Source organism: Sarcophilus harrisii, chromosome 4 (assembly GCF_902635505.1).
Source record: "Sarcophilus harrisii chromosome 4, mSarHar1.11, whole genome shotgun sequence".
Lineage (NCBI taxonomy): Eukaryota > Metazoa > Chordata > Mammalia > Dasyuromorphia > Dasyuridae > Sarcophilus > Sarcophilus harrisii.
The window spans coordinates 385861622-386109739 of NC_045429.1; the positions used below are offsets into that span (position 1 = coordinate 385861622).

The window sequence follows — 248118 nt, forward strand, 5'->3', positions numbered from 1 at the left end:
TCCCTCTTCCCTTTTCTTTTTTTCTCTTCCCTTTGTCTCCCCTTTCACTTTTCCACCCCTCCCTTACTTTGTCTCCACAGTATTATACACTGCTCTTCTTCTGATGCTCTAAAGTCCAACCAAACTGACCTCTTGCTGTTCTTTACACTCTCTCCTGTCCTCCATGCCCAGAATACAGACTCACATCATCACACCTTTTGGAATTCTTTAGTTCCAGCAATAATCTGCTCAATCAATACGAAATCTTTCCTAACTCCCTCCTCTCCTAACTGCTAGTCCTCCACCCCACCACCAACAAAATATTTATCCTGTATTGATTTAAAGTACATATGTAAAACAAATTATCTCTTTATATACATATGTGTATACATATATTAAAAAATTCTATTTATGTGTGTAAATTTGTGTAATTGTTGCCAACCCTATAGAATACAAGCTCTTTGAGGGCAAAAACTGTTTTATTTTTGTTATGGTCTTTCCAGTGACTGACACATGATAGGTGTTTAGTAAATGCTTGGGTTCTCATTGTGTTATGGTAGCATCCTGGTTTCTCAAAGGCTGGGCCAATGTACCATCACTAAGCCCTTCTAAACTAGAAAGCCTTTCAGATATAGACTATGTAATGGCATCCACTGTTTGAAGCACAGGCTAGCAAAATCTGAGGAGGCACATCAGAAACCTTGCCACAAAATGGTGAGTTTTGGTGACAGCAACTCTGAAAGACTGCCTAAGTGAGAGGAATTAAGATGGACAGCTACATAATTATAATAATCAATCTTGATTCTGAAGAATAGATAAGGGAATATATATTTCTTTTAATTGTAAAGGAAAGGGAGTATGACTTTGGATGTTGTATATGATTTCAGAAATGGTTGCTATATGGGTTGTTTTTGCTTAATTTTTCTTTATCACAAGGAAAGACTCGTGGGGGAAGGGTAAGAGGACTCAAAGGGCACAAGAAATAACTGATATAAAAATGAAAGATATTAATAAAATCCAAAGAAAGAGAAAAGAATCACATAAGCACTTCAGGAAATACTCCAATATTGTACACATACACACATCCATATATCTATATACATATATACAAAACAACATTCATGTGTACCCATATATATATATATATATATATATATAAAATGCATGTATACAATATGACTACACACATATACATACATATATACATGTGTATATACACACATATGTATACAGTACTTTTGTATCACTAAGCACTTGATACATATTGGTCAAATAAAATAATGATGCAGGTGATTGTGAAGTTCTTGGAAAAAATTATAGTCTTAGCACCCTAAGAAATCTTTCAAAGCTACAGTAGGTATTTTAGGGGTGACAGCCTTATATCTTGTCTCTAAACAAATACATGCCATGGAGAATCATTTTATGCAGTTTCCATTTTTGACACAAATAACAAACTAGGCTTATTTTCAGACTCGTTTAACACTTTGCTCAGAATTACCTCATTAGATTGTGATCTCGCTCCCTTGTGAGAGATAGCATCTATTCCTGCAATAATCCTGCCAATTATCTAGCTGTGTGATTCTCTGGAAAATGCAATACAGAAAGGAAGAGGGAAGTTTAGTTGGGAACTAATGGGTAGACCAGTTCATGGGCAGCAGAATATTACATGAGGGATAGTGAGAGATAAGGCTAAAAGGATGCATTGGGGCTCAGTTATAGGAAGTTTTAAATTCTAGACTAAGGAATTGGAACTTAGATCTGCAGAAGAACTACACAAGGGGCAGCAAGGTGATATAATGAGTACAGCACGGGCCCTGGAGTCAGGAGGACCTGAGTTCAAATTTGACCTCAAATATTTAATGCTAGTTGTATGACACTGAGCAAGTCACAACCCCAATTAAAAAAAAAAAAACCAAGAAGGAAAGAAAAATTACACATAAAGTTGACCAAGTGATTCTTTGGTTTTCAACTCTGAATAATTTTTTGAATACATTCATTAATCATTAATTAATGAATAAAAATTATTTCATATGCTCTCTCTTACACACACATAGACACACACCCCTATATGTGTACCTATGTATATACCATATATACAATATGCTTATATACCTATATTTACCATATAGATGATATGTACATATACCTATATATATCACATAAACCATATGCATTATATATATACACATACTTATTATGTATAAGAAAGAAGGAAAAGAATGGCCTTTACTTCTCCAAAGTTCCGGCCCTCTACATCTTTTACCTAGTCAAAAAAAAATTTTAAGGTCCAATCTAGGAGGGGGAAGACCCTCAAGGTCTGTGGCCAGAAGAAAATTATGCACTCTGAGTTAATCAGACCCCAAACAATGATCAACTGGGTCTTGGCCTGGGACCTATTTCTGGCCAACCAGTGAGGACCAGAGTGAATTGGATTTAAGAAAAGGTCCTTGAGGAAGAAATCTAGTCAGTAAACTTCAAAATATCTTGGGAGTTTCCAGAACTAAAGAAATGACCTCTTCTGGACATCTTGTCCCATCCACACCCTCCAGAATTCACTCTCCCTCCTTTTCCATGGACTTCTAAACTGGACATAGAATACATTTAGGAACATTTAGATGAGAAGAATTAGTGTACAGATTATTCTTTCAAATACATACATAGATAGATTAAGTTTACTGAATACTACCCCCCCATCTAACATTCATTTTTTAAATGAAAGCTTTTTATTTTCAAAACATATGCATAAATAAGTTTTCAACAATGACCTTTGCAGAACCTTGTGTTCCAAATTTCCCCCCTCCTTCCTCCCACCCCTTCCCCTAGATGGCAAGTAATCCAATATCTAACATTCATTTTTGAATCTGTCCTGAAAACCTATATCTGATTTCACTAGAATGAGCATTCGGAGGTTTGTGGGATGGGGTATTAAACATTACATCGTGTCCTGCCCTGAACTGCCCCTGTGTGCTGACCCCAGAATTCAGTTGGCACACTGAGAGTGCAGACAGCACAGTCAGCCAAGCCCTGATGCAATCCATTGTTTTCCTGGAAGTAATCCTTTCAAATCAAAGAAATGATAAGCATAACAGTAACCATCCTGTTACAGTTCCTGCTAAAGCTTTTGACCCCAAGGCGCTCAGAACTTTCACAGGGAATCAACAGAAAGCTGACCTACTGCTCCTAGGGGGCCACCTCTCAAGCACCATTGTTGGACAGGATTATCTAATCTGCTCCCTTTTCCATATTTAGCATCAAGTTTCTCAAAAAGGAAATATTTACAGAGTTTGGAGATTGGAGGCAAGGGTCAAACTGTCAGCTGAACCTTGAGTTCTTAGAATATCTGGAAAGGGGAGTGGAAAGGAGGAGGAGGAGAAAGAAATATCAATAACCTTATGGACCAAAGAATTATAACTCTTTCAGGCCCTTGGTTATCAGACAATGATGGGAGCCAAGGATTAAGAGTCAGATGGTGGGAATGTAATTTGTGGAATATGAGTAAATCTAAAGGAGAACAGAGAATAGTTGCAAACTTGTCAGAGTAGGAAAGAGAAGGGACCCACGGATTAAGAGAGCTCTCCATGACGCTAACATCCCTGTCCACTTTGTTCTCCATTCACCTCCTACATGCCTAGGAATGCAACAAGGGCACTCCATCTCTGTTATTGCTGTTTCCTACAGACCTTGGGGAGGGATGTAGGAGTAGGAGTGGAATGGACTAAGTATGTGGAACTGGGGGAAGGGAACAGATGAAGTGTTGAGCACTTCCGGGGAGATCCAGTTGGATTTCTTAGCTATCCAAAGGACATTACCTCCCTTAATTCGATTCTTTTCCCTGATGTTTCTGATCTCATTTGCTCTCCTCTTCCAGGCTTTCTAAGATATCCCATTCCCTCTGCTTTCTTCCCCTTTGAAGGAAGAAGGAGGCTATGGACTAGGGGGCTTCATGAGTAGGTGCCTGCTTCTCTTTTGCTTCTTGGTCATGGGAAAGCAAATGAAAGATCAGAGATTCTTAACCAGGGGCCTATGAATTTGCTTCTTTAAATATTTTGATAGCTGTATTTCAGTATAATTGGTTTCCTGTGACATCCCATGTTTTTTATTTTATTCATTTATAAACTGGAGAAGGGATTTATCCACAATGAATTTGTCTGATCTGCAAGGTCACCTGCCTCACTTTTCCCTCCAGATGGAGATAAACATCAAAATGTCTGGAGGTGACCCTGAATGAAATGGGAGGCCTTGGTCTTTTTAAGCAACAGGTCTGTTTGATTGAGGCTGCACCCATTCAGTGATTATGGGTAGGCAGCAATTAAGGCAAAGAATCTCCTCTTTCATTTAGTCCAAAAAAAATCTAAGTGAATGAATGAATGAATAAATAGATCAGTGAATGAATGAATGGATAGTTAAATAAATAAACAAATGAATGAATGAATAAACAGATTCCCTCTAAGACAGTCACAAACAGATGGACCTGTCAGCCCAATACATGATAAAAGTAAGAGTTTCTCCTTCTCTCTCCCATGATCCATCTATTCCTGATCTTTGAGGTTAAATAGCCAGGCTCCTGAGTGTTTGCTTCTTGGGGATGGTAAATTTAAAGGTTTCTTTGAACTTTTCAATTCAATTTTTATCCAATCAATCAATTAACAAGAATTTATTAAATGCTGATCATGTGTTAGACTGCTAAGCTGAGGACACAATGAAAAAAGCAAAATGGTCTTTGCTCTCAGTCAGCTTACATTCTAATGGAAGAGACAACATATACGTAAATAGGTATATGTTTTTTAAAAAAAAACCATACAAAATAGACATAAGGGAATTTAGAAAAGAGAAGATAGCATTTGAGCTAAGTGGAAGAGACCCAGGATTTTAAGAGAAATGAGGAAGAAAAGCCTTTAAGGCAGGAGGAGATACAACCACTACAAAGGCCCATTGGTTATTGCTGGCACATTGTAGCACTTAATAAATTCTTGTTGATTGATTATAATGATGACTTCCCATGATCAATCACTATACATTATCATTTTTGCCTTATGAAGTTATCAAAACTGAATTACCAAAGAAGCACAGAAGTGGAAGGGATAAATGTAGAGTTGGAAACAGCTTTAGCAATTATCAATTCCATTATACAGATGAAATGAGATGAGTAACTTTTCTGAAGTCACATGGATGATAAATATCAGGGCTGGAATCCTGACTCCAATTCTATTGTATTTTAATATTTTACATAACTATATTGCATATACATATCTTCATGACCTCCATGAAGCAAAGAATTGAGGTAAATATTTCAGGCAAAAGTAGGATGTGGAAAAGAATTTGGTCTCAATTATCCAGCTAATCAACTAGTTTTTTTAATTAATTAAAAAAACATTTACAAGGTGTCCATTGTGTCTAGTACCATGCTAAACCCTCACTTATTCAAATCCAATTCACTTGTATGTTACACCATCACTTCCCTGATGTCATGTTGTTGCAGAAGCCATTTCAGTTGTGTCCTCATTTAGGTATTTGTTTGGCAAAGATACTGCAGTGGTTTGCCATTTCCTTCTGTAGCTCATTTTTCAGATGAGGCAACTGAGGCAAACCAGGTTAAGTGACTTGCTCAGGGTGACACAACTAGGAAGTGCCTGAGCCTGGATTTAAACTCATGAAGATGAGTCTTCCTAATTCCAAGAGCAGTACTCTACCTAACTGCCCCCAAAATGAGCAGTTTAGACTAGCTTATACCTAAGGTCCATCCTGGCCTTGCATTCTAAGATTCTAAGATTCAGTATCTAACTATATTTAAGTCATTTTTAGCAGTAATATCTTCACCAAAGGGAGCATTAAGCCTATATAAGAGACTCTGAGAATAACAGAACTATCAACAAGAATTGTGAAATCATTTTCCTGAATCTGATTGTAGAGAGACCCTAAAGACTGTCCAATATGTGATCAAAGTATCTCCAACAACCGGCCATCTAGCTTCTGTTCAAAGACCTGGTCAAGGAAGAGGGAACCCTCTACCTACTGAGGCAGCCTATTTCATTTGTGGAAAGCTCTGATTCTTAGGAAGTTTTTCCTTACATCAAGTCTATATTTTCCTTTCTGAAACTTCCTCCTATTGTTCCTGCTTCTGTCCTCGAAGACTCCAAATCCCTTTTCCAGATGACAGCACTTCACTGTGATGGTCATCCTTATTTTGGAAACTCTCTAGCTTTTTTTGTCTTTCCTAAAAATGTGGCACCCAGAATGGAACACAGAATTCCAAATGTCATCTAATCAGGGCAGAATGCAACTATATTGTTATTATTCTCTTTCTGGATACCTTTTTCTCTCAATTTAGCTGAATATAACATTAGATTTTTTTGTGGTTGCCATTTCATTTTGATGACTTTTATTGACCTTATAGCTCATTGGACCTCATATCTTTTCCAGACAAATTGCCATCATCTTGTACTTGGGAAGATTTCCCCCTCTGCTATATCAGCAGTGAACTCTAACGCCCTTTTTTTCATCTTCCTGTATAAGATATGAAGTTCTTAGGTCATTGTGAGAATCTCTCATCTCTAAGGCTCTTGCACCAACTCAGATGGCAATCAGGAATAGTATCAGTATTTGATATTACCCTAAAAGGTAGTCATCAACTCCCTTATAAGCACCCAGATTCACAAAGAATTGAATAAAGTATATATTTTGTTCAAACAGAAAGGATTCAATCCCCATAGTCAAGCAAGAAAGTTTATTTTCCCTTTCTTGTGGATCTCCATTAAACCTTTACCCCCACTTCACCCTCTCCAGTAGAGACTTTTGAGTCAATTCTACTCTTTGCAGAACTCATAAAGGGGACAATTGGAACTCCACTTCCCCATAGCTCCCTGTTCTTTGGCTTTCTTTCTGCAGATGAAGTTCCTCCAGAATAGTGCTAAACCCTTTTCCCCCTTTGTATTTCCTTTATGAAATATTATTCTGGAGATTTTCCAAGTCTAAAAATTCACTAACTAAAATGTGGGAGGGATGGATTTAGCCATACCTTTGCCAAGAGCCTATGACAATACAAAAAAAGACAGAAAAATGGCAGATGGGGTAGGTCAGACAGCTATGACACAACAGGGAACTTCCTGTCCCTGATACATACTACTCATACGGTTTATTGTACATGAACTTCTGTTTTATTGATTTAAGATTATTTAATAAATCAATTTGCCAGCAAATTATTAAGTACTACAGTGCCAATTACTGTGTTAGGCTCTGAGAATACTAAGAGAAGAATGATATGGTTCTTGCCTTCAAGGAGCTTACTTACATTCTGTTGGAGAAAACATGAAAATAAATAAATAGATGCAAATAAAATAAATAAAAAAGAAAAAGTGCAAAGAAGAATTGAGGGAAAGGAACTCTAACAACTGGTTGAATCAGTAAAGGTACATAGGTGATGCCTAAGCAAAATTTTGAAAGAAAGAAAGGAATGTAAGAAGTGGAGGTTCATTTCAGTGAGGGAGAAGAGTTACAAGACTGAGTGTTGTGTGTGAAGAACAAAAAGGCAGCTTAGAATATAGGAAGGGGAGTAATGCATAATAAGGTTGGAAAGGTCATCTGGATCCAAAGCTAACTAAAAAGCTTACAGTTGATTTCAGAGGCAATCACCTTTGTAGCTAATTGAGCTGAGTCAGATTTCTATTTCATGAAAGTTACTTTGGAATCTGTGAAAAAGGACAATTGGGTATGGAGAGATTTGGGATGGGGAAAGCAAATAGGAAATTATTGGATTAATACAGAGGTGAGGTGATAGAGGGTTGAATTAAAGTGGTAGTCTTAGGGATAGAGAATAGGAACCTGATACAAGATAGAGACAGAAATGTAGAGATAGAAATGACAAGATGTGACTGTTAATTATATATATGGGCTAAGGAAAAGAGAATAAGCATTTATACAGTGCTTATTAATATATCAGGTATTGTGTGTGCTAAGTACACCATCTCATTTGATCTTCATGACAGTCCTGAAGGATGGATGCTAATATTAACTCCATTGTACAGCTGAGGAAACTGAGAAAAATATATCATGGATATAAAAAAAATTGAGTCTGCAAAAACTTTTACTATCAAAGATCTTATTAAAATACATAAACTTTGAAAAATGTATTTGATACAGTAAGATGAATATGAAAATAGGTTTAGAAGAATTGCATGTGTTCAACCTATATCAGATTGTTTGTTGTGTTGGGGAGAAGAGAGGGAGAAAAATTTGAAACACAAGGTTTTGCGAAGGTGATTGCTGAAAACTTATCTTTGCATGTATTTGGAAAAATAAAATACTATTAAAAATAAATAAATTGATGACTTTTTAAAAAAGTTAGTATATACCACTCCCATTCCCACCTAATATCTTCCCCATTTTTTAAAATAAAAAAACATCAATAAAAAAATCAAAGAACAAAACTACCTCTCTCTCCTTTGATTGGGGTTATTAGATTTAATTGAGACATTTCACTGATGTTTCTCCCCCAGACTTTTAGCCTAGTTTGCAGATTATGAGCCAGCAGAGTTTTGTTTTGTTTTGTTTTGCTTTGTTTTTTCCTGGGAAGCCAGAAGCATTGTACTGGAAATGCCTGAAGTAGGATGCTACCCTCTTCAGAGTCAAAGTTCCTGAAGTCTGAGAGCAGCTTGGGAAAGTATACCAGCACTAGTTTAGGAATCAGAGAATTTCACTCTAAGTACTCCCTTTATGGACAAGTTATTTTTCTGTCTGAACTTTCATTTCTTCATCTGTAAAATAGGGAATTGGACTGGATTTCCAAGGTCCCTCCTAGCTCTCGATTCTATGATATTATAACAATTCTGACCTTTCCTACTTCCATTCTGCAGAGCCAGACTGCAGAGAAATGGAAACTTTAATTCTTTTTCCTATGGCCTTCAGCTCATTTCAAACCTAAGAGGGGATGTGGATTATCTCAACAGTGTCATGATGCGTAACAAATATTCACAAAAGGAAAAGATCATTCTTTGCCCAAAACCTCCAGGGAAGGAAAGTCCGGAGAGGAAGGGGGAAGAGAGAGAGAGGGAGGGAAAGGGAAAGAGGGGGGGAGGGAGAGAAGGAGGGAGAAAGCAGAAGGGAGAGAGAGAGAGAGACAGAGAGAGAGATACACACACAGAGACAGAGACAAAGAGAAAGAGACAGAGACAGAGACAGAGACAGAGAGAGACAGATAGAGGGAGAGGGAGAGAGAGAGAGAGAGAGAGAGGGAGAGAGAGAGAGAGAGAGAGAGAGAGAGAGAGAGAGAGAGAGAAAGGAAGTGATGAGACCAAAGTAACATCTTTTATTATTTTCCAGACCAAATGATAAAAATGTCCCATTAAGGGCTTACTAGAACTCTCCTATTACGGAGATGAAATCTCAGGCTGTCCAAGTCTGCACTCTAGAAGCAGAGAAAAGCCATACTGTACTGGAAGCTGAGCAGTGCCTACTTTGTACTTCCTTCTTTCACTGATTCAGATGTCCTCTGTGGCTCTATAAACCTTCCTTACAGACCATGATGCCCTGGGAGTGTGCAAGATTAAAAGAAAAAAAGAAAACTAATAGCAACCTCAGTTTATGGAGTTCATTACTCCTTTTAGGCCACAATCCTTATTTGGTCTTTGGAAAAGGAAATCTTTCTGCTGATTCACAGAACTCATCTCATATTGGACATGGAAAAAAGGGGGAGAGAGAGAGAAGAGTAAAGGAAGAAAATGTGAAGAGGCATTTTGATAGATTCTATCCTATTAGATCTTATCTCATTGTGGATTTACTGATGCTTCAATACAGACTTCTTTCTTGCTTTCTTTCTTCCCCTTCCTATCTCTCCCCTTTAAAAAAAAAAGGCAGTTTCAATCAGTCTGTTTGTTAAAACAATGAAATTACAAGTTGCTGCAGGTCAGTCAGTCAATAAACATTTATTAAGCATACACTATGTGCCTGGCACTGTGCTAAGTGCTGAAAATACAAAAAGAGGCAAAAGACAGCCCCTGTCCTCGAGGAGCTTACAGTCTAATTGGGGGAGACAACAAGCAAAGAAAAATGTACAAACAAGTTATATGCAGAATCAAGAAGAAAGAATTAACTGAGGGAACACACTAGAATTAAGATGAATTAGGAGAAGCTTTCTGTAAAAGGTGGGATTTTTTTAATTTTTAAAAATTGTTTTCTTTCCTTTTTTATTAATTAAGGCTTTTTATTTTCAAAACATATGTATGGATAATTTTCAACATTCACCCTTGCAAAACCTTGTGTTCCAAATTTTTTCCTTCCCCTCCTCCCACCCTCTTTCCTAGATGGCAAATAATCCAATATATGTTAAATATGTGTAATTCTTCTATACATATTTCCACAATTATCATGCTGCACAAGAAAAATCAGATCAAAAAAGGAAAAAAAATAGAAAGAAAACAAAATGCAAGCAAACAACAACAAAAAGAGTGAAAATACTATGTTGTGATCCACATTCAGTTCCCACATTCCTCTCTCTGGGTGTAGATGGCTTTCTTCATCACAAGACTGAATCATCTCATTGCCAAAAAGAGTCATGTTAGAAGATGGGATTTTAATTGAGATTTAAAGGAAGCCAGGAAACAGAGATAAGGAGAGAAAACATTATAGGAATGGAATGCCTAGAGAAATGTAAGCTCTTTAAGAGCAGGAATGGTTTCATTTTAGTCTTTAGCCCTGCATAAATTAGACATTCAACAAGTGCTTGCTGAATTTAAATTAATTTCTCTATGCCAAGTTTTATGGGACAGCCAGTAAAAATTCCAGAAGGTAGAAGATGAAATGTCTTGTTCAAGGAAAAGCAAGGAGGCCATTGTCACTGGAATTCAATCTAGGTGGTGGTGGGAGGTAGGCAAAAAGAAGGGTATAAGAAAACCAGAAAATTAGGAGGGATCCAGATTGTGAAGTGCTTTGAATGCCAAGCATATAGTTTATACCTGCAGGTGATAGGGAGGATATGAGTTTGGGAAGGGAAGCCTGAAAAGATAAGGTATTGTAACCTGTGTGAGGGGCAGGGCATTGATCTTTTCCAATAAGGACAGAATCTCATACCTATGGGCTTTGGGACTGGAGCTATAGTATGCTGAATCAATAAATATATTTTATGTTTTTTGTTTTTTGGGGGGAGGCAATAGTTTTAATTTACTTGCCCAGAGTCATACAGCTAGTAAATGTCTAAAGCTGCATTTGAACTCAGGTCGTCCTAATTTCAGGGTCAATGATCTATCTGTTCCACTTAGCTGCTCCTCAATAAATATAGAGTATTGAAATAAGTATGTAAGAGAGACATAAAGTGCTATTGGAATAGCTCCTGCTGGATATGTCAGGATCTTAGGGGCGATCTCCCTCCTAATTCATAAATCTCCCTTACTATAGTCAACTTTTATTTATGTACTCCCAGTGAGAAGGGCTCACTAGTTTGAGAAGCAGCCCATTCAATTTATGAGCTGCTTTTATGGATAAGAACTTGTTACTTATATAGAGAATTCTGAAATATATGTGTGCATATACATATATGTATAGATATGCATTTGTATACATACATAAAGATAACATACATGTTATATGCAGTAGAGTATACCTTATAGCACATGCATATATGTGACACATATGTACCATACAAGTATACTATATACATAGTATACATCTCGCTAACCTGGGGCCTGTAAATTTTCTCCTGCATTTGTAAAATTAATTGTTGAATCTGTGGGTAGCTCCTTATTATACAATTCATGGGACTCTGTTACTTACAACCTATATGATCTTGTACACATATTATAATGCAGATCTGAGTTTCTTCTATAAAATGAGGAAACTGAACTGGATGACCAAGAAAGTTTTTTATAAATTCAAGTCCCACGAATAGTATTTTTAAAGTAGATATTTTTTAAAAATGTATATCTGTATGTAAATACAATGCAACACAATATACAAATAATGCATATATCTTTGTATGCATATATATGTATATATACATACATACAGATTATGTGTATATATGCAGGTATATATATGTGTGTGTCTGTACATACACATACATACATGTATATATCTTTATGGACAGAAATATAGTGTTTCAAACTTAGGAGACAATAGTTCTTCTCTATTCTATAAATTGCCTGCTGGTCTATCTAATTAATGCAAAAGACTTTGATAAAGGAAGTACTGAGCAAAAACTCTGAATAAATGTTAACTTATCTACTGACAGTTATTGCAGGTTAGCAATTTAGAGCAATTTTAAAATTAAAGACCAGATTAAAAGGGTGAAATTGTTGGAAAATCACATAATCAACAAACAATGGCATCTTCCTTCTTTGTTTTATGTCAAGCCAATATAGGAGGTCCCTACCTTCATAGGAAAAGATAAACAATATTTGCACCCTTTGGGTGATCCAGATTCTCTCCCTGCTTCATTTCTCCTTCCTTTTGACCCTTTAACAAACTATAAAAATCAAAGATCCCAAAAATGTATATCTGGAGATGATTTTACTATCTTGATTCATTATCCTGGATATCCTGGGAAGCAGAGAAAAGTGGTGAAACACCACCGACATATATCAGAAATCAGACTTTTTTGTGTAAAAAAAAGAAAGATGGAAAGTGATCTTTGTTGCTGTATCATGCTGCAAGGTAACCTAATTAGTTGGTAATTCCCCCATTAATGAAGACCCACCTTGAGATATAGAATTGAAAATGGTAGCACCATCCAACTCCAGCCCTTTTCCAGGATCTTAGCTGGCTATAGAGAACAATCTTCAGTAAATCCCACTTGGATATATAAAGTTTTGTGTGTGGGTTCTTTTTTTCTTTTTCTAATGTGTCTTTTGATTTACCACAAAAACCACTCATTTAGGAGGATTTGCTGCTGAATGGCAGGAAGTAAAATGATTAGAAGAAAATATTTGCCTTTTAAAATTTGTTTTAAAATTCTGAACTTAATGAATGCCTCCACAAATTAACATTTCATATACAAAGTAGAACAGAAAAAGCTTTTTTTGTGTGTGAAGTTATGAATTTCTATTACATTCAGCTTGCTTTTAGAAAATACATAATAAATTCAGCATGTTACTTTCAAAGTTGTCTTGTTTGACTATATTTCCTTCTGAACTTTCTTTTGTTCTCTTCTATGCATTTTAAAAAATGATTTAAATGAATCTTGCTTTTTTGGCAGGAGGGGAAATTTTAGTCTAGCTCCTCTGTCCCTCCCTCCATAAGCTGAAAAAAGAAAAAAAATTAATCCTTGTAATAAATAAGAACAATTAAAATAAATCCACACATTTTTCTGTATCCAAAAGTTCATTTCTCTTTCTGCCCCTTTAATTCATCATCTCTCTATCAGAAGGTGAATAGTATGCTTCATCCTAATTTTTTTGGAGTTGTGGTTGCTCATTGCATTGAGCAGAATTCTGAAGTCTTTCAGAGTTTTTTCTTTACAATATTATTATAGTATAAATTTTTCTCCTCATTCAACTCATTTCACTTTCAATCATCAGTTTATATGTGTCTTCCCAAGTTTCTTTGAAACTGTCCCTTTTACAATTTCCTATGATACAGTAATTATGTTCATATACCATAATATTTTGCCATTCCCTGAGAAGAATGGAATGTTTGCCATTACAAAAAGAATCATTATAAATATTTTTAATATATTGGTCTTTAACCTCTTTCTTTGTTTTTTTTTTAGAATATAGACCTAGTAGTATTATAATATTGCATTAAAGGTTATGTGCAATTTTATGACTTTGGGTATAGTTTCAAGTGACTTCATATAGTCTTCAACAGTGCACAGTATGTCTATTTTCCTCCAATTCTGTCATTTATATCAATTTGATAGTTTGAAGTAGCAACTAAGAATTGGTTTTTCTTCTGGTTTTTCCCTTTTGATCTGATTTTTCTTGTGTAGCGTGACAAATATGAAAATATGTTTAGAAGAATTGCACGTTTAACTATATCGAATTACTTGCTGTCTAGGGAAGAGATGTGGGGGGAAGAGGAGAGAAAAATTTGGAACACAAGGTTTTGCAAAGGTGAATGTTGAAAATTATCTTTGCATGTATTTGGAAAAATAAAATACTATTTTAAAAAAGAATGACTGGTGTTCTTGCACATTTGAATAAGTTCTTTATGTATCTTTGATATTAAAGAAACTTGATCAGAGGTTTCCAGCCTCTTCCCCCCACCCCCCTGCCAGTTAACAGTTTCTCTTCTCATTTTAATTGCTTTAATTTTATGTAATAAAAATGATATATTTTATCTGATACCTTGTCTGGTCATTAACTATTTCCCCATTCATAAGCTTTGAAATGTGATTTTTTTTCTTGGTCCTCAAATATATTTATGATGTGACCTTTTATGTCTAGGCCATGTATCCATTTAGAACTTCATGTAGTATGAAGTGTTTGTCTAACTTTTGCCACTCAATTTATCAGTTTTCTCAATAGTTTTTATTGAATAGTAAGCTCTTACTCCAGTAGTTAAAGTATTGGGTTTATTGGAAAGTATATATCACATTCCCACTTTTTCTTATAATACAAAAAGGGGGGAAAATGGGAATGGGACAAACAGAGTAGAGAAAGATAATAGAAAAAGTAACATTTGGTACAAAATGGTAGAGTGACATCTATGTCATGGGATTCCTTTGTTTATTCCTGGGCATAGAAGATAGAATAACTCAGAATGGAGAAAAGGCACTAAAATACTCCAGATTCCTTCATAAATCTACTAGAGAGCTTCAGAAAAAACTGTGGTCTTCATTTGCTCTTAAACAATAAACAAACTCTACATAACAAAGGAAGTAGAATACTTAAAAAAAAAATACTTAGTCAGCAAAAACCCTTATCTGAAGAGGGGAAAATGTTTAACAATTTTCCTGGCATTTCAGGGATAAAGGAATTGGAACTTAATGAAAGAGAGAATGGAAAGACACATACCAATATTTAGTGTGGACATCTCCTTACTATGACTTGGAAGTGTGTGTAGGGATAGAATATGAAGACCTGTTTTCAAAAGCTGATTCAGACCCCAACCAGATATGTAATGACAATGCGCAAATTATTTAACTTTGCTAGACCTTAGTTTCTAAATCTGTAAAATGAGGCACATAGATTCCATGACATCTCTGGTCCCTTCCAGGTTTAAATCTATAAATCCCATGGTCTATTTCTGTATTTTGGAGGGTTATTATGGAGGTTTGGTTTACAAGTCAATCTTTAAGAATACTTTGACCTACTCCTTAAATACAGGGTGTTCCAAAAGTCTTGGTGGAATTTTTAAGCTCCTAAATTTTTTGGGACACCTTGTAGAGTCCAATATAGCATTCTGATCAGGCCTAGAAACTTTACAAGAGAGGATACTGGTAAAGACAACAAAGTACTGAATACCATTTGATTTCATTAACCAGGAATATAAATATTCTGGGCTAGCTCTTCTTCACAAAAAAACAAAACAAAACAACTTTTTTTTTTTCAGTGAAATATTCTACAGTGAAAAGAAAGCTAGACCATGAGGAGACCCATGATGTGGTACAAACCATTAGATATACAGAAGATACAGTTCTTATAAACATAAGTTTTGTGATTATTGACCTAATACTTCTCTGAATCTTGAGTTCTTCCTCTAGTATTCAGCAAATTATAGCCTGAAGCCCACAGTCTGGGTTTTGTTTAGAACTGATAATGGTTTTTATATTTATAAAAACAAGGTAAAACAAAACAATTTTATTATTTAATTTAAAAACAATTTATTTTAAAGTGTAAAATTGACTCAGCTGTGGCGTACAAAAACTGGCTGCAGGTAAGATTTGGCATTTAAGACAATAGCTGGACAACTTCTGCTTTAGGTTGAAGGTAATAAAAAAATTTACCTCAGTTAGTTGTTGTGAAAATATCAAAGTTCTATGAAAATATGAATTATTAATCCTGTCCTGGATATTTTTAATCTGCATGATCTTAAATGGGCCTAACCTCTCTGAGCCTCAGTTTCCCCATCAATTAAATGAGGGAGGGAATGAGGGAATTTTTAATCACTAAGGTTCTTTCCAGTTCTAATATCTAATAAGAACTTCTGTGGTCATCCCCCCCAAAATTAAAATTATTTATTCCAAAAGGCAAGTGATCATTTTGGAACCTGTTGTATAATCTGAATTTTCTTGATTGTATAAGGCTAGAGAAAAAGCAATAGTGATTTACCATTACTAACTTCTGATTAGTGACTTGAGGTCATTGTAAAGGTCCTAAGAATTATCTATCAGAGGATTTCTACCAGCTCTGAAATCCTGTGGTCTGTAACTCTGGAGAACTATTACTTTCCATTCTCTCCCCTTTCCATTTCTTTCTCCTTCTTACCTTCTATTACAAGTAAAAAGCATAATCCTTCAGACTTCAGTAAAGCATCAGCCTAAGGAGAATTTAATGGTCAAGTGTTGGTGCTACTATGTATTAAATGTGTGGCCTTGAACAAATTACTCATCAATCGAGTTTGTTACAGTACTAACTGTTTTAAAAGAGAAAAAAAGAAACATGAATTGGGGAACTTGATATCTGTTTTTTTTTCTGACAGTACTGTTTCAGTTGCAGTATTAATCACTGTAGTTTAAACTGTTTATACATATAGCAGTCCACTACTAGTATTGTATTTTATTCAACAGGTCAAAGTCATTGGGTACCACCTGTCCACTGGCCCTGGTGAGTGTGTGTATGTTAGCATCAACTGGGTTTCAGACAGTAATAAATTAAACAAACAATAAACAAAAAGATTCTCAGTTTCTCATTTGGGAAAATTGGGATGATAATCCTTGTACTATCTACCCTAGAGGGTCATTATCAGGAATAAATAAGGTGATGTATGTGTAACAATGAGCTCATGAGAAGTCCTAAGAATTTTGGTTCTGGACCGTCTTGTTATTTTAATATTCAATTTTATAAATCATAGTCTGAGCTCCTGTAAGGACAGCATTCTTCAGTGACAAGCCATATAAGAACCATTGATCCAATAGTAAAAATATTTAATTAAAACATAAAAGCAATGTAAAGAACATAAAAGAATCATGTAGTAGAATCATTTTCTGTTCCCATATCTAAGAACATGCAATCATCCGTGCTTTCTGGAATAATCAAGGAAGAAACAACTTCTTAGGGAAAAATGTGTGAAAAGGGAGGGAAACTTCAGTGGACTCTGAAAGCTGTCAGTTGTTTGCCTGTATCTTCTCAGCTTGTTCTCAGTGACCAGTACGGACATCCACTGTAGGTCTTTGGGGTTGTATTTATCTCAGCATGTCTTCTGAGCTGCCCTCTCCCATCCTTTGAGTACAGCTGAAGGACTGATGTCTTAAGCTCTGCAGACTGTTCCTGATATCAGTTTGTTCAATCTTGGCTTGCTGCTATAGTTACCGAGAAACATTGCAGGATTCCCCTTTCAATGAAGTCCCTCATTTCTTTTCCCATGGGATCCTCCTCTCTTTCCTTCTTTTTCCAAGTTGTCATTTGATCCAGACACAGGGTTCCATGGGATCCTGGCATTTTGGAGCCTCATATAGCAGCTCTGTTGCCTTGCTATCATGGGCACTTGATAACTCCCACTAAGGGCAGTAAGACTTGCCTGTCATCCCCACTGCATGTATAAAAATGCTTTGTAGCTATGACGTCTTAGAGAAATATAAGATAGTAATATTCTTCACAATTTACTGCTTCTTCTACCTTTTTTATTTTAAGATAATGATATATTGTGTATAAATGCTCCAGAGGAATCTACCCAGAATACTAAAAGATTTTCTTTGGTTCTTTTAATACCTTGAGGGTACCAGGATGGCACTTGTGCTAATTATCCAGCTATTGGTTTTTTTTGCATGTTGTTTTCTCCATTAAAATTTGGCCTCCTTGAGGGCACAGATCATGTTTTTGCCTTTCTTTGTATCTCAATAGCAGTGCCAGTAACATAATGCTTGTTGTTGATGATGATGACATGACTGGCCCGCCTCCTTTTCTGGCCAGAGGTATCTTTGATGATGTCTTTTTGCATGTGCAAATCATCATAATCAATGCACTACAGACCATTAAATGCCTATCTTGTGTTTGCATTGTCCTTTGTATTTATTAGCAATTTAATTCTTCTGAGATCATGTTGCTCCATGATTCATAGCCAAATAGCATCATTGGGAGAATAATAATGTTGAAAGAGAAGGTTTATAATAGCAAAAACTCAGGATTGTTGAGAGCAATGAATAATTTTCCAAATGCAACTCAGTCTGTTTTCTTCCTTTTCTTCAATTTAGGAACCAGTTCATTGTCCATCTATAGGAGTTATCCAAGACATATGGCTAACTATGGGCTATCAATCCACTTGCATATCATAAACCAAGCTATATGTGTTTTTATCCATTTTGGTTTTCTATTATAAATGATCAAACTAGTTTTTGGATTATTATTGATTTCATTGGGGAGACTTTTTAGCATTGTGGGGATTGGTATAATTAATACAAAACACTGGTGAATAGGAGAATTTAGAAGACCTTGTCACTGATAGGAAATTGTTCAGTTCTTCACGATACTGGCAAACATTTTTGCCTTGCTTCATGACAATTTTCAGTGAACTGGTGAATAAGAATAATTAAAACAGCTAATATTTATGGAAGTCCTATTATGTGTCTGGAAGACCAGGCAGCTATGTGATGTAATACCTAGAATTCGAGGCCTAGAGTCAGGAAGATCTGAGTTTAAATGTGGTCTCAGACATTTTTTAAATTTAAATTTTTCCCAGTTACTTATAAAAAAACAACTTTTTTTATTATACATATACATTCACTTTTTCACATATTTCCCTATGAATCATGTTGGGAGAGAAAAATCATAACAAAAGGGAAAAACCATGAGAGAAGAAAAAGGAAAAAAAAAAAGAAACATAGCATGTGTTGATTTACATTCACTCTCCATAGTTTTCTCTCTGGTTGTGGATGGCATTTTTCAACCAAAATTTATTGGAATTGCCTTGAATTATTGAACCACTAAGAAGAACCAAGTCTGTTATAGTTGATCATTGTGCAATCTTGCTGTTATTGTGTATATTATCCTGGTTCTGTTCATTTCACTCAGCAACAATTCATGTAAATCTTTCCAGGCCTTTTAAAAATCAGCTTGTTCATCATTTTTATAGAATAATATTATTTCACTACTTTCACATACCATAACTTATCCAGCCATTCCCCAATTGATGGGAAACCAGGCAGGATGGTATTAGTGGAGCTGTGAACTGAACTAGTCATTCTGATTTGTTTGTTTGCTTGTTTTTGAGGCAATTAAGGTTAAGTGACTAGGTCACACAGCTAGGAAGTGTTAAGGCCTCAGACACTTAATAGCTGCGGGACCCTGGTAAGTCACTTAACTCTGTTTGGCTCAGTTTGCTCATCCTGTAAAATAAGCTGGACAAGGAAAAGGCAAACTACTCTATTCTTGGCCAGGAAAATCCCAAGTGAGGTCACAAAGAGTTGGATGACTCTTTGTGACTGAATAACAATAAAATGTGTCAGGCACTGTGCTAAAACTTTACAAATATCTCACTTTATCTTCACAACAACCTTAGGTACTATGGTTACTTCCATTTCACAATTAAAGGGACTGAGGCAGACTGGGGTTAAATTGTTTGCCCAAAGTAATGCAATAAATTTCTGAAATGCCATATGAATTCATATCTTCCTAATTCCAAGCCCACCATGTTACTAGCTGCCTAAGCAGTCCTTTGCTTGCCTTGGTATTGAAGTTATCTTTAAATCATATTCCTTCTGACTGCATAGAATATTAAATAATTTAACATATATATATATATATATATATATATATATATAATACCCTTTCTTGAGACATTTTAAAAAATTATCTCTGACTGCATTTAAATTTTATTACTTCCAGCAAGGACTTCTCTCTCTCTGTAGGTATTTTTGCTCAGGTCCAAGCATTCTTCTTAACTTCTAATTTTTTAAGCATTCTTGTTACTTCCTTCCCTAGTACACTGACTCCTAAAATGGTAAAATCCAAATGGTTCTATCATTATTGTTCAGGAGACTAGAACACTGGAGAAACATCATCTGATCCGTTTCATTTTGTGACTTGTCCTCCTTCCAAAGTCATATGTGAATGTTCTGAAGATGATTTGATTTAGTTGAGTCTCCTGCCAAGCTTTCACCAAATCACAGAATTTGAGAGTTATAAAGGACCTCAGGGATCATCTAGTCTATCTCACATGTGAAATGAATTCCTACTATTTTATACTCTACAAGCATGCAATCGGCTCTGAAGACCTCTGAGAAGGAAAATTTACCACTTCTCTAGGAAGCCTATTACATATTTGGACAGTTCTACATCCTAAGAAATTTTTTTCTTTTCTACCTTATTATATTCTCAGCTAAAAAAGTTTTAAACATTTTTCTTTGGTGATAATGTTTATAATTTTCCAACATCCTTCTCTGTAATGTATTGCACATGAGTTTATACTCTGAACTGGTGCCCTTATCTGCCCTGTCTCTCCATTTGTTAAAATTAAGTATCTGATGGTTTGCACTGAAATGTCAAAGTAGATATAAATCCAAGTCTGAAGTCAGGAAGACTCATTCTCTTAATCAAATTCAGTCTCAGACACATACTAGCTGTGTGACCTTGAACAAGTCACTTAACTGTTTGCCCCAGAAACTAGCTGGAGAAGGAAAAGGAGATGGAAAAACCATTCCAGTATCTTTGTTGGAGAAGCCCTAAATGGGGTTAGAAAGAGTGGGATATGAATGAAATGACTGAACATTGTACCACCTATTTTGTAACAGCTAATCTTCTCTGAGAAATATTAATATACTTATTGTATTCCTGTAGGTATTATCTGCGTTATGATTCATGTATTTACTATTGTTCATTTCCTGTTTTGCACACTTAAGTTGTTTGTACATGTTGATGTTGGATTATTATAACATTTAATGTCTTCTCCTCCTTATTCTTTTTTTCTAATTTGATAGTCACTTTGACCTTTACTCTAATCAGTTGTTGATCTGACTACATCCATACAATTGATTCTGATGTGATTGCTGCATCTATCACATGACATTTCCTGTCTGTTGAGGTTGAATTAACATGTTTTTGTGATACTGTTTGGAATTTTCTATGTCTAGATCCTTCTGAATTTCTTCTTGAAGAAAGCATCCACAATGTACAGGTCTGAAGCTTTTCTGAGTCATCTAAAATCTTTGATTTCTTTCATTCTTTGGTCTTGAATTAACATGATTTTCAACATAATTTTCATTGTGCTCCTTCTCCTCCTTATGCCCATGTATATATTTTAGTTACTGAGAATCAAAGTATATATTGACAATTTGTTTGGAGAATTTTTTCATGTCTTTCAAAGTTTCTCTAATTCTTCATCCTCTAAAATCCATTTTGGTAGCTGAGCTAAGGTTATTTTCATGGTAGTTTGTTTATATATTCTTATTGTGAGTATTGTAAAGAGAAATAATCAGAAAAAATCACAGGTTAAGAGTAATAGACAAATTAATGTTTGTAGAGACTTAAAATCTGTGATCCTTATCACTTTCTGCCCTTTTCCCCACCCTTTCTGATAGTAGAGGTATAGAAACAGAAGGGAATTGTGTAAGAATCATTTTTATTTCATGGGTCACCATGACCCATCTCATCACTCCCTTCCAAAAATCATCACTGAACAGCCCAACTTTTTCAAAAAGCTGATTTCCCCACACACATACATTTAGCTCAATTAATCCTGTCCTCAGATAGAAAACATAGCCAGGCTGCATGATCTATATTCAAAATTCTTCCACCACAGTAGGACCTAGCAGAACATATGTCCTACTAGTATATCCACTTTTAAGAGCATAGAGTCGTCTGCACACAAGAGTTATTGCAATGGGACAATAAAGAAACAATCTTGTCTCTCCATCTTGTCTCTCAAAGACCTTAAGCCCCATGTGGAGGATTTATTATATAAAGGAAAGTTCAGCTTTTAAGGTAGATAGAAAATTCTGAAAGTAGTAAAGGTACAGAGTTGAGGTAGATGGCAAGACCATCTTAGAAGTATTTAAATTACATAATTAAATTAGTAAAAGTAAAGTAGTGCCAGGATACCACAAGGCATGTAGATAGCTGGAAAGAGGGTGAGACCTTGAAGATCTTAGGTGCCAGGAGCAGCCGAATAGATGGTAAGGCCTGAGGGATCCTTCATCTCATCAGAAAGAAAGGGAGTAATTAATGTTAATAAATGTTAACCCTTCAGAACTTTGAGGACCTGTGATTTTTGTCTCAATTTGAGTATTCTATCTATCAATGTGGATTGTACTATAAGAGTTCAGAGGAGAAATATTCTGTAAATTGATGAATTCAGAACATATTTATTAAGATGGTAAAAAGGACAGTTGAGAATATTTCACTTCTAGCTCAGCCCTTTGCAAAGTACCTTAGAGATATGATCTCATTGATCTTTACCAAGACCTCGTAAGGTACATGTTATTATCATCTCTATTTTACAGATAGAGAAACTGAAGTTGAAAGATTAAATCACTTACTCAGACCCACCCTGCTAATAGATGTCAAAAGGTAGCATTTGAATTCAGGTCTACCTGACTCCAGTCCCAGTACTCTGGATGCAGGATTTACATTTAATTCTAATGATGAGACTCATCTTTGCTCTTTCTATTTTTCCTTTAGAGAATGAGGACAGAGGCATGGTATGCTGGTGGCTACAAGAAATTGACCCCAAACCCCAGACCCATTAAGTGTCAAATGATTTCTCAAGACCCAACCCTTCTTGGAAGTTCAGGGGATAGATGATCTAAGTACATCTGACATTGTCTATGGCTATGTGGCTTAGTGGTTCTCCAGTATGCTTGCTTCCCTCATTATCTTCATAAATTGCTGTGATCAAAAAAAAATCATTATTCCATGACAGGCTTACTGGAGTAAATACAGATTTAAAATTTAAAATTTAATTTAAAAGTAATTTAAATATAATTGGGAAACCTTTATCAAGATAAATAAAATTATAATACAAAATAGATAATATTCATTTATGGTCTTCTAAGTCAACTCACGGCCCTGGGGAACTGAATCTGTTTCTTATTTTTGACTCCACTAGTGACTTCACAGTATAGTGAAGTCTGATGGAGAAACACTAGATTGGGAAACCAGAGGACTTGAGTCCATATACCCATCTCTCAGCCATCTCTCAAGATTTCAGTTTCCTCAATTAAATAAAAGAGATTCTGAACTATATAATCTCTTAGGGTTCTTCTAGCTCCAGAGCTGTGATCCTAAGGCAGGCATATTTAATTTTTTGTGTGCCTTAATCTTCTGGGGAAACCTATGGATCTGTTCTCAGAATAGTAATACTTTGTTAGCGACATTCACAATTGAAGGGAATACTAAAAGTTCAGTTAAAGGTTAGTGAAAATAAAGGTGTATAACCCTTGTCCTAAGGATAAGCTTCTGTCTTTGCCATAGACTAAACTATGAGTACAAATTTTTGTCTGTATCCTTTTTACTGCTTTTCCTGATCATCAAGGGAGTGAGCACTTGTGTGTATGTGTATACACACCCACACAAATATAAAACAGATAAAAACATACATATATACACACAGAGGTAAGTACACATGGTATATTAGTAGGTACTGGAAATATTATTTCCATTTTACAGATGTAGAAACTGAGGCTGAGAGATCAGGTCACTTGGCCACAATCACACACAATTTAGTGTCAGATTCAAATCCAGTTCTTCCTTATCCAAGATCTAATAGCTTGGTAGGGTAGTTGGCACCTCATTGACTGTGTGGTGAGTAAGCTGCTTTGAGAACTTTGAGATGTCCTAAAAATATGAGTTATTATTAAGTCATACTTCCTCTAATAGAAACCATCACTCTAAAGCTATTGACAGGCATTCATGAGTCAGGTAACAGCTGAATTAGATAAAATGTGATAGGCGACACAGAAGAGAAAGGTATGGTAGATTTTGCTGTTGTTCAGTTGTTTTCAGTCACGTCCAACTCTACATGATCCTATCTGGGGTTTTCTTGGCAAAGATGTTGGAGTGGTCTGCCATTTTCTTCTCATTCATTTTACAGAAAAGGAAACTGAGACAGAGTTAAGTGACTTGTCCAGGGTCACACAGCTAGTAAGTGTCTAAGGCTGGATTTGAACTCAAGAAGATGGCATCCTATCTACCCCTAGGTGTCCCTAGTTGCACACATATATATTTAAATACACTTGGAGCAGCAGATAGAGCACTGGACCTGGAATCACAATATACCCGAGTTCTAATCCAACCCTAGATATTTAGTAGGTGATCCATGGCTATTTGACTTTTTTTTGCTTTATAAAATGGAGATAATATTAGTATCTACCTCATAAAGTTGTTGTGAGTATTAAATTTAATTAAAATAAAAAAAATTAAAATGTAATAAGATAAAAATTAAAATCTTTGCTTATATATGCATATATATACAAACATATATATACATCTATAGATTATAGTTTAAATATGCTTTTTTAAAATGTTTGTTAGAGCAAAGTGATGTAATTTTGCCCAAGCATTCCCTTTATTATCAGTGCCAATATCATGAGAAATATAGGGCATTTGGGAGTGCAAATATAGAAGAAATAGACATAAACTTTGACCTAGAACTAGAGAGGACCTTAAGGTCATTTAGTTGAGCCCCTCCTCACTTTACCAATGAAGAGACTGACTCCTAGGGAGACATATGACTTGTCCAAAGTCCTACAAATAGTAAGTAATCAAATTAGGATTCAAACTCAAGTCTTCTCACTTCAAACTGATGTTCTTTCTATTATAAAACAATGGGTAGCAAGTGGATAGTGTGGAAGATGATTGAACTGGGACTTCTACCAGGATGTCTGGGTTAAGGAGAATAAGATCAGTGTATCATTAATCAGTCCATATGTAGGGGAGTGTGATGGTGATGGTGATGGTGAACTGAGGGGATACCTCAATTGAGGCTGTTTAAGAGAGGGAGGGCAGCAGCAGAGTCTGGTTATTGGGGCTCCCTGACAGTGAATGGGGGTATTTGAAGGTATTTCCATGGAAATTAGATTTCATTAATTTGATTGTGCAGAAATATGCCATCCATATGATTGATAGAGTCAGAATAAATTAAGATGGCTGATTGAGTGAACCACAGTAGATATGACATTGGAAACATAATAGAATACCAACAAAATCAAGCAAACTTTCTTAGTAATTATTTACATTTAAATTACCAAATTTAAATGCAAATAGTGTCTTAACAATTTTCACATAGTTCCTGTCAGTCCCCATATGTATTCTCTGATTATCATTTTTCTCTTAAATGGTTTTAGTCTCTGCCAATATGTCATGTCCTCTCACTAACCAATCAGTTCCCTCTCACCATCCTACTCCCACACATAGTTTGATTAATGATACACTCACCTCATTCTTACTAATCCAGATGTCCTAGTAGAAGTCCCAGCTCAATCATCTTCCACATCATTCAGTGCTCTCCATTGTTCTGTAGTGGAAAGAGCATTGAGTTTGGAGTCAGAGGACTTGGGCTTGAATCTTAATTTGATTACTTACTTCCTGTAGGATTTAGGATAAGTCATAAATCTCTGTAAGTCTCAGTTTCCTTATTTGTACCTCTGGGATTGTGGCACTCTAACCAACATACCCTAGAAGTAGAGGAGTAAGCCTTATTCATTTTTCAGTTGTGGCCAACCTAGAGCTGCCTATCTGAATTTTACCAACTAAATTTAGTCTCATTTCTCTAGAGAAGAGATTGGGAAGGATGGCTAGGATAGCTATATCAAATTTAGTCGTGCTAGGGAGGCAAAAGAAATTTTCCTTTTTGTAGCTATAGAAGGGTTAAAAAAAAGGGGGACTCTCTTTTTTTAGTGGTGATATCAGATTCAAAATGAATCTCTCTGAGGAAAAAGAAGGGAAAAAATAACAAAAAAGTCATCCTCTCCCTCCCCATCTCAATTCCTAGGATTTAAAAAAGAAGTAATTCCTTTGGCTCCTTGATTTCAATCAGATGCAAAGCTGAAGCTTGTTGCATTCCAAACAAAAATAAAAAAATGTTTTTTAAGATTTGTACATCAAAACAGATGGCCTCCAGGTCTACCAAAGGCATCTGACATAACCAGATCTGAGTGAAGGATACATAGCAGGGAAGGGCTTGAGATGTTCTAGATCTTTATGGCAAAAAATAGATTGAAGATTACTGCTTTGGAATCCAAGAGCCAACGAGAAAATTGGGATTGCTAAAGACAAGACTGGTGAAACCCACAGAAAAGATAATCTTAAACTGGCAGCAATTAGAATGGTATTTTAAGCTGAATGCAAATGTGGGCACAAAAATAAGGTACATGGCTTATTGGTCACATCTACTACAGTTTATGCTTGATTCTATATGATGGGGGAAAAGACTACACCTGGTTACTTAAGATCTGAACCAATGTTATAGATTCTCTTTCTGACAATGTTAGATTGATTAATATTCTAGGATAGTATATTGGAATGAATGCTGGATCAACAGTTTGGAAGCTTTATTTGTATCCCAACAGAAGCACTTACTTGGTTGTGTGTTACTGTGACCAATTCAATTCATATTATCTTTTTAGTAGAGAAAAGAAAAATACTTACCTACTTTATGTCATGTAGTTGGTATAAAAGATGATGGGTTTTGAACCTTAAAGTGCTATAAAAATGTGTTATTTTCATTAATCTAATTGGTAGAAAAATATCATCCTGTGGTCTGAAACAGTCTATGAAATTAAGATGACTGAGTGGATCATCATAGATGTGACATTTAAAACATAATAGAAAGCCAGCGCAAATAATTATACTTTCTTAGTAATTATTTATATTTATTTAAATTACCTAGTTTAAATGCAAATAGTGTCCTAACAAATTTCACACACTCCCTTTAAAATCCTCCATGAGTATTCTTTGTTCATTGTTAACATTTATTTTTCTTTTATATGGTAAGAGTCTCTTTAGAGGCATGCACGTTCACAAATATGGAGTCATCCCAGACTCCACTTCTACTCATACAACAAATCTAATTTGTTTCCAGATCCTGTCATTTCATTTTCTACAATATTTCTCATGCTTGTCCCCTTCTTTCCCTACACACAAGTTCACCCAAGTTCAGGCCTTTGTCACTCTTTACTTGAATTACTTCAATACTCTCCTTATTGGTATCTCCCTCCCTCTCTCCCCTACTCCTTCTCTGTCTCTCTCTGTCCCTCTCACACATATCACATCTTATTTTTTTAAATTAATAGACATAAATTTTTTCTCCCTTTCACCTCCTGCCCCAATGAAAAAGGAAAAGAAAAGCAAATTTCTTGTAACAAATATACATAGCTAATCAAGGCAAATTCCATCATTAGTCAATTTTTATATTTTTAATTTTGGAATAAAACAAGTATTTTCATAACATGGTGTAATAAAATGATTGTACATGAAAATGTACCATCAAATCTGGTATGTTCAGCTTGCTCTTCCTTCCAAATATACAACAAAATTATCATATAAATTTCTTTTTTTTTCTTTCCTCCCCCACAATAGAGATGACTATTAGACACAAATATATAAAATTATTCTATACATACTTTTATTTATCAGTGCTTTCTGGATGCAGATAGTGCCTTTCTTCATGTGTCCTATACAGCTAATTTGAGTATTTATGATAGACAAAATAACTTTTTGCTCAAAGTCATTCTTAAAACAACTTGTTCTTACTGCATACCACGTTCTCTTGGTTCTGCTCATTTTGCTCTCCATTATTTTGTGCAAGTCTTTCCATGTTTTCCAAAATCATTGAACTCATCATTTATTATAGCACAATAGCATTCCATCAGAAATGGCTTTTTATATGTCCCAAATCCATTCATTCCATTAGGAGGTGGATAGCTTGTTTCATCTTTGGAATTCTAGAGTCATAGTTATATGGTTCAGAGTTTTTACAGATTTCAAAATTGTTTGGTTTTTGTGTTGTAATTGAATATTGTCCTTCTGGTTCTGTTCATTTTACTTTTCATCTGCTTACACAAGTCTTCAAAACTTCTGGATTTTACAATATTGATCTTATTGTATACATTTTTCTTCTGTTTCTGTTCAATTTAACTTTATCAATTCATATGTCTTCCCATATCTCTTTGAAAATCTCTATTTCCTCATTTCTTACAGCATTAATCCTATACACAGTAGCCAAAGTGATTTTCCTACATTGTAGATCTCACCATGGCATCACCCTACTCAATGAATTCCAGAGATTCTATATTACCTTTTCAAATATAAACTTCCTTGTTTGGCATTTGAAGTTCTTCATGAACTGTCCCCTTTTTATTTCTTTAGTCTTCATGTTAATCCTATAGCAGTCCAGCTATACTGGTTTACTTGTTCTTCCTCCCATATGATTCATCTTTTGTCTTAGTGTCTTAGATCTAGCAGTACTTCATGTCTTGAATACTCTCCCTTCTGATCTCCAGCTCTTAGAACTCCTGACTTCTTGCAAGACAGCTCAGGAAGCTTTTCTAGGTCATCTTACTTTTCTGTGCCATCCTTTTAAGGTACTCCTGCATCTTCTCTCATGTATCTTATATATACCTATTCATGTGCTTAGAATGTAAACTCTATGAAGGGAGGAACTCTTTTCACTTTTTCTTTGTATTTCTGGCTTTTCATAATGTCTGGTACATAGTAAGTACTTAATAAATATATATTGATTGCATAATTTTAAAAAATTATCTTATAAAGTTCTTTCCAGATATCTGTGCATTCCTTATATTGACCAATCATAATTGTATTATAGTATTACTTGCATGAATAAGTGTCCCATAATTTATATAGCCATTCCCCTTCTGTTGATCTTTTAAATTGCTTCCAATTTTTATAATCCATATGTTGCTACTATGAAATCTTTGAACAGTTTCTCCTTTCTGTATTTATACCACTTTCAGGGTATATTCTCATCAATGGAATTATTGGGTCAAGGAAATGCACACACATAACACATGTGTATGTATGTATATGTATATGTATACACACATATATATGCATGTATACACACACATATATATATATAGTCAAAGGATTATATTGGGTGTATTTCCTTTTTATTGCTATTTGATCATGTCAGCTTCACGACGGCATTTGGGATTTTCTTGCAGTGTTTTGCTGTATCCTTTTTCAGTCATTTTACAGATGAGGAAACTGAGGCAAAAGGATTAAGTGACTTGCCCAGAGTCACACAACTAGTCAATGTCTGAAGCCAGATTTGAACTGAGGAAGCTGAATCATCCCCACTTCAAACCTAGTACTCTATCCACTGTGCCACCTTGCTCTCTATACCAAATGTCTATTTCCCTCTATATAGTCAAAAGATTAAACTGATTATTTGGTGTGTTTTTTTTATTGTGTAGTGAGTATATTATTCTCTAGAAAGATTCCATAAGTTTGAAAATCTACTAGCAATGAATGAGTATATCTATTTTTTTCCTGCAATACCTCCAACTCTGTTTCATTGTTTTTTATTCTTTCCCAATTTTATGGGTATGTTTTATACATCTTACTTAAGGAATATCTCATGTGACTATCTCATGACCATACAGTTATTAAATATCAAAACTAAATTTTTCTGATTTCATTTCTTATATTATCCATATGGCAGCCTGTAAGAGGTCTACTTTTTTCCCTCTTTATTTCGAGTCAAATATCGTACTATTGGATCTATCAAGTCAAGAGAAAACAGTCTAGATGTATGTTCTTATCTCCACCTTTCCACTAACTAGCTAATTGACCCCAGGTAAATTAATCTTTCTCTGTGTAGCAATTTCTTCATTCATCCTATGGGTATAATAATAACTAATATGTCCATTTCACAAAGTAGGTATGAGGATAAAAGAAGATAATGGATATAGAAGCACCTTGAGGAGAAAAAAGTATTATGCAATATGATGATTGTGATAATTTAAGGTTATGTAGGCTTTTTTAATTATAGCAGGTATGGTCATTTACCCTTCCTCTATTGACACATCTACTCAGACAAGTGATCCCAGATTCCAGATAATCTGTGAAGAACATCTGTTCAAAACTCATGGCTTCTGAGTCCTTACCAGTGTGATTCCTTTTATTAGTTAGCAAGAGGACACAGGTAATTGAAGGCAAAATCATTTTGTAGAATAGTGAAGAAAGTAGCTTTAGAACATCTCTCTTTTAGACTTGGGATAAATACATCCACAAATACATGTATCATAAGTTGAAAGATTAGACTTATTTAGGTTACACATATACAAAAGGTTATACAGATAGCATATATACGTGTGGCCAAGGGACAGATGGAGAAGAAAATCTGTGCCTTCAACAATCAGGGTCACTACTCTTTCAGGTAAGGTCATCAAGCTGCTGTCAATCAGCCTGGTGTATATATGGTTGCTGCTGAGCATGGGAGTGTAACATGAAGTCTTCCAGGTTCCTTTGCTGTTTTCCTATTGTTGTGACTGGTTGTTGCCAGGTGAGGATGTGGTAGGCATGTAGGTTTGGGAATTTATCTCTGTTTTCCCTTTCTGACTTCCTTTGGAGTCCTTAGCTGAAGGGCTACCTTTTCCCAAAAGACAAACAATGGACTACCATTATTTTGACTTGGAGCATAGAGATTTAAGTGTTACTTCTAATAGGGAAATAAGCCCTTCACACACCTAATAGCAGACGAGGGAATAATCTCTTAGTTTGTTTTTCTCACTATTCATTGGTTGTAAAGATTTTTGTTTTGTTTTGTTTTCTTTTCTTTAAGAGTGCCTCTAGTGGGCATACAGAAAATAGCATTCATAGGTATTAAATAGAACTTTGAACCTTCTTCCTGCTTACTATGGCGAGGTCTGACTCAGGATTCTATCAAATTCAGGGTTAGAAGGTCTTTGTAATTTCCACTTAATTTGATTTGAATATCATCAGAATCATTTCAAAGGAGCTACTTTTTCAACATATATCAAAGACAATATAGATATGAACTCCTCTCCCCACTTTGAACCAGTTTTCTCAACCCCCAGGCTCTCTTTTAGACTTCCATAAATGGAGCTCCATGGATGTGGTGTCCTCAGCCACAAACCTTTATTCCAAATTCTTGATTTTATTATATCTATATGGCCACAAACAAGTTTTAAGTCACCCTACATTACCCTTGGGGGATAAAAGTGCAAATTCCCCCTATGGAGGCAGATCCTAATGTAATCAATGGATGTAAAAATTCATAATAGCAAATGTTAAGTAAATAATATATACTACGTGTACTGCCAGCTTAAGAAGAGAATGACTCCTATATCCGCTGTTAAAGGATTTTTTGGAGATGATAGATGATAAATTAGATAGATAAATTTAATTTGTGTATGTATACACACACATATATATATTTGTTTTTTTTTTTCCAATGAAATATTCTCTATCATCAAAATTATGACCAAACAAAGGTGAATTAACTAGACCATAGTCACTATATCAGGATATTAGATGCTACATATTACCCTTTCAAATTTCAAATTTAGATACACTGTTATCCTTTCAGTCACACAGATTCTCAACCTAAAGATCATTCTCAACCTTTGTTGTTTTTTCCCCCTCTGATCATTTGTCAAATTTCTTCACTTCTCTCTCCACAATTCTCATCTATCCTCTTCTCTTTACTCCTAAGGCACAACCCTAAAAAGGCTTTTAGGTTCTCATAATGTCTCATCTGGGCTAACATAATAGCTTCCTAATTGATCTTCCTGCTTCAAGTCTGTATTCCCTCTAATTTATCAACAAAGTTGCCAAAGTGATTTTCCTAAAATATTAGTCTGGCAACATCGTTTCACTACTATTATGACTATTAAGCTATGGTTGCCTTTTGCTTTCTGAATCAAATACAGACTGTCTGACATTTGCAGCCACAAACAGCCTGACTCTAATCTTCTTTTCAAAACTTATTATTGATTATTCCCTTCTTCATGTTCCTTGATCTCCCATTTCCATCTCTGTGTACTGACTGAACTTTGTACTTTGAACTGGCTGAACATCCCTGGAATATTTCCTTTCATGAAATGTATTGTTCCTTAATTATATATAGAATAAGAGAATTTAGTGATTAAGCCAAAGCTATGTTGAGATTGTTAGAGAAGATTCACTCTGAACCAAAAAGCTAATAATAGAAATCAAAGGACAAACTGCAGAACCTTCATCAACCCAGCCTGAAGTTGAAAGTGATAGATTCTATAATTACTACAAAGGAGAAGGTTCAGGTGTGCAGAGAAACAGTTTGGAAGCAGATAATCAGAGAGATCACTCAATGGATCAAGAATTTTTGTTGAATAGACTTGGGATGGAAAGAGCCATCTGCATCCAGAGAGAACTATGGACACTGAATGTCATAGTATTTCATTTTTTTTTGTTGTGGTGGTTGTTTAGTTTTTTTTCCTTTCTCATGATTTTTCCCTTTTTATCTGATTTTTCTTGCACAATATGACAAATATGGAAATATGTTTAGAAGGATTGTACATGTTTAACCTTTACTGAATTGCTTGCTCTCTTGGGGAGAGGGAAAGGGAGTAGAGGGAAGGAGAAAAATTTGGAATACAAGGTTTTGCAAAGTATGAATGTTGAAAACTATCTTTGCATGTATTTGGAAAAATAAAATACAATTAAAAATAAACACAAGGTTTTGAAAAGGTGAATGCTGAAAACTATCTTTGCATGCACTTGGAAAAATCAAATACTATTTAAAAAATATTTTGGCCAAAACGTCCTGCTAGTAGTGAAGCACAATGCTTGATCAACTTAGTTTAGCATTAGAATTATCTATTTACCAGAGAAACAGTAATCATCAAGAAACTGTTATAGATGATTTCTTAGACAGAAAGAGATGAATGAAGTGTACAGCTCCACAGCTATGAATTCCCAAACAAATGTTTGGTTTTTTTCCCCTGATGTGTTTCTTTAGCATCCCTGCCCCCCTCCCCATTCTGCTCCAAATCATGTGTTTCTTTTTCTGTATGCTCATGTTTCCCCACAGATACTGAGTGCTTTGGTGACATAATATGATCCAGCTTTATATATACATTATTGTGGCACAATGGACAGGGTGCTGGGCCAGGAGTTCAAATCTACCCTCAAACATTTGTGACCTTGGGAAAATAGTTTAATTTTTGCTTACCTGTTTCCTCAGTTTTGAAGTGGATATATAATTGCATCTATCTCTCAGCATTGTTGTAAGAATTAAATGTGACAAGATTTGTAAAGTATTTAGTACAATGCCTGGCACGCAGAAGGCTATTATGCTAGCTATTATTATTAATATTATTAGCAATATTTGACTTTAACATATGAGTACCTGTGATATCATTATTTATTTTTCCTTTTGCTAAGTTAATGATTATGTTTATTTTTTTAGCTTTACACATATTTTATAATATATCATTAACAAAGAATCGTTTAGCCACTAATCACATTGAGGATAAGTAGTACTGAGTCTATAAGTGTCTTATTAAACAATATAGGAAATAAAATGTCGGTGTAAGTAAATAGGGTATGTAGTTCTAGTTTGCAATTCAAAATAAAACCTGAAGAAGCTATGTACCTTTAACATGTTAAACTCCGAATGACTAAGTTTAAAATCTAATAGTGCCATTATTGTGAATGACTAGTTTGGTATAAATAGAAGCATGTCTGTGAGGACTTGAAAGCCAAATCATAGAGAAGAGAGAGTATAGTCTTCCCCAACAGGGAACTTTAAGTAGCTTAGGACTTTGAAAGAATTTTGAATGTAATCTTATGGTGGTAATCATTCCTAAGAATTTAGAGCAGTCAACATGAGAACAAAATGAAGTAAATGAGTCAGCCCAGAGAAAGAAAAACTGTCCAAATGCCCTGTGTGAGAGCTTTACCTTTTTTTCAATGAATGAATACTTGTTGATTGATTGATGACTGGGTTATATACTCTCAGAACCTGTGGATGAAATCAAAGAAATCCAACTTAGCAAGAATCTAACTGGACCATAACCTAGATTTTCTTATTCCCAGATAAGTATTACTAGGTGAACTGATAAAACCTTCTAGGTCCAATGGTGATTTGATTAATATGCAAACATCCTGGAAGTCCAGACAGGAACAGCCAGACTCTTTTATCTTACCTATCTTAGTTGTAGTATTTAATAACCAGCTGCTCCACTGAGGAGTACTAGCTCTAAGAAGAGACAGCTAGGTGGTAAAGTGGATAGAGTGTCAGGCCTAGAATCATGAAGATTCCTCTTCCTCAATTCAAATCTGGCCTCAGACACTTGCTAGCTGTGTGACCCTGGGAAGGTCACCTAACCCTAATTGCTCCAGTTTCCCCAGCTGTAAAATGAGCTGGGGAAGGAAACACTCCAGTATCTTTGCCAAGAATATCCTAAAAGGGTCAAGTCAGACATCACTGAAAAATAATTAAAGCAACAGCCTTAGAAAGGCTCTAGTGTATAAAGAACTCTGCTTTACCAGAGAAGTATACCTCATAGCAGTGTACTCGGATAAGGAATCTCAGTGGATTATCTGGTGGTTAAGAGAGTGCTTCAATTTGCTGAAGGGAAACTGTTCAGTTTAAATGATTAAGGCTGATTGTTAGTCCTAATCTAAAATCTCATAGATTCTGGGTCATTGGGTTCATCTGCCTTTAGGAGTAAAGAAGTGGTTTCAGTCCAGAGTTGTGTATCAGTTTGGGATGGGAACTCTCCTGGTGAGGGACATAGAAGAATCACACTCTGCAAGGGAGGGCAGAGAGCTTTATAACAGATGTCAAACCAGCAAGAATGTGAGGTGAATGGTATAGAATTTACATGTTGTCATCAATTGTAAAGTGCTGATGTAGATTTTCCTGCATCTTTTCTGTGGTAGACCCCAGTAAAGGAACATCACCTGGGGCTTTTGTTTCTGTGGTCAGGGCTAGAGTTATGAGTTACTGGAATTATTTGATGTTTTAAAGCTGCAGAGTACCTTCCTAGCGAAAGAGGGGAATGAAATGGATATAGTTAGGTAGTGTTGTGCAAAGAGCTCTTGCAATTAAGAAATGAATTCAAATTCTGTGATTGAAATTTATTAGTCTTCTGGAAAGATTTACATGAACTGATGCTGAGCAAAATAAGTAGAACCAGGAATACAGTATACATACTAATAACAAGATTATGCAATGTTCAACTAGAAAAGACTTGGTTCATCTCAGCAGTTTAGTGACCCAAGACAATCCCAGTAAACTTTGGATAAAAAACTTTCTGCACTGAGAGAAAGAGAGAACTATGGAGAATGAAAGCAAATCAACACAAACTATGTTCATTTTTTTCTCCCTTTTCTTTTGCTTTTTTTTTCTCTTGTGGTTTTTCCCTTTTGTTCTGATTTTTCTCTCCTAACATGATTCATTAAGAAATGTGTATTTTTAAAAATTGATGTACACGGATAATCAGAAAAAAATAAAAAATCTAAAAAAAAAAAAAGAAAAAAAAAAGAATCATACCTTACTTGGTATGATTCTAGCCAAGTTGTATTACTTTTCTCATCCTTAATTTCTTCCCTGTAAAATGGAGATAGTAGCTATAGCACTTATTTCACAGGGCTACTGTGATCATCAAGTGAGCTTTGCAAACACTATTTACTTGTAATATTAATATTATTTTTATGATTGTGGTCACAATCCCCACATTATTTTTAGTGTATCATGGGTTAGTCTGTCTCCTATTCAGGCATGACAGTGTGAGGCTATTTGCAATGACATTTCTGGTGTGGATTTGGGGAAAAGGGTCAGGATCTCTGATTTTTATTCCATGACACTAGGAAGTGAGAATAGAGTTGGGAACATTCTAGACCTCTCCCCAACTCCAACAATGTAGTTCTATAGGCAAACGACCGAAAGTCTTCAGGTCTAATCTGTCTGACCCAAAGGAAATGTTGCATTTGAAAAGTAGCCACAATAAAAAAAAGAAATCATGAGTTTCTGAGAGATATGTTGGCCAGTTTTGACCTCTTGGCTTCAGATTTTGCACAAGACTGTTCCAGGCTGGGAAGGTTACTTTGCTCAGTTAAATGGGATTGTTACATAAACAAGCCAGGCATTGGTTTGGTGCATACAAAGTCAAAATTTCCATCTGAATTTTAGTTAATAGGAATGTTAAGGCCTCTTGAGCCTCAGGATTTATGAAACTCCAGGTTTTTGCAGCTGTGTTTTCCCTATGTCTACCAAATGCTGTAGTTAAAGTCTTAAGGAATTATGCAAAACACAGTTGTACAGCCAGAGTTTAATCAGTTTAGAATCTTCCATCCAACAACATTTCTATTTTTCCCTTTTCTTCCTTATTTCTGGTGGACACGAGGACAAGGATTGGAAAATGACAGAGATGGGGAGAGACAGAAGACAGGAAGGGGTAATCTTAGATCTTGCTAGAACTAAGTTCAGAAGTTATGCCTTTTCTTAAAATAACTTAAGAAAATTAAATACAAAAAAAATTGCTAATGTGGCATTTGCCATATGCACACTTGTTTATAGAGAGAAATGCACTCAAAAGTGTACATTTGTTTATACACATAACAATTACACTGCATGTACAAGTCAGATCACAACCTTCTCACAGCCCTCAGAAATACTACACCCTTATAGACACTGTGCATTTCCTGATGTGTATTTAAAAAAAAAAAATACAACTGCAATGTCAAGCCTGAAATGTACCCTGCATATGAGTATTTCTGTACCCGCCCTCATTCTTTTTACGTAGTATTTTAGTTTAGTATAAATTACAAGAAAGGGCTCCGGGATCTACTTTGTTCCAAAAGCTCATACAAGCCTTGCTGTTCTAAAACTTAAAACATTTTCAGAAAGAGTCAAACCTCTCTCAGTGGTGGAAAAATGGATCGTATGTCTTTAACCCGCAGAGGTTGAAAGGGTTGGTTTTTCTTTTCTTTTCTTTTTTTTCTTTTTCTTTTCTTTTTTTTTCTTTCTTTCTTTCTTTTTTTTTTTTTTTTTTTTTTTGGTTAGCTAACAATGGAAACTTTTTTTTTTAAGTGTTTCCCTCCCGGTCCTGCCAAGCAATAGAAAAAAAAAAAAAAAAAAAAAAAAAAAAAAAAAAAGAAAAGAAACTTGTTCCGCTGAGTTCAACCCCAGACAGGCTCACAACTTCCTTCCTGCTTTCCTCCCCCTTGGTCCCCCCGCCTTACTCCCTCCTCCCTCCCCAACCTTTTTTTTTTTTTTTTTTTTTTAATCGTACATTGAACAAACACATCCAAGTGACTGCCAAGCTGAAACTGACAAGGGGTTATCTCTACTTCGGAGAAAGGGGCGCAGGGCTGTGCAGCAGGAGCAGCCTCCCCTACAGTTCCTGCTCGCTTTGCGCAGCATTCGGGAGACTTCTTTCTCTGTGTCCCCCTCGTCCTCCCCCCCCCTTTTTTGGTGTGTCTCTCAGATCTTGATCTGGATGAGGAAACGGTTTTTGGGAGCATTTTCTCTTTAAAAAATCATCTCTGCCCGATGGGGTCTAGCGCCTCAGAGATGATGTAGTCTGAAGAGGACCAAGTGGACTAAGAAATATCCCAGGTAAGGACTGGAAGCTTTTAAATGTCTGTTTTCTTGTCTCTTCCCTCAGTTCCTTCCCTGCAAAGCCCCAACTGCCGGTTAAGTGGATTTGGGTGTTTCAGGTTGGTGGGGGGGAAGGGGCCTGCGGAAAATCTTTCAGCTTTGGAGAGTAGAATATTTGCAAGAGAAGAGGGTGGCGGGGAGCCCCAGTAGAGAGAGAGATTCAAGTTTCAGTGTGTTCTTCGGCTTGCCTTCCGGGCTGATCCGTCCGTACTCCTCTTTCTCTCTGGCTGCACAGAGAGAGAGTCCTAGGATTTCCCCCTTGCCTGGGCTGGCGCCAGAAAGCGGGGACACCCCGATAGCTCCGGGGAGAGGCGGTGCAGGATTTGCAAATCAGGTTACCGGGGATGCAAGCTGGGAACTGGAACCGGCACCTCCACTTCCACCTAATCCAGTTAGCTCTTAGGTCTCTGGCTTCATGCAATAACTGGCAGGGAAGGTGTGCTGGGGTTGTGCTCCAGGTGGGCTTGGAACATTTCGCAGAGACCCCTGTTGCAACCCGGAGGAAGGTACCACGGCTGTCAAAACCCAGACTCCGCCTTGGCTTTATTGCCTCCGTGAATGGGGAGTTTCATTAAAGTGGGACGCCCGCGCTGTGGTACATCACAGAGACAGCCTCCTCCCCCTGGGTGCACGGGTACGGAGATCCACACGTACTAACGTACACACGTGCACACCCCTCCACGGGAGTGGGAAGCCAAACAGTGGAGTCTAGCAAGGTGGTAGTCAAAGAGGCAGTGTCCCAGGCCCCCGAGTTCAAGCACAACTCACAAAATTTACACGTTCAATAAAAGGAAGCAAGCTCATTACAAAGAAATGCATGTGGAAACACATGGAGTGTGTGTGTGTGTGTGTGTGTGTGTGTGTGTGTGTATGTTTACTTTGGATCCTAATGCTGAAGGCCTCTTTTAGGCCAGATGAGGGTATTATGTGGTAGGATGTGACTGAAGGCCCTGGTACAAGATAACATTGTAGGCAGGAGGAGGTTTACTGAGAGACATTCATTGGAAAATCAAATTGACACCAGAACCACACCGGGGCCCTTATTTAGAAGCTCAGAGCACAAAGGGAAATTCATGGGCTAGATGTCCAATCCAGTTTTCCAGAATGCCTGAGTGGGGTTGGGGGTTGGATCTGGAAGGAGTTTGAAAAATCTAGGGACTTGTGCTGCATGATAAGAGTGAGGTGAAACTAATTAAACACACAAATTGATGTTCCAAGAGTGTAAGACATTCCATACTGTAAGAAAATATGCATGCACAGGGTACTTGCACCATACCACTCAGCAGAGAGAGTACCCAGCACCTGAGAAGCGAAAATATACTCTCAAATGACACGTACCAAACACAAGCCTATAGATGTGGAGAGGAATTCGAATTTGAAAGAGACCTCAAAGATTATCAGTTTGGGAATGTACAGAAAAAGGACATTTTCCCTTCCCTTTATGGTTCCCCCTCACTCTTTTTTTTTTTTTTTACTGGTCACGTAATTTAAGGTAACAGTGGCAAACATCCTAGGGTCCTCGCTAGGATAAGCACAGGACCTCAGCAGGCCATCATGAAATAGATGTACAACACTGATGAACTGTATGCTGACTTGCATGCGTCCCCATCTACCAGTGTGACTGGCTAGAGCTTCCCCAGGGTTTCATCCTCAGGTTAGAGCTGGGTCCTCCCATCTCCACCAGACCTTCCCTTTACTCTTGGCTCTTCCTCTCTCCTCGCTGGGGTCCTAACTTTTCTCTCCCTCTCTGCTCCACAGCGGATCGGGTTGTTTATGGAGCTTTGGGCTGGGGCCAAGCCCGCTGCCCTGCCCCCATCCTGTTGCCGAGGCAATGGTGCCCCGGCTCCGCGGAGGACAGCAGCCGCCGGGCCTGCGGGGCTGACCCTGGAAGAGAAGGGGGAGGAGGGGACAGCGGCGCTGGAGTCAGAGCTGGAGCAGCAGCAGGGCTTGGAAGCGCGGCGGGACCCAGTACTATGGCTGTGTATTGCTATGCGCTGAACAGCCTGGTGATGATGAATAGTAGCAATAATGTGGAGAGCGGCAGCGGTGGCTGCAGCAGCGGCAGCAGCAAGACGCCCCCGCCCCCTGGAAGACCCGGGCTGTCGGTGCCCGTGCTGAGCCCGGGCAGCGGCGGCGTCTTCAGCCCGGGGAGAGGGACCTCCTTCCTCTTCCCTCCGGTCGATCGGTTGTCTCCAGACGAGTCCGGGAGTCGCGGGAGCTGGCGGGGAGGAGGCGGCAGCTGCAGCAGCAGCAGCAGCAGCAGTAGCAGCAGCAGACGGAGGCTGAACAGTAGTAGCAGCAGCGTGGGCAGCCCCAGTTGGGCACCCAGTTTGGGAGGGGAGGGGCAGCAGGTGGTGTCTTCGGGCAGCCTCTCCCCAACCGGGCCGGAGGAGGCCAAGAAGAAGCTGAGGATCTTGGAGTGGGAGCTGCAGAATGTGCAGGTGAACCAGAAAGTGGGAATGTTCGAGGCGCACATCCAGGCGCAGAACTCCGCCAGAGAAGCGTCTCGGAGCCCCCGGCTGGGCAGGGCCCGCTCGCCTTCCCCCTGCCCGTCCCGCAGCAGCAGCCAGCCCCCCGGCAGGGTCCTCACAGAGTACACCCGGATCGAAGAGAGGAGGACCAAATCCTGGGGAGAGCAATGCTTGGAGACCCCAGTGGAGATGGGGAGCAAGGAGGGTCAGTCCCGAGAAACTAGAGGCTCAGTTTCCTCGCAGGAGACAGAGAGAAGGGAGCTCACCCTCAGGGCGTCGAGTCAGGTCATTCCAGTGGAACGTGGGAACTGGAGTCTGACACGTGGGGCACAGGGTACCCCATCTGGGGTGGAGATGGAGAAGAGGTCCTCTACAAATAGAGCCTGTGGCTCACTCACGACTAAGGAGGTCCACAAGGGAAGCCAATCACTCCCTGGAGAACAGGGCTGCGAGACTCTTGTAGGCTCTGGGGGAGCAAAGCTCTCTAGAGAAGCCAGGGCTAAAGGAGCAGAAAGGAGGGGCTCCACAGGCAGGGAGCCCCACTGTGAGGTTTTCTCTCAGGAGCCCGCCGCCTGGATAGAGAGAGGTTTTGCTTCCTTTGGTGTGAGAGCCCAAGAGAATCAAGTGCAAAAAGACGGGGGAGCCAGGTGCAGCGGGACACCTGAAGAGAAGAGCAGGATCAGCGGTTCAAAGGTTCCTGAGAAGTTGGAGAAAGGAAATCTGCCTGACCAAGTGCAGGGATCCAGGGCTCCCGTGGAGAGGGAGAGCAGGACCACCCCGACTTTGGATATGCAAAGCTCTGAGGCCAAGAGTTGCACTCGGGCATCCTCAGAGCACAGCTCAGCAGCCCCGGTGCAGCCCCAGAAAAAGGGGTCTCCGGTGGTTTTAGTGCAGAAGCCGGATTCTGAGCCAGGGGAGAAAATAGGGACCAAATCACTTGGAATTTCAGGCAGGGCTGTGCATCTGGGGAAGGTAGAGGTGGAGGTGGACCCGGAGTTGGGAATTCTTCGTGGCTACAGGCAAGACACTTTGCCTTTCAGGGATTCAGTAGAAAAGGAGGAAGGGTATCAGTGTTCTCCCAAGAACAGTTTTAGTGTTCAGCTAAACACCAGTTCAAAAAGCCTAGTGACTTGGCCTGGCCCAATGGAGGAGGCTGGTACAACCTGGACAGACCCTGGGAAAGTGGTCCAGTCAGATGGGACTTCCGAAAGGAAGCAGCAACAGGAACAGCAAGAGAATCGTCAGGATAAAGAGCTGACCCCTGAATCTGAGAGGAAACCTTCTCTCAGGGAGGCTTGCTGTCCCAGCAACATCCCAGCAGTCATTATCACAGATATGGGCGCCCTGGAGGATGGGGGCTTAGAGGAAGTTCAGGAAAACCCTCGAGGGATCATGCCTTTGAGAAAGCTGTCTTCCTCCTCTGCCTCTTCTACTGGTTTCTCCTCATCCTATGATGATTCAGAGGAGGACATTTCCAGTGATCCAGAGCGTTCTTTGGACCCAAATTCGGCTTTCCTTCATACTCTGGATCAGCAGAAACCTAGAGTGGTAAGTTTTGATGGGAATGATTTTCCACTAGTCTGAATTTCTCCAACTCAAGCTTTTTATGGCTGTCCTTATACTTGATTCCTTTCTTGTTTATCAAACTTAGGAAGTTTTAAGTCAGTCCTCCTGGTGAAAGTATTGCTTTCAAGTTTTGTTTTCTGGGTTTAATATACCCTTATGTGGCTAAAAGATAATTAATCAACTGCTTTTGTCACTTGTATAAATATATGTGGGTATATATGTATATGTAAAATGTATATTATACATATGATGCACACAACATATGTCTAGTTGCATGTAAATGTGTTTGTACACACATGTTTGTGTTGATAAGTATTGTTTTACATACATATATTTGCATTGCATTATATTCATGATATACACTATACATACATATATGTGCTCACGATGTATTATATACATCAAATATATGTGTGTGTATACACACATATATTTGAATGTCTATGATTCATGACATATTTTCTATGAAAGCATGCTATTCATGAGCTGTCTCTGCAGACAAGCTGGTTCATTCTCAAAGAGACAGAGTGATTTGAAGGTAAATCGTCCCTGATTAGGTAGAATATCATCTGAATCTATGATTCTGAATTCCATTTAGGTGGAAAGAAACTTAAAAGCATTTGATTCTCTTAGTTTGGCTTCTGCTGATACTCTACAGAAGCAGACGGCATTGTTACTGAGGCAGGGCTTGTAAAAACCCTGAAAATGCATTCTGAACTAGTCCATACTGGGTATATAGCCATTCTTAATTTTTCTCTTTTATAAACCCCGAACCCATCTTATTAAGTTTGGATGAAACACCTCTCCCTTTCAGCGAGGCAGGAGACTATGGAACAGTTTGAGCTATGAAGGCAAGGGAAAATCATGCTCTGAGTAAAGCAGGTGGCTTGTTTTTGCATTAAGGTTCATTTTTCATTATCTAAAGAGCCTGTATTAAGCTTCTATGCCTAAAGAAAGAGACACAGAGAGGCTGCTGTCCAGGAATGGAGAAGGATTTTAGTCCACTGACGTTCTGTAAGATAATTTTTCACATTCATGTCTTTGGATCCATTTCCCAGACATCTTATGCTGGACATACGTTTTATTTTTATGGCATGGTTAATCTCAACCCTGCCCTGCTTTCACTCTTGGTAATAGCAAAATGTCTTGCAGAAGACGTAAGAGTGCAAGTTAGTACTTCAGAGAATGTCTGGACTTTCTCTTAGCTCTTGCAAAGAGTAGGAGGAGGTTTATGGCTGGATCTGATAGTTTAGTAAAGGGCTGCTGCCTTTCTTTGGGGTGCAGAATGAGAATACAGAATCTTTCAGTGCCTTCTGCTCAGATATTGCAGATCTGTAGTTTTCATCTTGAAAGTTCAATATTATTTAATTTAACTAGCACCTTTCAATTGATGCTCTCAGAGCTCTATATTTCTTTCTTCCGCCTCATTGAAACAGTCTGGATGGATTACTATGGCCTTCTCTGCTCCTCACCTCCTCCTTCCCTTCTACCTAAGAAAAAATCACAGACTAGAACTTTCACAGATCAGGCATTTGTGTTTCTGTTTCCAGGGTGGAGGCAAATATATATGCAAAATTTCACCCTGAATCAGACTGGCATTTTGAGGAAAGGAAAGGGAACCGAACAAGTCGCACCTGCAGCTGGTGATGTTAATGCCAGGATTGCAGGAAGGTTGCTCCACCTGAATGGGAGGAGATGAAGAGCATGGAAAATGCTTCTCATCAAAGGTGTGGTCCAGATTTCTGTATCTTTCACCAGACAATTAGAGACTTAGTAAACAGGAGATTGGTCTCTTCCTTTTTCAAGGTTTCTTGTCAAGTCTTGAAGCACAGATAATCTATTTGTTGTCCCCCATCCTCAGTCTCTTCAGGGAGAGTAAATTTAGCAGCTTCAGCTGGTTAGAATTTTGATACATTTTTAATTTTCTCTCAATATATTTTTCAAAATTGGCAACTTTTATTTATGTCTTTTTAAAAATTAGAGTCATTCCCCAAAATAATACCCTCTTTGAATCTCCTCTTTTAACAAAGCCAAATTTTTTTGCCAATAATGGCACTTTTAAAAAGATTTGAAAAACACTTTATACATTTTCTCATTTGATCTTTATAATGACTCTGGGAAATAGGTACTATTACTACTTCCATTTTACAGATGAGGAAACTGAGGCACAAAGAGGTTAAAGGACCATATAGCTAAAGCAGATCTTCCAAATTCTAAAAGTACCATGATACATAACTGCCTAACCAACCTTGTTTGATGATATGTACAATATATAAGGAGAAAGATAGGTTTCCTCTTCTTTCCTCTGGGACCAAGACTGGTCATTGTAATTAATAGTGTCAGTAATTTTTATTTTATTTTTAAGTGTCAGTATTTTTAAAGATTTTAAATTGTCAAGAGTTGGGATGAAGAAATTCTCTAATACAACTGGTTCAAATATTTTTAAAATTATTATCTAAGGATAAAAAACTGAGGAACCCAAGAATCCTTAAGTAGCTTGCTCAAGTTAGTTAATTGGACCAACAGTAGGAATGAGACCTGTCTAGCTGTCTGTGACTCTTACACAATCTAGATCTCCACCTCTGAACATGTTTTGAGATGTTTGTCCCTATAGTGTTTAAGACACCCACAGGATTGAAATAGAAAGAAGCTCCCCCCTCCCACTACTCCCACCACCACCAGCTCCATATTCATTGAGTCCTTTGACAGATAGTATTTTTTCTTGGGGGAGAAGGGAAAGTAGCCAACTACAAATTATGGAATCCTATGGACATCAGAACTTTTGGTTATGTTCCTGTACAAAAACTAAGATTATTTTCATTGACTACATATTATTATCCTGAAACTGTTGTCTGCATGATACTAAAAGCTCTGATCCTTTCAGCTCCATATCTATCATGCTACCAAATGGTTGGATTGATTGCATTTTTGATGGAAGTTCCTATATCTCATAGATGTTCTTATATCATATGGTATATCATGGTCCATGAGAGATCTTGTCTTCCTCATAGCTTTATCCTACCTATGCCTCTGAATTATGCTGCTGTTATTTTTATATTATAACTCCTCTCCACCATCTTCAGTGTCAACTGCCTCCCCCCACCAAAAAAAAAAAACCCTCAACAACAAGTAAATAGATTTCTTTCATAAGTGATGCTGGAAAGAAAAAGCTTTGAAATTGAGGATAGAAACCTCACTCAGAGCTCCTTCAAAGGTATTTGGTGGAAAGCTGTATCCAACCCTATTTTGAAGGTTAGAGATGAACTTAAAGCTATATTTATGATTGAAAACTTTCCTTAATTTAATTCAATAAATACAATCAAGTATGTACCAAATTCAGAACTCTTTGCTACATATTGAGAGAGATACAAAGTTTAGAAAAGACATAGTCCCTGCCTTTATGAAATGTTAGTACATCAGTATAGTACATAATAGACATAAATTCAAATCAGTTAGTCTTTTCTTGGGGGATTGAAACCAGTATTTATTAAGCAGCTATAATGAACCAGGCTTCAAAAGATAAATAGGAGGAATATAGCAGAAGAATTCAGATGTGGAGGGAGGATGTACCAGGTATAGGGAACAGTGAGACAAATATTACAGAGATAGGGGAGAAAGGGCATGTCTGTGGGACTGTGTGGTTGGGGAAGGAAGTATTGGTAAGGAATCAGAAAGGAGTCCAGTTGGTAAGAGCATAAAATATATTAAGGGAGTAGTAACAAGTGACGGATATGCACCAAATTTTGGAGGATCTTGAAAGAGAGGTATATAAATGTTGATTTTACTTGGCAAGATTAGGAACTATTGAAGAATATAAGCAGAAAAATGGTTCTTGGAGCAATATGAAGAGTGAGGTCAATGAAAAAAGTAGAGGTGGGAAGATCTGTTAGCAGATTATTGCCAGAGTTGTAGTGGGTGATAATGAAAGGCTATTTTAGAGTGGTTTAAATCAGAATAGGAGATGATAAATGTGGAAGATTAGGGGGGATTGAATCTATAGGTCTTATTAACTGAGAGGATACTGGCAGGAGATTAACTGGAGATGGCAGGAGAGCAAGAACCTACATATAACCTTGAGGTTACAAATCTGGGAGAATAAAAGAATAGTAGTGGTACAGACAAGAATACCAAAGTCAAAAGGAGGAACAGAGTTAGGTGTAAAGTTAATACTTCCAGGTTTTTGGTATGTTAATTTTGAGAAGCCTGTGGATTGGAAAAAATGAGACTAGGGTCCTTCTGAGATGTATATAGCATGTGATGAGAAACTAGCATTAAAATGTGGCTTCCACATTTTATTATTGTAGCACTTTACATTTTAAGGAGTGATACCCCTTTCTTATGTCTTGCATAAATTAACAAATATTCTACACAAAAAGATTGTGACTGAGAGAGCTTGTTCTGGGCTTGGATTTAGGAAAACCTGAATTTGGATGTAGTCTCATATCCTTTCTAGTTATGTTTATCTGGGACAAATTACTTAACTTCAGTTAAATCACTTGCCTCAGTTTCCTCAATTGTAAAATTGGAATAATATCACTTGCCTCAGTTTCCTCAATTGTAAAATGGAAATAATAATAGTACCTACCTCCCAAAATTATTGTGAGGATCAAATAGCATGACATTTGTAAAATGTTTGGTACATATTAAGTACCAGATAAATAAGTTTCTCCTTTTCCTCCTCATCTTCTCCTTCTCCTTCTTCTTCTCTTTCTCCTTCTTCTCCTCCTCTCCTTCTTCCTCCTTTTCTTTCTTCTGATATAAAAAAGAAAAAATTAGTTTCTATTTAGTGAAAGCCTTAATGATTCTACCACAAACATATAGGTTTTCCTAATTTTTTTGTGAAGGGATTTGACAGGAGGGAAGTGTTCTCCAAGCTTCTCTTTTTGGTCTATATAAGTCCAAACATTGCTTGGAGAAGACATTCATCTCTTCAGCAGAGGATGGGCTTAAAAATGACTTCTAAGATCTCCGTAGTTCTAAGAGTTTATGAATGTTTTTAACTTGGGAAATGTTTTCTGGGTGCTTATTTATAGCTATTGAATTTGAAATCCATATTTTCTTTTGACTTTTGTTAGCACATGCTTGTTAAATTTTAGGTGAGACCGGCTGGCTCTGTCTAATTGATGGAGAGCTTATATTCATAGGTCTATCAATACCACTCCTTTACTGTTTTGCATTTTGACAGGTTTCAAACTGGTCACTTAAAATAATGTTAAAGTATATAATGGGATGGCCTTTGACAATTTAAGGAACAAAATTGTATTGTTGTAGGTAAGCAAGTGTTGATCCAGAGTAAGTTGGAAGACTTTTTAAGTCCAGTACTGAAATAGTTTATTATAGATATTTATTTTAATTCAGCATATATCTGTTAAGTGCTTACTATGTGCTAGGTACTTTTAGGTGCCAGGGAATATATAGACAAAAATGAAACGGTCTCTGCCCTCGGCAAGTTTACTTCTTATAAACTTGTACTAGGAAGATACAACTGATGTGCACTGGGGAGAAAGCCAACCAAAGAGGCAATCTGGGAACTAGTGATTCTATAAGGTGGAAGTGAGGAGTGTATTACAGATATAGGGAATCCCATGTCTAGACAAGAGGAGAACTTGTTTCTTGGGATTATAGAGGTTTGAATGGGGATTTAGGATTTGTAAATTTTGTCTTAATTTCTTAAGGCATACTTTGTTTTATGCAATGAATTTCAAAAAAAAATAAAGATAGAGCTTGGAACTGTGATTTCATAGTATAAGAGAATTCCCAGGTGAGGAAAGTTTTTCTACTAATGCAGGATTGGCACCTTGTCTATAACAAAGGGTTAAGAGAGTTACCTGGATCACTGAGAAGTTAAGGGACTTGTTCAGAGTTACAGCTAGGGTGCATCAGAGGCCGACTTAAACCTAGAATATCTTGATTTGAAGAGTAGCTCTCTAGCCTCTAGAGCACTTTTATTTTTATTTTTAAAAAAGTTGTCATTGAAAATGAATTTTTGCAAAGTGAATCCTAATTGTTATAAGCTTGCTTTTTGAAGATATCCTTTTTTCCCCCAAGTGAAGGAACTTTTTTAATGATGCTGAGCCTCTCATTCTGTGTAGCAGGTTTTCTTTTTTTTTCCCCCCTCTTTTTTATAATTTATTTTATTTGAAAAAAAAAAAAACAATTAGAAAAAAGCCAGAAAAGGAATACAAAGCAAAATAAAATAAAACAAAAGAGAACATTGTCATATGCCCAGCAGAACATCAGGGAGGACTCAAAATATTATATAAAATATATCAACTAATTATCAGATCAAGAAAGTATATATATATTAGTAGAAAAAATATATTCATGAATGTCCATTTTTTTTCTTTTGCTTTCTTGTAAATTGTTCTTTGGTTCTCTGCTTCATGCCTTATTTTATTTTATTTTCCCCACCCTTTTATCCTCCTTCCACTATTCCCAAGCAAGCTACATTTATTTTTATCTATGTAATATATATATAATATATAAATAAAAAGTTTTTTAAACTTTTTATTGACAGAATCCCTGCCTGGGTAATTTTTTACAACATTATCCCTTGGGCTCATTTCTGTTCTGACTTTTCCCCTCCCTCCCTCCACCCCCTCCCCCAGATGGCAAGCAGTCCTATATATGTTAAAAATGTTGCAGTATATCCTAGACACAATATATGTGTGCAGAACCGAACAGTTCTCTTGTTGCACAGGAAGAATTGGATTCAGAAGGTACCCCATATTTTCTTGTGACTTAATCCAGGAAGAAAAACAAAAATGCAAACAGTTTACATTCATTTCCCACCCTTTCTTTGGGTGTAGCTGCAAGCTACATTTAAGAAAAGATATATTTATGTATAGATATGTAGATATATTAATATATAAACATACTCACACTCATACCCACCCCACATTTGCACATCTTTCCTGTCCCTGCTGACTTTTTAATTAAATACTGCTCCATAGCCTGTCTTGCTGTTACTTAACCTCCCCCCACTCAAGGATCCCTTCCTTGTCTTCTTCCCTGACCCTTTGCTTCCCCACCTGCTCATCCTTTCCCTTATTTATTTATAGATTTTGGCAGTGCTATAACCTTCACAGTATATAAGTAGTGTTGCCTATTGAATCCATTCCTGATGTGAGTAGGTTTTCAGAACTACTCTCCTCTCTTCTCTACTGCCTTTGTGTCTATTCTTCCTCTGCACTTCATTTGCATAGCATGACTACTAGTAATTTTTACTTTAATCTGCTAGTCTTTCTTTTGAGCTACCCTATTGTTAATGTGAATCTTAAACACAGAATGTTTAAGAAGAAACACAATTTGTTCATGTTGAGTTCCTTAAAATTGATCTTTGATATTGGCTCCTCTGTGTTAAATGTTCCGTCAAGTTTGAGTTTGGTTGATAGAAAGTTCTGAAAATCTGCAAGTTCGTTGAAGGTCTATTTTTTTCTCATTCAAAATTATAGATAATTTTGTTGGACTTATTTTTGACTGTAGTTCTAGTTCTTTTGATTGTCAATAGACTTGATTCCAGGACCTTCGATCTTTTATTGTGGCTGCTGATAAGTCTTGTGCAATTCTAATTGTAGCTCCAGCTATTTGAATTGTTTTTTCTTGTTTCTTGCAATATTTTCTCTTTGATCTGGAGTTTTTTGAAATTTGGCAATAATATTCCTGTGTGTTTTCCACAAAAGATCTCTTTCAGGTGATGATTGGTGGATTTTTTCTATGTCTATTTCCCCCTCATATTCTATCACTCCAGGACAAATTTTTTGGATTATTTCCTGCATTATTGTGTCAAGGTTCTCTTTTTGGTCACAACTTTCTGGGAGTCCAATTATTCTTATATTTTTTTCTTCTTGTTCTGTTCTCCAGACCTGTCGTTTTCTTGCAATGTTTCACATTCTGTTCTATTTTCTCATTCTTTATAATCTATGTTGTTATTTTTCCGTCTTTCATAGCTCCACTAGTTTACTCTTGCCCAATTCTAATTTTTAAAGCATTATTTTCATCTTTGAGACTCTGTGCTTCTTTTTCTAGTTGGTTAATTTTTTTTTCATAATCTTGTTTTTTCTTAGATGAGTTTTATTTAATTTTGTTTTTGTTTTTCCTCAATCTCTCATTTGATTTTTGAATTCTTTTTTGAGTTCTATAAATTCTTTCTGTGCAGGGAACCATTTCACGTTACTCTTTGGAATAGGTTGTTTTTTTTTGTTTTTTTTTTTTAACTAAAGTGTCCTCCTCTGAAGATGAACCCCGGTCTTCCCTGTTCCCATAATAGATTTCAATGGTAATCCTACCTTTCTTCTTTGAAAGTTCATTTTTTTTTTAATAAGAAGTAGTAGGGTAAGCACCTCTAATTGTGGGTGGGGAGGTGGTGCCTCAAGCTTCCCTTCAGCCCTCTGCCCAAGAACCCCAAAGCAAGAACTCTACCTCCTGTAAGTGCCCATAGCCAGTAGTGCCCCTGCCCCACTGCTTCTGCACTCACCTGGTGCTGGCTTCTTCTCGCCCAGAGCTCCTCTCAGCAGCACAGCTGGGCTGGGTAGTTCCTAATCTGTTGAAATTCACTTAGTCTTTCTTAGTCCTCCGGGACTCACAGTCCGACTCCACAAACAGTCCGGGAGGTGAAAGTCTTAGTGGTTGGGGCTGAGACTCCAACCCTTCCCAACTAGCTCGGTTCCCGCTTGACATCCGCAGAGCTAGCCCTCAGGTGTTTGCACTTCAGACAGGATAATCCTGGCCCCGGGTCTTCTTGATTTTTCACCAGTCTATGTCTATGCCCTAAGGCGCATATTTGATCTATTTGTCGGGAAAATCGGGAAAGCTTGAAATTTATCAATGTACTCAGTTACCTTCCCAGAATCCTCCCTGTAGCAGATGTTCTCAAAACAGCGGACAATTGTGGTCCAGGTACATGTCAGATTGGCAACTGATGTGATCTAAATAAAAACTATCCGTGAGGCTTTGTCTGCTATATGTGGCTGGAGGGTAATTAAGATTGAAACCCCAGACTGGAACCCTTGTGACCATAATTTTCCACCCATCTGAGCAACAGTGTTGCAATGAACTGGCTGAAATGAGATAAATTACGTAAAATGCTTTGTCAACCTTTAAACCCACTCTCTAATTGTCAGATGTTGTCGTTACTGCAATGCATGAGGACAAAACCGGGATCACATACTGCGTTATCCATCATCATTCTTTGTATTTGTAGTCCCACTGCCTGGCACATAGTCGGTGCTTAATAAATACTTGTTGATTGATTAACCACTGGACTTCCCTCCATTTCTTCATCTTGCCGGGATAGGCAGAGATTTAGGAGGGAATAGATGAGGCTAAATCCTGGCCATTAAAATGCTTTTGTTTCCTCAATTGTTGAAAGATGCCAGAGATTTATGGTATTAGTAGGTAATTAAACTCTGGTGTTTACCATGCCCAAAAAAATTCTCCCCTCTGAATTTTGTACAAGGATAGCATAATAACATAGTTCATAGGATATATATTTTATTTCTTCTTTTTTGTTAAAAGTACAACCCCCCCCCCCCCAAGCCAAACTGTATTGATAAATAAAATTTTCAACGTTAGACTGGAAGATCCTTGCAGGGAAAAGTTGGAAATTATCCCCCTTTGTCTCTTTAAAGCACAAGCCTGGTATGGTACCCACAATAGGTGCTTCATACATATTTGTTTAATGAAGAAAATTATTTCAGTTAAATTACATACTCACAAAATAAATTCCTCTCTCTATGAAACATAAAAAAGAAGAAATAGTGACTACCTCTCTCTGATATAAAGAGCCTCTTCAAATATATTAGAGATGTTAGAAACCTGCAGCATGGTTTTTGTGGGAAACATGGTATAGTGAATCAGGCAGGAGTCCCAAGACAGGCTTTTTCCTCCAAGTACCTCTGCTTTCTTCCTAAATCTGTTGTCAGGTATGGGCAGGTAGGAATGGTCAATTTCTAAAGCACTAACAGTTTTCAGAACACTTTTCCCCCTGATAGCCCTAGGAGGCTGTAGGGAGGGACTGAAATATCATTATTTCTACTTTACAGAGGAGGGAATTGTAGAGGACAGAAGTACCCCTTGACTAGTCAAGACAAGTGTCTAATGATTTTTTTTTTTTAAAGGGAAGAGAATGGAGCATGTAAGGAATAGAGCAATGAGCTTGACCTGGATTCTTGGTAAAATTCTAGGGCTATCAAAGAAGCAGATCGTGAACCCAGCATAGTTTCAAGAACAGGTTATGCAAGATGATTAATTCCTTCTCCCCCCCCCCACTTTAAAAACAAAACAAACAAGATTACTAAATGATAGGGCAAGGAATATTTTGAATATTGTTTATCTGAATTTTATTTTATAATTTTTAAAAAAATAAGCTTTATTGAGAATTTTTTTGACATCACAGTCATTTCTAGGTATACTCTGTACCCTAAACCTTGCCCCTAAAATAGATCCTTCATTGTAATAAAAAAAATTTAATCAAAATCAATGCACACAGTGACAGTGTCTTATATGCAGCATTCTTCACCTGTAATGATAATAATAATAATGATAATGACAATGATAGTTAACATTTATGTAATACCTACTATGTACCAAGAACTGTGCTAAATTCTGTGCAATGATTACTTCATTTGATCTTCACAGCAACCCCAGGAGGGAGGCGATCATATCCCCATTTTACAGATGAGGAAATTGAGGCAGACAGTCTTTAAATGACTTGCCCAGGATCACAGTTAAGATTTTCCTACAACTCTGTTGAAAGGAGGGAGTCAGTTTTCATCCCTTGTTATTAAGAGTCAAGTTGGACTGGTCATTACAGTTTGGTTACTCAGTGCTACTGCTAATATTCTTTTCATTTATGTGATTGTCTATTGAGGTTATTATTCTTCTGGTTCTGCTTACTTTACCCAATATTATTTCATTCAGATATTCCCATTTGTCTCTGAATTCCTGACATTGATAATTTCTTATGGTACAATAATATTCCATTATATTCATATGCTGTAATTGGTTCAACCATTCCCCAGCTGATGGGCCCCCACTTAACTTAAAAAAAATATTTCTGCTACTACAAAAAGTACTCCTCTGCATAGGAGTGTTTCTTTTTGTATTTTACCTGCTAGGGATGATACATTTCCAGGAATACAATCTCGGTTGCAAAGGCTATCAATAAGTTAAGTGCATTTTTATTTTTAATTTTTGCAATCAATCAATCCACAAGCACTTACTAAGTTTCTAACAGGGGCCAGACACAGTGAAGAGTGAGAAATGAAAAATGAAAACAAAACATTCCCTCCTGTCAAGGAATTTAAATTTTAATAGGCAAGAGCTACACATAGGTAAAAGGTATATACAAAAGACATTCAGAGATGGCATAAAATAGTCTTAGGGAAAACCTTATGTGAACCTATGCAGAGGAGAGTAAGCAGCAATGAAAAAGGAAGTAAGATGAAACCACTGGATACTTGGGTACTGGTTAAAAAATAGAGAGATTGATCCATGAAATAGATTAGGGACACAGCAAAGAGAAGCAAACTAACCTAATAACTTTGTGTTGAATAAATTCCCAAACCCCAATTGCTGAGGAAAAGACTTCTACATAGTCGTACAGATTGATGTAAGTTCCCTCTATATTTATATCTATTAAACTAATTATCTATCTAAATATCTATAGCTTTGTCTATATCTGCATATCTGTATTAATATATTTTATCTATATGTCTATATATACATGTCTATAGCTGTCTATGTATATTCATCTATGTGTCTGTATATCCATATTTGTCTATATAGCTATTTCTATTTAGTTATATTTATGTCTACATATATATATGTCTATACTTATATCTAAAGCTGTAATATCTGAATCTCTATCAATGTCCATATCTATATCTATATATCTGTGTCTGTCTACATATCTATATCTGTATCAATATCTATGCTTACATATCTATATTTGTATCTGAATTTATATCTATATCCATGTTTATGTCTATATATCTCTGTCTATAAATCTATATCTGTATCAATATCTATGCCTATATATCGATATCTGCCTGACTTTATATCTGTATTAATATCTATGCCTATATATTTATATCTGTTTCAACATATATATATATATATATGTGTATATATATATATATCTGTCTGTCTTATCTATATCTATTTACTTGTGTCCATATATCTGTTAACTATGTTGATGTCCATATCTGGATCTGAATTTATTTCTATATAGATGTTTATGTCTTATTAAGTGTATCTATATATTTATATCTGTGTCTATATCCATACCTATATCTACTACTGTGCAAACTGACGGTAACCTGGCAAAAATTAGGTTTAGACGAACATCTCACACTTTATACCAAGTAAAGATTTCAAGGGTATGTAACCTAAAATGAAAGGTCACATCATAAGTAGAAAAACAAGGAAGCTATTTGAAAGGTTGATTTCAGTTGGCTAAATAAATTATGTATATGAATATAATGGAATAATGGAATACTGTTATGCAATAAGAAATGAAGAAAAGGGACCTAGGAAGACTTAGATGAATTAATGCGGAGTGAAATGAACAGAACCGGGGAAAGTATACCATAACACCAGTATTATAAAAGCAAGACAAGAATTCTTATCAATGAAATTTTTAACCACTCTTCCAAAGGATTGTTGAAGAACCTTGCCAAGTCTCATAACAGAGATGATAGACATATATGCAGAATGAGAACTGCATTTTTAGATGTGGTCAATATAGAAATGTATTTTGCTGGACTGTTTATATGATACAAAATTTCTATATTCCTTTCTTTTTTTCTTGCTTTCCCCCCTCAGTATTGAAGGAGATAGATCAAAGTAGAAAAAAGAAAGGCTTAGTAATTCAATAAAATTTATCTAAAAAAATAGAAACTGAATACTATATAATTTTGATGACTGAGGACATCCATTCTTTCTTCTTCATTCCAAAGATGAAATATCATATATACATATACATATATATATATATATATATATATATATATATATATATACAATCAGACATATTGTAGTCAACGAATATTTATTCCAGAATGTCTTTCTGGATGGTTAGACTGGTTCACAGTCATATCAGCCATATCTTTTTTCTCAAAGCCCCTTCAAAATAGAATCTTTCTCTTTTTTTTTAATCATCTTTGCTGAAGCATATGAGGTGAAATCTTAGAATTGTTTTAGTTTGAATTTCTCTTATTAATGATTTTGAAAAATCTTTTATACAGTTATTGCTAGCTTGTAATTCTTTTGAAAATTTCATCTTCATATTCTTGCATCATTATCTATTGAGCAATATCTCTTGATCTTATATATTTGTATCAATTCTCTGTATATGTGTTTATGTATAGTATTTAGACTTTTTAAATTCAGACTTTTAAGTAGACTTTCTACTCAAGAGAGTTTTCATATTACTATAGTTGAATTAATTTTGTTTATGGAAGAGCTTTTACTTTTATGCTGTCAAAATTAATTATTTTCTCTTTCTTAATGGATTGCATTTTGTTGGTTCAGAATTCTCTCCCTAGTCATAGCTGTTTAAGATACCTATTCCATTTTCCACTGATTTTTTTAAAATGAGGAAATTTTAAAAATTTAGGTTATCTATCTATTTGGGACTTTCTGTGTCACTATGGATTTACCTAAATTTTAGGAAAGTATTTGGCAAAGTCTCTAAGTTATTTTATGTACAATCTAGAGAGAATTAGACTAGATAATAGTACAATTAGGTGGATTTGAATCGCTAAATGAAAAGAATGGTCATTAATGGTTTATTTTTAGCTTGGAAAGATGTCATAATTGGAGGACAATTCCTGAATTTGTGCTTAGCCTTGTATTATTTAACATTTTTAACAATGGATTGGGTAAAGAAGTATAAGGCATGTTTATCAAAATTATTGATTTTGATAATCATAATATTATAGGAGATATTAACGCAGTGGATGAGAGAGGATTTTTAAAAGATCACAGCAAGCAAAAACACTTGGATAAATTTAATCAGATCAAAGAGGGAGATCTATAAAATCTTATACATAATGTAGTTTATCTGTGTGGTCAGTGCTATCATTGGCATTGATAATGGAATGTGGTAAATAAAAAAGCTAAGCTGTGCTCAGGACCAGGAAGCTGATCCCACTGTGGTGCTCTGTTCCATTCTGAGCATAGCTGGAAAACTGGCTTTAGTTTTATGCCCCATATTTTAGGTAGAGCAATAAAAGAGGTGAAAAGCATGGAAATTATGTCAGATTAGGGAGGATCATTTCTAGGATTGACTGAATATGTATAGGGAGGGAGAATGGGGAATCAAGGACAATGGCAGGCTTAGGAATCAGGGAAATAGGAATGATGGTTGAGTCTTCAACAGAAATAGGTAAATTGAGAAGAGGGGTTAAAGGGAAGAAAGATAATGAGTTCTGTTTTGGACATGTAGAGTTTGAAATATTTCTGGATATTGCTTGGAATAATCCAGTAGATAATTGGCTAACATGGCATGAAAATTCAGGGAAAACCCTAGGTCTGGAGATATATATGTTTGTGTATATATATATATATACATACATGTCTATGTAGACACATATATATAGAGAGAATCTGGCCCAGATTCTCTATATATACTCATACATACATAGATACATACTCATATATTTATATGGGTAGATTATATATAAATATAGATAGAACTGGATATTCACACATGCAAATTATGCATACATGTACATATACATATATTTCTATCTATGTTTTATCTAATCACCAGGCTCAATCTCAGAGGATATTTATTATAATTTATTACAATTATAAGAGATGAATTAAAATAAAAATAAAAATAGAGAAATTATAAAAAAGAATTATAATAAAAATAAAATCATAAAATGAATTATAACTAAATAAAATTATAAAATTTATCCAAGATGAATTATAACAAAAATAAAATTAATAAAAAAATGAGTTATAATAGAAATAAAATTATAAAAATTATAAAAGATGAGTTATAATTAAAAACAATATCTGTTTTTCCCAGGGTCTTTTGGTTCTCCCAAGGGATAGAGTTCTTTGTTGACTGCAAATATCTGGCCTTGGAGAAAAATAATTTTTTCTAATTATGTTTCCCTTTTTGTCAGAAATCCCCACAAACTGCCAAGAAGGGTATGTGGGGATAATAGGTGGCTTTTCGAAGGAGCGCCTGGTAAAATTTTGAGATCCACTAGTATGTCTTGCTTTCCTTAAAATAAAAGGGAATACTAAGGAATTTTCTTAAGTATATTCTTGCTTTCCTTTTGGGGTTTTCTTTGTGAGAAAGATACTGGAGTGACAAAGAACTCCAGTTCATTTTACAGATGAGAAAACTGAGGCAATCAGAGTTAAATGGCTTACCCAGAATCACACAGCTATTAAATGTGTAAGGGAAGATTTGAATTTGGGTCTCCTGACTCCAGGGCTGGCACTCTAGTTAATGTACTATCTAGCTGCCCAGAAGCCTGGCTTTAAGGAAATCCAACATACAGAAATCTAAATTTAAGACAGTGATAAATTGTCTGGATGTATAATAAAAGGAATTAGAGGGAATCTTAGAATTGTAAGATTATTTCTATATAGACCTGTTTTATTTGACTTCAATTACATTTTTATGAGGAACTTTTTAACCTTATAGCCTTTTAAATTTTTTCCCCTGAGGTAATTGGAGTTAAGTGACTTGCCCAAGGTCACACAGCTAGGAAGTGTTAAATATCTGAAGTCAAATTTGAACTCAAGTCCTCCTGACTTCAGGGCTGGTGCTCTGTCTACTGCGCCACCTAGCTGCCCCTTAAAATTTTTTTGAAGCTTTTTATTTACAAAACATATGCATGAGTAATTTTTCAACACTGACCCTTGCAAAACCTTCTGTTCCAAATTTTCCCCTCCTTCCCCTCCACCTCCATCCTCTCAGATGTCAGGTAGTCCAATACATGTTAAATATGTTATATTATATGTTAAATCCAATATATGTATACAAGTTTATACAACTATCTTGCTGAACAAGAAAAGTCAAATCAAGAAGAAAAAAAAAACCTGAGTAAGAAAACAAAATGCAAGCAACAAAAACAAAAAGTAAAAATATTATGTTGTGATCCACATTCAGTTCTCACTGTCCTCTCTCCTGGTGCAGATGGCTTTCTTCATCACAAGATCTTTGGAACTGGTCTGTGATTCATTTTTTTAATTGATGTTCTGCTTATAAAAATCTTTTAAGGAATTGCATTTATTATATAAAGGGAGGTACACACATATTTAGTCAGGTTCCCACAAAGTGTGAGTAATTCATTTTCTTGGGAATTAATTACCGTAAGGTCTGCTGGTTCTTTTCTAGACCAAATAGGGAAAATTATCTCTCATGTTCAAAAAAATGACAATCTGGTGACCTGTGGTGTAGTAGAGAAAGCATTAGACTAGGAAGTTCATAGAATCTTATAGGTGTAGAGCTAAAAAGGATCTCACCAACTTTCTCATTTTACAGGTTAGTAAACTACGGCAAAGAATAGTTAAATGACTTGTTCTGGTAAATGTTTCAGGCAGAATTTGAATCCAGAACTTCTTGACTTTAAGGCCAGGGCCCTATGCATTATATACCAGGCTTATAGCTCAAATGTAAAGAGTTGGATTGGAAAATTCCGATATTGCCTTCCTCTCTGTCTCTGTCTCTGTCTCTCTTTCTGTCTCTCTCTCTCTGTCTTTGTCTCTCTCTCTCTCTCCCCCTCCTCCCTCCCACCTCCTCCCTCTATTTTGGGGGAGAATTATTGGCTATTAATGATGGTTAGTAGTACCCAGTCAAAATAACAATTTGTCAACATCTGCACAACTCAACGGCTAGAATTCCATGTTAGAAAATATAAAGTTTCCTTGTCTCTGGACATTGCTTGAGTTTGGCTGATCACAACTGGATGGGAATATAACAGACTTAACAAAAAGTGACATTTCTCCCAGCCCCCAACCCCCAACCCCCATCGTTGGCCAATAGTTCCCGCCCCCCCCCCAACCCTGACCTTTCTGGAATCTTTCTTTTTTACTTTGGTCCTCAGTGAACTGTTAAATCTCATGATGTACCCAGCCAGGAAAGTAGAGATACAGATGTCAGGAGATGGTACAGTCTGGAACTCACACATAAGAGTTCAATTTGTTTCCTTCCCTAAGTAGGAAAACAAAACCATCTTCCTAAACCCAAGGGGTGTTATTTTTCAGCTAAAGAGAAATCTAAGTGGGGAAGCCCTTGATTTTCATGCTAATCTAGCATTTTACTTTTGTGGTGAGATTTAGGACTGAAAGGGAAAATAAAATGATACAGCATCTTTAACAAATGGAGCAAAATTATTTCCTCTGACCTGGTGACTAAGATTAAGGCTTGCTGTTACTCAGAGGAGATCCACTTGCAAATAGGTATTAGTAGAATGCTGAAAATGCCCCATCCTTGGCTAATAGCCCATATTAAAGGGCAACCAGGTTTGCCAGCAACTCCCAAGGTTCTTTTCCAAAAAGGTCTCAGTAAAGGACCTGAAAGCTGTTGGCTTTTTCGTCACCTGTTGAAGAATTCTCATCTTCCCATCAGAGCTCCCATGTGTTCTCCTATCTCTACTTCTCTCTGCATCACCCCTTCCCTCCCCCAAAACCATTTTCATCAGGATGAATACACTTATTGTGCTGTTTTCCAAGAAGAAGCTGTAATACATTTTCTATTACAAGCTCTTCATATTTTTCACATACTGCAGGGAGTGTTCAACCTGCCGCAGGACGAAAGGGGATTTGCTTTCCTGGTGGCTGGCCATCTAGAAAGCTAAATCTGCAATCTCTTCTGGTATGCTGTGTTGGTGGGGCCTGCTCAATCACAGGGATATGTTATTGTACCCCCAGGCAGCCAACAACCAACAAGCATTTTTTTTCCTCCAGTTTTGCTGACATTCTTTCCAGGCTCAGTTGATGGCTGAGTCTTAAAATATATAATTCAGCAGGATCTTCTGTTCTGACATTCATCTCTAGCCCTATCAGAGCTAGGGCTTGAGTAATCCCTTGCCATGCTTAAGTGTGTAATGATTTCTTTTAATAAGTTACAGATTTGAAGAGCAAATGCTTTAAAAAATATGTCTCAACTCTTTAATATAAAGAAGGTTGGATTTTAGTGGAGGGATGTTTGAGTCAGTACAGTATAGGACCCTTATTTTGTGCTTGGAGCAGCTGGAATCTATTAGTTGGAAACCAAAAAGCCTTGTAAATGACAAAGAGACAAACAACTTAATCTGTTGTTAATGGAAAATGGAGAATCCAACAGTAGGTTGGCCTGAAGCTTTAGAAATGACAAGTGAAACTTTAATGGGGAGAGCCAAACCAAACCAGGGTAGAAGTTCTAGCTGCTTTGTTCCCAGCAAAAGAAAAAAAATCATTACATAAACTGGGCAGTTTGGGAAGGCTAGAGCTCAACAATCTTGGCTTCCAGGTCACCATGGTGCTGAACAGCAGTTTCATAGAGGCATATAATATTTTCCGGGCAGTTTTACTTCAAGTTATGGATGGAGCTCTCATTCTTCTCATTTGTGAGGTTCATATTTGACCATTATATAGACTTAATTCAGGGTCCTGAACAGCGGTACTGGGTGAGCTATGGATTGCAGTCACTTAACCTGTGTCAAGTAGGTCTCCTGGGCTCTACTCCCCTTGACCTAACTCAGAGAGTGAAATGAAGGGAAGAAAAGGTGGTTGGCTATGGCTGAAGTATTGTGTTGTAGTGAATGGTCTTATTTAGAATCAAGGAGACCTATCTAAGTTCTCATCCTGGCTTAGATACTCTGTTAATAAGTATTTATCAAATGTTTAATATGACCTATGCACTGTGCTAAGCATTGGGGATACAAAGAAAGGTAAAAGCATGGTCCCTGTCCTCAAAGAGCATACTTTTTAATGGGGTAGACAACATGAAAATAATTAGGTATGTATTGGAGATTTGTATATCTATATATACATAAAACACATACACAGATCTCCTATATGTACCTAATTATTTCCATGTTGATTTCCCCATTAAGATGTGTCCTCATTAGGACTAGGTCTTCAAAGGTCATTAGATAGAAGGTCATTTCAGAGGAGATGGAGGAAAAGGTTTTCTAAGGAAAGTGGGATTTGAACTAAATCCTGAAGAAAGTCAGTAGATAGAGAAGTGGAAGGAGTCACTTATTTTTTAGTGACTCTAGGAAAATCATTTAACTTTCTTTAATCTCAATTTCCTTTTCTACAAAAGAAGACTAATAAAACTCTTTTAAAAACTCCCATGGTTCTCTGGGCAATTCAATGAAATAATGTATAAAAATATTTTATAAACCTATGCAAATTGGATTTTTATTTATTTGTTTTTATTTTTGCTGAAGATAGGGTCTGGGATGGGGAGAAGGGTCTGGTAGTTTAGAAGGATCAAGAAAGGCTTATTTTGAGCTAAGCTTTGAGGAAAATCAGGGATTCTAAGAAGTAAAAATGATGAGAGATAACATTACAAAAATGATGCCATTAGGATCTTAACCTTTTTTTTGAGTCCTGAACTCTTTTGGTCACCTAGGGAAACCTGGACACCCCTTCTCAGAATAATATATATTTTTTAGAAAATTGAAGGAAATGAGGAATGTCAGTTAAAAGTTAAGGAAAAGTTTAAATGTCATTTTTTTTCCTGCTTAAGTTTGTGGACCTCCTGAAATTCATCCATGAATCCTAGATTAAGAACTTCTGCTATTTAGGTTGTTTACCTAACCAAGTTTGTCTTCCTTTCCCTTTAAGAGACCTGCAGCCCTAGAATTTAAAATTCTAAAATTAATTCCTGTAATTCAATGAGTCCAATAAGTGGTTCCCTAGCATTGTACATGTTTGCCTCTCTGTATATCATGCTTTCTTCCCTTACTAAAGACTAAGAACAGAACCTCTCATCAACAGAGTTCTTTGCCTCTCCCTCTCTTCACTGTTAGTAGAAGTAGGAGAGCCATGCTAGACTCCTTGAAATGAAAATAGATTTTCTCGTCCAGAAAACAATGATTTTCTATTGTTCTTTGCTTATTTCTATTTGAGCAGAACCTTTCTTGCCTTATTTATGTTGACATTGTGTGTGTGTGTGTGTGTGTGTGTGTGTGTGTGTGTGTGTGAAAGAGAGAGAGACAAAACTAGTGGAGATAGAGACAAGGATAAAAGAGGGAAAAGAAGTCAAGAAGGGAGAAAGGAAGAAAAGGAGGCAGGAAGGAAAAAAGAAAGAAGGGAAGGAGGAAGGAAGAAAGGAAAGGGAGAAAGGAAATAAGGAAAAAAGGAAGGAAGGAAGAAAAGAAAGAAGGAAGAAAGTAAAAAGGGACAGAAAGAAAGGGAAAGAAAGAAAGAAGGGAAAAGGAAGGAAAATGTAGGCGAAAGGAAAGAAGGAAGGAAGGGAGGCATGTGGGACACATCCTACCAAGGCATGGAGACTTGAAGAGGAGCAATAAGAGTTAGTTTGGTTGGATGATAGAGTTCATGAAAAGGAATAATAAGGTTGTGAGTGTAGGTCAGAGCCAGATGGTGAAGGGCTTTAAATGCCAGAAAAGTTTATATTAATTCTAAAGTGAGTAGGGAGTCGAGAATGTATTGAGGAGGGCAGTGTTGTAACCAGATTTTTATGAACTTTAAGAGAGTCACTGTTAGCTCTGTGGAGGCTGGATTGGAGTTGGAAAAGATGCGCTGGTCGGGGACCAGTTAGGAGGCCATTTCTGTGGTTCAAAAAGCTGCTGTTAAGAGGCAAGGCCTTCCTAAATTAATACCTCTAGACATGAGCAGTTATTTTAAAGATAGTGATTTCCATAGCTGCAGCACTAATGTTCTCTCTAGATAGGAACAAAAATGAGGCCTTTAGAACTTGTGAGTTTTTTTACTGTGACTTAAATTTTACTGCTGTTGTTTTAAGGAAGCCTCAGTGGTTGAGATGCAGGTGGTGAGCAGGAAGCACTTTGTTCTTTTTCCTAATTTGGAAAATTTCATTCTCCTTTCCTTCTTCTGAATGGGTGTAGACTGTCCGGCACTTCTTATCTCAGTTTTCTCTCTTTTATTTTCCTCTTCCTTTTCTTCCTATTTTTCTTTCCTTCCTCAAATTACTTCTTTCTCTTTTCCTCATCCCCTCTCTCCTTTACCAAAGTAGCAGATGACAGTGGGAATGATCCAAAATGATGAAGGGGATGAGTAAATTTAAATTTGATGGAAGAATTTGCCCCAAACCTGTCAGAAGCCACAGAGTCATCCTTGAACGTTTCAGTCTGGGGACCTGTAGCTTCAAATGTTGCTTTGAGGAAATAAAAGAGTATCTGGAGCTAGAAGGACTTTCCCTTTCTCCTTTCCTTTAGTTATGATTATTGGACAAGCATCGATCACCCCCTTCATTTTTCTGCTGATGATATTCAGAGAAACATACCTTTTAAACACTATTTAAGTGCATGCTTGCCTGGGAATGCACATTGTATTTTTCTCTTAAAAATAAAAATTGTTCCAGCCATGATATCTTTACATGTCATACCTTTATCACAGAATTAGCTTTATAGAGGTGCCCAAGTTTTCATTTGCTCGTTATTCAGAGGACCTTCTGTCTCCTTCAGAGAGGCTGACAGACTAGACTTACAGAATTTATTTTCCAAAGAGGTTTCTCAGTTGCAGGAGAGGCCTTATTTTGTTACCAAGGCTCAGGATGAAGTTTTTAAAAACAATCCACTGTATTCAGCTGCTGGCAAGAGGTGTCAAGTTACTCACTCTGAGGACCAGCCTCTTTTTATCTTAGGTAGGGGAGGTGGAAACTCAACTTTTGTCACCCTGCCAAAGGAATCCCAGACACCCAGCTTTCAGAGATGGGAGCCTCCAGTCCTCCCTCTTCTGGCTCCCACCCCCCTCTGCCTTTGTGCCAGACCTTGTTGAGTCCCTGTAGCTGGTGTGGAGAAGAGGAAGAGAGGTGCCCTTATTTTAAAAGCAAAACAAAGCAAAATTTTGGAGAACTATGGCTTTTTTCTCCAAGGAGGTCATTCTGTAAGTAAGTGTAATTTTTTTTTTGGTCCTCCTAACTTTTCAGTAAGGTTAACCTGGGTGAGGTATGCATTTTAAAAACTGATTCCTATTTGAATTCAGGTAATGGTGCTTTATTTTATTTTGCTGTGATAGAAACTACAGCAGAACAATACTGGGGATAAGGTGGTAGAAAGGGGGTTCATGATTTTGAATGAGAGGATCTGAGTTATGATTTTGGCTCTTTTGCTTAGTATTTTGTGACAGTAAGCAATTCAAGCAGCCTCCTTAGGCCTTAGTGACAGAATCTTAAGTTCTAAATTTAGGTTGGTGGAAAGGAAGGGGTGTTGACTTTGATCAACCCATGCTCAATTTCTGTCTCTACTGTTTCATGATCTTGGGCAAGTTTTTTGGCAACATTTCTGGACCTCAGTTTCCTCAACTATAAAATGGGGATGGGGGTGGGAATTGAATTGAAAGATCTTTAGGATCCTGTGATTTTTAAAGAGATATAATAAAGGGATTATGGATTTTGTTATTGGGAGAGATCTGAGTTTGAGGCCCAATCCTTAGTTTCCTAATTTATAGAATAAGAACATCAATACAGTGTTGTGTTTGTGGAAAAAGTTCTTTGTAAACCTTAAAGTACTTTCTAAATATTAGTTATTTTAATTGATATGAAGAAACTTGCTTAAGACTCTAGAAAAGTTCTTTTTTAATTTAAACTTTTTATTTTTAGAATTTTTTCATGGATAATTTTCAACATTCACCCTTGCAAAACCTTGTGTTCCAAACTTTTTCCCTTCTTACCCCCTCCTCCCTAGAGGGCAAGTAATCCAAAATATGTTAAACATTTGTAATTCTTCTATAATATTTCCACAATTATCTTGCTGCAAAAGAAAAATCAGATTAAAAAGAAAAAAATATGAGAAAGAAAACAAAATGTAAGCAAACCAACAAAATGAGTGAAAATACTATGTTGTGATACACATTCAGTTCCCACAATCTTCTCTCTGGGTGCAGATGGCTCTTTATCACAAGACCATTGAAACTGGTCTGAATCATCTCATTGTTGAAGAGAGCCACGTAGGACAGGAGCTCTTAATCTGGAGTAGAAAAAATATTTTCAAGGCAGCTAGGTGGCACAGTGGATAGAGCAACAGTCCTAAAGCCCTGGGGTCAAGAGGACCAGAATTCAAATTTGATCTCGGTGACTCTCGGCAACTCACTTAATCCCGATTGCCTTCCCAAATAAACAAGAACATTTTTTTTGATAATATATTTCAAAATAATTGGTTTCCTTTGTAGTTAAAAACTTTATTCCGGAAGGAGGTTCATAGGTTTTAACAGAATTTCAAAGGAGTCTACCTCACATAAAAGGTTAAAGTTTCCTTCTTCTAGGGCCATTTTCAGGGGAGACAAAACTGGCATACAGGTGGCTAATACCTGCTCTCTGTGCTGTCTCTGAAGACAGAGAGGGAGCAATAGTTTCCCAAAAGTTTTTTTTCAATTTTGAATTTATTGATTGGAGATGATAGGGGAAGCCCAAGATATGAGTTAAGATGGTCAAATTTGGCTTCAGAGAAATTGTAAACCAATGCTGAATGCTGCACTCGATGTGGCTTGTACAGAGTTAAAGATATAGTGGTTGTCTACTTCTTCAAGGATACTAGCTGGTCAAATAAAAAAGGGTCAAATGGTTAGTCAGAAGCTGTTTTTTGGGGGGCATGGAGCTCAGACAGGAATGTGGGATCCTTCATTTTATCTATTCCTTAATTCAGGAAGCATTTGCTCAGTACCTGTTTTGGATAGAGATCTGAGCTAGATATTGAAGCTCAGATTGTGCACCATGATTTAGGTAGGTGTGTGTATGATTCTGAGTGAAGTGGATAATTCAGGGGAGAAAAATAAAACAAAGGGGAAAGAGAACATTGAGGATGTTTGTATGAAAATACTTTTATCAGAAAGATAGAGCCTTGAGGGATAAATCATCAGGACTCCAGCAGGCCTTTTTTTTATTTCCTAACAAGGCTTCAGATTTGTACTTGGCTACAAAATTAGATTGGTGACACTGGGCAAACTCTTCCTGCCTTTTCTTTCCCTTTCTTTCCTTGAGAGTGAAAGAAGTAGCCACACAATGATTACTCTAATATAAAGGAAAACAACATTGGGATTCTGATTCAAAGTTAAGAGGATGGATCCATTTTTGTGAGCTCAATCCTCAAGTCCTTTTGCTTCCAATTTTGAGAGAAAAGATGAAAGAAGCCAATCCCACTTTATTGTATGTAATCAGTTTCCTTTGTAAGTCCTATTTCATATTTAAGAACATTATTCTGAAAAGTGGTTCACAGACTTAGTTCCAGAGGATGGAACATTCATTTTCTCAGTATAGGATCTTGGGTGTTGGAATAGTGTTCATCCTGTTAATGCTAGTTATTCAGAGGACCTCTTTTCTTTCAGAGAGGATGGCAGAATTCTGATTTCATTGGGGAAGAAAGTTACAGCTTCACAGAGTTGCTGTGTGGGTTGGTTTTGCTTACCTGTTTTTCTTTGTTTTAAAAGTATATTCTAGGTGAAAGTGGTGTTATTAAAAAGTAAATTTAGTGTAAAAAAATTTTTTTAAATCAACAACTTTTAAAAAGTCATCTGAATGCAAAAAATAAAATACAATTTTGGTATAGTCGGTGATGTAATTCAGGTATGTTCAGTTCAATTTAGTTTAGGCTTGTTCATTCAGCAATAATAATTGCTAACATTTACATAGTGCTTACAATGTGTCAGGTATTGTGCTAAAATAACCATTATCTCCTTTGATTTTCACAACAGCCCTGGAAGGGAGATGCTATTATTATCCTTGTTTTATAGAGGAAAAAACGGCAGGGAACAAGTTAAGAGACTTGCCCAAGGATCACACAGCTAGTAACTATTTCTGACTTCATCTAGGCACTCTATCCTCTGATGTCTTAAGGAGAACTTATTAAATGACTGTTAAGCTTTGGAGCTATAAAAAATGAGAGAGAGAAGAGAAGAGAAGAGAAGAGGAGAGGAGAGGGGAGAGAGAGAGAGAGAGAGAGAGAGAGAGAGAGAGAGAGAGAGAGAAGAGACAAAGAGAGACAGAGAGACAGAAACAGACAGAGAGACACAGAGACAGAGACAGAGACAGAGAGACAAAGAGAGAGAAGAAATAGTCCCTGTCCTCAAGGAACTTACTTTCTACAATATGTAAACAGATGCTAAATATATATATATATATATATATATATATATATATAAAATACTTAATTTGGGGAGGTACTAAATAGCTGGGGGAATCAGGAAAGTCTTCTTTTAGGAGGAGCACTTAAAGTGAACCTTGACGGGAGCAAGAAATTGTTTTTAAAGAGGCTATGGTGAAGGTGGGGAATAGAGAGGTGGGGTGAGGAGATAGCTTATATAGTGGCTTTTGGGGGTGGAAGATGGAATGTCATATCTGAGAAATATGGAGTGGGCCGGTTTGGCTAAAATGTCGAAGAGGGGAGGAGAGTAATGTGTAATCTGCTTGGAAAGAGAAACTGGAATCAGATTTTGGAAGGAATTTGTATTCTATCCTAAGGGCCTATAGAGAACCAGCCCCTTGAAGCTTCTTGACTAAAAGAATGACATGCCAGAAATATTTTGGGAATGTTAACTTGTAGCTTGGTAGTTTCTGTAGTTTCTGGTGTCCAGCACTGGGCCTTAGTTCCAGGTTGATATTTAATTCAATTAATTTAACTAAACATTGAGTCATGTAAGAGAACCCAGCACAGAAGGACTGCTCGGTTAATACATAAGTGGAGCTTCCAGTCAGTAGAGAGATGAAGTCTTAGCTCATTTATATGCAGCTTTTCTCGTTTTCTTTCTTTTTTCCCTTTTCTTTATTTATTTAGAATTTGAGTGTCACATTTGAGCTGTACATTCAGATTTCATGCTATATATGCTCTTTGCAGAGGAGTAAGTGATATATTTCAGAGGATAGCTACTGGTTAGATGAAATGGGAGCTTTTAATGCCTGGTCATATGTACTTGAAAAGTAGCTTTCATGGGGGCAGCCACCAGAACAATAGCTCTTTTATGGCCCATAATCTGAAAATATACACAGCACAGTAATTAGTTTAGTCAAGTAATATAGAACTGTCTCTGGGATACTGTTTACACTGTGCTGTTATGCTCTACATTAAAAATTAGCTTTTCCCTCTGGAGATTTTTCCCCTATTACTACAGTTCAGGCTTCTGACGTGTAAAGACCTGCACATTTTGTTTTATTGTGGGAAAATTCTATTGTCCTATTCTTCCCTAAAGGCTGTCCAGCTTGCTCTCCCTAAATTGAATTCTGGGCTCATTTCATTGTCTGTTTGTGGGGTCTTTTAAGATAGATTTGTAGACAGATCAGCTCCATAGTTATTCCATATAACAACATGTCACATTTTGTACAATGTATATTTTTCATCCATCCATTTGGTTTTTACTGTGTCTAATGGAAAGACCAAGAGCTCTCCATAGATCTTTGAGATTGGTGTTTATTTTGTTTTCCATTTTTTTCTCTAGTAAGGAAATTTACAAAGAATGTGGTTCACCTGATATTCTGGAGTGTTGCAAGTACAATTGATTCTTCTGATTTATCTAAAGTGAGAATAAAATAGGGAGCCATGTTCACCAGTAGTCTGTCACTGCCATGGAGAACATTGGGTAAAAAACCAAATGCAAGATGGAAATTCCTTTTAAGAATTTCTGCAGTAGTCTGAGGCTTAATGCAATAAGCAAAGTCATCTACAAACAGAAGACCCTGGAGGATGACAAAATCTGGTGCCTATGCAATGAGCCTAGAACATTGCAGATCTTTCTAAAAAAAGGAAATCCATCTTGCATTTGGATTTTGACTGACATTCTCCACGACAATGAACGTGGCTCTCTGTTCCCTCATTTGATATAAATCAGTGAAGCTGTCATCCTCCTGAGTTGCAGATGAACCAGATGAAAATGTACCTAGGAAATGTATATATATATATATTTTAATATTTATTATTGTTATTTCTTCAGTTGCATGTAAAGCAAATTTTTTACATATTTCCATATGAATCAGGTTGGGAGAAAAAAATCAAAACAAAAGGGAAAAACCATAAGAAAAAAAAAGAAGAAAAAAAATGAAAATAGTATGTGTTGATCTACATTCAGTCCCCATGGTTCTCTCTCTGAATGTGGATGACATTTTCTAATCAAAGTTTATTGGGATTGCCTTGGATCACTGAACTGCCAAGAAGAACCAAGTTTATCATAGTTGATTATCACACAATCTTGCTATTGCTTTATACAATGCTTTCCTGGTTCTATTTGCTTCACTCAGCATCAGTTCACATAAATCTTTCCAGGCTTTTCTAAAATCAAACTGTTCATCATTTTTTATAGAACAATAATATTCTGTTACTTTCGTATACATTATTTATTCAGCCATTCCCTAATTGATGTGCATCTACTCATTTTCCAGTTCTTTGCCACCACAAAAAGAGCTGCCACAAACATTTTTTTGCACATGTGGATCCTCTTCCCCTCTTTTATGATTGCATTGGGATGTAAATCTAGTAGTGGCGCTGATGGATCAAAGGGCATGCACAGTTTTATAGTCCTTTGGGCATAGCTCCAAATTACTCACCAGACTAGTTGGATCAATTCACAACTCCATGAAAAATACATTAGTATCTAGGAAATATTTAACAAAATAAGTTAAATTAAATAGCACATAATGTTAACATGTAATTTTCTAAGACAGTATGCAGTTGCAAGGATCCTTCCCTTTATGTAGTGTAGGTTTCGATTTCAATTTGACACTACTGATCTATTCAGAGATATTGAACAGAATTACCTCTATTTTTTTTTTCTCTTTTGGAGGGGCTTTGGTATGATTTGGATATACATGTAAGAAGTACCTTGTTGAAAGAATCTTGAAGGCAATGATTTTGCTCTGCTGAATCAAATACATTTTTGTAGTAGAAAGATAATAAGAATAAGAATGGTTGGATATTGCATTTGTGCAAGGCTATGGAATGACTTTAAGCTTCTGACTTATACAAAAGGCCCATCGTTTTAGTGTTAGTATTCTTCAGGTGGTGCTGTAAGGCTGTCACACCATTTCTGAAGAATTAAAGTTGAAGTTCACTCAGAGGGCAATAGAGAGGTGTATGGTGGGTGGGAGTAGGCCATTACCTGTGAAGGCAGGTATAAGAAAAATGGTATGAAGGAATGTCATCAAAGAGAACTGGAAAAGGAGGTAGCTCAGTCATATAGTAAGTGTTGGCTAGCTTTCCCAGTATCTGCAAAATTTCAAGAATTTTAAAGGAAAACATGGGGATGGTGGTAAGCATTTATATCATACCTACTGTGTACTAGGCACAATGCAAAGTGCTTTTACAAATATTAACTCATTTGATCTCTCACATAATCTCATGAAGTAGTTGCTATTATTATCCCCATTTTACAGTTGAGGCAAATAGAAGTTAAGATCATTTAAGTGAATGGATGCTGCATCTGAATTATGTTTTTCCCAACTTCAGGCCCAGTTCTTTATTCACTACATCACCTATCTATATTCATACTAAAAAAATATTATTCATCCACATCATTCTGGAAAGATGTTCATAGTGTTGTTTCTGCAGATGTTTGCTATTTGCATCATGATCTTGAATGAAGACATAGGAAACATTAATATTTTTGATAACAAAATTAGGAGGGATAGTCAGTCATTTGGGTAACAGCATAAATATTCTGAAGAATTTTGGTGGGCTGGAATGATAAGCTAAAATCAACAGGGTGAAATTTAGCTGGAATAAATGTAAACTCTTCTAGTAAGGTTCAAAAAATAAACTGTTCAAGTATAGGAGGAGCGAATCCTGATTTAACAGTACAATACATATCAAAAAGATGGGAGTTTTAGTAGAAGTAAACTTAAATTATGAGTCAGTAGTGTGATTATAGTTAACTGCCTCCCAAAGTAGTGATCTCTTACAATTGGGAGTATAGAAAACATAGGATGACCACCTATCCAGGGTGTTAGAGGGAATTCCTACATGAAGAAAGGGTTTGGAATAGATAAGGGATTCTAAACCTGGGGTCCACACATCTCTCCCTCCAGATCTGTGAATAGATTTCAGAGGGACTATGAACCTAGAGTTTTTAAAAAAGATCGCTCTGAGAAGTCCATCAACTTCACCAGATACTTCCAGGAAGGGCCCATGACACAAAAATGATTAAGAACCCTTAGACCTGTGCTCACTTCAGCAGTATCTATACTAAAATTAGAACCACTGGATTAAATAATCTCAAAGATTCTCTCTAATTCTTAGGGAGTATGTGATTAATTCATGTTAATTAAACACATTATTATATGCTATATAGCTCTTTTAGGAATGCATGATATGTTGAGAGTGGTAAGAATGTAATACAACCAAACAGATAATTTTAGAGTATTTGCAGTTTCCAAAGGTGAGCAAAGGCAGTCTAGAGACATTCCATAGTTACATAGGGGATCATACCCCAGAGCTGTCTCCCTGGTGGCTGTGAACTGTGGTAAGCCTCAGCCCACAGAATGTTATCCTCTTCTCAGATGTGTTTAAAAGGGATCCTGTTGAGATTAAAAATCACAAGTGCTATCTTGTGAGAGAAGTTGCTCATTAAGAAACTGGGGAAAGGGGAAAAAAAACGATCCTTTCAAAAGCCTCTTTGCAACTTCATATTGCTTCCTTCAGACTTTTGCAATCCTGAGGATTCATTGTAGATTACCCAGATGGTACTGGATTCCTGAAGTGTCATTTCAGGGAATCTGTTACAATGTATTTATATTCAGCATATTGAAATTGTGTTTCAGGGTCATAAAAAATTCTACATTTTTAAAATATAAATTTATGAATATATACATAAATCATATATATCCATACACACACATATTGCTGTTCAGTCTTGTCTCACTCTCTGTGACCTGATTTGGGGTTTTCCAGGCAGAGATTCTAGAGTAGTTTGCTATTTTCTTCTTCAACTCATTTTACAGATGAGGAAACTGAGGCAAATAAGTGTCCTGCCTGGGTCACACAGCTAATAAGTAAAATTTGAACTCAGATTTCACTGACTTCAGGCTGGATGCTCTATCTACCCAGTTGCCATATATGTATGTGTTATATGTATATATATAATAGATATATATAGGGACACATTTAGATTAATTTATGCATATATAGTATATATATGTGTGTGTGTATGTGAATATATGTATATATGTGTGTATTTATATATACTTAAACACACACTCTCTTAGGAATATGTAACTCATGTAATTAACAATTAAAAGCAAGTCTGAATTTGGTTATAGAACTATTTGACTATGAATGACCTCTTTGCCTCTTCTTCCTTTGAATACTGTCCCAAAGGGATAGAGAGCCAGGAGTGACCTTGAATTCCACTGCAATTGTGCCAGTTTGGGTTACCTTTGAGAACATCTAACCTTAATACTTACTTGAGTCAGTAGGTGGATACCAGCCATGTAAGGATAGACTTTAATGTTTTATGCCCACTGTCATATATAGGATTGAGCATCAGGTGAAATATTTGAACTCTATATGGCTTCATTTTGGAGTCATAAATCTAACATTTATGTAAGACAAATGCCTTTCTTTCTCCTTAGGCATCATGCAGGATACTAGTTAAAGAAGCACACCCTTTCCTCTAGCCCAGGATTTACTATAGGTGACAACTTTTTTTTTTTTTTAACTTACAGAAAAGATTTATTTTTTTAGGAAAGAGCATTTTGGGAAAATAAACAAGCAAATGAATGAAAATATGAAAACCCCACATTTTCTTCTCAAATCTGTATGCAAATGCTTATTCTTACCAAGATTGAAAATCATAATGTATATAAAAACAAATGGAAGTGACTGATTACTGTGTGCACTTTATAGACAGTAATACTCTTCAGGAGTTGGAGAGACACTGTTGGTTTGCTTACAATCCACGTCAGCTAGCATAAGGTGAATGAGACATTGGTTTGGTTCTGGAAATATTTAATTGTTCTGGTTCATTAGTTTTAGAAAACTACTCCCTTTGGTTTGATCATGTTCGAGTTTTTTTTAAACATATGAGAAATCAACTAGTGTCACAGACTGGTGTTGGGGGAAGAGCAAGCTAGTCAACATACACCCCCCTACTACTCTTGCTTTTTGCTCCCTCATCACTTTTTCCCCTTTCTCTAAGCATATTACTGCCTCCTTTTTTACTGTGACAATCTAAAGGTACAAAGCTATTGTTCCCCCTATATACTTCCCAGAATACTAGAGAATCAGCCAATAAATTGGAAACTGACACCTTTTATTGGCACCTGACATTAAAGGAAATAGGAAAAGATTTCCTGTAGATTGTGAGATTTTAGTTAAGTTTGAAGAAATCAAGGGAAGCCAGGAGTTGGAGATGAGTAGGAGGAACAAATAGAAAGGAAAGGAAATCCTAGACAGAAATAGAAATACTATCTTTCAAGCATTTGCAAATAATGCCTTTTTTTTCCTCCTCCTCTTCTCCCTCTTCCCCACTCATTCTCCCCCTTCCTCTTTTCCCTCTTCCTCCTTCTCCCCCTCTTTCCCTTCTCCTATATCCTCCCCCTCCTTTCACCTTTTCTCCTCCTCTCCTCTATTCCTTCTGTCCTCCCTGTCACCTGCCATTTTTCTCATCCCTCCTCTTTCACTCCTTTTTCTACTCTCTCCCTCATTTCCCTCTCTTCCTTCAGTCCTCTTCCTCCTCCCTGTTTATGTCTTCCTTCAAAAACCAGTACCTAGCAGCCTTGCTTTTGCTTCTAAGTCACTAGAGGTTTTTTCCCCCTCCCTAAGTAAGAAATTGCTAAAGGAAGTAAGAAATGTTAGGATGCCTAAATTTCAATTAACAGTGCCACTAATAGTATATAGCATGATTCATTATTCCTTATTAAATTCTGAGGAACTCAAAGACCTGGGTTAGTAAAAAAAAAAAAAAATAGGACCTAGTTGTTTGCATAACCTCTCCCCTTTTCCTTCCTCTATCCCTACATTTTAAAGTGCAAATTTTTGGGGAGAGGGAGAGGGAGTGAAGGGGAAGAGAATTATGCAAGTAAATGTGATATTGCTGTAGTGGATTTTTTTAGACAAAAGAAGCTGTTGATTATATCTGAAGCTCTATGAACACAAGGGATTATTCCTGTTGCTGTTGGTTAATGGGGCTGTGTGTGACATTTAAAAGCAAACATTTGTAGGGCCCAGCAAAAGAACAAGGAGCCAGGTCTTGGCTGTTGGGGTTCCCAGCCTGGGAGGTTGTATCAGAGAAGCCAAAGTCTCCCCCCCTTGACATAAGCAATGGGATTAAAGAATGTTCTCAGCATTTCTAATGAAACTTTTAAATCGTTTGCAAATTAAGTGACATTTTCCCTATCCCATGTCAATGCAGCCAGACTAGCTGTGTCTTAGCCGGACACAGGGGCTAAGAAATAGAAGCAGAGTACATCCAAATAGGAGCTGACCCCAAAAGGGATAAAGCAGGAAATTCCTGGGAGGATGGTATTATTCTTATAGCCTTTCCTCAAAGGAAATTTTAAAAAAATCAATCCCCAACTTCACTTCCACATTTGTTCCTATTTCATTTCCTGGGTGTATCTCAATGATTACAAGCATGGATGCAGAGCAAATGAGGGAAGAAGGCATCAGGAATAAAGGAAATACCACAGGAGCAGAGTCCTTTGAGGCTTTCATAGTTCCTAGTAGCCAGCATAGCCCAGGTTTTCCCTTCACATTTCAGCTCTTACCTCTGGATTTTATTCTAAATCAATACACAAGTCAAGTCCTGAAGCATCCACTATATATAGGTTGCTGAGCTAAATGCTGGGAATACTAGGAAGGGCAAAAATACCTTCCAGGAGCTCTCTTAATGAGGAAGATAATATATAAATGGCTATGTTCCCCCAAGATAAGTACAGGTTAAATTAGAGATAATAGACAGAGAAAAGACATTAGCATAAAAGGGGAGAGGGAAAGGCTTCTTATAGGATTGTTGTTCGGCCTTCCTTTTCCAAGAGGGCGGATGACAGATTTTTTGGGGTGTGCAGATAGCATGGATTTACTCAAGACCCAGTTCCACCAAAGTGTTCAAGCTCACTCCACCTTCCAGAGTCTTTAACGTCCAATGGCAAATCCCAAATCAAGACTTCTGGCAATGGTAGTATTGTACATGGAACTTGAAGGAAACCACTGAAGTCAGGAGCTGAGGGATGGAGGAAATTTCAGGAAGGGGGAAGATAGCCCATGAACTTGTATGAGAGAGTCTGCTGGTGGGGAGAGAGACAAGTTAATGAGGGAGTCCTGGGTATTTTGGGTGGAATGGGTGTATGAGCTATGATTAGTGATCTCTCTAGCCTCTGGCTGGCTCTGTGAAAAATACTCTATTCCTACTGCTGGCCTCCATTCTTTTCTCCTTCTGATGGTCCTACCAGCTCCTTTAGCCCTGTGAAGAACTAGAAATATTTTTAGAAACTTCATGGATGCTTTAGTCCTATGTTTTCATTTTATAGATGAAAAAATTGAGACCCAGAATTTGCCTTGCCTGAGGGCTCACAGTTTAATAAATGGCAAGGCTTAGACTCCAATCTTTGCTTTTGGTCTTCTTCCCATTCTTTTTTCCACTTTTGCCATAGTGCCATGTGTCTACAATCTATTGCTGTTTTCCCATCTGCTTAACAGACACATGTCACGTAGAGATGACCAGGAAGTGCTTTGCAAATATAAAACATCTTGGGACTCTGTTAAAATAAGGGAACATTGAGAGAACTTACAGAACTCACTTCAACCTTAGCTTTCTAAACACCTTGTCTCAATGATTCCATTGTCAGATGTTAGCCAGGCATTGATGGCGCCTGGGAAAACTTGCTGACCACTGCTTATAGCAACCTTGGGCTTGGCTTTAGGCCTGTTCTGGGTAATTGAGGGCTGTAGACCTCTTCACTTATTTTGGGATTATGCCCACAATAAAGTGGGAAAGAGTCTGGCCGTCAGCCAATGGAAGGTCCTTCCTTTGGTGCTTGGTAGATAGTCTGGGATTGGCAGTAAGTAGCTCTTGGTAAACCAGGCTAGGTTACCCAACCAGAGGGTCCACTGCTTACCCCACAAAGGTGGTAGGAAGATTGTTGAAATAGCATCTCTACTTTGAGGTCTGCGGAAGACACAGGTGCTATATATAGATGGACCCATTATCTCACCCTTGCTAAGTTTCCACCCTCATGGCTTATTGCAAGCCACAGAGGAGCAGATTTCCTGAATGAAAGCCTGGCCCTAGATCTTTAGTCAGCCAGGAGGAGCACTATGTACTGTCTATGTGAAATAACTTTCTCTCCTGGGTGATGATAATTATAGAACTGTTGATAGTTTGGAATAGGCGATAGAGCAAATGGTTCCCGGAGAAAGTTAATTAGTTTGCAGGGAGATGAGAATGGGGTGGGGAGGAGGGGCAGGGAGGAGAGAACTCCCTGCAAGGGGCTAGAAAGAAAGAATATTGGATTTGTATTAGAAGGCGAGGATGTGGCAGAGAGTCTCAGTTTCTTTATATATAAAATGGGAATAATAACACACCCTACACTTTTGTCAGAGTAGTTGGAAGTAAAGTGTTTTGTAAAACTGAAACACCATAGAAATGTGTGGTTCATAAATCTAGAACAGGAAAGAACCTTAGAAAACAGTTAATCTAAATCTCTCAGTGAAGAAACTAAGGGAGAAGTTAATGTCAGTTACTCACTGTGGTCATATGTGTAAAAATGGCAGAGTTGGAATTTGAACCTTAAGCTAAGACCTTTTCTACTGGGTCATTCCAACTCATATAAAAATTACCATGAATCTTCCTTCCTTTTTTCTTCTTTTCCCCCCATCTTCTTGACCTTTTTGCTTAGTCAAGGGACTAGATACTTTATCTGGAAGGTTTTATGAATCTGGGGCCACTAATGCTTTACCTGGAGACTTTTATCTGCATAAAATATCCTGGGATTCTTTGGAATGTCAATGGGTCTGGTATCCTCCACCCCTTTATTAGAAGCGTGGGGCCTTGACTATAACAAGTATTTTTAAAAATTTGGATATATTATTAGAATGGGGAGGGATAGTAGAGGTCAGCCAGGGCTTCTTAAACTTTTTCCACTCACCGCCCCTTTTCTCCTGAGAAATTTTTATATGACCTGAGTATATAGGTATATAAAATAAGTATGCAAGTCAAACATTCACTGATAATAAATCATAATTTTGTGACCCCCCACATGCAGTTATGATACCCCATTATGGGATCCCAAACTACAGCTTAAGAAGACCAATTCTATTTTTTAAAATAAATTTTCTGCCTTAATACTCAACCAAAGGCTTGTGTATTTTTTAATTAAAGCTTTTTATTTTCAAAATATATATATATAGATAATTTTCAACATTCACCCTACAAAACCTATGTTCTAATTTTTCAACTCTCTTCCCCCCATCCTCTTCCCAAGTTGGTAAATGATCCAATATATGTTAAACATGTATAATTTTTCTATACATAATTCCACAAACATCATGCTGCACAAGAAAAATCAGATCAAAAAGGGAAAAAATGAGAAAGAAAACTAAATACAAGCAAACAACAAAAAGAATGAAAATACTATATTGTGAACCCCATTCAGTTCCCACTGTTCTCTCTCTGGGTGCAGATGGCTTTAAGAAGACCAATTCTAAACCAATATCTTCATTTTAAAGTTTAGTGAACAGTCTCAGAGGAGGAAGGGACCTGTTTAAGGTTTAAGAATATATTCAGACCCGGAGCTCTTTCTGGGAATGGTGTCTTCAGATTGTAAATTAAAAAAAAAAAACTGGTTCCTTAAAATAAATAAATTAGCAAATATATAAAGCCTCCTTTTTCTTCTTTCTTGAGCAAATGTGGGCATTCTCACTTACATTTTCTAAACGTAAAGCAAGAAAGCAGAAAGCCCTTCAGATAATCTGTGGTTGGAGGTTTCAAGGGATTCAATGTTAGTTTTTATCATTCTTTTGGCTAGCCAACAATCTCTTTTTCTAACTCTCATACTTGTCCTTTCTGCTCACTTTCATCCTTCCACTTCTGGTAGAAACAATAATTCAATATATGTTAAATATGTTGAAATGCATATAGTATTGTTAGTGTTGGGAATAGAAGATGAAGTCAGGTCTCCATGAAGTTACAGTCTATTTATATAAAATTAAGGGATCAGACCAGACAACCTATCAGGTCCTTTTCTACTTCTAAAACCATGAGCCTCTGAAATTCTATAATCTATGATGCAGAGATTTTACATGTTTGGGCAAAACCAGAAAGTCTGAAGGGAACAAAAACAATAACAATAATAAAGATTATAATCAGTGAAAACCAAATTTTAAGTACTGCATCACATTTACAGAAGATAAGCAAATGAAATTCCATTTCAAATTTGGGTGGATGTCTAGATTATATAAGCATAATATATTATAAGAGTACTTTTAAAAAAATCAGTTCCATAGTTCCAACAGAATTCTTTTATCTATGTAACAGAGGCTGATTCACAAAAGAGCAGTTTTGTAATGAATGTGATATAAAAACTAAAAGATATTAAAATGATATACAACTAGTTATTTCAATTATGTCATACAACGGGAGCTTCAAAGTCGAATCGTGTTTTACCCTTATCCATGGTATTTTGCTAATTGCTGTGACATCAGCCTCTGTGTAGATGATCCCCAGATCTCATTCTTGAGCCCTTACTTTTCTCCAGCTCATACCTCTGCACCTATAGTCAGTTTCTTTCTCCCTCTCTCCATCCTTTCCTCCCTCACTTCTTCCTTCCACACCTCTATTACTCTTGATCTGTCTCCTTTCTCTCTTTATCTCTCTCTCATCTCTTTCTGTTCTTTATCTCTTTGTTTCTATCTTTCTCTATCTTTGTCTGTTTCTGTCTGACTGTCTGTCTGTCTCCTTTAATTCAGCATGTACAGATTTTTTATCAGGATCATCCCAGTCTACATCCTTAATCCTGAAGCTATCTTTCATCTTCCTTTTGTTTAGAATTCTCAAATCCAATAATTTACCATTCATAACTACATTCATAATTCTATTGTTTTATGGACTCAAGGGAGATACTTTTTTGTTCCTCATTTTTTTTTCTGTAAAGTGGGGACTCAAACTTTTTGAGGCTAAACTTCTGATACTAATGTCCCTGCTAAACAAGGGTGCTTAAAGGAAGCTTCCTGGCATACTAATTCCTGATAATTGTCTTTTTATCAAAGCACTTAAGCTGAGCTTTTGGAAAAAATGACTTCACTCCCCTTTGAATGGGGAAAAGGAGATTGGTGACAATATGACCTTCTTTTCCTTCCTATTCCCTTTTACCCAAAATCAAGTCTTGTGTGTATGTGTGTGCATGTGAGGATGACAGCAGGAAAATGATTAATGAGAGACCTCTGGTGAGTCACTTTCACAACTGGGAAGGAACAGTGGTACTCCTGACACTCCCTCCCCCCTCAAACCTTTACTCCTCATTTTTCACTAACTGTACCTGAAACCCGTATATCAATATATCACACTGACCAACTTGTATTATCCGTTTAGCTGCTGCATGTTAATGTTATCCTGTTTCTTCCCAAGGAGGGCAGGAATTCTTGTTTCAGCCCATTTCCTCCACAAGAGGAATGCCATACCTCCTACTATGGTATAATCTCAGTACACAGTAAATCCTCAATAATTGGTTGCTGAATGAATGAATGATCCTGTAGTGGGAAGGTGTTTGACCTTGTGAATGTCCTCATTAGAGAGTAAGACAGTGTTTGTCCTGTCTACTACTTCCTTCCATGTTGTATAATCTTGATGAAATGTCTGAGCCTGGCTTTACTAATTTTATTAACCTTTTTTGGGGGGTGGGGGGTGGGAATACAGTATTAGAAGTGTGTGTTAAACATCATATAGAGCTTAGTCTCACTGTATGCTGCTCTGACCAGACCAAGTCTAGAGCATTTTGTGTTTAGGTTAAGTAGTAGGTTTTAGGAAAACTGAATTCTGGCTTAGATACTTGATCCTTACTAGCAGTATGATCCTGGGCAAATCTACTTAAAAGAGAGTGGGAGTGGGGAAGAGACATAGAAATACAGACACAGTGAGACAGAGACAGAGAAATTGTTTTTAAAGGAACTTAACCTTTTTAGCCTGAAATAAGCAAACTTAGAACAGAGACATTATAGTTAAATGCAAGTATTTGAAGGACTGCCATGTGGAAAAAGGATTGATTGTCCATTTCAGTTTTCTCATCTATAAATGGGGATGAGATTGTAATGAGGATAAAATGAGATAATTTTTATAAAGTGCTTTGCAACTATTTACTAAAGAGAAGGGAGCAATTTTATTTGACACTGGAAGATAAAACTAGCAACAGTGGGTAGAACTAGTGGAAAGACAGATTTCAGTGTGATATAAAGATAAACTTTTTCACAATCAGAATTGTCCATAACTATATGGGGCTACCTTGACAGATAGTAAGTTTCTCAGTAATGGAGGTCTTCAAGTTCAATATTAGATGATTAATTGTCAGGAATGTCATAGGAGTTCCTAAACTCTGAGGATCCTTCCAATTCTGAAATTCTGTGATTATGGCATGATTATTTTTGTAAAATGGGGTGGAAATTGTTTTTCCCCTTCTTTTCCTCATTTCACTATTGGAATCTAGGAATATGATGAAAATAATAATTGGGTTATTGTGAAGATTGAGTAAGATAAAGCCCGGTTAAAGCATGGTTATTATTGTTAGAAACAATGTGAAAACAATGCGGACACCTGCTGTCTAGCCTTAAAGCTCAGCCCACTTAACTTTTAATCTTATGAAACTTTTAATGCTACAAGCAAGTCTTTAGGACTACAAGTTGTAGAGAAAGTGCTGACTGTGGGCTTTGCCATCTGGGAGATGCTCCTGTTATTGAAACTATAAATCCTTGTCTCTTAACCCTGCTTATTATTGTTAATTGGATTTGCTTCCATCTATAATGGCTTCTTCCTATAGAAGCTACCTTCCCTAGAGTCAGAAATAAATGTTTGTGGAATTGGGTAGAATATTGAGTTCAACCAAAGTGTATCTTCCTATCATTCCCAATTCAGTGTAGACTGGCAGTTTCAAGGCTTAAATAGAAACAGGAATCCTAAACCATACATAAGGCTAGCTACTGGCAGTGTATTGACTTGGAAAATCACATATTAATATAATCTATATTCTACTTTATCTTATTTTGTTTTTATTTCATTAAATATCTGTTAAATCTATTTTGTTCGATATTCCCCAATTACTTTTTAATCTAGTTCAGGCCACATTCAGGAGTGTTCTCCCAGACCCATGTTTCACATCTTGAGTGTAGACCCAGCTCATGATTCCTGAGCTCTAGGTTATAGGAAAGAAAACAACCCAGAATCATTGAGTCTGAGAACTGGAAGACACATCAGGGGTCATTTAGGACATTTTGGAATGGCTTCCACAGCATCTCTGACCATTTGGAAGAAAGTCCAGAGCTTGTGTTCTGCTCTGAACTGACTTCTGTGTGACCTTAAGAAAGTGATTTGACCTCTGTTCCTCTTACTTTCCTTCTTTATAAAATGAGGATATTAGAATAAATTCTAGGGTTCCTTCTGGTTCTTGGTATTTCCCAAGTCTACAGCTCAGTAACCATAGAACCAGACTGAGTATATAGCATATCGCATATATTACCATTGATCCTTCCCCTCAGAGAAAGTATGGAAGGGTCTACATTTTATGAATGCCCATGTTCTGAGAAATGGTCATTTACTACTCCTACAAGACCTCCCTCTTGAACAATTCATGATTTCCAGAAGCAATTCACGACACTTTAGTAGAACTTTAATTGTTAGGAAGTATTTCTGTATCTCAAGTTGGAATTTGCATTGGGATAATTATTACATAGCCCTGACACTTCCAGAAAATTTTCTGAGGATAGAGTTGGAGATAAAAGAAGTCCCAAAAAATTTGTGACCAAAGAAGAACTGAAGATCATTATTGATCACAAAATAGATAATTTTGATTATATTAAATTAAAAGGCTTTTATACAAACAAAATTAATGCAGGCAAGATTGGAAGGGAAGCAGTAAATTGGGAAAACATTTTTACATTCAAAGGTTCTGATAAAGGCCTCATTTCTAAAATATATAGAGAATTGATTCAAATTTGTAAGAATTCAAGACATTCTCCAATTGTTAAATGGTCAAAGGATATGAACAATTTTCAGATGAAGAAATTGAAACTATTTCTAGTCATATGAAAAGGTGCTCCAAATCATTATTGATCAGAGAAATGCAAATTAAGATGACTCTGAGATACCACTACATACCTCTCAGATTGGCTAAGATGACAGGAAAAGATAATGACAAATGTTGGAGGGGATATGGGAAAACTGGGACACTAATACATTGTTGGTGGAACTGTGAATGGATCCAATTTGGAACTATGCTCAAAAAGTTATCAAACTGTGCATACCCTTTGACCCAGCAATGTTACTATTGGGCTTATATCCCAAAGAAATCTTAAAGAAGGGAAAGGGACCTGTATGTGCAAGAATGTTTGTCGCAGTTCTCTTTATAGTGGCCAGAAACTGGAAACTGAGTGGATGCCCATCAATTAGAGAATGGCTGAATAAATTGTGTAGTATATAAATATTATGGAATATTATTGTTCTATAAGAAACGACCAGCAGGATGATTTCAGAAAGGCCTGGAGAGACTTACATGAACTGAGGCTGAGTGAAATGAGCAGAATCAGGAGAGCATTGTATATGGCAACAACAAGATTATATGATGATCAATTCTGATGGACATGGCTCTCTTCAACAATGAGATGATTGAAACCAGTTCCATTTGTTCACTGATGAAGAAAACCATCTACACCCAGACAGAGGACTGTAGGCAGGAACTGAAGGTGGTTCACAACATAGCATTTTCACTCTTTTTGTTGTTGTTTGCTTGCATTTTATTTTGCTTCTCTTTTTTTTCTTGTGGGGCACACAATAATTGTATAAATATGTATGCATATATTGGATTTAACATAAAAAGGGTCAATGTTGACAAATCACTCAGGCATATGTTTTGGAAATAAAAAGCTTTAATAAAAAATCTAAAAAAAAAAAGAAAAGAAAAGAAAAGAAAAAAGTCCCAAAGACTAAGCAAGGAATTTGTGAAGAGAGAGAATAAGGGATAGAATACTAAATGGGAAGCCCAGTATACTGCCTTGGAAAGGGAGGGCTGATAGGGTCAAGAATGTTAAGCACAATTTTGTGATTTATTTTTAATATTTGTTTTTTTATTAATTAACAACAAATTATTTTCTTTTTCCCTCCTCTCCCATTGGAAAAAAGGCAATATCCATGCAACATATGATCATAGCCAGACAAACAAATTCCTAAACTGGCCATGTCCAAAAATGTGTGCTTCGTTCCATGTTTTGATTCTACCTCTATGGAGAGGTGGGTTTCACATTTCAAATATCCTCCAGCATCATGGTTGGTCATTACATTAATCAGTGTCTTAAGTCTTTTAATGTTGTTTGTCTGTACAATGTTGTTGTTGTTATATAACTTGTTTTCCTGCTTCTGTTTACTCTGCATCAGTTCAGTCTTCTCTGAAAATGTCCCTTTCATCACTTCTTAAGGCACAATATTCCATGCCATTCATAGGCCATCATTTGTTCAGCCATTCCCTAACTGATGAGTATTCTCAGACGTTCCAGTTTTTTGCCATTCTATAAAAAAGAGTTGGTATTGTTTTGTACATAAGAGTCCTTCTTTCCCCCAAAAAAAAAATTCTCCTAGGGATATAGGCCTAGTGGTGGTAACCCCTAGTCAAAAGTTATGTACATTTTTGTAACTTTAGGGGCAGAGTTCCAAGCTTCTCTTCCTAATAGCTGGACCCGTTCTTTATAGTTCATTTTTACAGTTTGTTTCTGGACTGGATGGCAGGAAGATACGTCCTAGGGCACTTCATTTTTGACTTGTGCCCACATGCAGTACCCTGAAAAAGGCTCATCCTCTCTCTTCCATCCAGAGCACTATATTTATTTCATTTTTAATTTCAGCCCATGTGGATTTAAGATTCATTCACTCTCTCCCACCCAAGAAGTCAAAACAGCCTTGTTTTTTGGAAACTGGCTCCGTGGAAAACAATTCATTCTGGGGCCTGGGGCCTGGTTGCCAGCTGCCTGGTATCTTAGCCCTGGTCTGCCACCTCCAGTTACCCTGCCCTTGTTGGACACTTCAGGCCACACAGCTGCTGTTGACACACCCAGGCCTCGAAAACCAGACAGAGTGGCGGCTCCAGACTCAACAGAATCCTTATAATTGAAAATGGAAAAAGCCTGGTAACATTGGATGGTCCTCTCTTGTCCTTTCTTCCAGCCTGTGTTGAATGATTCTTTCACACAGCATAATCTTATTGTCTTAATTTAGTTTATAAGACAGGTGCTACGGAAAAAGAGCAGAATTTTGATTTGGGAGATCCTGAGGGCAGGAAATGTTTCTGGTTTTTTTACCTTTGTAATTCCCCTCAAAGAGCATAGATAAAATAGGCAGCTTTGAATTTATAGCTGGAAGGGACTTCAAAGACTATCCAGTTCAGCCCCTTCATTTTACAAATGAGGAAAATGAGTCCTAAGAGAAATTAAGTGATTTGCCCAGATTCATATAAAACTTGAACTCATAACCTCTGACTTTAGATCTAGTGCTTCTTCTACAGTAAAAGACTACCTGTTACTCAGTAAGCATTTTATTATTGTTTAGTCATTTCAGTCACGTTCCACTCTTTGCAACCCCTTTTTGGGGTTTTCTTGGCAAAGATACTAAAGTACTTCCTTTTCCAGCTCATTTTACAGATGAGGTAACTAAAGCAAACAGGGTTAAGTAATTTACCCAGAGTCACAGAGCTAGTGATTGCCAGGTTGGATTTGAACTCTATCCACTGCAACAAGCATTTAATGAAGAGCTTTTAATAAAATACTTCCTGGTTTGGAATGGAAATTGAGTGGAGGGGAGGGGTTAATGAAGGGGGACTTCTCTAAGAGTCCTTTGCAGAAAACTAATGGCCCTAGCTCTATTAGGTTTCATCGTATTTCCTGAAACATATTAGATGCGTGATAAATGTCTGTTGACTGATTTTTAGAGTTAGAAGACAGAGAAGACTGAGGCTGCCTTACCTGTGAATTGTCCTGATGCTGTTTTCCCCCTTCTATGCTTCTTTGTGGTTGCCTTGATGAGAAGGCTTCTTTGTTCTGGTTCCAAATGCTCTTGTCATTTGAGATTTGTAAAGTGACCTGGCAAAAAGTTGGTGATGATGTTTGTCTCATAATAAGAGTGTTATCTCTCCAGAGTTACTTTATTAATTGGTGTGTTGATTTTCTTGTAGACAAATTTGGTGGGCTAAGCTCCTTAAATGGAAAAGCATTGCATCCTTAAGACTTTCGGGGGACAAAATCTTTTCCATCTTAAAATCAATTTTTTGTCATACCTTTCTTGATATTTCTTTCCTTTTTTCCCCTCTGGCTGGAAGGATGACTTTGCAAGATGGTGTTTCCTTCCATCCCAGAAGGAGGAAATTGGTGCTTTCTTATTTATTTAATGACAATCCAATATGAGAATTAATTCATGGGTAGAAGTGCTAGAAAGATAATTTTCAATTTTTCATTCATATTTTCTTCAGATCCAGACACACTGTATTTGGAGACAAAGCACTTGGGATCAGATCCTTTCTCTTTCTTTAACTACCTGTGGGATTGTAGGCAAGTTACCTCCCCTGGGCTTCAATCTCTTTAATTCTAAGATGAGAAATTAGACTTACTGTTATTCATTCATTTCAATCACATCTGACTTCATTTAGGGTTTTTTTTTTGGCAAAGTCACTGGAGTGCATTTCCTTCTCTAGCTCATTTTATAAGTGGAGAAACTGAAGCAAAAACAATGAAGTGACTTGTCCAGGATCACACAGCTAGGAAGTGTCTAGGAAGTGTCAGTTTTCTCAACTGTAAAAAGAACAAATTGGAGCTAGTTACATCAAAGGCTCCTTCAGGTTCTGAATCTATAGTTTTAGGACATTTGCACACTCATACAAGAGAGATGCTGTTAATATATGTTCATACCAACAGAAAGAAACATTAGTCCTACAGTCAGAACATCAGATTTTGTACCTCAGCTATACTTTGGTGGTGTTGGTAGTGAATTATTTTAATAGTGACTGGCCAAATGTTCTAACCCCTCTGAGATTCTGTTTCCTTAAATGTAAAAAAGTCCTTATGCATAAAAATTTTTCTTATATTTATAAAGTAGTTGTGAAAACTTTAAGGCACATCTATAAATAGAGAAATTAAAAGACTATCTTCATCGTCCTCCTCACCATCCCTACAAGACGGGGAGAGTGTTTATTTTTAAAATTCCAAGCTTTGCAGGAAGTTTGTTCTGAGGTTCAAAGGAAGCCACTACTTTGTTCCAGGGCAAGGTTGCAGAGGGAGTGGACACCTCCATCCTGTTTCACAGTAAATGGAAAGGCTTTTGAAACCACAGCACCAGAGACAAGCTCTTATAATTAGCCAGATAGTTGTTGAATGTCCATCACTTGTTTAAATGGAGGGTACCTAACCTTAATCACTGAATGGGTGTTGCCTCAGTCAAAGTGAGACCTGTTAAAGACCTTATAGCTTTAAAAGGCCATGTCCAGTTGTCCTGATCTATATCTTGTCACTGCACCCAGATGGCTCTGGAGGAAAAAGCAAGGCTGGTGACCTTACACAGCTCTCCCTCACTTCAATCCAATTCACTTGCATGTCATGGCACCATTTCCCTGATCTCATGGTACTCTTTGAAAACGAAGGACAAACCAATCGAATGGAGGATGGTGTCTTTTGAAAGGACTTATTGATATAGCAGAAAGAACACTGGACAGGAAGTCCAAAGACTTCTCTTCTAGTCCCGGTTCTACCATTAAAACCATGGAGTTAGTACTCCATGATCTTGAACAAATTTTTAACCACTGGCATTCACTTACCTTCTCTGTGAAATGAGAGCATTAGACTGGTTGATCCTCAAGGTTCTTTTTAGTGCTGATGTTTGTAAGCCTTTTCTGGTCCTCTCCGCTCCCCGAGTTAGAAAGTACAGCTTTATTCTGGAAGAATCACCCTTAAAGAGATGGGGCTACTTTCTGTGATTTTTTTTCCTTATGTTTATCTCATTATTTAGTACTCACAAGCCCACAGCCAGTTTTTAGGATTCCATCTCTTCCCTCCTCCTCCCCACCCCTGCAGTTTTTGTTATCTCAGTTGGTAGTGGGAAACTTTGCTACAAAGTGCTGTTATATAATAAACGTTTTAAAAAATTTGAACAAATTGGTATTACTTAATTCTATGTAGCTACTTATTGTATCAGTGGAAATTGATATTGCTACTATAGATTAACACCAGAAAGAAAGATTAATACCAGAAAGGTATGTCAATTGACATTTAAAAAAAATTATTTTAAGTTACTATGCTTTCTTTTATCTGTAAAAAGCACTTTAAATACATATAATTACAAGTAGCTATCTATATTTTACTTTGAAATAAAAGTTTTTATTAGCTCTTTTTTGTTTTGTTTTGTTTTTGCCTTATGGTGGAAGGAGGGATTGCCTTATAGATTAAAAAAATGCATTGTACCAATTAATGCAGGTTGTTGTTTTGAGAAATTCTTAAAACTCCAGTCCTTCTTAAGGAGCTCTTGCAAATACCTTTCCCCTTTAAACATTTTTTCTAAAATTTATTTCATTAAATATTTCTCAGTCACATGTAACCTTTTTTAAACATTCACTTTAAAAAAATTTCAATTTCAAATTCTCTCCCTTCTTCTTGCCTCTCCTCCACCTGTTGAGAATACAAGCAATATGATATTGGTTGTACACGGGAAGTCATGAAAAACATGTTCATATTAGTCATGTTGCAAAGGAAAATACAAACACAAACAAGAAAATAAAGTTTTTTATAAAAAACATACTTCAATCTGAAGTTAGAGTTCATCAGTTCTTTCTTTGGAAGTGGATGGCATTTTTCATCATCGGTTCTTTGGAATTATCATGGACAATTCTTGATTATCCACGTCTTGATCAGAGTAGCTAAGTATTTTATAGTTGGTCATCCTTACAATTTATCCTTACAAACCTGCTCTGCTCACTTCAGCCTCGATCAGTTCCTAGGTTTTTCAAGGTTTTTCTGAAAGTATCCAATTTATCATTTCTTAAAGCACAATATTATTACATCACAATCTTTGTTCAGCCATTCTCCATTGATGGTCATCTCCTCAATTTCCAATTCTTTGCTACCACAAAGAGAGTTGCTATAAATATTTTTGTACATGTAGATTTTTTCCTATTCTTTGATTTCTTTGAGATACAGATTTAGTAGTAATGTCCTTTCTTTTAATGCCAATGTCTATTGCTCATTTCATATTACATAGACTAGTTCAGCTTGCCAGAAGGGATGAGGAACAGATCTTTTGGGAAAGACAACAGTGGCCAAAATGTGAAATGTAGATTAAAATGTTTAATTACTTTCTCCGCCAAGGCAGAGGCACTTAGGGTCTACTTTAATGAAATATAATTTGGAATTGGTATGCTATTTGTATTCCCTTTGGAAGAAGTCAGTTTACATAAGTAAATTAAACATGATTTTATGATCTTGCTTACATACTAGTCATTGGCCTGGAAAATACTTGTTTTGTGTTATAGATTGAATGTTCACAATGAATCTTCATAAATGTAGAAGATAATATTACTTCCCATTTAAAAATCTTCAATGTCTCTTCATTGTTCATAGGATAAAATAAAAATTCCATACTCTGGTATTTAAGGCTCTCCCATGTTTAATGTTAGCCTTCTTTCCTGAATGTATTTCAGTCTCTCAAGGTCAATGATTATTAAGCACCTCCTATGTGCCAGGTGTTCTGCTAGGCCCTAAGGAGTTGCTCCCTCAAGGAGTTTTCATTTTATCTGGGGAGATAGCATTATATATATATATATATATATATATATATATATATATATATATATATATATATATATCCTCTATAAAAAATAGTATTTGATTTGATTTTGGAGAGCTTAAAGATTCAAGAAGCAGAGAGCTAAGAAGAGATTGCATTCAGGAACAAAGTTCATATTATTCCTTTACATTTTTCTGGATGTTAACTGGACTGGCCTCTCACTGTACCCTGGTCTCAGCTGGCTGTCAATCACTTCCTTGCATTCATTTACCAGTGTGTTGAAAACCTTCAGTCTATTATTGAAAGCCTTCCCCTTGTCCAGCATCCTGATCTACCTTCCTCACTTTGAATTCCTTAGGCCTTTTTGTTTGAACTCCCAACTCACTTTTCTCATTTTAACTTGTTTTCTATTTCTGTATGCATCTTATCTTTCTAATGAATCACATGAAAGTAGGGAATAGGTTGTTCAATTATATATCCTCTAAATCTAGTACCATATCCTATACAGAATAGATGCTTCTACTGGTTTGGCTGGGAATCAGTCCAGTGTTCTGGTAAGCAATTTGGAATTATGTAAAACATGTGACTAAAATGTCCAAATTCTTTGGATTAGAGATTTTTTTGCTAGGCTTATAGACCAAGGAGAGTAATGATTAAACAAAAAAGGCACTATATATACCAAAACATTCATTAGCATCACTTTTTGTAGTATAAAGAACTGAAAACAACACAGAGGCCCCTTGATTGGAGATTGGCTAAATAAATTGTGGAACGTGTGCTGTGAAAAGCAATGAATGTGATGAAGGCAGAATAACATGTAAGATTTATTTGAACTGATCCAAAGTAAAGTAAGCAAAACTAGGAGAACTGCATACACAATAATTACAACAACTAAAGAAAACTGAATATTGTGAAATTATAATAACCAAATCTGGTCCTAAAAGAAACAAAAGTCACCTTCTGTCTTTGCAGAGCTGTGAAATGTGGAGGTCAGTCTTTTTTGATAGGTGGGTCAGTTTTGATGATTTTTTTTTCTGTTTTCTATTCTTTGTCATAAAGGAAGGCTTTCTGAGAGGGGAGGGGAGAGATATTGGAATATGTGAGTATAAAAGCAAAAGATATAAAAAAGTTTTTTAAGTGTTTATTAATTATTAAATTATATTATTACAGTTTTTATTAATTTTAAGTTTTTAATTAAAAAAACAAGGTAATTGCTTAATGTTTATTAAATTGGGGAGTGGATTGGCCCCATGATTTCTCTGGATAGGGAACTTCCAGGTCAGGAAATTCTCTATACTAGTCAGGTTAGTGTTTTCTCAGCAACTGATTAAGTCTTCTGAAGTTGCCTGGAGCACACAGATGAAGTGACCTTGTTCTGGAGTTAGTGTGCCTCAGAGGCAGTATTTAAACCCAAGTGTTATTGGTTGGGAAGCCAACTATATCTTTTCAACTATATCATTTGTCTTTATATGCTAAATTGAAAAGTTCTAAATTAGTGTAGTCTGAATTAATGGGGTTTCACTTTGTTAGTGCCTTAATTGCTTACGGCCATGGAGAATACACATAGATTGCATAATGGGACTATTCTGGCTTTGTTAACTGACTCAGAAAAATCGATCAAGTATTAATTAAGTGCCTCCTGTATATGTGCCTGACTATGCTAAGTTGTTACAGAGATCGGTGTGAAACAATCCCTGCCCTATAGGAAAAGACTATCTATCAAGGGGAAAGATGTATGTCTTTTGTGTGTATATTTGGATTTTTGGTGAAGAAGAATTAGTAACTGGAAGTAGAAGAGATTTCATGTGGCAGATGATGCTTGAAAGAAACTTTGAAGGAAAGAAGAGATTCTGGGAAGCAGATTTTTCATTTTTTTTTCATTCTTTTCAAGTTACTAGAGATAGGAGATAGTCCTCTGTGTATATGAGAAATGATAAGCAGGACAGTTTGGCTGAAAACAAATAGCCAATAAAGTTTGGAAAAGGATAGTGCCAGATTGTAAAGGGCCAAAAGAGGAGATTATATTTATTTTTAGAGGTAAGAGGGAGCCATTGAAGTTTATTGAGTATGAGAGCATATGGTCACACCTGTACTTAACTATGGCTGCTTGGTGGACAGTGCTTTAGAATAGGAAGAGTCTTAAGGCAGGTTATTAAATTAGTACAATTAGTATAGCTGATATGCTGGATTCCATAGAGTGGGAGTATATAGGTGGATGTCCAAAATATTTTTAGCATGCTACTGTCATTGACTCATATTCTTGTTGAAAATAATTTGCATACCCAATAATGGAATTCATGAACATCTACAGAAATTATATTTCAGTGTTTCCTCCTTTTTCTATGTCCATGTTATCATAATCTCAGATTCCTCATTGGTTTCTTTGTGTTCTAGGTGACTTATAAATAGTGTGTGTGGCTCCCAAGAACAGCTATTTCTGATCCTCTGTTTTTACCTTGAAATAGTTAGGATCAGAAGCTCTTAAATAGAGATGCAGCAGTGGGGTAGCCCAAAGATTCTTAAGCTTTTTGAGTATGATGATACTGTTTGAAGGAGGTTTTAGTGACTTTAGAAGCCAGTCCAATCATTCATTTTTCAGATGAGAAGTTAAGGGATTTATTCAAACTTAGTTAATAGCATAGTTAATTAGTGGCAGGCAGTAAGGGGATTTTAACCAAGGTAGTGTAATTACCGATCTCTTTCCATTATACCATACTAACAATAATTATTCAGGTCTCTGGACCTAGAGTTAGAAAGAACTGTGTTCAAATCTTTTCTTAGACACTTACTAGCAATGAGATCTTGGGCAATTCACTTAACCTCTGCTTCAGCCTTAGTGTCCTACTCTGTAAAATGGGAATAATAATAGCACCTACCTATCTTCCAGAATTGTCACGAAGATGGAAGAAGGTGATATTTGCAAAGTGCTTAGCCCAGTTCCTGGCACATAATAGGTGCTCTGTAAATGTTAACTATGATTAAATGCTAGCCATTATCTAATGATGATTGAGAAAATACTTGATGGTAATTCAGGAGCACTTTTAAATTAATTTATATTTTATGTATTTACCTAGACTTGAAAAAAATAGCCATTACACATATGCACAATACATTGTTTATTTAGCCTGCAGAAAGACATATTTGCTTATTTAGTTTACTGAGTCATTTAATGATATGGCCAGGGCTGTCGTGTAGCTTTCAAAGGCTGGATCAGAATAGCATGCTTGGGTTATGGTCCCAGAGGTTAGGAAATCTCAGTTTAATGGACAGAATTCTGGCTTTGAATACAGAAGACCTGGGTTTGTTACTTTGTAGCTATGCAGCTTTGGGAAACCTTTCTAGCCTCCCTAGGACTCGGTTTCCTCATTTGGAAAAAAAAAATTAACAACTGAATTACATAACCTTGAATAAGTTCACTTTACCCCTTTGGGCTTCATTATCCTGTTTTGAATAAGTAGGGAATAAATTGGATAAGTTTTGTTAGAAGCAAAATGTAAAGAGCTTTATTATGGGTGCATAATTGTCTCACTCTCTTTGCACTGGCTGTCTCCTATGCCTGGGCCACATTCCTTTCTCAGCTCAGCCTGGTAGCCTTTTGCCTTCAAAACCCAGCTAAACAAGATAACTGTATAAACATGTATGTATATATTGTATTTAACATATGCTTTAATATATTTAACATGTATGGGACTACCTGCCATCTAGAGGAGGGGGTGGGGGGAAGGAAGGGAAAAGTTGGAACAGAAGGTTTTGCAAGGGTCAATGTTGAAAAACTACTCATGCATATGTTTTTTAAATAAAAAGCTATAATTAAAAAAAAGAAGAAGAAAAAATTCCCCATTTAAAAAAAAAGAAAGAAAAAACAGTTAAAGCACAAAACTCAGCATCTATGGGAAGCTGTGCAAATTTTTTTTCTCCCTTTACCAGAATACTTTGTGTATTTCATATACATTTATAAAAATATAAACATATACATACACACAATAATATATACATATATTTCATGTACATGTTTGTATGATCTATATGTATATTATAAATTTATATATACACATGCATATATGAGAAACACAAGGTAATTTGGGATATATATGGCTGGCACATATTAGGCGATTAGGTGCCTGCTTTCAAAGAGTCTATTGGGGAGACAACATATACACATACATACATACACATAAAATTATTCACTAGATATGTGTATCTAGCCTCTGTAAATATATATATATATATATAATGAAATTATACAAGGAATTTAATATGGTAAATATATAATAATATTTTATAAAAGACAATTACACATATGCATATATAGTCTCTGTATAATTATATATATATATGCACACACACACATACACAAATACATACTGTCTCTCCTGAGAGAATGTAAACTGTTTAAAGGCAGAAAATGTTTCTTGGTCTGTCAATAAATCAGTAGGCATTTTTTAAGTGCCTACTATGTGCCAGGCACTATGGGAAACACCTAATAGGCTCTAAGCCCATTTCTGTTTCTTCCTTTAACTGAGGCATCCCTACCCCATGTTCGGACTTTGCCAGGGGAATCTCATTTCAGAAAATTAGAGAGAAGGTGCAATTTTCAAAAATTGCACTTCTCTCCCCCACAAAAAAAAAAAAAAAAAAAATATCCCCGAGTCATGGGACAGAGTGGAGGACACATGTTGGGGAGTCTGCTTGGCTTTAAAGACATAATCAAACTTTGGATTTTTTTTTTTTTTTTTTTTTTTTTGCAAGGCCTCCGAGAAGCAGCTGGGGCATGCTGGGATTGCAGCCCTGAGAAGTTGCTGCTGGCCATGCGTGGGTGGAGGTGCAAGATCAAGGGCAAGCCTGAGGCCCCCCTAGACTGACTGTGCACATGCTTAGGAGATTAAAAAGTCTGCTGGTGGAGGCAGGAACACGGACGGGCTTTAGGAAAGGAATGGTCAAAGTTAGGGGGCAAGTCTCAGCAGGACTCCCCATAAGCCCTGTCTGGAGTTTCTGAAGATTTGAGGGGGGGAAGGAAAGGGAATCCCCAGCTTCCCTCTCCCCCACCCTTCTCTTGACCTTCCTGTGTCAGCTCCAGTGGACTGACTGGCCAGAGATAGAGGCACTTCTCCATGTGGCCGTCGGTAAACAAGTCACAGGGAGGAACGTGGGGAAGGGGGGTGAAATCAGCCCCATTTTTTAGTGGGTATTTTGCTGTTGGTGTGCTGGTGGGGAAGCAGCCTTTCAGAAGAAGGGTTATGCAGTTGTAGAAGGAAGACTCCCTCTCTCTTTGGGGGACCTGGGATCCATTCTTACAGCCCTCCCCAAAACCTTAGCTCTGCTTAGGTGTTAGGAATACTCCCCTCTGCTTAGGGGTGTTGGAGCTCAGATTTGGATGGGAACTCAGGGGTCACGGCGTTCAAGAATCCACTTTGTACTATCCCCGAGATTGCCCTCAGAGCCCATTACAGGTCACACCTCCCAGAAACGGGGGTGGGGGTGGGGAGACAGACAGAGAGAGAGACAGAGAGAGAGAGAGAGACAGATACAGAGAAATAGAGACACAGAGAGACAAGAGACACAGAGAGACCCACAGAGAGAGACAGACAGACCCCTCCAAAAAAAGAAAGAAACTTGTGGCTTGACATTTTTCCTTTAGTTGGAAACTTTTTTTTTCTTTAAAGAGAAATTCTCCCTAATTTTTTGCTTTTTGATTCTAGCTCATTCATGGAATTTTATTTATTTCAAACCCATGCTCCTCCCCTCACTATCAGCAGGTGGTATAGCAAATAAAATTTCAAAAAATCCTCAGTGTGAATGCTACTCCTGATACTGTGGACCAAGAGTACTGGATTTGGTATCAGAGAATTTGAGTCCTATGCTGGTCTGTCTCTTCCTCCCTGTGTGACATGGGGACTTGCCTGTGTCCTCATCTGTATAATGAGATCAATGAGCTTGATGAGGTCTGAAGTCCTTTCCAGTTGTTAGTCTATGACTAGAGACCCTCTCCTGGAGTAGATTGCAGCACCTTAGTGCATCTTAGCGGGTGGCTGATCTGGCAGAATAGCTTCAGTCAGGATAACAGCTTATCTTTATATGGCATTGTAGAACTTACAAAAAGCACTTTCCTATCAACAACACTGTGAGGTAGGTCAATTTTGTATTCTTATCCCTAGTTTATAGAATTCAAGTAATTTGTTTGTGCCCACCTCCCATAGGTTAGTGTCAACCCAGGGTTTCAAGTATAAATCTTCTGATTTTAGGTCCATGGTTCTTTCTATGATAGTTTTCAGGAGACTTCTTAGAAGTACATTTGCTTCTGTCATCAGTAAATAATGCTGACTGAAATGAATATTAAATTTTTAATTTATTTAGGAAATATTTAGCGAAATAAATAAAAATATATTTAAAGTGTTTATCAAGCAGCAATTTCATGCAGAGCCATACAGCATCTACTGTAGGAAGAAACAGAAACCAATTTACTAGTTTTAGAGCAGAAATTCTTAATCTGGGTCCTTGAATTTAATTTTTTTTTGTCAACTACTCAAAATAATTCCTTTCCTTTATAATTTGTATATTTTATTTTATGCATCAAAATATTATTTTGACTGCCAAATGGAATCCTTGTCACACAAAAAGGGTTAAGAAACTTTTGAATGAAAAATTCCCAAAGGAAACTAATGATAAAAGTCTTTAACATATCTACTAGCTCTCACAAGCTCCTTGTAGATAGGAACTGTGTTGAGTGTGTGTTTGTGTGTGTGTGTGTGTGTGTGTGTGTGTGTGTGTGTATGTGTGTGTGTGTGTTACTAGTCCTAAGCTCTGTGCCTGGGAAATGCTAGACTCTAATAACTAGCCATTTAATAGATGTAATTAAACATTTGAATTGCAAAGTACTTTCATATACATTATTGTGTCTGATAGTCCAACCTTAAGATTGGGTTGGCATCAAGTGTACCTGTTATTGAAATCTCCCAAACTCCTCCACAACTCACCTTTTGTGGAGTGATCTAAATGTTCCTTACTTATCCTTCTTTTCTCTCCCTCCCATCTTCCTCCACCCACCCAAGAGCCAGATTTCTCATCAGAATAGGGGAAAAAAGGAAGTTTCAGCCAAAATATAGTTGGCTAGCCCTGAGTTCCCCTCCGCCCTCTGCAAGTCAGGGCCAACTATTTTCCTTTCTGCTAAGAACAAGTCCTTCTCTTTGTCCTAATGAACCCCTGTTCTCCATAAACCAGAAAGTCAAGGACATTGTTAAGAATGACTCCAAAGATACCTCTTTTGGGGAGGCAGGGAGGAGTGTTAAAAGGATAGGGATGAGATAAAGCAAGAATGGACATAGAAAACTTAAGAAACTCAGTGAAAGATAATAATAATTTTTTTTCTCCTCATTACCTTGGACAGCTTGCTAAAAATTCTTCTCTCTGTCCTATTTCCATCCTTTGCCTGGGCTACAAAATGGAAGCCACTTAATTTTATGGAACTGATGCAAGTGGAGTATGAAAGGTTAAGAATTTCTAAAGAAATAATGAAAAAAAAAGTGAATTTACCTACCAAGTTGCACACTACAACTACATAAATACAAATATAAAACATTGTTTATGGGAACAAGAAAGATTTAAGCAATTGGAGAAATATTAATTGCTCATGGATAGACTGAGTCAATATAATAAAAATCACAATACTTCCTAAATTAATTAATTTATTCAATGCCATATCAAACAAATTCATTTGGAGGAACAAAAGGTCAAGAATCTCAACCATTTTTGTCATGCAAGTGCAAAGTTCTTGGGTATTTCACTTGAAGACCTTCCAAGATAACATGGAACCATTAATGACTACTTTTGGGTCCTATTATCCCACCGGTTATGAATGTACATAATTGTTCCATCGCATAGACCAAATGTATCATACATAGTCCATGAGTCATATATGACCCACAGTGCTCTTGATTGCAGCCCAAACTAGATTAAAATGTAACAGAGAAATAGTTAACAAATAAAAATACAATTAAATATAGTTAACATTATATTTTAAATCAGGGCAATACATAGCCCATCGATATCCTTATGTTTGGGTTAGTAAACCTTCACCACTTCCCATTTCAATTTGAGTTTGCTTCACAGGTAGAATCTGCCTCTTTTGTGGTCCTGCCCCAAGGCAATGGGATAATTAGCAAAATGAACTAAGGTCTATTCTGATCCCGAAAGATCATTAATTTCTGCTTTCATTGGCTCAGCACACCTACATCGACAAAAAAATATTGGGTGTCTCATTTCCCCTTCTTAAAAGAATCTTTGTCCTTTCCCGTCTTTAAGGTCATCTCTTCTTAAAGAAATGGAAACCTAGCAGGGTAAGATGCTGTGCTGCTGCTAAGATTCTGAAGGAGAGACAGAATATCTTTTAGACCTCCAGCTCACCTTTTCTTCACTCAGTGAAGAGAAAGTGTGTTAGTCTCATTTTAACACAGCTAGGGGAATGATGCTCTATCTACCTGCTAACAATTTTGGTGATATCTTTTAGGGACAGGAAAAAAAGAACTTTAGTAATACAAGATAAGGGAAGAGCAGATTGGAGACAATCTGAGAATCTTCCCATCTGTTTCCAATTTAGTGAAGGAGTAATTTTTATTTCCCAGATCTGTTGATCAGCATTCACACAGCTGGGCAGACAAGTACCAAGACACTTTCCAGACCACAAAGCTTTCCTACTATTTAGACCAGGTTACACAGCTTGCTCCATTCAGAAAGTGAAATAAATGCAATAATCACTCGTTACTCCTAACTTCAGGCACATGGGCAGTTGGCTATGGGTGAGGTATTTTGGATCTTTGCTGGGGCAAACACAACATCCAGATGTTACAACACATGGTCCATATCCCAAAGACCAAAGGGGTAGAATCAGCATCTGCTCTTCATGCTCTCTTGGCCCAGAAGGCTTTGTGAGAATGTCCCAAGGAAGCCTTCCTTGGAGTCTCTGAAGAAATGGCTCATCTCCCTTGGATTTGGCAGTTTTTTTTAATGTCAGGACTGAGGTGGGGAGGAGTTGGTGTGGAGCCAGTCACTTTATCTTTCCAGAAACATAGCATTAGAGAACTTAGAGCTGAAAGGAACCTTAGAAGCCATTTAATCCAGTCTTCCCATTTTACAAATGAGACAAATGGCACTTACAGATTAAATGACTTGATCAGTGTCACAAAGAATGTTTTAAGAGATGTTGTATACTACTCCTCTGCTTCAAATCCAATGCTTTTTCCACCATAACATATTTCTGGGCACCTCTGCCTTTAAGCTAATTTTTGGAGAGAGAGGGAGAGGGAGGGAGAGAGAGAGAGAGAGAGAGAGAGAGAGAGAGAGAGAGAGAGAGAGAGAGAGAGAGAGAGAGATGCACATTTATGCATTGTAGTCTTTTACAGGAAGCCTTTCCCAGCCCTTCTTAGTTCTAGTGCTTTCTTTTGCAACATTCCTATTTCCTATTTATCTTGTATTTAGTTTGTTTGTATATATTTGTTTCATATTGTCTCCCTCCTGAGATTGTGCCTCCTTGGAGGCAGGGAATGCCTTTTGCCTCCTTTTGTGTATATTCCTCTTAGCACTGTGCCTGGCACTCAGTAAGTATTTAAAAATGTTTATTGGTTGATTGGTTGTATAGTTGTGGAAATTGCTGTGTATAACGATTAGGTTTTGAGGTTTGGGGAGTAGCCAAAGCAGAATAAATGAATTTCATTATCAAGTACCTGCTCTTGCTCCAAGATGTAATAATCATTTCACATGATGCTATCTCAGAGGGAACTTTTGATCATAATTGGTAGACCATTTTACAAGACTCTTACCATTTGTGACTTAAATATCTCTGGCATGGAGACAATGGCTGGTTCTGAAATGCCAGGTAAGACCCCAAAAGGAGATCAAGATGTATTTTGTGTTTTCTATTTGTGATGCAATTCAAATTATCTTCCTAATGCACACCTCTGCTCAGGATGTTCCTTTATTCAAAACTTTCAGGGGTTCTACATTGCTTATTGAATGAAATACAAACTATTGATTTTGACCCTTTCGTGTTCCACTCCCTTCATAGTTTGACCTCAGTCTACCTATCTAGTTTTACTTCATAGCTTTCAAGAGTGTACCTAACAGAGTATTTTTATGCTGCCTTTTATTTTTTCTTTGTTCTTTGTTTATATTGTTCTCCCTGCGCCAATCCCAATTCCATGCACAGAGTGGATTTATTTCCCATGAAGCCCTTTCTTTTTTTCAAGGTCCAACTCAGGGGCTATCTCCCCCTCTTGAAAATTTCTTTACTCTATTGACTCTTTTCCCATGAAAGCAAACTTTTCTTCTTAAGTGCGTTGCCTCAACTTCTCCTTTGTGACTATCTCACTTTTCATTTTATCATAGTCACTCGTTTAGTCTCTCCCTGGCCCACAATAGCTCCTTGAAGAAGGTGTTAACATGATATTTTTCTTTGTTTCCCCAGAACCAAGTACTATGCCTATTTGGTGCTTAGCAAGTGTTCATCAAATGTTTGTTGTTAAACTCTGAAAAGCCATTTTCTTTTTCATCTAAGAGGTGATCCATCCTAGACATTGACAAAATAAACTTTCATTTTCAGACTCCTGGAGGAATCTGGTAGGGAATTCAAAAGTTAAAACAAGAAATAAACAAACAATAAAAATTGTTTACTTTTCCATCCCAGAATGTTTCCCAGATGCATGCGACAAAATAAAAGCAATCAACTTTGTATTTTGCTTCCTAAGTAAGATGTTGATTTAACCTCCTCAGATGACATAGTCATTCAGTATCTTTTCCAATAGTAAATGTCTTTCTGATTGTTGAGATGTGAGGTGTGTGTGTGTGTGTGTGTGTGTGTGTGTGTGTTTAGAATGTTGTTGAGTATTAAAATTTCAGTGTAAGGGTGAATTCTGGGGACTTTCTAAAGTCTGAAAATCTGTCATGTACACTGATGGAGGAATCAGAGGAAGGCAGGTATGAATGATGTAGGTGGAAGATCAAATGAAGGGAGGGGAGAGAGGAAGTAGGGCTTTTTTTTGGTAAAGATTTTAATCTCTTTTATCATCATCATGATTCTTATTTATGCCAGATTTACAGGTTATAGCTATTCTAGAAATTAGGAAATCAACAATCATTGGAAGATGACCAACCCAAAATTGATTGAGGCACATTGTGAGTACAGTGTATGTTCTTTGAGGACAGGAATTGTTTCAGTATTTGTATTTGTATTTTCATTGCCTAGCACAGGCCTGACACTTAGAAATATATGCTGATTGATTAATTAATAGAGAAGCAAAGGAACCTTTTGATCTATATGGTTTCCAGGCCCACCCTAGTATGGGGCATGGTGTATTATTTGAAAATGGGTGCCACAGATATATTACTTTGCCTGAAAATATCCTCTGACCTTTTTTTGATTACTATTCCAGAATAGGGATATGATTTTGCTTAGTAACTATTATATAAGATAAATTGTTTAGGCTATAATTTCCTTATCTATGAAGCAAGGATAGTGGTCTAGATCAAAATTTCTTAAACTATGGTCTGACCCAAAATGGGTCTTATAGCTGTGGAGGTTGAAATTATGATTTATTATCAGTATATAGTTTGATTTGTATGCTTAGTTTATATACCTACATACTCAGGGTCATGTAAAAATTTCTTGCGTGAAAAGGGGTCATCAGTGGAGGAAGTTTAAAAATCTAGGGTGTAGATGATAGGTTCTTAACCTGAGGTTCAACTTAGGGGCTCTGTGGATAAATTTCAGATAGTCTGTGGACTTGAATGAAAAAAACAACTTTATTTTAATATAATTGGTTTTCTTTATGATCTTATGGGTTTCATTTTATGTGAAGAAGAGGCCCATAGATTTCACCAGATTGTCAAAGAAGTTCATGACATGAAACAGGTTAAAACCCCTATTTTAAAAGGACCTTCAGAATTCATTTTTCTTTCCTAAAGAAAAATATGGTATCATAAGAGGTAGAAGCGCTTCAAAGGTCAACCAAGCAACTGGTCCAACCTCCTTTCCAATTCAAGGTTCTCCCTCTAAGACAATGTGTTTCACAGAAATGTCTATTTGAACCATATAAATACTGTCAATTTAATTTAGGGGGAGCTCTATGTAAGAAAATTCTTCTGTTTAGTGAATCCAAATTTGCTTCCTCATAACATTTACTCAGTGATTCTAAGTATATGACTTTGAATCTGTATGGATGAAGTCTAATCCCTTATATGTGACTTTCAAATATTTGAAGACATGGAGCATCTCACGTGATCACTTGCCTAGTTCATGCCTCCATCATCTCTCACATGGACTATCACAATCGTTTCCTAATTGACATTTCTCCCTTGGTCTCATTCCTCTTTGTCTCTTGATGATTGTTCATCTCCTAAATCTGCTCTTCAGCTTTTCCCTTGTACAACAAACATCTCCAGTCTCTCTTTTTCCAGACCGCTCACCATTCTCATTAATTTCCTCTAGCCATGCTCCATTTGGTCATTGTTTTTTTTCTGAAATTTGGTGTCTCGATTCAATTAGATATTTCAGATGTGCTCTGAACAAGGCAAAATATATTATATCCCTTTTGTAGACACTGTTTCTATTCATGACTTGAATTAGCACTTTTGGCCCTTCTACCAACCTAGTAGTCAATCGTGAGTTTGCTCTTCACTTAAATCCCCAACTTTTGTTCTTGTGAGTTATTATGTAACTTTGCCACCCATAACTTGGAGTTGATTTTTTTTTAACCTAAGTGAATTTAGGAGTCTGTTAATGCCTATTATATTTTCTTTTATTAGATTTGACTTATTGGTCTAACTATTTGAGTTCCTTGGGGATTCTAATTGTCTCTCCTAGTGCCCTGGGTATCCTCTCAGTTTAATATTATTTATGAAGCATTTTGTCACATGTCTTGCTTAATAATTAAATAATGCTAATTATTATTGTTACTATTGTAATTGTTTCCTTTTCTCTTGAATGATTTTCTAAAAGGGTGATAGCTATGCAATCCTATGTATGTATTCTTTTAGCTTTTGGCATTAATTTGCCTGAGGGTGGAGACCATTATAGGATGTCCATTGTGCTTTGAAGTTAGATTATGGTAAAAGCCCACTGGATAATTTCTCTGACTTCTCTGAAAATTGTTAATTTGATTGGTGATTCCTGAGTTAATCCTAGGAGTGAAGGATATGTTATAATATAAAGAATTGATATAGCTATTTATATAGCATTACATATAATGATTACACATAATTACACATAGATTTATATAGTGATTTAAACTTTGCAAAATGTTTTACAAATATTATTTTGTTTTATGCTTGTCTTCACTTTACAGATGAGGAAACTGAGGTAGAAAGATATCAAATGACTTGTACAGGGAAAGACTTTGAAGTCTAAGAATGGAATGGAGCTTTAAAAGATATTTAAGCAGTATTCCCTTACCTTCTCTTCAACAAAAGAGCTTCTCACTGTTTCCAGCATTAATAGTTGATACTATAGCTCTGGCTTCTTGACTCTGATGAAATTGCAGCAGATTTGGTTTGGGAATCTCATCTAGAGCTCTAAGAGAGAAGGGTACTTTTCCCTTCCCATATTGAACTCTTCTTTTTTACTTTACTTTACTTTTCTTTTCTTTCTTTCTTTCTTTTTTTTGAGGCAATTGTGGTTAAGTGACTGCCTAGGGTCACACAGCCAGAAAGTGTTAAGTGTCTGAGATCACATTTGAACTCAGGTCCCCCTGACTTCAGGGCTGGCGCTCTATTCACTATATCAACTAGCTGTCCCTTAAGCTCTTCTTTGTAATGAGAAAGAACAATGAAACAAAACTCAACTTGGGAATATGTCCAACACTATCTTCGTGGTCCCCCACCTTTGTTCTATGAGATTTCATTATCTGTTCTGTAATCATTAATGACTTTGGGTAAAAAATCCAGTTTCCTTTCAATGATCTTTTAATTTATAAACTCTTGTAATCACTCTGTAAGTTACCATCTTGGTTCTGTATATTTTTATCTCATCAGTCCATGAAATCTCCTTGTTTCTCTTATATGAGATGAGGTCGATGATTTTCTGCTTTTTATCCCTGTCTTTGTAGTTTCTGGTCCATTTGGTTTTTTCTTTTAAATCCTATTACAGAGAAGTCTGAACTCCTGCTCAGTGTATTTCAACAGCTTGCCTCTCTGCTTGCCAGGGCAAGCCTAAACTGAAAGGTTAGATTTCTGGAAAACTGTAGTTGGAAATGCTAATTGGGATGAGACTAGATAGGGATGGGATTAATCCTTTAAGAAATTTATATTCAGGATTAAGCCTGTGTTCTCTGATGCCCCCTCTCTCCAATAAATTGAACAGAATTTGGGCATTTTCTCAGGAGTTCCAAAGTGCAGGAATCAGTTGAGACAAGTCCATAATCCCAGGAGCAAACTGAAAGCTGAGGATTTGCTAGTCAATAACTACCTTAGCTAAACTCTTCCCGGGGTTTTGTTAACAGGGATGCTTATTAAAAAGGATTAAAAGCAGAGAGACAAGGATCAGCATTCTTGAAAAAGCTTGTACCAAAACTGTGGGGTCTGTGTTCTTAAAGGAAGGCAAAGGAGGAGTAAAGATGGGGAAAAGGAAAAGATGTGTGTGTGTGTGTATAAAATCTTGAAGATTGCCTCCTCAGCATGAATGATTTTCCTCCATAGGTGTGTGTATATGTGTGTTTGTATATGTATATGTGTGTATAACACATAAATAATCACTTCAATGAGATGCGACCTTCAGATCTTTGTCTCATCTGAACTGAGTGATATATTTGAGTGATTTTTTTCTGTATTTACAGCAGAACCCCCAGAAATAGTCAGCAAACTGACTGCCTCAGACCACAAGAATCTCCACAAATAGGATAAATGCTTTGGAGGGAGCAGAGGGTTCATCCTCCTGTTGCTCTGGGGATAGGGTGGGGTAAGAATATGAACTGATTTATTTTAAGGAGTCCAGGACTCTGGAGCAACAGAATTTACTTTAGAAGGCCATCTTTTACAAAAATAAAAAGTTTCCCCTCCCCCTCCAAAAAAAACTCTTAAACCTTACCACTACCATCTTATTATTGGTATCATTTATTTAAAGAGTCATTGGCTTCTGGTTAGCAAGTTTCCTGTTGATTTATGTAACATGTCATATGAAAGGCGCAGCTCTGGAAGGTATTTTGTTTACCAAAGTGGAAATTGGGCTGGCTTATTGAAAACTTGGTGACACTTGGAAAGCTGGCAGCCAGAAACTTCTGGGTGTGGGATCTTTCCTAATTAACTGGGTTGCATTGTTATTTTTATTCATTTGTTTTTTCATCTATCTGTCTATCTACCTTTCTATCTCATCTGTCTATCTCATCTGTCTATTTAATCTGTCTGTCTATCTCTATCTCATATGTCTGTCTAGCTCATCTATCTATCTATCCATCTCTGTATTTATAAATGTATATATATATATATATATGTAGCTATTTATGTGTGTGTATATATGTGTGTGTGTGTGTAGATATGTTTAATTTAAATCATCTATCAATATTCAGATTAAGCACTGGCATTTGTATTAGGATTCCATAGGAGCCCAAGTATTAGATTTTGAATCAGAAGTTGACGTTCAAACAATTCTGACTCTTCATGACCCTTTTGCAGTTTTCTTGACAGAGATACTAGAGTGATTTGCCATTTGTTTTTCCAGGTCATTTTATAGAGAAGGAACCTTAGGTAAACAGGGTTAAGTGACTTGTCCAGGGTCACCTAGCTAGTAAGTGTCTGAAGTCAGATTTAACTGAGACAATGAGTCTTTGTGATTCCAGGTTAGGTACTCTGTGCACTCTGGCACCAGCTAGTTGTCACTCGAGGCAGATGATGCAGGTTTGAATCCCAGCTTTGACTTATCCTGCTACTCTGTGACCACAGCAAAATCCCCTTGGGGACTCAGTTTCCTTATCTGTAAAAGGAGGGAGTTTTAAAGAGTTTCTTAACCAGAGAATGATGAACTTTAAAAATATATATGCAGGGAGCAGCAAGATAGTGCAGTGGATGCAACAGCAAATCAGGAGTTCAATGTTTACGACTTCAAATCTAGCCTCAGACATCTAACACTTATTAGCAGTATGAACCTGGGCAAGTCACTTAACCCCAACCACTATATGTACATATATGTTTTGTATATATAAATAATTTTTATAATTATACACACACACATATACATAGTACTTTGATAACTATTTCAAAATAATAATTTTTATAAACTTAATTATTTTATATTTAAAAACATTATTTTTGAGAAGGAATTTGCAATCTTCATCAGTCTTCCAAAAGGGTTCATATTACAAAAGAGGTATGAAGTCATCCTGTTAATAAGCAATTCTGTATTCACTATGTGCCTTGTACTGTGTCAAGGACCCCCAATAGGCAATCTCTAAAGACTCACCCAGCTCTAAAACTGGGATCTTAAGATGCTGTCTTCCAGGATTTCTATAATCCTTATTTATCATTTCAGTGATTTATAGCCAGATGTACCGTTTCCACATGGCAATAGTTTCAGAGGTTTTTGTTTATTTCTTTTTTCAGTTTGGGTCAGTTTAGAACTGAACAAACTAAATACAGAAATGATGGGAAAAATGGAAAGGAACATAAATAGTAGATGAGAAGAGTAGGGCACAGCTGTTGGGATGGTATGACAGGCTGTGCTGCATTATTTATTTATTAGGGAAAATTAAAATCTTGTCAAAGTTCAAACTTTCCCGAAGACGTCAGTTTTGGCTCTGGAAGTCTTCACTTTCCTAAACCCCCTGGATTCAGCGACAAGGGTGCTTACAGTAGAAACACTCCTATCAATATTCTTATAGACTGTGTATCTGTGCATGTACAGTAGGGAAGAGACACATGAGTGATTTAAGCATGTAGCTTAGTGGGTAACTGGATTTGGTGTCAGGAAGACCAGGATTTGAAGTAAGATCAAGCTGTGTGACTCCTGGGCAAGGCATTTACTCTCTATTTGCCTTGGTTTCCTCTTTTGTAAGCTGGGAATGTTGAACTTAGTGATCCAAGATCTGTGATTTGTGATATTTGTCTTCTTTCCTAAAGGAAGATGAGAATCTTCAAATTTTAATATTCATTTATTAAAAATTTTGAGTTCTGAATTTCTTCCTTCCCTCTCTTAGAAATGTAGCTTTAAATGACATTCTCCAGGTGGCCCATGATTGGAAGATTGGGGTGAGTGGGAAGAGAGAGGATTGATGTTTCCTTTAGGAACCTGCTAAATAGAGTATGTTATCTTGCTCCTGTTTGATTAAACAGGATTATTAATATCTAGGAGGGTATCGCCTAGTTTGTTTGTCAGGGGTGCAGACATCAGGAGAAAGTTGAAGATGGGGAGGAGGGAATTCCGGACTGTTATGGGATAAGCTCTGTTGGGGTTGCGGCAAGCCCATGTCTTGCCGAGAAGAGAAATGATTGCTAATTAGGTTTATTCTTTCTAACTTGTCACATGACAGCTCCCCAATAGCACCAGCTACCTCCGTGGGATCCTCTGGCAATCTCATCTCTTCCCTTTTGACCTCTTCTTTCCACTTGCCCTCCCTTTAATATATCATTATAATCCAGCTGTCAAAAAATTTATTTATCTCTTGGAGACAACCATTCTTTGGATGGACTCTTTGCCTCCTTGACCTCTGAATCCCTAATTCTTAACACCAGGGCTTCTTAAACTTTTTCCACTTGTGACCCCTTTTCACCTGAGATATTTTATGTGATGCTGGGTATATAAGAATATAAAATAAGTACACAAACCAAACATTTACTGATAATATATTATAATTTTGTGACTCCTGCATTCAATTATGAGACCTTTTTGGTGTGTGAACCAGAGTTTAAGAAGCTTGGCTAATACAATGCATTGCATGTAGGAGGTGCTTAATAAATGATTTTTGAGTTGAGATTTGATAAAGTTTGGAAGCAGCATAAGAATCAGAAGGCAGCATGGTGGATAGAGTGTTAGGACTTGACGGCATGACAATGTCACCTTAAATCCTGATTCTGGTTAAGTCACTTAATATCTTTCAGTTCCAGTTCCTTTATAATATAAGGGGAGGTTGGACTCTAGTTTCTCAAGTCCCTTCTAGTGCTAAATCTCTGATTTTTGTAGAATTTGACTCTTTCAAAAATACTCAAATGAAATAATGTTGGTCAGGGCCTAGAAGATTACACTTTAAACACTGATGAAAAAACACCAGTTCCAAAGCACAGTTTTATGTTGGGTGTCTCATTTTTAACCAGGTCCTTAAACTCTGCAGAAGTTGTTTGGGTGATGGGCCCACTTAGAAATCTTGGTCAATATTCGTTCCCCAATTTTAGCCCGTTCTAATTTTGGTCATTTCAGTTCCATTCAAAACTGCTGTTCGCCTACATCTTAGAAGAAAGACCACATACTGTTTTCTTAACTCTGGACCAAAATACCCTGTGATTTCTCAATTTTCTTTTAAGTGTCTCTGAAAAGGGGACCATCAAGGCATGGAAAATTTTTTTCCTTTCACTCCTGATTTTATTATTGGAATGACAAACTCTAACGTAAGGGACTGAGGGCCCCTTCCTGTCTCCTGTAGATTACAGGGGAACTTGAAGGCAGGTCCCCTTAAATGGACCTGACAAAAAGCTCTGAAGCTTTCTAATAGGATCGTGTGTTCTCACAGCACACCATGCAAGGGGAGGTAGAGACAGTGTCTATTTTACTGGCAACATTGTTGATGGTTAGCACTGTAGCTTTAGAGTTGAAACAGCAATGAGAACTCACTCTTAACCTTTATTTTCTTCAGTTTCCTCATCTGTAAAATAGGGATCATAATAGGCACCAGCCTCCCTTGATGGTTGTGAGGATCAAATGAGATAATATTGAAAAAAAAATACTTAGTGTAGTGCTTGGCTCATTGTAGGTATTATATAAATGCTAATTATCTCCTTTCCCCCATTGGGTAGCTGGGACTGATTACCTACAGGTCTCATCTAGATATTATAAGACTTCTGCTAACTATATCAGAAATTGATCTTATTTATTTATTTATTTTTATTATAATAACTTTTTATTGACAGAGCCCATGCCAGGGTAATTTTTTTTTACAACATTATCCCTTGCACTCACTTCTGTTCCGATTTTCCCTCTCTCTCCCTCCACCCTTTCCCCTAGATGGCAAGCAGTCCTATATATGTTAAATATGTCGCAGTATATCCTAGATACAATATATGTGTGCAGAACTGAACAGTCCTCTTGTTGCACAGGGAGAATTGGATTCAGAAGGTATAAATAACTCGGGAAGAAAAACAAAAATGCAAACAGTTTACATTCATTTCCCAGTGTTCTTTCTTTGGGTGTAGCTGCTTCTGTCTATCATTGATCAATTGAAACTGAGTTAGATCTCTTTGTCGAAGAAATCCACTTCCATCAGAATACATCCTCATACAATATCGTTGTTGAAGTATATAATGATTTCCTGGTTCTGCTCAAGAAATTGATCTTGTTTAGAGATATTACTCCCTCACATTCATTTATGGGGGTGGAATAAGTTATTTAAATGCAGAAAGACGTTTCTGTGACAAAAGGGACAGTCTACTTCCCCAGCTGGACCCTGAGCCGAAGGGGCCAAGAATGGGGCACTTGAGTTTTGCAGTCAGAATTATAGAGACCATAAAAGGCACCAGACCCCATTGTTCTTATGTTCAGGCCCATTTTTGGTGGCTCGGTAGTGTTGACAGTGGGGGAGAACTTTGCTTTTTGTTAAGGACCCATTGGCTCTGAAGCTACCCTCTACTCACATAATTTACAGTCTTACAACCCAAGCCCTAAATAGTTGGGAGTATTTTGCAGTGTTTTTGCCTTCTCTCCTCAAAGTTTCTTCTGCTTTGAACCATCCTCTGGCTGAGTGTAATATAAAGATGTCTTTTTTAGGTATCTCTTTTCACCTACTTTTACTTCATTACTTCAGACATAATAATCAGAATTACCTTTATCAGTGAATCAAGAGCCTTCTGGGATTGGGGAGGGGTGTATGGAGGGGTCCATCCTGGAGCTTTCTCTCTCTCTGTCCTAAGGTTAGCTGCTGGTAGGACTCAGGCAAATCAACTAGAAATTAACTTGTAAGATTTTTACTTTGGGGGAGAATACTTTTGAGTCAGCTCTCTGGAGTTAAACTGTGATCTCTTTCTCTCTCTCTGCCCATTAAGCCACTATTGAAATCATATATAACTTAGCTTTTTGGGCCCTCTCCAGCCAGATCTAGTGAGGAGTTTACTATAGGGGAGATGAATTGTGGACCTTTGTCAAAATTATGAAAAATTGCAGAATGTATTTAAGAGTGCTGATTGTACAAGGCACCTGGTCAATAATCAATCAAATTGCATTTCTTAAGGACTTACTATATTCTTGCCACATAGACATTGCCAGTTAAATGTCTATTGATGTTTAAAGATTGTTCTTGACTTAAACCATCCCTTGCCCCTTTCTCTCTGCTTCCTTCTCTCTCCTTATTAAAAATACACCATAAGAAGTGTTTCTGGGCTCATGATGAGTTGAAGGAAAGGCATTACCTCCAGTGAGAATTATAGAGGGGGAAGGCTTGGGGACAGACCCCATCTAAGAGCTTGGTTTTCACAAGTGGTGTCTAAGGAGTTTTGAGATGGATCTTTCCATTCCTTCTTACTTCACTCAAAGCCTAGAATGGATCTGTTTTTGGGATCTTCCCACTTTAGTTCTAAACTTGGCACTTTAATCCCACTCAATCCTTGAAGGAATCCCAAGTTCAGTAACAGTATCTCTGTGAAAGAAAGAATGGAGAGCTAGGAATTTTTCCATTTCCTCTCTTAACTAACCACGACCTGCTTTCCAATCAATACCAGACGGGCTAAAAAATGAAATTGGCCCCACTGAGTGGCTGTGGGATTGGAGGCATTCCTAAGACTAGACAGAGCCTTGCTGCTGTTCAGGGAGGCAGGCACAGAGTGCCTGGATAGCTTTGCTCTCTGCCTCTTGGTGAATTTGACTGATAAGTAGCTCTGTCCATGGACCGAAGCCTTATCTGTCATCCTGGATGTGCCCATGCTCCTTCCTGTTAACAACTGGCCCAGTTAATCTTTGGTCAGTTTCTGCAATAACGTCTTTATTTGGGGTATTTTCGTTCCCCTCCCATCTCTTCCTCCCTTTCTACTTCCCCCCTTCAACAGCTCTCCTCCTACAAAGGCCAGCTTCCTCTTGTCACTCCCCATTTCAATTTCAGGAAGAGGGGCTCCCCTTTACACTACCCATCATCTCTTGGGGTCTCTAAGACAACAACAAGAATAATTATAACAACAAAAAAACAGTGTTGTGGGTTTTTTTTAAAAAAATAAAATTGCACATGCTAAAAGACCCTTTGGAGTAAATACCATAGTCTCTGTGACTTTGTGAAAGAACTTTTCACACATAACATTCCTCCCTTGGTTATCTTCTGGTTTCCATAATCACCCAGACTTTTATAGGGAAAAAAGAGAAAGATTGGCATTAGTTGAACTGCCTTAAATATGTCATATCCAAGACCATAAAACTTGATTGGATTGGAGGAGTGAGAGATGAGGAATCTTTGTCTAAGGTTGCACAAGTAGTAATTACCAGAGACAGGATTTGAACCCGAGGTTGGTAAAAGTTCATCCTATCATATCACACTAATATAAAGTGATTTTCTAAGGTCACCCAGATAAGTATTACTAAGTTGAGATTTAAACCAAAAATTTCTGACTCCAAACTCAAGTACTATTAAAACTCTCTGACACTGGAGCAAGTAGGTGGCAGATTTGATGAAGCACTGGAGTCAGGAAGACCGGAGTTCAAATCTAGTTTCAGACTCTAGCTATATGATTCTGAACAAGTCACTTATCTCTGCTGGCCTCCCCTGAGGAAAAAAAAAAGAAAAAATAAACTCTCCTGTTTTATCTTTAGAATATTTCCACATCCTTTCCCTCTCCCATTAGCCAGCAAATAAATTACTAAGTTAATATATTTGCCCTTTAAAAATACTCAGTGTATGCATATATGTAGGATCATGTTGAAAGAAGGTTGCAGAGGAAAGGAGAGCAATAAACTAGGCCCTAGTCCTAGCTATATCCCTTATTATCCTATGATCTCTTTTAAGATACGTGACCTTTCTGTTCCTCAGTTTCTTTGTATGAGATATATGTATGTATGTATGAGTAGATATGTGTATACCCACAAAAATAAATATAAAAATATGTGTATGTATATATACACAAATAATTGTATCATATATACACAAATACATATACAATATATATGTGAGTATATGTATATACCCACATATATAATTGTACTATAAAAACACACATATAAAATTATGTGTGTATATATGCACACATGTAATTGTACCATATATACAATACATATATACATATGTGTGCGAGAGTATATGTATATGCACACATAATTGTACCATAGACAGAATATAAATATATGTATATATATACCCATATATAATTGTACCATATATACACAAATACATATATACATGAGTGTATTTATACACATACATGTATTATTGTACTGTACATACATTTATACACATATATAAAGTAATATATATGTATATAAACACATATAATTGTACTATATATATATATATAAATACATATAATTACACACACATATAATGACCAGATGAGAACAAATGAAAAATATGTTGCAAACTTTAAAAGTGCTATATAAATGCTGTTATAATAGTTATCCTACCTCTCAAGAGTTTTGTAACATAGGACAAGCTTTTACTATCATTCAATCAAATAGCATTTATTGGGTTGCTTGCTCATCAACACTCCCCACTAAAAGGACCAAGATTTTCTATCCTGGGAGTTGGAGCTCTCAACAGACTTGTTCAGAGAATGAATCTGGTGTCTGGTTTATGTCCAGTTCATCCAAAGGAGACCTCTTGCTGCTAAAATAGTCACTTTCCCATCTGCTTGGTTGATAGCTCAGTATTGCTGCTCCCTGAAGGTCCTTTCCTGACAGGATGCATGTGTTCATGGGGAGGGATGGGTCCCTCCTCTTTGGGCCTCCAGAAGAAACCAGCCCCTAGATGCTGACTTGTTCTGTAAACTCTTTTCTATCTTGTAGGAATTGTTTTATGTCAGCTGAGCCTTGCCAAACTTGTCTTGGTTGCAGATGTGGAGTTTGGGTGAATTTTAGATGTTAATTCTAGTTCTTCAGTTGGGATGAAATGTGTGTGTGTGTGTGTGTGTGTGTGTGTGTGTGTGTGTGTGTGTTTTCCTTGTTGACCACTTCCATTCTTTGCTCCTTTCTCCTGGATTTTCTTCCCAACATCTACATTTCAAGACAATGGTGTCTTGGGTAAGGGTAGAAGTCAGGGTAAGGGAGAAAATTATGGTTTGGTGAATTGTGTATAGGACACCAGAGCCACCCAGACTTAAATAAACCTTACTATACGATTTAGAGCTTGAAGAAACCTTAGCACAGATTTGTCGCTTTCGAGCTAGCTGGCAGAGACTACAGAAATCATCTAACTCAAACCTTTATTCATTTTACAGATGAGGAAATTGAGAGTCAGGCAAGTTAAGGAATAATTATCATCATCATCATCATCATCACTACATATTTATATAGTGATTTAAGCTTAACAAAACACTAAATTGCAAAATTACTTGGGGACAGAGCATATTTGAGCACATTTGCTTTTTTGGGTCCAAAATTCCCCTGAAATTTTGCCAACCAAGACTTTGTGGTCCAAGTAGGCTGTGACAGAATGCACTGGAAACTTAATGTGATTTCCATGTCCTCCATCACTGAATGTGTTACCATAAATTATCACTCCCTTCTCTGTGCCAGCAATTATCAGGCTTTCTTAATATTCTTCCTCGCACCTGTAATTCATTTAATTTCATGCATGCAATGTAACACAAGTGAAAGCAAGGTGAAAACTTTTAAATGGCATTGATTTTTCAAAAAATCCATGTGGTTGGACTGACTTTCCCTTAACCAGGATCTCAGTAGCTTGTGGACATTCACTATTTGCCTTTATATAGATGTGGATGAGACATCTTTTAAAAGAAGTTCAACTTCTTGTTCAAGGTCATAATGATAGGATTAAAGATAGAACCTGTGACATTTTGACTTTTTACCCAATGGGCTCAAGTAGAACCAGTAAATAGCCTTGTCTTAACTAGGGCTTTTATTTTGAAGTATACAAGATGGGTCCATGAAATGGGAAGAGTGGTCTCATAGAACTTTAAAGCTAGAAGAGATCTGAGAGAGGGAACCTCTGGTCCACAGAGCTTGGGGGCTAAGCACACAAATTTCTTCTTCTCATGCTTTTCCCCTGGGAAACAATGGGATTTGCTTAGTGTCTGTGACTATATGTGACCTTGCACAGCCCTCCTTCACTTAAATCCAATTCACTTGCATTCCATGGCATTACCTTCCTGAAGTCATGATTTTCTTGGAGAAGGAAGGACAAACAGCAACAACGTCTATGGCTCGATGTAGATAGAGAGATAAATGAAAAAGATCTTTCAGCACCCTTAGAAACACTCAGGTTAATAAGATTAAAAATAGGACATGATTTATTTTAAACCAAAAAAATTCAGAAAAGACTCATATATACCAAGTCTATAAATAGCTTCAATAGGCAATTCCTTTCCCTTTCCTGGTGAATCTCTGCCCAGGTATCTTTGGAGTCTTCCATATTTATATTATTACTTTGGTACCTCCATCTCCACTCCCATTCTTGCAGAGAGAAAGGAATGAGTATTGTTAGTTAAATAGTCTTTCCTCTCTGGTGAGTTTCCATTTTCCTAGGGACCTATGCAGTTCCTCAGACATAGTATTACTCTATGTCTTCACATGCCCCCCAATAACATCCTCGTCTCCCCATTAAAGGCAAAGAGCTAAGAACTGTTGAACCTGCTCAGTCTATCTGACTCACATGTTTAGTTGAGAGCCAGGTTTGTCTCTTGTTGTGGTTCTGTGCACCATTGGCTCCTCAATTCTAGTTAATTCAGTTCTATGGTCCCAGAATTACTATGCTTGATTTATGAACTTCTTTATTTCCCTTTGCCTCTTTTCCATGTGGTTTCCTTCTCTCTTAGGGTTTCTGCAGGACCAGGAAGCTTGCCTCTAAGTGACATGTCTGTTTATCTGGTGTCTCTCTTTCAACTCACTAGATTCTGTGGTTTAAATGTAGCTCTTTTTAAAAGCCAAGCCCAAGGATGCATATAGCTTAAGTATATGAACTATTCCCATCATCATTATGATGATAAAATATCAACCAGATTGCAGTATTAGATGTCTTTATATGTTGCTAAAAAATGGACTTTTCCCACAAAACTTCACCTCTTCTTTAGTCAAGAGAAGAGGGAAGAGGCACTCTTGCTAGGTTATACTATTTACACTCACTACATTTGTTATCTAGTCTAGCTACCCATGTTACATATAAGGAACCCAATTGACAGAATAGTAAAGACCAACACTTTTGATAATTAAGAAATAAGGGTGGGAAAGCTGGAAGTGAAGGAAGAAACTCCTTGCTTTTTGTTGGTTTTCCTATTCTCAGTTCATCAGAACTGAATGAAAAGATTGGGGAAACAAGGTTTATGAGTTGGGATGGACTCCCTTTCCCCACTTTTCCCCCCCAACCTACTTTGAGTACTTCCCAAATTCCTCATCAATGTCTCATTAGTCAGCCCTTAGTTCTGCTCAGTTTAACCTTAGGTCAATTTCCTGAAATGCCTTGTAGAATTTTCCCCATCTATAGATCAATACTTAGACCTTGCCTACAAGCTCATATAGGTGGAGTAATACATATGATCATTCCCCAGAAACCAATTTTTCCATGCCATTTGTAGTGCTTTGATTAATTTTTAATTAATTAGTTAATTAATTAATTGCTAAATTTTAAAAATTTATTTCACTAAATATTTCCCAATTACATTGTTTTTAACATTTATTTTTTTTAATTTGAGTTTTAAATTCTCATTCTCCCTTTCATCCCTCCTGCATCCATTGAGAAGGCAAGCAATATGATATCAATAATACATTTGAAATCATGCAAACATATTTCATGTTGCAATGCAGCTATATTGGAGAAGAAAACATGCAAAAAATAAAAACAATTTTTTTAAGTTTTAAAAGTATGCTTCAATCTACTCCTAGAGTTTATTAGTTCTCTCTTTCTCTAAAGGTGATTTTTCATCATGGATCCTTTGGCATCCTTACAATATTGTTACTGTGTATAATATTCTCCTGGCTCTGCTCATTTTACTCTGCATCAATTCATAAAAGTCTTCTCAAGTTTTTCTGAAACCATCCTACTTGTCATTTCTCATAGCACAGTAATATTCCATCACAATCATATAACACAACTGAAACTCTTGTTTCAAGGTAAAGAAAAGAACAAGTATAGATACAATTTGACAATCCTTCCCAACCTAGGAATGAAATAGCTTTCAGTTTATATCTAGAGGACTTTTGGGGGCTAATGGGAGGTGCATTTTTTTTCTCTTCAAACAACATATTCACAAATAGACCTACAAATACCTTTCCTGGGCTAAAATAAGGAAAACAGAGGGGTGACCAAAGACTTATGACAGTAAAGGAATTCTAAGCTGTTTCCTCTCCTCTCTCCACTATGTAAGCTTTCTTTAGACTTCCTCTGCAATTAAATGACCATGAACTCATGGACAGAATGGTAGAATTCTATCATCTTGAGTTGGAAGAGACCCCATTGTCTAGCTAATCTCAGTTTTTTCTGAAAGAATAAATCACATACATAGCACGTCTTGCCTTCAGATCTCCAGGGATGGGGAACTCACAACTCCCTGACATAGCTAGCCCCTTCTATTTTTGGACAGCTAATTGTTAGGAAGTTTTCCATTATGTTGAACTGAAATCTGCTTTCCTATAACTCCCGTAAGATAATTATGAAATAAACAGAAGTCCCCATAGGACTTTTCCTATTCTCAAGAAATATGGCTGGCTTGTGAAATATTACTAGATTTTCCCATCTCTCCTGGAGCAATTACACTTTCATTCTCTGCTCTTCAGATTGAATGATGACAGTGGGATTGATGGGAGCCAGGAGAAGTCCAGCTGTGTAATACAAAAGGAGGAGCATGTTTAAGAATATTAGACAGAAAATGAGAGTGAGTGGTGGAGAGAGAATGGGAGATTAGGAGGTGGTATTCTTCCCCACCTTGATCCAAGTATGATAAGATTCTTTACACGCTTCTCATTCATGGTTTCATGTGAAGTAGCTTAGAGGTGTGTGCTCTTGAGGGTATCCTGTTTGGAAAAGTAAGACTCATTATGCCATGGGTGGGGTAGGGAAATAATAGGGAAGATAATACCTTCTGAAAGTGCTTTGCATCTTTCCTCATGTAGGCAGTACACAGCAGGTGACAGATGCTTATTTTGCCCCTTTATTTTCAGAGAAGCCAACTTTCATTTATTGGCCTTTATCCAGCATTTTGGTTCAGGAAGACAGAAGTACTAAGTACCACTGAGTGAAAATTAAAGGAAGGCAGGTGTCACCTCAACATAAAAGAAAGTTTCCTAACAATTAGAGTTATCCAAAAATGGAGTGGTCTTTTTCAGGTCCCCATCATTCAAAGTCTTTAAGCACAGAATGGATGACTATTTGGGTAAGTCACTTTATCTCTTAGTTTCTCAGTTTCTTCATCTCTAAAATAAGCTGGTTGATTGGGTAAGTGGATTAATGTTTCTAAACCTCAGTACCTTCACCTCTAAAATTAGGAATTAAAATTCTAGACCAGACGGGTCAAATGTGAAGTTTTCCTAAAACTCCAGGGCCTAGCTAGAACCACATTAAAATGTAACTGGAAAAAAAGTTAACAAAATAAAAATACAGAAAATATTAGAAATGTTAATTTGTGGTTTTTGAAATCCCTGCGTGCATTCAGGATCCTTATGTAAAGTTTGGAGAACATGATTTCCTATTTGAATTTTATTTCATTGCTCTAGTTGACTTACAAGGTCATTTGTTGTAATAAGTTCATCCTTTTGGTAGAGAAGTGAGAACTATGGGTGCAGAATGTTGCATACAATATCAGATAGGCTTCTGTAATTTAGCTTAAATATTGTTCTTTATTTTAAGGAAGATTTCAGTTCTGAGGCCTGAGGGAAGTGACATTCAAAAATTATTCTGAGATTAAAATAAAAAGCATCAAAATAACTTATTTTAAGGAAATTAAAGAAAAAAAAGAAATCAGAGGAAACTCAGGTTTGATGTTCCATTAAATTCTGGATTCTGCCAACCCTGAGATTTTAACAGTTTCTTGGGCTTTTCCTATATGTTTTACTTAAAATGTTAGCAAAAAAAAACCCTTTACTAATAAAGCTTTCTTGTTTCTCTTAAAAATAACCAGGTAGACTGGATAATTTCTAAGGGGTTTTCTAGTTCTACATCCCATAGTCTTATAAGTTTGTGGGAAAATGTTCTATTTCCCTAGTAATTGCTACTCTGTTTATGAGTTTATATATTCTTTATTTGTGTTATCTACATTTATATATATTTGAATAATATTTGTCTTATCTACTTGGTGAGAGTACATGCTTCTTACAAATAAAGAATAGGTCTAATTTTCCACGTAAACCCTCCACAGTGATTGGTGCTATTGGCTCTATATATTCTTAAAGGGATACTGAATGATGCAGTGGCTAGAGAGCTAACCCAGAAATCAGGGAGACCTGAGTTCAAATGCAGCCTTTGTGAGATTTTGGGCAAGTCACTTAATCTCTGTTTGCCTCAATTTTCTCATTTGTAAAAATGGAGCTAATAATAGCACCTATCTCCTGGGCTTGTTGTAAGGATATTTGTAAAGTAGTTTGCACAGTGCCTGCAGAGTAAATGCTATGCAAATGTTAGCTGTCATTATTAGCTAAAGAGATGAAGCCCAAGTTCATAAGGGCAATAGTGATCCGGGAATTTTAAATCTAGACCTGAAATGGTCCTCAGAGACTGTGTGTCCAATCCTCATGGTTTACGGATTAGGAAAATGAAAAGGGGTAATAGTTCAAGCCATGATCTGAGAGAGTGAGCAGAATATACCACATCAAGGGTATGCCAGAAAAAAACCATGTTAAACAAATCCATAAGGCTGGGTGGAATTTAGCAAAGAAGGCTATCAGATCTGAAGAAAGGGAAAGTAAATCAGGGTAGGGAAGCCTTGAGTTTCTATAGCTTCTCAATATACAGTCCCTGCCCTCAAGGAGCTTATGCTCTATTGAGAAGTGAAGAGGCAATATGTGTCATATAATACAAATTAAATATAATGAACAAAATAAATAAAATATTAAAATAAAAATTAATAAATTTAAATATAATACAAATTAAACATAGTTCTGGAAGGGGACAGAGTGGTGAGGACATAGGAAAGGAGGCATTTGGGCAGAGCTTTGAAGTCAAATAAACATATTAAAGAGACAGGGGAAGGTGTATTCTAGGCATGGGCAACAATTTGTGTCTAAACATGGAGATGAAAGATAGTGCTTCATGACTGAGGAGCTCCATAGAGTATATGAAGGGGAATCATGTATAATAAGTTTGGAAAGGGACATCAGATCCAGCCTGTAAATGTCAAACAGAGAAGTTGTGTTTAATTCTAGAAGCAGAATAACTAAATTATTGAGCAGAGGGGCAGCTTGCGTGGTCATTGCTTACAGTAAGGACTTAATATTTGTTGAATGAATAAAAAATGATGGGATAATAACATAATAATAATAGCTACTTATTTATATAGTGTTTTAAGATTTGCAAGTCACTTTATATATGTTATTTAATTCTCACAACAAATCTTTGAGGGAAAGACTACCTTTGCCCTCATTTTACCTAGGTAATTTGTCTAATGTTATCCAGCTACCATGTGTCTGAGGGAGGATTTGAACTCATGCCTGTCCCCTGTGCCTCCGAATTGCCAGTATAGCAATATAGGGGAAAAGCAGTCTTTTTTTTGTAGAAACGTTGGAAAGGGCCTTCTGCTCCAAGGGGATGATCCCTTCATGTTTACTTCACTAACTTTCCTTTTGTTCTAGGACTAAACATTTAAATGTTAATGCAGAAAGGATAAATAGCAGATACAAATCAGGACCAGGCAAAACAAATGCAAATATAGTTTATTAAAAATGCAAATGTAATTTATAAAAAAAAATCATACTTGATTTTAAACTCAAACCCTTTACGTTGAAACCAATGGAAGCCTTCCAGGGAAACCTGCAATGTTCTTAACTAACTTTGCCCTTTAAAAGACAGAGGGAAGTTCCATTTCTTTGTATTTATGAACTTGCTGGTGAATTGCCCTTGAATAAGAGTAAAATTACAGCCTGCAATGCAGAAAAGGTTATTACAGAGTGTTACACATAGCCTGCTGGGCAGGAATTATACTTTCTCTGGCTAGGGACCAGTAGCAATTTTTGCTATGTTAGATTTAAAGCTAGTACAAACCCTAGAGATCATTGAGTCCATTCTTTCATTTTGCAAATAAGGAAACTGAGTCCCAGAGAAGTGAAGTTTATTATCTAAGGTCACATAAGCAGAGTAAAGATATGAACTCATATCCAAATTCATTTCCACTTCATCAGGTATATTTCATTGGATCACCTGCATGCTGTCTTGATAGAATACCTCACAGGATCCAGAGTATGAGAAAGGACCTTGTTCCAACATCCCCTCAGTTTAGAGATGAGGAAACTGAGGCCCAGAGAGGTGACTATTTTGTCACCTTGTGACTATCTTATCACACAGAGGCAGAGCTAGAATTCAAAACCAGATTCTCTGACTTCACATCCAATATTCTCCAATGTATTCTCTAGTCCAATCCCTTATCTTTACAAATTAGGAATCCAAGGACTAGAGAAATTAAATCACTTTATCACTGTCATACAGGTGGTAGGTACCTGACATTCAGATCTGGCTATATTTTTCTGGGCTATAACTCTTAGCTAAAATCCTCTTAAGCTTTTCCCCCTCTCTACCCCTTTTATTTGGAGAAATTTTTATGTGACCCTGGATATATAGGTATATACCATAGGCATACAAATCAAACATTTACTGATAATAAATCATAACTTGGTTACGACCCACTATAGAAGCTGGGTTTTAGATCATTGTTTTCCAAACCAGAAGAGTAGGTGTACAGGCTGAACCCTTTCCAAACTAGGAGTGAACATGGGACCTTTGTTCAAAAGCTTACAAGATTCGGGGATTCCCCCTGAACAGGTAGAAAAGTCCTCCTACTGGTCTGTTTCGGGCTTGTCAGTGTGAGAGTCTGTAGAAGATAAGCTATCAGTGGCATGTGGTCCAAGGGTACATAGGCTGGAATGTTGGAAACTACCTCCCTCTCCCCACCTCCTATCATGTTTACCCTGGTTACAAGGAAGCTGTCCTTCTTTGGGGAAGTGAATGAATAACAGCACAGCCCCAAAGCTTCTAGGGAAAGGCCAACCTCTGCTTGGGGCTGTTTATTGAGATTTGGAATGGCTGAATGAATCTTTTGGGTGAAGGAAGGTGTTTTAAAACTAAAATGTCCAATTGTTCAGGTTAAACAGCACCCTAATTGGGTGCCAAATGCTTTGATTTTTCTGTGGCCAGTTTTATAGCTGAACCAATTGAATGAGGTCTCCACACCAGGTTTTGGTCCTTTTTTTGCATCCCTGTCTGTCTTACAATAATTGGTGTGCCTTAGCACAGTGCCTCCAATTAGGTCTTTATTGATTGAATGACTGATGAATTGATTAGTTCCCTTTTCTCTTTTTTGGGGTATGAGTTGTCCCTTTTCTTTCTTTTTTCTTTCCTCCTTTCCTTTCCCTTCTTTTTTTTAGAGTGGGTTTTAAAGATTTAAAAATAAAGGTAAAGACTCCATTCCACATATTTCTGGGTCAGTTTGCTAAGAAAAATAAAGCTACTGATCACAGACTGCTCGATAATCATCTTGTTTTGATTTAGGTTATGGTGTTGTTAGATGAGGACCTGAAAAAGGGAGTGTGACTTGTTCATTACAGTGTCTTCCACATATGCCCTCTTTTAATAAAAATTGTCCACTCTGTTAATCTTTTAAAGAGAGCCCAGATTTTTTCACTACTAACAGCTGTTATGCTTTCAGATCTCCAGATATCTTGCCACTTGTGGGAGAGCCCCAACCCAGACCCATGAGATGGCTTTGTTATAGGAGAGGTCAGCTGGTTAACTGACATCTTCTAATGGACAGAGCACACTGAGACTCTAAATGGCACAGTCACCATGGAATAGAAGGACTGTTTTAAGATTGTGATTGTTTTAAATTTTATGTGAATACTTGGTTAGTGTCTCAACATTATGGAACCAAAGACGCTCCCCAAGAAACTTTTTAAAAGCTAGAAAGCTCCCAGACACTTTACAAAATCCCAATTAATGGCTTTTGGGCAGAGGATCAAAGGAAATGAAAATAAAGGAAGTGGGAGGGGGAGTAAGGAAAGATTGTAAGTATTAGTAAATTCAACAACTTTTCAACCAATATTTGCTGAACTGCCACTATAGATGTAAAACATTGGTGACAAGAGATGAATAACATCCCAGTCAGGTTTGGACTTGGAACATTGGACTTGGAATCAAAAAGAGTCATATTCACGAGTTCAAATCCAGCCTCAGACACTTACTAACTTTGTGACTCTGGGCAAGTCACTTGACTCTATTATTGAGTTCCCTCATCTGTAAAATGAGTTGGAGAAGGAAATGGCAAGCCATTCCAGTATCTTTGCTAGGAAAACTCCAAAAAAGGGTTATGAAAATTTGGGTATAACTGGAAAATGACTCAATAACAATTTATAATCATAGATTTCTATTTGGAAGAGACTGTGGAGGTTACCTCATTAAATCCGTTCGAAACCTCCTCTCTACATACATACACTTAAAGAAGAAAAATCATTTACCTAAGGTCACACATTACAAAAGGTGGACTGTATAGAGTTCCTGGCTTCAGAAAGTTTTTAGTTTATCCTCACCATGGATAAGTCAGATAGAAATTGGAGGCCATTTAACAATACTTAAGAATCTCTGTGATACATATTGACTCAAAATGCCACAAATTAACATTATTTACATTTTATTGTATTTTTACTTATTTTGTTAAATATTCCCCAATTACATTGTAATCTAGTTTGGGCCACACTCAAGAGTGTAATGGATACTTTTGACCCCTCTGGTTCAGGCATAGTTCAAGGGACTCAGAACCAATACACATGAAGCCAGCTTTTCCCAGCTTTCATTTATGATAATCACTTTCCGATTCTCCCAGTCCTCCAACTCTAGACTATGTGGCAAGTCCCGCTGTCTCATCCTCCTTCCCTCAGTCAGTCATCAAGATATAGATTCACCATACTTTCTCTCTTTCTCCAATTAGTCCTTTCCTCCTTCCTTTTCCTATTGTTTGCCCCCTGACTATTAATTCAGCCTAAGAATAGGGGCCGTGTTTTTTCAAAGCCTTGAAAGTTTATCTTTGGAGAGCTACCAAACCAGGTCTTTCTGATCTCAAGTTATTGTTTATTGATCATATTGCTCTGGACCTGTGATTTCATTGGTATGGGACATATGTATAATTTATGCATATGGAAAATTATGCATATGGAAAATTATGCATAAGGGAAGTGGCTCCATGAGAACTGAGGTTCCTGGTGAGGACATTCCCTCTATCAGCATACATTGGCAAGCTTAAGAGTTAATACCTGTGACATTTATTTATCTGTTTATTTAACCTTCCTTGCTGTACTTTATATTTATAGCTCTTAAATTCCACTTGATTAGTTTCTCCCATGACTACTATCTTTTGCTTCTATGCCAATTTTGTAATCTTTACCAAGGAAATAATGTTAATTTGACCAGGCAATCGGTCACATATTCCACAATTATGTGACATTAACTCACTGTTTAACCATGGGCAAATCACCTAACCTCTTAGCTTCCATGCTGTCTGTGGGATAATTTCCTTTCCTTTTAATTTGTATCTGTGTATAAATTGTACACATGGACCAGTGTGCCTGGAAAAGATTCCATAGTGATTGAATGTGGACAGGAGAATAACATGTAACATCAATAAATTGTAAATTGAGGTAATTCTAGAATAATGTCAGTTTTATGGAATTTTAAGTCTAGAGTTGAAAGGCATCTCAGATGCTCTCTAGGCCTATGCTCCAATTTCACAGATGAAGAAAGAGAGTTCAGGGAAAATCAAGAGAGATTGTGGTCTTTAGTCAATTCCCTACTTCAGTTTTTAGTGAAGTATCAGGGAATTTCCAGGCTGAAATCCTTGGCATTTATAGTCCCATCTCAAAAAGTTTTATTGGTTGGCTTAATTATTTCCATTTGGCCAGCTTTGATTTCATAAGAAACATTTCTAACCCATAGGTTCTGATTACTCTGATTCTACTCAGAATATCACATAGAGTAAGGGCAGAGACTCTCTTCTTGTCATAATTGTATTACCCAGTACCTTTTATCATCTTCAGAGCATAGTAGACCCTCAGTAAATGCCTGTTGCATTTAATTCAGAATTAAATATCCACAAACCTTTGAAATGAAAAGTAATCTATTTTCAGTCAGCATCTTGAAGTATGGAGGCTCACTGGAAAAGAGCCAAGAAAGCACTGGGTTTTTTGCTCTTTGCTGGGGGCCTTTTTTGCTGACAAATTTGTGTTCCTCCTCCCCCATTCATGTTCCTCCACCCCTTCCTACCCACCACCAGGCCAAAAAAGCATTAGAAAGATTTGATCCTCTTTCTGAAATCTGAACTAAAAAGCCAAGAAACCTTAAGGAAATATGAACATTTTTTTCAGAGAACACATTCTTTGTTTTCTTGATTAGCACAAGGGGCTTCATTGGAACTTTGGCTAGGCATTTTCAAACCTTTTTTTTTCTGGTCTAGGTACATGCCAAGAAATCTCTTTCCAGTGATATCTCCCCTCCTTCTCCCTCCCCTCACCCGAGCTCAATTTTCTTTTGGCATTCTGACTGCCCACCCCACCAGTCATCCAAATGCCCCATAATGGAAAATGTCAGAGCTGAAGCCCACGTCATGGGGTCTCTTAGCAACCAACCACTGCAGCCTGAGGAACAGTTGGACTTGTCAGGCCCATCAGCAGCTGCATCAACAGGGGAATGGACCAGTGTATTGTATACTAAATGGTTTTGCTTTCCCACCCAGTGTTAAAAATTCAGGGGTTAGGGAGACTTCTTGCTGCTGTTGATCATGGGGTAGCAAGGTGATTTAGGGATGTCTCTTGGGTTGCCAATGGCTTTCCTAAACAGGGGAGAAAGATTGGCATTTAAGTGAGGTGCTAATATCAGTAGAAAAACATTTAGCTTCTTTAGTGCGACAAAACTTCCTTCTTTTTTCTTTTGCTTTGATTTTAACTCTTCTCAGACTGATCTGCATTTGAGCAACCATAGTTTCTGCTTCTTTCAGTATTCAGTTGTGGTCTTGTTTTATGGATAAAAGTACTGGACTAATACATAGTCATTGATTATAAGGCCCTTTATTCGTTTTTTTTTTTTTTTTTAAAGCTTCTATACATTCTCTTTTCAAAGAAGAAAAAAAGCTTTGCCCAAATGCATATTGTTAAAGGCTAATTCTTCATTACAAAGGGAGTCAGATTGTATTTTTTAAAAATTGCAGAGAAAGAAGTTAGACCAAAAATGGTAACTAATGAGATAGTGCAGTTGATAGACTGTGTTCATATCCAGCCTCAGACACTTACTAGCTGTGTGATTCTGGGCAAGTCATTTAACTTCTGTCTACCTCAGGTTCTTCAACTGTAAGATGGAGGTAATAATAGAATCTAATTCCATGAGTCATTGTGAGAATTAAATGAAATAATCCTTGTAAAAATCATTTAGCACAGTATCTGGAGTGCAGCAGGTGCTTAATAATGGTTATTTCTCTGTTCTTGTAAGGCTCAAATGAGATATTTGTAAAGAGTTTAGCAGGTGCAGGGTGCATAGTAGGTGTTCTATAAAATGCTTATTCCCTTCCCTTTCCCTTCTTTTACTTGTGGAAAGTAACCATATTGTCTCGGGGGTTAGGTGAAGGTGTTTGGGATCATGGAATATCTGAAGATGCTACTACTTAGAAGCAAGAAAAGGGATGAAAGTGAGGAGGGGTGGAGGGCAAGGAAAAATAGGAAAGATTCCATCAACAATGGACAAGTTTTCTTTCAGAATTTGTATGAGTTCTTTGCTCAACTGTCACCAGACATTTATGAGATTTTACATTTAGAGTCTAAGATCTAGACTAAGAGATCTAAGATTCAGAGTCTAAGATTTAGGCTAAGAGAGCTAAGATTTAAACTCTATGATCATAGAATCATATCAATTTAGAGCCAGAGGGTAAAAATAACTAAGGACAGGCTTATAGGATGGATTTGGAGCTGGAAGCAATCTTTAGAGGTCATTTACTTAGTGCCACAGATGTATGTGTGTATGCTCTCTTGTCATCATTTTGGTAATCACGTGTGGTCCCTTGAGATCTTAGGACCTGCCAGCTTTCATAGCATGTAAAATTTTGCTACCTTTATAATTGTCCCGACATCTCTCCATAAAGCCATCATTCTTTCTTCCTCTGGAGGATTCAGATATAGTCACGTGGCATGCCAGCAGGGGCCAACCTAGTTGTTTGCATCTTATTGGCTCTTGCTGGGAGTCTGTCCTGTTTCTCTTGCCTGGAGTATTAATCAACACCTCTGTTCTCACTTCCTGGGAGGCCTCACTCATCACACAGGAAGCTTCCCTCCCCAACATTGCCTATAATAAATCTATTGTGAAGATGGTTGCCAAGACCACGTACAACCTGTACAGAACCCTTTGCACAGCCTTGTCTCATATTGGAATAAATCAATTTATCCCGTCCCTCTCCATCTTCTGGTTTTTGAAAGCCCTTTTGTTTGAAGTCCTTTCTTTGTGTGGTGAAGGAGCTCAGTTGGGTATCTATGGGTCACTTAAAAGCATAGAACTGCATGACATCTTAAAGGGGATAGTCCTTTCATCTTGCAGATGAGTAAAATGAGGCTTGAAGAGGACAAGTGAGTTGCCCAACTTTACCCAGATAGTAATTGGCAAATGGCAATGATCCTAGGATAGACTCATCAACCTTTATCCTATATCATGATGCCTTCCTTGGATAGTACTTTAAGATATTTTCATTTTTTATTTTGATGGTTATCTTTTAGAAAGTGAAAACCTACTAACCTGGAAGCTCCATTAGGGCAGGGACCATGCATTAACCTAAGTTTGTTCTCACCCAGTACCTGTATAACCTCTAAAACTTAGTATTGTGCTTTCACATTGAGAACCTACTAAGTCCTGTTTTAAGAAGAGTAGAACTGAGTGGGAGATGGATGGACTCCCTTTGATGTATGATATACAGACAGGTGTATATAAAAGCTTCAAGGCTGGTCTCCTGACCGAATCACCCTCTACTCTTCTTTTCTGTCCTTATCTAATAATACTCCCCATTATGTACATATACAATATGTTCCAACCAGACTATTTTACTCTCCTGAACATGTTCCATACTTTTCCACTTATAAAATGTTGCTCCTATTGTACTCCTCACTCTCCCATCTCTGTATATTGACGTCTTGTCCACAGAATCACAAAATTTTAAAACTGAAGAAACTCATCACCCATTTATAGATGAGGACCCTGAGACCCAGCAAATAGTTTGCCCAAGATCCCATAGCTAGTAAGGGGCAGGATTTGAACCTTGATCTCCTGTTTCCAAGCCCGATAATCTTTCCATTTTACTTTACACTCAAGCTTTGACATCTAACTCACTCATATTTTTTATTACATAGCACTTTGTATTCATCTTACTTATATTCAACAACCTAAACAGGTTAAGCGTTTACTATGTACAAAATCATGTTTATGCTATATATTTAGCATATTTTTGTCTTAGCTCCCTTCCTAGATTATAGGTTCTTTCAAGGTATAAGTCATGTCATATATCTTTGTATTAGTTAGCTTTATATGTAGTCTCCTTGACTAGATTATAGGTTCCTTAAAGCCCTAGGTTATGTTATAAAAGTTTGCTTTAGTTAGCTTTATATAGTCTCCCTTCCTAGATTATAGGTTCATTAAAGCCCTAGGTCATGTTATATATGTTTGTATTAGTTAGCTTTATATAGTCTCCCTTCCTAGATTATAGATTCCTTAAAGCCGTAGGTCATGTCATAAATCTTTATGTTTCCCTCAGTAAGTAATGTACTATGTTGCATGTAAAAGGTGCTCAATATCACAGAATTTGAGCATTTAGAAGAAACCTTAGAAACCATGAAGTCCAGTTCTTACATACTCTATAATAAACATTTGTTGAATGTTTATAAGTGAATGAAAGAAATTAATGTTAGTCTCAGGGAACTGGCCTCTTTGGATCCAGAAGAGGAGAGGGGAAAAGGGGACCTTTTACTTTCCCACCTCTTTCTGCCTTCCAGTTGACCATAACTGACTCTAGGGATGCTCCTTTGGCATTGTTCACAATCTCTTTGATCACTTATGTCCAATACATTTAGTTTTATTTCACTAGATTTTCTCTACTTGCTACTTTTAGTTGGAAATGTTTAAGGAGATATCAAGGGACTAGGACCCTGGACCTATCTACCACATTAAGCCCAAGATGAACCCAGTGGGATAGGGCTTAGGGAGTTAGGGGCTGGAGTATAATGAAACTGTGGGGTTGGCACAGTGTACTTGTCATTGGTTGATCTTGGGGTTGACCCAGCCTCAGAGGAGGAGGCTGGGAGCTGAGACAGAAAGAGCCTGTTTTGACACTTTATTTTCTTTTTTATTAAAAAAAAAAAAAAAAAAGGCTTAAGCTTCTCTGAACAAAGCCCCAAACAGTTTCCACTGCTTTGTTTATCTTTTTAAATGTTTTATTGATGTTCTATTCTCTTTCTCTCACTTCACTGTCACTTCCCAATGCCTCCCCTCCTCCACCCACCCCAGAGAGAACCCTCCCTTCTAACATTTAAGCACAGCCAAGCAAAACAAATCGTGCTGACCACAGCCGAAAAGGCATCCCTCCTTCTGCACCTATGGCTCACCACTTCTAAGGCTTTTCCTCGGCCTTTGGTGACCTTTAGGGAAGTCTCTTCGGTGGCATTTTGTGCCAGCTCTCCACGAGTTAAGGAAAAAACTGAGAAAGGAAAAAAAAGCTGCTTGAATCCTTTGCCAGCCGGCAGTCAGCTAATCAGTAGGCCTCCCAAGTCAGCTCTTTCATAGGCCTCTAGCAAACTCCTGAGGGATTGATTGGGTAATACCCTGGTGAGCAGAATACCCCTTTGTGTGCTTTGGAAACTTTAGAAATCCCTGAGGGGTAACTCCCTCCTGGTACTGATGACAAGGATGCCTTTGGCCCTGAAGGGTTTTAGGAAAACACGGTTTCAAATAGCTGTAGGGCCTCCAAGACAGCTTGGGGGTGGGGGAAAGAGGAGCAGGGGGGAAGGAGCTGCCAACATGCTCAGAGGGAAGTGGAGTCTGTTGAGAACAGAGGAGGCAGTCTGTGAATGCTGCCTGTTCTGGACAGCACGGACAGGTCTGGAGACAGCAAAAAAACTCGTTCATGCCGGGGCTGACACGACTCTTGCTGAGCCTTCCGTGGCCCAAGGAGAGAGCCCTGGGTTTGGAGTCAGGGGTTCCTGCCTTTCAGAGCGGGCACTGATACTTACTATCCAGCCGGAGCTTTGTGCCTCAGTTTCCCTATCTGTTACAGGGAGCATGAGGAGTTATTAAACTGGAGGATTTCCAAGATTCTAGGTGCTTTGATCCTTCTGGTTGGTCTCCCTTCCTAGTTCAATGCTTCCTTTGGGGGATAGCAAAGAGAAAGAGCATAGAGTGATCATTCTCTTTAAAAAACAAAACAAAAACGAACGCCCAGAAGAATGAATTGTTCCTATTGTAGACTGCTGAGATCAGAATGTGTGTGTAGGAAATGTTGAGTGTGCTGCCAGGTTTATGGGCTTTATAGACTTTCAAGGGGAAAAAAAGCATCATAGTCCTGGGAGCTGAATTCAAACGTGGTCTCTGCCACAGCCTGCCTGTGGGATCTTGGACAAGTCACTTATCCCGTGGTAGCCTCAGTTTCCTCATCTGTAAAATGAGCTGGAGAAGGAACTGGCAAATCCCTCCAGCATCTTTGCCAAGAAAACTCCACAATGGGGTCACAAAGAATCAGATATGACTGAATCACTGAACAGCGTTAGCAAATCTATATATAATCTATATTTATATGTTATATATATATACATTTATATAGATAATATATGATATAATCCCAGTAAGTTTCTTGAGAGCAAAAAGCTGTTTCATATTTGTTTTGTTCCCCACTCCCCCACCAGTACCTAGTTTATAGAATAAACTGTATCTGTATATGTATGTGTACATCTAAGGACACATACATTATTTATGGACATATACATTACATTAGTATGGTTCATCTCTGAAATTTTTTCCATCTCTAAATCTCAGGTTCTATGAATACATCTCAAGGCAGCAACGCCAAGGCACTATATATTTATAGAATATTTTATGCTTTCAGAATATTTACATATCTATTTACTTTTTCATTTGATTTATATAAGAACCTTGTGAAGTAGGTGAACGAGCATTAAAGTCAAGTGCTTGACCTAAGATGACAGGTGACAAATGGAAAGACTAGAGTAGGGAGCTTTGAATTTTTTCCTTAAAATTGCACACATTTAACCTATATTGGATTGCTTGCTGTCTAAGGGATGGAGGAGGGACAAGGAGAGGGAGAAAAATTGGGACTACAAGATTTTGCAAAGATGAATGTTGAAAACTATCTTTGCTTGTATTTGGAAAAATAAAAAAGCTATTTAAAAAAGATTTTTTTCCTTTCAGTGTCCTATTCACTATCCCACACTGCTTACCTACAACAGTTTAAATAAATAAATGAATGAAAAAAGCATTTATTAAATGCTTACTATGTACAAAGAACTGTGCAAAGTGCTGGAGATTCAAATAGAAAAGTGAGAAGGTCCCTGCTTGTAAGGGACTCACATTTATTTGAGGAGATAACACAAGAGGTTTCAGCTGCAAGTCAGGTGGAAAGTCCCCATAGCCCTTAGGGTACAACACTAAGCACATGGTAATGCATCTTCTTTAATGTCAAGTTCACCGATAAAGTCACGTCAGTTTCTGGTGTTGAACTATTTGACAATGCCAAGGATTTTTGGAAAGAATTTTCTTTCCTGGGTCTTTCCTGTCTGTGGTGATAGCCCTTGCAGCTGGAGCTACTCTGGGGATTACTTCCATAGATGATGGCTAGAAGTAGGATCAGTGAGAGAGGTGATGTGGAAGGAGAGTTCTAGGATTCTTGAGCTTAGTGGCCAGTCCGTGGCAATTGGTCAGTAGTGTTGGTCATTACAAAAAAAAAGTGGTTCCCTTCTCTGCAGTGATTGCCTCCTTCATTGATGGATCGATTGAGTGATGGTGGACTAGACTGGAAGCCGGTAAGTGGTTTGGGAGGCGCTGCTCTTCCTAAAGCTCTGGAGTTCAGGGGCCTAGGCTTTGTCCTGGAAGATGAATGTGGAAAATAGGTTTTCTTTGGTGTCTAAGATCCCACTTTGACTTTTCAGTAGAGGATTTCAGAAATAAAAAAGTATCAATATGGATCTTTTAAATGGAAGTACTGAGGAGAAATGTAAAACTTTAGGAGTGATAGATTAAAATTCAGTAGGACTTAGATGTGAGATACTCAGACCACGATGGTGGACATGTTAGCTACTGTGAGCACTGTTCCATACCTCCACCATGGTGTGCTGTGTACAGGAAGTTTGTTATTCTCGGAGACTTAGAGTAGCATTTGGTGCTTCCTGTCTCTAAGTTACTGTCAAGCCTGGGTTGTACAACAGTAGGAGGAAGGCAGCCTTCAATGAATCAATCAACAAGCCTTGCAAATAAGTGCAAATTCATAGGCCTGGGACATGTCTGAAATCAGGCAAATGGCTCATTTCTTTTGAAATAAATAAATAATACATATACACACATAAATACATATGTATATAATTTTAAATAGACAAATACATGCACACATATACATTTGTTGTTGAATCACTCCAGTTGCATCTGACTTTTAATGACCCCTATTTAGGGAGTTTTCTTGTCAGACAGTAGAATGGTTTGCCATTTCCCTCTCCAGCTCATTTTACAGATGAGGAACTGAGGTAAATAAGGTTAAGTGACTTGTGTAGGGTCACACACTGCTAATAAGTACCTGAAGTCAGATTTGAACTCATGAAGATGAGTCTTCGCGCCACTTATCTGCCCCACATTTACATATAATGTATACATAAACATGTAATTTTCTTCACAAAAATTGATTTGTTATGGGAAAAGCTTTTTTGGAGGAGGAAACAGGCTCAATTTGGATGCTGGTTGTTAGTTATAATTTAAAATACGGTAGACTGGATTTTATTTAGTCTGGCCCTCCAAGAGGTTGATCTAAGAAATTGTGTTTTCAATTATTGGGTCAATTTAACTTCTTTTGTCTCATTCAAGTATTTATTCCCTTCAGTGATGTTGTCCAAGACCTACAGGGTACCTCAAAAGTCTTAGCTCTAAAGCTAGCGCCCAAAAATACACCAAGACTTTTGGGCACCAACTGGAAGCTGCTTGGACTGGAAGTAGAGATAAGCCAAGAGTGGTAAGATCAGGGAGGGGGAATTAGAGTCTCTTAGCCCATAGTCCTTCCCACATATTTAGACTCCTGACATTCACTGCCTGCCATTTTCATGTAATTCTGTTAAGCCTCTGGGCCAAGACATGAGAGACTTGGGAAAGAAACTGAACCTGTCTCTGGATTTATGGTGGCCTTGGAGACATGGACATGGAGGCCAGATAGACTTGCATTCAAACATTATCTCATCTATCAGTCACAGGGTGATTCTGGGCAAATCACTTAACCACTCTGTCTCAATTTCCTCATCCGTAAAATGAGAGGGGGTTATACTTAATGACCTTCTCAGCTCCCTTCCAACTCTAAATCTATGATCTCTGGGAGGGATCTCAAAAATTCAGCTGTGGCTGGAACATAGGGCAGGGCACCCTTCTCCCCCACCCCCCATCCTAGGAACTGTTTGGATATCTCAAGATGTGGCTGGCTTCTCAAGTGCTTTTAATGGAAAGTAGTAAGAGTTCCATTTTCCTGTTTCAAATAAGCATTTCCCCCTTGGGGTTATAGCAACCACTTCCTCCTGGTATGCAGTGCAATGATGTAAACACCCCTTTCAGCAGAGCATTCCCTTCTGAGAACTTCACCGAGGTCCTTTAAAAAAAATTTAAAAGTAACAACAAAAAGCCAAACCCCAAAATACATCTAACCAAGAGCTTCAGAAGGCCAAGCTGGGTTCTCCTCCTCTCCCTGAAAGCTGTCAAGTGGCTTTAGAAGCAGAAAACTCCCCCTCATTTATGTGTGATTGTAGTGTCAGACATCATCCTGCCCCATGTTTGGAGAGCTTTAGGCTAGAGTGAAGGTCAGAAGAATGGACAGTTTAAGAAATGATGTGGTTATAAATGGCACAGAGGGGGTTCCCAGCTTCTTAAGGGGTTAGTTGTTCGATTTTTTACTTGAAATCCCTATTCTTTTCATAAATTCTCCAGAAAGAGGGATCCAGCATTAAAAAGAAAGAATCCCCACTTTTAAATAAAGCCTGACCTCAGTGGATGTTTTCCAATCTCAGAGTCTACTTCATGAAGATAATATTCAACCTATGGTATGATGACAAGTTGGAGAAGGTACAGTCAGTAAAGGTATATATGAAGAATAGATAGGATAATAACTGCACCAACCTCCTAGGGTTGTGTAAATCAGGTAAAAATTGTAGCACAGTCCTTGGCACACAGTAGGTATTATATAAATGTTAGTTATTATTATTTGGATGCCATAGCACCCACCCCAGCTATTCCGGCGCCAAAAGGGGTGGAGGTGGGGGGAGGAGCAAATCTACTTTTTGTGTTCTTGTGCTTAACCTTTATGCATTATTAAAGAAAACAATAAGAGTTCAGGTCCCTGGTCCTATCAAGAAAAGATCTCTTAGGCAAATAAGCAGGAGCTTCCTGCATCTCTGTTGGCCACATTGCAAGGACAGCCCAGATATAGAAACATACATTGCAAACAGCTTTGGCATCTTTCCTCCTGCTGTTGGTTGGAAAATGAAGCTAAAAGTCTGGGGTGTGTATGTATGTGTGTGTGTGTGTGTGTGTGTGTGTGTATGTGTGTGTGTGTGCACATATCTCAGTGTGTGTGTCTGTGTGTTTACCCAGATCTATCAGTTTACATGCAAAACTTCATACCTGTCCAGATAACTCACCATTTAATAGGTGAGAGGTTTCACATAGTGGCCATCAGGTTGGACTTGGCCAGGTTGCTCATTGGTACCCACCACTTAATTGCTGAAATTAGCTAAACAACAAGTATTTCTTAAGTATCTACTATGTGCCAGGCACTGTATTTGGCATTAGAGATAGAAGGATAAAAATGAAGTGGTTTGCTGACCTTCATATCAGCCTTCTGAAATCCTTGTTTAAATCTTCTCCAACTAAATCCTGGCCTTTTAATTAGAGATGTAAATATCTCTAGATCTTTAGGATAGTGCCATATAAGACAACTACCATTCTTCCCCCCAAAAAAGTGACTTTTGGGGGTTACTTGTCAGAATAATGATGTATTAGAAAGGGCATGGGATGTAGAATCAGAAGTCCTGAATTCAGATGCCAGTCCCACTATTCAGTATACCTGTGACAGACTTTGGGCAAGACCTTGAGCTCTTTGGGGTTGTTTTCTTATTTGTAGAATTAGGGTGGGGAGAGGAGAGGTAGGTCTAGCTGAGTTGTAAGACCACTTTTATCTCTAAATCTTATGATCCCTAAGATCTCTTTGGAATTGGGATATAGCAAAGAGGATACAGAATCATGGAACTGGGAGTAGGACCACATCTTCAAGGTGGCTTGGCAGCAAGTGGCAGAGAGGGAGGTGCCCATCAGCTTTGGTTCCGGACTTTGGGTATTTTCCTGTTTATGTAATTGAACTAGTCTGTCTCTGCAGTTGTTGTTCTGGGACTATGGGATTATTATACCCCTCTTTCCCATATAATCCTCATCAGAACCATATGGAGACTTTCCTATTGTGGAATGGGGATGAAACTATTTACCAAGGGGATCATCCCCACCACAGGACTGCTGTCCTGTTCCCAAACATCTTTCTCTTAGATCTAAAGATTACTTTCCACTTAGGCAAATACTTTGGTCCTTGGAAAAGTGTGATTCTTATGAGTTTTGCTTCTGAGTTTAGGTTAGGCTCATGCAAATGAAAATCAAGGTTTTTCTCCTTCTCAAATTCAGATATTTCTCCTCCTTATTCTCTTTCCAAACACCCTCATTAGGTACCTAATGTCCCTATGGCCCATGCTTTCAGCTGTTGGGATCTCTCCCCATATGATGTGATTAATAATTGGTAGCTCTTGTTATTTTTGTCTCCAATTAATTTTCAAATGCCCTTTAGGGGTCATGGGGATTTTATCACTAAACTTAGCATCTATCATATGCAAGTCATTGGAGTTCATAGAGATGAAAATGAAATAGTTCCTACCATCAAAGAGCTTACATTCCATTGAGTGAGACAAAACAAATCCATGAAAAGTAATAAATACAGAATAAAATTTTCTGAAGGAGAAGGGTGCAGGCAGAGAGGGGAATCATGAAAGGTTTCATGAAAAGGTATAATTTTGAACAGTTTTCTTTCTTTTTTATTTAATTTTTAATTTTTTTCTTAAAACTTTAAAATTTTCAAAACATATCCATGGATAATTTTTCAACATTAACCCTTGCAAGACTTTTTGTTGAACAGAGTTTTCAAGGAAACAGGGTAGACAAATGTATACACAGTATATGGGGGAACCTCTGGGTTTTGACCTTTTGGAGATTAGATAACATGAATTCTGCTGAAGAAAAGGTGAATGGCATGTAGGTTGATTTGGAACAGTGTTTTAGCTAGAAATGGAACATTCCATGCGAAACTGTCAAAGAGGGAAGTTCTCACCTACTTGTTCTGTTGGAAGAAGTCTTGGGTAACTATTCCCCTTATTCATCATTGAGTTTGAGATCTGTCTTCTGTCTTCAACTTGGCTTAGCCTGTCTACTGAGACACATATCCCAGGGTGTGGGCACTGACCATGCTACATCTTCTTGGAGCCACAGGGGAGAGATGGTGGGTTGGTTGTTGTCTGAAGAAGTGATTGATTCAAGGACAGTCTCAAGACCCCTCTGAAGAACTTTGAAATCCATTGTAAGATATAGGAGACCCTGACAGAGAACCACTCAGCACCATCATCTGTCTCCGGCAGCTTGATGGCTCAGTGGATAGAGCACCAGCCCTGATGCCAGGAGGACCTGAATTCAAATCCAGCCTTAGCCACTTAACACTTACTAGCTTTGTTTCTGTGGGAAAGTCACTTAATCTGAATTGCCTTGCTCCCTCTCAAAAAAAAAAAAAAAAAAAAAAAAAAAAAAAAAAGGCTCTGTTCTCTGTGAGCAAAGCAGAATTGCAGTAACTCAAAAGGAATTTGAGATGTGCAAATTTAGAAGCATCTCCATGTTTTCGTAGACTGTGCCCAACCGTCCTTCCAAACTCATATTGGTCTCATCAGCCACAGCCAGACACACTGTACTTTGACCCACACTGTACTTTGACCCCTGTATAGTGGTGAGAAGTGGATAAGAAGTGCACACCACAGGGGCAGCCCTGAAAATGGCTCAGTAAGTCCTCATGCCAGAGGTGCTAGTCCTCCTTGGACACCCCATACACCTTGATGGCCACAAAGGTGGCAAAAACAGGCACTGCAGAGAACTTAGGGCTTGGCCAGATATCAGAGACCCCAAGGTCATCCACTCATCCCAGTCCATCATCAGTTGTCTGGACTTTCGCTGTGTCACTGAACTTTGATGACTCTGGAAGAGAGAGTGAAGTTGATGACTTTGTATAGCTCTGCCTCATTTAAATCCAGTTCTCATGCTACTCAAGACATCACATGTATTGTCATTTATCCTCTCTGAAAATGACGGATGAACAACAACATTGAAGAGGAATGCAATCTCAAATTAAAGGAAAGGGAGAACAGAAAGAGATAGTTTTCTTTTTTTAGCCAGAAGATCTGAATGCTAAATTTTCAATGAATTCTTGGAATCATATACTTAGATTAGTCAAGAAAGATCATCTATTCCACTTCCCACTCCACCCCCATTTTACAAAGGAAGACACATGGTGAAGTGACTTATCCCAAGAGCATACAGGTGGTAAGTGGTAAGTGCAAGACTGCATGTGTCCTATGAGCATATTGCTTGTTGGATGAGTTTACCCTGTGGTTATCATCTGGAGGCTGGGCAGTCCTTTTTTTCCATTACTCGATCAGTATCTTTAATTCCTAAAATAGGAGTGAGGTAAAAGACTTTTGTCTTTTCCCATTAGGGAACTTTTGTTAAAGATGCATCAAGAAAGTGTGACAAATACTAGAAGTCAGGGCAAAGGACTGGAGAAAGATATATTTTCTGTCCCTTCTTTCTACTTTCATGTGTGTTTTGGAATTCATTCATTCAGCATTCAACAGATATTTATTGAGACCTTGTGCTGAATTCTATTCATCTATTATTCTGTCTAATTCTATCTATTATTTATTGCGCTGAATACTATCCCAGAAGCTTTGGGGCATAGAAGTAGGAGACTTGGCTCTTACACTGAGTCGAGAGAGGGCAAAAATGAAGCCTGATGGTACAGAGCACAGACTTAGTTAATGTGGATGCAGCCTTGCATTTCTTCAGGTGGATGGCAAAACAACCAATCAGCTCCATCCAAGCAGAAATAAATAAACATGTAAATGAATGAACAAATATGCAGGTAGATCTAGAGACCTAGAGATAGAAAATAGCTAAAAGTAATAATAGCCAACATTTCTATAATGCTTAAATTATGTGCCAGGCACTGTGCTAAGTACTTTACAATTATTACCTCACTTGATCCTTATAGTACCCTGAGGTGCTTTTATTATCTCCATTTTATAAGTGGGCTGAAGTGAGGTGACTTGCTCAGTGTCTAGTAAGTATCTAAAGTTGATTTTGAATTCAGGTCTTCCCAACTCCAGGCCACTGCTCTACCCACTATGTCATCAGAGAGGTAGATAGATAGGTGGATACCAGACAATAGCAAATATTTATATAATGCCTAACTTTATGCCAGACACAAAGCTAAGTGTGGCGTTATAATCATTATCTCATTTAATTTTCATGGCAATCTTGCAAGGTATTTACTTTTATTATTATTATCCTCATTTTACAGTTATTATTTTTCTCACTTTATAGATAAGGAATCTGAGGCAAATAGAAGATAAATAGCTTGTCTAGCATCACACAGTTAGTCTTAAAGCCAGGTTTGAACTCGGAGCTTCCCAATTCCAGTTCCAACTCTCTATCCACTGTGAAATTTAGCTAAAATTTAGATAGATGGAAAAAATAGATAGATAGATAATAAGTAAAGCTGTGATTACCAGGAGGAGACCATATGGAAGTTGGTAAGATTTGATCTTGAAGACTCAAGTTAGAGTCAGAAGATGTATATTACTAAGTACCTGTGTGATCTTGGACAATCACTTACCTTCTTTGGATCTCATTTCCTCTCCTGTGAAAGGGAAAAATTGAAACAAATGGCTTCTCAGGTTGCATTCAGCTTTAAATTGATGCTCTGTGAGCCTCTGAGATAGATGCCTTTGGGTTGTCCAGCTGCTCTCCAACTTTAAGCCAACACCTATTTTGGACATAAGAATTCTACACTGATTAGATCTTCCCTATAATTCTTGTTGTTCAATCGTTTTCAGTCATGCCCAACTCTGTGTGACCCTATTTGGGGTTTTCTTGGCAAAGATACTGGAGTGATTTGCCATTTCTTCCCCAGATCATTTTACAGATGAGGAAACTGAGGAAAACAGGATTAAGTGGCATCTTCTACCAACACAGATTAGCAATTATTTTTTGAAATTTATAGTCAATTAATCAAAAGCATTTATTAATTATTAATATTAATATATAGTATAATATAAATATTCATTATACTGTGCTGTGTTGGGGATACAAGAAAGAAAACAAGATGATCTCTACCCTCGGGGAGCTTACATTCTAATGGGGGAGATAACATAGATATGTATAGTTATAAATAAGACACATTAAGAATCAGATACAAAGTTACTTTGAAGATGAAGATACTAGCAACTAAGAGAAATAGCAGAAGACTTCTCTAATACAGTGGTGCTTGAGCTGTTTGGGAGGAAATGAAGAATTTCTGAAGGTAGAGGTGTGACAAGGTTGCCTTCCAGGCAGGAAACATGACTAGTGGAAAGAAACAGAGATGGGGTACCCTACGTGAGGAACAGCAAATAGGGCAAAACTTCTGGGAGGCTGATATTTTGGACATATAAAAGGGTAGTGAAGTAGTTAAAGTCCAAAACAGAGTGATTTATATTTATCCAAGTTGTGAAGTGGCTTAAGAGCCAAACTTTATCTTTATCCTAAAATGACAGGGAAGCATAGGAGTTTATGGAGTAGTGGTATGATAATGAGAGATTAATGACTTGTCCAGGGTCACACAACCAGCATGTGTCAGAGAAGGTACTTGAAGCCGGGTCTCACTCCCAAAGTGGCTTTCTATCTATTACACCAGGCCACCTCTCTGTCTTGCTTTTGTGGTCCAAAAATCTTAGCCTCTCTTCCTTATTGCATCTTCCAGCTCTTTAATTCTGTACCTAAAACCCCCAGGGGAGCCATTCTGGGTTTCCTCTGCTTGGAGATGTTTTTCAGTATGATGTCATGATGATGTGAGTTGTTAAGGCTCTTCTGGAGAAAGAATGGGCTTGCTTGAGGAAAATTGTCATTCTCATTATTAGAAACACATGTTAATGGAATGCCTTCTCCTAGATTCTTAAATTTTATTGTTCCATTTTGGGAATCACTCAGATATAAACTGTCTGATTATTCAGTATTAATGGGGATTTGATTCTGAGTCAGCATTGTGTTTCAGATGTAAGAGTGCTTTGCTGCTGACTGACTTCCCTTATATGACAGGAGTGGAGAGATTTCCATATATAGGCCAAATTGGGGGAAGTTGAAGGGGGAATACAATTCAGGCGATGCTGTTTCTATTACTGTGCAGGAAACTTAATAGTATGCAAATAGTTTAACAACCCCACTTTACCCATTCCCTCCTTCCCTCCCCCTGCCAAGTTCTGCCCTTCTTTTGAGATCTAATGACTTATTTCCTTCTCCAAAAATTGCAATGACAGTTGCCTAACAGTCTTTTTTAAAACTTGGTTTTTCTTTGGTTAACTTCACAATAGAGACATGTATGTCCTGATGATGTAATTTATTCTTAAGGGGGACAAACTAAACCAACTGGTTTTTTAGGTGTAATTTTATAATAATAATAATAATAACAACAGTAATAGCTAATATAACATAGCACTTTAAGATTTGCAAAAGACTTGCCTATATTATTTCTTTTGATAATATATGTTGTTGTTTGTCTTTCATTCTTGAAAAGGACTATGACATCTGGGAGATGATTCCATGAGACGTATGTGATTTGAATTTTGGTCACCTGCCTCACTTTCCCCCTCCAAAGCCATTTGGGTCCAGTGGCAAGGTATAGATCAAGACTACTGGAGATAGCCTTGAATGAAATGGGAGACCTTGGCCTTTTTAAGCTAAGGTCTTCAACAGGTCTCAGTCTGACTGAGGTTGTACCCATTTAGTGATTAAGTCTAGGTAGTAACTGAGGTTAAAAATCTCCTCTTTCAACTAGTTAAAAATAAATGAATGAATGAATGAATAAACTGGAAAGAGAACACCCTAAGGGTTTCTGGCCAAAGCAGAAATGACTGTTATTTACGTTCACTCTGAGTCAATCAGGACCCAAACAATGACATACACACATCATTCAGATACCACTGGATAGCCAGAAATATGAATAGTCTTGAGATTCCATATCTCTCTTTTTGCTGCAGCATCTTTGAGGCTCTTCTCCCCCTGGAAGAATAGCTTTCTGCTACTGACTAGCTGTGTGAAACACTCTCTCTCTTCTGTCCCGACTACTGACCTCCCTGGCTTCCTTTAAGTCCCAACTTAAATTTCACCTTCTACAATAAGGTTTCCTTGAGCTTTCTTAATTCCAGTGCCTTTCCTCTTTTAGTTATTTACTGTCTATCCTTTATATAGTTTGCTTTGTATATAATTATTTGCATTTTGTCTCCTCCAGTAGATTATAAGCTCCTTGAAGAAAGAGACCATCTTCTGCCTTCTCTTTGTATCCCTAGCACTTAACACAGTGCCTGACACATAGTAGACACTTACTAAGAATTTATTGAATTGAATTGAAAAAGAGATACTGCCCTCAAGAAGCTTATGTTCTACAGTTCATAAATTTTACTTTCTCAGAATTCCACGTCTCAGAAATAGGTCTGACTTCCACTACCTGTTTTGAAGTACCAAAGGATAAATTGCAAAATGAGATTTCTATCTTCAAGCCTGTTGGGCTTTTAGCATCTTGTTAAATGGCATCTGATCCTTTTGCTCCTGGCCATAGAGTGAAATGGAGATCCAAAGCTTGGCAAGCTTTGAAGCTGTGCTGGGCCAAGCAGAATCTGGCTTTTCTCAAATGGGCATCTCCTATGTCCATGTGTTTCTGGAATGTAGACTTCTTGTTGCTGATCAGGCAACACATTGTAGATACTTATATGAATGATTATTCCCTTCTCAAGATCATCTTTCTGGCTCCACCAGAATCCAGCTCCCCCTTCTTCCAGGCAGTTCTGTATGAATAGTAGTTATATATTTTGAAAGATGTACTGAATAGACTATTCCAATGTTCCTCAATAATACTCCTTCATCTCATTTTCTTAAATAGGAAAGAAATTAAGATATGGGTGCATTTTGTAAGCTATCCCTGGAAGGCATTGCCTTTAGCTTGGGCCAGACACTTAGATTAAGGACAATTATTTTTATGTAAAGTAGCTTAAATATATTGATTTGGATCAGAATTCCCCCTTCCTAATACCAGCATGGTGGTTTCCATCACACTGATTTTGCCAACTCTCAAGGTTCCTTTAACTCATCTCACAGGATGCCACAAAATTCTCAGAGCAAAATGAATTGTAATTAATTTGAATTTAAAATAATTAGAAATCAACTGGTGGATATTTTTTTAAAGAAGTAAAAAATAATTTTAACCTACATCTATTTTTGTGATGTTCTATAGTTTATAAAGCACTTCCCTGACAATAGCTCTATAGGAAGGGGATATAAATAATCTTTTCCCTATTTTACAGATGGGAAAACTGAGGAAACATGAGAAAACTAATGAGAAAAAAATAAGAATTAATCACTCTGAGGAATTAAGTGACTTTTGAATTACATAATATATGGAAGAATCAGAATTTAAACCTGGATCTTCTGACTATATAACAACTTCACATATGTTATTTTATTCTGTCCTCACAACAACCCCGTGAGGAAGATGCTTTTATCCCCATTTAATAGATAAGGTCACAGAGGTTTAAAAAAGGCTTGGCCATCAGTTTTGACTTCACAGATATAGCCAAAACAAGCTAAAATCATTTCCTCTAATACCTTGTGGGCACAATTACCCCTCTATATACCATCCAAATTTCTGGATAAAATTTAGGCTCTCAGCTTATCTCAGTTCCTACATAAGATTGACCCCTCCAAGATCAAGTGTAAAGCCAGCAGGGCTGGAGTGTTACATCTTTGCTCCTACTCCAATGCCCAGACTATATTCCTAAAATCTTAGATGTCCATGACTCTCCCCCAGATCTCATTACTCATCCAGATCCAAGATCCCATATACTGTATCCAGAACTAAAAAGAACACACACACAAAAGCCAATGATTCAGGTCCTATCTTAGGGAACCTTGGCGGGGGAGAGAAGGTTCCTGGTCCTCCCTCTTATATCAGGGTTTTTTTCATAAGAGACTATTAAAGAAGGAATCACCTCATTCCCCTCAGCTGCAAAACCCTGGCTGGTACAAACTCAGGCCATCTTATTTTTAAGTAACAAAGAAATCCCATTTATGCAAGCTGACAGCAAAACTGAAATCAGAGAAAATATAAACAGGAACATGGAAACTAGACAATATAGACTTGAAGAAACTCTTCAGTTGGAAGCAAGTTCATTTAATTGAACCAAGAGAGAGAATCCTAGATCTCACCCAATGGGATTTTAAAGACATCCACAATTTTAATTCAGTAAGACTGCTCTCAACTACATCTTAAGCCAATGTGCACTGTCTAAGAATGCTCTAGTATTTTAGATCCCTGAATCTGGTTCTCTAGCATCTTCTGGGTGTATGATACTGCCATCTTCGCAAACTGCTGGTGCCTGAATATACACCAAACCCCTATTCTACTTACATAAGAGTCTGAAGTCTCTGGAACCTGTTGGAAAGGTTTCTAGTGAACTTCCAATTTTTTTTAACTCTTTCACTGGTTTATAAATTTGGGCTATTTTATATCCAGAGAAGAGTTAGCATGTAGAAGAGAGCATTTCAATTTTGCTCCTAGAATGTTACTGTATGTGCCCTTTGGATCTCCATTCCTTCCACTGTAAAATGGAAATGATTATGCTAAAATAGAGTATATGCTGAAATTTTGCTGACCTTTCTCCTAAGAGCATTGTTGAGATGTTATCCTTATAAAAGAAAAAGGATGACTTATCTTAATACAAACTTATGGGGTGGGGGTGGGATCCCATTGACAGGAAGATACCTTAGTATGCTATGAAGAAGGCTCATCAGTTTTTGGAATCACAAATAAATCCATCAAAATGAGGAAGAGGTGAGATTATAAGGCCAGTAACTTTAGGTTCTGTTCTCTCACGAGTTATTCTATGTTATACTGTTATACTGCATAGATGGTTTTCTTGGGCTTCAGTGACCTTTCTCATCTTCATTCTCTAAGTGGTGATGGACAATAAAGTGCATCATTCTCCTTGACCACAGAACCATTAAGCTTTCTGGGGATGGAGCCTTTAGAAAGCAGCTCCAAGTGTTGAAAGCCTTCTCTCAGGAAAACTCCAAATGAGTATCATTTTGCTCTAGGCAAATTAGTGTAATCTGACAGAAATCTGAATTGCACAAAGTTATCTTGTTTGGAAACATTTTCTAAATATAGTTAAATATTTGATGCTGCATGTAAGCAGCAATGTGGTACTCAAGTTCTTCCTGAAAAGTTTCCTCATCATAAATTCCTACACAAGATTTACAGAAAATCTGCCTTTCAACTTGTTTCAAAACTACTCCCTCATCCAAACTTGCCCTAGTGTTTCCAGGAGAAATCCCTAAGTGTTCTTTGCAGTTTCAAAAGAAGGAAGTAACTTTGACCTACAAGCTAATGCCAACTCATGCTCATGGACTCCAGAGGTTAAAAGGCAGGGGATTCAGGGATTTGAGATAGAGATACATACTGTTGCCATATCTGGTTTACTTTTGAATTTTTTATGCAAGATCTTAAAGCCTTAGGAACTCATTTTTGCCTAGTCCATTCAGAGAGAGAAGGGAGGATGGGGCAACAGAGGAGAAAGAGACAGAGACAGAGAGAAAGACAGAGACAGAGACACACACAGAGGGAAAGAAAGAGACAAACACTCACATATACACAGAGACAGAAAGAAAGAAAAAAGAGACAGAGACAGAGAGAGAATTTAGAAAGACAGAGAGAGACATACAGAAGAGAAAAAAGGGAGACACAGAGAGACAGACAGAGAGAAAGAGACACACAGAGTATATATTTATTAAGCACCTACTATGTGCCAGTCACTAATATCTTAATTTTATGGTGTTGCTGTGTAAGCCTCTTCACCTCCATTCCTTCCTCTATAAAATGGAGCTGATTATGCCGACCTCTCTTCTAAGGGCATTGTGAAGGATTATTCTTATAAAGGAAAGGTGATGACTAATTATAATATAGGCTTAAAGAAGACCCTACTTGTAAGGTATGTACTATTATTATCTCCATTTCTAGGCAGATAGAGGTTAAATAATTTACCAGGGTCACACAGCTAATAAATGTCCGAGGCTGGATTCATATGGAGATCTTCCTGATTCCAAGTCCAGCACCCTAATGTAATATTAACTCATATTTAAATGTGCTTATTATGTGCTAGGAACTTTACAATGATTATATCATTTGACCCTCACAACAACCCTGGGAGGTAGGTAGATGGGAAAACAGAGGCATTAAGTGACTTGCTCAGGTTCATTCTACTAGTAAGCATCTGATTCCAGGTACAACACTCTATCCATCGAATCACTTTGCTGATCATTACTCTTGTTCACAAAGTTCTAGGGAACTAGAAGTAGCAAGAATATCATAGAAGCTGTGTTCTTTTTAATTTTTTTAAATTTTTAATAGCATTTTATTTTTCCTAATATATGCAAAGATAGTTTTCAACATTCATCCTTGCAAAATCTTGTGTTCCATATTTTTCTTCCTCTCTTCCTCCTACCCACCTCCCCATGACAGCAAGCATTCTGATATTGGTTAAGCATGTGCATTTCTTTTAAACTTATTTCCATATTTGCCATGCTGCACAAGAAAAATTAGATCAAAAGGGGAAAAAAAACATGAGAAAGAAAAAGCCAAGCAAACAAACAAACAACAAAAAATATGGGGAAAAAACCCCTGTACTTTGATCTACATTTAGTCTCTATAGTTCTCTCTTTGGGTGCAGATGACTCTTTCCATTACAAGTCTATTGGAATTGTCTTGAATCACCACATTATTGAAAAGAGCCAAGTCTACCCCAGTTGATCATTATATAATTTTGTTGTAACTGGATAAGGCATTTTCTTTTTGAGGCCTTAGTTTACTCATTTGTAAAATGAGTGTTGGAATAAGTGATATCTAAGGTTCCATCTATCTCTAAATTACCTCATCATTTAGGGACTTAAGGAGAACGGATCTGAACAGATCTGTCAAATCCAGGGCTAGTGAGAGCCAAATATTATGGAATAATTCTGTTCAGAGGATTTTCTCCCCTCATTCCCATTCGTAAAGCCAATGGAAGCAATGGGAGTTGTGATTTGAACTATCAAATAAAGTTGGAAAAAAAGACCTCAGAGATGGTCCCAGGATTTGCCATTGTTTTAGAAACAGAATGAAAAAGTATTTGCTAGGAATATGTCACACATTGTGTTAAATTCTGGGGATAAAAATACAAGAAACCAGATAGTTTATTCTTTCAAATAGCTCATACTCTAGTTAGGGGAGATGTAGGGTCTATGAAAAAACCTGAAAACCCTAAGAAAATAGGAGCAGTACAGGTGGCAAAGCTCTGGAGTACTTGGATGGATGATAGGACTTCGGAGTCCTTAATATTCTACATCAGGTTGTATGGTAATAACCGGAAAATGGTCTAGAAACAGAAGTAGAAAAGATTATAAGGCCCAGAGGACTAAAGGGGCTTTATAGAAAGGCCAGGTTGTCTTCTTTTTCACTGAGAGGATTATAGATGGTATCTCCCAATCATCCAAGGTCTTAAGCAATCATGATGCTCTTTCAAATGAGATAATATTTGTAAAGTGCTTAATACAGGGCTTGGCATCTCATAAACACTTCATAAATGTCTGTTGCATCTGTGCTCTTTTCCCACCCCACTGCTCCATGGATATTTGAGGATTAAGGTCAAAGTGAAATGACTATAGCTCTTGGGGATAAAATTCAAGCTGAGAGGAAAGATGGCCATGGTTCTTTGGGGGTCAAGATAGCCACAGTTCTTTGAGTCCAGATGACCTTGGTCTTGGGAAAGAAAGGGGGAATAGATCCTGAATGAGAGTTTTAATTTAATTTCTCTTGCCACTTTCTTCTAGGTCTTCACATTTCCTCCCTAGATAGGAACCTAAAAGAGAACAGTTTATTAGTTAGTCAATAGATATTTTTAGCATCTACTCTGTACAAGGCATCATGGAGTTAGGGATACCTAGGTTCAGGTATTACCTCTAACATGTATTAGCTAAGATCAAGCAAGTCAGTTGGTATTCTTAATGATTCTATGAAATTAAATGGTAGAACAGTTACTAGACTGTGAAGGTCTCTGCTGCAGGGAAGCCACGGATTTAAGCCAAAAAATTCAGGCACTGACAAGATGATTTATTAAAGGAGGTCATCAGGAAGGCCTTTGCAAAGAATATCAGATTTGAATCTTGAGCTGGGCCCTGAAAGAGAGACAGTGTTATAGAGTTAATTAGATTAGACTCAAGTTTTGAGGATCAGAATTCTTGTCCTCTTGAGCTGTGTGACTTCTTTCAGTCTTAATTTCTTCATCTGGAATGAATGAATAAATAAATGTGAGTGAAGGAAGTAAGGTGAGTCAGATCCCGAAGACCCATTCTAGTTCTAAATTATTACAGAGGGAGACAAACATGAAAAAGCACTTTCATCTATTAAATATTTGGTGGCCTTCACTTCCCAATCCTGGATTTCCAGCTGCTTGCTACTGGGCTCTATTTAGAGCCTTTGGTGTGAGTGGAGCCCACAGCAAACTTCTGTTTACTATAACTTTGTCCTGGCAGGCCATTCCTTTTCTATAGAGAAAGAAATTAAGGTAAATATAAAAGCTCAGAGCTTGGCAGGTAAGGGGAAGGAATTAATGAATAACATCAGGAAGGACTGGAGACAGAAAGGAGATTTTCTAAATCTCCTCAGTTTATCAGAGCCTCGGTTTATCAGAGAATGCTCTTGGAGTTTCTTTCTTTTAAAAATCACACATGCTTTATACCACCACGCATGCTTTATCCATTAGGAAGTCACAGCTGTAGGAACTTGCAGGAACCTGCAGGAAAAAGGGTTGACTTTTCCCCTAGAGGCCCCACCCCACTTGCAACAGCCTTCTCCCTACCCCACCCCATTTCCTTCCATTGTTTCCTTCAGTATAGCCTATGATGCTCTTCAGGACAGACTTTGTCCTACTGTCCTAACATAGCCAGGCCACTGTGTTAAACCAAACTGGGTCTTAAGTTCCTTTTTCCCCCCTCCTCCCTATCCAAGGTGTCCCATAAGTCTTAGTGCCACCCTCTATTTTTGCTCCGTTTTGTTTTGAATCTCAGAGAGAGACAGAGGGGCAAAGGTGGTATAATGGGAGAAATTCTGGAATTGGACTGAGAAATTCTTTATCTGTTTTTTTCCCCTAGGTAATCTTTAGAAAGTTTTTTTGTTTTGTTTTAACTTCAGTGGGCCTCAGTTTCCTCCCCTCTTCCAGTGTTTTAAAGGCAGTTCCTCTTGCTTAGGTTCTTTTCTACTTGACTTGCCTTAGTATGAGAAATTGAGCAGCAAGTAAAATAGTCATTTTTGTTTTAATTAAGGGATTTTGATACTCATCCCCTCCATACCACTTCCTCACCCACCCACACTCCAAATAACTTGTCAAGGAAGGGCTAATTTGTTAAGATGATTGGGACTTTTTGATGCTTGGCTAAAGTTAGGGAGTGAGTGAAGGTTACACATATGATACAGTAGTCATACAAAGAGTTATTAACCCCCTCCCATCTTAGTTGTTTTATCTTCATAGTGTGGAGATAAATACTCCTGGAAAAAAAGAGAAGAAAAAATATTTGTGGACAAAACCAATTGCAATGCACGTGAGGAGGAGGGAGACACAAAACAAAACAACTACAAGGGTACTGGGGTACCATGGTTGGAATATTGTCCATAAAGCAGTTTTAAGTTTTAAGAGCTTAAAAAGGCACTGAGACTTTGTGGCCATTCTGTACTAACAGCTTGTATAATCATGGTCAGATTATTTAAACTCTTTGGACCATCACTCTTTTATCTGTAGAATGGAAATAATACCACTTATGTTATCTATCTCTGAGAGTATGTGTAAAAGAGAGCTGTAAGCATGAAAGAGCTTTGGAGATAAGAAGTAGTGTTTATTTATTGGTCCACTGATATTTTTGATGTGGACATTTAAATAGGCAGATTATTAAGAGGAGACTGGTAATTGTTAGTAACTAGTGCAGTGGTTTAAGATTAAAGGATTGGATGAATTTCTTCATATTGAATGAAATGGGCCAATGCCAGAGAAGATGACCTTAAGACATCCCTATACTCTCTTAGCATAGGAAATAAAGTTCTCCTTTTCAACTTTATTCATTCAAACATTCATTCATTCACTCCCTTTTCCACCTTTGCTTGATCAGACACCAGGAATTATGATCTCATGATTGCTGTTTGTCTTTGTGTCTTAACAATTATACTTTGCTTTTGTTCACAAAGATTTTGGCCTCCTCAGCCTTTTGTGGTATATAGAAATTGTCTATTCCTTTCAATACCGAGATATTTATAATAATCTGTAATCTCTTGAGTGGTGGTATTCCTAATGATGCTTGATAATAATTTCTACACTGATGGTTGAAGATTCAGGGTGGATGTGAACACAGTCTTTAAGTATTTGAAGAGTTATTATGTGGAAGTGATTAGACTTGTTGTGGCTGATACCCCCAGGGATCTTGTATCTAGAGATACAGCAAGATACAATCAAGCTCCATATGAGGAAAAATTTATAGTTAGGAAAAAACTATACTATAGTTATGCTAACCAAAGGTGGCAAAGGATGCTTCAGGAGGGAGTAGATTCAGTCTCACTCCAGATCTCTCCCCACCCCCCATTGTAAAAGAAAAAAAGAGAAAGAATGAACAAAGGAAAAAGAAAACTTGTAACAAGTATACAGAATCAAATAAAACAGATTGCACTTTGAGGATTCCCCAAAACATGTCTCATTCTGTAACTCGAGTCCATAAACTCTCTGTCAGGAGTGTGTTAGGTAGCATGCTTCATGATCAGTCCTTTGGAATTATGGTTGGTCATTCCACTGATAAGAGTTCTTAAGTCTTTCAAAGTTATTTTGTCTTTACAATTTGAGAAATATTTTAAAAGCAGTTTCTATGTTCTAGTCACTGTGCTAGACACTAGGGAGAGAGGCAAGAATGAGGCAGTCCTTGCCTTCAGAGAACTTCCATTCTTCTAAGGAAGAAAGGATGCACACATATAAGTATGTGCAAAATATTTAAAATAAATACAAGTCACTTTTGGTGGCAAGGCACTGGTAGTGCTAAGGGTCAGGAAAAGCATCATTTAAGATGTGATGTTTGAGATGATCTTTGAAGGAAAGTAGGCATTCTAAGGTGGTGGAGATAAGGACTCAGTCAACAAACTTTGAGACCTTACTGAATTCCAGGCACTGTGCTAAGTGCTACAAATTTGTTCCAGAAAGAAGAGATTGCCTCTCCAAAGACACGGAGATGAGAGCTGGAATGTGATATATGAGGAGCAAGAAGACCAATTTGACTAGACAGAAGAGTTTATAAAGGAGATGGATATTTTTTAAGCTTAGAAGGTTGTCAATAAGCATTTCTTAAGCACTTAATATAGTTGAGGCATTATGCTTAGAGCTAGAGAAACAAAGAAAAAGCAGTCTCTGTCCATAGAGAGCTTACTTTCTAATGGGGAAGAGACAAACTACAAAATGGAACTAAAAAAGGCAGGGTAGGGAGAAGATGCCTTCCTATTGGGACATGGTGCTGTTGTCCAGAAAGTCAGAAATAGAGCCAGGAGGAGAATGACGTATTCCTCCCAGGCTTCTCCACAAAACAGAGGCCCTTGGAATAATAACTCACCAATGGGAGAAGAGATTGGCTTTGGCAGAAGGTGAGAAGGCCATAGGTACCAAGAAAAAATCCAGAGTGAGACAACAGCCAAGGTGTGGTGGCAAAGTTTAGAAAGAAATTGAGTGGGGAAGGGAGGTGTTAAGCTCATGCTTATATAATATACAAATGTCAAAGATGGAATTTGAACACAGGTTTTCCTGAGTCTAAGTATGATTTTGTGCACTTTTGTTTCATTTAAATGCATTTCACACACAAGTCAAGACGTCACCTTATGATGTCATTGGTCCTTTTTGAAAATGAAGGATGAACAATAGCAACTTCAGTAAGTCACACTACCCCTCTGGAAGATAGGTTATGGTGTATGTGATCAGAGGAAAGACATTCTAGGTAGGAACATCATGAGTGTAAATAAAATGGGAAATCAGTTTACATGTGAAAATGGAAGAATAAAATTTATTTATTATTAAATGGAAAAAAAGGAACAGTAACATCTGCTCTCCTACCTCTTTCAAGGAGCTTTCATGAGAACTTAATTTATTACTCTATTTCAGGGATCCATGTTTTCAATGGCATGACTGTCCTCTGGGAGTGAGCTCAAACTTCTACCATGCCTAGGATGAGTAGGTGGTTTTTGAAAAGTTCATCAGCCTACAGCCAAGCTGGTGATGAGCTACTCTAAATTTGACTAGACTAACCTTAGTCTCAATACTGTCTGTGAGCTGCCTCTGACCCAAAGCTTATGCTCTGCCAATCCAGCCATCCAGAGTCCAGGGTCATTGTCACACCCCAGTAGGATACCAGAGAAGGAATTTGGTAGAAGATTTGGTGAGAATACATGAAAGAAAAGATGGTAAAGAATTTTGGCCACCTCAAAGAACAGTGTTTTAGAGGTATTAACTTTGGGGGTACCTAGTGGAGCTAAGGGAAATCAATCAATCAACATGCAGATATTATGTGCCTACTATATGCCAGACACTGTTCTAGGAATTAGGGCTTTAAAGACAAATAAAACAGTCCCTAGTCCCAAGGAGCTTATATTGTATCACAAGTTTTAAAAGGTACATATATAAATATATACAAAATAACTACAGATAAAGAAGGTGGGCTGTACTAGTAAAGACTATTCAAGAAAGGTATCTTTGAGGGTGATTCTTTTGTTGAGTATTGAAGGAAATTAGGAAGAGGTAAAGGTGAAGAGAGGGGGGAAAAGCCAATTTGGCTAAAACAGTGAATACATCAAGGGGAAAGTAAGGCATCTAAGATGGGAAGAGTGGACCAGAACCAGAGTTTAAAAGGCTTTAAATGTTAAACAGAGGCAATTGAAATAGGGAGGTAATAGGGAGTCATTGCAGTTTATTGAGCAGGGATGTGACCTGATCAGGTGCATGAATCACTATGGTTAAGAGTGTGGAGATTGGAGAGGGTAGAAAGGCAGGTAAACCCAATAGTAGGGTATCCCAGTAATATAGATAGAAGTTAGTGCAATATCCCAGGTGAGGTAATTGGAGCAGCTAGGAGGCACAGTGAATGGAGCATCAGGGCTGGAGTCAGGGCAACTCATCTTTCTGAGTTCAAATCTGGCCTCAGATACCTAACTATCTTGGTGATCCTGGCCAGATTACTTTATCCTGTTTGCCTTGGTTTCCTCATCTGTAAAATGGCCAGAGAAGGAAATGACAAACCATTCTAGTTTCTTTGCCAAGAAAACCCCAAATGGGGTTATGAGGAGTTGGATGTGACTTAAAGAGCAACAGCTACAAAGTTGAGAATTGGATCTTTTTGAGGGAGAAAAGTGGTTATTATAAGCACATTCATTCAACAACCATTTATTTAGTGCCTACTATATACCAGGCACTGTGCTAAGTGCTAGAGATAAAAAAGAGGCAAAAGACAGCCTCTGTCCTCAAAGAGCTTCCAGTAAGTGCTCATAAACAGAAAAGTTTATAAAAGAAAGGAACCTAATCTTTGGATTCACAATCCTGCTTGCATGACATCACCCAAACCCTTTGGTTTAATTATTCTGATCCATCTTGCCTCCCTCCTTCCAGTTCTCCCCCGGGCTCTGGGGAGCTTATTTTTGGCAGGAACTGGGGTTGGCTCCAGCCTCGTTTCTAAAGAAGACACCATCCCTCCTGTACCTGCACAGGCTTGCTCAGGGGCTGGAGTCACCCCATCTGCTCAGTGAACGTGGAACATAATGAACAAAGTTGGCCCTCCTCAACTGTCTCCTGGGAGAGTTACAAGGCTTTTCCCTTGAGAGGGAAATAATTATCACTAGGGAAACCCTAACTACTTTTTTGGAAAGGCCAAAAGAAGAAGAGGAAGAAAAAAAAGCATTTTTCCAAACATGGAAAACTCAGTGGCTTTTTCTCAGACTTTTGCAAGCACAGAACAAATAAGCTGACACCAAATGAACCTTCTCTGGGCAAACCTCATCCCTTCATGCACTTTTGGGGCTTTGTTGAATGTGGCTTCACTGAACACTTCTATGAAAAAATTTCTGGGAACAGACTCTGAGGGCAGGTTGTGTTGGTCCTCATTCTCTGAACCCTGAAGGTCATTTACTGACAAAGCTTTGACTGTGTGAGAGGTTCCCCATTCTGGCTGTTCAGCTTCTTCTCCTTCTCTCCCTTCTTCCCTTTCCTCTCTCCTCTTTCCCTTCTCTTCTTTCTCCATTCCTTTTCCCTTTCTCCTCCTCTCCCCTTTTCTCCCTCTATGCAAATATGCAAAATAACCAAAACTTGTTAAATTGAAAAGTTGAAAAGTTGAGGTGAATGATAGAGAAAATGGAAAATTAAACATGGAAAATTAAAATGGGAAAGTCTGTGGAAATAGACTTTAGGATGAGAACTTATAATGTTCCCTCTCCCTTTTTTGCCTCATTAGCAAAACTCCAACATCAGCAAACCCCAAGTTTGCTAAACATACAATAGTCACAAAATGGTAGATTTGAAAGAGACCTTATAGGTTATAGGTTCAGCCTCATAATCTAAGTTAACATACATTATAAAGTACCTATTCACATTAACGGTGTTCTCTTTGGTGTTAGGGACTTGAAGGGAGGGAAGACTTGAGTTCAGATTTCATCTTAGACACAACTAGCTGTGTGATCCTAGGCAAATCACTTAACTTTGCCTCAGTTCCTTATCTGTAAAATGAGCTGGAGAAGGAAATAGCAAACCTTTAGAATCTTTGCCAAGAAAACTTCAAATGGGGTCACCAAGAGTAGCTTACAACTGAGACAATTGAACAACTATGTATCAAAATTAATGCCAGACACTGAAGATATTAAATATAAGGACTGAAATAGTATCTATTCTCAAGGAGTTTACATTCTGATATTGGTATCAAGAAGTACATGTTTAAAGTGAAAAAGATATAAAGTAGTTTGAGAAGGAGAATAGTAGCATTTGGAGGAATTGGGAAAGCTTCATGCAAGAGACCATGCTTGAGCTGCTGCATTTTGAAAGAGAAGGGGAGCTCTATGAGGTGGTGGTGAAGAGGAGGGAGAGCATTCCAGGTGGGAGGGCCTGCAGAAGCAAAGGCCAAAAGATCAGAGATGGGAGGAACGGAGAGAAGAGATGAGAAATAATGTCTGTTGAGCCTAGAGGAAAGATAGGTTGGGGCCAATCTGTGTAGAGTTTCAAAAGCTAAAACAGAGGAATTTATATTTTATCTTAGAAATTATGAGAGTTGATTAAATAAGTAGTCAGATATTACAAAGTTGGAAATGTTAGAGATAAAAGAGAAACTGTCATGAATCTATAAGAAAATCTGAAAGACATCAGAAGAGGCTTCATGGAGGAGGAGTCACATGGAGGAGCTGTGAAATTAGTGAGTTGGACTGCAATGGATGATTTTTTAGGACCCCTGTAGCACTTAGCATCCCAAGAATCTATAAATGATTGTTATTAGTAGAATTATTATTCTTCTATGATTAGAGTGAAGCCCTAAAAGGAGAGAGGGATGATAAAAGGGGGGAGATGAATAGGGAGCACATTCCAGGCATGGGGAATAATGGCTTATGCCAAAATACGAAGACAGGAGACAGAATGATGAGTTCCATTAAGAGAACAGCTTTGGCTGGAACAGTGAGTGCGTGAAAGGGGTAGTAGGAAACAGAGCTGGAGAAAAAGGTAGGCTGGAGCCAGACTGTGGAGGTTTTTAAATGCCAGGCTAGGGAGTTTGTATTTTATCTTAGAGAGAGAGCTGCTGGAAGTTGTTGAGAAGGGAAGTGACATGGTGAGAACTGTGGTTTGAAGAAGGTTATTTTTGTTGTTGTGTGAGGATGGGAAAAGGTGGAGATGGAAGGCAGTAAGCCATTATTCTAACAATTTTAGAGAAAAGGGGGAACTCCAATGGTTTAAGAGAAAGAGGGGCATTGGGAGTCCCAGTAGTTTAAGAAAAAGAGAAGCATTGGGTTTAAGAGCAGAAGGAGTGGTGGGAGTCCCAATAGTTTAAGAGAAAGAGACATTGAGAGGTTCAGTGGTTTAAGGGAAAAGAGAGGTATTGGGAGCTCCAAAGATTTAAGAGAAAGAGAGGCATTTGGAAGCCCCAATGGTTTAAGAATAAGAGGGGCAATGAGAGCCCCAGTGGTTTAAAAGGAGAGGTGGTGGAATCCCCAATTGTTTAAGAGCAAGATAGTTGAAAGCATGAACAAGGGTAGGGAGGAAGTGATAAGATGTGAATAATGCATGTGGACGTATAATGGACAGAATCTGGCAACCAACTGAACGTGGGAGTTGAGGTTGAGGGAAGACTCCAACGTGACAGAGCTTTTGAGCCTCACCCCTAGAAGATGGTTCTTCAAGTTATGTCAAAGCTCAGCTCCAAATATGTGAGATAACATGTAGTCTTTTCCAGAATCAGACCAGATTGCCTTCTCCAGCCTCCTCAGTCCTGTTGCAACTCTTTTGACATAATTAGGGCATCTTATTGTCTAGTGTGGATTTGGCCCTCCATACTAGCCAGATTCTTCTAGGTCTGCTGAACTTTGAAAAGAAGGAAAGCAGGGAAAGGAATGGGGAGCTTCATACAGAAGGTGGGATTTCAAACAGATGAAGAGGAAGAGTGGTATGGTAGGGAGCAGTACCAAAAAGTATTGGAGCTAGAAGATGAAGTGTCCTGTGGGAGGAGGATGGGAAAGAAGAAGAGGGGGAAGAGAAGGAGGGGTAGGGAGCAGCTCTGGGAAAGAGATCAGCTTTAAACAGAAACCAGATGGCAAGGAGATGGCTGTCTATTTCCCTCAAACCCTGAACTTAAGGGGCCTAGACCAAGAAGCAGTCCAAAGATAATCTTGGTCTGTGAGGAGGGAAAGCTGAGAGAGGAGTTTTCTCTTTTGGGGTAAGCTTTAGAGTTCCAGAAGCTCTTTACAGACAGCTGTAGTCTCTGAAATAACCCAGGTATGATGGCCAGTAGTGTGAACATGACAGATGAGGAACATGATGAGAAGAAATATAGCAGAGTTGATTTCTTGTCCTGGAACTTTTCACTTTTTTTTCCCAGAACCATCATTGACAGAGTTTACATGGGCAAGGCTCCCATCTCCTATAAGGTTTACCAAAACCTGCTTTCTCTCCTCCTCTAATAGTATGGGATAACTAGCCAGTCAATAAACATTTATTGAATACTTCTTCCATGCCATAGTGCCAAGTGCTGGAGATACAAAGAAAAGCAAAAAACAAAAACAACAATAATAACTATAACAACAATCCAGTCTTGCCCTTAAGGAATTGACATTTTAATGTGAGAGATCAAGTGTGAATAACCATATACATACAAGATCTATACAGGATAAGTTAAAGTAATCTCAGAGAGAAGATAATGAGTGGGAGTAGAGATATGGTAAAACTTCTTAGAGAATTTAGGACTTGATCCGATTCTTTTGTACAGCAAAATAACTGTTAGGACGTGTATGTTTATATTGTATTTAATTTATACTTTAACATATTTAACATGTATTGGTCAACCTGCCATCGGGGGGAGGGTATGGGGGGAAGAAGGGGAAAAATTGGAACAAAAGATTTGGCAATTGTCAATGCTGTAAAATTATCCATGACTATAACTTGTAAATAACAAGCTATAATAATAATAATAAAAAAGAGTTTAAGACTTGAATTAATCCTTGAGACAATTCAAGGGGTAAAGGTAAAGGGACAAAGAGGAAGAACATTTTAGGTCTAGGAGAAGAAGCCAAGAAGAGGTCTGGAATTGGCAGGAGTATCCTATGGGAGGAACAGCAAAAAAGGTCAATAAGTCCTTTGAGGATAGGAACCTAGTTTAATAATCTTTGTAACCTTCTGCTTTACCCCTAAAATATTCTTAGCATAATTTCGCACATAGTAGGGTACAAGAAGACCTGGATTCAAATTCGACCTTAGACATTTTCAGGATCATATTTATCTATGTAGACTCTCTCTACCTCATACATAAGGTTGTTGTGAAGATCAAATGAAATGGAAAAACCTTCAAATATTATATAATGCTAGCTGCTACTATTATTATTGTTGTTGTTATCTTTTGAGAAGCAATATTGCATAGTAGAGTCAGAAACACCTTGCATCTAAACCAGTCTTTGACACCATCTACATGAAACCAGGATCCGGCCTCTTAACAGATTGACCTCAGTTTTCTCTTTAGTAAAATGGAAATTACAATACCCCTCACTGCGTTGTGTGGATCAAATGAAATAATCTATGGAAAGGTTTTGAAAACCTCCAAGCCTTATATAAATGTCAGCTATTATTAGTAAGTACTTAATACAGACTTGTTTGGATTGAATGTAGTCCTTGGCTCAGCCTGTAGGCCAGTCAGTAATCCATCAACAAATATTTATTGAGCCTTTAGTATGTGCAAAGGCCCTGGACTAGGAGCTCTCAGGGGCTGGCAGCATAAGATAGGTCCCTGCCTCAAAGGAGCTTATAATCTATTTGAGGTAAGATACTCAGGAAAAGATAATTATCCAAGGTTCAGTACTAAGTACTCTAAATAAATAAGGCTGAATTTATTGCCTCAATTTCCTCATCTTTAAAATAAGGCTAATAATAACACCTGCCTCACAGTATTGTGAGGATCAAATGAGTTTTGGAAGGTTATGCAAATATGTATATGTAACATGTGTAAAATACTTTGCAAGCCTTGCTTAGGAGCATAAATGGCGAGAACCATGGACCTAAAGTCAAGAAGTTATTATTCATTCATGTCTGACTCTCTATGACTCCATCTGGTGGGTTTTTTGGGGCAGAGATTCTGGAATGGTTTGCCATTTCCTTCTCCAGCTAATTTTTACAGATGAGGAAACTGAGGAAAATAGGGTTAAGTGACTTGCACAGGATTACATAGCTACTAAGTGACTGGATTCAGATCATCCTGAATCATCTCTATCTACTGCACCATTTAGCTGCCCAAGAACTCAAATACCTGTGGTCCAATGTCCCCTTCAGGTTCCTTAGCAATGGAGAGCCAGACTAATCTTAGCAGAAGAGTCCCTCAGGAGGTAGTATCAATGCCAGTAGTGGAATGAATGCTGGGGTCAGCATTAAGAGACTTGGCTTGGAATCCTTGCTCAGCCACTTAAGGTGGGCTTCACCTGATACTCATTGCCTCTTGTAGATCTCCAAGACCTCCTATAAAAATGTAGGGGTCACTGAGGTTTGCTCTGTGAATCTTTCAGATGGTAGATCTCAGATTTAGAATTTGGAAACAACAGGTAGCCAGAGTGGGAGAGTAACAGACTAAGGTTTTGAGAGAAGGGGCATGGTTTTTTGGCTTTTTTCCTGTCATCTGCAATGGCCAACTCTATAGTCAGCAGTTTGTTCCAGGTTTAGGATTCAAATCAATTCAGCAAACATGTTTAAAAAACCTGGAATTTCTTCCTTCCTCATTCCCTCCTTCTTGCTTTCCCGAAGTCTCAGCTAAAATCCCAGTTTCTACAAGATAGCCTTTCCCAATCTCCCTTAATGCTAGGACCACCCCTCTGTTCATTATTTGGAATGGATCTTGTTTGTATATAGTTGTTTGGAGTCCTGGAGAAAAGAGGCTATCTTTTTGCCTTTCTTTGTATACTCTAGCAATTAGTAGTGCTTGGCACATGGGAGGTGCATAATAAATGCTTATTGACTTGATCAGCCATAGTCAGAATGCTGTAAGAGGATAGAGTTGGAAGCAGTCTCTAGCAGGACACAGTGTAGAATCATTTGATTTCAAATCAAAGGGTGTCGATCCAAATTCTAGCTCGGCTCACCTACTACTACTACTACTACTACTACTACTACTACTACTACTACTACTACTACTACTACTACTACTACCATCTATGAAATTGTAGGCAACTTATTTAACTGCTGTGCTCAGTTTCCTCATCTGTAAAAAACAAGGTGGGCCCTGAGACTCAGTGAGCTTTGAAGTCTTCAGTTCCAATTCTGCAATCCTATGATTAATCAAGCCAAGATAAGCTGTCCCTGGAACCCTACCCAGTTCCAGTATCATCTGTCCATGTGAAACCAAAGGTAGGCACCCGTTTGTTAAATAGTTGAATCCCTACAGAAGTGAGTGGGTAGAAAGAATGTCCTCTTTTGTTCTCTCCTAGCAACAAATACTATATAAGAAGGCATGTGGTCCTTGAGCCCCTAAATCAATCCTCTTCCTTATCTTTTAACACCCTCTTCCTTCCCAGCTCCCTGCTTACCTGCCATGTGGAAGACAATGCCCAGAATTTAAGGCTAACCCATTAATAATTTTGCTTAAATCTAATTCCTCTGACCTTTCTGAGCATGTGCCTCAAGCTAGGTGGAGCAGGTGGAGGAGGATGGGTGTACCCTATAGATTAGGGAACCTCAAGATTTTATGTTTAGGAAAACATAGATGAACCCCCATTGTGGGGAAGAATCAACAATTAATTCAGTCAGGCAGACACACCTGAGCTTAGGTGGTATTTCTAGCCAATAGATAGGGGTAAGAGGAATTTAGCCATTTAGTTTCTTGGCTTTCTTGTCCCTGTTAAGAAATTACTCCCTCTTCCTCCATCTCCCACTCCTTAAATGTTCCCTTGGTGAGATTTTCACTCCAAGAGCTCTTGATGTGCATTAAGGGTAGCTGGATGAATTGCCATGTTTTTTCCCCCAGTGCACAGTGTTGTCAGTGAAAACTGCTGGCCAGGAGAGAAGTTCAGTGGTTATCTGCTCTTCCTCTCCTGTTAAACTGAGTTTGTTGAACCTATTTAGCCCCTAGGGTTCTGACCCTCTCTTCAAATGCACTCAGATTTGCCCTTGGGACTAGAAGTTGTGGGAAGGGAAGGAAGAGACAGGCAGATGGGATATTGTTTAATCCCAATAATAAAAGCACATTTTTGTAGCACTTTAAAATATTTTCCTCATAACAGTTACATGGTTAGGCAATAGAAGCTCTGTTTGAGCAGTGAAGAAACTAAGGCAAAAAGCAATTCTAATGATTGGTCCAGGGACACTCAGCTGAGTAGGTGTCAGGGCCTGGACTAGAATGTAGGGCCTCTGACTCCCAAAGCAGTGCTAATGTATCTAGCTGTATTTATGTCTCTGTGCTTCAATGAGGCAAGGATTTGTAATTCTCTGAGCTGGTAGAAACCAAATTGAAACAGCTAAATTTTTTGTAGAGGAAAACTGCCCTTGTAATTTACTATGATGCTTTTAAAAATCCCATTTCATGAGAACCTTCCCCTTATCTCAAATAGGAGTAGTATTGTGGAGTTTTTTTTTTCCCTTTTCACTGAATTTTTTCCCACTCTCTCTGAATATTTTAGCTTCTGCAAAGTTAGATGCAAACAGATAAGGGGGGGCTGGAGTGTTTAGCAGGGGATCTTTCTCTGAGTATGGGCTCTCTCTAATAGTTCACCATGCTGCTTCTTTCTCCTGATTCTTCTTAACTGTCCAGGGTTGCCTCCGGTCTTTGTCATTCCCCATGTTCTGGCCTTGTCCAGAGCTCAGCATGAAACTTTACATCTGCTCCAGAGAGGAATGTTGGCCACCCTTCTTGGGTCCTAGGATGGTCAGTGAGGTCATATCGACACAGTATTTTGGGTAGAAGTCAGAATGAAACACAGCACAGAACTAAAAAGAGAGATTTATACTTCAATGCACTCATCCAAGGAGTGAAATGGCAGATGAGGGTTTGTAGGCAGGAAATTTTTGTTGAATTTTAAAAACAACTCTTTTTTTTACTATCAGAGTGGCTTCTATCAACCCAGATTGCTGGAGCTCTGACTTAAGATGGAATAGGAGAGAAAGCACTTGGGTGGGGAGCCAAGAGACCCGGTTGTAGAACTGGGTAGCTGTTTCTTTACCTCCCTGAGCAATCCTGACTAGTCCTCTGTGCCTTTGTTTCTTTAGCTGTGAAATTAGTGAGTTGGACTGCAATGGATGATTTTTTAGGACCCCTGTAGCACTTAGCATCCCAAGAATCTATAAATGATTGTTATTAGTAGAATTATTCTTCTTCTATGATTAGATTAGCTGATTGCCAACCAAACCTTGGAAATCTAAAAGGGACAACTGGCTTTGTCCGTTTACCAAATATCAGTTAATGACTCTATTTGAGGGGACTTAGTTTTTTCCCTTTTCCTGCTTAGTTCCTGAGTTGTGTGTGAAAGCTATTTGTATTTCAGTCCCCTGGGCTATACCCTCTGTTCTCTATGCTGATCCTGCCCTCTCTAATTTTCCTTTAGCCTATCTCTGTCTCTGCTAGGACTTTCAGCCCTACTACCAGGTGACACAAGGTATAGGCTTCGTCCATGAATCAGATTAGAGAATATTAAGACTCCCAGGCTCTACCGCTTGAATTTCATTTGGCCTTTATGTTCACACACAGCATGAGTTGTACTATGGAAGATTCTTAACAGCATTTCTAGAGAGGGAACAAGGTAAGAAAACCAAGAAGCTTACTTGTGGAATGGGGTCTCCATTCCACCTTTGTTCTGACAATCCCTTGTTCCTACTGGCAACTGCCAAAGACCAGGCATATCTTGTTGAGATCCCTTCATTCAGGGACCAGTGAGGTATTATTTCCTCTCTGATCTCCCCAATTGCCAACAGAGAGTGATTTCTCCTTCAAAATTTTCATTACACTTTCTCTTGACCTCTCCTCTACACTTATCCCACTCTTCCTTGTATTTTAGTTATTTGGGGTCATCTCATTGGATCTCGTAAGTGGGGGGGTCCTTAGATATCACCTAGCCCAACCCTTACCTTATCTTTTCAAATTAGGAAACTGGCCCAAGAACAAGTGAAACAGTCAGAATTCAAACCTTAGTCCTCATACTCTCAATTCTTTCCCTACACTAATTGTCTGTGGGTATCTTTCCTCAATACTACCCTTCCCCCCAATTGGATTATAAGATTTTTGAGGGTCAGCTGTCTGTGGCATCTTTATGTCCTTATATCCCAAGGCCTGGCAGTCTGCCCTCTACACAGGTGGTTTAAGAAATATGGAATGGAAACCCCATTCCCATAAGGGACATTGGTTCTTGGTTTTCTTACCTTGTTCCTTCTCTAGAATTGTTCTTAAGAACCTCTCACAGTAGAGCTCATGCTGTGTGTGGGCATAAAGGCCAATTGTAATCCAAACCACAGAGATGGGAAGTTTTAATATGCTCTGATCTGATTCACGGACAAAGCCTATACCTTGTGTCACCTGGTAGCAGAGCTGGAAGTCCTGACTTAGCAGCCCCATAATATATCTCAAGGCATTGGCATCTTGTTAAGAACTGTTCTTCTGATGGGCCACAGGCCATCTTCAGCGGAAGTAATTATTGCTTAAGCACCACCTGGGCAGGGATACTCATCCAGCCAGGGTTGACTGCCCAAGGGAAACATCTTGAATGAATCTGCTAGTATGTCTTTCTTCCCTCTGACTTCTACCTCTTATCTAGCTATCTGAGATCTGAAAGGAGTTCTCTCATACCAGCAGTACCCACTCTGCCCACACTTGTTGACAGTGTCAACCACTGAAAAATTGTATTTATCACAATGGTTCCAATATAAGTGCTTATTACCATGACTCCTCATTGTAGTCTGGTCACCATTAATGAGTTTAGGGACGTGAAGATATCCACCTATGCAAGTGCCTCAGAATGCCCCTGGGTTTGTTTGGGTAAGTAATTTTTTTCGGGGGGGGAGGAGGGGAGAGGAGAGGGGCAAGTGAATGACTTCTGGCTGAGAAGCATAGGGTCCTTTTAATTTGCTTTGGAAATGGGCAGCAAAAATATTTCCTATTCCCTTCCTCACTACATCAACTGACAGATAAAAGAAAGTAGAAATGAGATCAATAGCTTGTAGTCATTCACTGAAAAACAGGCCAAGGAGAAGACCCACAGGAGACTCACTGCCCCTGAAAGGGCTTGAACCCCAAGATTTCCATTGCCAAGGTCCCTGCTAGCTGTTGCTTCTAGGGTGTCCTGAGACAGGTCGATGTATTGGGAAATGAGAGAGGGTTGTTTTGCAGGAAAGCAAGCAAGTGATTATGTTCAGGATTACTTTGAAGATATTGGAATGCTGAGGATTACTGTTTCCTGGAAAATCCTACCTTAGTCTAAAAATAAAAGTACTTGAAAAAATAAAGGATCATATATTTAGAGCTGGAGGAGTCCTTGAAGCTCATCTATTCTGACTCTCTCATTTTAAACCAATAAAAAAATTCAATGACTTGTCCAAGGTCAACACAAGCAATAAATGGACAGCAGTAGGAAGGAAACCTAGGCCGTTTGTCTCCAAATCCAGCATTTTCCACTGACCCACACTGTTCCTTGGGAGGACTTTTTTGGTTTTCAGATTTAAGAACAGTGGTTGAAGGATGCCCTTTCTCCCCAGTTCTTAAGACTATGAGGGATCGATAGGGAGAGAAAAAGTCATGAGGATTCAAATCCATTCAGTGACTTCCCACTTGCCCCATTCCATTTTCTTTCTTAGCCCTTAGACATAGAGGAAGATGAGTGGTTAAAAGCTTTCTCAGAGTCCTGGCTTTCCCAAATCTGAGGCTATTGAGGGGGAGAAAGAGAGACAGAGACAGAGACAAAGACAGAGAGAAAGAGAAACGTGCAGAGAACATTTTATCTGGGAAACTTTCTTTGTCATTTACCATGGAATAGTTTTTACCTGAAGCAGGTTTAGTCCCTCAGGTCCAGTAATTTAGGTTTCTGTGAATACTATAGAATCTTTTTTTACCCCTTTCTCTTTCCTTATGGGCTGATTGGATCTCAACTTGCAGGCATTTCCTCAGTAAGATTTCGAGATCTACACTGCCTTTTTGGTTTGGCAGTGAGCTCTGGCAGAACCCCTGGTGCCTCTATTTTAAAACCAGAGAGGGGGGAAATCCCCCCTTTCTCTTTGCCAACAGATAGTATAGAATTCTCCAAGAACAGAGTGAATAAATACCCACTCAGTTAAATCAAATCATTTCTGGCATTTATCTGGAAATGGAATATTCCATCGCCTTCAGCTCTGTTTAAGGGAGGGCTGCTTGGGGTTGGGAGGACTTCCATACCTTTGGCCCTTTGGGGCCCATCTCTAGGTCTAACAAATGCTTCCTCACGGAGGACTGGGAAAAGTGAAGCTGAAATTGGAAAAAAGCCCTAAGCATTCAGAACTTAGCTATGTTGGGAGGGAACTGGATTGTGTCCAATAGACTCTGAATACCTTAAAGTTTCAGGATAAGAGTATGTGTTCCCACCTCTTTCCTATTGCTCTCTCTCCCTTTTTCCTGGGAAATTTGGTCATTTGCCTCCTAAGAAACAGAAGAACATGCATAAGCATTCATAATCTGAAACCCCTCACAACTCTTGCACTATGTCCTTTCCCTTCAGAAATTTGAAGGTAACCATTTTCCCTCTTTAGAATGGGCGTGAGATTGTTAAGTGGGAATTGTTTCATATTTGTATGTCTATTGCCTAGCACAGAGACTAATCTATAGTAGATATTTAACAAATGATTGATTACTTTATCTATGAAATCTTTCCCTCTGTTCTTAGTCATTTCATAATTCTAGGGATCCATTTGTGTGACCTTATTCTAACCCTCCTTGGATACATATGTATAGTATATCTAGAGAGAGCTCTGTCAACTGTATCTAGTCTGCCTCCAAGGGATCTGTCTTTTTTGTTCTTTTGAATAAAACTTGACACCTAGTCAAAACTCAGTAAATATTTCTTAAGTGACTCATTATATTGGCTGATGTGATTAAATGGGCCTAACCCCACTTCTGGAAAAGAATCTTTCTTATATGTTCCCTGAAGAGAAAAGACAAGAAATTAATCTTCCTATCATATCTTGTAAATGTTGCCATTCCCCTGTTCAGAAATTGCCCGTGGCTTCTGATTATCTATGATTTCAGAGCCAAATTCGTTGGTCTGGCATTATTTGGCTACATCCTATGCAGACAACCTTACCTCTTCCCATTCTCTATAACAGAACTTTCTCTTCACTCTCTGGAGCACAGTGGCCTGCCTGGAAGATACTTCCTTTTTTTCTTGTTGTTCAGTAGTTTTTCAGTGGTATTCGATTCTTCATGATCCCATTTGAGGTTTTCTTGGCAAAGATATAGAAGTGGTTTGCCATTTCCTTCTCTAGCTTATTTTGCAGATGAAGAAACTGAGGCAAACAGGGTGAAATGAATTGCCTAGGGTCACACAGCTAGTAATATGGGGCTAGATTTGAACTCAGGAAATCAAATCTTCCATATTTTAGACCCTGCAACATCACTTCGCTGCCTCTCCTCTTTCATTTTTGTTTTTCCCTCCCTCTATACAAAGTCCATTTATCCTTCATGGGCCAGTCCATGACCCCACCTCCTATATGTGGTCATCTCTGATCACTTGGGACATTTCATCTCTGAATTAAAGGGTTAAAGACATAGTTAAAACAAAGGAGACATAGCTCATGCTTGCAGATTACAATTTATTGATGTAAAAATAAAGGATAGAGGGAGAGACCCACTTAGAAATCTAACCACCCAGAGGTCCAGCTTCTCATAGTCTCAGGATCCATTTGCTGCCCACATTTAATCACCAACATTACAGATTCACCTTGAGTAACCTCTTCCCACTTCCCCCACCCCCAACATAGTACATTCCTTTGTACCTAAAAGCACCAATCCAAGGGAAGAAAATCTCATGTACTTATATAAATCTACCAATCAGAAGTAAGCCAGTTAAGGATATACACCTGAGGAATTTTTTTTTTGTATGTCATTAATCCCACTGGATGTTTCTGCATTAGAAACCATCAGTCCTTGCCAGAGGCCAGGTCTGACCAGACAGCCTCACTTCTTCAGCCATGTACTTCAAAATGAGAATTGTACTTATAGTTCAATATATGATATATAATGACCCAGGCATTCAGTAAATATTGATAAAGTGCCTACTGTGTCTCAGACACAGGTGTTAAAGTTTCTAGGTATGCTAAGTGTTAAGAATAGAAAGATTAAAAATAGAAGAATAATTGCCCTCTAGCTTAAATTTTACTAAGGAAGATGAATAAATATATTCTTATATATGCTTAATGATACAAAGTAATTCTTTTGCTACAGAAGGATTAAGAATTTAGAGTATCAGGAAGATTTCATATAAATGGTGCTGTCTGAGCAGAGTCTTAAAAGTATCTAAGGAGTCTAATTGGGCAGCAAGGTAGTACAGTGGATAGAATTTTCCAAGCCTGGAGTCAGAAAGACTCATCTTCCTGAGTTTAAAGCTGGTCTTAGACACTATGATTCTGGACAAGTCTCTTAACCCTATTTACTTCAGTTTCTTCATTTTTAAATTGAGTTGGAGGAGAAAAAGGCAAATCACACCAGTATCTTTGTTAAGAGAACTTCAAATGGGGCCATGACTGAAAAATAATAACAACAAATGGATTCTAAGAATCAGAAATGAGAAAAGAGTGCATTCCAGTAATGGGGGAATAGCCTGGACAAAGGCATGAAGAGAATAGATTATTATGTGAGAGGAACAAAAAAGCTAGTTTGAATAATTCAGAGTCTGATTCTTTTTGTACAGCAAAATAATGTTTTGGTCATGTATACTTATTGTGTATCTAAGTTATATTTTAATATATTTAACATCTACTGGTCATCCTGCCATTTAGGGGGGGGGGTGGGGGGGGGTAAGAGGTGAAAAATTGGAACAAGAGGTTTGGCAATTGTTAATGCTGTAAAGTTACCCATGTATATATCCTGTAAATTAAAGGCTATTAAATTAAAAAAAAAAACTAGTTTGGCTGCAGCATAGAATATACATATATATATATATATATATATATATATATATATATATATATGATGAGGAGGGAGATTTGAGGAACAGAGATTAATTAAAAGGCTATCATAGTTGTCCAGGAAAGATGTGACAAGGTAATGAACATATAAATGGACAGAAGGGGATGTATATGAGAGATCTTATGGAGGTAAAAACTGATAAATAAGAAATTCAGGGACTTGATCCTTTACTTAGTTAATCTCACTTCAGCAGATAGAAATTTTATCAAGCTAAGGCACTACTAGTCAATGAAAAGGCCACCTAGAGCAACATTACTATTTGTTTTATATGTGAATGTCTTTTCTCTCCTCAATTAGGGAAGGGATATAATTGTATACCTACTTCAAATCCTTTGGATAGATGAGATCTTAACTTGAGCTCTGGATTTTTAAAATAAGTTAGTAACTTTATTTCAATAAAATATACAAGATTACAAAGTAAATTTTATTTCAATAATTTTTACTTTGTAATCTTGTATATTTTATTTTATATATATAATAATTATTCTGAAAAGGGATCTAGAGGCTAGTTTACTAGATTTCCCAAAGGATCCATGATACAAAAAAGTGGAAAATCCCTGTTTTATTTATTTTGGGGGGGAGGGGAAGGCAATTGGGGTTAAATAACTTGTGTAGGGTCACACAGTTAATAAGTGTCTGAGGTTTGATTTGAATTCAGGTCCTTCTAACTCCAGGACATGTGATCTATCCATGATGTATCTCACTGCAACAAAGAATCCCTGTTTTAGAATCTGGAATGAGTGAATGCATAAGTGCATAAATGAAAAAAAGAGAATGCATACTCAAAAGGATAAGATTTACTTAGATTCTTAAGTCCTTTCTCATTTATGCTTCCAAAATGAATTCTCTTTCCATAGATCTTAGATTGATGATTGTTGTAGTTCCTCTGTCTTCTCTGTCTTTTTCTTTTCTTTTTTGAAAAATTATAATAGCTTTTTATTTTTATTTTTTTAATTAAAGCTTTTTACTCACAAAGCATATGCATGGGTAATTTTTCCAACATTGACCCCTGCATAACCTCCTGCCGCAAATTTTCCCCTTCTTCCCCCATTCTCTCTTCCGCCTGGCAGGCAGTCCAATACATGCCAAACATAGTTTTTTTTATTTTTCAAAATACATGCAATAATCATTATCGACATTCACCCTTACAAAACCTTGTGTTCCATATTTTTCTCTTTCCCTCCCTGCCCCACCCCACCCCACCCCTAGATAGCAAGTAATCCAATATAGGTTAAACATGTGCAATTCTGACTTCTTTCAAATCCTAACTAAATCTCACCTTCTGCTTACCTAGTCTTAATTAAATGGTGATTGCCTCACTCCAATTGAGCCCCGTTAAAGACCTTACCTTAAAAAGGCCAAAGTTTCCCATTGCATCCAGAGCCATCTCCAGTCATCCTGATCTGTATCTTGCCACTGGATCCTGATGACTCTGGAAGACAGAGAAAGGGCAAGTAACCTTGCACAGCCCTTGCCCATTTAAATTTAATTCACTTGCATGTCATGGCATCACCTCCCAGAAGTCATGGTCTTCTTGGAAAACAAAGGACAAACAACAATAGCAACAAATCTTACATTCTACCAGAAGTCTTTCTCAATTCCTCCTTAATTCTAGTGCATTTCCTCTGTTAATGATTTCCAGTTTATCTTGCATTTTTTGTTTGTACATAATTGTTTTATTCCCATTTATTCCCCTCAGGTTCCCTCAGGACCCATTTTGTTTGGTTTTGACTGTTCTTTGTATTTGCTGCACTTCCTCTACTGCCTAATGTGTGTATATATATATATGTGTGTGTGTGTGTGTGTGTGTGTGTATATATATATATATATATATATAATTTATATACATATATACACATATATATAATTTATATACATATATACACACATATATATGTGTGTGTATATATATATATATATATATATAAGAAATGCTTACTAATGTGACTTGAATCTGGTCAAAAATGCATCCATGAGCCTTTGGCCTCTCTGTCTCTAGAGAGCCAGGTTAACCCTGCCTCTGTTTGGAAAGAATGGAGAGTGGACAAGTTGGACCAAGGTATGCACTTATTCAAGAGCAGAATGAGCCAGGTAATGGTTTCCTATGCATTTTTCCACCGGAGCTGCCTTAATGGCTTTTAAAGGAGCAGGACAATCACTGCTTGTCTCATCTTGTGTAATTAGATTTTTCCATTGTTGCCCCTGTGCATTGTCTCCATTGATTGTTCCTGGAGCCTTCTGGGTTCCCAGATAAGAAATACCTCCGCCTTCATTAGCTTTCTGTTTTTCTCCCCATCAAAAGAATCTAGAAAAAAAACAATTTTTTTTTTCAGTACAGGCCCAGCCCCTTTTATGGCAAAGTTTCCTCTAGTTCCTGAAAAATACCTCCCCTAGTTTACATGAATAATTCTTGGCTTTGGGATTAGGGGTTAATGTAATTGTGATGAAGATCACTGGTTCCAGGAGGAAAGTTTCCCTCTCCTTGGGCAGATTCAAGCTTTAATACTTGATGACTGAAACAGCTGTCTCTCAGCAAAAAGAGAAAAAAAAAAAATGGATCTATGAAGTGGGTTTTTTTCCTCTTTTTTTTTTTTGTTTGTTTTAACCTTGGGATTCAAAAGTTTCTGGCAACTGAGATGCTTCCTACCATCTGGCAGAGCATTGGGTTCTGAGTCTACTCAGCTGCCTTCTGGGATTCCACATGGTATTTTGACTTCTCCATTTCAATTGTTCTGTTCCATTTCTAGAGTCAAAATTCAAAAGAGCATGGATTTGCAAACAGTAGATATTATTTTGAAACCTGGCTTTTCTTCTTTATTCCTTTATTTTAGGACTGATCACTTCATCTCTCCAGGTCTCTTGTTTCCCTATCCATAAATTGGTGCTTGTGGTAATGAAGCAGATTAAATTCTTTGTACATCTAAATCCTATAAGAATTCAGGTTAGGAAATAGAGAACCTTATAGTTAGTATCACTGAGTATATCAGTTTCTCAGAGTATAAATATCATCTCCATGCAGGAGATGTTATCAGAGTATATAGCATCTGGAAGTTAGGAGATAGATAAGGACCAAGTCTTCATTCCTTCATTATTCTTTCTCAACTCAAACAACTTTTTTTTTTTATTTCTTTCTTCTTGCTGGTCTTGGGTCTTGTACCTCAATAATGCACAGTGTCTAGTGAACACAAGGCTCATTCATGATGTGTTAAAGTAGGGCACACATGGCTTCCATTGTTGAAATCATAGGATTTTGCAGTGAAAAGGGCTATAGAGAGCATACAATCCTTGAACAGCATGGTACAGCGGCTGAGGGAAAGCTGGATATGGAGTGCCAGAGTCTGAATCCTGGCTTTATCTCTTAATCTTCATGACTCTGAGCAGGTCACCTTTCTGAGTCTCAGTTTCCTCATCTGTAATCTGAAAGAGTTTGACCTCCAGGGTCTCCTTCAGCTTTAAAAAACAGCCCAACTTGGGATGGAAAATGCCATCCGCATCCAAAGAAAAGAACTATGGAGATTGAATGTGGGTCGAAGCATAGTGTTTTCACCTTTGTTTGTTTTCTTTCTTGTGTTATTTTCCCCCTTTGGCTCTGATTTTTCTTGCACAATATGGCAAATATGGAAAATTTTAAATGATTGTACAAGTATAATCTATATCAGATTTCTTTTTGTTTTGGAGAGGGGAGAGGAAAGGGAAGGAGGAAGAAGAATTTGGAACAAAAAGACTTACAAAATGAATACTGAAAACTATCTTTGCATATATTTGGAAAAATAAAATACTATTTAGGAAAAAAAAGACCATGGCCCCTCAAATAGACTTAGCATTTTTCTGGACTATATATTATTTTGGGTTAGCAAGGCTGTGTTCCTTGCAGAAAATACTTAAGAAACAGAATAGATGTGTAGATAGCTCAGCCCATTATGGAAATAATATGATGAGTTGTGTTCCCAGACTTTTCCCCATGAAATCTAGTGACAGTCTGGTCATTAGAACATTAGAGGATGTATCCTGTCTTATATCATAGTTACTATAGATTATCACATACACATACACATACACCTACACACATCCATTTATATACATTGCAGCCCCCCCCCCCCCCCCATTATAATGGAAACTTCTTTAAGACAAGGGCTCTTTTTGCCTTTTCTTTATATCGGCGGTACTTAGCACAGAGACAAGCATAGGGTGAATACTTTGTCATTATCATCATTGTCATCAGTTCTTGTTGATTGCTGATTATTGTCTTTGAAACTGAAGTTCAAGCCAAGGAGAAATTTCTCTGGTATCTCCTTCTGAAGGAGGAAGTTGCCAGGAGCTAGAATCCTGCCAGTAGGTTTCTCCTGAGGGGGCCATGGGAATGCAGATGGTTAGGTTTATATGATTGTTTCCTTAGTGGGAAAATGGGACATGGTGACCAGATATTCTGAATTTTTTAAGGATAGTATTGATTTCAGATACATTGACCTATTATCTCCAAAAAACATCCCAGTGTTCCAGAACAACTGACATTTTAGCAGATCAGCAGCAACTCAATGAATCAAGTCAGGAAGCACTACACTAAAAATATTCTTCATAGATAAAAGATTGAAACACGCCAGAAAAATGACAGATGATCACAGCCTAAAGAAAACCCATAGATATTCATTAGTTAGCTATTCAGTCCCCAAGTATTTATTAGGTATCTGCTCTGTACCAGAATGGTACAGAACAGATACCTAATAAATACTAGGATACAAAGACAAAAATGAAAACGTTCTATATATAAATGGAAAGAGCCCTTGGTCGAAGGACCTGAGTTCAAGTGCTGACCCAGCAACTTAATAGCCATGTAACTATGAAAAGCAAATAACTTTGCCTCTCTCAAACATCCGCCAAAAGAAATTAGCCTAGGACACATTGCCCAGCTGAGGAAGAAGATTGAAGCCACTGAGGGCACCAGGCTATTGTGAGAAAAGCACTTTGTAAATCTCAAAGTATTACATAATCCTATTGTTCTTTTTTTCCCCCTGAGGTAATTGGGGTTAAGTGACTTGCCCAGGGTCACACAGCTAATCAGTGTTAAGTGTCTGCGATCATATTTGAACTCAGGTCCTTCCTACTTCAGGGCTGGTGCTCTATCCACTGTGCCACCTAGCTGCCCCAAACATATTTTTCTTATAACTATAAACAATTAAGGGCCAACTGTGGGTAGAAGTCCAGCTTCTAATATGTATTTACTAGGTGACCACTAGCCAATCAACCCTCTAAAAGCCTAAGTTAGAAATGAGTTGTTCTCTGATCAATATATTGTTCTACGATAATTCCAAAGGACTCATGATGAAAAATGTTATCTGCTAAGAGACAGAGACAGAGAATTTTTTGATTCTTTTTTTGGGCAATATGGCTAAAGTGGAAATATGGTTTGCATTGTAAAGGGCCGCTGATAGTGGGGGAATTCTGGGTAAGATATAAGACCCTTCAGCCTAGAGGGAACCTGCTGACAATGTCTAATTTGGCTCCCCATTTCCCTTTGGTGTTCTCACCTTTCCTGAGAAGTCGAGGAAGGCGTGAACACCTGTGTTCTACTTGAAGCTAGAAATACTTATAGCAGGGTGCTTACAGTTAGACTTGCTCAGTGTGATTGATGAGATAATGGTTCTCTAGTTAGCACATACTTAGTGTGCTATAATGATGTAAACATACTGAGGTATTAAAGGGCTAAGAGGACTGGAAATAACTCACTCCATCTTTGACCGTGCTGGTGGCTCTCTTGCCTACTTCACTAAAGACCAAGGTGAGTCCCGAAATCCTCCAGAGAGCTAACCCGGACACTACATTTAATCTGCTTTTGGAAGATCAAATCAGATAATGCATATAAATGGAGTTTCCAGAATTTAAAAAGGCACATAAATGTAAGTGTTAGTTATATTTTGAAGGAAGATTTTATAATTTTTAATTTTGATCAATATACTTGAAAATTAATTCAGTAACTTCCAATGGTTCCCTATTACCTCTAGGATCAAATATGTAATTCCCTTTTATCTTATTTAAAGTACTTCATAACCTGGCCTCTTTCTACCTTTATCCTGTCTTTCTACACCTTACTCCCCTCCACATATTCTGAAATACAGTAAGCTAGCCGCCTTGCTGTTCCTCTCTTATACAACATTCTATCTCCAGACTCCAAGAATTTTCAGTAGCTGTACTCCATCGCCTCTCCTTCTATCTATCCACTTCCTGGTTTCCTTTAATGTCAGTTAACCTTGAATCTTCTGCAGCAGACAAGTCTTTCCCAGTTCTCCTTGTGCTTAGTACTTTCCACCGGAAATGATCTCCAGTTTATCCAGTGTATAATTTATTTATATATAGTTGTTTGCACTTGTCTTCCTCTTTAGAATGATTTACTTTAGAACAGGGATGGGTTTTGTTTCCTTTCTTTATATCCTCTGTGTTTAACATATAGTATTATTGTTGTGTCTGACTTTTCATGATCCCTTTTGAAATTTTCTTGGCAACAAGATTGGAGTAGTTTGCCATTTCCTTCTCTAACTCATTTTACAGATGAGGGAACTGAGGCCAATAGGGTTAAGTGACTTGCTCAGGATCACACAACTAAGTGTATGAAGCTGGATTTGAACTTAGGAAAAGAAATCTTCCTGATTCCAAGCTCAGTGCTCTATCCCAGTACATAGTAGGTGCTTAATAAAGTTGACTTGACTAACTCAATAACTATCAACTAGAAGATGATGATATATAGGAAAATCTTCTAGAAATTATAGGGAAGGAGAAAGGGTATAGAGGAGATAGAATTTCAGACCAGGGAGAGATCTCAGAGGTAATTCTGTTCCATCCTGAATCAGAACAAAATTCTCAGTTAACAAGCACCTGCTATGTTCCAGGCACTGTACTCAGCTCTCTTGAGCAGTATTTGACGAGAGGTACTTCTAGTGGAGGGTTTCGGTGGAAGGGAACCCACTAACTTCCCAAATTAGCCCATCCACTTAAAATAGTCCATATTATGAGTTTTTCCTTATCTTAAGGCCAAATTTGGTTCTTTACAATTTACCATTTCCCCTCTCCCCCCTCTCCACATTGTTCTTAGTTTTACTCTCTTGAGACAAGCAGAAAAAGTCTATTCCCTCTCTTACTCTCACAACTTTTCAAATATTTGGAGATACACCCTCCATCCTGCCCATCCAACTAATCCTTCTCTTTTCAGGTTAAGCAGCCACAATTATTCAAATCCTTCTTCAAGTTACCTGGTTTTCAGTACCCTCCATTTCCATGATGGGAGTTTGCCACACATGATGAAAATCACAAATTTTTTGGATTGCAATATGTATGTGTTTTCTGTCATGTGTCTATAATTCTCTAAGTATCATATAAATACTTGGTATAGGTGTTGCCATGTAGATACTGGCTCAATGGCCCACAACATTTCAAGTTGTAAAGCCAGTGAATGTTATATCAACACTATACAAGTATTTATATGCATACATGTATGTATGTATATATACATATATATGTATATATGTACATACTAGGGGAAGAAAAACATGTGTAAGAAAATATATATCCCAATATTTTGTTTACAAAACATAGTTACTATTAAAGTAAATTTAAAGCACTCAAGAAAGAGTGACCTGTTTTCACCTTCACCATTTGTTCACTCTGCAGTCCCAGGCAAAGTACTAATTTCTCTGGGCCTAGGTGAATTCATTTGTCAGAGTGAGAATTCCCACCTTCTCTGTATTCTGGTGAAGCATTTTTTGTGCCTTGAGGCTTACCAGAGGTACTGGTACAGTACTGACCAACTTTCAGGAGGCTCTCACCTTCCTTAGAATTAGCCTGACCAATAAGTAGGAACCCTCTTTCTAATGAGTAGGACTTTTCTTTGTTGATTTCTAGAGCAAATCATGGCGGAAAATCAAGAACATGGTGCACTGGTCTCCCTTCGTCATGTCCTTCAAAAAGAAGTACCCTTGGATCCAGCTGGCGGGGCACGCAGGTAGGAAGGAGAGGCTCCTTTGGCCACTCCCAATAGAACTTAGGAAATCCCCTACACGTTGAGGGGAGGGTGACATCCATTATAGTCATGTCTGCCTTTTTGAGAAGTTAGAAGTTGAAGTTCGGAGGGCAGAACTTGGGCCCCAGAATGTCCCCAAAGAATTTTTGAGTAGCTAGGATTAGAGTTAGATAGAGGCAAGTGGGTGGTACAGTAAATGCAGTCAGGAAAACTCTAAGTTTAAACCTGGTCTCAAAGTCACTTAGCTCTCATTCTCTGGGGAAAATAATAGCATATATCTCACAGGATTGTCAAGAGGACCAAATGAGATTATACGTATAATACAATGCTTAGCATGGTGACTGTCCCATAGTAGGCAATATACAATTAGCTATTGTTATATAAAGTGGGATAATAACAACTCTAACTACAGAGGATTGTCATGAGAACCAAATGAAAATTTATGCATAATAAAATGCTTATTTAGAATGGTGGCTGGCCACGATATATAAATGTTAATTCTTATTATCTATAAAATGGGATAATAATGGGACTAACTATACAGGACCAGGAAAATATACTTTTGTATCACCCTACCATCCCTAGCACAGTACCAAGTGCCTGAGAGGGGCTCCATAAATATTTTGTGAAGACTGGTGCCACACAAGTTCTATCCCAAGTCCTAATTATGGAGCGGAGGTTATACTCTGATTCTCCAAAGCTATACCAAGAGATCCATGTTCTAGTAGATCCTTCCAAGTTGAAAAGGCTTCAAGAGCAGACCCAATTGTAGAGAGTAAGTCAACCAGCTAAATGCAGAGAAGTTCATGAAAGAAGTTTGGTTTCCCAGATGATTAATTTATTTGGCCAGAGCAACTCACAAAGGACATCAACTAATTATTAAAAAAAAAAAAAACCTAACCACCATTTATTAAATGCTTACTGTATGCCAGACTTCGTTTACAAATTTTATCTCTTTTGACCCTCACAAAAACCCTGAGAGGTAACTGCTATTATTATCATCTCATTTTACAGATAAAAATGACAACAGTAAATATTTATATAGATCCTTCTATGTGTTAGACACTATGCTAAGCTTTTTACATATATTCTCTACTTGATCCTTCCAACAATTCTGTGAGGTAACTGCTGTTATTCTCATTTTATGGAGAGAAAATTGAGTCGAACAGTGCAATGTCCAAGGTTCATATGAGATTTTTCTGATTCCAACCTCAGAAGTATCTAATGGACCACTTAGAGGAGTTATAAGCTGCTTGAGTAGAGAAAATTCTCCCCTGCTCATTAAACAACAGATCCTTGAAATGTTGAAGAAAAGTAAATGTGGAAGGAATATGGAATTAAATGGACAGACAACTCTTTGAAAAAACTATTTTTAGTTTTTTATATATCATGGATCCCTTGGGCTGACTGGTAAATCCTATGAGTCCCTTCTCAGAAAAGTGTTTTTCAACACATAAAATGAAATTTATGAGATGATAAAGAAAGACAAAGGTTAGTAAAAATGATGGTGTAATTTTTTAACCATCCAAATTCATGTGAAATCTCTTCTCAGACAAGATTATGAGCTCCTGGACTAGAGTATTAGGGCATGTGTCTACTCACCCCTTGCTGTACTTTCCTGTTCCCCAGTGAGGGAGACATGAAAACACAGAGATCAGCCCTCAAGGGCTGAGACCAGGAGAGGGTCCTGTTATGCCCTAAAGCAGAGCTGTCAAATATAGTGACCCATTCCTTCTTTGTAATGCTTGTGAATGGCAGCAGAGGACTCTGTTGAAGTTGGCCATATTTTTAGCAACTGCTCAAGCAGCTGTTGAGTTGTTTATGGCTCTGTGGAAAGAAATGGAGCCATTAGGGTGCATGTGAAGAGCACATCTGAGGTTATGAGTTAGAGAATTTCCCTTGGAAGCCTAGAATGAAAGATTTTGCCAATTCAATTTATTCCATTTTCATCCAGTCCTTGCTATTTATAGAATAGCACCCTAAGAATGGATGCAAGCCAAAGTTTTCGTTAAGACACAATCTTTAGATCCTTATGGACCTTACAGTATAGCAATTACTTGGGGACCAAAGTTTTTTCCTCTGTCTTGTGATGCAGGGAGTTTCAAAGCAGCAGCCAATGGCAGGATTTTGAAGAAACACTGTGAATCAGAGCAACGTTGCCTTGATCGCCTTATGACAGATGTTCTGAAGCCCTTTGTCCCTGCCTACCATGGGGATGTAGTGAAGGATGGAGAGCGGTACAACCAGATGGAGGACTTGCTGGCTGACTTTGACTCTCCCTGTGTGATGGACTGCAAAATGGGAGTCAGGTGAGCTAAAGTTATGTAGTAATGAGGTCGCATAGTCATAGAGGGGTTTTTGAGGAAACTGATAATGGAAGGAGAACCTCTGATCACTTGTTGGGCCATGGATTCAAGAAGTGTTCTCTAGTTCCTAGACATCTCAAGAAGCTTGAGCATTTTTCTAGGGATGGTATCCAAATTTAGCTTCATTCAAAGTTGGTAGAAGAAAGACATGATTAGGAGTAGAACCCAGGTTAGACCATCCCTATACATTTTATAGTCTGACTCTGGATGACCTCCCTTTGGATTAAAGTGGGGCCTGCTCCAAGACCTCCATCCCTGAGCTAGACTGGAGGGATGACCTCCAGAGAGTTGTTTGAGATGAGTTCATGTTGCCAGATACTTTATCTTCTATGCTTAGCTTATTTAGGGAACAGTCAAATAGTGGGAAGGCTGTTGCATGCATGGTCATGGAAGGGAATAGTTTGGGGAAAGGATAATGTAAGCATCAAACAAGATGATTACTTGCTTATAATGGAATGATAACAAGGAAGCTAAAAATACATTTGGCTCTCAGGTATTTCCATAATGAAGGGAAGGAGTGGATGATAAAAAATAATTGTTCATTCAAAACATTATATTTCTGTTTAGCTTAGGGGTACAATCAGAAATGCACAATAGGAATCAGAAGGATACTCGTCATCTACGACTTTCAACTCAGCTAGAAAATGAAAAGGGGTAGATGGATTTGAGTGGTCTTACATAAATCACATAGTACATCATTCCTTGTGGCATTTAAATACTTAACCCAAACCCTAAGCTACTAACAGATGACTGAGAGTTAATGGTGTTCCTGCTACCTAGAGGTCAACAACTTCACTTTGGAGATCGTTGGCTAAGTAATGGGTACATATAGGTTGGTTAGAGGCATAGAAGAACAACAACAAAAAAAAAATTGCGGAATATCCAGTTGTTAGAGTGGGAATAAAAGTGATTATAGCTGACAATATGGCACTTTAGCATATACAAAATGCCTTTGTGAGCATTATTTCCTTTGACTGACTTGAAAATCCTGTGAGATAAGTACTGTTCTTAGCTCCACTTTACAGAGGTTAAAATGGAGACTTGAGAGTGGTCTTGCCCATGGCCACACAGCTGGTAAATGTCAGAGGCAAGATTCAAACTTGGCTCCTTCTTACTCCTGGGCTATATTCTTTCCATTGTTTCACATTATCTGCCTAAAAGAAGCTTTTGATGAATTTATGCAAACAGTTTGCAAAATGGGAGGAATATACATATGACAGGAACATTTTAGTATTGTTATAATGAGAGAGAGAGAGAGAGAGAGAGAGAGAGAGAGAGAGAGAAACAGAGAGAGACAGAGACAGAGAGAAACAGAGACAAATAGAGACAGAGACAGACAGGAAAAAAGACAAAGAGAGGGAAACAGGCAGGCAGGCAAGCAGACAGACTGAAAGACAGACAGACAGGCATAGAGAGAAAGAGGAGGGAGGGAGGATGAGGGAGAGGAAAAGAGAGAAGAAGGGAGGGAGTGATAGACAAACAAGCAGACAGGCAGAGGGAGAGAGAGAGAAAGAAAAAGAAAGAAAGAAAGAAAGAAGAGAGAGAGAGAGAGAGAGAGAGAGAGAGAGAGAGAGAGAGAAAGAGAGAGAGAAAAACAGAGAGATAGAGAGAAACAGAGATAGAGAAACAGAGAGAGAAATAGCGTGGTCTAATGGAGAGCTAGTCTTGAAGCCAATACCTGAGTTTAAGTCTAGTGTCTGGAACTATATTTGGATAAGTTCCTTACCCTTTTAGTGCTCTAGACAACTACAAGATTCAGAGTTTCAGAAAAGATGCTGACCTGCATTGGAAAAAGGAGTTTCTTCACCTGAGAGTTCCCTATACTAATAAATCAATCAACATGAATTTATTAAGTGCCTACTTTGTGCCAAGAACTGGGAATACAAGTAATTCCAAGACCAGCCCCTTTCCCTATTACTTGGTAGAAAGGAGGAGCAGGGAATACAACAGGTATCTAGAGCGGACAGCACTAGCAAGTTCCCATGGGCACCTTTTCTTTCTGACCTATTGCCATCGAGCTTCTTTCCCCTCCCCAGGTGCCTCTCTGGGAGCTGCTTGGCTGGGTAACTTACTTAGCAAGTCCGTTTGCCTTGAGGATGCCTGGTGAGCTCTCCTCCTTGAGTTCAGGTCACACTGTGTTATTCGTGGTTGTCTTGCCAGGCTCAATCTGGGCGTGACCCAAATGGGCACAGAGGAGTAGATGGGATAGATAAAGTCTTTATCAGGCTCTTCCCATTGCTCTCCTTAGACAGGTTTGGGGAAATGGGTGGGTTGGAGTAGGGTCAGGGGCATAGTAGAAACATCTTTCTCTGGTTGAATTGACCTGCTTTGAATTTTTATGGGAAAAGAGCTAGGGTTAGGAGTGAAGACGTCATGATTGGCAGATCATCTTCAAAGGAAAGGGACAAAATGGAGACTGATATAAAAGTCTGACCACTTTTGCTCTTCTCTTTTCTACCTTTTGAATTCCTTATATGAAACATGAACTGTTACACTAAAGTGCTTTTTTGTGTCTTTAGTATTGTACGGTGAGGGTTGGAGGAAAAGGTTAGGGAGCAATAGATAAGTAGGAGATACCAGTAATAAAACCTGCATTTCATCTTTCTCCTTTGTTGCTCTGTCCCATTATCTCCTTGGACCACAGGGAATAAATATGTTGGGAAATCTGGACTTGATCAGACTTTAATTCCTTATTTTTACCAAATTTCCTTTCTGCCTCTGAAAGATCTTCCTGGTAGATACTCAGCTAAGCTGCTCTGGAGCCCATGGTAATATCTCCCAAGTGGGAAATAGGAGACCTTTCTTTTAACCAAAACATTGTAGAAAAGCTCATCCTGCCTGGAGGGGAGTCGAGTTCTAGTGGCAGTATAAACAGATGGAAAATATTCCAACTGGTGCTTATCAGAGCCTTGCCCAAAAAATCACATCCTGGTTTGGAGAGATCACTGCTGATAATTTTCTGAAAACTGGCTTGCCTGAGTGGTGACCTGCCTGAGTCCCAGCCACTGGTCTTGCGCACCTCCTAAGTGGAGAAATATAATTTGTTCCTCTCCTTTAATCACTGGAGAGAAGGCAGAGGGGTCTCTGACTCAGGGCTGATAAAGTTGTTACCTTCACCCCCTCTGCCCTCTCACAGTGAGGTACAGTGCATGGGAGGAAGGAAACTTCAAGTTCCTTAGCCTGGAGAGTTTCCAGCAAGGCTAAACAGCATCCAGGGGGCCACTGCCAGGCTTAGGGCACAGTCAGGAAAGGATAGGTACCTAGTTCTTAGTCTCCCACTAACCTTCAACCTTAGTACTTCTCATGCCGTAGCATTCTCATCCCTATATTTCCATAAATTTGTCCTACAGGCCTCCATAATGGGGGCATCCATTATTCTCAGTTTTAAGGTCAGCTCTCCATCTTCTAGACTTTGGCATCATTTTGGCTCCCGTTTGCTACCTCAATCAATCATTCAACCTTTGGTATCTCAAGGATTCCAAGGGCAGTGCCCATATGTAGTTATTTATCTGTTGACCTTACAAAACTGGTTTGCCTTCTCTTCTAATTATAAAAGCATTCAATGTCTTTTGCACAACTTCTGAGTCAAGTCATCATTGGTATCAGACCACAGCCTCTTTTTGACCACCACTGTCTTCTGGGTTCTGGGTCTCTTATAGTCCTGATCTTCCCAAGATGATGATAATCCTTGGTAAGAAATAAAGAGGGATCCTGGTTATACAATACTGGGTTGTTTTGAGATTCAGTCCTTTTCTTGGAGAGGGCTTCAGGAAAAACACTGGGCTCCTTCACTTGATCTCTTGCTTCTCTCAATCCTTAGTCATCTCCCATATTCTGCTTCCATTCAATGTAGGACCCTTCTTGGTGGTGTAGCTACAGTCAATCAGTCCAGTTTCAAATCCCAGCTCTTCTCTGTGAGCACTTTTTTTGTACGAGTCTGGAGAAAGTACAAGTAGTGAAGGAAGGGCTTTGACCTTAGAACCTGGTTCCTGTTTAAGAAACCACATGGGAGGTGTTTTGCGGAAGTATAATCCCTGACCCTCCAGTCCCCTGGAGTCTAATATCTTGCCCTTCCAGAAGATGTCTATTGAGAGGGAACCATCTCTCCTTCCCAATAAGGTATATGTCTCATTTACTAATCTGAGTTCCAGATCATCTATTTAGAAATCGGTAGATTATCAGATGAGGGCAGCTAGGTGGTGCAGTGGATAAAGAGTCAGGTTTGGAGTCAGAAGACTCACCTTCCTGAGTCAAATCCAGTCTGAGACCATTAATATCTGGACAAGGCATTTAACCTGTTTGCCTCAGTTCCTCATCTGTAAAATTGAGCTAGAGAAGGAAATAGCAAAACCGCTCCAATGTCTTTGCCAAGAAAACTAAATCACAAAGAGACAGACAAGATTGAAAGGATTCAATAGCAAGATATCAGATGAGTCAAAAATGGCATCAAAACAGCTCAGTGCAAAAACATCCTGTTTAACACGCTTCACTGTGGCATCCTTGATTGCAGAAACAGGGTGTGTGTGTGTGTGTGTGTGTGTGTGTGTGTGTGTGTGGATTGAGTGGATAACAAAGAGATGTCTCAACAGTTTTCAGTACTTCTTGAAAGCTACAAGAACCTCAAGAAGAGGAGTTTGTCTTTTTTCAAAGTAGAGTCCAAGCTTCCCCCTTATTCCTTTCATTTGACTTGTGCCGCCAGTTGGTTCCATGGTCTAGCTTGACTTGGATGAGCCACAGCTTAGAAACATTTAGCTTCCTATAAAAGACCCCTGAGAAAGAATGGTCAGCTCAGAAAAAGCTGGGGAGGGGAGTGGGGGGGGGGAGCAGGAAGGACAGAAAACAAGGCTGCATGAGATAGAGAGAGGAAGAGAGAATTTGGGAGGGGGAGGCAGGCCCAGGAGAAGGAAGAGGGTAGGTCTCTAGCTTGAAATAAGCTGCCTGTGTGGGCAGCTTCCACCTACGCAGAGTGGCCAGAGGAAGACAACTTCCCTGTAATGTCACAGACATTGTTCATTTCTGTTTTGTCACATGCTCCTTTGGGTAATTTTGGAAGCAGGCTGGGGGAGTTTAAAAAGAGAGAGAGAGTCAAGCAGGCAGAATTAGGAACAGGCAAAAGGTCATGCTCATCCCCTATAGAGATGACCCTCACTTGTGGCTCTGGACCCCAAAGTATCCAATAGGAAAAGGATGCTTCCTTGGGGTATTACTTTACCCCAGTGACCCTGGGCCTTTTGGGGGGACAAACAAGAACCAAAGCATTTTTATGTTCCCAAAACATCACCAAACCAACCTGGGTTGTTTGGGGGGAAGAGGAAAGAGACTGATCCCATTTATGAAACAGTTGAATACTTGAGCTTTTTGCCCTTTCTAGGTTCTTCACAAACTGGCTCCAGCTCATCCCTCCAGTGTTATTACATTGTACTCCCCTTCTTGCACATTATTTTTTTTTGAGGCAATTGGGGTTAAATGACTTGCCCAGGGTCACACAGCTAGGAAGAGTTAAGTGTCTGAACCAGATTTGAATTCTGGTCCTCCTGACTTCAGGGATGGTGCTCTATCCACTGCGCCACTTACCTGCTCCTATTATTGTCCTTCTAAACTGACCACCGACCTCCCTAAACCTGTCCCATTCTGGCCCCCTTCATCCTGGAGGTGCAGTCCAAGATCATAGCCTAGAATATCTTTCCCCCTCAGCTTTTCTTCTTAGAAACTCTGAACCCAAGTGACTCCTGCATGAAATCTTTCCTGATCTCTCAGCTTCTCATCCCTTCTCCCAGATTTAATATTTGTAATGTATATGACAATACATACATATCTATCTATTTTTTATCTATCTATGTTTTCCCTTCTGCTAGATTGTAAGCTCCCTGGGAACAATAACTGTTTCCCTTTTTTAATCTTTATTATTTGCAACACTTAGTAGAGTTTTCCATGTAACAGAGACTTAATAAATACTTGTCGACTGATTATTATAAAGGTACAAATTCCAAAGCTGTCCCACTCTCTTTTTTGTGCCCACGATGAAGTCCAAACTACCACCTGCTGGATAGAAGGTAGGAGGGATGTGGGCTGACCTATGACAAAATTAGAATTGATCACTGTAGGGACTTGGGCAGCAACCAAGGCACTCATAAAATGTTTTGGTTTTTTTGCAATGGAATCAGAAAGAACATGTGTTTTGCCTCCTCTTCCTTAGCTGGGGGTTCCAATCATGCTGTAGCCTTCCCTCCCCCAGCTCCCTGGGATCTCTTGCTTTTTGTTGCACTGAATAGGCTTGATTTTAGACCATAGTCTCTTTCTTTCTCTTCTCAGCTAGCTACCATTATGTTCAATTACATTCAGATATTAGTTGGATACCTGCTGGATGTAAAGTAATTTGCTAGATTCTGGGACATAAAGAGGAAAAAGGTCACAGCTGTTATGTTCTCTCCAGAGAGATCTTGGAGTACAAGATTCCAGCCCTGGGTATCCATCTCTCCTTGGTGTCCATTGAGTGACGCTTCCCAAATTGGATGCTATTTCCTTTTCTCCTCCCTCCTGTTACAGTGGAAAGAGTTCTGGCTTTGAGGTCAGAGGAATTGGATTTGATTCCTGGATCTGGTCAATATTACTTGGGGCATATCATTCTTCCTCTGGACCTTGTCTGTTAAATGGAGAGTTTAGACTAGATTAAAGGTTCTTAACCTGGGTTCATGGACTAGACCATGGATAGATTTCATGATCTTGGGTGAAAAGAAAATTATATTTTTATTTCCATATAATTGGTTTCCTTTTTAATCCTGTATATTTTATTTTCTGCTTTCCGAGAAGGGTCCTTGAGCTTTACCAAACTGCCCAAGGAGATCTGTGACACAAAAAAGATCTAGAACTCCTGGACTAGGTGGTCTGCTTCTGTGATCCATTCAGAAATGGCTTTTATAGAGTTAGACCTATAACTCTACTAACTGACTAGATGCCTTCATGCAAGTCCCTACATTTCTTGTGCTAAAATGGAAATGCTAGAAAATCCGATCCTGTTTCCCCCTTCTTTTCCCTCCTTTGTTGCTACTTCTGCTGGTTAAATATGTCCAGATAGCAGGGGTCCGATAGGAGTTGGATGTGTATCCCAAAATGGCAGCATGCTAATGGCACAGAGAGCCTTCATGCAGCTTTGTACCCCATGCAGGACCTACCTGGAGGAGGAACTTACCAAAGCTCGGAAGAAGCCTAGCCTTCGCAAGGACATGTACCAGAAGATGATTGAAGTGGACCCCAATGCCCCCACAGAAGAAGAGAACAACCAGAGAGCAGTGACCAAGCCCCGATACATGCAGTGGAGAGAGACCATTAGCTCAACAGCTACCCTGGGATTCAGGATTGAGGGCATTAAGGTAAAGAGGGAAGTAGGGGATGGGGAGATGGGGCCACTCAGAACCGGGCTGAGGAACCACATGGATTTTAGCTCATAAAAACCCACCCTTTGGAGCCTTTCCAAAGAATAAGACATGGAATTGCTCCAGATCTTTTGTTATTTCTGAGTCATGTCTGACTTTGTTTACCCCATTTGGGGTTTTCTTAGCAAAGATATTGGAGCGGTTTGCCATTTCCTTCTCCAGTTGACTTTACAAATGAGGAAACTGAGGCAAATGGAGTGAAATGACTTTCTCAGGCTCACATAGCTAATAAGTATCTGAAGCCAGATTTGAACTCAGGAAGATGAGTCTTCTTGACTCCACCCACTATGCCATCTGTCTGCTCCTAGGCAGCTGTTCCTCCAGGACACAGGGTTATTTCCTTTCCCCCATAGAACAGAATTGAGATGTTGTAGTTACATGCAAATATATTGCTTATATCAGCCAAACTCAGCTTGCCTCTAAGAAAAAGACAGTCAGTGAAATTTTCAGTCAGTAAAATCAGACATCTTGATAATCTGGGCATAAAAATAGATTTAGAGCCCAAACCAGAAGACCATTAGATCCATGTCCTCCTTTTTATAGCTGAACAAACTGGGAGGTTAAGCATCATATTCACTGTCTGATGTCTGAGGTCAGATTTGAACTCCAGTCCTCCTGATTTCAAGTCCAGCTCTCTCCATACTTATTCCATACTCTCTCAACATGGTGTTAAGTCCTAGATCACGCAACCATTCACCACAGCTGAAGTCTTAAAATAAGATTAGCTGAGAAAACAGGTTTCACCCCTTAAGGGAAGGAACTTTCTGGTTGGTTTTCCTACAAAAGGCTAGCCAGAAATTAGCCTTGCCAGTTGGTCAGCCCCACAGAGGAGCCGTCATCAGGGGAGAATGACGGTTGGAAGGGAGCTGAAGGGAAAGCCATATAAGCTTCTTTCTCCCAGCATCCAGGAAGCTGGGGATTGTTTATTCAGCATCGAGGAGGCAGCCAACGCATTGCCACCCAGGGCAGAAGCCATTCCCTCCCAAGGAACAGCCTGCTCAGTCAGAGAGCAGACCTGGTCTCCTATTAAAAAGCAATAACCTAAAGAAAGCTTACGTTGATTAAGTCCTAGAACTGTGCAAGACAGCATGTCTTAATGGTGAGAGCATCAGCCTTGAGACTGCGAAGGTCTGGGTGTGAATTGTTCATCTGATTCGGGTTGCTTATGTGACCCTGGGGAAATCACTTAAGAGTTGCTACAGGCAGCTTCCAAAACCCAAGGGATAGAGAAGGTAATGATCTCTCTAGGTCGAAAAAATTTCTCTGCCAGCTCTCTCTACCAAAGAAAACACAAGTTCAGTCCCTGTAATAATAGCTAGTATTTACATAATTTGTAAAATATTTTACAAAAATGAACTCAAGGAGTCCTTACCAATATCCTGGGAAATAGATCCTGTTATTATCCCCATTTCATAGATGAGCAAACTGAAGCAGCCAGAACTTAAATGGTTAGTCGTAGATCACACAACTTTTAAGTAATATAAATATATAGATAGATAGATAGATAGAACAAAATAATAATAATAATTAACATTTACATAGCACTTTAATATGTGCTAAGCCACTTTGCAATTATTATCTATTTTGATCTTCTTATCTATCCTGGGACTTGGTAATATTATTATTCCCATTTTACAGATGAAGGAAGTAAGACATTCAGAACTTAAGTGACTTATCTAGACTTACACAGTATCTGAAGCAGAATAATAATAATAATAGTAATAATAGCTAACATTTATATTACACTTAGTACATGACAGGCACTATGCTAAGTGCCCTATAATTATTATCTCATTTGATCTTCACAACTACCCTGGGAAGTAGGTGCTGTTATTATCCCCATTTTACAGATAAGAAAACTGAGGCAGACAGAACTTAAGTGATCTGTCCAGGACCACATGGCTAATGTCTAAAGCTTCATTTGAACTCATGTTTTCCTGACTCCAGGTCCATATCTATTATGCAGCCTAAAAAATAGAGAGCTTTAAAGTTTGCAAAACACTTTTTACAAATATGACCTTATTTGATCCTCACAATTACTTTGGTACATAAGTGCCATTATTATCCCCATTTTACAAATGGAGAAACTGAGGCAGGGAAGTTAAGCTACTTGCTAACAAATGGCTACGGGTAGATTTGAATCCTGTTTGTCTTGACCCCGAGACCAGCATTTTATCTATTGCCCCACCTGATCGCCTCTCTCCAACTCATCCTAGGCACAATGGGATGTCTCATAATCTCTGCAAGCCATTAAGGGCTGCAGAATAGGGAGACCAGAAATAATGTCATGCGAGGGAGAGGGTGATAACTACAGAGAAATCCAGACAGATCCTGTGAGAACCTCAGGAGGGGAGATGTCCGTTGGACATTCAGAGAAGGCTTCTTGGAGCAGGGTTGGGGGACAGTGGGAGCAAAGGCAGGGCAGGGGGAGGAAGGTGGATGGGGGTGGGGGGTGGGCAAGAGCACAGTTTTCTAGAGTAACTAATGAGAGCTACAAAGGATTAAGTCAGAGCCTGTCAAATCCCATTTATTCCCCCTTCAATAAAACACTTTCAATTTCTCTCCATGTTTCTCTGGTTCAGACAAAGGTCTTTTATCCGGCTTCATCTACGGTCAAAGGAGGTGATTCCTATGAAGTCGTGCTCACTCTTCTCTTTGTTTATTCAAATGTTCCCAGCTGACATTTCAGATACACCTGTCACATAACACACCAGGGTAGCCCATCTCTGTAAGTGAGGTCATTGGAGAGCAGGTTGTTGCCAGAGGTACAGATGGTCTCGAGGTCATCTTGTCTGACCTCCTGCCTCAGTTTAGGGGATCTGCCTCTACTCCTTCTGATCTCTTTTCAGAGATACCCAGAGGAGGACATTGCATCCTCCCTCAGTGTCCTGTCCTGATCTTTACTGTTAATTCCGACTTTTCCCTGCAGAGGCTCATGCAAGGTTTTGATTTTGAATTCAAGGTTTTGATTTAGGATTTGTGATGAATTTATAAATAAGAAGCTGTCAGGGTTGTATTATACTGCCCATGGAAAGTTCAGCTGCAGTCTCTAATGTTCAGGCAACATCTAAATTTGTACTCTTAATGTAGTTAATAATAGTCCAAAGAGACTCCTTTGCTCTGGTCCCCAGTCACTCTTCTACCCCTGAAACACAGTGACTTGCTGGATAATATATTTACCTTTCCTGCTTAGAAGCTGTTTAGCCTTCTTAAACCAATCTAATTTTTTAAGCCTTTGGACAGCCTGGGAATTACATTTTTGTCCCATTCCCTGCCTCCTTTTTTTCCTTTTCCTTTTTTTCCTTTTTGTCCTTTCCAAACAACTCGCTTTCTTCCTTTACCTTCTCCTCTTGGACAGGATGTTCTTCCGATCTCTGTCCATTGTCCTGTTATGGGAACAGATGGGATCCTCCTCTATGCCAGAATCGCATTGATTTAGAGAGAAACAAACTGTTTATCTTAGGACTCCCTCTCCACGTCATGGAAGCGACTGGGTGGCTCAGTGGATAGAGAGCTAGGCTTGGAATCAGGAAAGTCGGAACTCAAATCTGGCCTCAGACACTAACTGGTGACGTTGGTCACTTAACCTCAGTTTGTCTTAATCCCCTGGAGAAGGAAATGGCAAACTACTCCGATATCTTTGCCAAGAAAACCCCATGTCTAACATGAAAGATCAAATATGAATGAGCGACTGAACAACTCCACTCCACTGTCTAGGAAACACACTCCACAGATCAGCCTTAGTACCATTTGAGCAAGACTCTTCCCTCTGCCTTTTTTTTGCCCATACCTTCCTCCCTAGACTTTTGATGCTGTTCCAGTGCCCATTTCCCTGTTCCAGAAGTGACCTAGATAAGAATAGGTGTTCTGTGATGAGAAACTACTCAAGAAGCATCCTTATTAACTCTTCACATGAAAAGAGTAAAAGCCCAATGAGTGAAGGATGTGGCTTAAGTGCAAACTAGTCCCCTTGGGTTGGTTGGTTGGTTGGGGAGCTGAGTTGGTTAGAGGAAGGATTATTTTGTAGCATTGTTTTTCAGGAGAATCCAAAAGGAAAGGTCTTAAATCCCCAAAGAAAGCCAAGTTTAACTTTTTTCTGTCTCTATATAAGAGCCACGGGAAGACTGAGCATTTTTCCTCTTATATTGAGGGAGAAAAAGTGAGTGTCACTTCTGAACTTCCCCTGCCACAGGTTAAGGCATCTATTCCTTTACAAAGCTCACCCCATTGTATCCAGAAGCCAAGTTTCCTAGCGAGGTCCCAGAATAAAAGCACTTTTGCTATCCTATATACCATTTTGCTGTGTTATGTACCGATGACTTCATGCCTTAATGGGGAGGGGGTATTGATCTGCTTTTCAGAAGGAAGATGGCTCTGTGAACCGAGACTTCAAGAAGACCAAAACAAAGGAGCAAGTTACTGAAGCTTTCAGAGAATTCACTAAGGGAAACCGTAACATCCTGGTGAGTAGCATGGATCAGGGCTTCTCTTCCTGTAGGCTCCTTGAGGACAAGAACCATATTGATCGTTTTTCTTTATAGCCTCGGTGCCTCACAGAGTGCCTGAATACCAGCAGGAATCTGCTCAGCCCAGGGTCTCGATATTCATATTAGGAAAATAAAATGAGTCCTACTCAGTAGGCAGATATACTTATACTGTGTAATCTATTGTGCTTTTCTCCCTGAAGTCCATTGGAGTCCTTATTGTTTTAGAACATAGATTTTAGCTCTAGAAGGACCTTAGATCATCTAGCTAACCCTCTTTGTCTTGCACAAAAGGAAACTGAGGTTCTGGAAAGGAAAAACCTTGCCTAATAAGGTTAAGCAAACTGGAAGAATTCGTGGCTTGTAGATTTAGAACATTTCATTTTAAAGCTGACTTAGTATTTGTTGTGAGATGGTTCTGGAGAGGAAAGTGAGGCAATTGACCTTGCACAGCACAAATCCAATTCGATGGCTACCATGGCATCCCCTCTCTGATGTCATGGTCCTCTTGGAGAATGAAGAAAATAAATAAGAAGATAAATAATATAATTAATATTATACATTATATTTATTTATATTATATATTAAATATATTTATATATTGTATATAATATATTATGTATAATAAATATATATTTATATATTGTATATAATATATTATGTATAATATATATTATATATTGCATATAATATACGTTATATATAACAAATATATATTAAATATATAAATAAAGAAAAAAGAAAATAAACAGCAGAAACAAGTTCTATGGACTCCTGTGTACTCCTGACTTCTTCCTTCTTCCTTCATTCAGTAAGTATAAAGAGAGTATATCCAGAAAGAAAAAAAAAACAACAGATGTGAAAGAAGGCTTGAGAAGAAAGAGGCATGGATGATTCAGGATTAATTAGTTTTTTTTCATTTTCTACTGGCCAGATAAGGCAACAAGCCAAGAATCAGAATGATTTGAGTTCAAATTTGGCCACAGACACTCAGAGTTATGTGACTCTGGCAAGACATTCAATCTCTTTTTGTCTCAGTTCCTGATCTGTAAAATGGGAACTCATTAGAAAAGGAAAAGCCAAACTCTCTTTGCCAAGAAAACTCCATGGACAGTTCCATGGGGTCATGAAGAGGCAAGCACTACTGAACAGCATATATGAGTATGTATGTAACTATGTATGTACACATACCTGTACAAGTCGGAAAAACTTTTAAGTACCATATAAATGTCACCTCTGAGGATATGGGTATGTAAACATGTGTGTACAGATACATACATGTATATTATATCTTTTATCATGTGTGTATATAGACATATAATATGTATTATATATACAAGTTTTTCACAAAAACTTTCAAGGATCAAATACATGTCACCTTTTTATACATACACACAAAGATACACACACATCATATGTATAACATGATATACGTATGTGTTTATATAAGCTAACATAAATACACACAGATTGCTCAGAAAAACTTTAAAGCAGCTTTTATATATACACACATATTACATGTATATCATTATGTATTTTTGCATTTATGTATAAGCTAATACATATGTATATATTGCCCAGAAAAACTTTAAACTGCCATGTCACCTTTTATACATATACACAGAGATACACACATATCACCTGTATATTATTATGCATGTATGCATTTATGTACAAGCTAGTCTGTATGTACACACATATTGCTCAGAAAACTTTAAAGTGCCGTAAGTGCTCCCTTTTATACACACACTTATTATGTGTGTATGCATTTATGTACAAGCTGAGTTGATTTGCCCAACAATCTTGGGAGGTAAGTGCTGTTATTATCCCCATTTTACAGATGAGGAAACTTTTGAGATTGAGGAAACCCATCCACAGTCACTGATCTAGGAAGGGTCTGAGGCAAAATAAGCATCCAGGTGTTGTTGAGGCAGTTGTGCTGTAGTGGACAGTGTGCTGGATTTAGAATTGAGAAGACTTGAGGTCAAAACTTGCATCAGCCCATGACTGGATGGGGAGACCTGGGCGAGTCTGAGACTTAGTCTCCTCACCTATAAAATAGATAAAATATCAGAGTTAGGTGTTAGGATCAAATAAATTCAAGGATGTGAAGTGCTTTAAAACTCTTAAAGGTATAATGTAAATGTCAGCTATTATTACTATTCCTGACTTAGAGTCTAGTGCTCTGTCCACTAGAATGCCTCTGGGATTCTCTGCAGTCAAAGAACCTGGATCCAAATTTGATTATGACCTGCTTTACCTTGAACAAGACCCTTAGGGTCTGTCTCCTCCCTTGCAGGACAAGCAGGGTGGACCACTGGCCTCTGAGGCCCTTTTCCGCCCTCGTTCCATGAGCCATTGATTTGGGCCTGGCTGAAGTCCTGCTACTGGTGTCTTGTGGGGATCTCCCTGTCCCATTTTTGCTCCAAAGCCACCCTTGGCCCTGCCAGCTGGTACCAGGGCAGGCAACAGAATTTGCTTTGACTCCTGCCTGACCTGCATTGTCTCGGCTCCTTTTCTGACAGCTCCTGGCTTGTCCGGGGAGCAGTGGTTCTGCTCCTTAGCAATGTCAGCTCAGTGAGCCAGGGGCTTCCCCCCCCCACTGCCCTAGTGGTGTGACTCAATGGGGTTTATTCTTGGTTTTGTGAACTCCCTGGAGCCTCTGGCCCAGGTCCCCTGCCAAGTTGCGTCACTGTGTACAGATGGGCATCAAGTAACTTTGCCCAAGTGTGTGACAGCATCCCACAACGAACCTGTTGTCCTGAGTGCATTAGACCAACGAGCTTGGCCAGTGTTCTCCAGGGGGGCTGAGGCAGTGGGGGCTGGCTAGGGATGAGGTGGGTCATCAGGAGCCCATCCCACCTCACCAAGAAACCAAACATCGGTGGCAGGAGTGCAGGTCGTGATGCTCTTCGTCCCTTTGCCTGCCTTTTTGGAAATGGGGCATTGAGCTGTTTTCCACATTGAGTTTTAAAGATTTAACTGGATAAAACATGCAGACATTTCAGAGTGAATGAAGCATGACTTAATAGGTGGTGGAAGGTAAAATGTGATGAAGAGGGAGCAGCACTAGTATCCTCCTATTCCCAAGAAAGTGGAGGAAAAGTCCCTCACCAGGTGGTCCCAAAGACCCACCAGCAAATTATTTAACAACTCCGATTCTCAATTTCCCCAACTGTAAAATGAATTGTAGATTAGATCAGGGAATCTCAGTTTTTTTAGGTGCTACCACCTAGACTTCTTTGGCAGTCTGGTGGAACCTCTCTTCAGAATGGTTTTAATGCATAACATAAAATTTACAAAGAAAACCTGTTATATTAAAGTGAAGAGAGAGTTTTTATTTTCCCCATCCAATCTCTTGACCCCCTGAGATCCCCTTTCCAAGTTAAGAAGTAAAAGTCCCCCTTCTACTCCAAAATGATATGATTCTACTGAATTTTATGAGTTTTAAAACTCCTCAGGGACACTTAACAACTTGTGTGTTTTTCTGCTTCCAGATTTGTTACCGGGACCGACTGAAAGATATTCGTGCCACCTTAGAAATCTCACCGTTCTTCAAGTGCCATGAGGTGGGTTGATTGCCCTTTTAGTCTTTTGTGAAAAAAGTACCAGTACTTCTTAAGTAAATGAAATCAGTTGTTCTTATGAGCTTCTCCCTCCCCTCTCTTTTTCTCTTTCTCTCTCTCTTTCTGTCTCTTCCCCCCACTCTCTCTCTCTCTTTTTTTTTTTCTCTCTCTCTTCCCCTGTCTCTCTTTCTTCTTTTTTCTTTTTGTTGTGACAATCAGGGTTGAGTGACTTGTTCAGGATCACACAGCTAATAAATGTCTGAGGCCACATTTGAACTCAGTTCCTCTTGACTCAACACTTTATTCACTGCATCACCTAGCTGCCCCTGTTTATTTCCTTGTTTTTTTTTTTTTTTTTTAAAGTATGAATACAGCCATAATCAAACTATCAAGTCCTAGGACCATCTTGACATGTTCAGGCCAGGCCCCATATGATGTCAAACTCTCAGGCTCTGGGTACTTAACAAGTACTTGAGAAATTAAATCATTTTTCCTCTCTTCTTTTCTCTCCTCCCAATTTCTAGCTTTGTTAAGAATGTGTAGATAAAGCCTGTTTCACATAACCTAGGCTTTTTTCTTTTGGGCTTAGGTTAAGATATTTTCTGAGCTTTTATTTTGAATCATGAGAGATTCCCCAGGATTAGGTAAAGATTCTGGAGACCTTGAAGAAAGTAGGAGGGATTCAGGCCAGTTCCAATGGTCCTGTGATGGAGAGAGCCATTTGCACCCAGAGAGAGAGAGAGAAAAAGACTATGAAGACTGAGCATGGTTTAAAACATAGTAATTTAACTTTTTTGTTGTTGATTACTTGTATTTCGTTTCTTTCTCATTTTTTTTCCTTTTTGATATGATTTTTCTTGTGCAGCATGATAACTGTGGAAATATATGTAGAAGAATTGCACATGTTTAACATAATATTGGATTACTTGGCATCTAGGAGAGGGGGTGGAAGGAAAGGAAAGGAAATTTGGAACACAAAAGTTTTGCAAGGGTGAATGTTGAAAACTATCTATGCATATATTTTGAAAATAAAGAACTTTAAAAAAATTAAAAAAAAAAAAAAAGAAGTGGGAAGGGCAGGTAGGTGGCTAGAACACCAGCCCTGGAATCAGAAGGATTTTATTATATGTTTAAGTCATTTAACCCCAATTGCCTCAAAAAAATTTTAAAAAAAGAAAGGTACATCGTTCCCTTCAGGAACCCCTGCCAGAGCAGATACGTTCTCAAAGAAGGGGGATTCCAGCCCTCTTAAAAACTAGAGACCAGAATGACTGGAATTAGCCTGAAAAGCCCCCGTGATGGCAAGGAGCCCAGAAAAACTGAAGAAACGATACTTATCTGGGCAAAGAGGCAAGTCCCAGGGAGTGAAGTCCCAGGCGCCAAGAGACCCGGGGTGTTCCTTCCTTTCCCCCACAAGCTCACCCTGAGGAATGTAGGCAGCCTGGCTTGCTTCAGAGAGCTACAACTGCAGCTTATGTTAGCTTGACTGGCTGGGAGTGGTGGTGGTCAGGGCTGCGGAACGGTAAAAGAGACCAGATCCTGGTTGCATCACCCCCAGGTCCTGAGATTGTGAATCTCTGACCCCACTTTATTCTTGGTTAGCCACTTTTGGTGTCAGGAGCTGAAGATGAGGCAGCCTGTTACAATGGATTGTGAAAGGGAGAACCCAAGTTCAGACAGTGATTGCTGCTTGCTACCTGAGTCAGGTCATCTCCTGTTTCTGGACCTCAGTTTCCCTATCTGTGCCTTTTGCCTCTTATTGTCTGGCGCATAGTAGGCACTTAATAAATGTTGTTTAATTGATCCTAGGGAATACTTGTGATTCAGTCTCCCAGAGCCAAGCTGCTATATTTTCCCTTGGGGTACCTTTCTTCAGATAACCTGGAAGGTACAGGTGTAGGTATCCCTCAGGCCAACATTGCACCTGAGTCATCACTCTCGCCACCAGTGAGGAGAGCCTTGTGCAAAAGCTTCAGGCTGGAACCCAGGCTACATTGGTAATATGAGAGGATTGGACTAAGGTCTCTTTCAACTTTGTACTCTCCAAATCTCCATGCAACCTGCTTTTTCTACCCCTCACAAATACTAACTATGCCCATGAATGATGGGAACCTGGGAAGAAGCACTGTGGATATTTCCCTTTTTTTTCTTCAATAGTAATTACAGTTTTCAGCATTTTTTTTGCTGAGGCAATTGGAATTAAGTGACTTGCCCAGGGTCACACAGCTAGGAAGTGTTAAGTGTCTGATACAGATTTGAACTCAGGTCCTCCTGACTTTAGGGCTGGTACTCTATCTACTATACCACCTAACTGCCCCATCAGTATTCATTTTTATAAGATTTTGAATTCCAGTTTTTCCCTTCCTTTCCCTCCCTTCCTGACTCCATCCCCAACACAGCAAGCAATCTGATAAAGGTTATACTTGTACAATCATTTTAAACATATTTGTCATGCTATGAAAGAAAAATCAGAACAAAGGGGAAAAAACATGAGAAAGAAAAAAACAAGAAAAAGATGAAAATAGTATGCTTTGATACACATTCAATCTCCATAGTTCTCCCTCTGGATACAGATAGTATTTTCCATTTCAAGTTAGAATTGTCTTTGGATCACTGTGTTGCTGAGAACTTAGTCTGTTATAGTTGATTATTGCAGTGTTTTTGTTCTCTTGCTTCTGTTCACTTCATTCGGCATCAGGATCTTGTAAATCTTTCCAGGTTTTTCTGAAATCCATCTGCTCATCATTTCTTACAGAATAGTAATATTCCATCCTATTCCTATACCATAACTCATTCAGCCATTCCTCAATTGATGGGCGTCCACCCAAGCTGTGAGCATTTCTCTGAATAGTTTAGCTTGGGGGCTTTGGAATCCAGACTTGGGCTCCCACTGACCTTCGGTCTCAACAGCCCAGGGGTGAGGTCAGGACTGCAGAATTCTTTCTTGTTGCAGGGTCCCTTCTTCACTGGAGCCATTCAGAATTTCCCAGATCATCGCCACCTCCAGAAGGGTCCAGCAGGCAGGAATGTTTTTATGTTGTGGGCGGTCTTTTCTTTCTCCATCACCCACAGCCTTAGCTTCTAATAAGATGCTAAAAGGTCACCATTCATTCTGCCTGGATGAAACTCTCTGTCCCTTGCCTTTCCAGATCACCTCCTAGAAAACAGTTATTTGTTCTGTCCCCTTCCTCCTCCCCTCAGAAAAAAAAAAAAAAAAAAAAAAAAAAAAGATCTACAAAGCAATACTCCTCTGGACCTGCTGTCTGGCTGCCCTCCACCCCACCTCATTCCTCAAATCCATCCATGAGCTAGGCAGCCAGGCCCCTGAGGGGTGGGGGCAGAGGGGAGAGGGAGAGGAGAGACTTACAGAACTAGGAATTCCCAGCTCAGTCTGCTGGAAATGTCCCTTGGCAGAATTTCCCAAATAGACCAAAAAATGCAGACCCTGGCTGTGCCCCCAGCTTAGCTAGTCTGGAATTATCTCCTGGAACAAGTGAATCTGTTCAGGGTAGGGACTCCAGAGGCCCTCCCTTGCCCTTTCCATCAGCTCTTCAGACTCAACGCCAATCGTCTTGTACCAGCATTGCCAACCTGGTGCTTTCTATGGCAGTATTTCCCTTCTTTTCCTCCACACCTGTTAGTTTGTTTCTGAGACAATGAGTGAGGCTGCCCATTGGCCTTTCTCTTCCTCAGGAGTCTGTATCCTGTGGGACTGGGAAGAGATCTCTCCAGCTTGAGATGAATGTCTTCCCTTCCCTTCCCCAGCTGAGAAAGCTGGGAAGATACTTGGATGACTTCTCGCATGGGGTTCTGTCCTTTGGAAGGTGTAGGGTGTAGCATAGGTGAACCTATAAGATTCCTTCCAGTCTGAATCTATATTCTTTTTAATTTATTAAAGTTTTTTATTTACAAAACATATGCATGGGTAATTTTTCAACACTGATCTTTGCAAAGCCTTCTGTTCCAAATTATCCCCTCCTTCCCCCACCCCCTCTCCTACATGGCAGGTAGTCCAATACATGTTAAATAAGTTAAAATATATGTTAAATCCAATATAGGTATACATATTTATAGAGTTAGTCTAAATCTATTTTCTATGTAAAGAGTGGAAGGAGCTCGTAAGCAAGTCTCTGCCCCTGGGTCTTTGTCCAGTATCTCAAGTTATTTCTCAATATTATCATCGTTATTCTAACAATAACCATTATGAATAGCTAATAATAACAGTTGACACTTATATAGTGCTTACTGTATGCCAGACACGGTGCTGAGCACTTTATAATTATTATCTCATTTGATACTTACAACAAGGGGCAGGTAGATTGCTCAGTAGAGCACCAGGGTTGGAGGACCTGAATTCAAATTTGCTCTCAGACTCTTGACACTTACTAGCTGTGTGACCCAGAACAAGTCATTTAACTCCATAATCTTGCCAAAAAAAGAAAAAAAAAAAGATACAATAATCCTGGGAGGTAGGTCCTAGTATTATCTCCATTTTACAGATGAGGAAATTGAGGGTGTGGTGGTGAGTGGGTGTGAGCTCCCTACCAAGTACCACAAGAGGAGGTGAAATCGTTTGGCTTTGTAATAATGAGCCCGAAGTATTCCCTAAGCAGATAAGGAAACTGAGACCCAGAGAGACAGGTAGCAAACCTCTCACTTACAAAGCAGTGAGATTTCCCATTTCACCCACTTAGTAAGTCACAGGGGTCAGCTTCACATCCTATCCAGGTTGAAAGTCTCAAAGAATGGGATCCAGAGCATTTCCAATTCCCTTTTCCTCCTCTTCTCCCTGACCTCGGGGATATGGATTTCCCTTCCTGGGTCTACCTTGGGGAAGAGCATTTCGGGTAATTCCTTCCAGATTCCACACTCCAGAGGGCCTCTGGAATGTGCATGGGTACAGCTCAGGGGCTTAGGAAATGTTGGTTTGCTTCTGGAGCAGTTGATGGCCTTTTATTTTAAATGCATTCCTGCACCACTGGGCAGCTCACTTGGGGACCGGATTGGGGTGAAGAGGGCAAAGCTGGTGGGACCAGAATCGGGGAAGGGGAAGAAAAAAAACAAAGAACCTCTTCCAGTTCCCTCAGTTTTGCTTCAGCGGCTGAGCCTCGGGGAAACCTCCGACTTCACCCTCCCTCTTGGGATCTCTCAGGAAGGGGGTGAGGGTGAGGGCTGCCCGACTGCACAAGGTCCCAAACACAGCCTTAGGGGAATGTAGTCCTGCTGACCCAAGTAGGGGGGCAGGTGCCAAAAATAAAGCAAAGGGTGTAGGGGGGACGGGAATGCAACCTAACCCGCCAGAGCCATCCTGGGCCTGGCCAATGTGGATAAATGCCATTGTGCACTTCCCGGTGGGGGAGAAATAGGAGGAGATGGTGAGGGAGGGAAATGCCTTTTTAATTCCTTCTTTAAAATTATCCAGACCTTTGGGAGTTTAAGAGCTTTTATGGCATGCACTAAGCTTCTCCGTAGCTTGGAGATTGTGTGTGTGTGTGTGTGTGTGTGTGTAATACTCTTCTTCTTCACTTCTCCTGCTTCCTCCCACCTGACCCAAACCTGGAGTTATTTATCCAGCAAGGCTAGGTTACACTTATTTTTAAGCCCCGAAATAATCAGTACAGTCCTCCTCTGGAAGAGGATATTCCCAGGTGAGATGCTCTCCAGCTAAGTCCCGATCCCTCTCCCATCCCTAAGACCCTCTCTGCCTCTGCCTTGTCATAGTGAAACTCTTGTACACATGTCCCGGGAGGGGGAGCAGGGTGCAGCTGTAAATTGTGAGATATGAGATGATTGAGGGCCCCTCACATTACTTCGCCTGGCCCTCAAAGGGCTGGCCTCCCTCCTACAATGGTATTTGATATTTCAGTCTTTGAAGCCCATTCTCTGTCCTACTGTCTCTATTGTATTTTATATCCCCTCTTTTTCTATCCCTCCAGGTCCATCCCTTCTTTCCCACATCATTGGTGCTCTTCTAATGGCTGACTTCCTCTTCCAGAGGATGAACCAATTAAGTGTTAGGGAAAACAAAGATAAAAAGCTACTTCTGAAGGTCCACTCAAGAAGCTTCTATTCTATAGGGAGATGCAGCATGTCCACATTAAATTACAAATCAAATAAGCATTTGCAAAAATATGTATGTATTATATATAACAGATACATTAAATTAAATAAATACATAAAAATAAAAAACAAAAAATAAATTAAATAAACAAATATATTAAATAATTAAAATGTATAACATAATATACATATATTATAATATAACTATTATATGTAACAATATATATTTATATATTATATATCATATAAAACAATATATGAATTATACATATTATAATACAATGTCATATATAATACTATATAATATATACAATCATAATACAAATATATTTTTGTATATGCAATATATAATACAATATACAAATACATACAATATAATATAATACAATAATACAATACAATAATAATACAATATTGTATATTGTACAATATAATACAATATATTGTATTATATAACATATAATACAATATAACATTATACAATATACAATATAATGCAATAATAAAATGAAATAATTTGGAGAGGGTGATACTTGTACCTGAGTGAATCAGAAAAGGTCTCAGGAGATGGCATTTGAGCTGAGTTTTGAAGTCAACTAGGTTTCTAAGAGATGCAAATGAAGACAGAGAAAAAAATTCTAGGTATGAAGAATAATCTTGGAAGCCTGGAGTATGGAGTGTCGGGTGTGAATTAGTAAGAAGGCCAGTTTGTCTGGGCTGTAGAATGTATGAAGGGAAATGATGCATAATAAGACCAGATAGGTAGATTGTAGACAGTGTGAAAGACTTAGATTTTAATCCAGAGACAATAGGAAACCACTTGAGATAATTGCTATGTCATATATGATTTTTTTTTTCTGAGGCAATTGGGGTTAAGAGACTTGCCCAAGGTCACACAGTAGGAAGTGTTAAGTGTTTGAGATGAGATTTGAACTCAGATTCTCCTGACTTCAGGACTGGTGCTCTACCTAGCTGCCCCTCATATATGCTTTTAAAGCAGCCGACCTATTTTTTTAAATTTATTTTTATTTTTTTAATCCCATTGATTGGTAGAAAACCTGGAACTTTTTTGTAGGCTTTCCCCATAAGTCTTCTTCCCCATAAGAATATTGCACGGTTAGCTGGGGTGAATGACGAGCAGAGTGAGAGAAGGCAGAATTAATATCTGAGCTTTTTAAGAAAGTCAGGTCGCCGAAAAGTTTCACTGAGGTGGAAATAGTTTACAAGACAGGCGATTCATGCATCTCCTTCTTGTCTTTGCATAGGCAATGTAGCACGTATCTCAGAACAAAGGGCCATTGTGGGTTTATTGGAAGGACTTTGGCGGTCAGGGGGTCCGACCCCTGCCCGGCGCGGACATCACAGACATCACAGACAGGTAGTCAGTCTTCCACGAGCTGAGAACGAAGGCTAGTGACGGGGAAATCCGCTAGCGCATTTAGTTTCATGAGGAAGTCCATTTCATTTTCAGCTAACTCTTAGTTCTTAAGAAATCCTCCCTCCCTCCCTCCCGCCAACCCACTTTTCAACCCATTACTCTCCAAAGTTCTTCAGAGCAAGCTTAATCTCTCTTCCACATGGCATCCCACCAGATATTTGAAATTAGGAAGCCAGCTGTCATGTCCATTGGAGTCTTTTCCTCTCTGAGACAAACATCCCCTGCTCTTTCCTCACATGGCAGGGGATGGAGTCAGCCTTAGCCACCCATCATCTGAGGAATGAGTCAAAAGTGGGTAGAGGGACTAACCGTGGGACTGAGTAAAGCAGAGAACACAGGACTACAGCTTCCTTCATTCTGAAAACCAGGTGGCCTTTAACTCAAGGTCTCATTTTTTCTTTTATTTTATTTTTGGTGGTGGTGGTACAGCCATAGCATAGTGTTGAGTCATGTTGAACCTTGCAATTCACTAAAGCCAGCGAAGATAAGAATGTTAAAAACAAAGTGATATGTCTCAATGTTCCCTTCATGAGCCCTAAGAATTAAGCTCCTGATAAAAAAAAAGAGAGTCCTCAGGGGGACAAAAAAAAGTCAATGGGTGTGGGTTTTATTTCTCTTTCTTTCTCCCTTCTGCAGGTCATTGGCAGCTCTCTGCTCTTCATCCATGACAAAAAAGAGCAAGCCAAAGTATGGATGATTGACTTTGGAAAAACCACACCCCTTCCGGAAGGACAGACCCTTCAGCACAACATCCCTTGGCAGGAAGGAAATCGAGAAGATGGTTACCTCTCAGGACTGGACAATCTCATTGACATCTTAACAGAAATGTCTCAGAGCGAGGCTCTCCCCTGAGAACCATTTTTTCCCCTCCTCCTCACTCTCAGTTTTCTCTCCCCTGCTATCTGGATTCTAGAACTGACTCCCAAACTGCACTATAAGACACTTTCTAGAGGAGGAGGAGGAGAGAGAGACAGAGAGAGACACACACACACAGAGAAAGAGAGACAGAGAGAGATTTCTAAGCTTTCTCTTGTATATGAGTTTCTGTTTGGAGCTTGGGCTGTTGTTTTTGTTTTATTTTCTTGTAAATAGAATTCTGTACTAGAACAACAATAACAGCAACAACAACAAAAGTCCAGGTTGGGGTTTGAGTTACTGTAGAAAAGGATCCATTTGGTTTCTAAGGAATAGAGGAGGAGGTGACTGACTAGTCCCATGATCCTTACAAAGCATCTTTTAGCTTGTCCCAGCCAGATTAATGCAAGCTTTGAATACTACATGTTATCCTCCACCATCCGCCAGACCAACGTGTTCTTTCATTCTTGCTAAAGGGAAAGATCAGTGCAGAAATCCCTGCTTTCGTAAGAGAGGATACTCTTTGCCCTACAGAGATAGCACTAAATCCATCAGCAGCCACTCTATGGAGGGAGCCCCCAGCAAAAATAATGGCAAAGAATCAAGCTTGTCTGTGGAGACTTGCTTCCATCTAGTGGCTATTTTGAGTAATACTTGCCCTTCTGAGCAGTCTGTGTATTACTCTGGGAATCTCATGTAACAGACTTTCAGAATTTTTTTACAATGACAACGACTTTTAAGAACCTGGAATAAACAGCCTTAGGGCCTCTGGAAGACTTAGAGCAGATCCCTTGATCCCACCTCCAGTTTGAAATTTAATCCTTGGGGAAGTGGAGCCATAGTATTTCTGGGTTCAGTGACGATATTTTTTGGGGAAGAACTAGTTCTTTCTATCCCATGCTGGATATTCCATATAATTCTCCCAAGATCCCCATAGCCAGATCTTACTTCTGATCTGTTTTTCCAATTTAAGCCAATTTGTCCATCCCTCCTAAGGCAGTCTGGTTACTTGAGGGGCTCACCATATTGGTGTCAGATTTAATGTGGATTTAATATCAGCTTTTTAGCTCTTCAATAAGCATATTTCTAGAAGGAAACAGGGCCAACTGTTCAATCAATCAATATTGAACACAACCTTTCAAGACATTTAATTTTCCTTCCTCCCAAACCTCCTTCCTTTTTTTGTTCTTCTCTGCCTCCATCTCTAAGTTAATCCTCCATGAAGCTGAAACATGGGGGGTGGAGTTGCTTGGCTGGAGTATTTGGGGGAAGAAAAAGCTTCATGTGCAGACTCTTCAGCCCATGGAAAAATATAAGGATGTTCTCAGAAAATTTCTGGCTGACAGAGGAGGCCTTGAGTCTCCATTCCTTCAGGTTCTCTGTCTTTCATACCTTCCATTCCACACCCTTCCTTTTCTCCAACTGCAGTTAGCACCATCTACCACATATGCAGGAGGTTATTTAACTAAGCACCCTAAGTTCTAGAGGTCTGAAACTGATACTTGAGGAGATTTGTGGAAAGTGTTTTGCATAGAGGAATCACAGTATCTTTGTATTATTATTGTCACTTTTCCCCAAGAGATGAGAGAGAGAGAGAGAGAGAGAGAGAGAGAGAGAGAGAGAGAGAGACAGAGAGAGAGAGAGAGAGGAGAATGAGTGCTTACTATCTCTAGTGTGTTCAGCATTGGGTTTCTGTGATGGAAATTGTCTAGGTTGAGAGATTCCTGAATCTGGAAGTTATCTGATGATTTATCACCTTCCCCTACTCACCAGGATCCTTTAGGAGAAGATGGGCCTAGCTGTGACATCTTCTATATGGATATATGTATATTTATCTTTTCCTAACTGGGAAGTTATCAGGAGGTAGCTTGTTAGAATGATTAGAAGAGAGACAATGTGGAGATATCTAAGGGGACCTATAAAAAGATTTTAAACTTTTATAGATTTTGTTGAACAGAGGTGAGCTCATGGATAACTAATTCATCACTTCCTTTCTTCTGCCCCATCAAAGAAAAACCCTATGATATGCATGTCAACTGCTATAGTTTACAGGGGGTTCTAAGAGCCAAGAAAAGCTTTTGGTCTTATTAGGAATTTTTAATGGGGACTCTAGGCAATTCTTGGCTGAGATAGCTAGTAAGTGAGGTTCCAAAGAGGAAATCAGTCAATCAGCAAATAATTGTTAATGATTGTTCAAGGCTCATTAATTCAATCCTTACTAATCTAGAATTCCTGTTAATTCAGATGTGGGCTGGGCTGAAGTTTACTTTTATATTATATAGGAAAGAAGAGGTTTGGTTGGCAAATTAATAGTTTAAACAAGATCTAAGGAGATATTGATATTTAACACACTTAAGAATAGGATTTGGGCTTTATTTTTGTTTTGTTTTCTTGTAAATAGAATTATATGCTAGAACAACTATAACAAAAAAGGCCTAAATTCAGGTTTGAGTCCTTGTAGAAAAGAATCCATTTGCTTTTTAAGGGATAAGGGAGATGATGACTGGCCCTGTGGTCCTCAAAGCATCTTTTAGCTTATCCCAGCCAGATTAATGCAAGTTTTTGAATACTATTTTTTATTCTCCACTTCAAAAATTTTAGCAGCCCCAATTATGTGTAGATTATGTGCTAGAAAAAAACTACTTTTTTTGGTGAGGCAGTTGGGGTTAAGTTATTTGCACAGCATCACACAGCTGGCAAATGTTGTGTCTGAGATTAGATGTAAACTCAAGTCCTCCAGATTTCAGGACAGGTGTTCTATCTATGGAATTTCTTAAAAGTTACTCCTTAAAGCAGGTCCCTCAGGATCTCTCTTTGGCTGTGCCTCATCAGCCATGAGTTTGGGTCCTTGAAAAGATCAAAACTTAATTTCTTTCAAATTATCCTATGGTTGAGATTTTTCATTGTTGAGACTGGTTCTCCACCCAACGCCCAGTTCCTTTTCTCCCTAATCCAAGTTGCTGAGGTTTATACTGGTTTTCTAAGTTTCAGATTCATACTTTACCCTCCTTCCTTTTTAAAAATCATCACATCCCCTTTTTTACCAGTCTTCCATGCTGCAAAGGAACCCTAGAATGGAAAATCCAGAAAAATGTTTTTCCTCTCCTCACAGACTTCAGTGCCTAATTACAGTCTCCTAATTAGGGTCTTTGACATCTAGGGACAGCAGGAAAAATTGCTAAGTTGTACGTATGTATGCTATTCCCTTGCCATTTTTTTCCTTTAATAAGACTATAGCAGATAAGACAAATCTTGTTACCTTTCTAAATTATATGAAATTCAGTACTGATTTGTCCGCACTATTGAGCATTTATCCAAGTTTTAGCCCTAGCTGCTTTAAGTGGATTTGCCCCTAGTGTCATGGAAGAACTTTTTAAATTATATTTATTTTGTGTTGGGTTTTTTTTTTAATTGCACAAAACACTAAGTTCATGTAAGTTTGTTTGGGTTTTTTTAAAAAGCTTTTTGTTCTTTCTAAACTTACTTTCTCAGCTTTTTTGGAAAGGGCTTGGAAGTAACCTTCATGCATTTTTGTCAAGTTCTCTTTTCCTGTTTTTTTTTGGCTGTATTTAGCATTGCTTCTCTCTAGACATGGTTAGCCTCCATATGTATATAAACCAGGCTTAGCTTTATGAGTTTCACAAAAAAGCAGGTTGTTCATTCCCAATGTTGGTGCCTTCTCTTTTGGCCAAGAGCCCTCGTGCCACAAAGGTCTCTCCTTGTTCCTGCTACCCTCTGCCTGGTCATTAGATAAAAATGCAAATTTTCCTAAAACACCAGCACATAGTGCCTGTATGAAAAGCAACCTGTAACTTTCTAAATAAAGGTATATGGAAACCATTGAAAAGTGTGTCTCTTTTGTAAAGGAAATTGGTGTGTTGTGTTGTGTTCGGGTAGGTGATTTGTAGAGATAAGTCTAGTTCTCTGACTTTATGAGAACTGAGGCCTGATTTGTCCAAGACCACAAAGCTAGTAAGTGATATATCCCCAATTCATATTTATATTTTCTGACTTCAAAGCCTGTTTTTTCCACCACTCTAATTCCTTGACTGTCTCTGGTGATGGTGATAAATCTGATTTGTATTATTAAAATCTGAACAATTTAGATTGTATAACAAATCTTTTTGAAGCTAGTATTTTCTAGTGATTTTTCCACAAAACTTTAGAAAATTATTTATGCTATTGAGTAGAGAAATGCAAATTAAAACAACTCTGAGGTACCATCTCAGATTGACTAGTAAGACAGGAAAGGAAAATAATAAATGTTGGGGGAGATGTGGGAAAACTGGAACCTAGTACACTGTTAGTGGAATTGTGAACTGATCCGGCTGTTTGGAACTATACCCAAAGGGCTATAAAACTATATAAACCCTTTAATCCAGCAATGTCTCTTACTGGGTCTGTATCCTAAAGAGATTAAAAAATGTGGGGGAAGGACCTATTAGTATAAAAATGTTTATAGCAGCTCCTTTTATGATGGCCAAGAATTAGGGATTTAAGGGGTGTTCATCAGTTGGGGAATGGCTGAACAAATTGTGATAAATGATTATGATGCAATACTATTGCACTATATGAAATAATGAGCAGGCTGATTTCAGAAAAATCTTGGAAGTCTTATATGAACAGATGCAGAACAAAGTGAGCAGAACCAGGAGAACATTATACACAGTAATAACTATATTGTATCATGAGCAACTGTGGATGACTGAACTTTGCTCTTTTCAGCAATAAAATGATCCAAGATAAGTACCAAAGGACTAATGTGGAAAAATGCTATCTGTCTCCAGAGGAAGAACTGATGGCATCTGAATACAAGCCAAAGCTTACTATTTTTCATTTACTTCCCTTTCATTTTTTTGTGTTTTGAGTTTTCTTCCAAAATTTTTAATATGAAAATATGTTTTACATGATTACACATATGTAAGATATATCAAATGGCTTATCATCTCAGGGAAGGGAAGAGGAAAGGATAGAATTTGAAACACAAAACTTAAAACTATTTTTACAGGTAATTGGGGGAAATATAATTAAAATTGTTTTTACATGTAATTGGAGTAAATAAAATGTTATTAAAATTAGTATTTAAAATTGATAGGAGTAATAGATAACTTGGACAAGACCTGAGAGATGCCTATTCAAAGTTTGCTGTCCTTTTAACAAAGAAATCATGGTTTCAGAAAGATTAATCCACCTGTTCAAAGTCACATAGCAAGGAGCATAGCCAGAATCAGTTTGATACTTCAGCATGGTGTTCTTTCCAGTATCCCACAGCCCTAAGGAACAAACTTGTCTGATTCTACATTCTTACCACATTTTTTTTAAAGAAAATTACACTTTTACTCTGAATTTAAGCAAATGTTAAAATAAAATGAGCATTTCTCCATTCAGTGTAGAAAAGGAAAGGACTATACATGAAAATGAATCTCCTTACCACTTTCCCAAGTATTCTCTGCCAAAGAAACTAACAAGTGAAAATATGGTTAAAAGGCAAGCAGCAGAAAACCCCAGTTAGTACATTGGATAGTTACCATCTGTCTCTGTATTGTGCTTCACATTTCTACCCTGGATTCCTTGTCTTCACTTTTATACTCCAGGTTTCCCTTTAAAGTGCTGGCCTTTGGAATTCAATGTCACCTGTGGCTTTTGACCCTCAAAGATCATGGGCTCTCACTGACATTGCTCCAGTCTTAGGAGCTGATCCCAAAGGATCATTATTATTCTCCTTAGCCTTTGTTCTTATCCTTGAAAATCTACTTAATGAATCTTAAATATGATTCCTCTTTATGTTTTCTTTAAAAGTAATAGGATCCCAACTGCAAATAAGCACTCAATATTCTCTATAGATATTAGCTATGAAAGTCTTTATTTCATCTGCCACAGAAAGTGCATAAGACAAAAGAACTTACAGAAAAGACCTCATGAATACAAAAACACTCGAAGGATATGAACAGGAAATCCAAGCCATCAACAATCATATTTTGTTTAAGTAATAGCTTTTATTTTCAAAATACATGCAGAGATAGTTTTCTTTTTTTCCTGAGCCAATTGAGGTTAAATGACTTGCCCAGGATCACACAGCTAGGAAGTATTAACCATCTGAGGTCAGATTTGAACTTAGGTCCTCCTGACTTCAGGGCTGATACACTATCCACTGCACCATCTAGCTGTCCCACAGAGATAGTTTTCAACATTCACTCTTGCAAAACCTTGTGTTCAAAATTTTTCTTCCTCCCTTCCCTCCATCCTCTCTCCTAGACAGCAAGTAATTCAATATGTGTTAAACAAATGCAATTCTCCTAAATGTATCTCCACATTTACATGCTGCAGAAGAAAAATAAGATCAAAATGGGAAAAATGAAGAAAAACAAAAAGCAAGCAAATAACAACAAAAAGGTGAAAAGACTATGTTGTGATCCACATTCAGTCCCCATAGTCCTTTTTTCTGGATGCAGACGGCTCTCTTCCATCCAAGTCCATTGGAATTGGCCTGAATCACCTCAATGAACAACCATGTTTTTAAAACTTGCCAAATCAGTAATAATAGAAAAATACAAAATAAAGTGACTTTGAGATTTTCTCTTACACTCCATTATCATCACTATTATTCAACATTGTACTAGAAATGTTGACTTTAGCAATAAGAAAAAAAAAGAAATGAAAGAAATTAGAATAGGCAATGAGGAAATAAAATTATCACTCTTTGCAGATGACATAATGATATAGTTAGAGAATCCTAGAAAATCATACAAAAACCTACTGGAAACAATTAACAGCTTTAGTTTGCTAAAGTTGCAGGATATAAAATAAATCCACACAAATCATCAATGCTTCTATATATTACTGACAAAGCCCATCAGCAAGAGATAGAAAGAGAAATTCCATTTAAAATGACTGTAAACTAAATAAAATATTTGAGTGTCTACCTGCTAAGACAAACCCAAGAACTATATGAACACAATTATAAAACAATTTTCATGCAAATAAAGTTCAGATATAAACAATTGGAAAGATATCAATATAATAAAAATGACAATTCTGTCTAAATTGATCTACTTGTTACATGCCACACCAATCAAACTGCCAAAAAATTGTTTTATAGAACTAGAAAAAATAATAACAAAATTCATCTGAAAGAACAAAAGGTCAAGAATATCAAGGGAATTAATGGAAAAAAAATACAAAGGATGGTGGCTTAGCAGTACCAGACTTAAAGCTATATTATAAAGCAGCAGTCATCAAAACCATTTGGTACTGGCTAAGAAATAGAGTAGTGGATCAGTGGAATAGCTTAGATACATATGAAACAAAAATCAAAGTCTATAGTAATCTAGTATTTAATAAACTCCCAAGCTCCAGCTTCTGGAATAAGAACTCACCATTTGACAAAAATTTCTGGGGAAACTGGAAAATAACGTGTCAGAAACTCAGCATAGACCTATACCAAAATAAAGTCAAAATGGGTATATGATTTGGTTATAAAGGATGACATCATAAACAAATTAGGAAAATAAGGTATAATTTACCTATCAGATCTTTGGAGAAGGAAGGAGTTTATGATCTAAGAACTAAAGAACATTATGAAAGGCAAAATAGACAACTTTGATTGCATCAAATGAAAAAGTTTTTGCACAAACAAAACTTACAGAAACAAGATTAAAAGGGAAGTACAAAGCTGGGGAAAAATCTTTACAGCCAGTAATTCTGATAAAGGTCTCATTTCTAAAACATATAAAGAACTGTGTCAAATTTATAAGAAAACAAGTCATTCCCCAATTGATAAATGGTCAAAGGATATGAACAATTTTCAGATGAGGAAATTAAAGTTATATATAGCAATATGAAAAAATGCTCTAAATCACTATTGATTAGAGAAATGCAAATTAAAATAACTCCAAAGTATCACTTCATACCTCACAGTTTGGCTGACAGGAAAAGATAATGATAAATGTTGAAGGGGATGTAGGAAAATCATGACACTAATGTGTTGTTAGTGGTGTTGTGAAATGATCAAACCATTCTGGAGAGCAATCTGCAACTATGCTCAAAGAGCTATAAAACTATGCATACCCTTTGATCCAGCAGTGCCATTACTGGGTCTGTATCCCAAGGAAATAATAGAAAAGAGAAAAGGACCCACATGTGCAAAAATATTTGTAGCAGCTCTTTTTGTGGTAACAAAAAATTGGAAAATGAGTAGATGCCCATCGATTAGGGAATAGCCAAATAAGCTGTGATATATGAAGGTAATGGGACATTATTGTTCTATAAAACATGATGAACAAACTGATTTTAGAAAGGCCTGGAAAGATTTACACAAACTGATGCTGAGCGAAACAAGCAGAATCAGGAATACATTGTTCACAATAACAGCAAGAATGGGTGATGATCACTATGAAAGGCTTGGTTCTTCTCAGTAATTAAATGATCCAAAGCAAATCCAGTAGACTTTGGGCAGAAAATGCCATCTGCATCCAGAAAAAAGAACTATGGAACTTGAATGTAAATCAAAACATATTATGTTCACTTCTCTCTGTCTCTGTCTCTATCTCTGTTGAGAGAGAGAGAGAGAGAGAGAGAGAGAGAGAGAGAGAGAGAGAGGTATAATTAAATCTTGGTGAAATATTTGATGCTTTTTACTGTTGTCAAATTTTTCACAATTCCCACATTCATTTATGTGTTCCCATATATAGTTGTGACCCACAGTTTAAGCTTTGGGTTATACAACAATTCTTCTTGTTCTTCCCATCTCTTCAGCATAGAATTTCATCATTTGAAATGCCATTTTGGGGAAGAGAAATTTAAAGAATTGAGGGAAAGGTCCTTGGCAGTGTAGAAGTAAGAAGATCAAAAAAACCTGAGGACCATAGATCTGAAGGAAAAGGGAAGCTCACTTCTGGAGAGTGTGTATGAATAATTAGAAAGTCTATTTTGAAGACCTTTCCTCATTTCTGCTCGGCCTCAGATTATAGGGACACTTGTTTTCACCACCTTGACATCTACTGTCTATATTGAGTTCTACCTTGTCAGGTAGGTGGGGCAGGCATTGAATGGAATCAGGAAGACATGAGTTCAAATCCAGTCTTAGATATTAGCTGTGTAATTGAGCAAGTCACAATCTCTGCCTTAGTTTCCTGAACTATAAAATGGGGAATATAATAGCACCTACCTCATGAGGATCAAATGAGAGAATATTTGTAAAGTGCTTAGCACAGTGCCTGGCACAGAGTAGATGTTTAATAAATGCTCACCCCCTACACACATACTCTACAGATAAGGGATGAAGAAAAAAAATCAGCAAATTTCATTCACAGACCAGTGGACAAAGCTAATCTAGCAATAAGCAAGCAATGTATTTATTAAATTCCTACTTTGTGCCAGGCTCTGTGCTAAACCCGGGGCATACAATGACCAAAGTGAAACTATGCAGGCCTTCAAGGAGCATACATTCTTGAGAGAAATATACATTTCAAATGATGAAATTCTATATATATATATGGGGAGGGAGAGAGAGAGAGAGAGAGAGAGAAATTTATAAATATTGACAAACTATACACAGAGCAAATACAATGTAATTTGGGAGAAAAGGCACTAGGAGTTGGGGGTGAGGAGTGTGGAAAAGCATCAAAAGAAATTTGGAATAGAAGTTGGCATTTGAAGTGAACCATAAAAGAAACAGAGAATTTCCTAAGAGGTGGTTGGTGAAGAGGAAGAGCTGAGAGGTAATCTCTTTTAATCCCATGTACAATTACAATTTATAAAATTCTTAGTTCACAGCAGATGATCTAAGATGAGATGGTTAGCATAAGTATTATTATTCCTAATTCACTAATAAAGGAACTGAGAAATCCAGGTCAGTTAGTGAGTATCATTATTGAAATTTGAAACCAGATCTCCTTACTGCAACACTGACACCATTTATGCTAAGATAGAGTGTGCTATTTCTCCCCAAACTATGCGAGTATGTGGGAAAGTATGTTTTAAAGGGGATAGTGAGAGAGGAAAATGCTTAACCCAAAGAAATGACTTACAGGTATTGGAATTTCCTGTAGTCTGGAACCAGAAGAAAAGGAAGAGATTTGGGGAAAGGGGAAGAGTTCCTCAGAACTTTCAATGACACAGGTAAGAGCATGTTCTACCTCCCAATAAGGTACTAGTGATCTCTGTTTCAGAAGGCCAGACAGTGTGGGGGACAAGGAGGGCAAAGACTCAATTTATAGATATCTTGGGTTGGAGATAGGAAGGCTCCTATTCAACTCTCTACCCTACACCTGGGACTTATTCTTGGCTCCTCTTTGAGAGCTGGCAAGAAAGTTTCTAAATGCCTTGGGGCTTCGGTACATTTGGTTCTCATGAAAATTGTTAACACATACAAATGTCTCTTTTAATAAGCCTTCCTGCTGTCCGTTGTGAGGTTAAGTAAATAGAAATTCCTCAATCTACAAACATTTATTAAGCACCTACTATTTGCCAGACACTGTGCTGGGCCGAGGGAATACATAGGCAAAAATCAAACCATCTACCTTCAAGGACCTTTCATTTTATTACTATACATGTACAGATGTTAAATATATACAAAATAAATACTAGGAGAGTTTGAGAATCACTATCAACTGGGGGGAGAGGAATCAGGAAAGTTAATCCATACATGATGTCATAGTATCACCTCCCTAATTTGAGTCCTCTTCAAGAATGAAGGACAAATATAACAGGAGGTAATTGAACCAAGCCTTGAAGGAAACTAGGAAGTCTAAGATAGGGCTTCTTAAATTTTTTTCTACTCATGACCCCTTTTCAACCAAGAAAATTTTATACAACCCCAGGCATATAAAATAGATGTATAAATCAAACATTTACTAATAATAAATCATAAAGAAATGTGTTTTAAAACAATTCTTTGGGATACATATGATCTTTACCATCTATTAAAGCTCAAAGCAAATTTGTATACTAATGAGATGGATATACTTGTTTATTTTTACAAAAAGAATTAAATCTTTTCCTTGTCCTTGAAATGTGACAGGCTCACAACATTTGCTTATCATGCATTTCCCAGATGATGTCTTTTACCTTACTTTTTGCAGACTAGTTGGTTTTCAATGGAAATATTCAGCAGTCTACTTATTTCTCTGCGCTGCCCTCAGTCCTGCTATTTCAGTTTTTTATTGTTTTTGTTTTGTTGTTGTGGTGGTTGTGGTTGCTTTTTGCTGAGGCAATGGGGGTTAAATGACCTGCCCAGGATCATACAGCTAGGAAGTGTTAAGTATATGACACCAGATTTGAATCCTGACTTCAAGGGCTGGTGCTCTATCAACTGCTCAATTAGCTATCCCTATTTCAGTTTTTTAGAGACTGGAGTTTGCAGTCTTATGGTCACTTCCAAAATACTGATGAACAAATGTCACTGATGGAAAGTCTGTTGAAAATATAGGCACAGCATTAAAGTGTTTCTATCTCTATAATTTCTCTCATACTTCCTCTTCTCTTCACCCATACATTCACTTGAATGGAGGGTAGGCCCTCATCTCTTCCCTCAGGACTATTCCCCCCCTCCCCCATAACTTCCTATTTGTTCTCCTGACCTTAAATTTCTCCCCTTCTCCAATCCACCCTCCACACAAAGCTTCCAAAGTGATATTCCTAAAGGGAAAACTAATCTCATTTATCCTCTTTTCAACAAATTCCATTGGCTCTCATCTCTAGGAGAAAATAGGAACTCTGTATAGCATTCAAAGTCCTTCATAACATGGCTACAAATCTATATTTCCACCCTTATTATTTATTATGGATCTAACATCTGCTGCTCTGCCTGGTTTCAACTCTACAGAACAAGATGCTCCTCCTAGAATAAGCTCAGCTCTCTAAATTCACTGCTGTGCTGTTAATTCAAGGCTTGATTAACAGCATCTCTCTCAGCCTCCTTTTCCCTCTGTTAGGAGAGCTCAAGGATGGAATATCAAACTCCTCTCATTGTCTTCCTTTATAGAGGACAGAAACTAGGATCTTATTTGATTTCTCCCTGCATCTGCTGTCCCATCTGGTTTCAGCTCCATGGGGAGGAACCTGCCCCTAAGTCAGGTACCTCCAAAGTGTCCAGTTTCTCCATTTCACTTCCTGTTTCCTTTTTGAGTTTTATCTCCTCTTCTGGATTGCAGGCTTATTGAGGGTGAGTATCGTCTTTCTTTTTTTATTAATTGCATCCCCAGTGGTTGATACATTATCTGGCACATCATAGGTGTCCTCCTAGATTCTGAATATTGGCTCATTTATTTTCAGTTGCAGATGCTTGGTCTCTTTGTGTCCAATTCAAATGCAGCATCAAAGAAGAAACCTTGCTTTGGATTTTCTCCCCTCTTCTACAATTCTGACATTCTCTGATCTCACTAGGGCAAGTGTAGCAGGCAGGACTACATTAGTATCTTAAGCGTTTACAGTCTGATGTTCTCTAGTTCTCCTGTGGCTAGAGACTTTGCTGCTTCCTCTGAGCCTCCTCCATCTAGTTTTCTCCTCCCAGTTGTCCCACTGGAGCTAACTGGATAGGATTATTTAAATTACCTAGGACTATTTCCCACACCATGGCTATATTTAAAGATCTAACCTGGAAGGATTTAGTGATTCTCTTGACCTACTCCTCTCATTTTATAGATGGGAAAGCAGAATTCTAGGGAAGTGAAGAAATATGTCTGCAGTCACACAGGTACTAAGCATCAGAGTTGGGACTTTAAACAAAGTCTTCTGAACCAGTCCTGGTATTCTTTCCACTGAACCACACTGTTACAAGTAAGAAGACTGTCTGTGAAAAACCCTCCCTCTTCCCTGATCCCCAAGTGCTTTGCTTTGTCTAAAAAAGGGATTGGGTACAGCAAAGAGGGAAGACAGTTGGGCTGGGATCTACAGTATGTGAGTTCAAATCTCAGCTCAGCAATTTATTGACTGTGTTGCTTGTACAAATCATTTACCCTTTTCAGGCCTCTGTCTCCTGTTTGTGAGTTAAATAGTTAGCCAAAATGACTTCTTAAGATCTCATGATCTAATTTAAGCTAATAAGTAGACATGCTACTTCTCTCTGGTTTACAATTTCTTAAAAGAAAATTTTTACAACATTTTTAGTGAGGTATTTGAGATTTGGACTAGAGTCATTTCTGAAAACAAAACAAAAGGTATTCATTCCCTTTCCAGAGCCCTATCGTAAAACAAAGAAAAGAAATTAAGTAAAGCATCTCATATACTAACTACATCTGTCAGTGTATACAATGAATACAACATTCTACTCTATAATAGCTAGCATTTATATAGCTTTTAAGATTTTGCAAAGGACTGAAAATATTAATTTAGTTGGCCTTCAAGGCAAATCTCAGAGGAAGGGACTATTATTATTTCTATTTTACAGACATGAAAACAAGTAGCAGAAGTTGTTATTTGATTGGGGCATATAGTAACTGAGTTTGCATTTGAATTCAGATTTTTCTACTCCAGGTCCAGGGTACTATGCAGTGCTTCACCTATCTTCTTCCCAGCATTTCTTTCCCCTCTCTGCTTTGAGGAGGGAGATATGTTTCATTACATCCCTGTGGTTCATGCTACACTCATCTTCTCTTTCCTCTTCCACAGTACTCTTACCCAAAGACTCCATGATTCCACTAACCTTCTGACAGAGGAAGCCAGGTGTGAGTTGAGGAGGGTCATTGTTATTGATAACTCTTAACTTGCCTTGATAACCAGATATCCCTTGGGACTCTACCAATACCTAAAACTGCATATGTCAAGAGATATTCAAAGGGAGAGGAAGAGAAGGAAACACACAAGTGGGAGGCAGATACAGGAATATTAGTGAATTGGTGATTTGATCTTCAATTAGCTTTTTCCTAGAGAATTTTCTTGTGTTGGGTGTTTTCAACTTTTCTCTTGCCATTATTTTATTTTCTGTACTTTTTGAAAATGTTTTGTTTATTTGATGTGGTGAGAGAATATCTATGGTCTAGATTATATTACCCTCCACCATGTTCTCTGATTTCCACATATTTACATTTTTTTCAAAGTCTGGTTCTCTCCATCTTGCCCAGGCTGGAAATGCAGGGCTCACATACAGGCAGATCCTACTCTGATCTGCCCAGACACTTTTCTTTCCAATTTCTTACCTAGGCTGCCTTTTTCTTTCTTATATAACTTGGTAGGGCTCAGCATATTAATACCAAACTTAATGTTGACATAGGAGTTATCCAGTGTATCTCAGAACTCCTAGATGTTGGAGCTTCTGACCTCAGGAGATCACCAGTCTCTACCTTCTTGATAAAAGTTATACATGTGCACCAAGAGTTTATTCTTAATGGTAATTCAGGGTTTGTTGCCACCCTCTAAATACTACTAACCATCACAAATACTGGCTGACTTGGGAGAAATCCCAACTTATAATATCCTGTTATCCCCATCTCTCTTCTCTTCTTGTCCACCTTCCGCTTACTTCTCAGTACATTGAGTAAAAATGTCAGAGGCTTGTGCAATTCTCAAACTGCCATTAATTTAAATATCTAATTTTATTATCTGTTCCATAAACTGTTTTGCCAGTGCTGCCTAAAGGAGATAATTTACACACTAGAGATGTGACTGATAGCAGTTATACTTGCAAGTATGGTCTAGTGAGGAAAATACTTTAAACTAGAAGTTGTTCAAATGCTGAAACTCTGAAACAAACCACTTTGCCTCCCTGAAACTCAGTTTCCTTATCTGTAAAATGAAAGAGTTGGATTGGATAACATCTGGACTCTAAATGCAATGCTTAGCACAGTTTCTGGCATAGAGTAAGTACTTATTAAATATTGATTGATAAAAATCTGTGATGCAACAATTTTAAGACATTGTAGAAATAGATATAAACTTTGGGCTCAGCTCAAACATCTTCTGCAAATATTTGCCTCACTAACTTGTCAGAGACCATAGGAAGGATATTTCTAGGAGTAAAAGGAGATCCCTTGCAAAATTTCCTTGAGGATCCAGAAATTAAATTTGAACAATATAAATGACTGCTGCTATTGAGGCTATTTCTATTATTTCTACTGCTACTATCATGACAACCAGTATTGCATCTGCTACTATAGTTATTGCTAGTAGCAGTATTAGTACTAGTATTGCTATAGTGATATTGCTATTGCTATTTCTACCAGTGCTAATATTGTTACTGCTGCTACTATTACTATTGTTATGCTGCTGCTATTACTGATACTGCTGTTGTTTCTGATACTATTATTATTGCTATTGCTGATGACTATTCCTAATGCTATTGATGCTTATTCTTACTGTTACTGTGGCTGCTTATTATAACTTTTATTCCTGCTTACTATTACTATTACTACTGCTACTGCTGCTGTTACAATTATGCTGCTGATACTATTGCTGTTATAGCTTTTGCTGCTGACTGTTGCTGTTACTGCTTCTGTGGATTATATTACTATTTCTCTTATTATTGTTCCTGCTGCTGACCCTTACTATTACTGCTGCTGCTATTTACTGTGACTGTTACAACTGCTGCTGCTTTTGCTATTATTGTTACTGTTCCTCCTGCTGATAATTAGTGTTACTACTTACTATTACTGTTGTTGCAGTTACTATAACTGCTGCTCCTGCTATTACTGTTACTGCTACAACTATTACTGTTACTCCTGCTGCTGCTGACTGTTTTTGATACTTTCTGCTGATACTATTACCGCTGCTCTTGCTGCCTATTACTGTCACTGATGCTGATGATCCTATTACTGTTACTGCTGGTACTGCTGTTAATACTACAACTTTTACTATTACTGCTACTGTATCTTCATCATTACTACAATTGTCACTCCTCCTCCTCCTACTACTGTTATTAGTATTGCTGCTGCTGCTGTTGCTGCTACTATTTCTAGTAGCACTGCCTCTCTCCCTGTTTTTGCATTGTATTGCTATGTATTCATGATAATAATAATAGCTAGCCCGTTTATATGTAGTACTTTGAGACTTGCAAATCATTTCACAGATTTTAATTCATTTGATCCTCACAGCAATTCTGGGAAGTAAGCTCTATGAAGATCTTCATTTTACAGAATAAATAAATTGAGATAAATAATTTTTTTCCATGGTCACACAGGTAGTAAATGAGTCCACCTTCAGTTCTCTGTGCACTGTACCACCTCATAAAAAAAATTAAAAGAATCCTACTTTTGGAATCCCGATGGTCTAGTGTCAAGGACAGAACTGCAAAGAGACAGACTTGGTTCTGGTCTTAGCTTTTGTACTGATTGCATGTACTAAAATGCAAGAAGGTATCTATCATGTCGGTGTTTCAGTTTCCTCCTTATTGAACAGAAATGTTAATGGAAAATTTTCCTGCTTCATAGTGCTGTGAGGAAATCTCTTTGTAAATTGTCAAGTATGATATGAATGCTAGCCTTTGTCAAGGTGCTATAAAAACACAACAGCAGAACCCAGCATTTCATTTTAAGATAGTTTAGATTTCTCTTTATAGCCTGTCTTAAGAGTAAGTGGAGCATTAAAAAGGCCTGAATTCGAATCTCAATTCTAATACTTACTACCCATGTAATCATTAGGTTACAGCCTTCCTGAACCTCAGTTTTTTATATGGAAAGTGGGGATGATACCTATGCTACCTAATAATTGCTAGGTTTTTGAGAAGAAAACATTTTATATACTATAAAGAGCAACAGACATAAGCTATTAATAGGATGGTATAATGGTACTATGGGAAAAACAATGGAATTGGATTCAAGTTCTTATTTTGTTTCCTTACCATCACTGTAACTTTGGGCAACATCACTTCATCTATCTGGTACACAAGTGTTCTTCTCTTCTGTTGATTGGGTTTGATTTGATGATTTTTGATGTTCTTCTTGGCTCCAGAAAACCAAGTGTTTTGAGACCCTCCTGCAGCCTTGTTCCTCCTTTGCATGGATGGAATTAAGAAGGGGAAAGGAGAAAGAGCAATAGGTCCAATTCTCCTTGTCTCAGCAAGACACAGATGACCAGACAGTACTACAGTAAGGGTTTCAGATGAAATTTATTGAGGTCCTACTATGTTCTATGAAGATATAGAAAAAAAGACAAAAATGCAAAAAACTTGATTTCTCATTTTTTTTTCTGATATCTACTCCTATACTGGATATAAACATCTTTCTATATCTTAGCAAAATCATGTCTGGTTAAAAAATAGCCAATCTTATCTTGATCTTTTTATAAAATCTTGAATGTGAATTGTATTTCTGATTACCATACTTCTAGAGAAATAATGTATGTGGAAAAGGCTTAAAGAATAGCTAAAAAAAATTTTAAAACATGGTACTGGAAAGAACAGACAAAGTAAATAATTCTATCATATAATGTTAGATTTGGCAGAGGCCTTATAACCTAGTCCATTTTTCAGATAGTGAATACTGATAAAAGCAATAACTTACCATTGAAAATCCATGAAGTATTGATTCATCCAAGGTCACTTAGCTAAAATCAAAGTCCAGACTAGTGCCCAGGACTTATGATTCCAAGTTTTGGGCTCTATCAAATCAAAACTTTTCAGTTTGAGAATTTAAAGGCTGAGAAGAGAGATGGTCAAGGATTATCAGATCAGAAAGTATGGCCAGGGTCAACAAGGATTTGTTTAGCAAATTTCAGAATTGTGAGGACTATGGATGCATCTCTTGAATCTTGAAAATGTTTATAGGCAGATAGGCGGTACAGAAGGGTAGTCAAGTGACTTAGTATTTTAGAGCATCAGGTCTGGAGTCAGAAAGACCTGAGTTCAAATGTGACCTCAGACACTTAATAGTTGTATGATCCCGAGTAAGATATTTAATCTTTGTATCCCTCAGTTTCCTCATTTGTAAAATAGGGATAATAATAACCCCCACTTCCTAGGGTTGTTGTAAAGATGAAATGAAATAATTTTGTAAAACACTTAGCTAGTGCTTGGTGTTTAGTAAACACTATATAAATTTTAGCTATTATTATTACTGTAAATATGAGAAAGACATGCTGGTTAATAGTGGATGCTTTCCCAATTGCCATTTGTAGCAAATGGCACTTTTATTTTTATATGGAAAGTGGGGATGATACCTATGCTACCTAATAATTGCTGGGTTGTTGAGAAGAAAGCATTTTATATACTATAAAGAGCAACAGACATAAGCTATTAATAGGATGGTATAATGGTACTATGGGAAAAACAATGGAATTCCCTCCACTTTTATTTTTAAATATCCCTAAGTTTTTGACAAATTATTTCTTAAAGCTAACAAAACTGTGTTGCCTCCATCACAGAATTATATGTATATATTATACATATGTAGTTGTAGTATTTTCCCCAGGGACTGTTTTTGAATCCCTAATATCTAATACAGTGCCTGATACATAATAGGCTTCAATTAGATATATATTGATTGATGGAAAAGTTTGGATAAACAAAAAGTTCTATGTGCATTTGAATATACCTGGGCTGATGATTTCATCAGTATAGAGAGCTTCTGGTAGGGAAACTTTCTCCATAAATGCAGAATAATTTGCTTATAACCAAAAATCTTAGAGAGTTACCTAGGGATACTTAGAGGTTAATAAACTTATTCATAGTCACATGGATACTATGAGTAGGAGAAAAGACTGGAATCCAGGTGTTCCTGACTTCAACTGGTCCTATATCCACAAAAATAACAAGGAGTATTAGTGGTACAGATTAAAGAAGGACCATAGGGAGAGCAGCAATCTGAGTGCAGCTGCAGGAAAGTAGTCCATGATTGTCAGTTCTCCCTCTATTACCCCTAACTTGTTAAAGAAAACTCCAAAATAATCTATATGATCTTAGTATTAACTTTCAGTGACTCAGTGATATTTGAAAGAATGTATTCACCTCAATCCAAACATCAGCCAATTCTGGGGAAAGTTTTCACTGAAAGATAAACAAAAGAATTTAAAAGAAAGATTTGACTTCAAGGAATCTTGATTTGCTGGCTGAGTATGACTGTGGGTTTGCATCACAAAGGAGTTGTTAACAATACTCCTAAGTAAAAGCTGCAAAACAGCTGCAATTCAATGATAAACCAGTAGATGTCAGTGGGAGCTCAGAAGAGAGCCAAAAGGTAAACCTGTAGCAGAGAATAATGACATCAATAGATAATGACATCAGCAGCTCACAATTCACAGAAGAAAATATCTCAATAGATGGCAACAGGAAACCAGCAGGTGACATCATCAGTTTTTCCAGGGAAACAGGAAACGGTAGATTGAGATGTAAAGAACTTTTCCTAATGGAACACAGGTCTAGAGTTGCTTGCTCTTAGGAATATTATCCAAACTGTTATATGGCAATCTGTGGAAGAGCATTGCCCTTGTATGTTTGGGAAAGTTATTTTTATTTACATTGCTGTTCTGTTTAATTTGGTACCTTTGTTGTGAAAGAAAGAAAAAAAGCTGTGTTTTTCAAGCGATGCTGTCTCAAAAACCTCCCTTGAGTTGGAGGATAGCTTTCAGAGGAGACATTAGAGGAAACCAACATTTTAGATAATTTGTGGAAAATACTAATTCACTTTATATTAGATTTTGAGGTTTAAGAAGTAGACGATGGATCCATATGGTATTGTGGAATATTCCCATGTTTACCATCCTGTAAGCATTTATTAGGCACCTGCTGTGTAGGTTCTGAGCACTGTGTTGAGTACAGAAGATACAAAGACAAAAATGAAATAACTCCTTGTTTACATTCTTTCAAAGGAAGGGACTTCTGAGGTCAAGCCCAATGCATTTCTGAACAAGAATCCTTTTTTCAATAATCCTGACAAGTAGTTATCTAGCTTTACAAGAAGTGAGGGAAACCCCTCTACCTTCTGAGGCAGTTCATTAGACTTTTGAATACTCCAATTATTAGGATTTTTTTCCTTATTTAAATCCTAAATCTGTGCCTGGGAAACCTTTATCCATTTCTTCTAGTTCTGGCTTCTGGGGCCAAAGAAAAGAAGGCTAGTCCCTCTTTCACATAACTTCCATTCAAATTTTTAAAAAGACTGTTGTAATGATCCCCCTAAGTTTTCCTTTCTCTAGACTTATACCTAACTTAATTAAGGATACTCTCTCTCCCTTCCTTCCCTTCCCTTCCCTTCTTTTCCTTTCTCTTCTCTTCCCTTCCTTTCCCTTTCCGTCCCTTCCCCCCTCACAAGTGCAATTTTATCATGGGATAGGGAACTTCCAGCATGGAAATTCCAGCCACTAAGGCAAACTAATAATTCTTCTGATTTATAATCTTAGAATTATCTGGGTGTCATTGAGAAGTTAAGTGACTTGCCTATGGTCACATAGCTAGGATATTATTAGAAGCAGAATCTTGCTTCTGAACCAATTCTTTATCCTTTATAACATGCGGCCTCTTAGGAGAATGTATTCATTTCAAAATAATTTTATTTGCCTTTTCTTTATCAAAAAGATTAAATTTTTGTGAAAAGAAAGGGGAAAAGGATCAAAGAATTTTAAAACTGTAACTTAGATATCTCTTAGACCTCCTTCATCCTCACTTCTTTTCTCTTACAGGAAGGAAGGAAGGAAGGAAGGAAGGAAGGAAGGAAGGAAGGAAGGAAGGAAGGAAAGAAGGAAGAAAGGAAAGAAGGAGGGAGGGAAGGAAGGAAGGAAGAAAGGAAGGAAGCAGAAAGTACCTACTATATAGTAGATGTTTTACAAAAATTATTTCATTGAATCTTTATAACAGCCATGAGAGGCAAGTACTATTATTATCCCCATTTTACAATTAAGGAAACTGATATTAAACCCAAGAGCACCCAGTTTGTAACTGTCTGAGGCCACATTTGAACTCAGATCTTCCTGACTCCAGACCCAGCTCTCTATTTTATGGATGAGAAAATGGAAGTCCAGAAAAGTTAAGTAGATTCCCCAGTGTCACACAGTCAGTGAATAACAGCTTGTGGGGGAGATATTTTAATATAGGGATAGCTTTCTGACAACCCTTAAATTCTATAAAGTAGGCAACGACTTGCTCTTCCTGTGGGTAGTCTGAGAACCAGAGGGAGGGGCCTGAGGAAAGAGAGAAGACCCAGTGGGCAAGATATTTGGACCTAACATCAAAATAATAGACAATGCTGTGACAGGGCACCACAGCCACTGCCCTCCCCAGTCCCTACTTAGAGATCTAACAAGGAGGGCCTCATCCTATTGTAAGCATCCCACAATGCATAGCTTTCATAACAATCAGTGGGCTGGATGTGTGTGACTGGCACCTCTGGAGTCAGACGGTGATATGTGCTTTTGAGCTTGGGGATACCTTAAGGCATAATGAATCCTTCCTCCATTAATTTATAAATACAGAACTAAAACCAAGAAAGGTCACACAAGCATTAAGTAGTAGAGTTAGAATTCGAACCCAACTTCCTTCATTCAAAATCTAGTGTTCTCTCCACAGTAGCATTCCCTTCAGAGGGCATGAGGCAGAGAACTTGGTCAGCTTCCTCTGTTTTCTTGCCAGGAGAAGCACAGGACTTTTGGGAACTGACCAACATTTCTCTTTCTGTAAAACCATAAAAGGGAAAAATTTTAGTTCTCCAGAGGCCCAGGGCTGCCCTGTGAATAAGGGAATGAGTCAGACCTATCCAAGCCTGTGGAGCAGGGATGCAGACTGTTTTGATACCTTGTTAAAATGTCAGCAATGTCAACCTTCCCCTCTCTTCCACCTCCACCCAGCATGACACTGGAGGATAAGAGGGGGATCTGCCTTGCTTTGCAGCTTTGTCTTATGTTTTTATAGGGGTTTCGAGAGGAAAGAGGATTTTAATACAAAGAAAAACTTTTAAAGTGTCCTCATCTTTCCCAAGGCAAAACCCTATTGTCCTGGAATACAGTTATCAGTTGGTCCATTGGGAATGATCACCCTTCTCTGTTATAGATAAATCAAATCTAGATCTTCTGAAGACAGGAGAGGGATAAATAAAATGAATGTAATCTGTGGTCCAAGGGCCAAAGTTCTGGATTCATATGAAGCTGGATTCAATTTGGGCAGACCTATTCTGGAAACATCAGATTTTGGAACATCTTCTCCTGGGAATATTTTGTCTAAAAGTGTCCTCCTCTTCAGAGCAAGCATTCAGGCTTGTAAGACATTGATTGTGGGGCAGGTTTTATTAACCCACAATTAATAAATAATTAAGGAACAGCCCTTTCTCCTTCTACCTCCCCTTTCCCCAAAGTAGGCCCCCAGACATAGTAGTACCCTTGGTAAGCTCCCTTATAAGGGGAAAATCTCAGGGTTTCTGGTGAGTCCCACCCATAGTCACAACCAGAACAAGCACTAAAGCTTTGCCTTGTGGAAAATATGAAAGGGAACAAGAGTACCAGTCACTTGGGGAATAATTTTCTTTATCCAACTCTTAAAGAAAATTTAAAAACTTTCAATTTCAAATTTTCGTCCTTCCTCCTGGTCCTCTTCAAATCATTGAGAAGGCAAAAAATATGATGACTATTATACATATGTAGTCAGGTGAAATATTTCCACATTTAGCCACATTTGGTGGGGAGAGCAAGAAAAATAAAGAAAAAAACCTATACTTTGATCTATACTCAGAGTTCATCAGTTCTCTTTCTGAAGGTGGATATCATTTTTCATCATGAGTCCTTTGGAATTACTGCGGATCATAATACTGATCATCATTGCAATCTTGCTGGTAGTATGGATAATGTTCTCCTGGTTATGCTCGCTTCACTTTGCATTAATTCTATAAATCTTTCCAGTTTTTTTCTGAAATGATGCCCTTCATTATTACTTATAATACAATAGTATTGCATCATAAGCAAATGTTACAACTTGTTTAGCCATTCGCTAGTTGACATGCCTCTCTTCAATTTCCAATTCTTTGCTACTTCAAAAAAGAGCTGCTAAAGAGATTTTTGTACATACAGGTCTTTTTTCTTTTCCTTTAATTTCTATGGGGTATGGATCTAGGAGTAGGGTTTTCTCTCAAATCACATGAGGTAGACAATCACTTGCTCTGCCTGTGGATAGTCTTAAGAACCAGAGAGAGGAGTCCTTAACCACAGAGCTGACAGATAAACTATTTCATACCCTTCTAATTTGCTTATGGTATCACCACGTCTAAATCATGGACTAATTTTGACCTTATTTTATTCATATACAGTATGAGATGCTTGCCTATACCTATTCTGTGGTACTGAGCAGTTTTTGTTCAAATAATGAGTTTTTGTCCCAAAAGCATGGGCACTTGGGTTTATCAAATACTAGATTTCTTTGTAATAGTGTTTTGCTTCATAAGTGTATAGAGGTAATATAGTGTCATGGATGGAATATTTGATAAATATTCCATTCCAAATAATGGCAAAGATATTAGAGTAATTTGCCATTCCTTCTCCAGCTAATTTTACAGATGAGGAAACTGAGGCAAACAGGGTTAAGTGACTTGCCCAGAGTCACACAGTTAATAAATATTTGAGACTGAATTTGAACTCAGGAAGATGAATCTTTCTGAAACCAAGTCTATCACTCTATCCACTGAGCCATCTAGTTGCTCATAGAGTCAGAAAGAAAGGGGTTCAAATCCTGCTTCAGCTACTTAATAATAACAATACCTAGCACATTTAAGGTTTATAAAATGATTTTGAAATATCATCTTATTTTATCCTTCCAACAAAGCTTGGGAGGTAGAAGCTATTATTATCTCCATTTTATAGAAACTATATATAGTTATATATATGTATATATATATATATATATATATATATATATTTAGGGAAAACTAAGGCTGAGAGGGTTTAAGTCACATAGGTAGTCACATAGGTAGTAAGTATTCAAAGCTGTATTTGAATTCTGGTTCTCCTGTCTCCTGGTTTAGCCCTCTGTCTGTAGTTTACCTGCTTCATATAGATGTTAGCTATAAAATTCTGGGTGAGTTATTTAATCTCTGTCTTATACCTAAGGACCTCTAAGGTCCTTATCAACTCTAAATCTATCAGCCAATGAAATAAAAACAAAAAGTGTGGGGAAGCTAAGGTCAACCCACAGATCTAAAACTGAAACAGACCACAAAGGTCATCTAGTCCAACTGTGTCTTTTCCAGATGAGGAAACTGAGGACCAGAAAGGTGAAAATGCCCACCCAAGAATGTACAGGTAGTCAATAACATTTCTTCACTGAAATCCTTTGGTGGCTCCCCATTACACATTGATTAAAGAATCTTTGGCCTGAAATTCAAGATCCTCCATGCTCTGAATCCCATCCCTGCTTATCCCCCAAAATACTCCTTTATAAGCATCCCATACAGCAGCTAAAATGAATTATTCATTTCTTGAAATGTTAGATGTTTTCCCATCCCTGTTCTTTCTGCTTGGGATGTCATTAGGTTGTTAGCTTCTAGAGGTCAGAGCTGTCTTTTATCTCTTTTGGTGTCCCTAGTGCTTAGTACAGTGCCTGACACATGGTCGGCTCTTAATGTTTATCGAATTGAAGTTAAATTGAATAGGCTCTCTACTCTCCATCTCTGCCCATTATAATCCTATCTATCTTTTGATGCTCAGTTCAGATTCATTAAATCTTCCCTGTTCTTCCCAACTGGACAGAATCTTGTCCTTCTCCAAGCTTAAGCAATTCTTAGCACTTTATTTGGACATTTCCTATGGCATTTGTTATATCCTTTCTCGTATTACAGTTAAAGTGACACTAATAATAGGTGGCTTATATCATGACTTGAAGTTTGAAAAGGGATTTTTTTTCAAGGACATACATGATCTCATTGTTTGATTATAGAAGTGAGGTGGAGATAGAACAATAGGCTTTGAAACTAAGAGATAGTTTTGAATTCTATTTCTGACATAAACTTGCTGTGTGATGTTGGCTAATTCTCTTAACTTGTCTGCACCAATGTCCTTCCTTGTAAAACAGGAATGATATTTGTCTCACAAAGAGATATTTGTGGAGAAAGTGCTTAATAACCCTAAAGTAATACCTAAATGGGACTTGTTGTTGCTAACTCATCTTTGTATTCCTCACAGTGTCTTGCACATAGTCATGGAACAGTCAATGTTTGTCGAATTAATTAAGGCACAAGAGAGACAGCAATGACCATTTGCTACTTTGGCCACTTTTGTTTCTTAGTGGCAAGGGCTTTGGTTTGAGTACCTCTAGACAAGTCCCAAAGGGTAGTTAATGATTAGGAGTGAAGGAAGAAGCCCTGACCTTCTTCTACATCATGCTGAACACATCAAGTCTTCCCATACTCCTCCTGGCCCCATCTTTGCTGTAAGCCTTCCTGGCATTCTGTCAGTTTATAAAGCTTTTTTTTTCCTGGAATTTCATCTCGGCATCTGGGTGAAACAGCTAGATCATTTCCTGGAATGAGACTGATAAGTCTTTCTTAAACTCCTGAGACAGAGACAGAATACATTTGCCATTTCCTAGCTCCTAGGCAGCCGGTATTGAAGAGGCTCTAATAGAGAGGTCTGTTGCTTTAGGCGCTGGTAGGGATTGACGTACACAATGTACACAGTGTACACAGGATACACTTCTGAAGTACCTATCCAGCATTTCCTGGGAACTGAAGAAGAGTTTCTATAGGCCTAGTTTCCTTAATACAAATACAATATCTCCATGGATTTAAGGCATGCATTTTTTTCTGTTTCCCAAAAGCCCCTGCTTTATTCATTTATTTTTTTATCCTCCTTCTTCTCTGTTCATACCATAACCCTCATCTTCATCCTCTGCCAGGAGATCAAAGTAAATATTTTTGCTTGGATATCATCCATAAGTTTTGATTTATATTAGGAGAACTCGTAGTTAATACAAAGTAGGGCTTAAAATCATCCTTGCTTTCCCCTACTCAATCAATTCAGAATCAGTTTTTTTCTTGTTGCTCATTGCATGCGAGATGCAGTAGAAAATTTATGCTCTTGTTCAGGAGACTAAGCACATGCACACATCCAAAGTAAACAACTCAAGACTATTTAATGAAGCAGAGTATCAAATTCTGCCACATGATACGATCCAGATGATCTACATAAGAACCAATAGATGTGAAATAATTCGATGATCAGTTGTCTGGAAGTAAGTCAGGGAAAGCAGAGGCAAAGTGAATTTTGAACAATGTTTTTAAGGTTGCTTTTATCCCCGTCTTCATTTCCTATTATTTTAGACCAATGAAAGAACTCTCATGCTTGACTCTTCTTAGGCACAGAGAATTGGAAAAACTCAGGCCAAAAGCCCACGATACCATAGCACTGAAAAGAACTTCCTTTGAGGATGTTGTTCATCCTTCATTTTTGAAGAGGACTAATGACATGGTGGATGACATCTTGACTGTCTCCTGAATTGGATTTAAGTGATTTAAGTAGAGTTGCACAAAGCAATCAACCTCCCTCTCTCTTCCAGAGCCATCAGTGGCAGGACAAAAGTCAAGATGACTGGTGATAGCTTGAGATGTAGTGGATAACTATGGCATCTTTAATGTGTAACCAAGCTCTAAGCACTCCATAGCATCTGCTTCATTGGCCTTTGTGGCTTATAGAACAAATTGTTCTCATCTTTCCTTTCCACAAGAATCAGGATAAACTCCCCCATAACTCAGCAAGAGGTTATAACCTATTGGTTACCTGCAACCTGATTTAGCCTATCACCCAGATAGTTTTATTGGAGTGTGAGTGCTATAGCTTCTTGAATGAAAGATATTATGTTAAGTGATTTACAAATATTATCTCATTTGATCCTCACAGCAGTCCTTTGGGTTAGATATATTTACTGTTGGGGGGAAATGACTTGCCTAAGGTCACACAGCTAATAAGTATATGAAGAGAGATTTTTAACTTGGGTCTTTCTGCATCCATGCCCCGTTCTTTATCCAAAGGTGAATGGGCAGCTCTGAAAAGGGTTCAGCAAGCCCTCACACCAGAAGTGTTAGTCTTCCATGAACACCTACCTTATCCACCCCAATTTTGAGGGTAAGACAGACAAAACTTCACAACCTGAAGTTCCACCCAACCGATATTCTTCTAGAAAATCAGATCTATTTGATAGGCTAATTCTCAGGCTAAGCCCTTGCACATGGGGCTCTTTTTTAAAGTGGTGCTTTGGGGATAGAAAGTATTTCCAGTTCCATGTAGGTTTTGTATGTCCAGATGAGTCGTCTAAACATTTAGATAAGTGGCTTGAGAGGAGACATGATTGGATGTGATTTGAAGTCTCCAGTGCCTCTGAGGAGATGAGAGATGAAGTGCAGGGGTAGAGAAGTCACCAGAGGTCTACAAGGTTGAGGCCTTCTTCTTCAGTCTCCAAAAGAGATATCAGATTAGAATTATATCTTCTCATTCCCCTAACTATTGCTGACCTAGGGAGATATAGAATCAGAACAAAGCTGCTTCCCTGGCTGATATCCTTTAAGGGACAGAGGAGGAATAATGTCAAGCTTTTTCCAACCCCCTTAAACACTGGTTACACAAAGACTGTTTTTAGAAGGGAGCAAGATAAATTGTTGTTCAGTCATATCCAACTGTTCATGATCCATTTTGAAGTTTTATTGGCAAAGATACTGTAATAGTTTGCCATTTCCTTCTCTAGTTCATTTTACAGATGAGAAAACTGAGGCAACAAGGATAAACTTGAACACAGTCACACAACTTGTAAGTGTCTGTAGCTGGATTTGAATTTAGGATTTCCTGACTCCAGTCTCAGCACTCCAACTGCTTCATAGGGACAAAACAAGCTTTTAGCTTAATCAAAAGAAGTCCCAGTCTTGCCAAAGAGAAAATTTCCAAAAGTCTCTAAGAAAGCAAGCTGGAAATCAGGGATATGTTGAGAAGTCAGCTTCCCCTACATGCCTGGAGCAACCAAAGTCTGTCTTTTTCTCTCCACATGTCTGAAATCAGTCTAAAGAGGAGTCCAAAACCAGATGTTTCTTCTCTCAAAGAAGGAATGTCTCTCTTCTCCAAAGTTCTTGAGTGAATCCACCTCTCTCTCTGTCATACAAGGTCACCTGGGTATTATCTTCATGAATTATGAGAGTCTCATACAAAATGTTCCAAATTTGATTAGCATCCTGGATTACTTGTAATATTACTCAGCCTGATACTGATATATCTATATCTTTATATCTATATATCTATATATACTGATATTATTGGGAAGTGCAGTCAAGATGGCAGAGTAAAAGCAGGAACTCTCTTAAGCTCTCTCCCAAACCCTTCCAAATGTCTTTAAATAATGACTAAACAAATTTAAGCAAGTCAGAACCCACAAAAAGATGGAATGGAATCATTTCCCAGCCAAAGACAACTTAGAAGTTCAGCAAGAAAGTCTGTTGCACCAGGGTGGGACTGGAGTGCGGCCCCAATCCCAGCAAAACAGGACATTGTTGGCTGAGGAATGGAGCAGATTCCTCCGATCCCAGTCCCAGCTGGGTCTCACTAAGAGAGTTGACTGCAGTGGGGTGATGGAGCAAAACAACAATAAGAATGATTAGGCCAAGTTAAAATCTTTTGTTGAGATTTAATTCATACATCTCAGGAGGGAAGGTAAGAAATGAACTATTATTAAGTACTTAGTATATACCAGGTACTGTGCTAAGTGATTTACAAATATTATTTCATTTGATCCTCTTAAAAATCCTTTGAGGTAGATGCATTATCCACAGATCACTGAAGCAAACAGTACTTAAGCGATTTTCCGAGGTTCACACAGCCAGGAAGTAGATGAGGAGAGATTTGAACTTGGGTTTTTATGTCCAAATGGCATATGGACAAGGAGCCCAGTTCTTTATTCACTGTGTCACCCAGTTGCCCCTAGGCTAATATACTAAGGGAATTCGACCATGTAAATCAACCAAATTGTCAGATGTGGGTCAAAGAACCAGAGAAGACATGGGGAAAGCAAAGATGGAGAAGGGAGGTGGGGGGTGGGGGGAAGGCTGTAGAGAAAGATGCTTCTTTGCCCCAAGAGTGCTAGGATCCATTAGTCTTTCAAGCCTGACTTGTCCTATTAGACTGAAAAGCTTCAGTTGGTGATGGCAGCTTGGCTACATTGAACAGTGATTCTTATAATATATTTCAAGGATCCACTGAGACAGCAAGTTGGGAGTTTGGGCTGCAATATTAATAAAAGTAAAATCTATGGAATTAAATAATCTCAGAGTTAGAAAGTCCCCTCAAGGTCATTCAGTACAATCCCTAGTTAAAATTTGAATAGTTTTCCTGTATCACTGACAAGGGGACATCTAGCCTTCACCTAAAATATAATGAAAGTCCATCAATCTGACAAATGTTTTTTTTTTTCCCATTCAACTCCCTTATTTTTCCATTTAAAAAAAGAAAAGAAAGAAAAACAACCAATGGTATATTCTGTGGCAGAATGGTTATCTATCTAGTATAATTTTCATCTTTATTTAAACTCTCTTTCTATCTTGCTTCCTTTTAGGCCTTGATTGATTCCTATGGGCCACTGGACCTGTGGGCCTGCACCTATTTGCATGGTTGTATTGTATCCATTCAAGGTAAGTGGGAAACCAACAGAAATAGTTTCTAAACTTATGTACAAAGAATATTCCTTTTGTGAAACATTTTTCATGTAGAGTGGGAGGTTGAAGGAAGAAGGGAATTGAGATGCAGGTATATCTCCTATCAATTAGTAACTTGCTACTTTTCATTTCACTTTCCCCCCATGTGATTAAATTTATCTGACACTGTGTCATGGCTGACATGCAGAAAATAAAAACATAATGAAAACTTGTACAGTTCTGCAGAGAGTTTTGTGTTTGGAAAAGATTTGGAAGCAGAAGAAGTGACCTCGTTCTGTTGGGAATTCAGATGGCTTTGAAGGCCAAGCTATAGACTGAGGGTCCAAAGTAAGATAATATTCCTAGAAAGTTTAGAAATCAAGCAAGCCTTTAGGAGATTATTTAGTTTTTGCAAGTGATCAAAAGGAAAAGAATTTTGTGCAGAGGATATTCTTTAGTTATATGAATATAGAGTTATAAAGGCCTAAAAGATGATCTGGTTCAACTCTCATTTTTCAGATAAGGAAACTGGCAGAAATGTCCAAGTTCATATAGTTGATAAGTAGTATAACTGAAATTCAAATCTGAGTTTCTGATGCTAAATCCAGTAATCTTTAAGTTCTTCCTTGATAGTAGTCACACCATAAGGGGTACTGTATGACTTCCTGCAAGTTGATTTTTATGCAAAGATATTGGATATTTGACTCTCCAACAATTACAGAATTCCTGTCTCAGGCCTTTAGAATAAGAAAATATTTATATACCTAATTGATTTGGTTTAAAATTTTTGAAGGATTTTGCTTTATTTTTTACATTTAACAAAATATATTATTCATGTGGACGAGATAGGGAAATATAACTTAGCCAGAGATGTCAAGCTCCTTAGAGATCTCTAAGGAAGAATATTGATACATTGGAGAAGATGCAACCAGAGAGGTGAAAAATCTTGAGATCATTCTACAACAGGATCAGATGAACAAACTAGGAATGCTTAGCCTTCAGAAAAGGAAGCTCTGTTTTCAAATATCTGACATATCTATTAAACACTTTTAAAACATTGAAAGTAACAGTTTTATTTCAGTTAAACTTATCTACAAAAGCCCAAAGAAATACTGTATGAAACTCATACAAACTATTTTTCCATTGACCTTTGCTCCAAAGATCACAACTCAGAAATATTATATAAAATACATACATATGTTTTAAGAATGATTTTGACCAAATAAGTCATTTTTGACTATTATAGATATCCAAATTAACTATAAAAGACATATGAAGAAAGACAATACCTATATCCATAAGTAAATTTACAATATAACTTTATAATGTATTTAAAGGGAATAGCAAGTTGCACAAAACAGATTTTCAATTTCATATGCAATCATGTTTTTTGATTATACTATGTTATGGAAATGCTCATTTTATTCCATAAATTAAAAATAAAATTACTAAAAAAAGAAAAGAAAAGAAAGTTCTGTCTTCAAGTATCTGAGAGATCATCTAGTAAAAAGGGGAATTAGGCTTGCTCTGCTTTTTTTGGCCATAGAGAGCAAAATTAGGAGGAATAAGTAAAAGTGTAAAAAAAAAAAAAAAGCAAGAAACTTTAGGCTTGATGTAGAGGAAACTTTCTGACACAGAGCTATCTATCTAAAAGTGGATTAGATTGTCCCAAAATATAGTAGGTATTCCTTCAACAAAGGCTGGATGGTCACTTTGGGAATATGTATGTTGTTGTTCAGTCATTTCAGTCCATTTGGGGATTTGTTGACAAAGATACTTTGTCATTTCCTTCTCCAGATCATTTTACAGATAAGGAAACTGAGGCAAACAGGGATAAGTGCCTTGCCCAGAGTTACACAGCTAGTAATCATCTGAGGCTGGATTTGAAGTCAAGAAGATAAGTTTTCCTGACCCAGCCCTTCTATCTGGATCTGCTAAACCCAGAACTGTATCCACTGCATCATCCAGCTTCCCTTGAAGTTTATATAACATCTCTTCTATAGGAAGGGTTGCCATATGCCTAGATATTATTAGTTTAACTAGTTGGTCTATGTGGTTCCTTACAACTTTGAGGTTCTACACAAAACCAAAACAAACCAAATCCCTCCTCCTTTTTAAGGAAAAAAAGAATATTTGTATATATAAACTAATGCTGAATGTTTCTCTCAGAATGGTGTCTTTTTTTGGCTTAGACATGAGGAGAGGATATAGGATCGTAGTGGGACTGGACAAACAACTATGTATGAATCACCTAAATTCTATGTTCATGAATGAGTGAACAGACAAAAAAGCATTTACTACTTGCTGTACAAAAAGGCAATGTGGAGTAAAAGAAAGAATCAGAAAGATCTTCTTCTCTGCTGAATATCCACTGGTGTGTCCCTCAACCTCTCAGTGCTCTCTAAGAATAATTGCCAAAAGAACTTTCCTGATTTGAAATTTCCTATACGACTGATTTCTATACAAAATTCTATATAAATTCCTATGTAAAGGGATTCCCTATATAAATAAATCCATATGTCTAATTTCTAGTCCTCTGTTCTTGGCACTGAATTAAGCATCAAGGACATGTGCCACAAAGAAGACAACATTCTCCAAGGGACAAAAACAAAGAGATAAAGAAGAATAAAATGGGATTTGCCTTCTAGGAGCAGGAGTCTAATCAGGGAGATGATATGAGGGCAAAAATAGCAACTTCCAGTGGAATGGGATAAGGGCCAAAATTTAAGTATTTATACTCTAAGGAACTGGGATTGTTTAGCATGTAGATGGAGAGAGTTAAGAGATACAAATATTTGAAAGACTATAATTTGTAAAAGGAATTTGTCTTATCCTGATAGTTCACAGAGAGAAATAGCAATAAATGGAAGTAAAAAGAAGCCAACAGACAGGTAGAGGAGGGTGTGAATCCTTCTGAATTAGTGGATCATCACAGAAAACTGTAATGGGGTTAGGAAGACAACCACAATGTGGAAGACAGAGCAGAGAAAGGAACATATTCCAGACAAGTGGAAAAGTGTGGGAGAAAACATGTAAAGGTATTGAGTGTCCTGTGTTTTGGGGCAATAAGCTCAAATTTAAAGCATGGATATCTTGTCGAATTCAACAACAGTAGATTTCAAAATATTATAAATTTGCTTTAAGGGACTAGAGGGAGTCTCAAACTAGATCTGCTGTCTCCCAATGTTCTGCAGAAACTTGGGAAAGACTGGGGAGCTCTCAGGTGTTTGAGACTGAAATTGTGTCTTTCAATAATGACATCACCTCCAAGAATAAAGAGAAGAGAGAGAAGAGGAAGAGAGACATTTCCAAAGTTTATATTTCTAGAGTTATTTTTAACATAAATATAAATAGTTTCCTCTATTACCCACCCCCTTCCAGAAACAGCTGCAGGTCCTGGCTCCAAAGGCCCAGCATCTCCTCCACAGCTAACTTCTACCCAGAGAGAATATGATACAGTTTGTTCCATGTTGAGTGCAAAGGAAATCTCCCTTGAGAGACCAGGGGTCAGGAGCCAGGAAGTATGGGGTCCTTAATTCTATATGTCACTATCTAAAGATTGTAAATGAGAGTTACTGGTATTGAAATTTATGGAAAATGGTGGAGTAGAGCAGAAAACTTAGGGCTCTCCAAATTTCCTCTACAAAAAAAGACACATCATCTCAAAGCAGCAGAAATAAATACAGAAAAAAGCAGTTCTTCTCCTATGACAATGTAAAGAAGACCCCAGAAAGGACCCAGGGGAAAAGGTTCAGTCTGAGTGAAGTACCAATCCCTCCAAAGCTTTTGGGGCAGCTGGGTTGAAAATCAGCCTCGGTCTTTAAAACTTTCATTTTGCAGACAGTGTGGGGGTCTGATGGCTGAGTAAAAGATTGAAAGCTCTTGCACTCTTCTAGTTATGCTGACCAGATGCAACAGGGTTGTGGCTGCAGGGAGAAGAAACTAGTCCAGATCTGGTGAGTGAAATAGTGAGGGGCAGGATCTTGTTGGCTATAGAGTCTTATAGAAAAGTAGAATCCCTGTTTTCAGCTTCAGCTTCAATTTGTTTTTGTTTTTGTTTATTTTTTTCACTTAATAGTATTTTTTTTCAATTACATGTAAAAATAGTTTTCAACATTTACTTTGGTAAAATTTTGAGTTCCAATTTTTTTCTCTCCTTCTTCCCTTCCCCCCACCCCAGATAATGAGCAATCTGATAAAGGTTATACATGTGCATTTATTTCAATATTTAATATTTAAAATTCATTAAAATTTTAATATTACTTATGTTGTGAAAGAAAAATAAAAACAAAAAAACAGAACTAAACAAAAGGATGAATATAGTATGCTTCAAATTATTTAATCACAATAGTTCTTTCTCTGGATGGCATTTTCCACTCAAAGTCTACTGGAATTGTCTCAGATCACTACATTGCTAAGAAAAGCTAATTCTGTCATAGTTGGTCATCACACAGTCTTGCTATTACTGTATCCAACGTTCTTATGGTTCTACTCACTTCAATAAGCATCAGTTCACGGACAACTTTCCAGGTTTTTCTGAAATCGGCCTGCATATCATGTTTATGGGACAATAATAATAATCCATGACATTCATATGCAGTAATTTATTCAGTTATTCCCCAATTGATGGGCATCCCTTCAAATTCCAATTCCTTGCCACTACAAAAAAGCTGCTAGAACCATTTTTGCGTATGTGGATCCTTTTCCTTTTTTAATGATGTTTGTTGCCTCTTGGTAGTGTCACTGCTGGATCAAATGGTATACAAATTTGGGCATAGTTTCAAACTATTCTCCAGAATGGTTGGAACATTTCACAACTCCACCAACAATACCTTCATATCTCAATTTTCCCATCTCCCCTCCAACATTTATCATTATCTTTTCCTGTCATTCTTAGCCAATCTGGTAGGTGTGGGGACCTCAGCGTTGTTTTAATTTGCATTTCTCTGATCAATAGTAATTTCAGCATTTTTTCATAAAATTGAGGAGTGGGTAAATTAAGGAATGGGAAGGCAAAATAGTGGGTAGAAATAAAGAAAAGAAATAAAAAGGGATAGGGCAAATTGGGTGAGAAGGATAGTGAGGAAAACTAGGAAGGAGGAAAATACACAATAAGTAATTGTAGCTTAGAATGTGCAGAGTATAAATTTAACCACAAAACAGAAATAGATAGCAGATTAGAAATTTTAATCCAACAATTTGTGCCTTTCAGGAAACATTATAAAAATGAGAGATACACACAAAATTAAATTAAAGGGCAGGAGCAGAATTTAATATATAAAAAGCAGGGAGGGTGATCATGCTCTCAGTTAAAAGTTAAAGGTAGATTTAATCAAAAGTAAAAATAGAAAACTATACTTTGGGGTCCTCAAACTTTTTAAAGATGGGGCCAGTTCACTGTCCCTCAGACTGTTAGAGGGCCGGACTATAGTAAAAACAAAAACTTTGTTTTGTGGGCCTTTAAATAAAGAAATTCATAGCCCTGGGTGAGGAGGATAAACGTCCTCAGCTGCTACATCTGGCCCATGGGCCATAGTTTGAGGACTCCTGTAGACTATTTGAAATATCTAGACAGTATAAAATATCTGAGCATATACCTACAAAACAGACACAGGGACACTATAAATATAAACATAAAATACTTTTTATACAAATAAACTCAGATCTTAATAATTTATTTGTTGTTCAAGGGTAGCTAAAGCCAATATACTTTTAAAGACAATTTTACCTAATTAATCTATTTATTTAATGTCATTCCAATTAAATTACTAAAAAAAAAACCCTTTTACTGAGTTAGAATAATAACAAAGTTCATTTGGAAGAACAAAAGGTCAAAAACTTCAAAGAAAGCAGGGGAAACAAGATGTTAAGAAAGTAGATTCAGCAATATCAGATCTTAAACTATATTGTATGGCAAGAACATTGTTGAAATATAAAAAGGTTAAATTTGATCGTTTTAAATTAAAATTTTCTTGTATAAATAAATTCTATGTGGCCAAGAATAGAAGAAATGCAGAAAATTGAGGGAAATGACTTTCACAGACTCTCTCTATTAGGATGTGATTGGGTTGGAATGTTGTGATGTAGGAAATGATGAGCTGGGTGATTTAGAAAACTATAGAAATTCTTGAACTTAAGAAGAAAGATGCTATATACTTTCAGAGAAACAAATAATATGAAGAAGTAAGAAGAGTATGGTATTACATATATGTGTATGAGAGTATACATGTACATGTTTGTGGATATCTATGTGGATATTTATATGTATATACATATCCAATGTATATACAGAAACAGATACAATTAAGCATGGCTTTCCCTATGTACATATAGTGTACATGTATATTTGTATATAAAATCTCCATGCTTAATTGTTGCTTTCTCTAGGATGGGAGGAGGAAAGAGGGGGCAAAATAAAGTAAAAAAGGGCAGAGCAGAGAATAAAGGAAAACCAATAAGGAAGAAAAGAAAAACTGGACACCTTTGGAAACAATATGTAGCATTTATTATATAGGAAATTTATAGTTTTATATTGAATCTTCTCTTATGATCTGATATATAAACAGCGATCATGTTTTCGGTAAATTTATATTTAAGCTTAAGCTAAAAAAAAATTACCCCCTCAAAATAAAACAAAGAAGGCATTCTCCTAACATTAGCTGGGGTGGGGATAGGGAGAAATTGTACCAATTTACTTCCTTAGTATAGGGGAAAAGGGACGTGGAAAGGAAAAAAGGGAAGAGAGACATCACCTCTGAGATTGATGGTATTAAATTCAGATAGAGAAGCTTCCTGTGGTAGATTATATCAGTGAGAACCTGACCATTTCAAAGGGCAGACTTTCATCCTCATCCTTGGGAATAGGAGCTTGAATGGAGATGGGAGTTGGGGATGTCTGGAGCTGGGGAAGTTTGGATTTAGGGGAGAGAATCTGAAGGATGTGTGTCATTCTGGAAGAACAATGTGAACCCTTGATTTGTTTCCAGTGACCACAGTGATTGAGTTAACTGTACAAGAGAACCATGGCACACATCCAACTCCATGGGAGATGAGTACCTCTAACAAAGTCCCATGCCCTATAATACCATCAAACAAAGGGGAGGGGAATAGGAGAGTTCTTACACTAATCATAAGTTCTTCTCATCATTATTCCAATGATTCAGATCCAAGAAATGATCATAGAAGCTATATATATATATATATATATATATATATATATATATATATCCTCCATTATGACATTGGAACTTTCTAGTCTGAAATGGCTACATTTTGTTTGAGGAAATAGGGGAATAACTTCTGACAAGAGGCAGGCAGAGGAGGTACCTGACTTCTGACAATCCTCCGATTCTTCTTCAAAATTGTGCCTGGGTTCCAATTTTCCAAAGGTACTTGGTACTCATGCTCTATGCAATAACTTTTTGAATCAAAGTGCCTTCCTTAGTTCCGTTGTCTCACCCAATTAGACTTCGAGGACAGAAAATGTCTTTTTTTTCTATATGTGTCCCTATCATGTAGTACAACTCTTGGCACATGGTAAATGTTTCATAAATCTTCTTTCATTCATTCATCTACATGGGGCAGCTCTGTGGCTCAGTGGATTGAGCAATGGACCTGGATTCAAATCCAGCCTCAGGCACTTATTAGTTATATAACCCTGAGCAAGTTACTTGATCTCTGCCTCAGTTTCCTCACCTGAAAAATGGGGATAATAATAGCATTTGCCTCAGAATTATTGTAAGTATCAAATGATATAATAATTCAAAAGTATTTAACAGTGCCTGGCACATAGTCAGCTTTATATAAATGTTTATTGTTATTAGTTATTATCATTTTTTTCAATGTATGATGTTTTAAACTACTCCTTGGCTTATTTTGAGATCCAGAAAATCTCGATCCTGCCTAGTGTAGGAGATATCAGAGTATTAAAGTAATCCAAAATTGAGGACATTCTGCTAATCATTAATAGATAGAAATAATCACTCATCATTGGGGACAGTCCAAAGGACTTTTGGTTACCTACTTCTTGGCCCTTGGGAATTGGATTCCTAGCAGGGGAAGAGAGGATTCATTTCAAAGGATCATCACTGGAGGGCAGACTCTTACAATACTGTGAAAATACTGGAAAAGAACAGAGGAGAATTGAGAGAGAAAGAGAGAGAGAGAGAGAGAGAGAGAGAGAGAGAGAGAGAAGGAAGAAGGCAGGGATGAAAGGAGAGAGGAAGGGAGGGAGAGGGAAGGAGGGAGAGAGTACATGGGTGTATATATCGAAAAAGGCAATCGTGGTGAGGATAAGGTCTCTTCCCAATAGACTAAATCTTGTAACTGTTGGAATTTCTTTTTCTAGCCTTGCACTTTGGCTTATTAAGCAAATTCAACAGAGTTCCTCTCTCTCTCTGTCTCTCTCTGTCTGTGTTTGTGTTTGTATCTCTCTCTCTGTCTCTCTGTCTCTGCCTCTGTCTCTCTCTCTCTGTCTCTGTCTCTCCCTCTCTCTCTCTTTTCCCCAAATTGCAGCTGTAAAGTATGGTAGATTTCATCATTAAAGATTTCATTGTTATTTAAAAGTTTTACTTGCTTGTTATTTATATTTTAGCTGTTGTGCTAGAAAAAGATGATGTTAATTTTAATGGCATCTATGTTTATCTTTTTACAAATAGGCATTCTTAACCTGGTCTCCATGGACTCCTAAGGAGTCTGGTAATATAGACAACCATGAATTTGAATGGGAAAAAAATTAGACCTTTATTTCTATTAACTTTTGGTCTCCTTTGTAATCCTATGTATTTTAAAACATTATTCTGAAAAGGAATTAATAGGCTTCACTAGTCTACCGTGGGGGTCCATGATACAAAAAGTTTAAAATTCCTGCTATAGAGAGTGTATGGGAGAGAAGGGAAACTTGTATATAATTGGATGAGCTAAATTTAACTGGCTGGAAGATTACCCTTTCAGCTTGGCAATCAACTGATAACCTGGGGATTCAAGACCATTTTATAAATTTCTTGTAGTTAGTATTTTAAAGACTTTTTTGTTTGCAGGGTTTTTTTTTTTCTTGGCTTTCTTTAGGAATCTGTCTTATTATCACCAGGCCCACAGTTTCCTTAACAGAAGGGGCTTTGGGTTTTTCTTCATACACTGAAAAGAGAAAAGAGGGTAGAGTAAAAACTTTTAGAAAAAGTCATACTCAAAGTCAGCCACAAGGATCTCTGATGGAAAATACATAATAGATCAACTAATATAATATGGTGGAAGGCACACCAGTTTTAAATGCTAAGACTATCTTCCATCACTCTGTATTTTTTTATAAATACTAATTTATATGTGTGTGCTTTCCCCAATAAAATGTAAATCCCTTGAGGGCAGGGACTATTTTCACTTTTTCTTCATATTCTAAGTATATGGTACATAGTAAGTAAGCACGTGCTTGTTGAATGAGTAGAAAGATCTGATTCCAAATCCTAGCTTTGTTACTTATAACCATGTAACATCGGTCAAGTCACATAAGCTTCATAAACCTCCTGCAAAATTGTCCTATTTATTTCACAAAGTATTGCAAGGAGATGCACACACACATACTAATATTATGTGTGTAAACATACAAAAATTCTAGGATATATACATATATAGATGATATTAAACTTATTCAATCTTAAGACTGCACTAAGACCTTCAGGACACCCTTTGTTGTATGCATGTATGTATATGTAAAATGTAACAACCTTTTGCAAAGGGCTAACCATAAAACTCTCTTGGAATCTCTTACCAGTTTAAGGAGAAGAAATTAACTTAAGATCAGCCCTTAAATAAGAAAGGGTAATGGAGGATTGTGTGATTTTTTTTTACTTTTGTATTTTTTTTTAATTATAGCTTTTTATTGACAGAACATATGCATGGGTAATTTTTGCAACATTGTCTCTTGCACTCACTTCTGTTCCAACTTTTCACTTCTCTCCCTCCACCCCCTCCCCTAGATGGCAAGCAGTCCTATACATGTTAAATATGTTATAGTATATCCTAGATACAATATATGTATGCAGATCTGTACAGTTCTCTTGTTGCACAAGAAGAATTGGATTCAGAAGGTAAATAACCCGGGAAGAAAAACAAAAATGCAAACAGTTTACATTCAGTTCCCAGTGTTCCTTCTTTGGGTGTAGTTGCTTCTGTCCATCACTGATCAATTGGAACAGAATTAGATCTTTTCTTTGTCGAAGAAATACATTTCCATCCTCATACAGTATTGTTGTTGAAGTATATAATGATCTCCTGGTCCTGCTCATTTCACTCAGCATCAGTTCGTGTAAGTCTCTCCAGGCCTTTCTGAAATCATCCTGCTGGTCATTTCTTACAGAATGATAATATTCCATAACATTTGTATACCACAATTTCATTCAGCCATTCTCCAATTGATGGGAATCCACTCAGTTTCCAGTTTCTAGCCACTACAAAAAGAGCTGCCACAAACATTTTTGCACATGCAGGTCCCTTTCCCTTCTTTAAGATCTCTTTGGGATATAAGCCCAGTAGAGACACTGTTGGATCAAAGGGTATGCACAGTTTGATAACTTTTTGAGCATAGTTCCAAATTGCTCTCCAGAATGGTTGGATCCGTTCACAACTCCACCAACAATGTACCAGTGTCCTAGTTTTCCCGCATCCCCTCCAACATATATCACTATCTTTTCTTGTCAGCTTAGCCAATCTGACACGTGTGTAGTGGTATCTCAGAGTTGTCTTAATTTGCATTTCTCTGATCAATAGTGATTTGGAACACTCTTTCATATGAGTAGAAATAGTTTCAATTTCATCATCTGAAATTGTCTGTTCATATCCTTTGACCATTTATCAGTTGGAGAATGGCTTGATTTCTTGTAAACTAGAGTCAATTCTCTATATATTTTGGAAATGAGGCCTTTATCAGAACATTTAACTGTAAAAATGTTTTCCCAGTTTATTTCTTCCCTTCTAATTTGTCTGCATTAGTTGTGTTTGTACAAAGGCTTTTCAATTTGATATAATCAAAATGTTCTATTTTATGACCAGTAATGATCTCTAGTTCTTCTTTGGTCACAAATTCCTTCCTCCTCCACAAGTCTGAGAGGTAAACTATCCTGTGTTGCTCTGTGTGTGATTTGTTTGTTTGTTTGTTTTTTCATGCACAGGGACAAGAGTGGTTTAGGAACTTCTCTGGAGAACAAAGAGAGAAGGCAGAAGTGGCAAGTAGATGATGGGTGGGGCGCCGTTATCCCAGGGCATGAGATAAGAGCAGCAGCCTGCTCTTTGCCGATGACATGATGGTATACTTAGAGAACCCCAGAGATTCTGCTAAAAAGTTATTAGAAATAATCCACAACTTTAGCAAAGTTGCTGGTTATAAAATAAACCCACATAAGTCATCAGCATTCTTATATATCACTAACAAAATCCAACAGTCAGAGTTACAAAGAGAAATTCCATTTAAAGTAACTACTGATAATATAAAATATTTAGGAATCTATCTGCCAAGGGAAAATCAGAAACTTTATGAGCAAAATTACAGACCACTTTTCACACAAATTAAGTCTGATCTAACCAATTGGAAAAATATTAAATGCTCTTGGATAGGGCGAGCAAATATAATAAAGATGACAATATTACCTAAACTAATCTATTTATTTAGCGCTATACCAATCAGACTCCCAAAAAACTATTTTAATGACCTAGAAAAAATAACAACAAAGTTCATATGGAAAAACAAAAGGTCAAGAATTTCAAGGGAATTAATGAAAAAAAAATCAAATGAAGGTGGCTTAGCTGTACCAGATCTAAAATTATATTATAGAGCAGCAGTTACCAAAACTATTTGGTATTGGCTAAGGAATAGATTAGTTGATCAGTGGAATAGATTAGGTTCAAGGGATAAAACAGTCAACAAATATAGCAACCTAGTCTTTGACAAACCCAAAGATCCCAGCTTTTGGGATAAGAACTTACTGTTTGATAAAAATTGCTGGGAAAATTGGAAACTAATATGGCAGAAACTAGGCATTGATCCATACTTAACGCCGTACACCAAGATAAGGTCAAAATGGGTTCATGACCTAGGCATAAAGAATGAAATTATTAATAAATTAGAGGAACATAGGATAGTTTACCTCTCAGACCTGTGGAAGGGGAAGGTCTTTATGACCAAAGCAGAACTAGAGATCATTACTGATCACAAAATAGAAAATTTCGATTATACCAAACTGAAAAGTTTTTGTACAAACAAAACTAATGCAGACAAGATTAGAAGGGAAGCAATAAACTGGGAAAATATTTTTACAGTCAAAGGTTCTGATAAAGGCCTCATTTCCAAAATATATAGAGAATTAACTCTAATTTATAAAAAATCAAGCCATTCTCCAATTGAAAAATGGTCAAAGGATATGAACAGACAATTCTCAGATGAAGAAATTGAAACTATTTCTAGTCATATGAAAAGATGCTCCAAGTCATTATTAATCAGAGAAATGCAAATTAAGACAACTCTAAGATACCACTACACACCTGTCAGATTGGCTAAGATGACAGGAAAAAATAATGATGATTGTTGGAGGGGATGCGGGAAAACTGGGACATTGATGCATTGTTGGTGGAGTTGTGAACGAATCCAACCATTTTGGAGAGTAGTTTGGAACTATGCTCAAAAAGTTATCAAACTGTGCATACCCTTTGATCCAGCAGTGTTACTACTGGGATTATATCCCAAAGAGATTATAAAGAAGGGAAAGGGACCTGTATGTGCACGAATGTTTGTGGCAGCCCTTTTTGTAGTGGCTAGAAACTGGAAACTGAATGGATGTCCATCAGTTGGAGAATGGCTGAATAAATTGTGGTATATGAAAATTATGGAATATTACTGTTCTGTAAGAAATGACCAACAGGATGATTTCAGAAAGGCCTGGAGAGACTTACACGAACTGATGCTGAGTGAAATGAGCAGGACCAGGAGATCATTATATACTTCAACAACAATACTATATGATGACCAGTTCTGATGGACCAGGCCATCCTCAGCAACGAGATCAACCAAATCATTTCTAATGGAGCAGTAATGAACTGAACTAGCTATGCCCAGAAAAAGAACTCTGGGAGATGACTAAAAACCATTACATTGAATTCCCAATCCCTATATTTATGCACACCTGCATTTTTGATTTCCTTCAGAAGCTAATTGTACAATATTTCAGAGTCTGATTCTTTTTGTACAGCAAAATAACGTTTTGGTCATGTATACTTATTGTGTATCTAATTTATATTTTAATATATTTAACATCTACTGGTCATCCTGCCATCTAGGGGAGGGGGTGGGGGGGTAAGAGGTGAAAAATTGGAACAAGAGGTTTGGCAATTGTTAATGCTGTAAAGTTGCCCATGCATATATCCTGTAAATAAAAGGCTATTAAATTTAAAAAAAAAAAAAAAGAGCAGCAGCCTGCCTCATCTACATTTCCCTTCTGTAAGACCCAGAGAGATGACCTTCTTCTAAACGGATAAGCTGGGAGGTACATGTATTGTTATTGTTCAGTCTGTTCAGTTGTGTCTGACTCTTCACAACTCCATTGATGTTTTCTAGGAAAAGATACTGGAGCAATTTGCCATTGCCTTCTGTAGCTCATTTTACAGATGGGGAAACTGAGGCCAACAGGGTTAAGTGACTTGCTCAGGGTCACATAGCTAGTAAGTGTCTGAGCTAGATTTGAACTCAGGAAGAGGAATCTTCCTTGGTCTAAGACCAGTTGTTTGCTTTTTTTTTTTTTTTTTTTTTTTTTTGCCTGTGTATTTTATTTTTGATACTCCCTTTCCTAGGTATAACAGAGAGAAATAAGTCTGATCCGAGAGGAAAAATGATCCAGCCTTACCCTGCCCCTGCCTCAACTTCCCTTGTGTCTTCTTATATTTATTCTGTTAAAGGATAGATTTATTGAATTTTATATTATTTTTCTCAAACCCCCATGATTCACTTTATCCTTATGTTGCTGGGTGTCCCTTTGATTGCCACATGAGGATGCAGGAAAGAAAGCCCTTTCTTAGCTCATATCTGGGAGTATCACCTCCAATCCATTATTTGAGTTCTGTTCTTTAAACTGTGGCTGTGAGCACCAACCATTTCATACTCATCCTAATAAGTGCAGGATCACTGGGGAATAAATCTACCTCCAAATATGACTCAAGTTTACATATATATATATATATATATATATATATATTATACATAAGTACCTATTATATAAACATGTAATACCAATATATAGTACTTTGTAGATCTCCAAGCACAATGTGACCATGAATAATTGTTATCATCCTCACTGGATTGTTGTCCTTAAGGGAAGTGTGTTAAATAAACTTTTAACTAGCCATACAATCCTGTTTCTCTCTCTCTCTCTCTCTCTCTCTCTCTCTCTCTCTCTCTCTCTCTCTCTCTCTCAATTTCTCTCCACTTCCCTGTCTCCCTGTCTCTGTCTCTGTCTGTTTGTCTCTGTCTCTCTGTGTGTCTGTCCCTGTCTCTATCTATGTCATGTCTGTCTCTTTCTTTGTTTCTCTAACTCTGTGTGTCTCTCTGTCTCTCTTTCTGCCTGTCTCTGATATCTCTGTCATCTCTCTCTCTCTCTTTCTCTCTCTCTCTCTCTCTCTCTCTCTCTCTCTCTCTCTCTCTCTCTCTCTCTATCTCTCTGTGTATATGTCTGTCTCTCTCACACACTGTCTCTGTTTCTGTCTCTCTCTTGCTGTCCCTGTTTCTCTCTGTGTTTTTGTGTCTCTGTCTCTCTGTGTCTGTTTCTGTCTGTGCGTGAGTGTGTCTCTCTCTGTCTCTCTATCTCTTTCTGTCTGTCTCTTTCTGCATCTCTCTGTATCTCTGTTTCTCTTTGCATCTCTTTCTGTGTCTCTGTCTCTCTCTGTGTCTCTGTCTCTCTATGTCACTCTATCTCTCTGTCTCTGGCTCTCTGTCTCTGGCTCTCTGTCTCGGTCTTTCTATGTCTGTCTCTCTGTGTCTCTGTGTCTCTCACATTGTCTCTGTTTCTGTCTGTCTTTCTTGCTGTCTATCTCTGTTTCTTTCTGTGTCTCTGTCTCTCTGTGTTTCTGCCTCTCTGTGTCTCTGTCTCCGTTTCTGTGTGTGTCTTGCTCTGTGTGTGTCTCTATCTCTGTCTCTTTATCTTTCTCTGTCTCTGTTTTGCTGTCTCTTTCTCTCTGTGTCTCTGTCTTTCTCTGTGTCTCTTTGTGTCTGTCTCTTTCTATCTCTGTGTCACTTTGTGTCTCTCTCTATGTGTCTCCCTCTGTCTCTGTCTCTCTCTGTGTCTCTCTCTGTCTTTCTGTCTCTGTCTGTCTGTCTCTCTCTTTCTTGCTCTTTCTCCCTGCCTCCCTCTCCCCAACCCTTGGACTCTTCCATTTTATTATTTAGTAAAACGTGAGCTGGTAAAAAAAAAATGGTTTGACAGTATCCTCTCATTCCTTTCCCGGAGACTGTTTCACTTTTGTATGTGTGCTTCCAGGCCCTAGTATCTGTTTGGCACATAGTAGGCATTTAATAAATCCTTGATACCTGATACCTTAACTGAAAGTGCCATAGGACTTTCTGTCCCCTTTTGGTGCCAGACACCAGGTGACCCTGGCTTGGAGAAGGGATTCCCATTTCAGGTTCGGGGTTCCACTGGGTATCTTCTAAACTCCCTTTCAGTTCTAAGCCACTCTGATTCCATTTGACAGATTTCATTTTCATATTTTTCTTTCTCATTTCCTTCCCTCCCCTATCACCCTCACACTTTCAGCAAAGGATTCCCGAGGCTAACCATGGCCTTCCCAGTTAGTGCAGCTCAATCCGATGCCCCACTACTCCCAGCCATGCATTTTATGGGGCCCTTCCTCGATGATGCTGTATCCCCTCCCTCTTGCAGGCTTGGTTCATCTGCTTAGCTAAACAGTCACCGAAGTCTGGCTCCATTCAGCAAACAATCTGACTCAAACAATAAAAGACTGTGGGAGGAGGAGGAGGTTTTCTGATGTTCTCAATGCCCCAGTGTTTGTCTTTTAAGAAAAGTTTCCTTAGCCGGGAATTGTCCCCTTTCCTTCTGAAAGCAAAGATGATGGAAAGCTCTGTTTCATTCATTTTTTTAAGGTGTGGGTGGAGTGGAATGGGAAGGACAGGGGGAAGAAAGGAGGATGGGAAAGTGACAGGTATTCGGACTCCAAATGTGGCTCCTTTTCTTCTGGAGCTCATAGCACAGCTAGACAGTCATTGTTAACCTAGAAGCAGCTGGTTGGTAATGTGGATAGAGTGCTGGGTTAGAATCAGGAAAACCTGAGTTCAAATCCTGATCAGACACTTCCGAGCTGTGTGACTCTGGGCAAATCACAAAAGCCTCTGCCTGCCTTGGTTTCTCCAAATGTAAAATGGAGAAAATAATAACACCTACCTCCCTGGTTATTGTGAGGATTAGATGAGATCATATTTGTACAGTATTTAGCACAGTGTCAGGCACATAGTAGGTACTTAATAAATGCTTGTTTCCTTCATTCCTTCCTTCTGGAAGGGCTAGAAGGATGATATTGATTTAATTGATGTTATGGGCAGAATTGGAGTCGGAAAGGTTTGATTACTTTCTTTAAACACTTAGTAGCTTTGTGACTCTGGGCAACTCACATAACTTCTGTCTACCTCAGTTTCTTCAACTGTTAAATGGGAATTCAAATAATTGCATCTACCTTCCAAAGTTGTGAGGGTTAAATGAAATAATACTTTAAAGTGCTTAGCATAATGCCTCCCACATAGCAGGTGTTTAATAAGGGCTTGTTTTCTGCTTTCCTTCCATTTGAGCCAATCTATTTGCAAATGAGTTAGTAGAGTCCCAGAAAACATGTCACAATTTCTCATAAAACATAAAACATTCAGGGCAGCTAGATGGCACAGTGGATAAAGCACCACCCCTGGATTCAGGAGAATTTAAGTTCAAATTCAGCCTCAGACACAGAATCCTTACTAGCTGTATGACCTTGGACAAGTCACTTAAACTTTTGCCTCATTCCCCTCCCCCCAAAAAAATGTTACACATAAAATACTCTGAGTGATATTGGACAATCATCACAGTCGATTACTATGCTCAACGTGTATATATTTTATGCCTAGACACACATAAATATATATATATATATATATACATACATGTACCTGTACATAATACTATATGCACACTACATGTACACATGTATATACTCATGCATATACACAGCATATACAAATGCTCACATACCCACACAAAAGTGTATTGTACACTGTGAACATGCGCAGTGTTCATGAATATATGTATACATGTGTATATATAGTATAGTTATGTAGATTGTATGTATAAATATGTACAGGTCTATATGTGTTGTGTATGTATTATACAGTCTATGCATATATATGTTATTGTTTCAGTCATGAAACGAATCTTATTCTTCATGACCCGATTTGGGTTTTCTTGCCAAAATTACTGGAATGGTTGGCCATTTCCTTCTCCAGCTCATTTTATAGATGAGGAAATTGAGGCAAACAGGGTTGAGTGACTTACCCAGAGTCACACAGCTAGTATTGTCTAAAACTAAATTTGAACTCCAGAAAATGAGTCTTCTTACTTCATCCCCATTTATATACATAAGTCTGTGTGCATATATGGATGTGTATGTGTATGTATGTGTATTCTATATAGGTTTTTGGTGTATATATATTTATATATATATATATGTATATATCTGTGCATGAATGCATGTCTATGTGTGTATATGTATATGTGCATCTCTGTGTGTAGTTGTATGTTTGTGCATCTATAATGTGTATGTGTGAGAGAGAGATCAATTTTCCTCAATCGATTGTAAAATCCTTAGGGGCTATTTCATTTTGTCTTTGTACCATGAGTGCCTTGTTGCCTAATAAATGCTTGCTGATTGATTGAATCAAGTTGTCTTATTCATTGCTATCCAAATGACTTCTGTAGACAGTATTTTCTTGACCTGAATTTTTCTATTATATCAGTTTAGATTACTGCAGAATGACCCTGAAGACAAGTTATCGTGGTGAGATATTTCTGTCTATAGCAGCGGTTCTCAAGCCCTTTGACCTCAGCACCCCTTTTATACTCTTACAAATTGTGGATGACCTCCAAAGAATTTTTGTTTATATGGGTTTTATCTATTAATATTCACCTTATTAGAACTAACATATTTGAATATTATTATAAAAATAACTTTGACCTCATTGATCCCCTGGAAAGATCTTGTAGATCCCTCAAACCATTGGTCAACAGTATCCCAGAGTTAAGGCTAACAGGCCTGAAAGTCTGGTCAAAGAGTCTTGTCTAGAAACTGCTTAGTTCTTTAAGATGTGAGAATTGAGATTATGTTATTGAAGAAATTTGGGGGTTTTCAAAGGAGACTGGTAGAAGTGGCAGGCTAAAATTGACCAGATACCCTCTGTGATCCCTTCCAAAGCTGAGATTCTGTGGTTCTAGGAATTGGGTTTCAGAGTTTTCTTCTTGGGATTGCTGCTA

General features: G+C 37.8%; 1 protein-coding gene across 1 annotated transcript; it reads left to right on the forward strand.

The window, feature by feature from the left end:
* Positions 1-37227: 37227 nt before the first annotated feature.
* Positions 37228-203922, forward strand: ITPKB (inositol-trisphosphate 3-kinase B). Its single transcript, XM_003767760.4, has 8 exons — positions 37228-37584; positions 39385-41645; positions 173756-173855; positions 175969-176182; positions 183405-183609; positions 188034-188135; positions 191654-191725; positions 199857-203922. The coding sequence occupies exons 2-8, from the start codon at positions 39600-39602 to the stop codon at positions 200070-200072; spliced, it is 2955 nt and encodes a 984-aa protein (XP_003767808.1). The 5' UTR covers positions 37228-37584; positions 39385-39599; the 3' UTR covers positions 200073-203922.
* Positions 203923-248118: the final 44196 nt, after the last annotated feature.

Excerpts from the sequence above, each read along its gene's own strand:
- ITPKB (XM_003767760.4), top strand. The coding sequence starts at position 39,600 with ATGGCTGTGTATTGCTATGCGCTGAACAGCCTGGTGATGATGAATAGT. Across the intron at positions 41,646-173,755 it reads ATCAGCAGAAACCTAGAGTG|AGCAAATCATGGCGGAAAAT; the intron begins GTAAGTTTTGAT and ends GTTGATTTCTAG. Across the intron at positions 176,183-183,404 it reads GACTGCAAAATGGGAGTCAG|GACCTACCTGGAGGAGGAAC; the intron begins GTGAGCTAAAGT and ends TACCCCATGCAG.